General features: G+C 45.3%; 3 protein-coding genes and 2 long non-coding RNA genes across 14 annotated transcripts; 3 read left to right on the forward strand and 2 right to left on the reverse strand.

Annotated features, from left to right (window-relative positions):
• Positions 1-26,465: 26,465 nt before the first annotated feature.
• On the reverse strand, positions 26,466-137,333 carry KTN1 (kinectin 1). Of its 6 annotated transcripts, none has more exons than XM_081909177.1 (44): positions 137,169-137,333; positions 106,729-107,286; positions 104,491-104,628; positions 98,377-98,553; positions 91,033-91,163; positions 89,724-89,840; positions 89,060-89,200; positions 87,820-87,926; positions 85,994-86,126; positions 83,396-83,483; positions 81,747-81,913; positions 80,593-80,661; positions 79,829-79,866; positions 78,211-78,301; positions 76,295-76,363; positions 74,168-74,205; positions 73,948-74,038; positions 72,493-72,561; positions 67,659-67,693; positions 66,371-66,461; positions 64,974-65,042; positions 62,855-62,892; positions 61,764-61,854; positions 61,535-61,603; positions 57,428-57,465; positions 54,505-54,595; positions 54,333-54,401; positions 53,579-53,616; positions 52,568-52,658; positions 52,407-52,475; positions 51,815-51,852; positions 51,200-51,290; positions 47,507-47,593; positions 42,731-42,820; positions 41,672-41,752; positions 40,559-40,648; positions 40,383-40,475; positions 37,933-38,004; positions 37,197-37,280; positions 36,912-36,995; positions 34,991-35,074; positions 31,534-31,626; positions 28,794-28,911; positions 26,466-27,018 (listed from the first exon to the last, which is right to left on the reverse strand). In XM_081909177.1, exons 2-44 carry the CDS (start codon positions 107,249-107,251, stop codon positions 27,014-27,016), a joined length of 4,086 nt encoding a protein of 1,361 aa, XP_081765303.1. In that variant the 5' UTR covers positions 107,252-107,286; positions 137,169-137,333; the 3' UTR covers positions 26,466-27,013. The 6 variants fall into 6 exon arrangements, with proteins under 6 accessions (XP_081765303.1, XP_081765304.1, XP_081765305.1 ...); XM_081909178.1 differs by lacking the exon at positions 137,169-137,333 and adding an exon at positions 124,397-124,510; XM_081909179.1 differs by lacking the exon at positions 61,535-61,603.
• A 4,514-nt stretch (positions 137,334-141,847) lies between these two features.
• Positions 141,848-153,598, forward strand: PSMA3 (proteasome 20S subunit alpha 3). Its single transcript, XM_081915414.1, has 11 exons — positions 141,848-142,009; positions 145,817-145,899; positions 147,972-148,095; positions 148,391-148,492; positions 148,630-148,703; positions 150,273-150,348; positions 150,955-151,020; positions 151,394-151,440; positions 152,336-152,403; positions 152,898-152,962; positions 153,424-153,598. The coding sequence occupies exons 1-11, from the start codon at positions 141,989-141,991 to the stop codon at positions 153,466-153,468; spliced, it is 771 nt and encodes a 256-aa protein (XP_081771540.1). The 5' UTR covers positions 141,848-141,988; the 3' UTR covers positions 153,469-153,598.
• A 3,011-nt stretch (positions 153,599-156,609) lies between these two features.
• Positions 156,610-164,234, reverse strand: LOC309372675. 2 transcript variants are annotated; one of them, XR_014169588.1, is made up of 4 exons: positions 163,975-164,234; positions 160,880-161,152; positions 158,139-158,221; positions 156,610-156,872 (listed from the first exon to the last, which is right to left on the reverse strand). It is a non-coding gene; the product is annotated as an uncharacterized lncRNA (long non-coding RNA). The 2 variants fall into 2 exon arrangements; XR_014169589.1 differs by having other exon boundaries at positions 160,880-161,155; positions 163,975-164,231.
• Positions 158,228-160,074, forward strand: LOC309372923. Its single transcript, XR_014169733.1, has 2 exons — positions 158,228-159,494; positions 159,929-160,074. It is a non-coding gene; the product is annotated as an uncharacterized lncRNA (long non-coding RNA).
• A 710-nt stretch (positions 164,235-164,944) lies between the features above and the next one.
• ARID4A (AT-rich interaction domain 4A) lies at positions 164,945-225,573 on the forward strand. Of its 4 annotated transcripts, XM_081909263.1 has the most exons (26): positions 164,945-165,089; positions 166,208-166,285; positions 166,533-166,602; positions 168,370-168,480; positions 169,916-169,981; positions 171,304-171,394; positions 179,780-179,859; positions 179,960-180,054; positions 181,958-182,090; positions 184,959-185,038; positions 186,608-186,684; positions 189,594-189,760; positions 204,192-204,264; positions 207,444-207,538; positions 207,659-207,756; positions 209,205-209,433; positions 210,017-210,261; positions 212,088-212,285; positions 213,696-213,780; positions 213,935-214,136; positions 214,619-214,681; positions 216,153-217,283; positions 219,347-219,451; positions 221,858-222,070; positions 222,193-222,375; positions 223,673-225,573. In XM_081909263.1, exons 3-26 carry the CDS (start codon positions 166,597-166,599, stop codon positions 223,774-223,776), a joined length of 3,930 nt encoding a protein of 1,309 aa, XP_081765389.1. In that variant the 5' UTR covers positions 164,945-165,089; positions 166,208-166,285; positions 166,533-166,596; the 3' UTR covers positions 223,777-225,573. The 4 variants fall into 4 exon arrangements, with proteins under 4 accessions (XP_081765389.1, XP_081765387.1, XP_081765390.1 ...); XM_081909261.1 differs by lacking the exon at positions 166,208-166,285; XM_081909264.1 differs by lacking the exon at positions 166,208-166,285 and having other exon boundaries at positions 222,193-222,339.
• The last annotated feature ends 4,083 nt before the right edge of the window (positions 225,574-229,656 follow it).

A 229,656-nucleotide genomic window follows, 5' to 3' on the forward strand; every position in this document is an offset into this window, starting at 1 on the left:
TCTTTTCCCAACATCTTTCTAACAATCCTTAATTTCAAACCAAAGTGATAAATAGGGGAACAGATGAGGGCAGAACCTAAATAGGCCCTTGCATACAGTTCGAATGGCTCCTGGGGGAATATTCATTCTGAGAACTTACTACTCTGACCGGAGCACTTGGGGAAAAACTAAAGTTTCATTTAATGCGACTCTGTGCAAGCTTTTTTTAAAAAAAGTTTTAAAATGATGCTCTTGGTCAGTTATTTGCCTCTCCACCCCCAGGTGCTGGGTGCATTCGGCCCATGAGCAATCATGGGGTTGGCGGGTCTTGAGAAACCTCTGAGGGAAAATAGAGGTTATTCTGACTCCTTAAGCCAGACCGTTTTACCTCAGACTGAGTGCAATTGTCTTGAGTGGCAGGGCTGGCCGTGGCATTAGACAGAGCGAGGCTGTCGCCTCAGGAAAATGTTTTGACGTGTCACGACAGGGCAGCAAATTGTTAGCTATTTGATTTATTTTTTATTGTGTTTTTACTGCCGGGGAGACAGAAAGGCCCATGAGGGATTCTCTGCCACAGGTGACAAAATAAACTCAAACAGCCTTGGGTGTTATATGCCCCCTGACTGCGGAGAGGCGGTGAGGGATGGGAACATCTGTGGATCTGACTTAAGGGAGCAAAATGTCTTGGGCCAACCCTGGCCAAGAGATCTAGCTGGATCACTTTGGAAAGCCTCTCTACATCCACCTGTGTGTTGTGGACTCCACCGTGCCCATGTCTCAAAGTCACTGAAGTTTTACTGCGGTTTTCTAAATTGTTGGAAGCTGCCCAGAGTGGCTGGGGCAACCCAGAAATATCAGCAGCAGCAGCAGCAGCAGCACAATTCAAGCACCACTCTCAGGTCTTTCTTGCCATCCTTTTTTTACTTTTTGCAGCCGTAGAAAGATGAGGTGCTGTTCTCGAGTAAGGCAGAGGTTCCCTTCAGATCACAGTTAGCTTTTCGTATCTCCACGGAAGATCTTCTGTTCTGTTCTTATAGCTTACAGAGTCTTTTCCTTGGGAAGAAAAATTCAGGATAGACTCAGTTTTGATCTCTACATTGCCTCTGATCAGACTCTTCCCGCTTTCAAATGCAAACAGTCTCTCTCTGTGTGCAGAGAGAGGTGTTTCTCCCGGGCTGCCTTTGCCGAACATGTCCAATTAAACCAGCCGAACTCTTGCTAGACAGGGTTAAGTTCTCCCAGATGGCAGAGCCATCATTAATTCAGGGCATGCTGAGATAAGACCGCTCAGCTGCTAGCGATCTCACCTGTGAATCGGGCTAAGCTTTCTGTGCAAATACAGATTTTTCCTTTTGGAAAGAAAGAGATTTGCTGCTCGTCATCATTGCCGTTTGTTCTGTGGTTGTTGATGCAGGCAGGAATTTTGCAATGATGCAACTGATTTCTTGCCCTCCTTTCCTTTCTCCCTTGACCCCTGGTGGGAGGAGGCATTGCAAACCCCTCTTAGAGCTAGAGTAGCAGGTAAAAAAATCATAGTCCGATTACCGGCACTTAGGGGCATATTTTATTTAAAATATTTCTTGCCTTCACTTCACAGCACAGCAATTTCAAAGCGGGTTATAATTTAAAAAGCTGTAAACCCACAATAAAGTTACTGGAAGCAAGGCAGCCATGTCACCAACAGTGAAACCGACAACATCCATACTGGCATGCTGGGCAAGAGACACTGTCTTCAGCCGGTGCCTAAAACTTTAAAGATCAGGTGCCAGCCATTGAGGGAGTTCCACAACTGGAGTGCCACCACCAAGAAGGCTTTTCTCAGCCCCCAAAAGGATAGTCAAATCTATCATAGAATCTTAGCGTTGGAAGGGACCCCAAGGGTCATCTAGTCCAACCCCCTGCAATGCAGGAATCTCAGCTAAAGCATCCATGACAGATGGCCATCCAACCTGTTTAAAAACCTCCAAGGAAGGAGAGTCGACCACCTCTTGTGGGAGTCTGTTCCACTGCTGAACACCTCTTACTGTCAGAAGGTTTTCCGAATGTTTAGTTGGAATCTCCTTTCTTGCAACTTGAAGCCATGGGTTCGAATCCTACCCTCCAGAGCAGGAGGAAACAAGCATACTCCCTCCTCCATGGGACACCCTTTAAGATTTTCCTAATGTAAATTCATTATCATTTCAGCGTGGATTTCTCTGAATATAAACATCTTTGCGAGTCATTTTTTCTGAACGTACTGCATATTTGTGGGTTATTTTCACCAACAGATGCATTTTCAAATTTTGCCTAATATAATACATTTTATAAGCATTTTTTTTTCGATATACTAGTATATGCACTTTTTTTGGACACATTACTTGGAGTTTGAATTTCAAAGGATAGCTGTGTCTCAGTTCACATCTTGTTTTGGGAAGCACAGATTGTGTGGGATTCACCTTTGAATGCAAACTGAACAGAATTTATCCCCAACTCTCTACAGTCAAGAGCACCTCCCAGGCAGATATTGACAACTGGACAGGTCTATAGAGGAGGTGGAGTTCTGGAGTGGGGAGTCTGCCTCTGGGTTGCATACGGCTTCGTAAATCACATGCAGCTCGAAGCAGCAACAGCAAGATAGAATTTTATCTAGATTTATCTAGCTGCTGAAGATCACCAGTGGTCAAAAATCACCCACTCATTTCAGCCTTCAGACTGTGCATGGATTGATTTTATCCCGTGTAACAATAGCAAATTTGTTCCCTGAGTGTGGTTCTTAATGTAAACCAGAATGGCACCATTAATAATAATAATAATAATAATAATAATAATAATAATAATAATAATAATAAATTTATTTCTACCCCACCCTCCCCAGCCAAAGCTAACATCAATAAAATCACAGTAAAAACATAAGAGGGGGGAAAGAGGGGGGGAGAGAAAAAAAACCAATTTAAAATACAGGTTAAAATGCAATTTAAAATGCAGCCTCATTTTAAAGTAACTGATAAATCAAGACCATAAGGGGAGGGAAACATAAGGGTCAGACCGAGTCCAAACCAAAGGCCAGGCGGAACAGCCCTAGTCTCTTGCGATAGGGCATTCTACCACATCGGGGCCAGTGCTGGAAAGGCCCTGGCCCTAGTTGAAACCAATCTAACCTCCTTGAGGCTCGGGACATCCAAAGTGTTGTTATTTGTGGACCTTAAGGTCCTCTGCGGGACATACCAGGAGAGGTGGTACTGTAGGTATGGGGTCCTAGGCCGCAAGAGCCTTGGCACCGCCCCACAACTCACAGTTGGGGAGGGAATGTTCTATATACTCACCAAGCAGGCCTTGCAATGCAGGGAGCTCAAAGCCTCCTTTGTGCTGAGTCCTCTTGGCACACAAAAAAAGCTCTTCCTTGTTGTATGTTGGGTGTGTGTGTGTGTCACATTCAGTGCACCAGCTCTGGAAAACTAGGGATATTCATGTGAGATCTCACTACTAGCCACAAGGTGTACAATCTCCCTCTGCAGTCAGCAGCATCAATGCTTCTGAGCATCAGTTGCTGGAAACCCCTGGGGGTTGTGTTCGAATCCTGCTTGCAGGCTTCCCACAGGCTTCTGGCTGGCCACTGTAAGAACAGGATGCTGGGCCAGGTGGGCCATTGGCCTGATCCAACCCTGACGGCCCCTCAAGGGAAACCTCTGCATTTGAGTCAGGGGCCCCTGCTTGCTGCTCAGGGTCCCTGACCTGTGGGGTGGCTGGTTAGTCTTCTATGAACTCCATCCCTGGTTCAAGGTCCTGACTATGCATGATGTACGTCAGTTGGAACGCGTGCAGTGGAGAGCAACCAAGATGATCAAGGATCAGGAAACCAAGCCTTATGAGGAGTGGTTGAAGGAGCTGGGTGTGTCTAGCCTGGAAAAGAGGAGATTGAGAGAAGATATGAGAGCCATAGAACCCTAGAACAGTAAATGTTATGTACTGAATTGAATAGGATCCAAACTGCAGCAGTCTGATTGGTCCTAGAACAATAGGATCCAAAAGGCAGCAGTCTGATTGGTCCTAGAACAATAGGATTCAGAATGCAGCAGTCTGATTGGTCCTAGAACAATGCAGCAGTATGATTGGTTGGCAGGAACCACCCAATCATGCACCAGATAGAAGTGAATCCACAACCTGATTGGCTTACAGTAGAATTCTGGAATTAGCCAATCATGTGCAGCCCATTGTGTAAATAATGTATATAAAGCAGATACTTTGAGGGGACTTGCATTCATTCCTCCTCACCACTATGAGCTGAATAAAGAGCATGAAATCACCTTGCGACTCTGAGTATATTTCAGTAAAGTCGGAAGGGACCCTGAGGGCTACAGTGGTACCTCAGGTTACATACGCTTCAGGTTACAGACTCTGCTAACCCAGAAATATTACCTCAGGTTAAGAACTTTGCTTCAGGATGAGAACAGAAATTGTGCTCTGGTGGCACGGCAGCAGCAGGAGGCCCCATTAGCTAAAGTGGTGCTTCAGGTTAAGAACAGTTTCAGGTTAAGAACGGACCTCCAGAACGAATTAAGTACTTAAGCCGAGGTACCACTCTTTTTAGCCCAAAGCCCTGCCCACAGCCATCCCTGGGTGGGCTCAAACTAACAAACTTCTGGTTAACAGCCAGACGCACTCACCCATTGTGCCACTGGGGAAAATAGCTATTAAATTAAAGAGGGAACCTATAGCCATCTTCAAATATCTCAAGGGCTGTCACATGGCTGTCACTCTCCTTCCTTGGAGGTTTTTAAGCAGAGGTTGGATGGCCATCTGCCACAGATGCTTTAGCTGAGATTCCTGCATTGCAGCGGGTTCGACTAGATGACCCCTGGGGTTTTTTTTTTGCAACTCTACAATTCTATGATTTGTCATTAAGTTCCCAACATGGGGCAGGGGACTGTCATTGTTTGGAAGCTGTGGCTGGATGGTTACGTGGGAGCCGGTTGAAGTTAAATCCTTCGAAGACAGAGGTCCTTTGGCTGGGAAGGGACGATATGGGATTGGGGGGGCAACTCCCATCTCTTGCGGGGGTGCAATTAGTGCCAGCACCGTCCATTAAGAGTTTGGGTGTAATCTTCGACACCTCCCGTTCCATGGAGGCGCAGATTGCAGCTAAAACAAAGGCAGCATTTTTTCATCTCTGCCAAGCTAAGCAGTTGGCTCCTTACCTCTCTCGCCCTGACCTAGCCACTGTGATCCACGCGACGGTCACCTCCAAACTGGATTATTGTAACCCGCTCTACGTGGGGATGCCCTTGAGACTGACCCAGAAACTCCAGCGGGTGCAGAATGCCGCGGCGAGACTCCTTACGGGGTTCTCGATGCGGGATCACATTCACCCGGTGCTATACCAGCTGCACTGGCTTCCGGTGGAGTACAGGATCAGGTTTAAGGTGCTGCTTTTAACCTTTAAAGCCCTATATGGCCTAGGACCCTCGTACCTACAGGACCACACCTCTCCTGGTGTGTCCCACAGAAGAACTTACTGTCTTCAAATAAAAATATCCTGGAGGTCCCAGGCCACAGAGAGGTTAGGCTGTCCTCAACTATAGCCAGGGCTTTTTCGGCTGTGGCTCCAATCTGGTGGGACGCTCTGTCACAAGAGACTAGGGCCCTGCAGGACTTGACATCTTTCCGCAGGGCTTGCAAGATGGAGCTGTTCTGCCGGGCCTTTGGTCGGGGTTCAGTCTGACTCCCTCTCCCCTTTCATAAGAACTTGCATGAAAGTGGCCTTCCAATTTTTCTCACAGGCCCATATAAGTTCAGCACAAACAGTTGGGCCTGGTGAGCATTTAAGGTCCCCAACCCTAATCTGCGGGTTGCCATCTGATTGGATTTTATTCTGATCCTGATCTGATTTGAGGATGTATTTTAATTGATTGTCTGATTTTATGTTAATGCGTTATATATTTGATGTTAGCCGCTCTGAGCCCGGCTTCGGCTGGGGAGGGCGGGATATAAATAAAAAATATTATTATTATTATTATTATTATTATTATTATTATTATTATTATTAGCACTGCAGGCTGGAAGGAGGTGAGATTTAAGCTTTCCCTCCACAGGCATGACCAAGGGAGCTTACTTTCTTTTTCCCCCTGATGCTATGGAAGTGAGAGCTGGACCCTAAAGAAGGCTGATCGCCGAAGAATGGATGCTTTTGAATTATGGTGCTGGAGGAGACTCTGGAGAGTCCCATGGACTGCAAGAAGATCAAACCTCTCCATTCTGAAGGAAATCAGCCCTGAGTGCTCACTGGAAGGACAGATCCTGAAGCTGAGGCTCCAAGACTTTGGCCACCTCATGAGAAGAGAAGACTGCCTGGAAAAGACCCTGATGTTGGGAAAGATGGAGGGCACAAGGAGAAGGGGACGACAGAGGACAAGATGGTTGGAGAGTGTTCTTGAAGCTATGAGCATGAGTTTGACCAAACTGCGAGAGGCAATGGAAGACAGGAGTGCCTGGCGTGCTCTGGTCCAGGGGGTCACAAAGAGTTGGACACGACTAAACGACTAAACAACAACAACAACAATTGCTTCATGGAATTCACTGGGCTCAGGATGATGATGCTTGTGAAATCTCGGCTAGGGAGATATAGCTTTAACCTCCCCTCCCTGAACTCCAATTACAATTCCCCCGTCGGTTTTTAATTTTTAAAAACCCAGAACAGCATTGCTATTCATGCGTCGTTAGGCCCTGATTTGGCAGCGGGGGGAGAGATCTGGGAGGACGAGAGAGGGCATGGGAGCCAACCGTCCCCTGCATAGCCGAGGCCCAGGCAGAAAGATGCTCACAGCCGCGACTACGGCAGCCCCCCAGCCCCGCTGCCCCCAATTTTCCATAACTGCTGAGCACCTGCAGTTCCTCAGCAACTTAATCAGGCCCTTGGCTCCAGCACATCGCAAACCACAGCTGGATCCAGCCACCGCCTGGAACTATTATGGGATTTCCAGAAGAGATAACTGTGTAGTGTTATTGCCGCTGGGAGGGGTGGAAATCACATTTGCTGTAAAAACAATGCCTTGCTAGGGTTTCAGGAAAGATGAACCACATTGTGCTCCTCCCTTCCCCCCCTGTTTGCTATTTCCCCATCGGACAAAACGACAAAAACACCCACTTCCTTCCACCACCACATTTTAAAAAATCTGTATAAATGGATGGAAAACAAAACACATTCCTGACTGCTTGGGCTACTCTCATTAACCCTTTGCTTTGGCAGTAAATATTGGGATGTAGAGGGGGAGGGACACATCACGAAAGTGTAAGATTATGTTGTGTGGTATAGGGCAAGTGGATGGAAGGAGTTCTTCGCCCTCGTTATATTCTAGGACTAGAGGACTAGATGACCCTAGTTGGACTAGGTGAGACCCTTGGGGTCCCTGGCAACTCTACAATTATATGTTTCTGTGATTCTTGGTGGACCACAAGCTTAACGTTGAGTCCACAGCGTGATGCAGCAGCAAAAAAGGCTAACGCTATTCTAGGCTTCATCAACAGAGGTATAATTCTGCCTTGGTCAGATCACACCTGGAATACTGTGTCCAATTCCAGGCACCGCAATTTAAAACAGATGTTGACAAGCTGGGAAGTGTGTGCAGAGTAGAGAGACCAAGATGATACAAGGGTCTGGAAACCAAGCCTTGTGAGTTAAATATGTTTAGCCTGGAAAAGAGGAGAATGAAAGGAGTCATGATAGCTATCTCCAAATATCTTAAGGGCTGTCACATAGAAGAGGGAACATGCTTGTTTTCTCCTGCTCTGGAGGGTAGGACTCGAACCCGTGGTTGCAAGAAAGGAGATTCCAACTAAACATCAGGAAAAACTTTGACAATAAGAGCTGTTTGGCAGTGGAACAGACTCCCATGAGAGGTTGTGGGTGTTAGATTTAGCTCCAGTCCTTCGAGATGATACGGCTCATCTTGGCTTGAGCCCAGCAGACTATAACCCAGAGTCCGCAACAGAAGGATGAGGCAGGTATGGCTACATTGCTATGTTTTATTTCTAAGCTATGCTGAGAGCATACAAATATACATCTTGTCTCTGTGAGAAGCAGAGAGCAACTCCAACAAAGAAACGACAGTACAAAGGAAACCGGAAACCAGTAAACGTCACATCCCGTCTCCCTTTCCCGTGGGAATCCAACAGTATTTGGACTGTGGAATGAAAACATAGGCCTGTGACTACCAGCAGCTGCTCAGTGAGGGGAACAGAAACCAACAGCGGGTTCTCCTTCCTTGGAGGTTTATAAGCAGAGGTTGGATGATCATCTGTCATGGATGCTTTAGCTAAGATTCCTGCATCCAGGGAGTTGGACTAGATGATCCTTGGTGTCACTCTATGATTCTATGACTCACGGAAATCCAATGTGGGACTCTGGACAGACAAAACTAAGTATTTCTTCATGGAGTGCCTAGTTAAATTATGACATTCATTGCAGAGAAGAAAAACCATGGTGCATCTTCAGCAGCACAACTGGAGGTCTTCCTCTGCTGCAGCTGCAACAAAACATGTCTCTCCTGTATCAGACTCTAGAGCCACAGCAGCTGCTCTGATTTGACTTCACCCCCATAGGAACACTCCTCCATTGTCTCCCGAGATGGATGCCAACAACCACCAAGTAATATTGGCCGGATTTAGGTTTGATGAGGCCCTAAGCTACTGAAGGTAATGGGGCCCTTGATATGTCCAGCTGTCCTTTGTCAACAACAAATTGTCACTGTTTTTTTTGTGTTGAATATATGCTATATGGTAATTGATGGACCTAATAGGTATCTAAAGCCATTTGCACATAACAAAATATGTATTTTATCAAAGTAATTGGTATTACAACCAGTCCATGCAGAATGTAGGCACCCTACATATATAGAAATGAGCAAACCAGTGATATTTTAGGGGGCAGGCTAGCAGGTGGGGCCCATGACTTACATTAAAGGAGCCTACACAACACAAAACACTGTTGCTGTATATAGGTTTTATTTTATTTGTTTTTTACCTTATATTTTGGAAATGTACATCCAGTGGGTTTTTTTTTCCCTTTTGGGGGCCCCCACAAGAGAGTGGGGCCCTAAGCTATAGCTTGTTTAGCTTACACGTAAATCTGGCACTGCAAGTAATCAAAAGAATATAAAATAGCAAATAACCAAATGGAGAAATCTGCCCGTTTTGCTGCTCTTAATTCTTCCAATGGGGCAATACCAGGGGAAGGCAATGGCAAAGGTTTAAAATAAATAGAAGTGTCGGCTGGTAACACCAAAAGTCCTGTCTCTCCCCCCCCCCCCCCACATGCAAGCCCCTCTTTTCATTTCCATGGCAATTGCACATGGTGGAGAGAAGGGGAATCTCCCTTGCGCCTCCGGCCAGCTGTAAGTAATGCGCAAGGCAAGTGTGGCGCTCTCTCAAACACCGGGAGAAGCGTCCCCGGAGGAAGCCTTCGCAGCTGGGTGCAAAGTCAGACTCATCTGGCAAAAAAGAACAGTTCAGCCACAGAGAGCACATTAGCTCCGGAAAGTCGCGTCTCATTAATCCTCTTGCCTGGGAAAGAGCATTCCTGTTACCGTTTCGCTGGCCGGAGGCCCAGCGCCACCAACAGCCAGAGGCTAGTATTCTGCCACTCGTTTAGCAGCACAACCACATGCTGCTAAAAGGGGAATGGGAGGCCATCGCTGGTCCTACGAAACCTGGCAAGCTTTCACCTCGTAGGGACAACCAAACGGAAAGATCACCACGATCGCATGGGGAGCTTTGGAGAGACTTTGGAGAGAGTGGAATATGTTTGCTATGCTGTATGAGTTAAGGATCTTTTTGGAACTCACCAGGACTGTTTCCAATATTGGTGGAACAACCAAGCTTCTTTGGCGATCACTCGTAGCCGAGTAAGATTGTCTTCCATAAACACGGTTTTAACAATGAGTCCATAAGTGACTGTGGAGGCCAATTCTGGATCCACACATCCTTCCACAGTGGGGACATTGGTTTCTGGGTGGGAGTTGATTACGGTGTGGATTTGCCAAGCGTGTCTTTCTCTTAGAGAGTTTCTCCCTTGCGTCCTGAGTTCGAGTGTCTTCAAAGCCCATGACACCTTTGGTAAAGGCTGTTCTCCAACTGGAGCGCTCACAGCCCAGTGTTTCCCAGTTGTCAGTGTTTATACTACATTTTTTTAAGGTTTGCCTTGAGATAGTCTTTAAACCTCTTTTGTTGACCACCAACATTTCACTTTCCATTTTTAAGTTTGCAATAGAGTAGTTGCTTTGGACGCTTGTGGCGCTGTGGGTTAAACCACAGAGCCTAGGACTTGCCGATCAGAAGGTCAGCAGTTTGAATCCCCACGACGGGGTGAGCTCCCGTTGCTCGGTCCCTGCTCCTGCCCACCTAGCAGTTCAAAAGCACGTCAAAGTGCAAGTAGATAAATAGGTACCGCTCCGGCGGGAAGGGAAATGGCGTTTCCATTGCTGCTCTGGTTTCCCAGAAGCGGCTTAGTCACGCTGGCCACATGACCCGGAAGCTGGACGCTGGCTCCCTCGGCCAATAAAGCGAGATGAGCGCCGCAACCCCAGAGTCGGTCACGACTGGACCTAATGGTCAGGGGTCCCTTTACCTTTACCTAAGTTGCTTTGGAAGACGATAATCAGGCATCTGCACAACAGGACCAGTCCAACGAAGTTGCTGTTGAAGAATCATTGCTTCAACACTAAGGAACAACCAATAAAACACATTGAACAAAATACAAATTATTCATTTCTTTCTTAAAAATCTATATATATATTTTAAATAGCAGCACTGCCACTGAGCTGGGAGCTGCACTGAAGGGAGTGTTAGCTTGCCCTTGACAAAAATGACACACGCACACCCAAATCCGTACACTATAGACTTTATACATGTCATACATTTGAAACACATCCACAGACACCCAAAAATAATCTTTGGAACTGTAGTTTAGCTCTCTAAGAGCTACAATTCCCAGCACCCTTAATAAACTACGGTTCCCAGGATTCTGGGAATAAAATGTGCTTTAAACATATGGGGTGCACACAGCTTGATGCTAAAAAAGGTGGGATAATATGCAAGGGTAAGAATCATGGAATGGTAGAGTTGGAAGGGACCCAAGGGTCATCTAGACCAACCCCTTGCAATGCAGGAATCTCAGCTAAAGTATCCATGACAGATGGCCATCCAACCTCTGCTTGAAAACCTCCAAGGAAGGAGGGAGACTGTTTCACTGTCAAACAGCTCTTACTGTTAGAAAGTTCTTCCTGATGTTCAGTCAGAATCTCCCTTCTCTTTACTCGAATCCACTGGTTTGGGCTGATTGTTGTGTAAGCCGCTTTGTAATCGTCTAGGGTGAAAAGCAGTCTATAAGTATTGGATATAAAATAAATAAATAATGTTTCAGTAAACCCTGAAGCAATTGCTGCTCTTGAATAATTGCTTTAAGTGCCTGGGTTCATCATCAAGCAGGGATGGAGGAATCTGCCAATTTTGGTTTCTCCCAGTTTCTCATCTTTCTGGTCTCAAGTTCAGTTTTGCATCAGTTTGTGGTGTGTGTGTGAGAGAGGGGGGGGGAGGGATGGAGGGAGGGGGAGGGAGGGGGAGAGTGGAAGAGTCCTCATGAAAATTCATCACCATTTGAATGGTGGATTTCTCTTAAAAATACATTTTTGTACGCAGTTTTCCTGGCCTATATACTTTTGCAAGCAATCTTCCTCTGTGCAATGCATTTTAAATGTTACTTTCAATGATATATGCATCGGTTGCATGCTTACCCTTAACATAAAACATTCGTGGAAACATCGTTGGGGTGGAGAACCGTGCCACAAAATTCAGAGGCACGCAAAAGGATAGCTGTGTTTGCTTCTTGTTGTGGAAAGTATTGAAACCTGGGCTGAATTCTCTCCTCTGCCCTCATCTCCATCATCAAATGAAGGCATGCTCAACATGAAATGCGGAAAACAATATAAATAGCATAAAGAGCCCGAAATTTTTGTCTCCCTCCATAAATCCAGCTGCAGCACAAAAACCAAATTACTGCTCTCTTTGGAGAAAAGGTGAGCTGTGGAACGAGAAGTAGGGTGTCCACGTGTCCTACTTTGCAGAGAAGATCTGAAAGCATCCTGTGTTTGAAGGCCTGCCGGGTCCAAATGTGCTTTAAAGATAAGGAGCCTACGCCGTCTAAGCTGCTCACAATTAGCTTAGAATCCTACCATGGCGCTGAATGGTTACTCCAGCCCTAACAGCCGGAATTGTTCAGAGAGGTCACAAAAAGCATAACACAAATTCCACACCTATTTGAAAGGCTGTCAGATACCTGCTCACTGTTTGAAGGTGTCCTCTGTTTGCTGGGCGGCCTGATCCAAGTCCAGGTTAAAGGAAGAACTTTCTGGTGGTAAAACAGTGGAGTGGTCTCCCTTAGAAAGTGATGGACTCTCCTTCCTTGGAAGCTTCCTCAACCTCGGCCCTCCAGATGTTTTGAGACTACAATTCCCATCATCCCTGACCACTGGTCCTGCTAACTAGGGATCATGGAATAAAGACACTGGGGCCTTTTATAATAATAATTTTTTTATTTATACCCCGCCCTTCCCAGTTCAGTAAACCGGGCTCAGAATGGCTAACAACAAATTTCAAACACTTAATTGATGCAACAAAAATCAGCATAAAATACAGTATAAAACGTGAATAACAATAAATTCAGAATTCAAAAATCAATTTAGGGGGGAAAGCCATCCAATAAACATTAGATGATCACCAGGGCTAGCTGGCTAAATTAGTCCTAATTGGGCTGAACAGCTTGGTAGGTTTCTGGAAGATCCATTTTACTGCTGACCTGGGACGCGGGTGGCACTGTGGTTTAAACCACAGAGCCTAGGACTTGCCGATCAGAAGGTCGGTGGTTCAAATCCCCGCAACGGGGTGAGCTCCCGTTGCTCGGTCCCTGCTCCTGTCAACCTAGCAGTCGTCAAAGTGCAAGTAGATAAATAGGTACCATTCCAGCGGGAAGGTAAATGGTGTTTCCGTGCGCTGCTCTGGTTCGCCAGAAGCGGCTTAGGCATGCTGGCCACATGACCCGGAAGCTGTACGCCGGCTCCCTTGGCCAATAAAGCGAGATGAGCGCCGCAACCCCAGAGTCGGCCATGACTGGACCTAACGGTCAGGGGTCCCTTTACCTTTACCTTACTGCTGACCTGCCACGACTCTGGCTCCTGACAGAGACCTTCAGAGGCCCATCAATGGTGAGCACCTTGAGAGCAGATTGAGCAGGTGCACACACACACCTGGTCACAGACCTCCTCACTACAGAGAGATGCCTTTTCCCATTTAAATTACAGTCCCTGTCTCTAACTTTGCATCAGTGCGGTATATTAGTATATGCAAATTTGCGCCCTCTTTTTTGGCAATGCGTAAGTGCCTATCCTAAGTGGGAAACTCTCTCCTGCAACCTGCTGTCTACACCTGGATCCTGACTGCTTCCCATTCCCCCTTGGAAATGTTCCTTTATTACCCACATTACTCTCCTTCCGGAAACACAAACAGTAATGCTATATTCTGGGCACAATTTTGGTGGGGTCGAGGGGGGGCTCTGGCTTGCCTAAATACTTTATTATTCACATTAGATAGCTTTTAGGGTGCTTTCCATCTCTTTGTCTTCCCTCCCTTGGAGGAAGAGAAATCTATCGCTGTTCCTCCACTCCGACGGGCTTGATTTCCATTCATGCTTGTATGAACAGGAAAAGCAAGGGATAAGTTACAGCTCTCAGCAGTTTGCTTCACGCAGAGCCAAAGAGGTGGCAATGACACCGCCACCTTCCGAGAGGAAAATTGCTGATTTACTGGATTGCATTAAAGGGGCTGCACGCTAGTTCACAGTTCCGAAAGGCAGAAGGTAAGAATTTATGGCAGTCCCATCTTGCACTTCCTCCAGGGAGCTCAGAGAAGAGCGAGTGTTCTGCCAGCCACCAGACTTCTTATCTTTGCAACTGCCTTGTGAGGTGAGCCGGGCATGAATCACCAGACCATGGGCTGGATGTGGCCCCCTAGGGACTCCCCCAGCAGACCCCAGTGTCTCTGCTAAGGACCCTCGTACCTACGGGACCGCCTCTCCCGGTATGCCCCACGGAGGACCTTAAGGTCCATAAACAGCAACACCCTAGAGGTCCCGGGCCCTAAGGAAGTCAGATTAGCCTCAACCAGAGCCAGGGCCTTTTCAACACTGGCCCCGGCCTGGTGGAACGCTCTGCCTCATGAGACCAGGGCCCTGCAGGATCTCATTTCTTTCCACAGGGCCTGTAAGACAGAGTTGTTCCGCCTTGCCTTTGGCTTGGAGCCAATTTGATTCCCTCCCCCCCCCCTTATTTCTTTTTTCCTTTCTCTTTCTGTGATGGAACTCCTATTTGGGGACTTCCCTGGCTTTTTTTCTGGCCCATGTAGGACCAGTCTGGATAGTTGGCCTTGGTGACGACTTGCCGTTTTTATCCCCCAAAAAGTTTTTGATTGAGTTTCCACTGAAATGAGGCTGCATTTTAATGTTTTAATGTTGTATTTTAATCTTGTTTTTTTAAGCTGTATTTCAATCAATTGTTTTTATATTTGGTGTTAGCGGCCCTGAGCCTGGTCTTGGCTGGGGAGGGCGGGGTATAAATAAATTTTATTATTATTAGTAGTAGTAGTAGTAGCAGTAGCAGCAGTATTATTATACATGGGAAAATAAGACGAGCCCTGTATTGCAGGGGGTTGGACTAGATGACGCCCCGGGGTCCCTTTCACCTCTACTATGATTCTATGGATCTGGCGGATGGCCCATCTAGGCCAACATCCCATGCTCACAAGGGCTAACCAGATGCCCAGTGGGAAGCTTGCAAGCTGGATCGTGGAGGCAAAGATAGCCACTGATAGCCCTCTCCTCCATGTAGTTGTGTAATCCATTTGACTTGGCCATCACTGCCTCTTGCAAGAGGGAGTTCCACAGTTTAACTATGCGCTGTGTGAAGATGGCTGGCATCCATCGATAGCCCTCTCCTCAATGAATTTGCATTAACCTTCTTTTAAAGCCCTCTAGATCGGTGGCCATTACTGCCTGGTCGGGAACCAGTGTGGTGTAGTGGTTAAGAGCGGTAGTCTCGTAATCTGGGGAACCAGGTTTGCGTCTCCGTTCCTCCACATGCAGCTGCTGGGTGACCCTGGGCCAGTCAAACTTCTCTGAAGTCTCTCAGCCCCACTCACCTCACAGAGTGTTTGTTGTGGGGGAGGAAGGGAAAGGAGAATGTTAGCCGCTTTGAGACTCCTTTTTGTTGTTGTTTAGTCATTTAGTCGTTTCCGACTCTTCGTGACCCCATGGACCAGAGCACACCAGGCACTCCTGTCTTCCACTGCCTCCCGCAGTTTGGTCAAACTCATGCTGGTAGCTTCAAGAACACTGTCCAACCATCTCGTCCTCTGTCGTCCCCTTCTCCTTGTGTCCTCCATCTTTCCCAACATCAGGGTCTTTTCCAGGGAGTCTTCTCTTCTCATGAGGTGGCCAAAGTCTTGGAGCCTCAACTTCAGGATCTGTCCTTCCAATGAGCACTCAGGGCTGATTTCCTCAAAAATGAGACTCCTTAGGGAAGTGATAAAGTGGGATATCAAATCCAAACTCTTCTTCTTCTTCTTCCTATAAAAAGTGGCAGCCCTAAACAGATCTGCGGTCCAGTACCAAAACAATTATTTCATACATCACCGTTCCAAATTTCACACATGGATTTTGCTTCGCATGTGAGGAATTCCTCCTCCCCGTGGAAAATGTTAATTTGCGTTCAGTTACTCCTTAACTGAACTCGGGAGCAAGCCACCGTTTGCCCTATAAATGGCTTCCCCTACTGGTGAGACCCCAGCATTTTTGAAAAAAGAATAAATCATGGACCCTCGTTCTATTAACAGTGCTAATGGACATCCATTGAATGTGGACACATCATAGCAGGAGTAACTGCATGGCACCCATTGTCGCTGTTACATCTGAGGACTGATGCAAATTTAACCGTTCCTCATGAGAGATGTAGGTGCTCTGCGTTTTACGTTGCAATATTCACCTAGAGGCCCTGTGCATACCACGGATGTGTGTATTATCGTCTTGTCTACGGACAATCGTGTTTTTTAACAGCTCCGAGCTTCTATAAACAAGCTGCTTTCCAATTGGACAAAAGGGTTATTTATTTTGGCACTGAATGCCCCCTTCTCCTCCCCCCCCCATGCGCACACATTTACCCGATTGGCTGGCCCGGATCCCGCTTGGCATAATAATGAGTGTGCGGCTGCAATTCAGCCCTTCTGAAAGGAGGGCATGTGGTGGCCACAGGAATTGTAACCGAGTTTATCGATACCGGCACGCACACAATGGAAATCAAATTAACGCAGAACAATGGGGCAGCTCAAATGGAGCCAGCTGCCACCATCCCGTCGAACTGCATCGTAATTCGTCTGAGGGAAAATTGGACACACAGCCCCTTATGAGGCAGGCGGCCTATTTTTAGGAGAAGGCTGGAAAGGACTTGGCCGGGCGGAATAGGGCAGTGTGTTCCTTTGTGCAATGCTTACGGCATGTTTCAGGGGCAGCCAAATTTCGTGCTCTGGGTTTTGGAAATGGGAGTTGCTGGAAATTTAGGAATCTCTCAATCTGAGGCCCCACCCCCTGCGCAGTATATGGGATATTGACCCATCTTACAGGGTTGTTTTAATATTTCTGATGAGTCAACGGACATCAAGGAGCTTGAACACAAAGTGCTCAGAGATAGAATGGGGTTGTGTGTCACGAACTGGTGGGAGGCACCCGCTGGGGAACCCCCAAGGGTCAAAGGGAGAAGAGGGAGCAGACCAGAAGGAGGTGGTATTGGAAGCTGAGGAGGTGACAGGGCTTAGTGAGCAAGAAGAGCCTATGGCAGAGAGCAGTTCAGACTCAGAAGCAGAAGAAGAGAGGGGCCAGGAGACAGGGACGAGGCATGTGGTATAACTGGAGGAGCGTCTCCACCCCCATCGTTCAGCCTCGACACTGAGGTCCAGCTCCGAGGGCCTTCTGGCGGTTCCCTCACTAAGAGAAGGGAAGTTACAGGGAACCAGTCAGAGGGCCTTCTCGGTAGTGGCGCCCGCCCTGTGGAACGCCCTCCCAGCAGATGTCAAGGAAATAAACAACTACCTGAATTTTAGAAGACATCTGAAGGCAGCCCTGTTTAGGGAAGTTTTTAATGTCTGATGTTTCATTGTATTTTTTTATATTTTGTTGGAAGCTGACCAGAGTGGCTGGGGAAACCCAGCCAGATGGGTAGGATATAAAATTATTATTATTATTATTATTATTATTATTATTATTATTATTATGTTACTGTTGCTGCTGAAGAAGCCAGGGAGTCTCCCCCTCCTGTTACAACCAGCTCCCCTCCACCCTGATCTCCCATAACATGGACACAAATGAAGAGGGCAAAGCATAGAGAAACAAGACAAAAGAGCCTTAGGCTATTGGGGGAGGAGGAGCCTTAAAAGAGCAATGGGAAGGCGGGGACCTTCTGCCCTCACAACTGCCTCTTCCCCTCGGTCTCCCAGAACCAGAAAAGGTATGAAGTGGGTGGAGCAAAGACAGGCAAGACAGTTGAGCCTCAGATCACTTGGGAAGAAATTGGGGGAGGAGGAGGCTTAGGGAGCTGTGGGGAGGCAGGGACCTTCAGGCCTCGCAACTGCCTCATTGGGGAAAGACCTTCTTGGAAGAGTTGCTGTTCTCACATGGCCTGGCCTCCTGAGCTGTGCGTTTCTTCAAATAAAGAGTTAACTTCACGGTAACCGTGTGAGTTATTGCTGGCCTGCTCCTGGCACCCGCCCTGGAAATATGAAGGGGTGAGGACCCTCAGACGCTGGAGCTGAATGCGGCCCTCCAAGCCTCTCCATCTGGCTCTTGGAAGTCTGCCCAGACCACACCTCTCACTTGGCCTTGTCTGGCTGGAATGTGTCCTTGACCTGTGATAATACCCTTGGCTTGCCTGCAAGGAGGATACAGAATCATTGAATCTTAGAGCTGGCAGGGATCCAAGGGTTATCGTATTTTTCGTCCCATAGGACGCACCTAGTTTTATGGGGGGGAAATAAAGGAATTTCCCCCCCTTTATCCCCCCCAAAAGCAGGTCGGGGAAACCGAACCAGGTCGAGAACAGTGGGATGGCGGCGCTGCGCCTCCCTGCTGTCCCCCGAGCTTGTGGGGCTGGCCGATGTCTGCCTGGCGCGAGGGGCACTCTGCTTCAGGGTGCCCCGCGCGCTGGGCGGCAGGCTGCTATCCGCAGCGTGGGGAGCCCTGCGGGGAACTCCTGCAGGGCTCCCCACGCTGCGGATGTCTGTCCGGTGCGCGGGGCGCTCTGCTTCAGGGCGCCCGATGCTCCAGGAAGCAGGCTACTATCCGCAGCCTAGACAGCCCTGCGGGAACTCCCGCAGGGCTGCCTAGGCTGCGGGTGTCTTCCTGAAGCCTGGAGAGCGAGAGGGGTCGGTGCGCACCGACCCCTCTCGCTCTCCAAGCTTCAGCGAAAGCCTGCATTCGCCCCATAGGACGCACCCAGATTTCCCCTTCATTTTTGGAGGGGGAAAAGTGCGTCCTATAGGGCGAAAAATACGGTATGTAGTCCAACTAGTCAACATTGCGCGGGGTGATGCAGGAATCTCAGCTAAAGCATTCATGACAGATGAAGGGTGAGAACAGAAAGCAGCCCACCATACAAAGCTAAAATTTACAAGTTGCTGCACCCATTTTGCTTCTGGCCTCATCCACTACTGCCAGGTGGCCCTCAGAAGATTGCCCAGAATTGAATGTGGCCCCTGGGAGGAAAGTCTCCCCACTACATTATTTGCCTTACTGTCCTATGTGGCAAAATTACATAACTTACATGATGACATGGTCATTATGTTATCCCACCTCAATTCTTTCAAGGAAATGCAATGGTTGGATGGGTGTGGGAAATGTAATCAATTACACTAACATTTTATGGGCCGAAAGGTACAACAGCCGAAGGACCGGTTTGCATTGTGGATATGTGACAATTAAGCAAACACTGGCAATTTCCACTCACTTCCACTTCCAATGAAATTCTCTGGCATGCCTAGTTGTAGTCCAGGTGAACCTTTGACAACCTTGGACTAAACACAATCATTTTCTGCAGGCTCATATTTAGTTCCCTGCCGGCAGGGCCGGATTTAGGTTTGATGAAGCCCTAAGCTACTGAAGGTAATGAGGCCCTTTATATGTCCAGCTGCCTATCTCAACAACAAATTGTCACTGTTAGAAATGAGCAAACCAGTGATATTTGAGGGAGCAGGCTAGCAGGCGGGGCCCATTACTTACATCATAGGAGCCTACACAACACCAAACACTGTTGCTGTATGTAGGTTTTATTATCTTATACAGTGGTAGCTCGGGTTACATACGCTTCAGGTTACAGACTCCGCTAACCCAGAAATAGCACCTCGGGTTAAGAACTTTGCTTCAGGATGAGAATAGAAATCGTGCTCCGGCAGTGCAGTGGCAGCAGGAGGCCCCATTAGCTAAAGTGGTGCTTCAGGTTAAGAACAGTTTCAGGTTAAGAACGGACCTCCGGAATGCATTAAGTACTTAACACGAGGTACCACTGTATTTTGGAAATGTACATCCAATTTTTTTTCTTTCATTTTTTGGGGGCCCCCAAGAGAGTGGAGCCCTAAACTTGTTTAGCTTGTTTAGCTTATACGTAAATCTGGCAGAGCCTGCCAGGGAGCAGTAAATACTCATAGAACTATAGAGTTAAAAGGGGTCCAGGGGTCATCTAGTCCAACCCTCTGAAACGCAGGAATCTCAGCTACTAAATAATGCTACTACAGTCATACCTCGGGTTACAGATGCTTCAGGTTGTGTTTTTTCGGGTTGCGGACCACTGAAACCCAGAAGTACTGGAATGGGTTACTTCCAGGTTTCAGCGGTCGTGCATGCACAGAAGCACTGAATCTCTCTTTGCGCATGCGCAGATGTGCCGAATTGCAACCCGTGCGTGAGCAGATGCACCGCTACAGGTTGCGGATGCTGCAGGTTGCGGACGTGCATCACGCACAGATCACATTCGCAAACTGAGTGTCCACTGTAAATAACTTTATTAGCAACACCACTAAGAAATGAGTGGTCATGGAATCCATGGGAATCCATGGGGCAAAATGGACCACACAGACCCATTTATGCCCCACTGGTACTCCAGTTAGCACATTAGATGTAGCACATGGACTCTGACTGTAAATAGTTTTTTCCTTCTCAAAAGCCAGGACGCACCAGATGCCTCTGAGCCCGAGGTTGCAAACCTGCCCATTAGGACCGTCCCAAAGGTAAGGGCATTACTTAAGCGGTTGGTTCCCAATTTGCCCAGAACCCTACACTTAGCAAAACGATTCTTCCAGCCCTACCAAACCACTATTATTGAGACAGGTCGCAGAAAGTGCAAAATAAACCCCACATTTACAGGCCCTCGCAGGGAAGGGGGCAACCTCCTCCTGAGCAAAACCATCTGTGCACTTCTAATGAGACGACGAGGAACGAAACACATCTCTCTCTGCAGCGCCACCACCCTGAGGATACAGATGGTTTCGTGCAACAACCTGTGTGCCTGAAATGCAAACTTTGGTTTCCTCCGAAAAGGGCAGGACGGGCGAGATACGCTTTATGTCTCCCGGAGGAGGCGAAGGGCAGCATCTCCCACACGGTGCGGCTCTGCGCCCCGTGAATTTCACAGTTCAGGAGGAGGACAGAGAAATGCAAGCTGCCACAACCGCGCAGTTAATGATTACGTCGGTGTCGGGAGCATTAACAACCAGGCCTATTGAGGCAGGTTACGAGAGCTTTCGAACCAGGCCTTGTGCCTGGAAACGGTGCCAAGTCAACTGTTCTGAATTCAAATGCGCGTTGCTGTGGCAACGGGGATAACACCCCTCTGTATGCTCCGGGCCCCACACAAAAGCCGCCTCTTTGGCTCAGCAGAGCAGTTTAATCCAAAGCATACACATACTTTATAAAAAATACTAGAAACTCTTGGTGGGCCTGGAGGAGGAAGAGGAGGAGGAAGGTCCCTGCTGACCTCTCGCCATGGAGGACAAGAAATCAACGGGCGCAAAGGATGCACAGGGCTTTGAAGCTTACCCCCCAAAAGTAGAAAGATCAGGGGCAAGTTTAAACTATAGGGCAGGCAAGAGAGATGAACCCCAATTCAGCCCCAGAACCTACTTGTTAAGGACATCTTTTGCTGGCCTGGCTGCATGACTACAACTAACTAATGGTATGGCTCAAAGACAGCTCAGAGAGAAAGATCTCAAATTCCCCAAAGTACTATAGTGGATATAATTATAGGGGATTTATAGGGACAGAACGACCTAAACTGTATAGAAACTTATTCACGTATACTACTACAGTGGCAAGAATGTTACTTGCCCCAAAATGGAAAGAAGCAGAAGTCCCAGCAAAGGAAGAATGGATACCAAAACTTACCTTAAGAAATCAAGACAACAAACTGCTTATAAAAGAATGGAAATGGTTTGTTGAACACTTGCAGATAAATTGTAAACAGATAAGAACAGGATTATTGTAATAACCTGCAGTTTTATAAGAGTATAATATTTAAAGTAGATGAATAAATGAGCAAATTAAGTAAATTTGGATATGCAGAAGATATTAAAAATAAATTCAAGGTACCGCAGAAAGAGGGAGGGGGGAAGGAAGTCGAGCTTTGAAATGTTAAAATGATTGTGAAGTTGGTGAAATGTATAAACCTGAAAAGTGTAAGTAGTTTTATTTTATTTTTTACAGAGAGATTTCGGTCGGGGGGGGGGGCAGTAGGTGAGGCAAGTTTTCTTCCTGGCCGCACTGGGCGTTAAGATTCCCCCTTCCTTTCTAGGGAATCAGTACTTTCCCATTCCTATTAAAAACTGTAGGCTTTTTCGCACCTTACACTGAGCACAGGTACAAGGTACCTAAACCGTTCCCAAAACATGAGGAGTAAGTTAAGATTCCTACATGTGTGCAAGCATGATGTGGTGTGAGAGTATATGGGCTTGACTGGGGGGGGGGAGAGAAATGTTTCCATTTTCATGGTTAAGGGGTGATATGATAGCCATGTTCAAATATATAAAAGGATGTCACATAGAGGAGGGAGAAAGGTTGTTTTCTGCTGCTCCAGAGAAGCAATGGTTCCAAACTACAAGAAAGAAGATTCCACCTAAACATTAGGAAGAACTTCCTGACAGTAAGAGCTGTTTGACAGTGGAATTTGCTGCCAAGGAGTGTGGTGGAGTCTCCTTCTTTGAAGGTCTTTAAGCAGAGGCTTGACAACCATATGTCAGGAGTGCTCTGATGGTGTTTCCTGCTTGGCAGGGGGTTGGACTCGATGGCCCTTGTGGTCTCTTCCAACTCTATGATTCTATGATTCAATCACATTCCTCTGCCCAATTCCTGATGTCACAACTTTACTGCAGCAATATGGGCAAAGGAAGTGGGGTGTCGTTTGCTATAACTGCCATCCTGGACTTTTTGACATTGGAACTCTCAACTGTATAGAGAGGAAGAGGAGGAGGAGGCGGAAGAGGAGGAGTTTGGATTTGATATCCCGCTTTATCACTACCCTAAGGAGTCTCAAAGCAGCTAACAATCTCCTTTCCCTTCATCCTCCACAACAAACACTCTGTGAGGTAACCACTACACCACACTGGGATGAGAGAAGAGGGTGCTGCAACGTCATATTGTCAAATTGCACTCTAGAAATTATTAGGAAACGGATTTTAAAAACGAAGCTGCTGTTATCATGTCTGTGTGGCATGCCTATGGATTTGGGGTTGAAGATAGAAGACAACGCACCCATCGCATTTAATATCCATGGCGGTTTTCAATTGTATTTTAATTGCTTCTTTTATCTCTTATGTTGTTATGCTACCCTATAAGAATTTGGAATGCATTATATAAGAACGTCTATCGGAAATAAAAGAAGCAACAAAAATGCAATTAGAAATCATACAGTATCTAGCGCAGCCTATTTATTGCAGCTGCTACAACAGGCAGAAAACTCATTAAGTCGCTAAGACCCTCAGCCATTTTCAAGTAGTCTAGGCGAGTGGGGTGTGCGTGTGTTAAGTTTGGGAAGGACTGCTCTGCACAAATGTGACAATTTTTAATACTGTGTTCTGGCTGCCTCCATCAGCAGGATGGAGAAACTGCCTTATGAGGAAAGGTTACAATATGTTTAAGTGGGGTTAGTTTGTGGGGGGAATGTGGTCTGCGGTGTGTAGAAAAAAGAGAAAGTGGTGATATGTTTTTCTTCCCCCTCCCTCAAAAAAACTTAGACCCACAGGAGAGGCAGAAGCAAGTCTTTTTCATGCAGCTGAACTACGGAATTTGCAATCGCAAGTCATGGTGCTTGCTGTTGGGTTAGATCAGGGCTTTCCAAACTTGGGTCTCCAGCTGTTTTTCGACTATTATTAGTATTATAATAATTATTAATTAAATTTGTTTACTGCCCTATACCTGCAGGTCTCAGGGCAGTTCACAGGATAAAATCACAATATAAAAACACACACACACATTCTAAAAGGGCACTGAATGTCAGTCAGCCCAAGGCCTGGTTAAAGAGGAACGTTTCTGCCTGGCACCTAATGGTGTATAATGAAGGCACCAGGTGAACCTCCCTGGGGAGAGCATTCCATAAATGGGGAGCCACTGCAGAGAAGGCCCCATTCTGGTGTTGCCACCCTCTGGACCTCTTGTGAAGAATACAGTTCCCATCAGCCTTGACCACTGGTCCTGCGAGCTAGAGATGATGGGAGTTGTACTCCAAAAATACCTGGAGACCCAGGTTTGGGCAACCCTGGGTTAGATGGCTTTAGAAGAGGATTAAACAAACCCATGAAGGATAAAGCTACATCCATCTGGCTTCTAGTCATGAAGGCTGCAAATAGCCAGCATGACTCGGAACAGCAGCAGCTGAAGAAACACAGAGAATGCTGTTGCATTCATGTCCTGTTTGGCCATTCCAGATTTTGGCATCTGGCTGGCCACTGTGGAAAAGAAGATGATGAACTAAATAGGCCCTTTGGCTGATCCAGCAGAGCTGCTCCCGACGTTGTCATGGCATCAGCTTAACCAAGGTTCACTGCAAGTTTATTTGTGTGTCGAATAAACAATCACTTGTGTCGAGGGCTGACTTTCCAAAGATCACCGCAAGGGAGTTGCTCTGCTACGTACGAAACCTTGACCCAGAATCAGGTCGTCTACAAATGGGTTCCCCGCGAACCTGTGGTGCTCTCTGCACTCATCCGTGGTTGAAGGCAGCAATGTTTCTGAATCCCAGCTGATGGGAGCCACAGGAGGGAGCTGTCTTGTGCTCAGATCCTGCTTGGTGGATTCCCACAGGCATGTGGTTTGCTCTTCTAGATGGTCCACTGACCTGATCCAGAAGGGCTGTCTCCTGATGTTCTTATGCGCACTGCGACTTGGCAGATGCCAACTTCCTCCAGGAAATCCCAGACTGGTTGGATGCAGAGGAAAGGTGGGAGGAACCAGCTGTGGAACCACCAAGGGAAGAAGGCTCAGAGCCAGGGGATTGGTGGTGGGACAGTGATGAGTGGTCAGAGGGAGAAGAGGTGTCAGAAGCCGAAGAGGTTTAATGGGCAGGCAGAGACTCCAGAATTGGACGCAGAAGCTAAAGCAGGAGAGGAGGGAGGCCAAGAGGCAGAGATCATAGAATCATAGAGTTGGAAGAGACCACAAGGGCCATCGAGTCCAACCCCCTGCCAAGCAGGAAACACCATCAGAGCACTCCTGACATATGGTTGTCAAGCCTCTGCTTAAAGACCTCCAAAGAAGGAGACTCCACCACACTCCTTGGCAGCAAATTCCACTGTCAAACAGCTCTTACTGTCAGGAAGTTCTTCCTAATGTTTAGGTGGAATCAGACTGGTGAAGAAGCAGAGGTGTCTTGCCTTCTAAGCTCCCCTCCCCCTAGTCTCCCAAGACCAGGAGAGGTATGAAGTGATAGGAGCAAAGGCAGGCACACCGGCATAGTCTCAGATGGCTTGGGAAAGTTCCAGGAGGTAACAGGGCTGAGTGAGCATTGGAAATCTGTGGTTAAAAAGAGAAGTCCAGATTTAGGGGCAGAAGCTGAAGCTGGAGAGGAGGTCAAGTGTGTGGATGTTTCACCCCTCCCCTTGCAAGAATCTCCTGACAATGTTTTCAGAAAGGAAGGGGGCGGAATCTGCTCATCGCTTTTTCCGCTCCAGCCTGACTCAGTGGGAGTCTGAGTGTTACCTGTGTAAAGATAAGATGACTGCTTAAGCAACTGTAACACTCATGCAGTCCAGTGGCCTCCGATAGTCTTTAGTTTCTAGTTTATAAACATTAGGAAGAACTTCCTGACAGTAAGAGCTGTTTGACAGTGGAATTTGCTGCCAAGGAGTGTGGTGGAGTCTCCTTCTTTGGAGGTCTTTAAGCAGAGGCTTGACAACCATATGTCAGGAGTGCTCTGATGGTGTTTCCTGCTTGGCAGGGGGTTGGACTCGATGGCCCTTGTGGTCTCTTCCAACTCTATGATTCTATGATTCTATATTTTAGTTTTGCAGTACAGTGGTACCTCAGGTTACATATGCTTCAGGTTACATATGCTTCAGGTTACAGACTCTGCTAACCCAGAAATAGTACTTCAGGTTAAGAACTTTGCTTCAGGATGAGAACAGAAATCGGGCTCCGGCGGCGCAGTGGCAGCAGGAGGCCCCATTAGCTAAAGTGGTGCTTCAGGTTAAGAACAGTTTCAGGTTAAGAACGGACCTCCGGAACGAATTAAGTACTTAACCCGAGGTACCACTGTAGTTGTAAAAGAATAAAAAAAGTTATGTTTCAGAGCCGTCATTCATGTAGTTCATACTCTGCTGTGCTCTGCTGACTTTGGCACAGAGTTTGGTGCTCACAGCTCAAAGTTGTGAGTCCATTGCACTTAGACCTGCTTCCCTGCAGTGGAAGGTCTCTGGAAGTGCTTTCCCAGCTCGCCTGGCCCAGTCGGGGCTGAAGAGGTTGAGCCCAGTCATTGGCACTGGCTCAAAGGTGAAGCTGACAAAGTGGCAGGGATGAGTCCAACTGGGGAAGAGGCCCAGGTGTCTCTCCCTCCTGCTGCAACAAGCTTCCCTCCCCCTGGTTTCCCAGAACCAGCAGAGGAGTGAACAGGGCAGAGGTGAAGTTAGCTTCACATAGGCACAGTCTCAGATTGCTTGGGGAAACCCTGGAGAGGAGGGGACTTAGGCAGCTGTGGGGAGGTGCAGACCTTCAGTCTCCGCAACTGCTTCATGCGGGCCAAGACCTGCCGGAAATGAGTTGCTGTGCTCATTAGGCCTGACACTCCTGTACAGATCGTGTTTTTGCCAATACAGGGTTAACTCCAACTTGGGCAGTGTGATTTATTGCTGGCTCGCTCGAGTCACAAATCAAACACGCAACGCTACAGTCTGAGTAATAAGCATCCCTTTATTCGCCGACACCATTACAAAAACTGATTACATTAGCAACCAAAAAAAGGGGGCGGGGGAGAGAAGGGGAGGGGAGGAGTGTTTAATTGAAGGTGGAAGTCAGAGGCCGCTACTCCCCGAAATGTATCTAAGTAAAACAGTGTAGACTGTCGGTATTAAAACGTTACTGTTTACTGCTGCTGTTACCACGTCAGGTGGGTGTGTCTGAACAAGTTTTACTGAGCATAGTAAAGACAAGAGGTTATACGTTCACTGTAGGCTCCAGGAATGTAAAGCTCTAATTTATCCAAACTGTTTTGTTTATTTATTTATTTATTATAAAACTAAACTCTGGAGGTGCCTGCAGAGTCATCTTCTTCATCATCTTGTTTAAATCAGTAGTCTAACAAGGAGTAGAAAAGACAAAACTCTGTTCAGTGTTTGACGAAGTAGAAAGGGTTGTGAACACATAAATAAGGCTTTAATTTGGCAAAATATAAAATACAGTGCCTTCTGCTACCCCCAAATTAACGGTCTCCCCATGATTTCATTCTGCAAAAGAAGAGGAAACAAAAGAAAAGAAAGGTAAGGTAAGGTAAGCCTGGGGAATGCATGAGAAAGTAGCTATTGCAAAATACCTTTTAAAAAAAAAATTATACACTGAAAAAGGAGTCCTGCAACTTTAGGGTAAAGTAGGGTTACATGTAATTCCTCCAGATAGAAGAAAAATAAAGTGGGAAACGGCAGCCCAGGCTTTCACTGCGCCAGTTCATAAACAGTGGAACTCATTCCCCAAAGAGGGGCACCCAAATATCTTCACTGTACAGCTTTCGCCATATTATTTCATTTATTTATTAAATTTATATTCCCACCCTTTCGCCCAAAGGAACCCAGGGCAGCAAGCACATAAGGCACCTAAAAAACAAAACAATAAAATCTGCAATACAGATGGAGACCTTGAAAAGGTCTCTACTTAAAAAGGCTTCTTGGAAGAGGAAGGTCTTTAGTAGGCACTGAAAAGCCAACAGAGGCAACACCATATTCTAAAGGAACGCCTCCTTATTGCAGCAGAGCTATTTAATTTTGTGGGCCCTACCACTTTGGTTGAATTTATACTGCCCTGTTCCATTTTGAACGGTCTTACTTGTTTTATATACTGTTAATGATTGTATCTGCCTATTATCATGGTATATGGTACCGTTGTAACCCAGCTTGGAATCTTATGGTGAAGGGCAAAAAACTCTTATTTATGAATAAATAAAGAAATATCGAGAAGCCTTTGAAGTTTTAAAAATTAGGAATCAGGTTTTTTAAATAGGGGAGGGAAAAGGCACAATAAGCTCCAATTCAAAACCCGCTGAATATTCAGAGCTAACACATATTGAAAGTCAAAAGTGGCGTTTCAAAATTAAAACTTTTCTAAACACACTTTACTGTGTTTATAATATTTTGCTGGGAGCCACCCAGAGTGGCTGGGGAAACCCAGTCAGATGGGCTGCATATTATTATTATTATTATTATTATTATTATTATTATTATTATTATTATTATTATTATTTTATTCTGCTGCCTAGTCTCCCAAAGCTCTTCTTTTTACCAGGGCCAGCCTGTCCTGTTTGGCCGCCTGAGGCGAAGTCGAAGACGACTTCCGGCAAGATCTCGTTACCGTATTTTTCGCTCCATAAGACACACTTTTTCCCTCCTAAAAAGGAAGGGGAAATGCTGTGTGCGCCTTATGGAGCGAATGCAGGCGGGAGAAGCCCCCAAGAGCTGCACACACGCTCCGCGGGGCTTTTGCGGGAGGTGGAGGAAGGGACAGAGGGCAGCCCCTCAGTCCCTTCCCCCACCTGCCAGAAAAGCCCCCAAGAGCCGCACTCCCTTTCACGAGCCGCGTGGAGCGTGTGTGCGGCTCTTGGGGGCTTTTCCCCCGAGGAGGGAGAAGGGCAGCCCGTCAGGGTGCAAGAGCCACACACCCACTCCACGCGGCTCGTGAAAGGGAGCGCTGAGCAGAGCCTTTAAAAATATTTTTTTTCTTGCATTCCCCTTCTAAAAACTAGGTGCGTCTTATGGTCAGGTGTGTCTTATGGAGCAAAAAACATGGTATAACTCGCAAGAGTTCCATGAAATCTCGCATAATCTCGCTGGAAGCTACCACCGCCACAAAACCTCAGCAGCAACAGTGGCAGGTGGGGTACCTGTGGCAATACCACCCTCTTGTATTCCACCGCCCGAGGCAGCTGCTTCGCTCCGCCTCATGGGTGGGCCGGCCCTGCTTTTTGCCCACCCCCAGGAAATGCAGCTGGTGACCCTCCCTGGAACTCTCCTACCTAGTAGCTGGTAGTGTTCTTTTCCTTTCGCAAGCAGTTGGCTGACTGACGCAAGCAGTTTCTTGAGATGGGCAACGTCCTGGCTCATGGCTACGTTGAGGCTTTTATCGGGCCCTGCCTAGAGGGGAAAGGAGGGGAGAGAAAGCAGTTAGCAAAGAGGAGTTGCGGCGGAAGGAACAGCTTGAGAGTGGGCAGGTGGGGAGATTTAACACTGAATTTTAGAGTGCAGGGTAGGCAATCAGCCGGAGGCCGAAGGGGCCTGCCATGCCCAAGGCTGCACCACTTAGACATCTCGAACGAAAGGGTGAAGCCCCTCCTTTGGAACAGAACGAAGAGCAAGGCAGGCTGCCGGTCTCCCTTCTGTTCCCCAAGTGATCCCCAGGACACAGCAGGGCAAGGACGCTCTCAGGTCTACTGCACAAAAAATAAAATGAAAATAAAAAATCCCTCTGCGCCGAGAACTAGCACGCCAGGGGAGAAGGATGGGATAGAACTGCTCTCCCCTGGCATGCTACTATTCTGTGTGCGTGGATTGGTTTATTTTTAATGGAGGGTCATTCGCTCCTGTAACCACCACCACCACCCCTGCAATCTGAAGTGGAACAGCCCAGGCGCAGCAAGAAGTAGGCCTTGATGCAGAAGCCCCAGGACAAAAGGCCCCCCAGGGTCCTTCATATTAGGTTCCAGCTTGGTATAATTTGCAACCGGGGGGGGGGGGGAATAAATAAATAAACAAATAATAATAATAATAACTTTATTGTCATTGTACAACCTGTGTACAATGAAATTAAACGAGCCTCCCCCCCAAACACTCAATCTCTTATCAAACAACACACCACCTCGCAAGTCAATTTCGCTATGTTATTTTTCGTTCAACAGCCTAACAGCCCACGGATTGAAGCTATTTTTTAGCCTGTTGGTACGGCTGATTATACTACTGTATCTTCTGCCCGAGGGTAGAAGATTAAAGAGGTGATGGCTGGGGTGCAAGTCATCCCTGAGAATTTTTCTCGCTCTCCTAAGGCAACGATCCCTTGCAATGTCATCTAGTGGACTCAAGGGACAGCCCATGATATCATGTGCTGTATTCACCACCCTCTGTAGAGACTTTCTGTCTGTGGCTGTCAGGCCAGCATACCACACTGTGATACAATATGAAAGGACACTTTCTATTGTGGACGGGTAAAAGGAGTTCATCAGTTGTTGTTTAACATTATTCTTTCGCAAGACCCTGAGGAAATGGAGTCTCTGTTGAGCCTTCCTGACCACCCAAGTTATGTTGATTTTCCAAGTTAGGTCCTCACTAAGGTGAACTCCCAGGAATTTAAAGGAGGAGACTCTCTCCACACAGCCCCCCCCCAATAATATACAACAGGGCAGGTTCCCCTCTCTTCCTCCAGAAACCCAACACCATCTCCTTTGTCTTACTAACATTTAGGTGCAAATTATTCTCTAAGCACCTTGTAGATACTTTTCGAACCTCTCCCCTGTACGCTGCTTCATCTCTGCCTGCAATTAGGCCCATTATGGTAGTAGCATCTGCAAACTTAATAATTACTGTGGATGGCTCAGATGATTTGCAGTCATACGTGTGCAATGAGTACAGGTAGGGACTTAGCACACATCCCTGTGGGGTGCCAGTGCTAAGCTTCAGGGAGGTAGATATAACAGTCCCAATCCTCCCTGTTTGTGTCCGATCCCTCAAAAAGTCTTTAATCCAGTCACAGATGGTAGAAGAAAGGTTCGGATCCGTCAGCTTTTTAATAAGAATGTCATTTCTACCTTTGGTTGGAAAATAGTTGGGCCTGCTAATACGCAGCTGCCCTGCCACCTGCTGGTGGGACAGAGCAGCACGGGGCCTTCGTTCCATTCATCCAGAGTTGCAAACCACACACACACAAATACAAGGGGTGGGGGACACAACTGTGCTGCGTGACATCTTCAGATCTCTAAAAGTGGCCCTCCAACCACCACGGACCTCAACACAAACACACTGGGAGCCAGCGTGGTGTAGTGGTTAAGAGCGGTAGACTCTGGCATCTGTTGCATTTCACCCACCTGCCCCTGAACCCAGGGCAAGGGCATTTCCTGCTACTCACTACACACTGAGAGCCAGTGTGGTGTAGTGGTTAAGAGCGGTAGTCTCGTAATCTGGGGAACCGGGTTTGCTTCCCCGCTCCTCCACATGCAGCTGCTGGGTGACCAGTCACACTTCTCTGAAGTCTCTCAGCCTCACTCACCTCACAGAGTGTTTGTTGTGGGGGAGGAAGGGAAAGGAGATTGTTAGCCGCTTTGAGACTCCTTCGGGTAGTGATGAAGCAGGATATCAAATCCAAACTCTTGTACTGTGCTGGGCCACCCAGTCGTAAAGTGACGCGGAACGGGCTGGGACTAGGATTCCCCGTTAGCAGCCGTTCAAAAGCAGAAAGTAGTCTGGGTCTGAGGAAAACGTGGGCAATGTCTAGGCAGAGAGGAGTGCGAAGAGGCAATCTGAACCCATGGCTAATTGGCTCTGCCCTTTTGCTTACCCCCTTAATGAATATTACGTCTTCCAGGATCTCTGCAAAAGTGCCATGCAGGCAGGACTGTGCAGAGCCGGATTAAGCAACAATTCATTCCGGCTGGTAGCCAAATACAGCCATTTGGACACACACACACACACACCAGTGAAGTTGCTGCTGAAGGATTCTGGTAATGCCTACGCATCATATGGCTTTTATATGCTCAAGGTAACACTCACCGTCTGTGAGGAGACGTCACTGTTCTCAATCACATTGGTGTCCCCTGCGGCTTTTCCTATTTCCCTTTCTAGAGTAACGAGCGATTCCTGGGCCTTAAGGGAGAAACAGCAGAGGAAATACTTTGAGTATTATTGTGCGTTTCGTTTAGGAATTGCTTCCTGTTGTTAGGCGCCCCAAAGTGATTAACAATATAATGAAAGCATCTAAAAAACAGAGACACATATAAAAGCAGGCAAAACAATTGCATGTATAAACACGGTGTGTGTAGACAAGAACAGCACATACATAAAATCAACTCAATTCAACATGGACACCAAAAACCTCCGTGTGGAAGGCTTGTTGAAATAGTAAAAGGTAAAGGGACCCCTGACCGTTAGGTCCAGTTGCGGACGACTCTGGGGTTGCGGTGCTCAGCTAGCTTTATTGGCCGAGGGAGCCAAAGTTTGTCCACAGACAGCTTCCGGCGCACCAGAGCAGCACACGGAAACACCGTTCACCTTCCCACCGGAATGGTACCTATTTATCTACTTGCACTTGTTGGGATTCGCAGGATGATGAGTAAGTCTGCAGGCTTCAACAGGCTGATGCAATACTCTGTGAAGTGCTAAGTCAGAGTGACTCAGCGGGAATGTGATTGGCTATCACCTGTTTTAAAAGGAAAGCCTTTGCAACAGTATGTTGTGGTTGTGCTGTGGTGTGGTGGTGCTGTGGTGGAGAGTATTCGTTTGCCTTAAGGAGCAGGTACTCTGTATGGACTGTTTTTGTAAATACCTGTATATAGCTCACATTAAAAAGACTGCACTGGAAAAACCTGGGACTCTGAGCGTTTCTGCTAAAAGCGCCGCGAGGAATTCGCGACAGCACTTTGACGTACTTTCGAACTGCTAGGTTGGCAGGAGCAGGGACCGAGCAACGGGAGCTCACCCTGTCGCGGGGATTCGAACTGCCGACCTTCTGATCGGCAAGTCCTAGGCTCTGTGGTTTAGACCACAGCACCACCAGCGTCCCAGTTGAAATAGTAAAACACCAGATATCACTGTGAGCTACTATGGTTGGGAAACAGAGAATGTCCAGGTCAGGATAAAAAACCCAGAATGCTGTGGACTGTTTTTGTGGGGTGGGGCCTTGTAATGCAGTATTTGAAAATACGAAGCATGGATGCAACAGCTGTGCTTCCAGACACTGGCGTCACGTGGGCTCACTTAAATCAGGAATCCAGGAGTAGCTATGACTCCCTCTTGAGCATCCCTGGGCAAGCACTTTCTGTGAGACACAATCTCACGAGCTGCACAAATACAGGGCGATGCAAGTGTCCATCTGGGCATCTGAAAGTGATGTGCTCTAGGCAATGCTTTCACCCTTCTTCACAAATGCTCTTGAGGCAGCCAAAGAAGTAAGCAAAATGGCATCACAAGCAGCCTAAGATCACAGCAGCCAGATAAACCCATAAATAGCCAGAGATTAAAAAGTCTTTGCCTGGTGCTGGAAAGACAGAGGCGGTGGCTCCACAACACAGTCTTACAGTCACACCCTGCCTAATTTCTGAAAGGGAGACGCACACCAGATAAGCATTTCAAGACACCATCCTAATGCGCAGAAAGTTTGACATGGCAGAAGGGGACAAAACAGGGCTTTAAAAATAAGCACAATGGCTTTTAATTAGAATGGAATGGAATCATAAAGGGACCCCGAGGATCATCTAGTCCAACCCTTGTTCACAACCTCGAAGCGGCATTTTGGAAAGGCTTTTCTGAGTACAGTGGTGCCTCGCAAGACGAAATTAATTCGTTCCGCAAGTCTCTTCGTCTTGCGGTTTTTTCGTCTTGCGATGCACGGTTTCCCATAGGAATGCATTGAAAATCAATTAATGCGTTCCTAGGGAAACCGCCTTCAGACCAGGTCGGGGGACAGTCTGTCCCCCGACCTCTTCTGAAGGCTGGGGGGGGGGGACAAGGGCTTTTCTTCCCACTGCCAGCCTTCAGAAGGCTGCTCTGAAGGCTGGCGGTGGGAAGAAAAGCCCTTCTTCCCACCTCCCGCCCCGCAAGCTCCGGGGACAGGAGGGCTTTGCTGCCAACCGCCAGCATTTTAAAAGCCCCTGCTGTCCCGGGGCGATTTTAAAATGCTGGCGGGCGGGAGCGAAGTCTCCGCTGCCCCGAGGAGATTTTAAAATGCTGGGGGTCGGCAGCGAACGCTTCGCTCCCGCCCGCCAGCATTTTAAGATCGCCCGGGGCAGCGGAGAAGTCTCCGCTGTCCCGGGAAGGCAGGCGGGGGGGAGCAAAGACTTTTGCCCCCGCCTGCCTTCAGAAGAGGTCCAGGACCTCGTTCCGATGCCGGGCGGCGGGGTGCGAGGTTCCCGCCCCACCGCCCGGCATCGGGGCATCGTTCCGATGCCCGGCGGCGGGGTGCGAGGTTCCCGCCCCCCCGCCCCGCTTCGGAGCAGCGTTCCGAAGCGGGGCGGCTGGGGCAGGTGTTCCCGCCCCCCCCGCCCCACTTCGGAGCAGCGTTCCGAAGCCGGGCGGTGGGGGCAGGTGTTCCCTCCCCCCCGCCCGGCTTCGGAGCACCGGGAGAAGCGATCTCCCCGCAGCCCCTTGCTTCAAAAGAGGTCCGGGGGCAGCGGGGAAGAAGCGCTGCGCTTCCCGCTGCCCCCGGACCTCTTTTGAAGCAAGGGGCTGCGGGGAGATCGCTTTTCCCCGCAAACCCTTGCTTCAAAAGAGGTCCGGGGGCAGTGCGAAGCGCTTCCCGCTGTCCCCGGACCTCTTTTGAAGCAAGGGGCGGTAGGGAGAAGCGATCTCCCCACAGCCCCTTGCTTCAAAAGAGGTCCGGGGGCAGCGGGAAGCGCTTCCCGCTGTCCCCGGACCTGGGGCTGCGGGGAGAAGATCGCTTCTCCCCGCTGCCCCTTGCTTCAAAAGAGGTCCGGGATCTCTTTTGAAGCAAGCGGCTGCGGAGAGAAGCGATCTCCCCGCTGCCGCTTGCTTCAAAAGAGGTCCGGGGGCAGCGGGAAGAGCTGCCCCCGGACCTCTTTTGAAGCAAGGGGCGGTGGGGAGAAGCGATCTCCCCGCCGCCCCTTGCTTCAAAAGAGAAGACCCGCTGTCCCCTGGGCAAGCTTCGTTTTGCGAAGCAAGCCCATAGGGAAATTCGTCTTGCGAGGCAACTCGAAAACGAAAAAACCTTTCGTTTTGCGAGTTTTTCGTCTCGCGAGGCGTTCGTCTTGCGGGGTACCACTGTACCCTTAAAAAGGAAGGCCAACAGGAAATGTAGCCTAGACTCTAGGTGTAGCCTAGAGGTTGCAAAGGATAATTAACTGTGACCAGGACTTCCCTGTCTGCGAGGGAGGCATAACTGGCACAGTAACTTAAGCTAGAGGAAAACACTGTGTGACACAGGCTGCAGTTGGGCCTCAAGCAACAAAGCACTGTATCTTTGATTCCCCCTAGACCACTTAGACCCATTCCTTACCTTAGGCAAGTCAACTGCTAGTTTCTGCCTCTCGCTCTGATCAATTTTGAGTTTGGATAAAGTCTCGTTCAACTGGGTTTTCAGCTGCAACAGATAAGACAAAGCCAGTTGAGCACATCCCTCTTGGGAACAAGGGAATAAGAGGTGGCTACAAGTTGAAGAATGGCAGACAAAGGTGACAGACTTCATGGGACTAGCAGAGATGACCGGCAGAATCCGAGACCAGGGGAAAGAGACAGTGGAAGAGGACTGGAAGAAATTCAAAACATATCTTAAAAACTGTTGTAAAATTGAGGAGTGTTAAGATGTCAAGGGGTAAGAAGTAGAGAATTACAGCTGTAACTAATAAGTTTAAGGAAATCTAATGAAAGGGAACTAATAGACAAATTGACTAAAGGGTTGCTAAAGAATTGCGGAATAAGGATGCAGCGAAAGGGAGGTATGGGGAAGTCGGAGGAAAGAAGGTGTATGAAATTAAGGTTATGAAATTATATATGTTTAATGCTGTGTATGTTTTTGTTTTGTGTTTGTTTTTTTATTATGTGTTTGAAAAAATGAATAAAAAATTTTTTTTAAAAAAAAGAGGTGGCTACAAGTATAAACACACACACATGAGAAGGAAGAGTGAAGATTAGTCATCAAACATGTACTACAAGGAGAGTTGGGCAGCAAAGTGAGTCCATCTGCAAGACAGATGAAAAAGAACAACTACAGAAAGCTACAGGTAACTACAGAGGTTAGAATCAGTGAGAAAATTTTAAACGGATATGTTCTCCAAGCCTCACCAGCCTTATCAGGGCATTTGCACGAAGCTTTTCACAAGTGAGTATCTGCTCCACAGATCAGTTCCAATCATCATCAGTGTTTTGTTTAAGGAAGCCTTAAACCAAAACATCTGGAAGCCACCAAAGAACTGAGGAACAGCAAGTTGACTAAAGCCACTGACACACAGCCTCTCTCCCATTTTCTTTCAGGCAACTCACAGGCTACCCCTCTGAGCTAGCCAGAACATCTGATATCTTCATAATTTTACTCACGTGCATCCAAAATAACTTGTTCTCACCAAAAAAGCAGTACCCCCAAAAGTTTGTAATAATTAAGTACCTGGTAATTTTCAGAGTTTTTCAAATAAGAGACCTAATACAGGATTTTGCATGTGGAGAGACATAAAGGTGAAACCACCTTCACCCAAGAAGGACAGGATGGGGGGAAGTCACCGTTCGTAATGACATTTTCCTATTCAACGTGACCCTCGGTGATGCTCAAACTTTCCTTCTGGGTTCTGGAAAACTCACAGCGACCCAGCTGGAGGCAGTTCAGCTCAAGAGTTAGTTATATGAATCAATTCCATAATGCCAGAAGCTTCAGCAAAGCAAGGCTGGTCTGGTTTCTTTTCTACGCCCAACAGGCAGTATGGGACTGACCAGTCTCTGCCTGGGGCACCTAGTGCTTCCCTCTCCTGCCTTTAAGAAGGTACATTGCACTCGAAGGGCAGAAAGACTACGCCTTCCTCAAGTCAGCAGGCTGCATTATGCCACATTCTGTGCCCCTTGCCTGATTTAATCTCTTTGTATGCAAATACAAAAAAACTGTCCAGTTTCACCTTCCAGAAACTGGGACTTCCTTCAAGGGAAAAGGTGCAGCACTTTCCACACCTGTAGCCAAGACCCCCTGCTTTCCGAGAAAGCAGGCTTCTGAATTCACAAACCATCCAAACCGTTAAGGCTTTAAGCGAAAAGGGCCAGAGGGAGCAGCAAACACACTTAATGTTGTTATTAAGAGGCAGAGAAAGGGCTGTAAAAGTGGTTGAAGCAGACAAAGTCTGAGCTGGAGGGGTTAGCAGACAAGACAGGATTCAGAAAGGTTCCCTCCGCTTTGGAGTAAGCTGTATTCAGCGGAGGGAGGAGGGCAGGCCTCTTACCAAATTTAACTCTTCATTCTGCCTTACTGCTTCAGAATATGAGTCATCAAGTTTTTTCTGCAATTCAGTCAACAGATCTTTGAGCTGAAATGAAGTTTTCAGAGGCTTTAAGACGCATCTCTTTCTGCCACCCCCTTCCCCCCTGTTCTGGCTCCGTGGTTAGAAGTCACAAACACAACAAACGCCCCTGAGGGGAGCAAGCATTTCGTCTTTGGGCCAACCAGAGCCATGCGCTGAGTGCAACAGAGAGCAAAAATAACTGCTCCATTTCGACAGGCAGCTTACCTCCCGGACTTCTGAAACATACGTTGATCGCTCTATTTCTGCCTTCTCCAGTTCATGTTCCAGATGTTCTCGTTCCTTTTTAAGCTGCAAAAAAAGGCAAAGAAGTCACGAGAAGCTACAAAGGTGTCTGCTCTGCTTCCAGACATTTTCATCTGTTACCACCAAGCTGAAAGTCATTCTTCCAGCGCTAACCATAAACTACATTAATCACCAGCTTCACCAATTCCTGAAATGCTAGTCAGATTTCATACCCTGATCTGACCTATCTTTCAGTAATGTCCTTGGTGGTTCAGTGGGCATGAATTGAAAAACCCAGCCACAGCAACTTAAAACTAGGTGTTTAGCAACTAGCGTTTAAATCGTAATGGCTACGTTTAAATGTTCTGGACAAAACGGCTGCAATTTAATATGCAGCTGGGGGTGACTAACCCATGGCCAGTATGGAAAGATTTGGCTTCCTGCCCCCAAAATTTGTCATTTAAAAAATTAGCTTTTAAATAAAAATACGTTGACCACTCCTATGGGTCCTCTGTTGTGACAGCCCCTGCCCCAAGTCCAGATGCCAAGGACAGGTGCATGAGGTCAGGGCAAGGAGCGCCATGTGGGCACACTGCTCATTCCAAGTCCAGTTTCTCAAACTGGGATCATTATGTCTGAACTGGGCCAGTTTTACACAAACACCCCAAGAAGGTTTGGGATGAAGCAACCCTTCATGAACAGATTAAACGAAACATACAGAATCAACTTCTTTGACTTCTTCCTTTAATCTTTCAACCGCCTGCTCCAAAGGAGCGACCGATGAGCGCATCTGCAATCAGACAAAATATAAACACTATTATTATTATTATTATTATTTAAATGACAAACATCTTACTCTTCAAGACTGTGAAATGGATGATCAGGGGCTGCTGATTTCGCAAGACTCCAACTGGCTTCAGGTTGCTGTGGCTGTTCACAATTACTGTTATGAGAAAAGCTCCCTTTTGCCTGTTCTGAATCTCCTTCCAATCAATTCTGCCAAGCGACACAGAGTTCCTACGCTACAGGAGAGGAAGACGTTTCTCCCATCTACACTCTGCAAATTGCGAATAATTAGATGGCTTCCCAATCTTTTGTTGAAAGATTTGTTGCAAAGATTTGTCTGTGCAGATTTTCACTTGTGCAGTAGCACTCTCCTCGCTTTCCTAAATAGGTTCCAGGGACTCCCCCAACCCTTTGCAGCATACGGGGGGGGGGGAGGAGGAGGAGGGAAGCCCCAAGTGGAAATCCTTGCGCTGACGGGAAGCGTCCATTGGCTACTACCTGTTGTTTTTCATTTCTTTGGCCTTTGTGACCCACAAAGGTCGCTACCAAGGTTATGCGTAGCACTCTGAACACCAGAGAGGGCTACCAAACCTCCATCATCTAAGTGGCAAAGACAGCTCCCATCCGTGAACCAGAGATTACTAAACCCAGATCATTTAACTCCGCGGAAGGTAGAGACGCAGTGGCAGATGGTCTTTCCCAGTTAACAATGAAATACTGCTGGTCTCCTGCTGCCAGCGGGTGGGGCTGCGCAGACATTCTCCCCATTTGCATCAAGTCTGCTTCAGTAAGCACTTCCTGGATGCATAATCCGAATCATCTTAGAGAGATTAATTTATTTTGATGAAAGCAAAGGAAAGCCACAGAAGTACAACACTGGTGGTGCGTTTTCCCTTTTTGCTTTTCAAAAACAGGATTAAGCCCCCTGATATTACTTCGAGAATGTGCTGCTATTTTTATACACGATCGCAGATTTGCCAGCTAATGTACAAGAGGCTGATTACTTCAGTATGCTGTTTTCAGGAGACATGAGTGACCCTTGCTTGCAACTAACTCGGGCCATAGACTAAATATATGAGGCTCCTCAAATCAGAACATTCAGCCCCTCCAGCCTGGAACTGTCTCCTCTAGCTGAGAACAGAAGCCCCACCGCACAGTCCTGATAGACATGGGCTCTAGCATAGGACCCCTGACCATTAGGTCCAGTCGTGACCGACTCCGGGGTTGTGGCGCTCATCTCGCTTTATTGGCCGAGGGAGCCGGCGTACAGCTTCCGGGTCATGTGGCCAGAGCAGCGCACGCAAACGCCGTTTACCTTCCCGTCAGAGCGGGACCTATTTATCTACTTGCACTTCGACGTGTTTTTGAACTGCTTGGTTGGCAGGAGCAGGGACCGAGCAATGGGAGCTCACCCCGTCGCAGGGATTCGAACTACCAACTTCTGATCAGCAAGTCCTAGGCTCTGTGGTTCAACCCACAACGCCACCCGCGTCCCCGGGCTCTAGCATAGGATCTTTGAAACTGAGATGACAGAGACTAAACCTTGAACTGTTCACATGCAAAGCATGTTCTCTGCATCTAAGGCAGCCATGGAGAACCTTTGGGCTGCCAGATGTTGCTGAACTTCAATTCCCTCACCCCTGGCAAGCCTGGCCCATGGCCAGGGAAAATGGAAGTTGCAGTTCAGCAACATCTGGAGGGCCAAAGTTTCCCCACACCTGATCTAAGGAAAGCCTTCGCTGCCTCCACTGGTGGACAGAACCACAAGCCATTGTTTTGATTCCAGTATAATGACATGCTGTGAGCATCCTCAGTGAACTTGCCTCAAGCTGCTGATCCGTTAGGGTATCTATATATAATAAAAACACACATAACAAAGGAAAACCAGAGACCCTCAGCTATCCATAACCATTATGGAAACAGGTATTCCTAATTGCTGGCATATGCCTTTTGGCATAGAAACATTTTCAGAAAGCTTTTAAAAGCTGAAACAGAAGGTCCCTGCTCAATCTCTATTAGCAGAGCATCCACAGGACTGGGCTGATGACACTACAGTCTCTTATTTCGTGTCGATGACAAATGAGCCATCGCTACCTATCTCATCCTCTTCATATTGAGGGCTGCACTGATGTTTCAAACTGCATTTCTACTTTTGTTCCTCACTTTAAGGACCGTTATACTGAAAAGCAAGCTTTAGATTTTATACACAGGTAAAATTACATGAAGTGGAGCAGCCAGTGGAGCCGTCTTCTAATCCAGAGTTTTAGTGTTCCCCCAAAATCTGCCCCTTGGTGCTGGAAATGGAGCACCCCCAGAGGTTAGAGGGGCAAAGAGGAGAAACTCAAGAGTGAAGCTCTGGGAGCAGGAGCTCCCCCACAGTACCTGTTGAAGTTCCTTCTGCAATTCTTCGATTTTTATTTTCCATTTGCTCTCCTCCTCTTCCACGCTCCTCTGTAGTCTTTGCAAGATTCCCTCCTAGCAACACAGAATTTCAGTTACCAAACACCCATAGGAAAATTGTGGTGTGTGTGTGTAAATTTCACAGGACACACTCCTACCGTCTCTGCAAGGACCACTTTATACTTCTCGCACTCCTGCTGCAACATGACATGCATCTCCTCTGCCTCCTTCAACTTCTGCTCCATGGCCTGTGAAGGGAAAAAATAAATCTCATATAGATATCTTGCAGGTTGGTAAGAAAGAGCAACCAGTTTGCTCTTATTGGCCTGGGGTGAGGGGAGACTGATGGCTTGGATCCTAAACTAAGTTAAACCTAACAGAATTCATGGATGGAACATTTGCCCTCCCCACCTCCCCTCTTCAGCCACCTACAACCTCCCTCCAATTTCCAGGCTTATTCCAGCAAAGGCAAGAACAGGTCTGTGCACTTGTTCCTGTATTAGCCATATCCTTTCTGCTACGTAGAAGAGCATCTCTTGCTTCTTGTGATCCCTTCAGGTCAGCAGCCAGGATTGAAGGTGCAGGAGTCTGAGGAGCTCTCCAGATTCAGCAGCTGCTGGTTGTGCAAAACCCTCATCAGTTTGGAAGGGATCCTGAGGATCATCTAGTCCAACCTGAATATGCAGCTGTCCCATATGGGGAATTGAACCTGCAACCTTGGTGTTATCAGCACCATGCTCTAACCAACTGAGCTGCTCTTAAACAGCAACAGTATCACACTCCAAAGTAGGTTTTAATTTTGAGGAGACCTTCAGGAGGGAACCAGTTTCTCTATTTGTAACTAAATGGTCACACTTGTAGAGATGCATCGTCCAGAATTCCTGAAGTGCAGCCAGAGCTGAAGCTATTGTTAAATCAGCCAGGGAGTTTCCCATTACAGTCGTACCTCGGAAGTTGAACGGAATCCGTTCTGAAGTCTGTTTCACTTCCAAAACATTCGGAATCCAAGGCACGGCTTCCGACTGGCTGCAGGAAGCTCCTGCAGCCAATTGGAACCTGCGGGAGTTGTGTCGGACGTTTGGGTTCCAAAGAACGTTTGCAAACCGGAATACTCACTTCCAGGTTTTTGGCGTTCAGGACCCAAGACGTTCAACTCACAAGGTGTTCAGGATCCAAGGTATGACTGTATATGGCAAATTTAAGATTAATTTTGGCTCACCTGAGCAGAGCTTCCTTTAAGGCTTTTTAAAACACACACCACTTATACCAACCTTAATTTCCTCTGGTCTAGATGTATCTTTTGTATGTTCTCTTACTTCCTTTTCAAACCCACGCATCCAGTCGCTGTGGCTCTGTGCAAGAGAGGATAATCTTTTTGGTATCCCGAGAATGACAAAAACCAGCTAGCTAGAGCTGCCCTTCCATCTGGGTGTAAAATTTACCTCTGTAAGCTAGGCTGGTTTCTACTCACACTCCCTATCTTCCATCCAGACACAGTATCTGGAAGAGGCAGATAACACTGATAACTGGGAAACGCTGGCCTGTGAGAGCTCCAACTGGAGGACAGCTTTTACCAAAGGTGTCATGGGCTTTGAAGACACTCGAACTCAGGATGCAAGGGATAAACGTGCTAAGAGGAAGGCACGCTTGGCAAGCCCTCACCGCGATCAACTTCTGCCTAGAAGCCTATGTCCCCACTGTGGAAGGAGGTGTAGATCCAGACCTGGCCTCCACGGTCACTTACAGACTCACTGTTAAGACTGTGTTCATGGAAGACAATCTTACTTGGCTACAAGTGATCGCCAAAGAAGACTGTTCAGATGTTCAGTCTCTGCCTGACTTTCCGGGAGAGCAGAGCACAGAAAGCTTCCTTATACTGAGTCAGACCATTAGGTCCATCTAGCTCAGTATTGTCCACACTGATTGGCAGTGGCTCTTCAAGACCAGATCCATCTTGAGGTGCCAAGGATTGAACCCAGACCTTCAGTTGCTCTACCACTGAACTACAAGTTAGACCATTCACCAATGTCCGATTCAGCTCTTACGCTTGCATGGAAGAGATAAGGAAACACCACCAATTTGCTTGGAGTCTTACACATAAAACAGGGATACAAAACTAAGCAGCCTTTAAATGTGCAATGCCGCGAGATCATAAAAGCAAGTAGTGCAAAACAGATCGATTAGCAGGAGCCCCTGGAGGTGCACACCAGCAGCTCTGAGCCAGAAAGCCCAGTCACTCCACTCTTCAGCAGCATCTACAAAGCAAACAGCTTTGCTTCCACTGTCGCCAGCTGGCAGCTGGAGAAGCACAGAAGTGTGGCACATCTTACCAAGGTGGAAGGAAGAGACACTATGGGGAACAGTTTCTGCAGTGTGCTTCTCGTCTCTGCTTCAACAGCCTCCACATACTGCTGCCGCTCCTGGATTGACAGAGTGAAAGAAGGAAGGGCCAAGTCAATGCAAAATTTCCACCAGATGGCAAGATAAAAATTTCCTTCCTTGGCCTAAACGTTCCTTGCCTAATTGAGCACTACTGTTTCCGAGGGGCCAGAAACAGTTTCACCCATCGACCCTTGCATTGACACCGCAGAAACAGCTTCAGGGCTCGGCCTTCGTGTCGTTTTGTACTTTCAACAAGTTCTCAAAAGAAGCCTCCGCAGAGTCTGTTCATTTCTTTCCCTCCCTTAAGGGGTTTGGGGAGGCAGAATGTGGGCACAGCAGGGTGAGGGGCACGGGGGGTTGGCAGCTATGTCAACCCACACTCTTAGAGGCCCAGATCACAGGTTCCTGCTCTTCACTTTTGAAGCATTCCTCAAAGAGGCGCCAGGAAGAAATATTATTACAAAGCCCAACACATTTTGATGAAATCTTTATCAAGGGGCGATGACTGCCAAGTTATTCTGTGGTATACGCCCCCCCCACACACTATAACTGGTTTTTTCCTAGAAATTTTCTGAGGGTCACCACCTTCCCCCTCCCCCTTATATTGCTCATCCTTTGTTGCCCTTGACTTTTAAATGCATGGTACTTCCCCAAACCCAAGTGAATACACACTCAAAATAATACAGTCTGAAGTTCTGGCCTTGATCCTTGATTTCCATTTGAATTGGGCCATGAAAGTAATATGGACTGCAAATTCTGAAAGGCCCAAGTAATTATGGGATCAGAGGCAAAGCATCTTATTTTCCTGGCCATTAAGCCATCACAAGAAAACAATGTTCTGTACTGAAGCGGGCATCAAAGTGAGATTTCTTGTGGTTGTGCTTTTCCCATATCCCCATTTTATCCCCTTTCTGTCAACAGGGGGTGGAAACTCGGTTCAACATTGTACAGCAACTAAAACTGCCGTCTGGAAAGCTCACTTTGTAAGTGGAGAGTTACATGTCAAACGGAAGGAGTTAGGGCTAGTTCACACATGCATGCACTCCCCTTGATTTCCTATCACTTGAACTTCAGCTGAGCGTGTGAATCATCTCCACTAAAAGAGTTCCTTCCTTTGAGGTGACCCCAGGTAAGAACTATGAAAAAGTACTGATCTCTGTTGGGAGATGGTACCTTCAGGTGTCCCAAGTCATCAAATGATGGATATGCATGTATGTACTGCCCATTATTCCCTCTGGCTCTTGCATCCTGGGAGAGAATGCAAGGCAGCTATTCTACATCTCTATAACTAAGTATTTTTACAGTGCACTAAGCATTCGCCTAGGGGCGTTGGGGCAGGTAGCTAGTTCACTCAAGCATCTCTTGTTGCAACGGACCCTTCACCATTTGCCGTATATGAAGCCCATCTCAGGACATGCTCTTGAGACTTATTTAGTCCAGGGTTCTCAAAACCTACAGCAGATCCCAGGACACCCATCTGGCTGCTGGGGTGCTTTCTGCATGTCTGGGAGCACAATACAGTGCAAAACCCAATCACAAGTGTAGTGCATCATTGCCTGGAGATGATCTCAGTTCCCCTTTGCTGATCTAGCTGCTCACAATCAAACTCCTCCCCCCCAAGAATCAGACCAGGAAGAAATTTTGGCAAACTAGAAATGTCTCCCCCAATGATGGGACTTTAGGAATGGCACAGCCTCTTAAATACAGGAGTTTTAACCCAGGTGTTGGGAACCTGTGGCGCTTCAGATGTTGCTGGACTCTAGCTCCTCTTAACCCTTGACCTTTTGCCATGCCAGCTGGGCAGGGGAGCTCAGAGCCTGGCCATGTCTGGGAGGACCACAGGTTTCCGAGCCCTGATTTAAGGACTTTGGAAAGGTTTGCCCCTTTCAAAAATGCTACGGAACATTTCTCAAGAGGCAATCTCCACCCACACCATGCCTTTTCTCTCCCCAGAATACAGAGCAAAACGGAAACCAATTGATAGAGCTGGGCAGCGTGTTCCTCTCACCATCATCGATCCAGCAAACATGAATGCTCATGGCCTCCAGTGATCAAGGCAACAAGGGAATCTTGTATGCATCCCTTCCCCATGACTGCAGACTCCGATATGCCAAAAGAGACAGGGCAGAAACCCCCTTTGCTTTATTGCCCTCCTAGTTTCAGTAGTAAGAATTTAACCTGTTGTGGAGGTATAGGTTTGTGGATAAACGTAAGGGGGGGGGGAACCCCCAGCAAAAAATCCTCAGTCTTTGAGGCCAGGGTAAAGGTAAAGGTGCCCCTGACCGTTAAGTCCGGTCACAGATGACACTGGGGTTGCGCGCTCATCTCGCTCTATAGGCCGAGGGAGCCGGCGTTTGTCTGCAGACAGCTTCTAGGTCATGTGGCCAGCATGACTAAGCCACTTCTGGTGAAACCAGAGCAGCGCACGGAAACACCATTTACCTTCCCACTGGAGAGGTATCTATTTATCTACTTGCACTTTGACGTGCTTTCAAACTGCTTGGTGGGCAGCAGCTGGGACCTAGCAACTGGAGCTCATCCCGTCATGGGGATCCGAACTGCCAACCTTCTGATCAGCAAGTCCTAGGCTCTGTGGTTTAGACCACAGTGCCACCTGCATCCCTTGAGGCCAGGGTAGAGGAGTTTAAATATATAGGTTCTATAAAGCAATGAACTTCATTTCCCCCAAGATTTGCCAGAGGTTGAAACCATCTCCACTGCAATTTTCTTTTATTTAAATTTGTTTGTTGGTGGAGGGGAAATTGGGGCTGAGTCTAAGCCTGAAGGAACTCCAGTGGAGCAGGCAGATCGTTCAAGTCCGTTGTCGTAGTTCAAACTCCTGGCCCTGTAGAGCACTGCAGCAAACGCCAGTGAAAAACCCTTTCTTGAAACACTTCCAGCAGGGAGATTCTACAGCCCCATGCCCCAAAGCAGCTTATTCTTCAGCTAAATGGCTTTCATATCCTATCCAAATTCTGTGTAATTTCAGTAAGTGGATGATACGATTATATTACGTTTTTTCTGTTTTAAAAAAAATATAAGATATGATTTTTAATATAAGCTTAAATAGTAGTGCTTCTGTCAGGGAAGTGAATTGTCAGTTTGGCTGGGGGGAAAGATTCCATGTGCATAAAGGGCTGCAAATGTAAGGGGCTGGAAGACAGGGGCAGGAGACAGTGGCTGTTTTTATTTGTGTAGTTTAAACTACATACCTGTTTCTCTTAAGCATCTTAAAAGATTTCACATTTCTCAGATTTATTATTTAAAAAATCAGGTATTTGTAAGTTACTGAACCCTGTGGAGATTTGACAGGGGAGATTTTAGGTTTTAACCCCCCCCCCAAGTCAACATGCACCTTAAATTGGGACTGAGTGAAGTTTTAACCATAGTGAGAATGTGAGAATTAAGATGCAGCAACCTGAATCTGACGAGATTTAAACTAAATACAAAACAGCACTTAAAATGAAGAAAATATGCAAGCTGAAACAGAATAATAATACCAGCAGACCTTATAATCTGTTCATATAACACCATATAATGGGTTGTATCCCATCACTCTAGTTCTTCCTCTCTCTTTTTAGTCTACCCCAGACCACTGTGCACCCTCAAAATTAGCTCTGGGAGGTTAAGGACCCTCTAGAGTGGATTTTGGGGGTATACAGGGGAAAGAGAGGAAACAGAAGTGCTGTCGTGGCAGTAGAACCCCACTGGATACAACTCAAAACTGGTACACCATTAGCTGTCTGTGTGTCAATATTTACTCCTTGTAGACCACTGATAAGCATTTTCCCCAGTAAGTGTATTTTGTTCATTTATATTAAACACTTAACTTTTCAAATTTAGAATTTGAAGATCCGGGTTGCCACATCTAAATTCACACCATAGTCAAAACTTCACACCATAGTCCACATCTGAGGCTATTTTGCGATTTAGAATTTTGTTTAACCTATCTATACGTTTCGTTTATGCTGTTTCCTTTCGTCTGCAAAAATTAAAGTGGGCCAATGACACTTCACTAGAAGATGCCGTGGCAGCAGCAGGTACCCCAATTTCGTTGCAATCCCAGCCCGGCTTGAACGCTTCCAAATCTTAGCCATTTCAAGGACTGTGTGCATGAAAATCAAAAGCAGCCCTCGTTGGCCCGTAAGGAAACACTCCAAAATCCACAGCTGGGCAATACCCTTTTGCTGAGACCAATGAAGTGAGAGTGTGTGCAGCTTGTGCTTCATTCTTCTGTCAAAATAAATGGGGAAAGTTTTTAGTTTTTTTAAAATCGGCTTGAATTATGGCCTGTGTGTTTAATTTCAACCTTCTTTTAAGGGCACCGAGTGTGACAGTCCTTACATGATGGACAGGTTTCATTGGGCACAAAAGTGAGAGGATGTTTGGGTGGCCAACAAGATGCTGGCAGGTGTGATTCCCAACTCCAGGGGGGCGGAGAGAGGGAGAACACAGCCCTATAGCTCTAGCAACTGTTCCAAGCAAAACCAGAGTAAGACAGCATGCTCACAAATCAACAGGGGAGGGGGACATAACATAAAGAGAAGATGACATGCAGAAGCAGAGGTGGAAAGTGCAGTATGAGAGAGAGAAAGAGAGAGCATTCAGAACAGAGTGTATTTAAAATTGCAGTAAAAGCTAAATGCTTCCATTTGATTCTAAAAGGCGGCTGCCGAATCACTTCTAGTTTCAATGCAGTTGTTTCTAGCAGTTAGTATTACAACCTTAGCAGTCTTGTTCACTTTGTCCTGCAGCAATTTTTCAGTTGAGGCCAATGCTTCCATGGCTTTCCAGTTTTTCTCTCGAAGGTCCTAATCGTTTTTAGAAAGATATGGTTTCAGTTCAGCCAATAATCAAACGGTGTCTTGCTTTCACTTCAGAGAGCGAGAGAGCGCTTGCATTTAAGCGCAGGTTACTGCAAAATGATTTGGGTGGTCAATTAAGATGAGGCACACTAGCAAAAAAAAGAACCAAGTGTGATGTTAAAAAGGGAAAGAGAATTTGTCTGGGGGGGGGGGGGGTTTCAAAAGCAAAAAATAAAAATAAGGCTAGTTCTTCCCGAATGTCCTGCCATTCTATTTCCTGGCTCTGCCTGCAACATCACTACTAGGAACCCTCCCCCCCCCCCTTTGACTGCATTTGTGAGGAAGGAGGAGGAGTATTCAAAAGTGAGCAATACACACACACACACCCTGGGACCAACCAAGCTTTAATTCACCTGCATAACCCAGAAATCAACAGCAATTCAGCGTCACCTGCAGCAGTCAGGGCCATCAGCCTAGGAAGGGTGCATAGCTCAGAAACAGAAGGGATCCTTTGCATACAGAAGGGACTCCGCTACACAGGTCAATTATTACGTTATACATGAGTTATAAAATGTGACACCAGAGGGCGGTGTGGAGTTGCAATCCGAAGCCAATGGTAAATTGCATTGGGAGCTAATTTTTCCAATAAGGTTTTTATAGTGTTTTTTTATATCTGTGTAGATCCAGCCATGGTCTCCGGTTGAATCCTTAGTAGCTTTACTTACAAAAGGACCCACTTGACTGAGAATCTGGAGAGCTCAGCCAGTTAAGGTAAACAGCACTGGGCTAGGAAGACCAACGATCTGACTCAATGTGAAGGTGGCGTCAGAAGTTCACCCTCCTACCAAATTGCAGGTGGCTTCCAAGAGAAGGTGAAAGTCCTGCTCCAATTCGTGCTGCATTGGCTGGACCACGAGGCAGATTAGAGGACTAGCTTTTTGTCGGCGTCAAAAATGTTGCATTTTAAAGAGAGCAAACAAAGTAGCATCTTAATGAAGTAAGTCAAATTGTATCATTCCTATGGTTTCCTCAGCCATTCTACTAGAAGGGCTTTACTCCCCCCGCCATGTTGACTCCTGAAATTAGCAACTGTTGGGGGGAGAGGATCCCTTTTTCTCTGGCATCTGTTGCATTTCACCCACCTGCCCCTGAACCCAGGGCAAGGGCATTTCCTGCTACTCTACACCGGCAGTTCTGCTCCACCAGGCCACAGGTACATCAGGTCCAGAATCCTGCTTTCAGAGTGGCCAGCCAGGACCAGGATCCAACAGGGTTCTCCCCATGTGAACCCCAGTATATCGCCTCTGAGAGTGGAGGCAGATCTCCACTAGCAACTGTGGTGGAATGACGGATCTAGTACACCAAGCCTATGCAACTTCTGCTCCACCAAGCTGACTTCAGAATAGGATGGCCCACCAAGGGCTTTATAAACCAAATAATAATAATAATGATGATGATAATGATTTATTATTTATACCCCGCCCATCTGGCTGAGTTTCCCCAGCCAGTCTGGACGGCTCCCAATCAAGTGTTAAAAACAATACAGCTTTAAATATTACAAACTTCCCTAAACAGGGCTGCCTTCAGATGTCTTTTAAAGAGAAGATAGCTGCTTATTTCCTTCACATCTGAAGGGAGGGCGTTCCACAGGGCGGGCGCCACTACCAAGAAGGCCCTCTGCCTGGTTCCCTGTAACCTCACTTCTCGCAATGAGGGAACCACCAGAAGGCCCTCAGCGCTGGATCTCAGTGTCTGGGCTGAACGATGGGGGTGGAGACGCTCCTTCAGGGTTTTTTTGCTGCCTGCCTAGGACTGCATGATTTTTTTTGGGGGGGGGTTCCCTATTGGCACAAGGCAGGCTTCAATGAGGGCCTGGTTTAGCCATGCCTCAACCCAACTGCACCACTCACAACTAGGAATGTGTGCTATGTGTGTATTGCGTGTTTAAATTAGCTTGAAGAGGGACACATTTAATATTTTTCAAAGTTATTTTTTATATTATTTATATTGTGGGATGGTTGGGCTTAAAGGAAGCTTAGGAACATGAAAAGCATTTCAGGGGTGTGATACGTCAGCTTATTTATTCTCTTTTTTGCAACCGTGCTACTTCACTAGTTTACAATTCCATAAATGCCCATTGTTGAGTTGGAAGGGTCACCTGGTCCAACCCCCTGCAATGTAGACATGGAGCACTGTAACACGTGCAAAGGGCTTCAACACACAGGCTGGGGGCGCCTGAAGACACCCAGGCTCACAAGCTCAGCTCTTGGGGGAAATCTCAACTCTCACTGATATGAAATAACACAGAAAATTTGAGATCATGGTTGTAGGAGGAAAAGTGCCGTCTGCAAACGTAACTGTTCGATTCATTTCAGGGTTTCCAAATGCTCCTGGGATAGAGGAAGCAACAGATGGAGCAGACGTCTGGAGACACATGCAGAATAAGCAGCACAAGCCAACACTGCTCTAAACAAATAATGAGTGGGCTAGAGGGCTGAGGTGGCCTTTAGTCGCCCAGAGAATATTCATCCATTTGTTTTGAGGGCTGTGTTCTTCTTCTCGTTTTCCAGCTAAGCTGGCATCCGCTAGAAAACTTCCTAAGAAGTTCTAGCTACTGGAAAAAAGAGCCCAGGTATAATGTCCATCCCAAATTTAGAGTGGGGGATATTTTTTGCACAGGTACTGAAGGCTTGAAAGGATAACACAGCTCCTGGAGAAGTTTGGTTCCATGTATCAGTTCTGCTCCCACTCATTCCCAACAAGGGTGCAAAGTGTCTGCAAATACTAATCAAAGACACCCTTCTGTTCCAGCGTGTTGCTGGACCCCATGAATTTTAGGGAGGAGACCCAGAAAGTCTATTTCATTTAGTTATTTGTACTCCACTTGCCAAGGGAGAGAAGCTGGCTGAAAGGGAAGTTCAAAAGGACACAGACAGGCACCACACAATGCCCACCTTAGAAAAGAGTATTTGATTGCCCAGAACATTTCAGCCTTGGTTAAATGAAAACACAAGGATTTAAAGCAATGGTGGAGAGCCTGTAGCCACACCAAATGACGACGGACTCTAGCTCCCATCAGCCCCAGCCACTAATGATCAGGGATGATGGGAGTGGCAGACCAGCACCATGTGGAGAGGAACAGGCTCCCCTGCCCAAATTTAAGAAGGAAACCAAGCCAAGGCAAAGGATCTCTGGAACAGGTGAAATGAAGGCACACAACAAGGTGACAAGAGCTTGCTTTCTTGGACTGAGCAAGTACCACCCAAGCTTCTGTAGCTCAGGTCTGCCCACGTTTGGATATGGCCTCCCAAAGTCCTTCCCCCCTCGTATTCATTAGACTCACACACCTAGGCATGCAAAGCTCAGTTCCGGCCTTCTGAGGTTTTGCCCGCAAACCAGAGCTCAACTTGCCCCCAACGGTGGGATCCAGTAGGCTGCGTGCAGCAGTCTCTTACCGCGCAGAGCAGGATCAGTCTCTGGCTACTGGGAAAGCCAGGCTGCTCTGGCTGTTACAGGAAGAAGAGAGAGCGCTTCCTGCTCAGTAGCCACATGATGGGCAAGAAGCACCTTAAAGCAGAGTCAAGCTCCCCCAGGGAATCCCAGGCTACTTACGTTGTTCTTTTGCCTCTGTTGCTCCACCGCATGTTTCAAGGAGCCCAGCTCCTTCTGGAGGCTGGCGATCTCCCCCTCTTTCCCTGTGATGCTGAATCCATATGAAACAGAAAGCGTCAGAAACACACATTTCATTGAACCCTGAGAATCCCCCCTCCGCGCTAGAACATGGCTCCGTGACTCTGCTGGACTTCCCACCCCACCCCACCCCATTTGTCCCCTTTCCATGGAAAATATGCCCAGAAAAATGTCAAGGTTCTCCCTTGGGCCATGAAGGCTAGAAGCTTGCAGAGGTTAGAAATGTGAGAGCCTAGAACTCAACTGCACATTACACTTGACGGTGTTTAATGGCAGCCTGGCAGCATATTTAGGAAGAGAAAAAGGCACTTCTGATGGGAGAGAAAACAGGAGCAGGGAGGCAATTTAAGCGGGGAAGACCAGCTAGGGAAGAGAACTAGGAACGCAGTATTATCCATTCCATCCAAAGGAAACGTATTTGCCTTCACCCGTGAAAAGGGAATATTACAGTTTAATTGGGATAACAGTATTATTACAGATTGATTTACATTGCTGCTTACTTGCTAAACTGGCTTCTAATTGACTACATATACTTACAGCTGTAGAAGCTGTTCATTCCTGATGGCCAGAGATTCCTGAAAGAGATCAGGACACCTTATTTAAACAGAAGCAGGTAGGTGCCTGGCAGATGACTGGCTTTTATCAAGATTAATTATGCAGCAATATGTTGCTTTCGACTGCAGCATCCAAAAGTTGGTTTGCCACACTGCAACCTGATTTGCGCAATCAGTTCATAGTCAATAGGCAAGGGATATGCACAAGCTGCTGAGCGGGTGCTTGAGCCCCTTTGTCAATACGTCTCTCTTCCAACCAGCTTCTCAAGGCTCAAACGCAGAGGCTGCAGTAGCAGGTCACAGGTGGGGCCTGCAGAAGGATCAATGCAAAGGGAGAGGCAGCCGAAGCCTCTCCCTCCCCGAGAATCCACGAAGAAATCAGGCAGGAAAATGTGTCCTCCATCTCTCAACAGAACACAGGAAGCAGTTACTGCGGGTGATTTAGATCTTACTTCCCTGTAGATTTTGCCTCCTGAACGTTTTCAACCAAAATTATTTAAAATTCTGGCATGAACAAATACAACATAGCATCCCATCTCTCTCTATGCACACTGCAAATCAATCAGGAGAAATACCTGTTCGCCATTTTCCTGCTTTATTTCCTGAATCTGTGCTCTTAGTAACCGATTCTCCTCCTGTACAATCTGCAAGAGAGGACGATGTGTTAGACATACATGGCTGCCCATTCATCTCTCTTGTCCCTCTTCTCCTCCTCCTAAGGCCCCTAGGCTATCACCTGCAATTCTTTTCTTTGGTGAGAGACTTCTTTCCCCCTCTCATCTAGTAAGATCTCCATCTTTTGCATTTCTTCTTGCTTCGTTTTCAGTCTGCGGACACAATTTAAAAGTTATTCACATTGCTTTCTTGCAGATCTACAGTTTATTTACTCCATGTATTGAGGTTGCTTTTGTTATGTGCATCCTAATTCTCTTTACTGAAATGAGCCAAAAGTGGTTCACAGAACAGGCTACATGCAGGTTTTATGTAAGTTAAGGAAGGATAACGGTATTTACAAAACCTCCCAGATTTCTCTGCATAAGTGCTCAGATGATAATTCTTGCCAGTCTGTGTTGTGGGCAGACATGTGAACTGGCAAGCAGATACTGAATTATCTGACGCACTCCCCAAGATAGAAGAGTTTTATTCTACATGACCAGGGAGCAAAGTTTGGGCTGAGTTGCATGGAAACAGTTTTGCATGGACATCCCCCCCCCCCCAGTAACTAATGACTGCTGCTCTTGCTCATCTGCCTGGCAACAAATGATGTGCCAAACTTTCACTGCACATTTGAAGGAGATCAGAGAGAAGCAGCTCTTTGGGAGGTGCAGAATGCTACTCTAGACAATGCCAAATACAGTCATACCTCATGTTACGTTTGCTTCCTGATACATTTTTTCAGGTTGCGTCCCACAGCAACCCGGAAGTACTGGAAAGGGTTACTTCTGGGTTTTGCCGCTCGCGCATGCATGCAAAATGACATCATGCACTTGCGCAGATGTGGCAAATCACAACCTGCGCGTGTGCAGATGCGCCACTGTGGGTTGCGTTCTGTTCATGTTGCGAACAGGCCTCCATTCGCAACCAGAGGTACCACTGTACTAATTGAAATGTGGTCATGAGTGCGCTCTCTCTCTCTCTCTCTCTCTCACACACACACACACACACACACACCAAGAGTACAGCCATCACACACAGCTGGATGAAAGGGCAAAGTAACTGTGGTAGATGCTCCACTCGGTTTACTTACAGAGCCTCAAGGTCCTTGATCGACGAAGAAGCAGAAACCTAACAGGGAAGAAAGGATTTGCTTTCATTGTGGCAGTTCGGCTAACAATGTCACGATCCCTGCCTGGTTATGACTGCTTAGACAGGGCAAGGATAAGAATGCAAGAAGCTGCCTTAAACTGAGTCAGACCCTTGATTCACGCAGCTCAGTATCCTGAACACTGACTGCAAGAGGCTCTCCGGGGTTCCAGGTAGTGTCTCTTGTTCCCACCTGGAGATATTGGGGAGTAAACATATTGGGACCTTTTGAACGCAGCACAGGTACACTGTCACTAAGGTGTTGCCTTTCCTGGCAAAAGGTTTAAGGTAAGGTATCCCTGCCCGTACGGGCCAGTCGTGTCCGACTCTAGGGTTGTGCGCCCATCTCACTTAAGAGGCCAGGAGCCAGTGCTGTCCGGAGACACTTCCAGGTCACGTGGCCAGCTTGACGAAGCTGCTCTGGCGAGCCAGCGCAGCACATGGAAACGCCGTTTACCTTTCCGCTATGAAGCGGTACCTATTTATCTACTTGCACTTGGGGTGCTTTCAAACTGCTAGGTGGGCAGGAGCTGGGACAGAAAGACGGGAGCTCACCCCGCCGCGGAGATTCAAACCGCCGACCATGCGATCGGCAAGTCCTAGGCACTGAGGTTTTACCCACAGTGCCACCCGCGTCCCTCGGCAAAAGCTTTAGGATGCATTAAACAAACTCTGAAAGCACAGCAAGTAGCCCCCACCTGCTGAGAGTTCAGCTGCTCGAGTTCCTTGACTTTGTTGTTCAAGTGTTGCAATGTATCCTGTTGTCCCTATGGGCATTTTTAAAAAGGGAGAAAGAACACCAGATCAGACATGCAAGCTCTGCACTCTTGTAGGCTCCAAGAGAGCGTTCAGCACTTCACAAGACTTTACCTGAAGCCACTCTCCTTTCTTGGCAATCTCACTCTCCTTTTCTCTCAACGACACCTCCATACTTGTCACCTGCTCCTCTTTCCTCTTCAATCTGCAAGAGGAATCACAAGAGAAGTCAAGTCTCATTTTTTTAAAAATGCAGATTTAACACTGACAAACAATAGTCAAAAGATGTGATGATGATGATGATAATAATAATAATAATAATAATAATAATAATAATAATAATAATAATATATTTATACCCCACCCATCTGGCTGGGTCTCCCCAGCCACCCTGGGCGGCTTCCAACAAAGTATTAAAATACAGTGGTCTGTTAAACATTCAAAGCTTCCTTAAACAGGGCTGCCTTCAGATGACTTCTAAAAGTCTGGTAGTTGTTCTTCTCTTTGACATCTGGTGGGAGGGCGTTCCACAGGGCGGGTGCCACTACCGAGAAGACCCTCTGCCTGGTTCCCTGTAACTTGGCTTCTCACAGTGAGGGAACTGCCAGAAGGTCCTCGGCGCTGGACCTCAGTGTGCGGGCAGAACGATGGGGGTGGAAACGCTCCTCCAGGTATACTGGACTGAGGCCAATTAGAAGCTTTTGGTGTGCCGCCACTGTGTCACTGCGGTGTTGCCTTGAAACTGGCCAGCATTTATAACCTGAGTCAACGTCTTTTGTTCTGTGTGCCCATAAGAACACAAGAAGAGGCTGCAGGATCAGGCCAGTGGCCCAGCTAGACCAGCACCCTGTTCTCGGACTGGCCAATGAGATGCCTGCAGGAAACCTGCAAGAACATTTCCCCCTTCTGCAGTTTTTAGCAACTGACACCCAGATGCATTACTGCCTCCGACTGTGGAGGCACAGCATAGACATAAATCAGGCCCACAGCATGCAGGGGTTCAATGGGTAGAAGCAGAAGTACGACGACAACAAAATTCTGTGCCAAAACAGAACTCTTGTGGTTTTACAGGCCTTGTTGTCTGGCTGGCACTCTCCGCTTACTTCTTTAGGAACGGGCCAAAATATTCCTGTCCCTGGAAAGCATTTTGAGAGGTAAGCATTTCCTAAGTTCTAACACTAGAACTTGCAGACATCCGGCAAAATCGAACGTTGGACAATTACGGGCAGATAAAACGAAGCACTTCTTCACACAGCACTAAGTTGGAACTATGGAACTCGCTCCCATAGGAGGCAGTGAGTACCACCACCTTAAAGGTAAAGGGACCCCTGACCATTAGGTCCAGTCATGACCGACTCTGGGGTTGCGGCGCTGATCTCGCTTTATTGGCCGAGGGAGCCGGCGTACAGCTTCCGGGTCATGTGGCCAGCATGACTAAGCCGCTTCTGGCGAACCAGAGCAGTGCACGGAAACACCGTTTACCTTCCTGCCGGAGTGGTACCTACTTATCTACTTGCACTTTGATGTGCTTTCGAACTGCTAGGTTGGCAGGAGCTGGGACAGAACGGGAGCTCACCCTGTCGCAGGGATTTGAACCGCCGACCTTCTGATCGGCAAGTCCTAGGCTCTGTGGTTTAACCCAGAACGCCACCCGCGTCCCTGGTAGTAGCATCACAATAAACCAAAAACAACATATGGCTATACATTTTCTTTGCATTTGTTGTTCCAAAGCACAAACAGCAACAAACAGCACCCACGAGCCTCATAGATTTATTGAGTTGGTCTGCCAGCATTTTCTTCTAATAAGTTAATTTGATAATTGTCATGATATACCATTTCCACCCCCCAATCCATTCAAAAAGGGCTGTTTAAAATAAAAATAAACTGATTGCTGCTGCAAAAAAATAGCAGTGGTAAAAAACTGGGGGGAGGAGGGAGAATACAACCCCCTTCCACTTTTTTTTTAAAAAAATGAAATTATAGCTAACAATCCACAGAGTCATAAAAATTCCAAAGCATAACCTCCTAAATTCAATTCAGCATAAACCAATAAAATCAAAACGCCCAGCAGCACAAATAAAATAAGCCATATCACTGCATAATGTCATAAGAAGAACCTGCCGGATCAGGGCAATGGCTCATTTAATCCGGCATCCTGTTCTCACAGTGGCTGAGCAGATGCCCCAAAGCAGGATTCGAGCACCAGCACCTCTCCTCCTCCTGCCGTTTCCGGTAACTGGAACTCAGGGGCATTTCTGCCTCTAGCTGTCGAGGCAGAGCATAGCCGCCATGACTGGTAGCTGTCGATAGCCCCCTCCTCCATAAATTTCTCTCATCTTCTTTAAAGTCATCTAAGGTGGTGGTCCGGGTAGGTAAACGCTGTTTCCGTGCGCTGCTCTGGTTCGCCAGAAGCGGCTTAGTCATGCTAGCCACATGACCCGGAAGCTGTACGCCGGCTCCCTCGGCCAATAAAGCGAGATGAGCGCCACAACCCCAGAGTCGGCCACGACTGGACCTAATGGTCAGGGGTCCCTTTACCTTTACTCACTACCCCTTGAAGCTCATACTAATGCACAAAGCTGCAGGATCTTTCGCCAGCTCAGCAACCCAAGATCCTTTTAACTGGAATCGCCAAGGACTCAACAGGATGACTCTCTGCTTATGCAGCACCGACCGCAATCCACATTATCAGAAACCAACTGAAATAGTTAACGGTATTCTGAACCTCTTGATCCAACTCCCTAAGTTGGATACAACATCTCCATGTACTGGCACTCTTTGTTACAGAAAATGGCAATTTATCTTATGTCAAAATTATCTAAGTGCTTTCCCCTTGCTTTTAAAGTCTTAGCCTTAGATTAACATTGAAGTGCACAATCCAATTCAGAGACTTAAGGCAGGTTAAGGAGTTCTCAGATTCTAGAGCTGTTTGCTCATAAATCAAGATCAGTCACAAAAAGGCACCTGTAGAAAAAAACAACCATTATTATGTTAACAAGGACACCTGCAGTTTTATAAACCAGCAAAAACCACTTACAGATTCTGAAGATCTCTGACTTCTTGGGCAGCTGATATCTACAGAAAGAATACAAGACACAGAGTTATTCTGAAAAGAAGCACTAAGTATATGTAAACAGTAATGCCCCTACCCAAAAGTATCAGATTTGAGGATAACCAACCAATGGCCCCTTTACCAAAAAAGATGCAAAAAGCGAAGCAGCCCCTGAAGAAGAAGAAATGGGAATTTCTGGAAGTAGCTGAAAGGGGTTAACCTCTATGGTCCAATAATCTGCCTATATCTTTTCTTTCACATTTCAAATCACTATTAGGAAAAGCTCTTGTTTCTGTAAGCTATTTTGAATGCACAAATGGTTTAAACGCATTAAATCAACACATCTTTAACTTGCTATTCCTATTCCCAAATGCCAGGAGATTAGCCACTGTCCTTCCAGTCTCACAGTCTGGAGGATCTGCAGGCCAGAGAGATAACGGCTTGTTTTAAGGCCATCCAGAGGCTAAGACCAGCTTGAAGGAATTAAGGTTTGAAAGTTAAAAGCATTACACTCTAACCCATCCCTTCCCAGTCTTGGATATTGCAGAAGCTGTAGGACTACAACCCCTCATCGTCCACAGCTAGTATGACCAGCATGCATTGCCACCTCTGAAATCAAGGTTAAGTTTTATCTCGCTAACACAATGAAAAACTTTTAGTGAGATGACTATGCCAGACCCAGGTTTGGCTCAAAAGGGCTTTTGTAGTAACAGAACAAAGTCCAGCTTGGGGTTGATGGAAGAAAGGGACTGGGGCAAAGTCCCAAACCTGGGTCTCTGGTTGTTGTTGGACTACAACTCCCATCATCCCTACCTAGCAGGACCAGTGGTCAGGGATGATGGGAACTGTAGTACAAACACAGCTGGGGACCTAAGTTTGGGAAACCCAGGACTAGAGTATCTATTTCTCCCCCTTCTCTGGATTGTAATCCCAATATGAAGAGCTAGAATGGCCAAGGGAGAAGATGCAGTATGTCAGGATTTCCCACAAAGCAATCTTAAGATCACAAGTGCAACACTTGTGTTGTCCGCCCCATAAATGCCACCATGTGGCTTCTACGCCCTTAGCTGCATCTTTTCAAATGCTGCAGAGAGAGCAACAGTTCATACTGCCTAAGCCGGAAGAGTAAGTACAGTCATGCATAGGGTTAAATGTGATTCAGATTGAGCATTTTCAGGTTATGCTCCACAGTGACCCAGAAGTAACGGAGCACATTACTTCTGGGTTTCGCTGCTCGTGCATGCGCAGACGCTCAAAATGACGTCATGTGCATGCACAGAAGTGGCAAATCGCGACCTGCAGACGTGAGTTGCGTTCTGCTCAGGATGCGAACGGGGCTCCAGAACGGATCCTGGTCATATCACTGTAATAGTGAAGACACCTCCTGGGATGACAAGGAATCCAGGCAGTTCAGGAGGAGGAGCAAGGGCGTTTTAATGCTACAGGCTCAGCTAGATACCAGAAGCCCCTTGCTCATGCACCTGCCCCATTGAACTCTCCCGTGCTTTATGCCCTCATGCGCCACCACCCAAACGAAATGTGCTGCCTGTCATTTATTTTATTTTTTAAATTATTACATTTATTTACCCCTATATAATGCCTCATATGGCATGCCTCCTATGGCCCTAAACCTGTGTACCTGTGAACACTTTCCAGGAGTAGACCTTACAGCACACAGTGAGGCAGAAAAGATCAAGCTTCATGGGTGCCTCCCCCAAGGAAAATGGGGCATTATCTAGAAGCTAAGCTCCCCCCCCCCCCCGCTTTCAGAGAAGCCAAGCTCACCTCACGGGGGCCCTCTTCCATAACAAATTAAGAGAGCAACAAAATATGCTCCATGTAGCCCAATACGTTCCTCCTCCAAATAGATAATAATGTTGAACTCCAGACAAAATGTATAGCAGCACACAGCTGTCTGGTAACCTCCTGTGCCAGGCACTCAGATTATTTAGGTAGACAAGCGATTCCTGCATTACAGGGGGTTGGACTAGATGACCCCTAGGGTCCCTTCCAATACTATGATTCTAAGAGGGTGTTATACTCTTGGACACGTAACTCCAGTGGTTTCGAACCACCCTGAGATCTACAGGTACAGGGCAGTGTACAAATTTAATACAGTTGTACCTTGGTTGTCAAACGGAATCCGTTCCGGAAGTCCGTTTGAATTCCAAAAAAAATCCTTTAAAGCCCTTCACGGCCTAGGACCCTCGTACCTACGGGACCGTCTCTCCTGGTATGCCCCACGGAGAGCCTCAAGGTCCATAAATAACAACACCCTAGTGGCCCTAAGGAAGTTAGATTGGCTTCAACCAGAGCCAGGGCCTTTTCAACACTGGCCCCGGCCTGGTGGAACGCTCTGCCTCATGAGACCAGGGCCCTGCAGGATCTGATTTCTTTCCGCAGGGCCTGTAAGACAGAGTTGTTCCGCCTGGCCTTTGGCTTGGAGCCAATTTGATTCCCTCCCTCTCTTTTTTTTTTCTTTCTTTTCCTTCTCCTCCTGCGATGAGGCTACATTTTAATATTTTAATGTTCCATTATTTTAATGTTGTATTTTATTTTTGTTTTTAAGTTGTAATCATTCACCTTGTTTTTATTATTGCTTGTAAGCCGCTCTGAGCCCGGCCTTGGCTGGGGAGGGCGGGGTATAAATAAAAAATTATTATTATTATTATTATTATTATTATTATTATTATTATTATTATTATTAAGTTCCGACAACCAAGGCGTGGCTTCCGATTGGTTGCAGGAACTTCCTGCAGCCAATCGGAAGCCACAGAAGCCGCGTTGGACGTTGGAAACGCGTTGGACGTTTGCAAAACGGAACAATCACTTCTGGGTTTGCGGCGTTCGGGAGCCAAAACGTTTGAGTCGCAAGGCGTTCAGGATCCAAGGCACGACTGTACATAGTAATAAAAATATTTTTTTGAAAGCTTCTTCCTGCTGAAACTCCTTCCACATAGATGTGTATCCCTGCCACGGGGCTTTCTGCACATGGCAGGGAATTCTAGGCAATGTCCCAGGGTGCTTTGCTCAGCTCCTGACAGGTGCCAAGATGACTTTGCAAGTGCTCAGTGTAAGGGTAAGAATACAGCAACTGCTTGGCTATAGATTGCAGGGCTGTGCATGAAGGGAAGGGGGTGCTGTGGCAATTCAGCAGTAGGCCATATGCTTCACAGGTTGCGGGCGGGGACAGGTTTGAACTCTGGTCTCTCCAGATAAATAATTAGGTAACAGGTGGAGATCCTAGAAAGTGAATGGACAATACTTGTGTAGATGACTTGTATGCTCTGAAGTCACTCCCAGGAACTTAAACAGGGCTGACTCCCCAAAGGTGTGCATAAGACTGGAGTCCTTACTCTAAGCAGCGGAAACTCCTGGGACTGTTTCGGATGCAATGTGAAATCAGTTTTCCACTGCTTGAAGACCCTAAGGCTTGTGCATCCCCCCCCTTCCTCTGGCATGCAACCAGGCGGAGGAGGCTGCTTAAACGTGGGTGCAGAGGCTTTCAAACCGCACTGTGAAACAAATCACTCGCACTTTTATTATGTGCTCGTAAATTTTGATTTCCTTTTAACAAGTCGCCTGACGGATTGGTTGAGAATGCCTCTTTCGCCGAGCGATAGGCTTTTAATCGTTAATCTGAATGTTTAATTGATTAGACATATATCTCACGGTTCAATCAGCGGCAGCTGGCGCCCAGCAGGGACTAACGGGGCACAAGGCAGGGGGCACAAAAAGTAGGGGCAGCTAACAGCCAATGGCAGGCAGACTAAGCAAATTCTGGTCTTGTCCCCATTCTTCCTGATGCTCAGTTCTACAAGGGCGACACTGAGGCTAAGATGATAGCCAATGCCACTTCCTGGACTGGGTGTATGTCGGAAGGCAGGCAGGCAGGGGCTGGCTGATGTTGGTGAAACAGCACCCCCTTCACCCAGTGGTCCAGCCTCCTCTGGGTTCAATGGCAATGAATTGCGCCAGGCCTCTCCCAGCAAGAGCCCCCCCCCCAGATAGGAAAGGAGGAGCCATACTGCAGGAAGAGGAAGACTGCAAAGCCAAGGACTCCCTCCAGCTGCCGGCTCAATACCACTTTACCTGTGTGTCCTTTCCAAGCTGGGCCTTTCCTATTTCTTCTTTCAGAGCCTCTATTTCCTGTGCCAAACCCTTTTCAATGACAAAACAGACAAGGTTGTACAATGGAGACAACACATCCCACAAAAATGAGAAAAGGAAGGGTGCGAAAAATTCGGCCACAAACAGGGCAATGCAATGACAAACACACAAACACACAAGAAAGGCAGCGAACGACAGATCCAGCACCTACCTGGACAGTTTTTTCCTTGGTGGCAACTTTAAGGGCCTCAGCCTGAAGCAGCTCTTCCACAGACTTGATTTTCCCATCCTTCTCACTAATTCTTTAGCAGAGAGACAGAGAAAAAATGAGTAGAGAGGTTAAGAAACTCAGTGGTACAGATACACTCAGTGGTACAGCATTGGGAGGGGAGGCATTTGCGCAAGATGGGAAAGAAATGCTTCAGGAAGTTGCTGAGGAATATAACGCAATGCTACCCAAATGAATCAGAGCAAGCATCAAGAAGTTGGTATTTTTGGGTATAAAGTAAACTGATTCACAATTGAAAGTGTAGGCTGGCATCTGCTGGTAGAGAAGCTTCTGCTTAAAGAAAAGCAATTTCTTCAAGTAATCTTCTTCAAAGAATACAGCACTGCTACTATTACTGCAGGACATTCTTTCTGGTTTTAAAACAAGGTTGGGTTTTCACCCAATGCCAGTGCAGCTATTGGCACCCGACTTGAAAGCTCCCTGGGACTTTAAAAAGGAAACCCCAAAAGTTGTAAATCTCCTGCAAGCAATCCAAATTTATTCTCTATGCACTGGTGTGACCTGAGCAAGCATACAGGGGGAAAATTTTGTTTCAATACACAAGTAGATGATGTTTTTGTTTTATTTAGGTTGGGGAGGGGGGCTGAGCTGGCCCAGAATCAGCTGGATCCCAAGTTGGCTCCATTATGGTCACATGACAGCATTGGGCCTGCTCTGGTTCTGACTACTGTACTAGCTCCAGAATGGTGAAGTGATCTACCTGTCTTCTTCCCTTCCACCCCCACTGTCAAGCTTGGCAGGACTATAGATGCAGTGATGGCCCCGCTGCTCTGTTAAGCCCTGCTGGGCAGCAGCCTGAATTTAGGCTGCACCCTGAAGCCTTTCATTTCACAATCATGGTTTCTTCTGAAGAGTCAAATGCAGCAACTTTGAACATCCCACTGCACAGATTACATTCTAAAGTCTGGGCACTTCTGTAGTAAAAGCCTGCCCACACAGGCTTCATGGATAACAGAAGCGTAAGGGTAAAGAGGACTTTCAAACTGAAGAAAAGGAAATGTGCTTCTACTTACACTCTTTGTAATTCTTCCACCAACGTTGCAAAGGAAACCTTGGGGAACAAAAGCAAGGAGGACGGATGTTTAGAGAGAAAGTCAGGATACTGAAGCTAGCAGATGGTACCAGCTCTCACCAACTTTGCTGGTGGAATTCGTTTTGGAAAACTAATCAGTCCTATTTTTTTTTAATCGGACTAAACTGTAGCATTTTGCAGCACCTGTAATTAGTTCTTTGCAAAATTTAAGAGTAAGCTTGAGGAATGCAGGTGTCCTCACCAAACGGAGGTAGGGCAGCTTTAGGAAGGATACTTTGCAAGCTCCTGTTCTAATGGAATCTCACTGAGACCCACAATTTTCCCTCTTTCTGCAATGCTAGAAACTACTGTGCCTTGGGAGGACACTTGGAAAGTGTGGAACTTTGCTGCACAGCCAAAGATTTTACCTTTGCATGGCTTGACCGACAAGTTCTGCTTAAACTCTGAAGATAGTCAACAACCCAGCCCAAGGTTGAATGCTGTTGACATTTCCATTCCACCTTAAGGAACAGGTGTGAGATTGTTGCATGTCACATGTCTGTTTACATTACAGCACAGTATGCTGGGAACTTCCGTTTCTGTACAGCTTTTGCTGTTCTCTCCGAGACGACATGCTAAAGAGACGACATGTTTCTTTGTTCTGATTTATGTTTAATAAATCTGTAGTTGTAGCATGACTTCATACACCTCACGCCTACTTCTGTGTGTGCAGTAAGGTAAAGGGACCCCTGACCATTAGGTCCAGTCATGGCCGACTCTGGGGTTGCGGCGCTCATCTTGCTTTATTGGCCGAGGGAGCCGGCGTACAGCTTCTGGGTCATGTGTTCAGCACGACTAAGTTGCTTCTGGCGAACCAGAGCAGCGCACGGAAACACCGTTTATCTTCCTGTCGTAGCGGGACCTATTTATCTACTTGCACTTCGATGTGCTTTTGAACTGCTAGGTTGGCAGGAGCAGGGACTGAGCAACAGGAGCTCACCCCGTCGTGGGGATTCGAACCGCCGACCTTCTGATCGGCAAGTCCTAGGCTCTGTGGTTTAACCCACAGTGTCACCCACGTCCCGTGTGCGCAGGGCACTCTGCTAATTGCGTGCCCTGGCTTTTAAAGTCCGGGTCACTGATTTACGTCGGAGCACGGGCCGATGGAAGGAGACGTCCAAGCTGGGCTTGCCAGCTGGCCTCTTGACCCCTCTGCATGTCGACTGCATGCACGGCCAAAGGTTTTACCTTTCCATGGCTTGACCGACAAGTTCTGCTTACACTCTGAAGACAGCCAACAACCCAGCTCAAGGTTGAACGCAACCTTTCCACAAGCCCAACTGGGTGAATGACTTGAAGGGCTGCCTATTTTCCTGCATGTGACTTGGCTCACTTGTTTGACTTCTCCAAAGATGTTGACAAGTTTTCAACATTAAAACCCTTCTCCCTTTGTCAACACGGGCAAACCCTGCAAGTAGAACGGCAGTGAAACCATGAAGAGTCGATGGCTGCTCCAGGGCCAGCAGTGCTAGGGTAGGACTTGCAGAAAGTCACAGCAACTACTTTCAAGTTTAGAAAAACCTTCACCTTGCTTTGAATGGGCTTCAAAGGATTGAGGGCTGAACTCAGAACAGATGACATCACCTCTCACTAGCTTTGCTGATGGAAAGGGTACCCACAGATGTTGGTCAATTATATTTTTAGATTGGATTAAGCAGCAGCAGTATTTGCATTACGTGTCACACGAGGGCTAGTGCAGATATAACTGCAACTGCTGTTTATGCATAAACAACAGCTCACATGCAATCTTTCTAATCATTTAAGTAGGCCACGGAGATCTTCTGAGAGCGTCTCTTTACACTATTCCTCTGCTCATGTGGAGTAAGACATTTGTGCAGGCATTTATTTACAGGGGTTAGCAAACTGCAGGAATGTCCGCAGTTAACTCTTCAAGGACCCAATTCTTTGAAATCCAACTGAATGAAAAGCGCAAGGCAAAAGCAGTGAGGCACATTGCAAAATGGAAGCAGCAATTTCAGGCGAAATCCTCCGACAGGGATTGACTTAACAGCAACCAGTTTGAAAACCTTTCTTAACAAAACAAAACCAAGGCAACGTACCTGCTCTGTTTGTACCCTCTGCAGATTTTCAACTTCACTTTTCAAGGATGCGTTCTCTGTTCTCAGTGCCTTTTAAGAGGAAAACATTTTCCACACAGTACTGTTAATTGCAACCACAAAAGGGAAGATGATACATTTGCCAAGAACAACATTCTATTATCGCTGCTGACTTATCTGACAACATTTTTAATGTGTGGAAGTCACGGTTTACATGGCTGGGTCCCTTTCCAGACATAATCTTTGTTTTGTACCCTAGCATCTCTCCTCAGGAATAAAACCTTTAAAGTGGTGGTTCTCACCCTGCGAAACATCTCAGAAAATGTCTGTCCTGGTCCTCCTATCCACTGATACGTGCCCTTGGGTTTTAGCCTGCAAGGAGCTCAGCAACATTTACCCAAACAGAATAAGCAGGTCAAAGGAAGAGCTTCACACTCAAGATCTAAGCATCACACGTTCCTTCAAGATTACAAAGCTTGGCCGGTAGACAAGTACCAATGGGGCAGGCGGGAGAGTCTGAATGGATGGCTGTTACCTTACGCTGAAGGCCTTCATTTTTCTCAAGAGTAGAAAGAAGAAAGCCAAAGGAAAAAAGCTTGCCCTGTAAGATTCAAGTCCATAACTACATTCTTGCAACTGGAAAAAGCTTGTGCTGCTTTTCAGAAGGAATACAGTCGTACCTTGGATCCCAAACACCTTGGTACACAGACGTTTTGGCTCCCAAACGCTGCAAACCTGGAAGTGAGTGTTCCAGTTTGTGAACGTTCTTTGGAACCTGAACGTCCAACAGGCCTTCCGATTGGCTGCAGGAGCGTCCTGCAGCCAATCAGGAGCTGCGCTTTGGTTTCCAAAAGTTTTGGAAGTCAAACGGACTTCCGGAACGGATTCCGTTCAACTTCCAAGGTACGACTGTATCTGGAATTTGTTGCAGCTGGGGTATTCCATCATGGTCCCCTCCCTTTATAGACTACAAAACATGGGTCTGCCACTGTCACATTCAGTAAGATCTTCAGTTGCTGACTTCACCTCCTGCCACTAACTGCTGTATAAGATACAGTGGTACCTCAGGTTAAGTACTTAATTTGTTCTGGAAGTCCGTTCTTAACCTAAAACTGTTCTTAACCTGAAGCACCACTTTAGCTAATGGGGCCTCCTGCTGCCACTGCAGCACGATTTCTGTTCTCATCCTGAAGCAAAGTTCTTAACTCAAGGTACTATTTCTGGGTTAGCGGAGTCTGTAACCTGAAGCGTATGTAACCTGAAGCATATGTAACTCCAGGTACCACTGTATTTAATGGGGCATATAACTACCCTGTGGTGGAGAGAGACACACTGTATTAGCACGCAATGCCACGCTGTTCTTGCACTGGGCACACCTGACTCTTAGGAAGAGAGTTTACCTTCAGCTCGTCTTCTTTATTTGCCATCTCTATGAGTCCAGCTTCAAGGAGTTCCTCAACCGTCTTTATTTTGTCATCCTTGTCTGTCATGCTGAGGAGGAGTTGAAAAGGATGTGATGAACTTCAACTCAAAACCAACTGGTGCTACCAGGACGACAAATCTATGTTCATCTGTTTGGGCTTGTTTCCTGCTGAAGCCAGTGGGCATTGGTGGCGAGCAAGCAAGAACATACGAAGCCGCCTTAAAATGAGAGCCAGACCGCTAGTTCGGTTAGGCCAGGACTGTCTCATTTAGCAGACAATGCTTCTCAGGGTGTCTTCAGCAGAGCAGTTGTTCCCAGTCCAGGTACTGAAAATCTTTTAACTGGAAATGTTAGGGGTGGAACCTGGGACCTTCCCCATGTCAAGCATGCACCTTAGCACAGAGGTATGGGGTCTTCCCCGTTAGAATTCCTGCTCCATGATTGCAGTCATGGGATTGTTGTCTATCACAAAACACATATGTTTTGACACCACAGAGTGGGAAGTGACGGAGACAGGATCTTTGTGTTACTGTGTTCTGTGAAGTGGGACTATTGTCCTTTGTTCTTTTTCTCTTTGCTGTCTGATGCTAGAGAGAGGGGGAGCCATGCTGCATTGCTCCGTGTGTGTTTATATGTAAATAAAGTAGATTAGCCAAAATGCTGAGTTGCTGAGGTCTGTTACATGAACGGCACAGACTCTGCAGATCCCTAAGTGTGCCGTGTCTGTTGGCATCAGTTGCTGTGATGTTTGGGCAGAATAAAGCTTTTGAAGCTCCCGAACGAAAGATCAGGAGCGAGGGAACATCCCAGTCGGGCATGTGTCTCTGCCAGGGTCCTACTCGAGTGTAAGCTGAGCTCCTGACACCCCCTGCTAGGCTGCAGGTACTTAGCACAAAACACCTACAGATTTGCCATATTTTTTGCTCTATAAGACTTACTTTTTGCCTCCTAAAAAGTAAGGGGAAATGTGTGTGCATGTTATGGAGCAAATGCAGGCTGCGCAGCTATCCCAGAAGCCAGAACAGCAAGAGGGATCGCTGCTTTCGCTGTGCAGCGATCCCTCTTGCTGTTCTGGCTTCTGGGATTCAGAATATTTTTTTTTCTTGTCTTCCTTCTCCAAAAACTAGGTGTGTCTTATGCTCTGGTGTGTCTTATAGAGCAAAAAAAATGGTATTATTCTTAAAAAGATTAGCTGTTCTTTTTGCTTGGGGGGGGGAGTTTGCTAGTGAAATAAACAAGAGGCTACCTACTACTCCAGCTCTTACCTTCTTTCCATTTGCTCCAACAAATCCTTATTCGTCTGAAAGCAGGAGAGAAAGAGAGAAAAGTCATGCTTAATGCTGGTTTGCAGCTCTAGTGAGCAAGACAGCTGCTCAGAATCCGGCTGTTTGCATTTGTGCTGATTATCTGAAGCGCCGATGCAGAAAAGCCGTCAAACGTTAGAAAGTCTGAAGCTGAAAATCCCCCTCCCCAGCCATGATAATAATCATGTTAAAAGGTGATTAGATTTCTTTCAAAGATGCTCCAAAACTGCCATGCGTTGCCTAGCAGTACAAATGGCCCAGATATCCCGACTCCTATTAAGCAGGAATTCTGGAACTGCCGCTTTTATCCAAGCCAAATAGAACATGTTCTCAGCTCTCACCGTTACAGTTAATATTTCAAAGCAAAGTGACCCATTATGCTAAAGATAACTTTAGAACGAGAGGACAGAAAAGGGCTTCCTGGAGACAAGGAGATGCTTTCATACTTCCTAAAATACCTCACCCAGTCTCTGTACCCTTAGATCAGGCATAGGCAAACATCATCCCTGATGTCCTGTTAGCTAGGGATGATGGGAGTTGTAGTCCCAAAACATCTGGAGGGCCGAGTTTGCCTATGCCTGCCTTAGATACTAGCCACCAAAATCCTCTGAACGACATTTCTCCTCACCTTGTAATTATTACACTATTTTATCATTTTGACAAAATAAGCTTTGATTCATTCAATGAGCTAGTCTCCAGTTTAAAAAAAGATTACTTGTAAGCAACATCACCTACTTTCCTTTGTTAAGACGTAAAAGTCCCCCTTTTCTGTAATAAATGTAAGGTTATTGCCTCCACATAAGAGCCACTTGCCAAAGAAAAATGAATTTTTAAAACATCCTTTACTACTTAAATAAATTTATTTTGTGTTTCAGCAATTCTGATTTGGTCCCTTGCACTCCTGGCTAAACCAATATAGCGTGAACGCAAGATGTTGCAACCTTTCTGCTCTTTCCCCCATTCCCAGAATCCTGCCCTTCCTTCAACCAGAACTTTGTATGCTCTGCACTAAGAGAAACTAGAAAATTAATTGAAATCTAACCAATTAGCAGAGCTTTGCATGATTTATTCTGCTTCTGCTGGACATATGAAGGGCTAAGCAATTACACAATGCAGTGAAGCTCCCTCCCGGGCTACTTCTTAAGTGCTGGAGATTCTGTTCAGCAATCCCCTTTTTCCAGTTCTCAAGATTTCACATTCTCAAGCAGTACCAGTTTCTGTTTCAACAATTTCTGCACAATCCTAGGAAGCACATATAAACCCTCCCTTCTGTCTGTTACTTCTTCCAAGTTGAGGTATTATCTTTATGCAACCAATGTTCTGCTACTCTTCCCATCCACAGGAGCTTCAATTAGAGGAATTATCTCAGCCCCTTGCAGTCCCAGCTTCCTAGAAATTTGTTCCTAGTGCCAAGTTTTTTTGGTCAGATTCCATTTTTCCACGTAATTCTTCAATTGTCTTGCAGAACTACTGAAATATTCCTTCATCATCTCTGTAGCCTCTGGAGCTTTTAGCTTTTTGCCAAAAGAATGCTAGGTGTCCGTCTGCCATGTTTGGTGATCTGTAAGAGACTCTTTCCCCTGCCATTTTTCTGTTGACACAGGAGGTTCCAGATTTGATCCTCACCATGTCCAGTTAAAGCTATGGTTTTCCCAGTAGTGATGCATGGAAGTGAGAGCTGGACCATAAAGAAGGCTGATCGCCAAAGAATTGATGCTTTTGAATTATGGTGCTGGAGGAGACCCTTGAGAGTCCTATGGACTCCAAAAAGAGCAAACCGTTCCATTCTGAAGGAAATCAGCCCTGAGCGCTCACTGGAAGGACAGATCGTGAAGCTGAGGCTCCAAGACTTTGGCCACCTCATGAGAAGAGAAGACTCCCTGGAAAAGACCCTGATGTTGGGAAAGATGGAGGGCACAAGGAGAAGGAGACGACAGAGGACAAGATGGTTGGACAGTGTTCTCGAAGCTACCAGCATGAGTTTGACCAAACTGCGGGAGGCAGTGGAAGACAGGAGTGCCTGGCGTGCTCTGGTCCAGGGGGTCACGAAGAGTCGGACACGACTAAACAACAAATGTCCACTTAAACCAAGGGTTGGCAATGTGGTACCCTACGGATGTTGGACTGCAGCTCCCATAATTCCTGAATAGGGATATGAGATGTAGCCGAAAACATCCGAAGGCACCTTGCTGGCTTCCCCTGGGTCAAAACACCTCAGAGAGGGGGGCTGAGAATGACCTCTGCCTGCAACCGACTTGCTGCACAGCAGCTCTTTATAACCCCAAAATTACATCCACCCCACTCTTAGCATAACTTCCTCAGTGCAAGTTCTATCAGTTAAACCAGGGGTCGGCAACCTAAGACCCATGGGCCACAAGCGGCCCATGGGGGTCATTTAACAGGCCCGTGGACCCCTGCCACCAGCTCGGTCATCTCCCGTGGGCCGTGCTAAACCGGCGCAGAGCAGAGCGGGGACCGCATTCCGCGAAGCTGGCTGGCTTCCCATTGGCTGCAGAAAGTTCCTCCAACCAATGGAAAGCTGCAAACACCTCCTCCGCGCTGGAAACAGCATTTGTGCATGCGCGTCTGTGGGACCGTGAACCGGCCCAAGCCACAAAAACTTTGCCGACCCCTGAGTTATAAACTATTGTAGTAAATAAAACGATGAGCTCTGTGGCAGATCAAGGAAGACCCAGTGGAACTGACAGACACGGGCAACTTAGGTCCAGTAATTTGAATGGGTCTACTCTGAGTAAGACTATGTTGGAGACATCTCCCACTTACTTACAATGAGATATTGTTCCATAGACGTTGGCAAGAGCCAACTTGGTCGGCTGCATTTGCAGGATCCGTGCACCCAAATGTGGCTGCTCCTTAGTGGCAAGAAGTAAAGGGCAAAGACATTAAAGAAGCCGAAGGAGCTAAGCAAGCTGTTGCTCCCAAAATGCTCCCTGGCAGCAGCCCTTCTAGTCCTTTGTGGATTCCGTTTTTCCAGGAGCTGCACCAAAACAACCATTTCTAGGTCACGTAGCCTGAGATCAGAGTGGCTTATGCGCTGCCATCTGGAGCAGGGAAGCCCAACATCTCCATTCCCAGCCCTGAGCCTCAAACGCAAACCAAACCCTCTCGTTATCCAAGCAAAGAGCAAAGCTATGGTTTGTACCAAAGGCCTACCACTGATGTCTGGTCTACTCAGCAAGATCTAGTAGATAACACAAGCAGCCGGTGCTCTCCACCCTGGCCGAGGGAACAGCAACCCTGATTATCACAGCACTGTTCACCCATCTGAATATTGTAATACTGTACTGCCGGAGGCATAAGCAATTAAAGGCATCCCTTACTGAAAACCTAGAGCACCGCTAGCATTCGCGAAGCAGGAAAAGCCTATTAAGTGTGTTCCAAAGAGTTGTTGGGCCTGCATGTTCTCAACGTGCATGTGTCGTTTTTGTATACCGTATTTTTTGCTCTATAAGACTCACTTTTTCCCTCCTAAAAAGTAAGGGGAAATGTGTGTGCGTCTTATGGAGCGAATGCAGGCTGCGCAGCTATCCCAGAAGCCAGAACAGCAAGAGGGATCGCTGCGCAGCGAAAGCAGCGATCCCTCTTGCTGTTCTGGCTTCTGATATTCAGAATATTTTTTTTCTTGTTTTCCTCCTCCAAAAACTAGGTGCATCTTGTGGTCTGGTGCGTCTTATGGAGCGAAAAATGCGGTGCTTCGGATTGTCTACTCCAATTCCGCCCCCCCCCCACATGACATAATGGTATTGTGAGAGGATAAGAATCATAGAATCGTAGAGTTGGAAGACACCTCAAATCATCTAGTCCAACCACTTCCAATGCAGGAATTAGTGGCCAATTGAAGAAATAGTGGTCAAATGAAGTAGGGGATCCATTTGGCTGCTTCCTACCCTGAAGTTGTATGATTAAGAGAAAAAGACTGGCTATTATAAGGGGATGCTTTTTGCTGCACACATTCTAACCATGCCCATGGAGGACCAGAATCTTATTTTCCAATTAATATATCATATAATTAACATTAATATACAGCGTTACGTAAACGGCTTATGGATCGTGCATATTAAGGAGCATAAAATATTGTCAATAAATGGTGAAATTGTCAAGATCTTGCACCTGTTACCAGTCTATTCCAAACACCACGCATAAACATGCATCAAATAATACCAATCTAGATACAAAAGCAAAGGACAAGAGCAGGCACAAACGTTTATGCCCCACTTTTTCAAAAAAAATTAAATGATTTTTGAAGCTTAACTATTTGGCAGATCTGCACCATGTATTTAAAGCACATGATTTCCCCCAAGGGATCCTGAGAGCTACAGCTTTACCCAGAGCTACAATTCCTAGCACCCTTGGCAAACTACGGTTTCCCGGGATTCTTTGGAGGAAGTCATGTGTTTTAAATGTGAGTTGGGTGTGGATCTGCAACCTGTCCTCCTGAAATACTGAAGAAGTTAACTGGGGCGTGGAGCTCACTTAACCAAGCAAGTATTGTCCACCACCAAGGACAGCTCCGGAATTCGAATTAGATACTAGATTTCTGAGCATATAACCTCCCTTCTCAGGTGTGATGTTGTTCGTGTGTGTGTAGGGGGGAGAAGGGCATCCTACCTAGAAGTAGTTCCAAACTCAGCTCTATAAGCAACTAGAAGACACAGGATAAACATCCTTTAAGCCCCTGCTGGCTCCCACATCCAACCCTCAAATCAGCTGCATCTACATCAACAGCCGTTTCTGAACAAAGATAGTATTATTAGCAGCAATTTGCCTGCCATACCTGCTCAGACAAGAGAGCCTGCAGCTTCTGAACTTCCAACTGCAGCGCTTTGTTCTGATCCTTTAGAACCTGAAATGAAATCACCAGACGGCGCTGTCAGTTCGGAATTCTGTACCCAGACATTGCTCCTGCAATCTTCTTTGTGTTATTGGAAGAGAAACGGTGGTTCTGACGAACAGCAATTGGCAGAAATGTTAAGAGAGCCCTGATCCCTGTTCGGGTTAGCTATCTATCCGTTGAACTGAAAAGGGTGGATCGCCACCATGATTATAATGATAGCACTTCTGGGAAGGGTCTTCGCTTTAACCCACTTATGGCGATACCAGCTTGCTCCAGGCGATCCCAAGGGGCACAGATTTACTGGAATAGCCTATGTGAAGTGCTTTGAACACAGGGGAAAGAGCTTTGATGGAGCAGAAGGAATAAGGGGAGGAAGTACAAATTTGATCTTGGGGGGTGGGAAGAGACACTGAACATATGAAGCTGCCTTATGACAAATCGGACCACTGGGTCTGCCTAGCTCAGTATTGCTTGCACTTCTGAACTCATGAAGAGCTGCTTCCGAAGGGGAAGGAAGGTCCTGGACCTGGAGATGCCAGGAATTGAGGCAAGGGCCTTCTGCATGCCAAACAGATGATCCACCAGTGAGCTCTGGCCCTTCTTCCTGAATGCAGGAGATCACATTTCAACAGCATCGAGCTGGAAGGGAGGGATGCTCAAAGGAAGAACCAGAATAAACTAGGGAAGGGGGTAAACTAGGACTCCCAAAAAACACCCTAAGGTCTAGCAAGTGGAAGCAAATCTAGCATTTGGGAGAAAACCTTGCCTCTATTAGCAGCACTGCTGTGAGCAGCACCTCTGGGTATGATCATTCTCCAGCAGGGAACCCTGCAAGCCTGATCTGGATCAGAGCATAGTCTAGATCACATGTCCTGCAGCTACTTTCCCCCCAAAATAAAAGAGTTCAGTTTAAGCACACTTTAAAAAATACTGAATATCGCAACATGCGGTTTAGACCTCAAGTCTCCTGATTAAAAATAAAAATAAGGAAAAACAGTTGATCTGGAGTAAAAGCATGGGGGGGGGGGAGAGACGCTAAGTATGAGTGCATACTTTTGTTCATATTGAAATCCCCACTCGTTTCAGAAGCTCCTTATCACTGGGGTCTGCAGTGCCCCTCTGCTCGCTTCATACTGAGCCACAATTTTGTGATGAGACACCTCACTTTTCTTTCCTGCATCACTGACAGCAATTTTTTCAATCCGCATCTCCATTTGTTTTTGGGATGCTGTGCTGCTACACTACCATCCAGCACCTTTTCCTGTGCCTTTCCTAGTCCTGCTGCCAAGTTGTCAGCTGTCCTGTTGTGAGTAAGGCTGCTCTAGGCAATGCACACACAAACACACACACACACACACACACACACACACACACACACACACACACACACTCTACCTGAAGTTCCTCTTTTGCACTTGAAGCTTTGGCATGGTGTCCCTGAAGCTGCTCCTCCAGTGCTCTGATTTTTTCATCTCTGGCCTGAGTACTGGAAAACAGGGCAAAAGGTTAAAAAGGAAAAAAGCCCCCCCCCCTTACAAAGCCCAGCCCACTCCAAAGCAAGCACATAACAACCAAAGAACAATGGCTTATCAGATGGCACTCTTTGTTTATTTACCTTTTCTGCATCCTTTCCAGCTCATGCGCAGCAGCGGCCTAGATAGAAAGAGGATTAGCACTATTTAGTGTGTTGCATCCCAGCAAGAGTCAGCAAACACGGCTACATCCAACATTAAAAAGCCAAGATTGAGCCCATGAAATTTAGCTTCTTGCTGTGCCTCTCGTTTTCTGCCACAAGCAAAAAAGAAAAAAAGGGGTGGGGAGACACATGTTTTGCACATCTCCGAAAAAGGCACCGCCACATGCTCAGTAATCTGCTCATCAGACTGTGCTCTGCAGCGATGCTTTCAAATCTAGGAAAGAAAGCACTTTATATTAGGTAACAGGCTAGGAAGTGAAAATGCTCAGGGCACCGTTGCTCTGGATAATGATGTATATGACTGCATTAAAGGAAATGCCACAGAGCTGGGGGGGCGGGGAAGAAGATATCTGCCCACGAACGGGCAGAGAGTCATTCCAGTCTTGGGGCACCAACTCCATTACTCTGATATTATGAAAATGCCTTCAAGCGGCAATCTAGAAAAAAGGAGGATTTCCCCCTTAAGCTGGAGGAGCTTCAAAGCAGGCTGAAGCCACGAACACAGTAAAACTTCCGCCTGCAATGAAACAATCCACAAACAGGTGCTTAATTCCCCATGGCGGCTCAACGCCTTGTACGGCACTTGCATTTGCTGCAGTTAACGCAGATTCTGTCTGCAAAGATGTGAAAGCACGAATGATAAGACACATGCCCTTTAGCATCAGTAAGACATGGGCGTGGAACCCGACTGGGCTGCAGCTCTCCCGCACGTGCCCATAGGTGAATGAGGAGCACATTCGTCTTTTATACTCTGTGCGCCAGACGCAGCAAGCAAAACTGTGATGGAAAGTATGTGTAACCTTGCAAGTTATTTTTGGCTGAGAAACAGTGAGAGGTGCGCCATTGCTCAGCGTGCTCCAGGGCAGAGAGATGATCTAAGACCTGGGTCTCCTTAGTCTGCTACACGTGGCCTTAGCATGAACCATCCTCTGTTCAAGCCCACAAGGACAGAGAACAAGAGTCTCCCATTGTGCAACACTTTATTTCAGGGGTGGGGAAGGAGATGCCCTCCAAATGTCGCTGAACTACAACTCCCATCATTCCTGACTACTGGCCATTCTGGCTGAGACTGATGGGAACTGAAGTCTAACAACATAGGGAGGGCTAGATTTTCTCCACTCCTGCTTTTTGTTTACTTGACTAAATAGTCAACTGTTGCCTTCACGTTTCCCTCGAAAGTCCTAGATCTAAAATTGTCTCATCTGTTTAGGCAGGGCAAGCACGATTTCTTATCACAATTTGTTAGCAGTAGCAGTGGATTAATTACAAAACAAAAAATTGTGCAGATGTTTGGAATTGAGGAAGAGAGGAGGGTCCAGGGCAAAGGTGGATCATCCTAAGCAACAAAAATCACTAGATTTTTCCAGGCGGTCAAAAACCAGTAGCTCTTGTTTAAGAAGTTTAGGTAAGCAAAATGTAGGCCTAGGCTGGATAAAGAATTGTTGCATTTATATACTATGCATAAATCAGTGGCGTAGCGTGGGGGGTGCAGGGGGGGCCGGCCGCACCGGGCGCAACATCTGGGGGTTAGGGCTAGGGGGCGCAAATCCACGGGTTAGGGGGCACAAATTACTTGCCTTGTCCCGGGTGCTGACAATCCACGCTACGCCACTGGCTTAAATACACATTTGGGCTGAATGTGCAGCACAAAATCTGAGCTACGGCTCTAGAGCATGTGCAAAATGCCCCTATCACTAACGATCAACTCTAACCAGCCCCTAAGTTTCTGACTGCAGGGAAAAGGGGCTTCTACGTGTGAGGTCGGGTGTGAGCTAAATCTTTTCTTTTCAAGATTTTGTGCAAAGAACAGCAGATAAGAGATGAAACTTACCCCCTTGAGCTGTGCTTCTAACTGAGCACACCTTAAGTACTTTTGAGTTTAGATCATTCCCAAGTGGCACTGAATGACCCCACCTTTTACATTTGGAGCCAGTTTTCCTTAATTTATGATAAGCACAAATATTACTCAGCACAAATAATACTCAAGTGTTGTCCGTGGAATGGCAGAACACAGTATTGTCAAGATATGAATATGGGTTTGTTAACCTGCTCATTGGTGAGTGCCTGCAACTTCTGCACTTCTGCTTTGAGGGACATGTTCATGTTCTGTACAACCTGGAGAGGGGAGAAACAGGTGTCACATTACAGGGTGCGGCCAGAAAGTCCCAGCCATGAAGACCAATTCTACATTTTCAACTGCACCAATCTCAGTTTGAGCTCCTCATCTGCAGCAATCAAAACATATATTCCACGTACCTGCTAAGAAACAGCCTCATTTCATCTCCTTCCACAGGCAGATTAAAATCCCATCTTCTCCCCTACTTTCCCAACATTGGGCAGATTTATGCAGTTGTGCTGCTACTTGTTTATTTCACACAGTTTAAAAACAGTGAACTCGATGCAACTTTTAGTGCATCCCTCAAATATGTATATATTTTTAAGAAAGACCACTTTAGTTATTTATTTCTTCTGTAGACAGATGACCAATAAATCCTAACCACAAAATATATTCCCAGTTCTTAGATTTCGAAATCTAGAAAAGATGGAGGGCAAGCAATTCTGCTTGTATACCTATTTCTCAATTTTTCCATGCTAGCTTGAAGACCACCTGCTGTCTTAACATTCAAAGCTTGCCCAAGCGAGCTAACAAGTGAGAAAATGAGACAGTAGAATGCTCTGTACCGCTTCAGATCATAGACCAAATATATCTGAATGCTCCCTTGCATGTCAAAAAACAAATAGGACACCCTCCGGAAAACTAGCCCAGAAGGGAACAAGATGGGCTTGCTCCAATGTGCAAGATTGTTTGTTCATTTACACATGCAGGGAGTTAATGATGATGATGATAAAATTATTATTTATACCCCACCCGTCTGGCTGTGTTTCCCCAGCCACTCTGGGCAGCGTCCAACAAAATATTAAAAATACAATAACTTAACACCACGAGGAAGCATTCGAAAACAACATATCCCTCTGCAGGGGCACAGATCATCTCCCCAGGCTTCAACCACCTCATTCTGCTACTCCCCTTTGCAGGGGAGGGCAAAGAGGGATTTCTGGAGTTTGGAAGGGCTTGCTGAGTTCCCAAGAGATCTTTGTAGAGTTTGAGCTTGCAGGGTTGCTGCCGCCACAGATCTTAGTTCTCCCTGCATGCATTTCCTTTGGTGCCTTTGCAATACCCATTCCACCTGTGCACTTGCAAACGAACAGATTATTCAGTACCACGTCCTTTAAAATGACACTGTAAAAGGGTTGCCCAGACCCTGGAAATTAAGCAATTTCCCACCCTGCCCCACTTCACACCCACGGGTATGATCTGACTTTTGAGGCTGAGGACTAGGAGGTACTACAACCTCAGAGGAAACAGATCACACTGGGACAGTTTAGGAGAGGTTTGCTCCAGCCATCTTAGATCTGCTGCAACTCGTTCCCTCTTCATCACTTCAGTTGCACTTGCTCGGGCAAATCTCTGCCCTTGGAAGCAAGGGAGTAGGAAATGTTGGGAGTCTCGGAACCAAAGCAGAACCAGCAGCAGGTCCTCTGGCCACTTCTTCCCTTGCTGAAAACCGCAAGCCTGAGATGTGCAAGGACAGGAGGGAAAGGAGAAAAGCCATACCCCACCACGACTCAGTCACAACGTCTGTGATGTTTGGCAAAGGGAGAGGACGGAGGAAGGTGGTCTCCTTTTTGCATGGAAGGCAAATAGCTTATTCAGATAAATATATAACATCTGTGCAGCCACTATTTTAATCTACCGTGCCAGGATTAAAACACACATGCTACATCAGGTTCAATAAGAACTATTTTTTTGGGGTGGGTGGGTGTTATTGTGGTATGTGGTTTTGTGTTTTTATACTGCAAACTATCCTGTGATCTTCGGACGAAGGCCAGTATAGAAATGAAATCATTGCCATCATCAAAGCCTCCACTTTTCACACACAACACTTGAGCTTTTGCTATACCATGAGATCCTCCTCCTTGCTGGTTAGCTTGATGCGTTCGTTGGCTAACGAGTCCTCAGCCTGGTTTATCTGTTTATCCTTTTCTGCAATCCTGCAATAAAAAAAAAAAACAAAATCAAAGGGCATCCCTCCATTAGCAATGTTATCATCACAACAAGCAGAGCCGACAAAGAGGTAATGAGAATCTGCTCAACTGCAGTTGACGATCAGTAAGTTATTGGTTTTAGAAATGCAAGCAGCAGGGCCTCCGTAAACGAAAAGAAAATGCACACAGCTTGCAGCTGCACACCCAGCATGACTTGTCCAAAATTCTGCACTTCGGCTTCTGATGACCAGGGTGATGATATCGCAAGATCCAGTCCTTTAAGGACTGCTACAGAACCTAATACTGATGTATGTTGGGGAGGGAAGAGATATTAGCAATCCGCAATGCAGAATACTTTACTGAGAGGTCAAGACAGTTCCCGGGAAAACTAACAGCTCACCAAAACCAGCAGAGCCAGAGAGCAGAGAGTCAATCCATGGCGATGGTTTCCTATCAGCACATGCCCTATTTCCACTGTCAAGAGCAGAAGCTCAAGGCCGCTGCGGAAGCAGGGCAGCTCATAGGACAGTGTCCTTCCATTGCCACTCCCATGGTGACTTGGGTGAACCCTGTGAGGTTATTGTGACCCCATTTCACTTAGTCTCTGCTTCTGACCTTCCTTCTCACAGGGCAGAGGGCAAAAAGCAAGGCAGGTCTGACTAACCTGCCCCAGAAAAGCTTGAGCTTCCCCTCTGAACCACTGGCCTCTGCTCAGGGCCGAACCTCACCTACCATGTTGCATAAGTGAAGTGGTGTCAGGTTAACATATTGCAACAGGGAAGTTAATCATACAGATGTGAGGAAAGAAAGAAGATCAATGCAAACGGGGGTGGGGAGAACCAGAGCTGGAGTATTTTTGTAAAAAATAAATCAGCATATCGATAACTAGGTATCAGCATCCAGGACTCTCTATTTAGTCCTCACGATTCTCCCCAGGAGTCTCTTCTTACTGGACTCATCAGCCCTGCTCCACAATCTCTTCAAGCGCTTCTGCCGGATACCCAGTTAAAAATCTAAACTCCCATAAAAGACCCCCCTCTGCCAGACTACTAGGATAGCTGATGCTCATCAGAGCACTGCAGCCAGCAGAGATGGAACCAAAATCTGAATCTCATATAAGGCAGTTTCATGCATGGTTTGGGGTTTTGTGCAACAGGCTTCAAAAAGCTTTCATACACAAGAACTATTCTAACCACACCCACAGCCTGCCTCACCCACCGCCACACTCAGAAATCTCATGGTCACTCAACTGAATCTTACAACAAGAGGGTATTTCGTTTTATTATTTTTTAAAATGAAGGGGCTGAGTTAATTTCTCCTGCTAAAACAACACACAATACAATGTACTGCAAATGTTAAGCACGGAGGGGAAATCCTTAGGAAGATGGTTATGGCTTCTTAGGGGAATCTGTAACAATGGCGGGTACGGTTTTTGGAAATGACAACATTTCCTCCAAGAAAAATCTCTTCTATATAACTGAAGTGCCTACACACCAAAGCAAATAACAAACCCAGGAATGAAATAATACTTACACCTTGTGCAATTCTTCTGCAAGGGCTGATGCCGAACTCTGAAAGACAGAAGATGCAGGTGAAATTGGTATTCTGAATTGAACACTTGATCAGGCATCACCACGTTTAAGGGCATTTAGGGTCTTTGAAAGCTTCGTATTTCAAAGCTAGAAACCAGATCGAAAAGGAGGCTTCGATCCATTGTAAATGGATCTCTTTAGGTAAAAATGGAGCCACCCTGCTCAACACCAGTCTTACTCCAAGCAAGCCCAGCCAGGACCTGACTGTGCAATCGTGATACAGTTGTTTCAGGTCTCCAAAAACAGAGGGGCTCTTCATATCTCCCTGCCTTCAAACCCCCTCCTTTTCCCAGTGGCCTTTGTCTCATCAACTTACCCAAGGCACAGCCTTTACCTAGCAAGGCACAGCCAGGCACAGCCTTTACCTAACCTACCATGCACAGCCTTTACCTAGCAAGTTCTGCAAGGACACCTGGCTGCGGGAGAGGGTGTCAGGAGGCTGCGAGAGGTGGAGAGAGGGGGTTGTTCTGTCAAGTGGAAATGCTTGTGCAGATGGAGCATTTGTCATTTTGCGATGCTGAATTCCACCCCACATGAATGCACGAACGTGCCGTGTGTCATCGTAACGTAGACTATGGCACTGAGCTGCTCTTGGCATTCCTTGCCATACCAGTTCAGTTACAAGGTACTTGGCATTAGCTCTGAAGGCAAAGGAGAAGGAAGAGGCGGCAATGACAGCTACGAGCCATTCCGATGCTTCCATACCTGGACTGCCATCTGGGAATGGTACTTCTGAAGCTGAGCTTTTAAAGCCTCGTTCTGTTCCATCAGCTCCTTTTGGAAAAAGAGATGCAAAAAGTCAAGCAGGTAGCACCTTTAGGAACACTTTGTTCTGAAATGGCTTTGTACAGGAAAAAGGATAACACAGGACTGTTCCCCCCAGCCCCACTAGGATTATTCTGCTTAAATGGTTAAACCGGGATATATCGTGAAGTTGCCCCAGTTTGCATCATGGTTACAGAAAAAGAAAGGGAGAAATTGAAAACAAAATCCAAGCTGCTGAAGCTATCATAAGCCATTTGAAGGATGCTTACTGGATTCTGAATAATTGGCATTGTACCCGATATTGCATTGTTTAATGTTGCCTTAGGAGTAGTTTCCACCCAAGCCCTTTTCAAAACGTGTCACCTACACACCTCCAGGTCATACAGAGTCAACAGAGGACACAGGCAGCAACCAGGTGGCACCTGGTGTTTCTGAGAACACCTTGCCCAGGAAGGCCAGCCTGCCCCTGCCCCTCAACTGGCCTCACTCAGGCAGAGAACATGTATTTATTTAGAAAATATATATTTTGAGCCAGCAGCTGGGTGGCTGGAACATTACGCTGTGCTGCCACTGCCACTCAAGTTCACCTATGTTGAATTCAGTTGTCTGTAAGCCATTGCAATGATGTCTTCACACTAGATTAGCAAGGTATAGGGATGTTAGAAGTAGATGGTGTTGTGTCATCTTGCACTTCATGATAAAACAGGGGTGGGCGTGAAAGAGCACCTAGCTAAGGTTTGCTGCAAACCACTTTTGCTGGAGGGGGTGGCACATAGCTTGACCAGTGAAACGGTCACTAGAATGGTCTCTAGAAGGTGGAAACAGAACGCATGCTAAAGCGCAGAATCTGTCACAAGCTCAGAACCTCTGGTGTTCTAATCCTGCAGGAGGCATCTTGCTGAGCTTGGAAGGAAGCGGCTGATGGATATCCCCAAAGCCAGGAGGCGCACTTGGATTTCTGCACTGCTATGGGTTAACCATGGAAACACAAGCTATCTGCCTGTAAAGCGGAAAGGAGTTCCACCATTCTGATGTAGTAAAGAAAAACCCGAGAAACTGGAAGGCGCATTGAGTGGGTGAGATACGAGCCATACCTGAAGCTGCCTCTGTATTGAATCCTCCGCCGTCGCCCTCTTTTGTTCTGCATCCATTAACTGCATCATTCTTTGCTCCAGCTGTTGCTTTGATACCATCGTATCAGTGAGCTTGCTGTGCAGACTCTGGATCTCATTGTCCTTAGCCACAATCTTGTTCTGCACATCTGCCACGAGAAGAACAATATGGGGACTGATAGGCAACTGAAGACTTAGCAAAGTTACTTTTACTTTTTTCTCCCTCTGGACTGAAAGGGCACCAGGCTGGCTACCGAGTGCACACTCCAGAAAAGTAAGATAAAATGTCGGCCTTGCAGGATTGTACTAAGGGTCCAACTCTTCCAGTATTCTGCTTCCCGCAGTGGTTAGCCGATCAATGGGGCAAGGGCCCTTCCTCTTGCCCTGCCCTTCACCAATTTTGCCATTTTAAAGCAAGTTCACCCACCACCGGGCTGCAGCCACAGCCCTTTATTCCAAAGAAGTGTGGCCCTCTTCAGAAATGAGGTTGCCCACCCTTGTTTTAAACAGGACAGATAAGAGTGAGTTTGGTGGACCAAATATAAGGTATACACACTTATAGTTTACAAAAATTAATTAACAATAGTGGCTGACACTTCAACAATTTCTATTACATGAAGTCTTAATAATAAAAACATGCGCAACTCAGTATCTCAAAGCCAAACAGTCCCAAGTATTTCTGAAATACGTCCATGAGAACAACAACAAAGGCCTTTTCAAAAAAGAGCAGAGTGCCATTCTGAGGTTGGAGCAGACGTATTTAGTGGAGAAGTGAATTGCCATTGTAATGTTCCTTTTCAGGCCGACCAGAAGAAACAGAGATTGAAATCCGGGTATCTCATTGTTGAGAGTTCTGTTGGGATCGCACCAGCACAAGTACACATAGCGAGAGTTGTTCTCATAGACTTATTTCAGAAATATTTGGAGCGTTTGGCTTTGAGATATTGAGTTGCACATGATATATATTAAGTGAGACTTCGTGTTTTGGGAATTCTTGAAATGTAAGTTAGCCAAAATGTATAAATCAAAAAGGTGCTGGAAATGTAAGGAGAAAGAAGGTTTATAAGATAGGAAAAGGCATGCCTCCCAGTCCTACATCTCTCAGGTACTCCTAGGTGTGCATCCAATAAGGTAGCTGCTGCAATGTAGAGGCTCCGACCCCAGCTTATGTATCTCCCCCACCCAATCAGGCAGACTATGCCCGAGTATAACCTGCTTCTGCTCCTCCCTCTTCAGTCCTCTCCTGGTCCTGGGAGACAAGAGAACAGGGGAGATGAGGCAGGAGAAGGAGGTGTGGAAGCCTCTGATTCTACACCAGCCTGACCTCTCTCTCCCACCTCCCGTTCTTCAATCCTGCAGCTTCTCCTGCCTCTGCCTCTTGTCTTCTGGACATTGCAGGCTCTCCCAGATGACTGACTACTTCTTCCAAGTCAATCTCCAAACTCCGCTTCTCCCGTCCCCCCTCCTCAGTATCCAGCCACCACTCCTCCGAGTCCAGCCAGTCCCTGACACTAGCACAAAGCCACCACCTGATGCAACCCAGCATCTTTAAAGAGGCTTCTGCGGGATCCCGTGGAGGGATTTCTTCCCACTGATGGGAAAAGGATAATAGGGGAAACTGAATAAGGCACCTTGCTGGGCTGCCTCATGTTCTGCCGTTCGTTTCCTGAGATAGCTCTGCATTTCCTCCCATCTTCGCTCAGCTTCCTGTAGTTGCGCCTGGATGTTAAGAGAACAGAGAACAATATACATCTCTGATCATGTTATTGCATCACCTCTCAAAGACACACACACACACACAAGATAAAGAGAGAGCCTCACATGTCTCTTGTTGCTTTTGTCATTTCTGAGCAGCTCTCAAGTCGAACGTTTGCTAAGGGAAGAGCGCTCAACCCTAACATTTTTATTTCATCCTCCTAATACGTGATTCAGGGTAATGAAAGTGGAACAGATAGCCCAAGATAGATGTGCAAGAAGGGGGGGAGAGACCGAGAATGAAACATCCCACCTGATGCCTTTTTGCATGAACTGGCTTCATCTGCCCTAGGTAGCCAGATCACATCATTTGGAGTGCCAAATAATTCAGAAACCAAGAGCAGATAGCAGTGGCATTCACCTTCCATAGCAGTAAACTACTGGCTTGGATTCACCAGCAACCCCCCAGTGCTGAACCTTGCTCTACCTCGCTGTGAACCTTGCACTTCACAGCACGTCTACCAGCATCTCTCTGTGGCTATTGTACTCAGCACAAGGGTGTGTGAAGGAAAACAATAATTAACCCCCCCCCCATAGTCCATACTGCTAGATTACTTTAGCAAGCGCATCCAGATTCTACATTTAATGTAACCCCGAGTTTACATTGTCAGCCAAGGACCCCTTCTAAATATTACTAATGGATTCTCATCGTTTCTTCCAATCACCCTTTTGACACCTGCTCCCTAGGTGGTCCTGACATTGAGCATAACATTTACATAATTTTATGATGAGTTAGGCAAGTTTATTATTGTTGTTAACTGCGAAATTGTTAACTGTAGAGGGATTGGCTAGTCCCAGCAACATTACAACACAGTGGACACTCGGGTTGCGAACGTGATCCGTGTGGGATGCATGTTCGCAACCCGCAGCGTCGCGTCTGTGAATGTGCGGGTTGCGATTCGGCGCATGCACGAAGCGCGATTTAGCGCTTCTGTGCATGCGTGACGGCTGAAACCCCGAAGTAACCTGTTCCTGTTCTTCTGGGTTTCGGCGGTCTGTAACCCGAAAAAACGCAACCTAAAGCGGCTGTAAGCCAAGGTTTGACTGTAGTATTTTTCGGGTGCTTTTCCTAAGACACTGGGATGTTCTTCCTAGGAAAGCTTACCTGGCACCTGCTTTTGATTGCTACACAAAGTCAAGACCTTTTTATTCCATTTTTGTATTTTAAAAAAGCTTTTAAGTTCCTGTGTAAAAGTATTTTCTATTGTCTTATAATCCACTGCATCTGCTGTTTCATCCTGTGGTCCTGCAGATTTATGAGGGTTCTTCCACCCAGCCCATTGTTCATATTTTTATATTTATGCCACCTCAAGAGAAACCAGAGTATATTATTCTTTTATTGTGAACTGGTTGGGAACACTTACATACTGAAAGCACAGGTGAAAACTTATACATACCAATCAGTCCCTTACCTGCATACAACCAGTCAATCAGAAAAATAGATTTGGGACACTTACATAATTTATAGTTTGATCTAATTATTAGATTTAGAAGTGTCCTTGGTGTGCTGGCTCCACATGCAGTTAAGACACTGTACTGGGTGGCTGGGTCTACTACTTGGCTACAAAATGCATTTTAAAAATCTATTGCTGGAACTCATCAATTGCACAGGTCACAAAGCTTCTGTAGCTAGTAACTTATTAAAAGAAAAGTCTACAGCACTTGTATATTCTGTCTGTCTGGACAAATAGCACATTCCTTGCCCATGAGTCCCTTTGGGGTCAAACTGCCCTTTGCTGACCTCTTAACATGGAGATTCCATAGGAGAGGATGGTAAACCTTTCTGGCCCAGTGAGCCAGATCTTTTTATCTGTCCCCACCCCTATGGGACAATGCACAGGGCAAGACTTCTCATGTGGCAAGAATAGGGCTGGAAAAGCTGCTTTCTGCAAGGATCAGCTGCTTGATGGGAGCTCCTCACATGATGATGATCCAGGGGCACCTCACAAATGATGTCTGGGGTAGAGTAGGTCAGCATAGTTTTGGGGGAAATAGCTTCATAAGAGAAAGTGGGAGCTTTATCAGGCCTAACCTGGCCCATGGGCTGGAGGTTTGCCAGCCCCGAAATAGAGAAGCAAGATAGAAGATTCAGTTAAGGTAACATATCCTCCATGGAACAGCTACAGCCTCTCACAGACTCAGAAAAGCCCTTCCAGGGGATCCCCCAAACTTTAGGAGAGACCTTTGAGGGGCACCTTGCACAAGCAAAGCCAACAGCCTCATGCTGTCTGGAACGTAGCCAAGTGATTGGCCAAGGAAGGAAGGGGTCACAGAACTTCAATTTTCCTAATGTCCTCACAGATTTCTCAGCATTTAGGTCATATTTGCTATGTCCAATGTAGCACCCTGTTGCTAACTATCCAGCTAGAGGGTTTGCGAAACCACAGTTCTGTGTGCAGCTTTGATCATGTCTGACAGGCACGTTTAGGGACAGATGGTGTTACCTCAACCACAGAAGGCAAGATGGAGCTCACCTTTAGTTGATTGACAGCTTGTTCTGTATTCTTCTTAAGGAGTTCCTCCTGCTGCAATTTGTTGTTCTTTTCTGTCAACTCATTCACAAGCCTAGCACAATCTTGGCGCAATTTGTTGAGCTCTGACGACTGTCTAGATGCAAAGAAAAAAGGTTGTTTTTCACATTACAAGGCAGTATTTGGCAGTGGGAATGTGCATCTGCAGAAAGCCAGACGGCTGCCATTGGCAGTTGAACATAAGGTAGTATTTTGAGTGCTCAAAAAAAACCCTACTCTGAAATATGCTATCATAAAATTATTGGAACTGGTCAATTCTTCTGCTGTGAAAATTCCACATTCACTGATAAGATTGAGGTCCCAGTTATAAACTACAGAATCTAGTGAAGCAATCTTTTGTTGATGTGAGTTTTGCTGTTCTATGTGTTCATGTTTCCAAGTATTAAAGACAGCTGAGAAAAATTTGTACCATTCTCTCTCTCTTACACACACACACACACACACACACACACACACACACACACACACAGTTACCCCATGAGCATGAATTTCTACATGTGTTGCAACTACAGATTTCACCAAAAGGTAAGAAACAGGATGTATGGAGCACACATGCCAAGTTTTCAAGGAAGACACCCTCCTCCTCTGCTCCTGAAGAACAACCCCCCCCCGCAGGTGACTTTGAGAGAACAGAAAGGATCACACACGCCCAACTTACAAGGCACCACCAATGGTAAAAAGTGTGCATTAACTCAGCAGAAGGAAACATACAAACTCCTGAAGATATAACTCTAGTCCTGGGCAGCCATTATGTTAGATAAATACAGTGGTACCTCGGTTTTCGAATGTAATCCATTCCCAAAGTCCGTTCGAGTTCTGAAACGTTCGAAAACCGAAACTCAAAACGGAAGCCTCAAAATGGAAGCTGCATTTCCTGTTCAACTACAGAGGCATGTTCGAAACCCGAGGCATTTAACTTCCGGGTTTTCGGTGTTCGAGTTCCAAAACATTCAACTACGGAGGTGTTCGAAAACCAAGGTACCGCTGTATGAGCAACAGATGACCAAGAGACAAAAGACTGGCACTCTGTTCCAGGTTTTCATCTGCTCTCCTGATGGCATTAACAGTGCCACTGCTTGAATTAAGGGGGATGCCTACCCCTAACATTTGTGAAGACCCTTGTCCTCCAAGCTACTGTTTCTTGAAAGCTAACAGGGGTGGGTGGGTGAAAGAGTTGGCTAAAGTTGGTCAAACTCCACACCCACCCACTCCCCAGCCCCATTCTGGCACCCCAGCTTTCCACTGCCATAGTCATCAGCACTACGTGAGCATAGTCCATCTGCTTAGGAGAGCAAGTTCTCATGCCAAACCTTTCCTATTTGGCACTAAATTACAAAACAAACTAACGCTGACCCTGTGCCGATATAACAGCTGAAGAAGACTTAAAACAATAGAAAATTAACACTGAGCCTTTAATGAATGATGAGTACCAGCAGACTTCACACCAGACTGATCCGCTGTACATTTTGGAAAAGCAAAGAAGAAGAAGAGGCCAGATCTACAGGGACAGTGAAGTAAAAACTACATCATCATCCTATGAGCCACCACGACCCGATATACAAAATGATGTGGCTGGTACCTTTTCCTCAATAACCTGAGTTCCTTGATACATTGCAATAGGTCTAATGGAGGTATCCTTAGCTAGCACTAGATCAGGCATAACTAAAGTCCACAGCCTTCAAGAACCCGTTGCGCCAGGCACTTCATAATCATAATTTTAGGGCAAAAGCTACAAAACCTATGTTTTAGTGGAATCACCAGTAGCGTACTTGCTTTCCATTTGGTTGGTGGAAGTACTGACAGCGTCTCTCAAGATACCATTCTCTTGCTTCAGGCGATTAATCTCCGCCTCCATCTGCTCACGAACTTGCTGAAACTACACAGGGAGAAGAAAAAGCAACAGCCAACTTCTTTAAACCAGGCTATTAGTTCAGAAAGAGGCAGGACTGCATTTCATGCAAGACAGATTTTTAAAAGGAATATATCGTTTAGCATCCCAAGAATTGCAGATTCTAGTTATTAAAGCTGTGTAGATCACTTGTGGGTAGACTTCAGGCTGGTACAAAAAACCTAGAACCCCAAGATCTATGAACCAGAGCCATGTGTGACAGACTAACAGACAGAATGAACAAACAAGGTGCCTCTGAGAAGGTTCTGAGCTTAGTGATTGGTTTGCAGTCCCAGAACTGCACTGAGCCGAACTCCTAATTCTTTGACAAAGTCCACCCCCTGTTAGCTTTCTTTCAGCAGCCTAAGTGGTATGAAAAGGTGTACTGCTGCAGCTGCTATTAAACAACTGAAAATCAGAAAAGTGCTTGATGATCTACTGCAAATCAGCCAGAGATCTACCAGCAAACTCTAATCTACTTTTGCCCCACCCCTGGCATAGGCGGACTTTTAAGCGTGAGGGCAAAGTCTGTTGTAATCTCAGAAGCTGAGAGGCAGGGAGAAGAAAAGAGCCTGGGAACTTCCAGTGATGTGGAATTCCAGCAGCCCACATGCCTCACTGCCCTTCTTCTTCCGCGACTTTTAGCGGCACGGTTATACAAAATCACCCCAGCTATTAAAATCTGTTTTAAAATATATAGCTAATAAAATCTATGTACTATCTTGGCCCAGAAGACAAACCACAAGATTCTGCAGTGCAGGGGCTGGCCAAATGTCCTGCAGAGCCCTCTTAGCCCACCTCCAGAGGTGCTTTTACATATGAGACGGAAAGTCAGCTCAAAATCCCCTCGTGCGCTTTCTGCTCTGTACTAATGTCAAGGAAAGGCTTTTGTCTTGTGCAGGCGCACCTGCGACATTTCTGCATCAGTATTGCAAAGCAGCAGGAACCATTTTAAGCCTCAAGAGTGAAAATGCCCCGGAGAGGCTTCACAGAAGAGATAAAAATCCTACACTGAATTTCACTTGCTGGCACTTTGACAAGCAAAACGCAATGCCCTCTGCGAAAGGAATTGTCACCACCCAAAGTATCTGCTCAGCCAAGCAGAAGTGGGAAGTTTTTACCTTCATCTTCATCTGCTGGTTTTCTTGGTAGCCTACATGGATCTTGTTTTGAAAGACTCCATGGTCCTTTTCCAGGGTGCCAATTTTTTCTCTCAGCTTTGCTGCCACTAAGCTGCTTCTTTCCTTCTCTGAAACTAGCTCCTAGGAGGGAAAAAATGATGCCTCACTTCTACAAGCAAACGTCAACAAATGCAATGGATGGACAAAGACAGAATGACAGCAAGAGCAGGTGTCTGTACATCATTTTCTCTTAATATTAGGAACAGGAGTAAGGTTTTTAAGCCAAAACCTTCAAGTTTTGGGAATGAGATTTGGAGGAAGAGGGGGGGATGCATGGAAAGCAATGGGGTCATTTTAAAGAGCACTAAATGGTTGGGCAACTCAGAGTAGGAGAGCTGGAGGAGGAAAAATCATGATACAGCTAAATATGGAAGCTGAGAGTAGAAAGATGACAATCTTGAAACTTAGTTTGTTGATTATAAGCAGAAAGGGATGGGGGTTAGGAGAGTGTCGAGACGATTATGCAGGTTTCCCTGATGCCTTCTCCTTACCCCATTGTAGCATTTTACTTACATTCCCTTCTCCCCTGCTGAAAAGATGGCAAAGGAAGCCAAACATCACAGACCCAAACTGGCGCACCTACGTGCCCTGTGAGCCACTGTACCTGTGAGAGCTGTTTGCACTGCTCCTTTGCGGTGGCAGCTTCTTCTTTCACAGCAGCAAGCAGTTTGTCCTTTTCTTGAAGCTGATGCAGGGCTGCTGCCGAGTCACCCTTACTGGCCTGCAACAACCAAGAGCAAAACAATGAAAGGCAGGAAGGGCCAGGTTGAACTATAGCTTATCATGACATGAATGAGCCTCGAGCCTCAGGCTCACATATGTCCCCTCTCCCCTTCTAGCACAGCCACAGATAGCTTTTGTGTTTTTTTTAATCAACTACAGTTTAGCATATGGGACGCGGGTGGCACTGTGGGTTATACCACTGAGCCTAGGACTTGCCGATCAGAAGGTCGGCAGTTCGAATCCCGGAACTGGGTGAGCTCCCGTTGCTCGGTCCCTGCTCCTGCCAACCTAGCAGTTTGAAAGAACGTCAAAGTGCAAGTAGATAAATAGGTACTGCTCCTGCAGGAAGGTAAACGGCATTTCCATGCACTGCTCTGGTTCACCAGAAGCGGCTTAGTTATGCTGGCCACATGACCCAGAAGCTGTACGCCGGCTCCCTCGGCCAATAAAGCGAGATGAGCGCCGCAACCCCAGAGTCGGCCACGACTGAACCTAATGGTCAGGGGTACCTTTACCTTTACCTTACAGTTTAGCATTACATCCAAACCCAAAGTGACTAATCATAACTATGGTCTGGCCTTGTTTAGGGAAGTTTTTTATGTCTGTTTTTAATGTTCTGTTGAAAGCCGCCCAGAGTGGCTGGGAAAACCCAGCCAGATGGGTGGGGTAGAAATAATAAATTATTATTATTATTATTATTATTATTATTATTATTATTATTATTATTAACAAACCAGCTTAATAACCCATGGTTTAAAGCTCGGCTGTTTCAACAAACTGTGGTTAATCTTTATTATGTTTGTTAGTTTTCTGACAAGCTGCCATTAGTCAAAGATAAGAGAAAGCTTCCCTTGCAGCCATGCCACAGGAAGGAACCTTCAGAAAATAACTTCTGAGGATCAATACTTATGACACCAGTGTCAGAAAAGGCACGAAGCACGTAGCGTGAGAACGACTGTCTCTGTTCTAGTGTTTATTTTGTATGCAAGGCTTCTAGGCCACCTTTCAGTAACTCTATCAGGATGGCATAAGAGAAGACAGTAAAAGCATCAGTATAAAATCATGATTAAAACTAGAAATACTGATAGGTCGCAGAAGCAGTCCTTGCCCAGAAGTGTTAGCCTCAAGTGCTCTAGCAAACCCAACACCCTCCTTTCCATTCAAGTGCTGTGACCCAAAGTAGCACTTACTTTCTGCAGAACATCCTGAATCACATTCGATTTCTCCTTCAGCAGCTCCACTACACTCAAGGCCTCCTCTTCTGTGAAGATCATATTCTTCATAGCCAAGAGAAAGTCCTTAAATTTTACCTCGGCGTTTTCTGCAATAAAACCCACCAGCAACATTTAACTTACAGGGGCATGTTTGTTACGGGAAGAATTCAACGTTGTGCTGGCCAGGATGATGGGAGTTGTAGGCCACAGCTCCTGGGGGACACCAGGTTGAGGGAGTCTGATTTGTGGTCCATTATCAGAGAACATGCTCTCCATACCCAACAAGCCATTTAGGACCAGGGAAGTGCATTCTTTTATGGTACAGAATGTGACCCAACAGCTCCCCTCCTCACACATACAAACAAATCACACTGCAACCAGCCAAAAACCCCTGCACAAACACCATGCAATAGAACGAAATATCATTTAACTCCCCAAATCTCCCTCCCTTCTCTTTTCCCTCTACTGCACAATGTCTATTACAATAGTGTCTCATACTGAATTGTAAACGAACTGTGAAAAGACTATGAATTGCCAGTGGAGATGCTATTCATACTTTCCCTTGTTTAACTGTTTAACTGCAACACAGGAAAATATTTAATAAAAACTATTTTTAAAAAATCAATGCAGGATTGTGTCAGTCCCAGATTACTGCTGGAGCAACGCAATAATGCCCTCTCTGGAACAACCACAGGCCTCTGCCCTAAAGCAAGGCAGTATCCAACCTTAAGCAAAGAGGCTAGCCCAATGTAAACATCACCAGGCCCTGACAAGGGGAAAGCTTGGCTCAAAGCAAGCGTCCTCAGAGCTCTCAGTAAAGACAGGGGAAACCTTTTCTGATGCCCCCCAAGAAGCAGCTTACTGATCTGCTGAGGGGAGTGTTTCTAATTTGGGTTGGCAAATCCCAGACCTCACAGGAAAAGAATGAGCTACATTTGGATAAGGCTACAGATTATGGGGAATGTCTAAAACTACAACCATCGGTCGCTATTTATCTTTATTTTCTGTGCAGCCACTAAGCTCCGTTTTCCTTGCGTATTTGAAATTAAGCGTCAATAATAATAGTAAGGTTGCAAATTATGGTATCAACAGCATAAGGAAGCCGGACTAGAGGAATGGGGAGTGGGGCAGGGGAAGGGAGAACACAGGTAACACCAAAAAAAACTGTGGCCTGATTACCAATGTGTACGTTTGCCAGGTCTAGGCTTCAGAGCCAGCCACATGTTATGACTGCTGCAGGACACATCGATTTGTTACCGTTCACACAAGGGTCTTTTGCAAGAGATGTGTGTGTGTACACAAGCTTTGCTTCATTCGCATTGCTTGCTAAAAGGATCCTGTGCCAAAAAGATTGGCCAGTACAGTGGTGCCCCGCTAGACGAATGCCTCGCAAGACGAAAAACCCGCAAGACGAAAGGGTTTTTCGGTTTTTGCGACGCTTCGCTAGACGATTTTCCCTATGGGCTTGCATCGCAAGACGAAAGCCCATAGGGAAATCTCGGGGACCTTTTTTTAAATGCTGGCGGTGGGGAGCAAAGCCTTCCCCCCCCTCCGGACTTCAGAAGAGGTCCAGGAAGGCCGGCGGGGGCGAAAGGCTTTGCTCCCCACCGCCAGCATTTTAAAAGCGGTCCGGGATAGCAGGGAAGCGCTTCCCGCTATCCCGGACGGCTTTTGAAGGCAGGCAGGGGGGGCAAAGACTTTTGCCCCCCCTGCCTGCCTAACCGGGGGCTTTTAAATCGCCCCGGGACTGTCCGGGGCGATTTAAAAGCCCCCGGACGGCTTTTGAAGCCTCCCCCCCCGCCCGGCTTCGGGGCATCATCCCGATGCCGGGCGGTGGGGCAGGAACGCCTCCCCCAGCCGCCCGGCATCGGGGCATCGTCCCGATGCCGGGCGGTGGGGCAGGAACGCCTCCCCCAGCCGCCCGGCATCGGGGCATCGTCCCGATGCCGGGCGGTGGGGCAGGAAAGCCTCCCCCAGCCGCCCGGCATCGGAACGATGTCCCGAAGCCGGGCGGGAAAGCCTCCCCCCCCGCCCGGCTTCGGGGCATCGTCCCGATGCCGGGCGGTGGGGCAGGAAAGCCTCCCGCAGCCGCCCGGCATCGGGGCATCGTCCCGATGCCGGGCGGTGGGGCAGGAAAGCCTCCCCCAGCCGCCCGGCATCGGGGCATCGTCCCGATGCCGGGCGGTGGGGCAGGAACGCCTCCCCCAGCCGCCCGGCTTCGGGGCATCGTCCCGATGCCGGGCGGTGGGGCAGGAAAGCCTCCCCCAGCCGCCCGGCATCGGAACGATGTCCCGAAGCCGGGCGGCCGGGCGGGAAAGCCTCCCCCCCCCCGCCCGGCTTCGGGGCATCATCCCGATGCCGGGCGGTGGGGCAGGAACGCCTCCCCCAGCCGCCCGGCTTCGGGGCATCGTCCCGATGCCGGGCGGTGGGGCAGGAAAGCCTCCCCCAGCCGCCCGGCATCGGGGCATCGTCCCGATGCCGGGCGGTGGGGCAGGAAAGCCTCCCCCAGCCGCCCGGCATCGGGGCATCGTCCCGATGCCGGGCGGTGGGGCAGGAACGCCTCCCCCAGCCGCCCGGCATCGGGGCATCGTCCCGATGCCGGGCGGTGGGGCAGGAAAGCCTCCCCCAGCCGCCCGGCATCGGAACGATGTCCCGAAGCCGGGCGGCCGGGCGGGAAAGCCTCCCCCCCCGCCCGGCTTCGGGGCATCGTCCCGATGCCGGGCGGTGGGGCAGGAAAGCCTCCCGCAGCCGCCCGGCATCGGGGCATCGTCCCGATGCCGGGCGGTGGGGCAGGAAAGCCTCCCCCAGCCGCCCGGCATCGGGGCATCGTCCCGATGCCGGGCGGTGGGGCAGGAACGCCTCCCCCAGCCGCCCGGCTTCGGGGCATCGTCCCGATGCCGGGCGGTGGGGCAGGAAAGCCTCCCCCAGCCGCCCGGCATCGGAACGATGTCCCGAAGCCGGGCGGCCGGGCGGGAAAGCCTCCCCCCCCCGCCCGGCTTCGGGGCATCATCCCGATGCCGGGCGGTGGGGCAGGAACGCCTCCCCCAGCCGCCTGGCTTCGGGGCATCGTCCCGATGCCGGGCGGTGGGGCAGGAAAGCCTCCCCCAGCCGTCCGGCATCGGAACGTTGTCCCGAAGCCGGGCGGCCGGGCGGGAAAGCCTCCCCCCCCCCGGCTTCGGGGCATCGTCCCGATGCCGGGCGGTGGGGCAGGAACGCCTCCCCCAGCCGCCCGGCATCGGGGCATCGTCCCGATGCCGGGCGGTGGGGCAGGAAAGCCTCCCCCAGCCGCCCGGCATCGGGGCATCGTCCCGATGCCGGGCGGTGGGGCAGGAAAGCCTCCCCCAGCCGCCCGGCTTCGGGGCATCGTCCCGATGCCGGGCGGTGGGGCAGGAAAGCCTCCCCCAGCCGCCCGGCATCGGAACGATGTCCCGAAGCCGGGCGGCCGGGCGGGAAAGCCTCCCCCCCCGCCCGGCTTCGCGGCATCATCCCGATGCCGGGCGGTGGGGCAGGAACGCCTCCCCCAGCCGCCCGGCTTCGGGGCATCGTCCCGATGCCGGGCGGTGGGGCAGGAAAGCCTCCCCCAGCCGCCCGGCATCGGGGCATCGTCCCGATGCCGGGCGGTGGGGCAGGAAAGCCTCCCCCAGCCGCCCGGCATCGGGGCATCGTCCCGATGCCGGGCGGTGGGGCAGGAACGCCTCCCCCAGCCGCCCGGCATCGGGGCATCGTCCCGATGCCGGGCGGTGGGGCAGGAAAGCCTCCCCCAGCCGCCCGGCATCGGGGCATCGTCCCGATGCCGGGCGGTGGGGCAGGAAAGCCTCCCCCAGCCGCCCGGCATCGGGGCATCGTCCCGATGCCGGGCGGTGGGGCAGGAACGCCTCCCCCAGCCGCCCGGCTTCGGGGCATCGTCCCGATGCCGGGCGGTGGGGCAGGAAAGCCTCCCCCAGCCGCCCGGCATCGGAACGATGTCCCGAAGCCGGGCGGCCGGGCGGGAAAGCCTCCCCCCCCGCCCGGCTTCGGGGCATCATCCCGATGCCGGGCGGTGGGGCAGGAACGCCTCCCCCAGCCGCCCGGCTTCGGGGCATCGTCCCGATGCCGGGCGGTGGGGCAGGAAAGCCTCCCCCAGCCGCCCGGCATCGGGGCATCGTCCCGATGCCGGGCGGTGGGGCAGGAAAGCCTCCCCCAGCCGCCCGGCATCGGGGCATCGTCCCGATGCCGGGCGGTGGGGCAGGAACGCCTCCCCCAGCCGCCCGGCATCGGGGCATCGTCCCGATGCCGGGCGGTGGGGCAGGAAAGCCTCCCCCAGCCGCCCGGCATCGGAACGATGTCCCGAAGCCGGGCGGCCGGGCGGGAAAGCCTCCCCCCCCGCCCGGCTTCGGGGCATCGTCCCGATGCCGGGCGGTGGGGCAGGAAAGCCTCCCGCAGCCGCCCGGCATCGGGGCATCGTCCCGATGCCGGGCGGTGGGGCAGGAAAGCCTCCCCCAGCCGCCCGGCATCGGGGCATCGTCCCGATGCCGGGCGGTGGGGCAGGAACGCCTCCCCCAGCCGCCCGGCTTCGGGGCATCGTCCCGATGCCGGGCGGTGGGGCAGGAAAGCCTCCCCCAGCCGCCCGGCATCGGAACGATGTCCCGAAGCCGGGCGGCCGGGCGGGAAAGCCTCCCCCCCCCGCCCGGCTTCGGGGCATCATCCCGATGCCGGGCGGTGGGGCAGGAACGCCTCCCCCAGCCGCCTGGCTTCGGGGCATCGTCCCGATGCCGGGCGGTGGGGCAGGAAAGCCTCCCCCAGCCGTCCGGCATCGGAACGTTGTCCCGAAGCCGGGCGGCCGGGCGGGAAAGCCTCCCCCCCCCGCCCGGCTTCGGGGCATCGTCCCGATGCCGGGCGGTGGGGCAGGAACGCCTCCCCCAGCCGCCCGGCATCGGGGCATCGTCCCGATGCCGGGCGGTGGGGCAGGAAAGCCTCCCCCAGCCGCCCGGCATCGGGGCATCGTCCCGATGCCGGGTGGTGGGGCAGGAAAGCCTCCCCCAGCCGCCCGGCTTCGGGGCATCGTCCCGATGCCGGGCGGTGGGGCAGGAAAGCCTCCCCCAGCCGCCCGGCATCGGAACGATGTCCCGAAGCCGGGCGGCCGGGCGGGAAAGCCTCCCCCCCCGCCCGGCTTCGCGGCATCATCCCGATGCCGGGCGGTGGGGCAGGAACGCCTCCCCCAGCCGCCCGGCTTCGGGGCATCGTCCCGATGCCGGGCGGTGGGGCAGGAAAGCCTCCCCCAGCCGCCCGGCATCGGGGCATCGTCCCGATGCCGGGCGGTGGGGCAGGAAAGCCTCCCCCAGCCGCCCGGCATCGGGGCATCGTCCCGATGCCGGGCGGTGGGGCAGGAACGCCTCCCCCAGCCGCCCGGCATCGGGGCATCGTCCCGATGCCGGGCGGTGGGGCAGGAAAGCCTCCCCCAGCCGCCCGGCATCGGAACGATGTCCCGAAGCCGGGCGGCCGGGCGGGAAAGCCTCCCCCCCCGCCCGGCTTCGGGGCATCGTCCCGATGCCGGGCGGTGGGGCAGGAAAGCCTCCCGCAGCCGCCCGGCATCGGGGCATCGTCCCGATGCCGGGCGGTGGGGCAGGAAAGCCTCCCCCAGCCGCCCGGCATCGGGGCATCGTCCCGATGCCGGGCGGTGGGGCAGGAAAGCCTCCCCCAGCCGCCCGGCTTCGGGGCATCGTCCCGATGCCGGGCCGTGGGGCAGGAAAGCCTCCCCCAGCCGCCCGGCATCGGAACGATGTCCCGAAGCCGGGCGGCCGGGCGGGAAAGCCTCCCCCCCGCCCGGCTTCGGGGCATCATCCCGATGCCGGGCGGTGGGGCAGGAACGCCTCCCCCAGCCGCCCGGCTTCGGGGCATCGTCCCGATGCCGGGCGGTGGGGCAGGAAAGCCTCCCCCAGCCGCCCGGCATCGGAACGTTGTCCCGAAGCCGGGCAGCCGGGCGGGAAAGCCTCCCCCCCCCGCCCGGCTTCGGGGCCTCGTCCCGATGCCGGGCGGTGGGGCAGGAACGCCTCCCCCAGCCGCCCGGCATCGGGGCATCGTCCCGATGCCGGGCGGTGGGGCAGGAAAGCCTTCCCCAGCCGCCCGGCATCGGAACGATGTCACGAAGCCGGGCGGCCGGGCGGGAAAGCCTTTGTCCCCCCTGCCTGCCTTCCCAGGGGTTTTTAAATCGCCCCGGACAGCGGAGAAGTCCTCCGCTGTTCCGGGCGATTTTCAAATGCCGCCCGCCAGAAGAGGTCGGGGGAAGGCTTTTTCCATAGGAACGCATTAATTGATTTTCAATGCATTCCTATGGAAAACCGTGCATCGCAAGACGAAAAACTCGCAAGACGAAGAGACTTGCGGAACGAATTAATTTCGTCTTGCGAGGCACCACTGTATGTCCTGCTGCAATTGTAACATGCAGGACTGCACTCAGCCCATATTATCTGCCACCCACACCAATGCTCACGTAGTCACACTGTGCTTCTGGTACCATTTAACCCAGTGTTTCCCAAACTGGGGTCTCCAGGACCATCATCCCTGACCACTGGTTTTGCTAGCTAGGGATTATGGGAGTTGTAGTCCAAAAACAGCTGGAGACCCAAGTTTGGGGGAAACTGATTTAACCAGTAGTAAAAGCCTTCAGCGAAAACTGCTTTGTCTCTCATAGCTACAGCATTCAGCTAACTCAGAAGCGGGGAGAACCATTTTCATGCCGAGAGTCACATTCTCTTCTGGGCGACTTTCCAGGGTGGGGGCATGCGAAGGTGGGCGTGGCCAGAGGCAAAAGTGGGTGGGACAATGGATGCAAATTTCACCTTTCTGAAGTAGGCTAGTTCTTAGGTACACCCACCCCCTCTACCCTCCCATCCGGGCAAGCAGGTTCAAGGGCATATTCCAGCAAGGCAAACACACACAAGGAGAGGGCAAAGTAGGACCAGCAGTGAGTGCAGCCTGGTGAGAGCTCCTGGGGCCAGACAGATAGGCTTGGAGGGCCATACTGCCGTCCAAGCCTCAGGTTTGCAACTCTACAGCTAACGAGATTCAAATGTCATTTAGAGAGGCACATCTGGTGGGGAAGGGGAAGGAGGAGACTGAGCGAAGCTAATTATATTGCAAGACTAAAACTCCGAAGGATTCCTTCTACTTCCTGCCCATTTACAGGAAATTGCACATCTGCCCACATCTCTCCTCAACCATGAAGGAGAGAAACATGATGGAAAGGAAACCTCAGCTCTCGCCGCACTAACCGCATTTCCATGCTCTGCAGCACAACCCCACAGGCCTCCCTTGGCCCTGCCATGTCCTCGATCGCAGTACCTTTGTCGGTTTCATTCTTCAGCTTCTTGGAGTTGCTTTTCTGCAGCGCTTCAGTCCCATCTTGTTTCACCAAGTCAGCCGCTTCTCTCTTTTCCCCTGCCAAGTTCTGGTCAGCATTATCCATCAAAGGGATATAAGTCGTTGCATGAATCAAAGGCTCGTCTACCAATGTCATGACTGGAGTTTTAGGGAACAAAGGGAACACAGGCAAAAGGTGCTTCAATTATTCAGAAATTTATCAGTTTCATAATTTTTGACCTGGCAACGTATCGCGAATCATGGTGTGTGTGTGTGTGTGTGTGTGTGTGTGTGCACGCTCTTACGCACACAAGCTCTGTGCAAAAACCACAATGTGGGGAAAGCCATGAAGCCAGCCAATGCCTTATTCCATCCTTATTTCAGACTTCGTCATATATTGCGATGCTGAAAACCAGATCTCAACCAGCCCCAACACACACTGTATCAGGGTAAGAAAACCCTAAAGGATTCCAGGTTATTTTAACTTTAATTAAGAATGGAGTAAGAACTTTGGCTCTCACTTTGTCGTCAGAAGTCATTATGCAACACTACTAAAGATCACAGATCACAATTTATTATGCAACACCACTGGAGTTCATAGGTAGGATAGACCTGAGTGTAACCAAACACACACACACACACACAAATATGCATGGAAGAGAACAATTGAAAAGCTTTAATTGTAGAGTATGGCTGGGCAACCACATGGTTGTCAGATGTGGCACCATCAACAGAGACTGTGGAGCTGCAAGCTTGGCTCCTTGCGTTGCAAGTCCCACAACTCTCTACACGCTGGTTCAGTGCACCAAGGCATGAGAAGCTGCGCATGTACCAGTGAATGCATTGTTGCATACCTGACATGCACACAAACACAAAAAGCTTAGGCCATCGGTTGCTGAATCCTTGCCACAGTTCCAGCAGATGGTGCTGCAACCACTTTAAATATTCGCCTTGCATCTTTCACCCACATAAGCAAGTCTAATAATCCAAGCAACAATTATTGCTTATGTGGCCAACATTAGCTGTGCTTCCTCTTTGACCCCTTCAGGCTGCAGGGGTGGGAACAGAGCATGCCTGAACACTCCTTCCACCAACCCCATTCCTTGGGTCTTGGACAACCTACAGACACACAGAACAGTTCTTCTGACTGCACCAACAGGCCTTGGTACAGGAACTGCCATCCACATCCACACCTAGGCACCAAGAGAACTAGTCATCAGATTTCCCTTCCCCATTGCATAACCCTTTCATGTCTAGGCTTGCCATTCAGCACAGACGTCTCTTTCTCACCCACCCCTCAACCATTTGATGAAACTTTCTGAGTTTTTTCTAATCACATGATGTAGTATAGTTTCAAGGGTATAGGGTACAAGCTTCAGAGAAGTGGAAGATACGCCCAGTGACACTACTCTTAATTTTTTTAAAAAAGATTTGAAAGCATTAATTGAAACATTAATTTATCCTGAGAGCTTGAGTTTTTCGGGGGCGGGGTGTCCCTAATGCAGGGTTCAAACTCCTGCTCAGTGCAGGTCACAGATGCTGCCTGTGTTCTCCCTGGCCTGTTTTTGGATGTAGCCAAGCCATGAGGTTGCAAGTCATTAGCAATTTGCAGGCTCATGGACTGCAGACTACTCTCAATGCAAAGTGGTGGCCATTACCATTAAAGGCTTATTGATTTGGAACCAGCACATTCACAAAAACCATCTCTTCCCATACGAATCTGTCACTCCACCAAGATTAACTGGGAAAACCCCTGTGCATATCCTGCCATCTTCCAGGATGTTGTTGGGTGGAACATGTGCAGCACCCAGGCTGTGAAACTCCCTGCCCAGGAGAATTAGCTGCCCTGCACAATGAGGTTAATTCTGATGCCACTGGAAAACGTTTTTTCATTCTTACAGACTTTCAACCTGATCAGAGTTTGATTTCACTTAGTTGTTCTTGCTTGTTTTGTTTCAAAACTTCTTACTGTTCCAAAGCTTCTTACTGTTTCAAATTATAAATGTTGAACACATTGGGCATTTTTTAAAACAACAACAACCCGGAAAGCAGATAATAATAATAATAATAATAATAATAATAATAATAATAATAATAATAATAATAATAATATATTATTTATACCCCGCCCATCTGGCTGAGTTTCCCCAGCCACTCTGGGCGGCTCCCAATCAGTGTTAAAAACAGTACAGCATTACATATTAAAAACTTCCCTGAACAGGGCTGCCTTAAGATGTTTTCTGAATGTCAGGTAATTCTTTATCTCTTTGACATCTGATGGGAGGGCGTTCCACAGGGCGGGCGCCACTACCGAGAAGGCCCTCTGTCTGGTTCCCTGTAGCCTCACTTCTCGCAATGAGGGAACCGCCAGAAGGCCCTCGGCGCTGGATCTCAGTGTCCGGGCTGAACGATGGGGGTGGAGACGCTCCTTCAGGTATACAGGACCGAGGCCGTTTAGGGCTTTAAAGGTCAGCACCAACACTTTGAATCGTGCTCAGAAACGTACTGGGAGCCAGTGCAGATCTCTCAGAACCGGTGTTATGTGGTCCCGGCGGCCACTCCCAGTCACCAGTCTAGCTGCCGCATTCTGGATTAATTGCAGTTTCCGGGTCACCTTCAAAGGTAGCCCCACGTAGAGCGCGTTGCAGTAGTCCAAGCGTGAGATAACTAGAGCATGCACCACTCTGGCGAGACAGTCCGCGGGGAGGTAGGGTCTTAGCCTGCGTACCAGGTGGAGCTGGTAGACAGCTGCCCTGGACACAGAGTTAACCTGCGCCTCCATGGACAGCTGTGAGTCCAAAATGACTCCCAGGCTGCGCACCTGGTCCTTCAGGGGCACAGTTACCCCATTCAGGACCAGGGAATCCTCCACACCTGCCCGCCTCCTGTCCCCCAAAAACAGTACTTCTGTCTTGTCAGGATTCAACCTCAATCTGTTAGCCGCCATCCAACCTCCAACCGCCTCCAGGCACTCACACAGGACCTTCACCGCTTTCACTGGTTCTGATTTAAAGGAGAGGTAGAGCTGGGTGTCATCTGCATACTGATGAACACCCAGTCCAAACCTCCTGATGATATCTCCCAGCGGCTTCATATAGATATTAAAAAGCATGGGGGAGAGAACAGAACCCTGAGGCACCCCACAAGTGAGAGTCCAGGGGTCTGAACACTCACCCCCCACCACCACTTTCTGGACACGGCCCAGGAGGAAGGAGCGGAACCACTGTATGACAGTGCCCCCAGCTCCCAGCCCCTCTAGACGGTCCAGAAGGATGTTATGGTCGATGGTGTCAAAGGCCGCTGAGAGATCCAGCAGAACTAGGAAACAGCTCTCACCTTTGTCCCTAGCCCGCCGGAGATCATCAACCAGCGCGACCAAGGCAGTTTCAGTCCCATGGTGAGGCCTGAATCCCGATTGGAAGGGATCCAAATGGTCCGTTTCCTCCAGGCGTGCTTGGAGTTGTTCAGCAACCACCCGCTCAATCACCTTGCCCAAGAATGGCAGATTTGAGACTGGGTGATAGTTGGCCAAATTGGCCGGGTCTAAAGATGTTTTTTTAAGAAGCGGTTTAATGACCGCCTCTTTCAGCGGGTCTGGGAAGGCTCCCTCACAGAGGGAAGCATTCACCACCCCGCAGAGCCCATCGCCCAGCCCTTCCCGGCTCGCTTTTATCAGCCAGGATGGGCAAGGATCAAGGAGACAGGTGGTCGGTTTCACTCGTCCAAGCAGCCTGTCCACATCCTCGGAGGTAACAGATTGGAATTGATCCCATATAACAGGACCAGACAGAACTCTAGCACTCTCCCGCCCTGGCCCTGCTCCCACGGTGGAGTCTACCTCCTTCTGAATCTGAGCGATTTTATCTGCAAAAAACTTTGCAAAAGCATTGCAGGAGATCTTGGGGTCCCTACCAGGCCCCGGTGGTACAGGTGGTTCCGATAAACTGCGAACCACCTGAAAAAGTCTCCTGCTGCTGTTTTCTGCAGATGCAATGGAGGCGGCGAAGAAGGCCCTCTTCGCCGTCGCCATTGCCACTTGGTAGGCTCAACGTTGAGCTCTAACCCGTGTCCGGTCTGATTCAGAATGAGTTTTCCGCCACCGGCGCTCTAGCCGTCTCAACGATTGTTTCATCACCCTCAGCTCCGGGGAAAACCACGGGGCTGTCCGGGCTCCATGCAATCGGAGGGGGCGCTTCGGAGCCAGACAGTCAATAGCCCTGGTTAACTCTGCATTCCAGCGTGCCACCAGGGAATCAGCTGAAAGGCCATCAACTTGGGATAAAGCATCCCCTACCACTCTCTGGAAGCCAATTGGATCCATTAAGTGGCGGAGGCGGACCAGAAATGCTTTCACAGAAACAACAATTTGAAACCATGAAATGGACTTAAGAGCCCATGGTTTGAAGTTCCTTGTTAGTGGCAGGCAGCTATGGTTTGCCCAATTTGGATGTCACAGCAAACCATGGTCAGTCAGGGCAAGGGGAGGAAAGGGAGAAGGAGCTCTATGTGAGAGAAGGGGCGAACCACGAGGCAGTCACAAACCATGGTCTGGCCAATAACATCTGAACTAGGCTTCTCTGCACCCATGAGAACAAGTAACCTCACAGGGTAGCTGTTCCACATAGACTTGTTTCAGCCCCATCAAGAGAATCACTTGAGCACCTCCATGCCACTCACCTTGACCAAGAGGACAACAAGAAGCAAAGATTGTGCAGTGCTTGCTATTAAATCAGACATAGAGTTACTGCCTGGATTCTTGACATACCATTGCTTGACCCGTGTGTCAAACCCTACTTACTGCCTTGGGTGGTTTACAGGAAGACAGAATAAAGATTTCAGAGACAGATAAATACTGATGGACCAGAATCTGATGTTCATTTTTGTTACAAAAGTGACCTAGGCACATTCCTGAAAGGGAAAACAGTAACAGCAAAAGAAGAAAACACGACCTGTCCTGAGCTTTAAAGCACTAAGAGCAGATATAGAGCAGATGGAAAGTTCTGCTTGCTAAGAAGTTTATTGTGAATAAAGCTTCATAGGGAAGCAGTGCCTGCTTCATCAGGCTGCATGAAATGATCGACTGGGTCAGTGTGGCATTGTGGTTGAGTAGAGAGTCCAGGGTTCTAAACCCCACTCGTTTTGCACCTGGCTACTGGCCACTTGCGGCACATTGAAGATGCCCAGCCCCAGGGTGGCGCCTGATGTCTCCAACCTCTGGAGGCGCATGCCTGGGGATCCTCGGATCTTGCCTGTTTTCGCACACTCACAACACACCCTGTAGAATTGTATCTGTGATATTTTATCTGCACAACCAGAATGAATTTCAGGAACCAAAAGGTTTTCTCGAATAATACGACTTTTGAGCCTTCTGGCTCCCAAATGCTAACTAGACTAGCTTAGATATCTGAGTTTCTAACACTAGTTGTGAAGCTCACTAGGACCTGTCACCTTCTATCAGTCTAACTTAACACTACAGGGGTAATAAGAGTATAAAATTGGAAGCAGCGGATAGAGAAGAGAGAGAATTATACAAGCTGCCTTGAGGTCCTTAGAGGAAGGGAAGAACAGAAACTTAAATAAATAAAACAATCGCACTACACACATACATTTTTAAAAGTGTCATTCTGTAAATGTGCTTACATGCATGTACATGCACAGACAACCAATGCAGGGAGGAGCTGTTTTGTAATGCGACATCGAAAATGAGCACACACAGGGAAAGGAGAGAGAAAAATGAAATGAGAACAGCAATAGCATACGTAAGTCTATCAATCAAAGTTAACAAGATCCTGTATAGGTCAAAGCGTCATTAGATTTAGATAGATCCAATAGAAACTTGGAAAGTTACGTTCTGAATCAGCCCTGACAAAATCACATCAAATACAGTATGTCAATGAACTCCTGTTCTGCAGGCTCTCTTCTCCTTCCCCCTTCTGAATTGGCCTGGTGAGTACCCTATTTTCCCAAACATTTTTGAACAGTGTCTCAGAATTCAGAGGACAAATCCTGAAAATTAAACTCATGGCAGTTACTCCATCCCCACTGACGATGAAAGGATCTTAACAGAAGAGTGAGAAAGAGAAATCTGTATATTACCATTATCTGTCTTTTGTTTCTTTGCAGAAACTTTCTTCTTGCCTGATACACTTTCTTGTTTTATCTCATGATGCAACAGGAGAGGATCCTGCTTTTTAGTCGGGGACAAAAATGAATCAGTCTTGGCATCCTGGTCATCTATAAAAGACAAGACACATCAGGCTTTAGAGTGATCTAACATGGTATGTGTGCATGCATGTATTTAGACACTGTCAAGATAGACCTCAACATTCTGCCACACTCTTCACATGACCAAAAAACCGGAACACAGGTTGAGGCTATGCAAGGAAGAACAGCCTCAATTGTTAACGGTTGCGATCTCAAGATACAGGGGAATGGTATAAATGCTGAGCTCCATCGGTTTCCAAGTCTTCACCTTTACTTAATTATGAAATTGAATTCACCTCTGTAGGGAAGCCAGAAGGTACACACTGCACTTGGGAACAATGCAGAGGAAAATTTGCCCAACACCCAAAAATGAGTGACTCCACTCGAAGCCTACAAACAATTTTGTATGTTTTAAAATTCAATTGTAAATAATCTAGAGACTGTCCTGTGTTAGGTGCCATAGATTATATATACATATATACACCCACACCAAGGATGCTGTGTCACTGTGCCAAAGTGAGACACACTTACACACAAACATCAATAATACCATGTTCCTTACAATATACAAGCACCTGTGTGGAAGGCTTTAAATATAGGCCAGCAGAAGAGTTAACACAGAACTGCAACCAAGAATGAATAGTGGATTAGTAATACCAAAACTGTTTTTTGGTTTTTTTACTCTGAACATCTGGGTCTGGGGACAAGTTCTGAATAGCCCAAAAGCTTGCTTGGACCAACAGAACATGCCTGTTTTTGAAGCTGCATTCCACAGATACTAGGCAAAACTCTGCTCTAAGAACACCAGGAGGTGCAAAACTATCAGGGGCTCAGCCTCCCAATATTAGAGGTAGCAGGCAAACTTTGACGTGCCAATATGAAACTTTACATAGCAAAGCATTTACTGAAATACTGAAGAGCCACTTCTTCATGGAAGTCATGGGGTTGTTAAACAGCAAGGTCCACATCCTTATTCCACATCTGATTTTGAAACTAAGTTTTGCAAAACATTGCCTCACTTGTATTGTGCTCAGACCACAGAGCTGCCAAGACTCAGGTCTAGGGAGATTAGCCGTGAGAGCAAGTTAACTACACTTCAGAATATTGAATCACTGCAGTATTTTTCTAAAAAAAGAAAGAAAGCCTAAAAACTGCAGCATATAGAGCACCTTGTAGCAGCACCTCAGTAGCAATCATCAAATGTGCACATAAAGAAGCAGCACGTTTTTATTGTAAAAAAACAAAGAGAAGAGAGAACAGGGTGGAAGGGGACTGGTAGAGAGATAACAATCTGGTATAATGCAAGAACATCAAGCAATTGCAACAGAGGATGCTGGTGCAGAACTAATCTGGAAATGAGGAAAGACTGCATGCTTTGGCGAGAACTTTTATGCTGAACCTGTGACACCAGCTAGCTTTCAAGCATACTGGAGAGTCTTTTACTATATCTTAACAGTAGCGATCAAATGCAGGGTGAAGAAAGTGCCTCATGCTGAAACTATTCTCCACTCCTTTTATATTTCCATCTTTGCTATCCTTAGATAAGACGGTGGCTTACTACAATACAGCACCAAAAAGTGTGGGATTTATTGGGTGGGGAGCAGAGATAAAGGAGTCCAATTCTATGGAGGCAGCAGGAGTTAGCTAGCAGTTCCACAGGGGCTGAAAATAACCCCAAACCTCTTTTGGAAGCATTCTGCAACAGGGACACTTAAGCTGCTTTCAGACAACCTGCCTATTGAGCCCAAAGTCTGAATTAGGAAGACTATATGACACCACATCACGGAATTAGTGCTATCACACACTTTCCAGAGCATTTCCTGATTAGTTTTCCTTATGGCAAAAGTGTCTAAATTTTTTTGGGGGGGGGATGTGGGTTTGCTGTGCAAGAGCGCCAAACCCACTCTGCTTGCACGGCCTGAATTCATCATCAATCAAGGCCTATCTGTAAAACACTGCATTTTAAACCGGGAGCAAAGCTTTACTTAGGGCAATGCTTGTGGAGGTGAGAGAAAGCAGTAAAGATATACTGTGCCATTTGGTATTTTAATCCATCTCAACAGCTTAGGAACCCGAGTTGGCTAAACCAAACCATCCCCCCCCCAACCCCAAATTCTAGCATGAAGATACCTATTCCATTCTTCTGCTTCTTCTGTCCCGCCTTCTTCTTTGACCCAGCTCCATCGGACGGTGGGGTGGGCTGTTTCGTAACAGGTACTGGCTCCACCTTCTTCCCTCCAGACTTGGTGCTGTCCGGGTCTTTGGGTGCCTGCTCCTCCGGGCTCCCTTTACGTTTCTTCTCCTTCTTCTTCCTCTCTCGGAGGCCACTGGGGGCCTCCGTCACACCCAAAGGGGCAGCAGGAATAGGCTCCTCTTCTGCCCCCAAAGCATCAGATAGCTTGAAGTCTCGAGGGGTGCTCTCTGAGTCAGACTCGTGGAGGTTCCCATTCTGAGCCTCCTTCTTCTTGCTCTTCTTCTTCTCTGCCTTCTTTTTATCAGCCTTAGCAGGCGGAAACTTTTGGTCCCTCTTTTGTTTTGCGAGGGCTTCATCGTACAGAGTTTCCTTCATAAAAAGCCAGAAGAAGAGGAAGATGATGGCAATCACGACAGAGGGGACGAGGACAATGAAATAGGTCGACTCGTAGAATTCCATTGTGCTTTTCTTCACTACTGCCTATAAGAATAAATCTGCAAAGAAATAGAGAAAGATGTTAATAAGCAAACATTTTTTAAAGTCCATTTTTAAAGAAGCAATACAGGAAGAAGAGGGATTCCTTAAAACATTAAAGGGAATCATGACGTGAAAACTATCAGGAGTGGACAAGGTTTTCTGACTAGAAGCTGCTCCTTGCTAGTGGTGCTTGGTTGGAAAAAGCTGGGCATCTTTCTGAATTTTTGCAGGTTATTTCCTAGGAGCACTTCTATGATGCTGTACACCATTTTCATTTTTTAAAATCCCCTCCATAAATCGATGCCCACAAAATGCAAGGGAGGGAAGCAAATCCCTTTTGATTCTTCCCCTACATCCAAGAACTTAGCACAAAAACCCCTGGACCAATTTGTTTGTAATTACGTTTCTTTAACCTAGGGAAATCTCTCTCTCTCTCTCACACACACACACACCTGAATGCTATTTTCAAACAAACTGGCAATGAGAGTCTTATCGTGAAATTTACAGCCCATTGTTTGCAAAGTTGGTTTGGAATGGGCGCTGCCCTCCTTTTTCCTCCTGTGGGCCAAAAGTAGAAGCCCCGCAAGCTGTGACGCTGCTCACATCCGACACACACCCAAGCTCAGAACACACAGGCTTCCTTGTCCCCCATTCAAGTTCACACAGTTCAGGGCCGTCTGGTGCCAAGACCAGCTACCCCCCAGGGCACGGCTCCAGAGAGATTAAAGAGCAACACTACTCAACAAGTCGGAAATGCAAAGTGCAGAAAAGTATCGGAGTCCACAGCAAAGGTATGGGGGCAGCTTTAAATCCGTAAGCTTTCTGCAACAGCAGCAGCAAGGATACTCATCGCAAAGTATTGGAAGACACAAGATTTACCCACCCGGGAAGAATGGCAGATGAAAGTGATGGACTATATGGAACTGGCGGAAATGACTGGCAGAATCCGAGACCAAGGTGAAGAGTTGGTGGAAGAAGATTGGAAAAAATTTAAAGTTTATCTACATAAACATTGTAAAATTCAGGAATGTTAGAAGGATGTTGGAATGAAGTATGTTAGAAGGATGTTGGAATGAAGTAATGTGGTATTAGCAGAAATGATACAAAGGATTAAGTAAAAATTGTTTTTTTAAAAAAAATTTTTAATTTTTTAATTTTTGAAAGAGCAGAATGTAATATTATAATATATTAAGATAAACTATTAGGATAAAAACCAAGTTGGAAAGGATTTGCTGGAATACTTAAGTGAACTAGAATACAAAAAAGGGAGGTGTGAGGAGGACAGGGAAATAAGTTAATGAAAGATAAGACATGGAAAGAGGGAAATGTTTTTAACTGTCTTTATTTTTCTGTATTTTGTATCTTTTTTTCCCCTTCCTTTTCCTTTTCATTTTTGTAACTTTTTTGAAACTTTAATAAATATTTAATAAAAAAAGAGAAAAAATAAATAAATCCGTAAGCTTTCACGGCAGCTCAACCACACTCTCCAATGTTTAGAGATCAGGTGTGTCCCTGAAGACACACACAGCAAACACGTCTCTGGGAACCTATAACCGGAAAAGGCTTCCGGAAGCACAGTCATCTCATGCTTTCAAGAAATGTGGGTGGTCTGCAGAATATGTCAATAATCATCAGAGAGTTTGATTCTGCTTCAAAGGTTTAGCAAAACAAAACTTTTTACAGTCATAACACCTCCACTCATAGGCATCTGCCCAACCCTAAAGATAGTCCAAGGTCCTTCTATGTATTTACAACCAACACATTCACACCCCTACATATCACACAGCTCAGAATATTCGAAGGGCTGCTTTCTTCCACGTGAATGCATCCCATTTACAGTGTTCATCTGTGGCCTGGCTCTGCACTGGCAGATATGCCTTTTGCTGGAATGAGGGGCAGGGCCCTCTTGGTTGCAACACCCCAGAGGTTGGCTCTCTCATTTATGCAGGTTTCTTTAGGCGAGTTGTTAAAACTTTTAATGTTCTGGCATGCTTTGAGGAGCAGCTTTAAATTCCTCCCTGCTATTTGTTCTCAGTTTTAATGCTCTGTTTTAAGACTTCAGATTGGAGGATTTGAATGCTGTGCACTCTCTTTGTGGATCCTTTCTCCAATAAAATAATGTATAAATAAGCCATGGCAACTATTTATTTGCTTGCTGCTTTGAATCCAAAGGTACAATTTAAAAAGAGGATGTTTCCTTGTTGTCTGTACTTTCTGCAATCAACATTTGGCTTTAGGGTCAAGGCAGCAAATTGTAATTAGAGCAGCTACTCTAATTTTTTTTAAGGGGGGTATACAACTGAGAAAGTACACAATAGAAGTTTATATAATTATATAATATTGGGGAAGAGTAAACACTCCTCTCTCCCATAATACTAAAACTCAGTCATGAGTTGATGTTCAGGGCAGAACTGATGGGTAATGAAGCACTTCTAATGAAGTGTAATGGAATTCACTTCAAGGTGTGGCGGCTGTGGCAACTAGCGTCTTCGCTAACTTCTCAAAAAAGGATCAGACAGATTCACTGGAAACAACAGTTGATGAATCTATCAGCCAGAATCGCTAAATGGAACCTCGGTGTTGAAAGGAAGTACCCCCCCCAAAAAAATATTTAGTGTTGGGGACAAAAACAACTGCCTTCATGCTCAGCTTGTGAGGTCTGCTGGATGAGCCAGACATCGCTGCTGGGAAAGAAAGGGTGCTGGACTGGCTGAATATCTGCTCTGAAGATCCAACAAACCTCTTCTTAGGTTTTAAAGCTGCCGGAACAGACATGGTTATTAGCAGTCCAACCACCAGTCCATTGGGCCCAGCAGCAGTTTTGTCTCAAGTATGGTGGCAAGTCATGGAAGAGCTACTCTCTCCCAGCCACTCCTAGCTACTTGCAATGTAGGGTGTGGCCCCAGAATTTTTGCATGCCAACATATATCGCCCCAGATCTGTTGAAATTCTGGTTTTTCACCAGGAAGCAGAGGGGAGAGGGAGGCCTAGGCACAATTTCAGTTATTTGGTTAGCCACCCACAAGGGTTCTTCTTAAAATACACTTTTTTGTAATAAGTGTTATCTTATTTTGCTAGCCTCACTTACTCAGGTTTAAAACTGCCCACCCTTGCAATATGTGGGCTCACTTCGCCACTATTTCTACCATGGTTTTTCCAGAAAAGGCCAACCTTTTTACTGTAATTTACAAAAAAGCAAGCGGGCAATATGGGCAGAATACCTTGTGTGATTAGAGAGCACCGGGGGTTATTGAGCCTCTGCAATGCAACTGCATCAGACAGGCCCATGATCTGCCACTGAGCAGCAAAGCCTCACCTGCAATTCAGCAGGCCTTGCTCTGCAAAGCACTGCAGGGGTTTACAACTCCAAGACCTGGGACTGATACATAAAAGAGTTGCTGAAGCCACATAATGAGCAGAGGCCCAACAATTCTGCTCACCATGGCCTCTGGAGAAGGCCCTACTCTGAGGAGGCTCGGCCTTCTGCTGCAGCTTAGGGCAAAGGTAGGCAGCAAGCTTCACCCCCAAAGGTGCGCTGAGATTTGGAGGGCACAATAACTACATCTGGAGAGAGAGGCTAGAGGCTGACTACAGTGGTACCTCAGGTTAAGTATTTAATTCATTCCGGAGGTGCGAAACTGTTCTTAACCTGAAGCACCACTTTAGCTAATGGGGCCTCCCACTGCTGCCGCCGGAGCCCGATTTCTGTTCTTAACCTGAAGCAAAGTTCTTAAACTGAAGCACTATTTCTGGGTTAGTGGAGTGTGTAACCTGAAGCGTATGTAACCTGAAGCGTATGTAACCCGAGGTACCACTGTATCTGGGCACAGGATGGATGGGGTGCTTCAAGCACATTGGCTGCCCGGTCGACCAAAACAAACTCCAGCTCAGGGTTTTAGAGTGGGGGGAGAAAAGGAGAGAGAAGGGAAGCGAAAGACCATCTTTGGATCTGCAGTCAATGTGCTTTTATTTTATTTTTTTATAATAATATTTATTAAAATTTCAAAAAAATACAAACATAAGAAAAAAGTAATAAAACAAAAAATTACAAAAAACTGAAAAATTAAAAACAATTTTTCCATAGCTTATCTTTCATTTACTTGTTTCCTTGACCTCCTCACACCTCCCTTTTTTTGTATTCTAGTTCAATTAGTTAATTCAGCAAATCCTTTCCATCTTTGTTTTTATCTTAATCATTTATCTTAATATGTTGTGACTTTACATTCTCACCTGTTGACAACCCATTTTTACATACGTCTTTATAACATTACTGCAGTCAATGTGCTTTTAAGGCCCCCCTGGAAGGCGGAGCCACAGTGCCTACTGGTTAGGCTTGACAATATGCTCAAATCACTGAGAATTTATTTTAATATTTTTTATACCTCACTGACCACTTTCTCTACGAAGCTAAAGACAGTTGGTTTGCCTGCCTCGCCCAACAGATATGGGAAATCAGCTGCTCTTGCAGAACAATACCCACTGCTGATTCACTTCACATATTTGGTTTGTGAAAACTGCTCCCAAGCCCTGATGTGAAAGCTAAAGGAACAGAGATTATTGGTTCTTTGGTTGGGCCCTATCAGAGCTTCTTTTCCAAACCTGCAGCTATGGGGTTTGGAGGCCTGCAAGAGCTCCTTCATTGGAGGTTTTTAAATAGTGGTTAGATGGCTGTCTGTCATGGATGCTTTAGTTGAGATTTCTGCATTGCAGGGGGTTGGACTAGATGACCCTTGGGGTCCCTTCCAATTCTACAATTCTATGATTACAACCTGGGAGGTCTGAAACAGTTGTTTACATTTAGACAAAACTAAAAACTCAAGTTTTATAATATGGCAGGGGACAGCAAACATCTACAGCAGGGGGCCAGTCCACTGTCCCTCAGACCTTGTGGGGGGCTGAACTACATTTTTTTGGAGGGGGGATGAATGAATTCCTATGCCCCACAAATAATCCAGAAATGCATTTTAAACAAAAGTGCACATTCTACACAGGTAAAAACATGCTGATTCCCGGACCCTCCATGGGCTGGATTTAGAAGGCGATTGGGCCGCATCTGGCCCCCGGGCCTTAGTTTGCCTACCCATGTACTATGGCAACTCTGGGGAAAATTAATGGATGTTCATTATGGGCATCTAGAAAAGACATTTTCATCCAGGCTTTTACATGTAATTGAGTGTGCAAGGTTTAGGTAAATGTGATGAGTATTGTTGTTGCTATAATGATAGTTTGTTATTTATTTATATAAGTGATGTAAGTGATGAAGGGTTTAAAAGAAGGGTTTAAAAGGGTTTAAAAGAAGGGTTTAAAAGGGTTTTAAAGAATGGCACTAAGTTGAATCCTTTCTGTTCTCTGTGTAGGTCCCCCCCCCTTCCACACAGTTTATATTCCATGACACCAGAGGCTCCAGAACCTGAGAAGTACAGCTTTAAAGTACAAAACTATGTCTTCACAGACAACGCCCTGCTTTGCCCACAATCATCTCAAGCTTAAGGAAATTGACAAAGGGGAGGCAACATACAGTGGCATGTTCCCAGGCAAGCTCAGCTTGCATTAGGCACAGATTAAATTTGGCACCAAATGCAAGCCTCTCTGCCATGGCGAGATCCAATGCCTATCAAATGCACTAGATGGTCAATTTTAAGATTTATCGGTGCTGAAATTGTTCCATGATTAGAAGAGAGAGACACACACAAAAAGCCTTCGCTGCAAATCCCCCAAATAAACTAAGGTAATTTTACTTTTGACAGAAAGAGCCTGCTGAATTTCTGCTAGTATCTGTTTGGTCCTTAACATCTCAGAGAGAAGCTTTAATGGAATACAGTTTTTAAGGGTTCTTCCTTCGGTTTGCTTTTAAATATAGAAAAAGACGACGGCAGACAGACAAGAGACCCACTCAAATCTTCTTGTTCTTCTCTCAATTAAACTGATCCAATGAAGCCATTTGCTGAACACAATCATCTCAGCCCTCCAAATATCCTCTAGGTAAATGCCTCCCATTCCAGCCATACCAGGGAATCTGTACCATCTGGTGAGCTACCCTCAGATGTCATCAAGCTGTTATACTGACCTCGGTGCTCTGGTTCTGACTTGCAGTCTAGGCTCTGCAGCATAACCTGCAAATCTTGGGCAAGAACATATATACAGTAGCAGCTTTCCAGTGAAATTGAGAAGCTCTAGTAGAAGTCCACATCAGTGTTTGAAACTCCCATTGTTCTAGGTGCATTTTGCAACAGGGAATTTCTTTAGCGTGAGCAGTTTCTGAGCTCTCGGCGCTACTACTGTGACTAAGATTTCAGATTAAAGTTTCAGAGTGGAAGGAAAGGGGGACCTTTTTCTGCCTTCCCACTTCCAGCTACTAACTGAAGAATGGAGAAAAGATCCTCTTAAGAATATTAGGGGGGTGGGCAGCGGAAGGACTAGAACAAAATATTCTAGCTGCAGTTCATTCATTTTCAGCTTTGTATTCTTGTTATAAGAAAAGCACGCCTAGACATTCTGTTGTTGCGCCAACAACCTAGGTTTAAAGTGCCATTTAGCTCCTAGCTTTCATATCTCAGTTTCTAACGCTGGTCCACATGGAGCCGCTGTGCCAATTTATGCTCATCTCTGCATGGTGGAGGATAAGGCACTTATTCTGTGCCTTCACCCTCCTATATTCCATCCACACCTGTGGAAGGGACTGAAGTCAAATTCACTTGAACAGTCATTTAAGGGAGAAAAATTCCAAGAGATCCTTAAAAAATAAAAACAATTTATTTAGTGCAAAGTAGATATTCATTTATGCATGGCCGCCCATTATTATCCATGAAAGGCAAAAAATAATACCCGCAACCCCCCCCCCAAAAAAGTGCTTTAATGTTTCTTTCAGGCTGGAAGCGTCAATTGAAAGTGTTTAAAAGCACTACTTAAGAGCACAATTAAACAAAAATAAACAGGGTACCCTGCACAAAGGTTATAGTGAACATGTAGTGAGCTGTGAGCCTACCCTGTCCAACAGATCACTGCACACACCAAAACAACACCTCTTTAAAAAGATGTAGGGGCCCTTAGCATTACTCCTCTATCTGTGGAGATACTGTGCAGCACAACCATTCTTCGCAAACATAACAAAGAAAATCACACCATGGGCAGCAAGAAAAAAAATACGGAAGTTGCACTGGGAAAGACACAAATGGACAACATTGTGCGGAGCCCCCATACAAGGGGAGTGAGACATGGAGATCCCAGTCTAAAAAGACAGAAGCAATGACTGTCAATGGCATAAAATGCACTGGCAGATAACTCGGAGGAGGAGGCAGCAATAGTATTATTGTATATCAGTTGGTGAGAGGGCTCTGCACAGAATGAATGAATAAGCTTCTCTAAGAAGCAGAACATAGGGAACTCCAGGTAGCCTGGTCATCATCTCCACTAACGGTAGCCAGAGTGGTGCACTCTCTCCAGAAGTTGTTGGACTCTCATTTGCATTATCCCTGACCACACAGGCTGGGGCTGGTGGGAGCTGGACGCCAACAACATCTTGAGAACATCACATTGTCTACCTCTGACCTACAACGACTTGTTGTGGCTCTCCAGGGTTTTAAACAGGAGGAATCCCCAGCCCAAGTCAGAGATGCCGGGCAATGAAACAGACTTCTTGGATGCAAGCCGTGTGTTCTACCACCAAGTCACAACCCTACCTCATTTCCTCTGTTTTTGTCACTCCCAAAGGCTTTCCAACTGCATTTCTTCCCCCTACCTCACACTGTTAAAGTGGTTTAAAGAAGGCAAACATAGACTTGCAGACTGGTGGGCTGTTATTATGGAAGAGTTGTAGGCGCCAGAATCAGGGGTTTGGGAATCCCCCCCCTTCCCCTCTTTTCTCCAGTTCCATGCAGGGAGAGTAGAAAGGAGACATTCTTAGGCATCAGCACCAGCTTTTCGATGTCTAGGATTTTTCCAAGCCTGGGAAGGAGTGGAATTACACAGCTTCTTACAAAGATGGAATTCTGCTCAATTCTGCTGCTTTACCGTCATCATAGTGTAGGTGCAATTTATTCTGGCTGCAATGTTTTGGCAAAGGGAGGAAAGGATTGCCAACTAGGTCCAGGCAAGCTTTGCAAGGCAGCTAACAGGAAGCTCATTCTATGGTACTTCTAGGTTTCCAAGCCTACAAACATTATCAATGCATGCCTGAACTAAGAGCTCCAAAGAGCTCGAGGAAAAAGAAAAAGACTTCTGCACGGACAAGGGTCCTGGTCTCATTTATGTTCTTAAGCATTTCTTGACTGATATTCTTCCCTTTTGTGTTTCGTCCCATCCTAAACTTGACTATTATTCAGCAAGGGCTGACCTCAGCCACTGTAAGCTTAGCAATACTTCATAGAATCACAGAGTTGAAAGGGATCTATTCCAACCTCCTGCAATGCAGGAATCTCAGCTAAAGCAGCCATGACAGACAACCATCCAACCTCTGCTTTAAAACCTCCAAGGAATGAGAGTCCACAACCTCCCGAGGGAGACTGTTCCACTTCAAGCCAGCTTGGCAATAACACAGAGGAGATGATTCTATGGAGGGAGGAACTTCGAAGGCTTTTGCGAATACCGATCCAGTACATGTGGAGTAGTAAACCATGATGGAATGAGCACGAACTAAGCGTCAGGCTAAGGCCTCCCCATTCCCCTTGAATTCAGTTTCAAAGAATCTCAGCTTCATATTAGGTAATAACCAAGGATCTTGGTAAACAATGAGCCATGGTTAACTGCTAAATAAACGAATTGGCTTGTTTGGCATCTAACCATTCCTGAAAGGAAGAGCCATGGCTCAGTAGTACAGCATCCGCTTTGCATGACGAATGCCCCACTTTCAATCCCTGGCATCCCCAAGCAGAGCTGCAAAAGATTCCAGCCTGAAATCCTGGAGAGCCACAGCCAATCAACATTGACATGGCTGGGTCAGGTCGACCAATGGTCTGATTCACTATAAGGCAAGTTCAGCTGGTACAATCGCACCATCCTGGTTTATTTTATAAGTAGTACCCCCTTGTGAGGTTCTAGACCTAGGCAGCACAAAAGTAACTTGCAGTATAGCAGAGCATGCATTCCATTTTGAGTGATGATGAATTTAGACATGTTTATATTTAATTCAAGATCCATTTTAAAGTTGGATTTATTTCAAAAGCCAGTTGGTTTAAATAAGATTATATTCTTCTATCCACCCAGGAGAAAGGACACGTAGTTTTACAGAATCCATTTTAATGGCAAAACTACACTTCAAAAATTAGCTTTGTAGCAGTTTAAAAGCAAATGGATAAGAACTTTGTTCTTAGCAGTAGTAATCTCCTCTCCAGTATACTAATCCACAGCTTGGGTAACTTGCTCACAATTTGTGTCCGTCCGTCCCCAGCTTGTTATAACTTGTTGCGGTGATAAGATAGGTTCCAGCCATAACTTTAAATTATGTTGCCAGCTCTCTCTAAAAACAGCCACATCACTTCCTCAGTCATAACAAACCAACAAGGTGTTTTACATGTACAGAGGCTTTTCTCCATAAATACTCAAATCCACCACCAGCATTACATATGTATCGACTTAAATCAGGTAACTGCTTCTGCCATTTCCTATCTTATTCAGGAAGGAAGTTCCAACGCTTGTGGGGTCATAACTGTGGAGCTCTTGCTTCTAGCCATTACTATAATGATCCACTGTAATGAGGGGAGTGTAAAATGTGCCTTCTGGCTTGCCTTCAGCTGATAGGTTGTCTCAAACAGGGAAAGGTGAACTTGAAGGTATGAGTCCAAGGCTCAAAAGCTTAGAACCAGCACTTTGTATTTGCCCAGAAGCAAATTAGCAACCCGTGTAAACTGGCCAGAGCGGGGGGGGGGGGAATGTGAATGTACTGAATGTACCCCAGCAATTGATAATATGTTTCAGAGTCTCCAGTGGTAGCCCCCAGAAGAGCGTATTGCAGTAATCAACCCTTGAATGTCTTGTCCAACTACTCTTCAGATCCTGGCGTGCTATTTTCACATAAGTTATGTTTCAGGGATCGTGTCTAAAACCAAAAACATGTATAGTCAAAATACACTGGGTTCAATAGGATTCCCAAAGTCGCTTCTCCCAGAACCCTCTTGTGTGTATAGCTGGTAACTGCACTGGTTAAATGCACCGAAGTTGTGGGCTTACAGTAAGTACCCTTGCTCACGCAAGCCTTGGGTTACCCTAGCAAATGATATAGACAGAAGGTGTTTGATTTGACTGGATGTGCAGCACCAGGATAAATCTGAGGGTTCCAAGGGTTATGCTGGAAGATTGTGCAAAGACTGAGCTGCCCATAACATACGTCTGAGAACAGAGCAGAGTCAACGTCCTTCATGAGAAACAATGACCAAATTTTAACCAGTGAGCAAGTAGGATGCACTGCATTCCTATCTTCCACATACATGCACAGAAAAATGCTGTTTGGCAAAGCTCCAAGCCTTGGGATCAGGGGAGGGAGGGAAGAAAGAGAATAGCTGCAATTCTTACACTTACTAGACAACACCACAGTACAATAATACCCTGGACAATTGTGAGTTCAGCTATTCTTCAGAGACAAGCCAGAGGGCTGGCTCAATTCTATGCACCACTAAAAAGAACATTCACCCTCTATTAACATCATTTCTTTACATGAACAAGAGAAAGGATGGAGGAATCAGTGTCCTCACTACTCCCGGATAAAAAGCACATGAATTTTAAAATCCACCTTGGGTCAGAACAGGATTCCAGCTCTATAAAACCAATCTCACCTCTATACTGGGGTGGGGGGTGGGGAGCTTGAAAAGAGCAGTGTATGTGTGAGATCTCTGTGCTTTTTTTGGTAGAACATAAGCTACTAAGAGTTGTTAGCAGGAATACGGCAGAGGAAGTTATGAGTAGTGAACATATTTCTCCAAGTGCCAGACGAGAACAGAAATTTCAGTGAGAACAGATGCCCACGTAGGTGGAGGGTTTCCCCCAACCTGCAGCCTATAACCATCCTATCCACTCTATGGGCTGCCTGAACAAGAGTTTCCTGTGCTTTTTTTCCTGGGATTTTAACACTAAACTGGCCGGTTTCTGTATTCGTCCCAAAGCTCCCCTAAGCAGCCTGACCAGGAAAATGCTGCATGCCTATTCAGCACACCTCCAGATCTCTCACTACTATCCTCAAGTGCCTCCTCCTCCCCCCCCCCACAAAAAACCCCTGTTATTCCAAGGAATGAGAGCTGGACCATAAAGAAGGCTGATCACCGAAGAATTGATGCTTTTGAATTATGGTGCTGGAGGAGACTCTTGAGAGTCCCATGGACTGCAAGAAGATCAAACCTATCCATTCTTAAGGAAATCAGCCCCGAGTGCTCACTGGAAGGACAGATCCTGAAGCTGAGGCTCCAAGACTTTGGCCACCTCATGAAAAGAGAAGACTCCCTGGAAAAGACCCTGATGTTGGGAAAGATGGAGGGTACAAGGAGAAGGGGACGACAGAGGACGAGATGGTTGGACAGTGTTCTCGAAGCTACCAGCATGAGTTTGACCAAACTGCGGGAGGCAGTGGAAGACAGGAGTGCCTGGCGTGCTCTGGTCCATGGGGTCACGAAGAGTCGGACATGACTAAACGACTAAACAACAATAATTGCTCTTGGACCTGAGGGTTCTATATAGATGCTATAACTATACATCAATCTGATCTAGAAGGGCTGTTCTTATGTTTTTGAGTCGTCATTTCCTGTCCCCCCCCCAAAGTGTACTTTAAATCAAAGACATGTTTGCATACAGTTGTATGGGTGGGTTCATTGGTGTATATTTTTTAATAGCAGCAGCAGGGGCTCCCTGATTCATGCTTCGTTCCCAACAAAAATCAAGCACAGCATGGCCCTGATCCTAATGTTTCTCCCCCCTTCCCGGCTGCGGCTCCTATTTAAAAACCACATGCACATACACAAAGATGCTTGTAGTCTGGTCCCAAGCATGCAGAGATGGGAGAGACATCACACCTCCCTAGACTTGTAACTGACACAGAATGATACAGTGGTGCCCCGCAAGACAAACGCCTCGCAAGACGAAAAACCCGCTAGACGAAAGGGTTTTCCGTTTTGGAGGCGCTTCGCAAGACAAATTTCCCTATGGGGTTGCTTCGCAAGACGAAAAAAATATTGCATCCCCCCGCGGGTTTTCTTCGCTTTTTTCGCCCTTTTCTTAAGCCGCTTATCAGCTGTTCCGCTGATAAGCCGCTTAACAGCTGATCGCTGGAAGCTGCTTGACAGCTGTAGCGCTAATCCGCTAAGCTGTCAATGGGCTTGCTTCACAAGACGAAAAAACCGCTAGACGAAGAGAATCGCGGAACGAATTCTTTTTGTCTAGCGAGGCACCACTGTATTGAGCTCCATCCTGAAGGACCGCCATAATCTGAGGCTGGGGAAAAGAGGAGGAAGCCATTAAGAATAATTCTAAACTGGAAACTGAAGTCTGCCTGGTGAAGCATACTCCTATGTTTTGACATAACAAAACAAAATGGAAAAAAGATGTTATGGAGTACTTCAGGTTCCTGAAACAAAACCTCAAGGGAGCTAGCAATCTGGAAACCCAAACAGGCCTTCAACTTAAAGCCGCACATCACAGCGACCCGGTAACATTTTGTCTGTTATTTCTATTCAGTCTTCTGTTCACACATACAAAGAGACTGTGCAGCTGACGGAGAAAAACGCTTCGTTAACCTTCCGCAGATTCAATAGCCCTATTGTTAAGTAGGAGGAATGAAAGGAGTTACTGATAGTGTGGAACTGAAGGAGGAACGACCTATTCCAACCTAGCAAATTAGTCTGAAGAGGGTATTTCTACACACATGCCAAAGTATGTTCATCAAAAGCTGTAGGCATCAGTAATCAGACACAGAGCACACGAACATTTATATCTTGCTTACCCTGCTTTTCCATACCTGTGTAATTATTATAATTATTGAGCAGAGGTTAGAGAAAGAAGTGGGAGGAGTGTCTTTCTAGTCTTTCCTTGGGACCCCATGGAAAACGCTTCCAATTTGCTATACCTGGGTTAAGGTGCAGAGAATGAATGAGCCACAGCTGGGGGCAGCCTGAGGATGCCCCCATCTACCTTGGGTCTGCCCATGAAAAGCAAGCCTAGAGTGAGAGACTACAGTCGTACCTCTACTTACGTATCCCTCTGGATAGGGAATCTTCGGGTTATGGCCATGGCAATGCACATGCGCAGAAGTGCGCCTCTATTTATGTAATAAAAATTAATATAATCAAATCACATCAAGTACTCCAAATTATACAAATACATACCATATAGTCCAAATATTCTGCCAAATTATAACTTTTTGTTGGGGCTTCCCATGCTTCAAGTTCAGTGGGGCTCTAATCATCTTATGTTTCTACTGCCTTGAGTTTCCAATAGTTCCTTCTTTAAATCTTCCTGTTGCTATCCTTCCTCTATTTATGTAATTTTTGGGGTGCAAACGGACCCCAGGAATGAATTAAGTTCGTATCCGGAGGGTCCACGGTACTAAGGTGATGTCAGCAGGTTCCAGGAATTCTCCTCTTTGGGAGATTTTTATGGGTGAGGCTGTGAGTTTGTCTTGGCCCTAAGTAAGAGCCAGGATGGATGGGTGGAGTCCTGGGTGAAAGCCAGGAGCATGAAAGAGGAGGTGTCTTGGAATTGATAACTGCTTTGTGATTGATAGTAGTTTTGCATTAATGCAACATTTTACATGCAGCTGTGTTTTTGTAATATTTATTGTTCGAGTGGTCTGTTTGTCACTGCTGCTTTCATTCTCTGTACACCATTATATATATATATATATATATATATATAATGGTGTACAGAGAATGAAAGCAGCAGTGACAAACAGACCACTCGAACAATAAATATTACAAAAACACAGCTGCATGTAAAATGTTGCATTAATGCAAAACTACTACATATATATTATATGTGTGTGTGTGTATGTATATATATGTGTGTGTGTGTATATATATATGTGTGTGTGTGTATATATATCATCTATATCTATATCTATATATAGATATATATCTATTTCTATATATAGATATAGATATATATCTATATAGATACACACACACACACACACACACACACACACACCAGTCACATGTATATGCAGTTCTGGTAATACACGTGGACTGCATGGAAGAATTTTCCAAAAGAGGAAAAGGGTTACACATGAGCCAGCACACAAGATTCTAAATTGGGTTAGGGTAGCTTTGAGACAGTGACAATCTACCAGGGGCATTTCAACTAGCCCAGCTCAATACTTAACATGCCACTCTCTGGCCCAGCTTTTCCCCAGAGGAGTTTTAAGCAGCTTCCATGTGATTTCTCAGGCATTCTTCCACCAATGCAGTGCTCGTGGATAGACCTGCGTGACTTTAGACAAAACAACTATAAGCATAGCAGGAGCTGAGCTCTGCTCTAGCAAATCTTCTGCCTGCTTCAATGAGACTTGGAAGATTACTCTAGAAAGGATTTTGCCCTCAGCTACTTGAAGTACTGTATGGTTAAATTTGCCTTTCTGAGTGGCTCAGTTCAAGCATCACACAAGATCAGGACATGGAAAATGAGAAAAGGCTTCTCATCAAGACACATAAGGATGAAGAAAGTTCTATCAAGGGAACAGTGTTTTAATGCACTGAACGAGTCTCTCTCACCCACCTGCACACATTTGTTTCATAGGCAGTATGACTTTTTTAAAAATGCTGCTCAGTTAATACACTTGCTCTACAGTTAATATATTTGCTCTAACCAAATCACATAAAATTTAACCAACACCCCCCCTCAAATATCATTCTTTATCCCACCACATCTCCGTATGTTTTAAGAGTTTCTGTTTAAATGTGGGGTTTTTAAAGACAGTAATATTCAAGGTCAGAGAACAGCACCCATACAAGCTTCAGTTTAGGAAACAAATGATTCCATATTGTGAAGACTGGCTCATTGAAAAGATAAGGACTGCTACTGCTCTTGTGTACTTGCCATGCCAAAAGCAGGGTACTAAATTTAGCATGTAACCTTATACCAGTAATGTATCATAAGGGTTTTATCTATGAAAATTACCTAGTCCCATGAGAATTCAGAACTACACACATTCTTTTAATTTCCCCAACAAATTTACTAGCATTAGAACATTTAGAGGAAACTTACAAGTATTTTGCTTTTACATACCCTTCAAAGGAAGCCCACTTGTGGCACCAGATACAGTGGAGGTGCAAGGATGGGCTAAACAGAAGCAAAACTTGCATCTTTCATGCTCAATGCTCTATTACCAGTAAGAACTACAGGAATCTTTTTGGTTTCTAGACACAAACAAGAGTCGGTATACGCATTGGCTTCAGAAGACCAATTCAACATCTTGCACGCTGTCCTTATCTTTACAATGGTGCAACCAGAATTGTTGGTAAATAACGGCCAATACTCCAGTACAATTTGGCTCTAGAAACCAAACTTTGAGTTTTCCATTTAGAATTAAAGCTTCAGAAAGCTGAGAACCTTCATGAACATGTTGCTAAGTACTGCTTGGCTCCAAGGGACATTTCTTATATAGACCATAGCAATTCCAAAGCAAATAGGAGTGCTAGCAGTTTTACAGTACAATCCTAACCATATCTACTCGGAAACACATCCCAGTGAATTAAATGAGACTTACTCTGAAATTAGTGAGGTTAGGATTGCAACTTTAGTCACAATTTTGTACCAGAGCTCCAAAATAAATCTTAAGAGGCATTTTCTTGGATCATCAAGTGTTGCACCAATAATTGCTTAAATTTAGTTTTGATATAATAGGAAGTAGGGCAAACCTGCCCTTTCAGTTTAAGTCATACCACATGTGCAATGAAAAAAGGAGATTTTAAGCCTAGTTCTATTTTCATGACAAAGTCATGAAATTCTGCCGCTTGGGGGTGGGATGGAGGATGTGTTCAACCCTCCCAGGTCTGCCCAATTTAGAAACACACACAGAGGATTGTATTTTCTCAAAACTTCTGCATGCAGAAAGCGATTATGCTGAAAGCTAACGGGTCACAGGAGACTCTAGCCCAGCCTTTTGCCTAATGTGCCAGCTTTCTACTTTGAAAGGACTTCTCATGCAAAGTCAGTGACAACACCATAGAGAGGTAGGATATCTTACACAGAGTGTCACTGGGATCAGACTGAGCCACAGCACTTCCCACACGAAGGTAAAATTTGAATGGCGGGGGTGGGGGGCACAGCTCCATGGCAGAGCACATGTTTTGTAAAGCCAAACATCCCTGTCTGTCTCTAGACAGAAAAGAGAATGCAGCAACAGGAAATAACTTTGCCTGAGATTCTGGAGAGTCACTGTCAGCAAGAGTCAACAATACTGGGATAAACAGACCTATGGTCTGGCCCAGTAGAAAACAGCTTCTTATGCTCACTGAGCTGTCGCATTCAAGGTGAGCAACCCAACACTATACACTGCATTCTACTCAAGGCCATGCAAACAATTATACAGCACCATTGTTATTAGCGTCAACCCTTTCCTTATTCATTTCTGCCTTTTTTTCACTGCTACATCACTGCGCTTGAGATTGCAGAGGCCTTTCCAATACAGTGGTATCTCGGGTTAAGTACTTAATTCGTTCCGGAGGTCCGTTCTTAACCTTAAACTGTTCTTAACCTGAAGCACCACTTTAGCTAATGGGACCTCCTGCTGATGCCGCGCTGCCGGAGCATGATTTCTGTTCTCATCCTGAAGCAAAGTTCTTAATCCGAGGTAATATTTCTGGGTTAGCGGAGTCTGTAACCTGAAGCGTATGTAACCTGAAGCGTATGTAACCTGAGGTACCACTGTATAACCAAGATCACTTTCACAAGTAATCACAAAAGCACGCACAGAATCGGGATGAGTCATCACACAATATGTACTGTTCTGCCCATTTACAGTTAGATCTCCTTTGCCATTCTGCTGGTTGGCCAACCAGTCAAGACAGTGCCCATTCTGAATAACTCAATTCCACTTGCAAATTTGGTTCCTTCACTGTTCATCCTTCAACTCCAAATCCCTCATCAAATTTAAATGCCACCAGTACTTGCACTTTTTACACATTGCATGAAATTCTGGAGTTTGTCACCTGCCGTTTCCATTTTAAAACTTTTCTTTAAAGTCATTTGGGGTGGTGGTGAAGAAGGTCTTCAGTTGGGATCAAAGATGAATCCAAGCTTTTAAGGACATTTTGCCATCCCCATCAGTCAACCAGCAAGTCCAAGTCCTGCCTACAGCCATGTCAGAAGGATTTATATTGGCACACAACTGCTTAGTCATCTTCCCAGGGTCAAAACTATCAGAAATAAGCTGTGACTAGGCTCAAATCATTCTGCAAGCAACCCAGTGCTGCAGATAAAACTCCCAGGCATCTGGTAGAACGATTGTGAAAGGAAGGGGGGGTGGAAATCAAGCACCACAAATCTAAGGAGAGACATATTTCTCTACTAGTGACGCATGGCCAGTTATAAAAGCTTCCTTCCTATATCCTGAGGTTAGGCTACAGCTAGGGGGAGAAAAAGAAATCAGCAATAGGTCTGAAGGGTCATCTCAATCCAGGGCACTGGAGACTCTTTATCAATATAAATGAGGCAGCTATGAAAAGCCCACTCAGTTGTTTGCTTGAAGAGACAGAGAGGAAACTTCTGTAGGAGAGTTTGTTCTCCCCTGCTTTCAGCAGACATACGCCAATGAGCCAAATGATTTGCTTTCTGTCAAATGCTAGTAAAAATGTTTCAGCTTCTAATTTTTGTGGATTTGTTTGCAAAAATGGACAGACTTGTGAATCACTTCCTTCCCACTGCAAAATGCCAAATCCTTCTTAAAATCCAGCTCCACCCTGCTGTTTCCCTGCTTTTTTGAGCCTCCCCTTTCCATTGCTTCCCTGCTTCTGCTCCATCTCAGTTCTAGCCAGGACACACCAAATTCCTTAATGTAATGGCTGCAGCTGGTTTTCAACAGCTGCATGCAATTTTGTTATACTGGGGCAATTTCCAGCGGCTCTGTTGCTGCAAACAAACAAACAAACAAAAAATAAATCACACACACCCAAAAAAGCAACCACTTCAAAGCTAACAAATTTATTATGACATAACTTTTGAGGACCACAGTCCACTTCATTGGCTGCATGCCTGGAATGGATCCTAAGTTACACTCATCTGTCTGTTCATGAAACTACAGTTATTTCACTTTAGAGCCTATGTATTATTGAAACAGCCTGTCATGTCACATTCTGCCTTCTCTACCCCTGTGACGTGCACTGCTACAGATCATCATCTCACTGTATGCTTGGAGTGAGGAAGTGAATGATGGGATGATAGACGGAAGTGACCTGATGTAAATTTAGCCCATCTCACTGCTCAGAGGAAGACCTCTCCTCATCCAAGTTCGGCCTGTGCAATCTAGACTATGGTAAGTCAGAGAAACTGGTCCACAAAAGAAAACAGCTCTAACAATGGAAGCTGAGCATGGGTGGAGGAAAGTCATAATGGTACAACTATGGAAAATAGATAAATATGTATAGTATGTGTTGCAAAGAATGATTAATGTTATTGAATGAAATACTGCAAAATAAAACAGAAAGAAAAACGGAACAAAAAAAGAGTCAGGAAAGACAACCAAACAAGAAAGTATGACACACAAACAACAAATGCCAGCCAAGCTGAAACAAGCAACACCTTCCAGGAAAGGTTTATGTATCAAGTACATTTCCTTAAAACCAGGGCTCGATCAGTAACCCACAATCCCTTCTGATACTAAGGCTGCAATACTATCCCCACTTACCTAAGAGTAAGCCTCAGAGAATTCAAAAGGACTAACTTCTGAGTAGACATTGATTCGGCAACTTCAGCCTGCAATCCTAAGCGTTATTATCTGGGAATAAGTCCCTCTGAATTCAATCGGGCTTACTTCTGAATATAGCACATTCTTTTGCATGCATATGTATAGAGGTAGCTAAGTTTGCTGAAGATGCCAAATTATTCAGGATGGGAAAGACAAAGGAAGAAGTAATTCCAAAAGCATCTCTCCAAACTGGGTGAATGGGCACCAGAATGGCAAGTGCCATTCAGTGTAAGGAAGTGTTAACTGATTCCATTTGGGAGAAGAATCCCTAACTTCACATATACACTACTGAGGTCTGAACCTGTGGTGACTAACTAGAAAAAAGAAAGTTACTGGGGCTGCGGTGGATAGCTTGCTAGTACCCAATGCAAGGCAGCTATGAAAAAGGTGAATTGCCTGTTAGTGATTAGTAGAAAAGGGACTGAAAATATTACTTGGGATACTGTGTACAAAATGGTGTTTGCTACACCTTGAAAAGTATATTGTAGAGCTGGGGGAAAGTGCAGAAAAGTACAGCCAAAATGATCAATGGCTACAGCAACTCCCCTGTAAGGAAAGGTTAAAGGTTTGGGGCTGCTTAGCTTAGCAAAAAAAGATGTGTAAAGCGGGGAGATAAAGGTAAAGGGACCCCTGGCCATTAGGTCCAGTCGTGACCGACTCTGGGATTGTGGCGCTCATCTCGCTTTATTGGCTGAGGGAGCCAGCGTACAGCTTCCGGGTCATGTGGCAAGCATGACTAAGCCGCTTCTGGCGAACCAGAGCAGCGCACGGAAAAGCTGTTTACCTTCCTGATGGAGCGGTACCTATTTATCTATTTGCACTTTGATGTGCTTTCAAACTGCTAGGTTGGCAGGAGCAGGAACCGAGCAATGGGAGCTCACCCCGTCGCAGGGATTCGAACCGCTGACCTTCTGATCGGCAAGTCCTAGGCTCTGTGGTTTAACCCACAGTGCCACTTGAGTCCCTAAAGTGGGGAGATAACAGAGGTGTACAAAATTAAACATGGTATAGAAAAAGTGGATAGGGAGAAGCTTATCTCTCCCTCTCTCTCTCTCAATACTAGAACCCTAGGACATCCAGTAAAGTTAAATGGTAGGTGATTCAGGAATCAGGACAGCCAAAAGAAAGGACTTCTTTGCACAGTGCGTAGGCAAACTACTGAGTATGCTACCACAAGATGTAGTGATGGTCATAAACTTGGACAGCTTTTAAAAGGGAATTAGACAAATTCATGAAGGGTAACTATCAATGGCCATTAATCAAATAGTCTGCTTCCAGTATCAGAGATGGTGTGCCTCTGAACACCAACTGGGGGTTTTCATGGGCAGGAGAGTGATGCTGCTCTCATTTTCCGCTTAGGGGTTTCAAGTAGACAACTGTCTACAACTCCACCAGAGGGGCACCAGAGCCTCCTTAAACCTGGAGATGGTCCTGTATGGCTGTTGGGTTGCATAAAGCCCAATACCACAAGTCATGAAGGCCTAGGATAGTCGCTGCCCCACAATGGTTTTCATTGAAGGCTTCCACCGAGGCAAATTTGAAATCTCTCCATCTTTATTTAATGTACTAATATCTCTTCAAGCTCATTTTGAAGAATTTATGTATTCATTCAAATATAATCTAATTAAGCTACAGTACTCATTAAGTCCAGCTAGTTGCAGCAGAGCAATTATGAATTGTGTGCTGAAGTGTTTACTTTCAGCTCTTGCAAAACAAACTCATAATGGGACAGAGATGGGCGCCGAGTGTTACACAAACTTTTTTCACGTGGACCGTGGCACACAGTTCCACGTTTCAAATGTTGAGCAATCACCCAGCACAACGGAGAATGAAATACTTTAAAAAGAAGGAATGCAAATGTTTCCCAGTCAGCTTTTTATATTCCTCCATTAAAATAAAAACAGTTAGGAAAAAGGAGCACAGAGACTACTTCCAACTTCATGAAAACTGGGGCAGCGAAAGACAGACACTGGTTTAATCTGGTTTAAAGACTTCCACAGACCGCCTGCAGTTTCAACAGGAAAACATACTGTTCGTAACATCACTTGATATGGGAGCAAAGCACATATCAAAACAACTCCTAAGGTTTATTAAAACCTGAACAGGAAAAAGCAGATCCTAAACACCGAGTACTTTGGCTCATCCCGTTAGTCATAATCCCCAACAGTAACAAACTCTAAAGATGCATAATTGCATTTGCTTACAATCATCCCTTTTTATCCTTACATCTCTTTCCCAACCTCTCAGTGCACCACAGTATATATTTAGATTGTAAGCTCTTCAGGGCAGGGGCCTGGCTTTTGCTCATGTTACCCTGTAAACACCATGTGCTTTCAAGGCGCTGTGTGACCTTTCGGTGGGTTCTAAAGTACCATCAACTGACAGCTACGAAACTTCAGTGCTATTCCATCAAATTATTTAACAACACTGGGTGGTATTCAACTAAGTTTTCCTCAGTGCAGGCTCACTGAAATTAATGGACCTAACTTAGTCACTTTCATTAATTTCAGTGGGTTAAACTCACACTGAATACCACCCACCTGGAACGTTATTTAAGAGAAAATTATGTTACTTGCAAGAAAGTGATCAATTTAACTTTCAAAGGGCTGTCAAATATGCATGTCAGAGTAACACGGTGTCGAAAACCCTGGGTGCCTGGTTCCCTAGGCTTCTAAAAATGTTGAGCTGGCATTCTAATATTTAATTGGGTCTCTCTTTTCAACGTTCTACAAGCCAAGCCCTAAATATTTGCTTTTGACTCTTAGGAATTTGAAGTATTTTGTCTAAATCTGAGCATACATGAAAGAGGGCAAAGGGGAAAAAATGAGTTAGTTCCACTTCGTGAAACAGCAGTGAGCAGTAGGACTTCAATCTGTTCACTGCAAGGGGACTTTTTAAAATCTTTCCAGAACCAAAACCACAATTTCATTATCTTCACTGTGATGTGTTTATGACTTCCGTGGGGAAGACGCTTCAGAAACCCCTTATCTACTACCCCAGGCACAGAAAAGCTTCCCCACCTTTTCCCCAAGTCATTTTGCCTGAATGGAGGAACGAAAACTTTACTGCTTTGACTAAAGTTCCCCAACACAAACTGCTCAGTTTTCCCAACGCCCATACTGTAATCTGGTTCAAACAGCGACTAGAAGTACTTTGACCTACAATAATCTAATCTCCGAAGTAGAAAAAGGTGGAGCACAGGAAGAGTGTAAAGGGGGCAGGAGAGAGAGCTGCTACACAGCTATAGCTGCATAATCACGCCGCCCTCTGCAAGCTGGAGCAAGTCTAGCTCTTCCTTTTACATGGTATGAAACGTGGCACAGCTCCCAATACTACTCTCTGAAGAGGAAGAGAGAATACCAGATGCACTCTTAAAGAAGCCTGAGCGTTGTGATCTTTGAAGCAAGAGCTCTCCAAGGCTTCGGCCTTCAGACACATGAAGTAGAATTGTTAACAGACAAGCATTAAGGAAGTTCCGCAAATGCTATTAAAACATCTTAAGAGACTAATTGAGAACTCGGAGTGTTTACTGTGAGAACAGCGATACCGTTTACACACATTTCCATAAATGTAGATTTGCTAAATCTACATTTAAATCATAAATGTAGATTTGCTAAGGGACGCGGGTGGCGCTGTGGGTTAAAGCCTCAGCGCCTAGGATTTGCCGATCGAAAGGTCGGCGGTTCGAACCCCCGCGGTGGGGTGCGCTCCCGTCGTTCGGTCCCAGCGCCTGCCAACCTACCAGTTCGAAAGCACCTCCGGGTGCAAGTAGATAAATAGGGACCGCTTACCAGTGGGAAGGTAAACGGCATTCCGTGTGCTGCGCTTGCTCGCCAGATGCAGCTTGTCACGCTGGTCACGTGACCCAGAAGTGTCTCCGGACAGCGCTGGCTCCCGGCCTATAGAGTGAGATGAGCGCACAACCCTAGAGTCTGGCAAGACTGGCCCCTACGGGCAGGGGTACCTTTACCTTTACCTAGATTTGCTATCACCTCCAAAAACCCAGTTTCCCTGCCTTTTTATTCAGAAAAGGGGGATATATTTTAATTATGAAGGTAAGAGCATAGGGTAAGAAGAGTCTACTGGATCCATTCAATGGCCCCTCTAGTCCAGCACTCTGCTCACATAGAATCATGGAATCTTAAGAGTTGGAAGGGATACCAAGGATCATCTAGTCCAACCCCCAGCATTGCAGGAATCCTGCCCACAGCCATCCCTGGGTGGCCTCAAACCACCAACCTCCCGTTTTAACAGCCAGATGCACCGACTCCTTGTGCCACCTGAGGGAACAGTGGCCAACCAGATGCCCGTGGGAAACCTGTGAGCAGGATCTGGGCACAACTGGACTCTGCCCTCTTAGAATTTCCAGTATCTGGTGTTTGGGTGCATACGTACTGCCTTTAACCATGGAGACAGAGAACAGCACCCAAACAGTACAGTCTGTTCAGACTGTTAAACCTGAGTGCAGGGACCGTCTGACTGCTGTTCTTGTAAGTTGCTGGGGGAGCCTTCTTGACCAGAGAGAAAGGTAAAAAGGCTATAAACAAAAGAACAGGCCTTCTATGGGCCCCGGCACTCCAAGGTGCAGCTGTTTCCTGATCATTCCAGCTGGTTGCCCAAGGACTCAGAATGCTGGAAAATCTTCAACTCACAAGGACAGCCGACTGGATCAGGCCAATAGCCTGTCTAGTCCAGCATCCTCTTCTCCCAGTGGCCAGTAAGATGCCTCTGGGAAGCCTAACAGCCACACAGAGAATTGAGAGGTTCTAGTTGAGAACCCCAAAACAGAGCCAACCTTGATCCAAACAAACTCCTTATGCTTTTAGAATTCCTTCCAAAGGAAGCAGCAAAGGTTTTTCAAGAGGAAAGTTGTGCTTTCTTTTCCTCTGTTGAAACTATTTGGAACAATTATGGCTGCAACACAGATTCAGTGGGGCTTACTCTTAGGTAAGTGGCTTCACGATTGCAGCCTGCATGCTAAACTCTTTTGTTTGCAGTCTTCAATAGAAATAATTCATGACCAAAGGCATGCTATTTGCTGCACCACTTAACAGAGGGAAGGGCCACGGTGGCTCATGTTTTTATAGAACGGAGTTACTACTGTCTTTCTTCACAGTTATTAAGGTCATTTAAATTGGCATCCTACCTTCTCCTTAAGGCTCAGAGCTAGCAGCAACATTTCCCACTTATTTATTTTGATGACAACCCTATAAAGTTTTCATTATCACTGCCATATATTGGTCAGGTATACACTACTTCTGATCTGTCAAGTCAGATGCAGCCTACTGGCTACATTCTGCACCCTTCACAGCTGCTTGACAATCCCTGTGTTACGCTTAGTGGATCACCAAGCTGCCAAACCTGATAAAGGAGGAGGAGCCATTTTCTGATTGCACTGGCTTTCCAGTAACTTGGTTTAGGAAGCTAGCTAGTGTAGCCTACAAGAACCATATTAGTCACAGACTGACTGATTGACCTCCAGTAAGCTGTTCTTGCAGTTCAACTGGAGCACACAGCAAATGGAAACACAAAACAAAAAGCCACTTGCGTCGTGCACAGCTTGAATGACAGCATTTACAACAAGCAAGCATGTTATCTTATATCTAAACAGTGCCCTTTCCAACGTGTTGCAGGTGCAACAGCTTTCTTTTCATTAAAGTTCCGAAGCTGAAGGACCAAGAAATTTAAATTATTATATTTAGCAGTGTGTGTGTGGAAATCCCCATCTAGCAATTGATTTCACTGTTAAACAGTTCACACAATCCTCAAGGGCCAGCTTCCTGCTTACTGTTCTTAGCAACTCTTACTAACCAATAATCCCATTAAAATACACATTCTTTAGACGGCAAGATATTGCAATCAAACCAAATATTATCCCATTACCAGGAGTTAGTACCATACTTCAACATACTTGTCCTGTAGGCACTATTTATGTGTATGCTATTCTGAGTGCTTCACTTTATTCCTTTAAATAACCAATCTTCAGCTTGATTTTCAGTTAAGTACTGCTGGCAGCCTGTTCCTTCGCAATGTCAGGCATTCCCAAGCCTGTTGATCCCAACTAAATCTGCATAGGACAAGAAGCGTTACCAATATTTTCACTGCTTTAAGCATCTACTCCTGGCCCTTGTAAGAGTCTTCCTCCGAGCCACCCGCTGCTAAACACCTTACGTTGAGAAAATCCTGCGTATAGAAAAAGGATCAGCTAGTTAGATTAAAAGGTTACCATGCCAAAGTTGTTTCCAGTGTCACCAGTTCTGTAGCCTGTTTACAGTATCTGGCATATTCATCTTATTCCTCAAGAACACCTTCACATTTTAGGTCTTAACCTTGATTACATTTTAAAAGAGACAGGAATCTCAACTTTTTTTGTAGGTGGGGATTTTATCTGGCTTTTACAATTCTTAGGGATGTATTCAACATAGAGCTAAGGGGAATGTTCTGTCAGCACAAAGATTTCTCCTTGTGCAACAGAATGCTCTCCCCTTTTCCTGCCCCCACATACTCTCTTAATTTGTTCTGCAGATTCCCCCAATCCGCCAGAGCAGATTTGGGGGGGGGGGGCAAGGGCAGAAGGGGGAGAGCCTGCTACACAAGCAGAACATGTTCTACTCATACAATTATTTAGCTCCAGAATACAAACTAAAAATTGCACTCCTGTACACACGTAAGAGTGAGGTCTATTCCCATAAACACTCAAACTTGTAGACATCTGGTGGACATGAATGTTGGAGGACTCGAAAGAATCTGCTTCTTCACATCTGCTTCTTCTTCTATACAATTCACTCCCATAAAAGGCACTGATGGCCACTCACCTGGATAGCTTTAAAAGCAGGTTAGACTAATCAATGGATGATAGCCATCATAATTAGTAGCTAATGACAGACCATGTTCTACCTCCACCGTTGCAGGCAGTATGCTGCTTCTGAATGAATACCAGTTGCTGGAGATAGCAGAAGTCAGGAGCTGTTGTGCTCAGGGCTCGCCAGTTTCCCACAAACATCTGGTTGCCCACTGTGAAAACCAGGATGAAGGACTACATGGGCCCTTGGCCTGATTTAGCAGAACTCTTATGTTCTTATGCTGTCAGTAAACATGCATAAGTTTGGACTCCACATCTAACAGGTTAGGGGGAGAATTCCATTATTACTAGGACATCACCTTAGAAATCCTAACAGCTCATTTTTAAAGTCTATAAATTTAAGGACCATTTAATTATTATTATAGCACACACAGGCAAGAAGTAAACTACTAGAGCAGGCTTCCTCAACCTCGGCCCTCCAGATGTTTTCAGACTACAATTCCCTCCATCTCTGACCACTGGTCCTGCTGGCTAGGGATCATGGGAGTTGTAGGCCAAAAACATCTGGAGTGCCGAGGCTGAGGAAGCCTGTACTGGAATTTGAATTGCAAGGTTATTATTATTATTTAATTATTAAATTTGTATACAGCCCTATACCTGGCAGGTCTCAGGGCAGTTCACAGGATAAAATCACACTATAGAAACACAAAATACATAATCAAAATAAAAACAATCCAAGGTTGGTGAACAGAAAAGAAAAGCAATGAAACCTCATTGCTCATTTCTTCACACATTTGCCCACATGTATATCGGGGGGGGGAGCTTCAGAATCATATCCCTGAGTCTTTATTATAGCCTGAAAGGGAGGCTGTAGGCCGAGTAGTAATTAGAGCTACCCGCAGTTTCCACACAAATGCCTTAACTTCATATTCACCTTTTCCATTACTTTAAGATGAAGATGACTATTGCAATTTTAACATACAAGGGAAACAGAACTACACGATCCATTGGTTTTAGGCTGTAGTCTAAGCACATACATATTTGGAAGTTGACTGAAATCAATGGGACAGGGTCCAAGAGAAGTATATTTAGGACTGGAGGGTTAAGACTCCATTTGCTGCTCTATTAACAGCTACTGCTTCCCTAAAGTCAGTGACATCTGAAGCAAAGTACGCCGCATCTTTTGAAGAAATGCAAGATGCCAAGTCCCTACAACGTTCCCAGCAAGCAGTAAAGGGAACCCAGAGAATCTATTACTGAAACTGTTGTATCAAGCTAAACCTGATGATTAAGCCATGATGCATACTGTATAAAGCAGACTCATGCAGCTGTCATGCAAGAGTGAAGGGGGTACCCTTATAGAAATAGTTATGCCTACAACCTATTACCGTAGTACACTTCTACTTTCTCCAACATAAGCTTTTCAAGTACTGCTCCAGAATTTATAAAGAGCAAAACGATGTTCACTTTTCACTGCAATTGAAGGATTGGCCTCACTTACACATTGCAGTGCAGTACTAAATGCTTGCAATAAAGTAAAATGGGGTGGGGGGGAGGAGAGAAAAGTCTTAGAATAAGTGACGGAATTGATCTGTTTCAGCAGTTGCATTTCTTTTATTATACAAACTATTTCATTTAGTTCACTTGCTTGAATGCCTCTCCACCCTCAAAATGTTTCAATTGGTGGCAATGTGCTTTCACAATTCACTTGGTCAACTATGGCATTAACTGGAAGTAAATTTCAGCCAAGTCATCGCTAGAAAAACTCTAAAGCATGACGAATTAAGAGGAAGACTGACAGCCAGGTTTAGACAAAGCTATGTGCACGTCCCCTCCCTTCCTTTCCCTATCGCACAAGAGCCAATAGAAAGTTTCTGTTCTGGATCTGAACACAGTTCCTTGTGCTCTGACATCATGAGAAACTGTGATTAGCTCTGAAGTGGACGTTTTTTAACATGGAGAAAGGGGAGAAAGGGAATGCAAGTGCAAGGCTTGTGCCAGTTCGTTCCTGTAGTGCTAGGCATTAGCCTGCCTGAACCAAGTCTTTGTTTCCACCACCCATGTTCAGCCAAGCACAGATGAACAGCCTTCCAAGAAGAATTCACACCAAGGCCAACATACCTAAGAAACCACCTAAAGTCTACCTTAGCTATAGCACAAGAACGTTTCCTTAATCTTCCAGGAACCATATTTGAACAGCACAGGCACAATGAGAACTATTTTCCAAAGTGGGCCCACCAACATAGAATTTCTTATTTCCTGTGAAGGGCAAAATCCACAGCCGATTTTTCTTTTGAACGCTGACATTTCATTTCTTCAACTTAAACCAGCACTCTGAGAACTTGATCCAAATGTAAATAAGTTAAAGCAAGGCAGAGAAAAGTCTACTTCGAGTCTTGGATGCAAAGTCTACATCTCACTCTATCCTCAAGATCCTTCAAGTCCACAATGAGAATGTCACGACGGAGCACTGATAATTAGACGAACCTGCAATGAACTCCTGGAGAAATTCCAAGACTCCAGGAGTGAACCAGAAATGCATTCAGGACCAACAAAGAAACCATAGCACTGGGAGCATAGAGCCGCAAGCACTGGATCATCTTCCCCTTGCGAGGCATGAATTCCATTCCCTTGAGCTCTTCAAAAATTAGGAGTCCACACCTCAGCCTATCCCTCCTCATAAATATTATACATCTCCCCAAGATATTGCACTCTAATCAGATTCTCATTAATTACACCACGCCACTCAGAATTCACCCTCCATATTCCCACGGGACTTTCTTCCAAAGACTGCCATCTTCTTCACCCGGTCATTCCTAGGAAGTCTATCCCTAAAGAATCTTTTAGATAAAATGAACTTTGGTGTGCAGCGATGGTTTAAAGTATTGGATGATGACCGGAGATCAGGGTTCAAAGCGGGAGGCTTGCTGCGTGACCCTGGGCCGCTTGAAAGCGCTCAGTCTAACCAGAGTTTTGTTGTGAGGATAAAAATGGGGTGTGTGGACAGCTGTGTTTTCTACCTTGAGCTCCTTGGGAGAAAAGCAGGACATCAATGAAATAAAATATAAATTTTAAAACACACAGCTCCATAAGTAAGAGCATATCCTTTAGTTTTGAATTAGCCTCAGCCTCCCACTGTTGGCCAACAGAAGGCCTTCTTACAACTTTAGCACCCTTCCTTCTATGAAACAGAAGACCCCACCCCAAATTATTTTATCAGCAGGGATTTGAAGGCAGTTAGGGACCCCTAGCTTTTATGAATGGAGGGGCAGGGGAGTAACAGTGAGGAGATCCAGCACATTAACGCATACCCTTGGGGACCACAGGTTTAGCACCCCAGATTTCTCATCATGGGGCTGGAGGAGAGACATTTCCTGTAAGGGACACACCTTCAGCTACACCCACAGACAGGCTGGCATTTCCCTGCCAGTGTGCAAGAGGTTTCTTGTCCCGCTCCCAGCGCAAAGCAATGCCTACTCAGAAGCAAGTCCCACTGAGCTCAACAGGACACACTCCCAGGTGTGAGAGCTCAAGCCCGGGTGTGCCCCAATTGTCAGGGGTTTTATTTTTATGCAGACTAAAAAGGCCAAACAATTTCAAAAGGGGGTGGGATTCCCTATATTCCTTCAGCGCAGCTTAGAAAAAGGGAAGCAACCCTTCCTTACATCTCCGCAGGATTTCCTAACCAGAAGTGTGGGGTCTTCTGGGGGTGCATTTGTGGGTGGGGGAAATATTTCTCCTATTAAAAAGGGGGGGGAACAGTCTGAGAACAGGATTCCCCGACTCTGGAGGAAACTACTTCCCACTTAATTATTTTGGGGGTTTCCCCCTCTTCCCCCCCCCACAAAGCCCCCCATTCCTTGTTCCTGAGCGGCAGAAGCAGCAGACGCCCGAGAGTGCTGCCCGCCTCCGCCCTTATGAGCCCCCCCAAATAACCCCGCGAGGCCTGCACAGGAGTGGGTGGGTGGGGGGCTTCTTCCGAGCCCCCCCTTCCTCTTCCACGAGGCGACCCCTGATCCGCGCGGCCGGGAGACCCCGCCAAGCCGCCGCTCTTTCCCCTCACGGAGCCCCGCAGGGCCCGCCGGCCTAGCGGGCCGAGGCACCCGGGCGGGCCCGGCTGCTGACTAAGGCGCCGGCCTCGCGGGCCGAGGGAGAGGAGAGGCGGCGGCGGAGGAGGAGGAGGAGAACGGGGAAGAGGAAGAAGCCGGAGCGCGACGTACCTGAGGGGGAAGCAGGAGCCCGGCCGGCGGCTTGTCAGGAAAGGGGAAGCGAGGGAAGGAGGAAGGGCAGCGGCGGCGGCGGCAGCAGGAGGAGGAGGCGGGGCGGCGGCGGCAGCCGTGAGCAGGCGGCGACGGCTCCTCCTCACACGGCGACGGGCCTTCGGGGCGGAGAGGGAGGGAGAGGCGGCACCGGCACGTCCGCGGCGTCGGCCCGGCCTTTCATCCAGGCAGGCAGACGCCCACCGCCTCCCCGCCCGTTAAAGGGGCGGCGGTGGCAGCGGCGGCACTTTGACCCCCGTAGTCCCTCATGGTTTCGGGTTGGCCTCACGGCGCTCTGCACATCCTCAGGGGCGCCTGTTTCGCAGCGTAAGGGAAAGAGTGCCTCTGAGGACGTGCAGAGCGCGCCGCCTCCCCCCCCCAGCTGCCCGCCTCTTTCTGCTGGATCCAGCCTCCGTGGATGGGGTCGGGCCGCCCGGGGCTGGTTCCCACGTGCATCTTCCGTCCCTGGGCGGCTGGAGCCCGGGAGAGATGCTGCTGCCCGTCCGTGTAGGCAGCACTGAGGTACACGGGCCAAGTGATTTGGCCAACCGCCCCCAGGGCAAGCCACAAAATGGTGCCCCGCCTTCCCACCAGGGAAGAAGGGGTGAGTGAGGGGGATAGAGATCCTCATCGGGGATCTGCTGCCCCTGTGGAATCTGCCTTCTGAGACGGTGGCTTCATCTGGCCTCCTGTGCCCTGAGTCTGTTTCAGGATAAGGCAGCGTCCTATCACTGGAGGTTGGAACTACCTGTCCTAGAACCGTAGAGTTGGAAGGGGGCCTGAGGACCATCTAGTCCAGCCCCATGCAATGCAGGAATATGCCATTGTCCCATACGGGGAATCGAACCTGCAACCTTGGTGCCACACTAGATGACCCTTGGGATCCCTTCCAACTGTACAATTCGATGATTCTATGAGGTGACTAGCACATGTACTCCTTTGCCTTTATTGTTGGCATCCATCTGTCCCTGAGAGACAGTGGAGTGTGTTTCTGGGGATGAAGTCAAACTGCAGAATGGCCTCCCAGAAGAAGAAGAGGAGGAGGAGGAGGAGGAATTTGGATTTGATATCCCGCTTTATCACTCCCCGAAGGAATCTCAAAGCAGCTAACATTCTCCTTTCCCTTCCTCTCCCACAACAAACAGTCTGTGAGGTGAGTGGGGCTGAGAGACTTCAAAGAAGTGTGACTAGCCCAAGGTCACCCAGCAGCTGCATGTGGAGGTCTTGGGCTACCCAGATGCAGTGGCGTAGCATGGGTTGTCAGCACCCGGGGCAAGGCAAGTAATTTGCGCCCCCTAACCCGTGGATTTTAGTAGGGGCAGAGAGCTGCGAGTGCGCCCCCCCCCCGATGTTACGCCCGGTGCAGCCGGCCCCCCCTGCACCCCCCATGCTACGCCACTGCCCAGATGACAAGAGCCTCCCCGCCTCCACTTGGTCTTGTTGATGTGGTCCAGAGAATAGATAGAACACTTTCGTGTCGCCTCCTCAAATGCCAGGTTTCCCAGTAAAATCAGTTCCAGTGGGGCTCAGGCATGAGAACATGAGAGTCTTAATCTCAGGGCCAAAGATTCCTGCATTGCAGAGGGTTGGACTAAATGACTCTTGGGGTCCATTCCAAATCTACAGTTCTATGATTCTGTGTACAACAGCTACCCTCTCCCACCCTACATTTTTTTAAATTAAATTCTATCCTAACCTATTTCTCCAAAGAGGTTTGAGGCAGCTGGCAAACAGTAATGAAAATTGAATGAAACGAACATAATTCTTAAAAGCACACACACACACTCCACACACCAGTATGCTTTAAGATTGATAAATGAATTACGTACAACGGTAAGAACATGAGAACACTGATGGATGAGACCAAATGCCTACTTGGTCCAGCACCCTGTTCTGTTCACACTGCTGATTCTGATAACTTTATCCTCTGTGGCTGCAAATGCCATAGTTTTAACTGCACCCTTGTCAGATAATTTATTTCCTTTTTGTCTGTCCTGAACCTCCCACCCTTCAGCTCCATCGGATATTGATTTATTTAATTTCTGTATTGCCTGTTATCCAAAGTTTAAAATATAAAAACACCAAAATACACAATGTAGTATCCAACAAAAACAATAACCCCCACCTCGTCACTCCCAGGATAGATGACCCTGAGCTCTAACATGAAGTAGGAGGAAAATCTTTCTTATCCACTTTCTCCGTACCACACATGGTTTTATAAAGTTCTGTCATCTACAGAGGTTTTTAAGCAGAGACTGGATGGGCACCTGTCATGTCTTATTTCTGCATTGCAGTGGGTTGGAGTAGATGGCCCTTGACATCCCTTCCAACTCTACAAATCTATGAAAATAATGTAGGTGAAATGAGTGAAAATGTATAGTTAACACCTTTCTATCCTGGCTTTCCTGCAAGGGTCTCAGGACCAGTGGCTCACAGTGGTCTTTTTCTCCACATTTTATCTTCACAAGAATCCTGTGAGGTAGGTTAGGCCGAGAAAAAATGAATGGCCCAAGGTTACCCAATGAGCTTTGTGGTTGAGAGGGAAATTTGAACCTGGTTCTCCCCAGTCTTCCAGGTATACGGAGCTCATCACAGCATGTTTTGGGTGTAATAGATGACTATTGCATTTTCCCACTGCAGTGGTCACACTTTTCATTGGATTATTATTAATAAGAAAGCACATATCCAAAGGCTGCTCCTTTGGTTAACTCACCAACCCCTGTGAGAAGAATGTGCTGCTTCTGCCTATCTGTCCACTCCTGTTTCATCTCTTTCAATGGGTCCTTAACCCTGAAGACACATTTCTGCTTTGTTTTGACCACTTTCAAAGGAAAAGAGCTCCCTCTTCTGTCAATGCACTGTACAGAGAAACTTGGCATCTGCAGGAAGAATTTTGTCTCTGTGTGTTGGGAAATCACAATCCATGATGTAATGTAACTCTACCTTTCTTCCACTGGAATGTGCAAAGTTCCCACAGGGAGGATCAGAAAGGAAGCATCCGTGGTGTGGGATTGATGAGAAGCCTCAAGCTCATCCTTCCCATGTGCTGGGGTCACACTTTAAATATTCCCAGCTCCGCTTCTCTTCGTCCAGCCAAGTGAATTTGCAACAGGCAGGAATTAATACAGTTCCATTTGCTTACTTGCCTTTCTAAAGGGCTGCCAGGCATATTTTGCTTTATGGCTTTGACTGGCTTTTTAGAGGGGCAGGCTGGGCACTAGATCACTCCATGGACCATTAGTTCTGTGGTTTTGTAGCTTTGGTTTTTGTTAGTTTTATTTTTGTCTGTGTTTCGATGGGTATTACATTAATTTCATATTCATAATATGCTCTGAGCTATGGAAAACAGTCACAAGAATATTTTAAACCAGGGTGGGGAACCTTTTTCACCCTGTGAATTTGGCAAACTGCATTATTGGGGAAACTGACACAAAAAATAAAAGTAGCAAGAGGCTAAGACAGGCTTCCTCAAACTTGGCCCTCCTGGTGGTTTTTGGCCTACAACTCCCATGATCCCTAGCTAGCAGGACCAGTGGTCAGGGATGATGGGAATTGTAGTCTCAAAAAACATCTGGAGGGCCGAGGTTGAGGAAGCCTGGGCTAGAAGAAACACAGCATTTATGCTATTTGGTGTGGTTGCATTGATTATACAAATAATAAGGTATATTGAAGAACAGTACCCATCCTTTATAGCACAGTTTGGTGTGCATGAAGTATATATGTTGCTTTTCCCTTCTCTCCCTATGAATTCCTATAAATTCAAATCGTTATTGATTCAAAACACATTTTACTTAATCTCTTTCACCCCATGTGCTTCTCTTTTAAGGTGGCAATCCTATGTAGGCTTACCTGGGAGTAGGAGTAGTCGTCAAGTTCTGTTTTATCAGAGAGATTCTCAGTAGCAAGAACAGCTTTCTTGGGGGGACACCTATTGCAATGCCTGTCATTTAAAAACGAAGCATGCTTTTCCTCATTTTTTAGGCTAAACTGAAAAATTGTGCAGAAATAACTAGTGAATTGATTAAGGTGCTCTGCAGTCAGTTTCGGGGTATAATGAGCCGAGTACATTTACAGCACTCCCTTGGATGGATGAATCCTAGCTGTAGAAACGAATAGATGCAGTGCCCAGGGAGTACTGTGTGTGTGTGTGTGTGTGTGAGAGAGAGAGAGAGAGAGAGAGAGAGAGAGAGAGAGAGACAGATTCCAACAGTTTGACTCTTCTTTTAACTCTTGAGATAAGAAGCGATTCGTTTTGCTCAAGGGGTTTTATTTTGCATGCATTTTTTTGTAGATAAACTAACAAGGCAACGCAAAAGGGGGAAAAAGCCAACTGCGCCCAACGTGGGGCTCGAACCCACGACCCTGGGATTAAGAGTCCCATGCTCTACCGACTGAGCTAGCCGGGCACTGCGTAAAGCTGCTTCCCAGAAGGTTTGTTGCTCTACTTGAGCTACGCGTGCGTGCTCCATCTGTTTCACCCCCGATTCTGACGAGCGTGCGCGCTCCGCCCTTTCCTGCAGTGACTCGGCGGTCTCTCCGCGAGCGCGCACGCAACGCCTCCGTGGCTCCGCCCTCCGGCCGCAAAAGACCAGCGTGAAAGGCTATTGGCCAGGAGCGCGGAGTGCCCGTCCAATGGGCGGGCGCGTTGTTGAGCGGTGGGTGAGAAGCGCGAGCGGGTGGCTGCCTGAGGGGGGTCTGGGGAGGCGAAGGGGAAAGGCGAGCAGGCCGGCTGGCGAGGAGGCGGAGGAAACGGTTGTTTCGGCTTTCGGCTCTCCGCCGCCATGAGTTCCATCGGCACCGGGGTGAGTGTCCCCTGAGGGGAAAGGGAAGCAGCAGCAGGCGGCGGCGGGGGAGCGCTGTCTCTGGGCGAAGCCCCTGAGGGGCTCGGAATGCGGGCGAGGCAGGAAGAAAGGGCGGCCTTCTTTCCCCTCAGCGGACTCTGTCGCGGAAGGGGGTCTGTGAGGAGAGGCGCGTGACGTCACACGCGCGCGCGGGGTGGGAGACACTGCGCTACTGCTGCTGAGTCACTTTGGGGAAACCGAAAGCAAAAGGCCTTTTGGGGAGAAGCTGGGAGAGGAGGGGAAACATGGAACTTGATTAAAAGATGTGATTGATCCTTTAAATCAAGGGTCAGCAAACTTTTTCAGCAGGGGGCCGGTCCACTGCCCCTCAGACCTTGTGGGGGGCCGGACTATATTTTGAAAAAAGAAGAAGGAATTCCTATACCCAACAAATATTCCAGAGATGCATATTAAATAAAAACACACATCATACTCATGTAAAAACACCAGGCAGGACCCACAAATAACCCAGAGATGCATTTTAAATAAAAGGACACATTCTACTCATGTAAAAATACACTGATTTCCGGACGGACTGAGAAGCCGATTGGGCCGGATCCAGCCCCCGGGCCTTAGTTTGCCAAGGTAAAGGGACCCCTGACCATTAGGTCCAGTCGAGGATGACACTGGGGTTGCGGCGCTCATCTCGCTTTATTGGCCGAGGGAGCCGGCGTACAGCTTCCAGGTCATGTGGGCAGCATGACTAAGCCGCTTCTGGCGAACCAGAGCAGCGCATGGAAACACCATTTACCTTCCCGCTGGAGCAATACCTATTTATCTACTTGCACTTTGACGTGATTTCGAACTGCTGGGTTGGCAGGAGCAGGAACCGAACAACGGGAGCTCACCCGTCACGAGGATTCGTTCCGCTGACCTTCTGATTGGCAAGTCCTAGGCTCTGTGTTTTAACCCACAGCGCCACCCGTGCTTTAAATTAGCGGCAGGGAGACTCTGGTCTGTGGGCCAGTGTTCCCCTGGCAAGGGTCTAATTTGGCCTGCTAAGGCCATCCTCCCCTACCAAACGCCAACCTGCTCCATACAAAATGTCATATCGTTTTATGGATTATAAATGTTTATATCATAGGGCTTAACACTATAATTGAAATGTTAGGCTATTTCTTAGTTGCTGCTTTGCTAAGTGTTTTATAGATTGTAATTGTTTTATTGATGTTTCATTGATTATTATTTATGCTGTTCTTGTGATGTTTTGTTATGTTGTTGTTGCTTGTTTGTAAGCCGCTTTGGGATTCATGTCTTCGGAAAGAGGCGCAGAAATATAATCAAACTTGTATGCACAAGACCTTGTGTTGAGTAATTAAAATTACTATTGTCATCATCAATTTTTAAACCCCTTAATCACCAATGTCTCTAAACAGTGTACCAAAAAAACCCTTGAACATAAAAATCAGAAGTCAGGTAAAACTTCCCTGTATTTATTAATTTTTTAAATTTAAGTATTTGGGAAGTTCAACAGGGATGGGGCCTGTCTGACATCAGCCAGGAGCCTTAAAGAGCTCATTTGATTGTTGCCTGGCAAGCAGGGTGCCTTTTAAGTTCCGATTGGGCACCTCAAAGTACAACTGATCCCTGCAGAAAATGCAGGTTGCAAATGGCACCATCAACTATAACATCTGGGATTGATCGCATTAGAAGATTTCCTAATCAAGGGTCCTGGACTGCAGTCTATCCTGGCCAAAAGCAGGGGTTGCCTTTGGTGCTGATCAGTTCTGACACAACCCTTACCTGGAATTGTTTTAAGAATAGGAAAGTAGATGGCTAACCTGTTAAGTATATTTTTGTTTTTTATATAAAGTTAAAGGATCATTAAGGGTCTGGCTTTTTGAAGTGGGTGGAAACGTACCAAACCGTGGAGTGGTCTATACATGGGTTGTTTGGAGGGAGTGGGTGGCGCTGTGGTCTAAACCATTGAGCTTCTTGGTGAGCTCCTTTGCTCTGCCCCAGCTCATGCCAACCTAGCAGTTCGAAAGCATATCTGTGCAAGTAGATAAATATGTACTGCTGCAGTGGGAAGGTAAACAGTGTTTTCATGCGCTCTGGCACTAAGATTTGTTTGGCCTCCCCACCCCATTGAGCTCTAAAGTCATTAGGACCAATCTATGCCATGGTGTGATGTACAAACTCTGCCACTGTCTCAAACTTTAAGCAAGCTTTCATTAGAACAGACTTTGTCTACTGCTGCAAACGTCAATGTTTAGCACTGCAATCCTTTCTGAGAAGCTTGTACATTAGCTTTTAGGCTGGGCCAGCCAGAGGTCTATGAACTTAAGAAAAAATATATGAATTAACATCCACACCCAATACCTGAAATAATGAGCTGGATTTTCCATTGTATAATGTGTGAAATGGTCATATAAGATGAAAAGTTGAAATGGAAGAAAGTCACTGCAGTTCTTGGTTGGCCAGGAGAGGTAGCTGTTGACTCGTCCAAGTCACTATGAAGTTTCTACACCTGGTACCAAGAACCAAATTAGCTCCGCAGAAGAAAAAGAGAATGGAGCTCAAAAAGGCAACAATACATGCATATTATAAATATAATTAATTAAAACAAAATGCATTTATTTCCAAATATCAAAACCCAGGAGGCAGCCTTACTCACCTGAAAACCCTGTGTTTGTATGCATTGTGGCACAAACTATAGCATAGGCTATAGTTGGTAAAATGTTGGTAGTCTGCTATCATGCTTGCTGAAGACAGGTGAACAGACAATATATTTATTTTGTCACCCAATAATTGATAGGTCTCAAACAATGGAGGAATAAACACCCTCCAAACAAATGCCTGATTTCTGTACTATACTGTGAAGTGTCTAAGATGACAACTGAAGTCATTGCCTCTGTAATTCTCTAAGACTGAAATTAAGCCTTCATGTTACTTGGGCTGCAGCAGAAAACAGCAGCCCCATACTGCCTGTTTTTCTTCCCTGTAATGTCAGATGCAGACTTCTGTTATTGCACTGCAAGTTTAACTACCTTCACTTTGCTTCAGGAACTTACTTTTGTGGTGATGGGCTTCTTGTAGCATGAGGTGATGCAAATTGTCCATTGTGACTAGATGTTATTGTGGAACAGCTTGTTATGCTTCCCTGGCTGTTCTGGAAGGCTATTGGTTTATAGTACAGTGTGGATTGTTTTAATAAAATCACCGACCCCTCTCGCTCTCCAGGCTTCAGCGAAAGCCTGCATTCGCCCCATAGGACGCACACACATTTCACCTTCATTTTTGGAGGGGGGAAAGTGCGTCCTATAGGGCGAAAAATACGGTAAGAGAACCTACAAATGTTAAACTGAAGGTCAGACCCAGCAATTGTTGGCTACATAGGAGCTTAGTTCTCTAAGGCTGCAACCCTAATTTTGAACTCTGTGGGACTCAATGCTCAGTAAATGTGCTTGGAATTAGAAGTTGGCTTTCTATAGGCCGTTGCCCCCAGATTTTCAATTATTGGGCAGAATGATTTCTTCCATTATTGCATTTGTTTCATGTGTGAATCATAAAATACATAGTTTTAACTGATTTTTATTTTGTATTCTATTTATTGCAGTTAAGCAGTATATATGTTGTTTAAATTAAATAAAAGAAATATTCATAGTTTGAGAAATGTGCAAATTTAGAGATTGTTTTTATAGTAGGAGAGCAACACATCTTATTTTTACAGTGGGGCATGCAGTGAAATTGACTAAGGAATCCCAGTTCCACTGCCTTTTGCTGTTCTTTGAAAAAAAGCTACAAATGTATGCTTCTCTTTTGCAGTATGACTTGTCGGCATCTACATTTTCTCCAGATGGCAGAGTGTTTCAAGTAGAATATGCTATGAAAGCTGTGGAGAATAGCAGGTAAGAGTAAGACCTGTTATTTATTTATTTTTAAAAAAACCCTTTTTAAAATGACCAAAACCCTGATATACAACTTAATGTTAAAAAGAACACTAAACAGTAGAATTTACAAATGAAATTCCTTTATACTGCATCATACCACTAGACAATATACCCCAGTATAGCCTCCTTTACTGGCAGTGGATTCTCTTTAGTGGGTTGGGAAGTTTCCAGTTCACAGGCCTAATTAGGCCTGGCATGTGGTCCCTGAGACAGTCGTCCACAAATGGTGACCCTCTGCTATCATGTATGATGGGGATAAGCAGTTAAGAACACAGATCCAAGGCAATAATTGGCTAAAAATGAGTGCTATTTGTGCAAGCCCTGCTTTGTTCGCAACACATTTTGAACCTTAACTGCACCCACAAATAAACGTCAGAAGGGCTTGCTGCAGCAGCTGATTGGCAATTACACTGAGCACCTCTGAAGTTGTCATCTGAAATTCCTCTGACATGTGATTGATAGGTCAAAGTTGATCTACGGGGCGTGCAGTACTGAAGGATCCAGCCCACTGGCCATGTACACTTCCCCACTCCTGGTTGTACAGCATCAGACAAAGATATTTTCTATTACATGCTGCTACATGCAAAGCATGGATTTCTTCACAGAACTGCAGGTCCTTTTATTTGCCCAAGAGGCTCAGTGGTTTTGACCACAGCGCCACCTGTGTCCCCCATAGTCGCCTTTAACTGGATTACACCATCCAGTGGTCCTTTACCTACCTTTACCTGCTTTTATTTGTATGTGTTCTGGCCTCTTGAATTCTGTGAACTCCTTCTTGTACCTTGCTTACTTGGGAGTAAGTCCCATTTGGAAGTGACATCAATAAGTGAAGTTGGGTTTTAGCCTTACAGCCTGCCATCATGCATTTTTACTCAGAGGTAAGTCACAATGTGAAGCCTCTGTTTTCGTTAAAATCAACCAATGTTTTGCTCTGAACCTCTGTAGGAACAGGATTGCTGTTTTTTCATTGTTCCACCTTGGCAGATACATAATGTGATAGCAGCTAGTCAAACTAATTTCAGTTGAACCCACTTTCATCTAAAGCCCAGTCTGTGCATGTTTCCTCAGAGATACTTACTCACATGGAAGTGTGCTTAGGACTGCAGCTGACAGCTATAAAATTCATTTGGTTCGATGATTTTTTAAAAAGTTGCATGGTGGTGTAAAACTTTAGCTTTAAAAAGTTTGGATATTGCTGAAGTCAGTGTTTACACATATGATTTTCTTAGGAAATCAATGTTTTTGAAATGTATTGTTTCATTTAGGCAATATTTTCATGCCATAAGGAGGAAGCTTTTTTAAAAGAGTGCAGTGAGGTTGCACATAGTAGGCAAGCTAACACATGCTGCATTGGTGGTTCAAAATGTTAGTGCTATACAGTACTAAGTTGAAGTTCTGTCAAAATGGATAGGATTCAAGTAATGTGTCCCATCAGTGGAAGTTCTGCTGCAGGACTTCAACTTGTTTAACCAGGCTTTCCCTCTTTCCTCTGCTTGTACCCCCACCCTGTTAGCTCTGTGGGAGTTGTTGGAACCCCCAGAACAGTGGGGGGGGGGGGAATGAGAGGGTTGGGTGTTCCGACTGGAAAGTCATCGTGTGTGACCTAACAGAACAATTGTCTTAGCTTGATGTTGAATTCCTCCTACAGTACATGTGTATGTTTTCTCTACTGTATTTGATAGTAGTTTTTTATCTTGATCCAGTACTGTCCTAAAAAGGTGAACATTTGAATAAATACTAAAACCATAATATTTTAGTTCAAAAGCCATATAATATATCTTGTGGTTCTCTTATAAGCGTCGTGTGCAGGCCTTTCCTGAACTGGTGTAGTTTTCATCAGTTGCAGATACCGTTTATTGTAGATTAGTCATGTGGTTTGTTTTTTAAATTAATTAGGTTGTTTTTTATTGATGTTTCTTAAAGAACTGTTAACCTGTTTTTCCTTGAACACCTTCTGATTGAAAATGTGACTGAAAAGTCCTAGCAAGAAATACTTTTAACTGATTACTGTATCGTAACTTTTTTTTCAGTACAGCAATTGGGATACGGTGTAAAGATGGTGTGGTCTTTGGAGTCGAAAAATTAGTTCTGTCCAAACTGTACGAAGAAGGATCCAACAAACGCCTCTTTAATGTCGATCGACATGTTGGAATGGTGAGTTGGTTCTTAGTATCTTTGAGCATTCATTGCCGTTTAGCACGTGCTGAGGCTTATCCCCCTGTCAAATGGCCTCTTGGATAAGCCAGTGGTAACATTTAGCTTGTAACCAGGAAGGAAAGCTGGAGGCATCAACTTGCAAGGGTGGAAATGCTAGTTTGACCAGTTCTGGAAACATGTGCCTGGCAATCATGTGTCTGTTGTAAAGGATAATGCCAGAGAGATACACGGGGAGTGTTGACTCAAATTTCTGTTTTGATTTTTGTTGTAAGATGGCTGATGTTTATTTCAGGCAGTCGCAGGACTCCTGGCTGATGCCCGTTCTTTGGCTGACATAGCAAGGGAAGAAGCTTCTAACTTCAGATCCAACTATGGTTATAATATTCCATTGAAAGTAAGGAGCTTTGTTTCTTTTTGCTTCTATCCGTATGCAACTTATGAAAAGCACAGCATGCTTCAGATGCTTTGCAGGAAACTTATTAAAAATATTTCCAGTGCTCTTATTCTTCTTTCTTCCCTCCTCCCTAACAGCACCTTGCAGACAGAGTGGCTATGTATGTACACGCCTATACTCTGTACAGTGCTGTCAGACCTTTTGGCTGCAGGTAAGAGCTTTTATTCATTTATACTGCAATTCACAAAATACTTGCCAACCAGAGTTCAGACCAGATAGTAACTTAAAATGTGTTTGTATATGAGAAAAATACATTTAAAAGCCTTTATCTCTGAGCACTAAATGCACAAACAAGGGTAATAATCAAGTGAAGATGCTCTACTGGATTCTTGCAAGTTTCAGAAGGCAAGATCTCCAGATCTAAGGAATGCACTCTTGCTGCTTGAACTTGGAAATCTGGATTGCTTACTTAACACAACCTCTTAAACAATCCACCAAGACTGCTTGAGAGTGAAAAAGAAAAGGAAGGCATCAGCCAAAAGGGGAGGGGCAAGGAGGAAGGCAGGAAAAAACACAACCTGGTGCTAGATGGAGAGTTTAGCCAGGCATGTTTTGACAGAGCCCTTCCTCAAGGGGAAATAATTAAGTTCTGCTTTCAAAAAGGTGCGTCCTCTGGGTTCTGTTGGATTATATTCAAAATGTGTCGCGGTGTGTTTTATCCAAATTCTTTCCTATCAGCATTACTAAGAATATTCAATGGCCTGGATCCAGACCTGCTGTTCCACTCTTTCTGTTTGTGTGTATTGGATCCAACTGAAACTGCTCCTCTTTTGAAGCATCTCTGAAAGTCTCTTGGCTGAAGAGCGGGGTTTTTTTTTTACGGCTTTAAAAATGATTTCTGCCCAGTTTCTTCTATCACATTTTTTTGAGGGCTTGCCAACCTTCCAGAGCGAACTTTTGGAGGCATTGAGGGACTGCATGGTGAGAGGAATTTTCAGAAAATGCCTGTCTTTCCTCTGCCCAAGGTAGCATCCAGTTAGCAGAGTTCCACTCCATGCAATTCTGGATCCAAGTCCAACCCAATATACCCACAGTTCACTAGTAAGAATAGGTTAAATCCTATTCTCTCCTCAGTATGTGACCTAGAAGCATATGCATACCTTATTTAAATCAGCTGAATAAAAAGGGTTGCCCTTACAATTTCTGATTTGGAATAACAAATATTGGGCATCCTAACCTTTCTATTAAAATTATGGGTGTGCTAGAAGCTAAAAAAATATTGGGAATCTTAACAAGTATCTATAGGTCAGCAAAACATACCTTAAGAACACCCCACGTTCTTAGGCAACCATTCTCAACTTGACATAGTCCACATGTAATAATTTGGGAAGATATTTATTTGTGCTGTTCCGCCACGAACAGAGCTTTTCCAGTAAGTGTTATCTGAGTGAAGAGAAGTGTGGCAGAACTATATTTACCATTTGGCAACGTGATGCCTATGGTAGGCAAGTTATAGTAGTTAAATATGAACCCAATGGTACATTACAAAATAGGATGGCAAGTACAGAAGTTTCCCATCCCAATAGAAACGTCTCTATGTTAGTCATGGGCTGTGGCTTGTTCAGCTGATTTCAGTGAAACTTTCCCAAATTGCTTACTTGGAAGTAGGCCTCATTGAGCAAAGTGGTACTTCCCATTAAGTGTTTGTAGGATTGCAGACCTTTTGTCATTTATTCTCTGTCTGGCAGTTCTTCTTCAACAAAATCTTTTACATTTCCAGCTTCATGTTGGGTTCCTATGATGGTGATGATGAAGGTGCTCAGCTATACATGATAGACCCATCAGGCGTTTCATACGTGAGTTAAATCTTCATAGGTGGGGAACAGTTTGTTTGTTAGATAGGCAGTTGTATGACTCTTGCTCATCCACTGAAGTCCTTTAGTTTAAAGTGATTGGGGCAGCGGGGAGCAGCTGGCAGTTGGTTTTGGGCTGCTTACTGATCCCTAGTCCAGAAGATAACCAGATGTTCAGTATACAGTCATACCTCGGGTTGAATACGCTTCGAGTTGAGCACTTTCGAGTTGCGCTCCGCGGCAACCCGGAAGTAATGGAGTGTGTTATTTCCGAGTTTCGCCACATGCGCAGACGCTCAAAATGATGTCATGCGCAGAAGCGGCGAAAAGTGGCGTGCGTAGACTTGCCGTCGCTAGTTACGTTTGCTTCTAGATGCGAACGGAGCTCCGGAACGGATCCCGTTCGTATCTAGAGGTACCACTGTACTTGTGCAGGTCTCTGGAATGGGACTGACACAGTATGAACTTCGTCTGAATTAAGGTTAGGACTGCACTGCTGTTTGATAAGGCACATGGATGCATTTGTTTGTGACGTTACAACACTATGTAAAACGTTTGCAATAATTTCAGATATCGTTTGGTTTAAAGTTTTTCCTGTTGCATTTACAGGGTTATTGGGGATGTGCCATTGGAAAAGCAAGACAAGCTGCAAAGACAGAGATTGAAAAGCTCCAGGTAAGGCATTGCCTTATGACTTAGCTTCTAAACAAACATCCCAGGTGTCTCTGAAACTTTTTTCCACAGGGCAGGAATTTTCTGGGTTTATTAATCCAGGTACCTAGAAGTGTTGCCTTCTCAGTAAAATACTGGACGGCTGTCACCAGTTCAAACTTGACCTTCCAAGAGCTTTGTGAATAACAAAGGATGTGTGTAGATATAATCTTTGTTCTTCAGGAATTAGATTGGTGCAGAAATGAGCTTCCTGAGAATCTAGATAGACTTTATTTCACACTTAACTATAGTGCATTGGGTTTGTGAGCTTTATTTGAGAACACAGTAAACACAATAGTATGTGATTAAAATGCTCACTGTATTTGTATATCCACAGATGAAAGATATGACTTGCCGTGATGTTGTTAAAGAAGTTGCAAAAATGTAAGTTTCTTACAATGTTGGTTTGGGTTGATTCCCTGGGGCAGTTCTTACATTGAATTGTCTTTGGATGATGGGCTGGGATCTAGCAGTTCAGATAAAATGGACTTTCTGTTTACATCCATATTATGACCCTATTTGATTTCAAACTCCTTTAAGGCTATGCATTTCATACTCATAATTTCATATTTTTGTGTTAAAGTCTACATAGCTAAGGGATAAATTATTTAGATGTTGAAATTTTGAGTGAACTTTGTATTTGGAGGGTGGATCCAACTTTTGATAGGTGATCGATTTCACGTGTAATGTTAAACCAAAAATCCTGGCTTATTGTGTGAGTGTTGTGCATTCAGCTTCACTCCTTCCTTGCTGAAAGCTCCCATCTAATCCTGACTTGTTTACAAGCCATGGGAAGCTATGTTTCAAGTGCTGAATCCTGGCTTATTTTACTGCTTGTGCAAAGGGAGGAATGAAGATGCAGGAAATGATGGAATTGTGTGCAGCTTTCTTTAAACACTAACATCAAATTAAATCATGTCAAATAATTCTAAAAGAGGACCCTTTTAGAAGCATTTTATCTCCAGTAAGTAACAGAAGAGCCAGTTTTCATGTGATTGAGATTTTTAGGTGTCCTGAAATTGTGACATGCATGTTTCTGAGTATATGCTTTCTTCTGAATGTATGTAAAATCTGTTTACTATTGAGCTCCTCCCGTCCCAAAGCTGTAAGTGGGTTCCTACTATACTTCTTGATAGATACTTGGAATAACTACAAAAAAAATCCTTCCAGTAGCACCTTAAAGACCAACTAAGTTAGTTCTTGGTATGAGCTTTCGTGTGCATGCACACTTCTTCAGATACACACAATCTTAAACTTTTTCTGTGTTTATTTTTTCTAGAATCTACATAGTCCATGATGAAGTAAAAGACAAAGCTTTTGAACTTGAACTCAGTTGGGTTGGAGAAAGTAATGTATCGTTCAAATCTTCTCTTCCTTCATTACTGTTTGCTGCTTTATGGAAATAGTTAATTTTGTAACTTGCTGTGATTTATCCTTAATTAACAGCATATCTAAAACAAAGAACCTGTGTCCCTGCAGACGCTGCCAGCCTCCAACTCACATCATCCCTGACTATTGGCAGGGGTTGTTGGAGGCCAACAACATCTTTCGGGTCTCTGGTTCCCCACCCTTGACTTAAAATTGAAGACATGTGCCCTTGTACATAATCTAAATACCATGGTTGTATACAACAAGTCTGCTCAGGAGTAGATCCATTGAAACCAGAAGCCGTCTGCTGGTTTTAATGAGTCTACTGTATGACTATAGCCCATACTGTTTTTCAGAAAACAGTACGACAAAATTAGTTTGTGGCACATTTGTATATGACGTTGCCTTTGTTTCAAACTTAGAAGATAGGTTTGCATTCTAAAAAAATAAAAAATTTCCTCTTTAATTCATAGTAACCAAGGGAAAACATGAAATTGTCCCAAAAGACATTAAGGAAGAAGCAGAGAAATATGCTAAGGTAAGTGCTGGAACTTCACTGTCTGTTGTACATAGGAAGCTGCATTAGACATCGTACATTGGTACATCTTGCTCAGTAGTCTAGTCTAGCTGGCAGTAGCTGTCCAGATTTCAGGCGGGGAATGGTCCCAGCCCTGCCTGGAGGTGCCAGGGATTGAAATGGGGACCTTCTCCTTACATTCCTGGGAGGAAAACATCTCTTCCAATTCCTCTTAAGTAATTTTGGTTTACAAAAGATAATCTGGTCCATAAATCTTAAAATACAGTTACCTTTAAGTGGAGAAGTGATGATGCAGGCTGCTGTAGAATTTGTGTACTTTTATGTAAAGTAGGTATAAAATGTCAGCTATTTAATTCCACAAATTGTGCAGACAGCTAGATTCCTGGTGTATGTATAACATGTGGGGTGCGTCTGTTAGCACAGAAGCAGCAGGACCTGATCTTTTCTCTTTATTTCTACAGGAATCTCTGAAAGAAGAAGATGAATCAGATGATGAAAATATGTAACACATTGTTACTTTAAAACAAATGTTTTAATCTGTACCACAGGCCTGTGTATGTATTTGACATGATGTATGTGCTGGAAGACTATTTTGAGTGACCAACTTGCACTAAAAAATTTTCCAATTACTGTTTATATTTGAGTATCAATTATTTCTCCAAAAGCTTTGTTGTTGTTGCTTAGCCGTTTAGTTGTGTCTGACTCTTCGTGACCCCATGGACCAGAGCACACCAGGCACTCCTGTCTTCCACTGCCTCCCGCAGTTTGGTCAGACACATGTTTGCAGCTTCAAGAACACTGTCCAACCATCTCGTCCTCTGTCGTCCCCTTCTCCTTGTGCCCTTGTGTCTTTCCAAAGGCTAGGACAGGGTAACTGTAGAATGAGAGGAAGGGCTTGATGAAGAAATATAATGAACACAGGAAGATATACCTGGCTAGGAGCCAAAGTATATCTGATGAGGACTTGCAGCTTGTCTTGAAATGCCACAACTGTCTTTTTCCTCCTCAGTGCTACATAGCAAACCCTTTTGAAATTTCCAAAAGCAAATTGGTTGCTGCATAGGTGGTGGTGTGGAAAAAGTATGTTGTTGAAGGAAAAAAGTTTAAAATCACATTGGGCACCCTGATGTAGCATGCTAGATTTCACCCACTACTAAGAGAACTACACTCCCCAGCCCTGTTGAATCCAGGCCTTAAAGAAATGGTAAAAAACCTGCTCCCTCCTGTCAGAAGGTAGCAGCCCAGATACCTGGTCATACAAAGAATATCAGGGCTGTATCCTACAACTGGACAAGTTTATGAGTCAACCTCCCTACCCAGCAGTCCAATCTTACTGTTGTCTGGATTGGATTATAGTAAATATGATTACTGCTGCTTTGAGATGCAGTTTGTAAAAAGCTTGTGTAAAGCATGAACAATATGTATCTGTCTGAAAAGTAATATATATAGTAAGATGTCACACTCAAGTTTTATCTTTCCTCTTCCAATTCAGCAGGTGGGATGGCTTGAGGGCAAATAGTGAGCCTGAAGCTTGGTCATGCTTGAATAGAAGGGATCTGACACTAATGCTGTTGGATATTGATTTGTGGCTTCATGTAACAGAGTGGTGGTTGTGAAAACATAATCTCAGCCCTAGTTGGGAGAAGAAAATTGTTGCAGTATTTTGTGTAGTGCTGTGCTTTAGTGTGGTGATCACTTTCAACTAATTTTTGCAGTGGCTGGAAAATGCTTTGATTTTACAGTGAGATTTTCACACCGGATTAAGAGAGAAACCAGAACTTTGTGCTCCGATGAGATGGCTGTTGTTCAAAAACTACTTAACTTTCCAATTTATTGCACTTGTTTAGATGGCAATGCTTACACAAGGATGCTTGTATGAAAAACATAATTTTTTTACCTGAGAGCACTCCAGGGCAAATTTGGGAGAAGCCTAGCATTTCCTGTCCAGAAAGTTGTTTTCAGCCCATAGTCAGCACATTAAGCCACCATTTCACCCACTTACCTACTTTTAATTAACATCTGCACAAAATACAAAAGCTTGCTCACTATTTTGTGACAATCTTGGCATTCATGAATATTTCAGATACTTGGCCAATTTCTTACACTGACCATAGATGCAGGTGGTCCAGCAGCCAGCCACATGCCTTTGAGGCCATAAGTGGGGCATGGGATGCTAAATATCTCCTCATGTTCTTCCATCCACTTTGTCTACAGTCAAAGCCAACTTGTGTACTCAGCTGCCGCTGTGAATAACAGGATTATTTTAACTTTCTCCTCTCCCACAGCAGCTTTCTGCCACCATTTACACAAATCAGTACATGAACTGGAGCATTTCTTACATGATTGTGTTTAGTGTTGAATAATTTAGTACTGAGGTTCTTGAATGAGCACTAGTTTTGAAAGAGTTGCCAGTAGTGGGATATTTTTGCCTACTTTCCTACACCTGTTGATAAAAAAGTAAGGTGAAAGGAAACATTTTCGCCAATTAAGAGTTATCATACTTCTACCCATGAATTTATGGTAGAATAATGATGGCAGCTTCCTACTGGGAAGATGCTGAACCACAATATTTATTATTGATAGTTCAGATGACCAGTGGCAGTGTCACTTGACTCACTACTACTTCCTGTTCCTTAAAAAAAAAAGTTTCTCAGTGTATTTACAGTGCTGTACTCAAGACCATGTTTCCACTTTCTCATGTCAGTCATGGCATCCCCAAACCACAGCCCTGCTTACGTCATAAATTAGTGTGACTAAGCAGGAAGCAAACACATGCAAACCAGCACTGTGTGATTCACAGCACAATGCACTTAATATATGTGCTACAGATAATTTGTACGTAATATGTTGTAAAGGAGAGGAGTTGGTAGGTGCAATCCAGCAGGTATGAGAAACCTCTTTACAAATGTAGGGCAAGCTTCTATCTCTGTGAATGGGGAATCTTCACCCCAAGAGCCCACATTCACTCAAGTGCAGGAGTCACATGCCAGTAGTAGAGATCAGCAGTAAAATAGTCACAGCAATAGATGGGACTCTTAATTTTGTAGAGTAGACTATATTCTTCAGATTTACACACAGCCAGACAATAAGCAGCATCAGCACAATTCAGTGATACCTTCCAAACAGGCAAAAGCTGAGCAGGACCAGTGAATGATGGTCTAGGCCAGCGTTTCCCAAACTTGGGTCTCCCAACTGTTTTTAGACTGCAACTCCCATCATCCCTAGCTTGCAGGACCAGTGGTCAGGGATGGGAACTGTAGTCCAAAAACAGCTGGAGACCCAAGGTCTCATTCAAAAAAGGGGCTCTAGTTCTCCTAAATTAAGAGGTGCAACTATTACCAATAGTGGCCCTTCAGCGAGTAAAACAGGCAAGACAGAACTCTCATTAGGACTTAAGATGCAATGCACAGGTCTTATATTGGGAGCCAGGGGTCTTCTACATGCGCAGCAGACAATTAGTCTCCTTTCAATGGGTACTCTCTTGTTTATCCATAAACAGCTCCTTAGCCGCAACCAAGACCAGAAGAAGCTGTGGTGCTCACACTAGGACCCAAATGCACAACCCTTAGAAGAGTGTCTTAAAACATCCACAAAGCATGTTTGTCCAGGCTCCTAGCTAGTGCAAGGTAAACAAAAGATGCCGAATGTAATCATAAAATAGGCTTTTATTCCATAAATCAGTGTTTAAAGTATCTGTTCATCTTGAGACATTTTGTCAGATACAATGAAAGTTCTCTGCTTAACGAAGATGACTCGGAACAGATTATAAGCAGTCAACACGAATGTACTGAATCCCACAAGCAAGATAGCTGATGTTTCATCATGGTTCCGGCCATACACACAAGTTCACACCGTTCTGTGCCTTAGTACAGTATTTTCTGCAGGGATCTCTACATTCATGGTCACAATTCTGTTGAAGGAAAAGATTAAAATGACACAAACATACAAATATTGGGGAAAGCTATATGTTCTCATCCAAGGGGAAGAGGCAAATCACACAAGTGTTTTGAAGATACTGTGTCCAACTGATAAATAAAATAAAACCTGTCACCTTGAGAGAGAGAGAAATCAAAGAGTACATAGCTAACACCATACAATTAAAGGATTTATTTGCACATAATAGAATGCATAAGCTGAAAATACAGAAAAGGGTTACTGAGCTTGGGTGGGAGCTAAAAGTAAACATTTGCTTCTGCAATACACCATTACTATTTGTAATCTTAACATGAGTTAAAAAGAATAAAGGCTATATTGACTTGTAACATCAAAGTGAAATAAGTGGTCATCCTAAAATAGTAATTATATCCAGGGAGATGAAAACTAGCAAATTGCATATTTTACATACTAATACCCAAGTAGACATCTACAGATCAAAGGGTTGTATGAACAGAACCAGCTGTCATAACTTTTCTCTGCCCTTATGCCCCCCCCCATCCCATTGGTGGTTGTCCTGTATGAGTGTAGGAAGGAATCACCTGAACCAAGGCAGTAGACAAAGCTATAAAATGTGGTATTTTTAAGTGTTTCCCAAGCAGCATGGGATTAAGCAGCCACATCCCTCCAGGAGGATGTCAACCAAACTTAAATCACCCTATGCAGAGCTACTTCTGAGATCACATTGTTTTTCTGTGCAAAATGCCTGGTTTCTCATTTAAGCAGAAAAATATTAGCAACTTTGCCTGACCAGGCTCTTAGCTATCCATTCCACTGAAAGGCATCCAGGGACCTCCTTACAAAAACCATTCCACATTGCTAAAGCTTATTACCACAGGTAGAAAACTGCTTCCTTAGACTCCAATAATGAAAGCAGGAAGCCAGGTGAGCAGACCAGTTTCAGCCAACAAGCAAAACAAACAAACAAACAAAAAAAAGCAATGAAAATCAGTCTAGCTGCATTTTCATTAGCTGCTACTTGCGGTAAAGATGGAAGAATAAGTGTCTTTATTCTACACAGGCAGAGCTTTACAAAGGAAAAACACACTGGGATGCCTATGATTGGATTTTATTTGTGCGTTGGACTAGCTCCATAAGGATTAGCGCCTGGAGAATGAGTTCACTATCAGCATATATGATTATGCAATTCTGACACAACAAAGCACAAAAGGCAACATGAAAATTAAGAGGAGGGAAAAACCTTCACACTACATAGCTAGCAAATATTGAGAAACTGTCTTACCTTTCCAGATGGCTTGGTGATTAAACAAAGCACTGATTTCCAAATGCTCTCTGGAATGGGACGGTAAGCAACTTGAAAGGCACCTGGCAAATACCAAAAAGAAGTTACATTTCTAGAAAGCCTGGCTGTGTCCCCCCCCCCCCCCGGGCATTCCCTCTGCTCCAACACTTCTGCACAAATGGCAATATCTGTATTCTACGTTGCCTGGTTCAATAAATTATACTATAGCTGACAGTGCCTATTCCTTCTCTATACTGCTGTCATTACCAGTCTAGACCCTCATAGCTCAGTCGGTAGAGTGTGAGGCTCTTAATCTTAGATCCCTGCCTTACAGTGTTCAGCTAGATGATCCTCGTGGTCCCTTCTCTACAATTCTATTATCAATGTGCACATTATTGCTTTCAGCATTAAAGGGCATCAACTGGTAATAGAAAGTTTTCTTCTAGCTTTATGGAGCTAGAAAGCTGCTCTGGAGAGGCAGCAACAATTGAGAGACCAGAACCTGGGGAAAAACAGGAGGAAGGTGCCTGAATCACTGTTTGCAAGACAGATTGTTTTCCCAGGGGTGGAACGCTAAGGCTAGAACAAGTATTATACCTTTGACATTATCATAATCCAAACATTCACAGCAGCATGTAAATCATTTATGATGTATTAATTTTAAAATGCATTTAAAAGCAGGTATCTGACCAAACTACACTTCCAAGTTTCTAAAAACTGTTAATGCCCAATTTGGCCAGACCAGGAACTGGAGGAACACCCATAGCTTTTCCAGGATTCTCTGATCACTGTTCATCTCCATCTCAAGTAGCCATGGAGAGCCTGGCATGACAAAAAATATTTAACAGCTGCTATAAAGCTGAACTGCTTTTCCTTTCTTTGGAAACATCATAGATAGTAGCTCTTATGGGCAGAAGAAAAGCAGTGAGCAGACAGCAGGAAAAAAGGCAGGCGGCAAATGGTGGAGTGTGCAGGCAACAGGAATATATTCAGCTGCTTCCTTCTCACCTTAGAACACACCCAAGTTTTGCAGATTAAAAGTGTTACTCTATGAAGTGTTAAGTGTTACTCTTAACAGCCTTTCCTAATATATTTTTGTGCCACAAAGCAGCAAGAACTGTAGCCTACTCCTTGATATTACCTTCAATCTATGATAATAAAAGCAGTCTTGTGATGAAATGCAGCATGGGAGCTGATTCACGTTGAATTGGCTCACCTCTAACACAACAGCAGTTAATGCTTTTGCATTGTGAGAGATTCTTGGGCTCTCAGGCATTGTGGTTTGAATATGAGGGAAATAACATCTACTAGTTTACCGGTCTGAATGTGACAGTAAATCAAGGTTTGACATAAGGAGTTACAGATAGGTAGCCGTGTTGGTCTGCCATAGTCAAAACAAAAAAAAATCCTTCCAGTAGCACCTTAAAGACCAATTAAGTTAGTTCTTGGTATGAGCTTTCGTGTGCATGCACACTTCTTCAGAGGATGGACTTCCATTTCATGCGGCTCAATGTGGTGCCTTCCATAGTTCCAGTTACAGATAGGTAGCTGTGTTGGTCTGCCATAGTCAAAACAAAAAAAATTCCTTCCAGTAGCACCTTAAAGACCAACTAAGTTAGTTCTTGGTATGAGCTTTCGTGTGCATGCACACTTCTTCTAACTTCTAAGTTAGTTCTTGGTATGAGCTTTCTTCTGAAGAAGTGTGCATGCACACGAAAGCTCATACCAAGAACTAATTTAGTTGGTCTTTAAGGTGCTACTGGAAGGAATTGTTTTTGTTTTGACATAAGGTTGAAATCAAAGCCTGCAAGGAGAGGGGGCAGCACACAAGCTCAAGCCTCATTCACATAACATCAAACCAAAATTCAACCCAACATGTGATCCAAGCCATTCATTCCTCCCATTGTGTTCACTGTGTTTCTTTTTTAAAAAAGACCTTTACACATATGTTAATAGCATGGTTTTGTGTATTCAGCTGTAGCCACTTTCTGTACCACAAACTCTGTCAGTTAGTACAATATCCAAGGTTTCTTTCTAATAAACCTACTGTGGCAACTGCCCAAGCTGAACATCTGAGCTTCTAAGGATAATTACTTCCTTTGAAGTGTACAATCCAGCTAGCTTCCCCCTCCCTAAAATAAAATCAGACACTCACACCTTGTTTCATTTAAGAACTGGGACAAAAGGCAAAACAGAAAAGGAAAATAAAAATGCAGCTACACCATTTCCTTCCCTTCTTGGTTCCCAGGTTTATGAAGAACTATTCAGATACACTGTAGAACAAATAACCTCACTAAGTCAAGCCCTAATTGTTTAACAGCTCATGCGTAACAAAACCAAAAGCATCAGAACTGAGTCTCCCAACAGAGACATCAAACAGCATTCACCACATAAAGGACAGCATGTGAGCTACGATATGAAGTACTAATTTGCTATGTGAAACATAGTTAATGGTCATCATCACAATATCTGTACATGGCCAAGTTTATTTTACAAAGACAGTTTGGTCTTTATTTTTTTCATATTCTGTAAGGATTGAAGTTCACACCCCATTCCCACCCATCACCCTAGCAGGATCACTTTAGTAATAGCCGGCTACTAGCAGGCAACGTCTATGGCTAGAGTATTTGGTCTACCTACAGTGCAGCTGTGTTTCCTCTCCCAACTGCAATCACAATGCAAAATATACACTGTAGTGTGTGTGTCGGGATCAACTATTCAGAGCCAGTGTTAAGACCCACCGTCTCAATCGTAGTTTACAGCCATCTTGTCTCCGGCATCAACATATGAAGTGCAGCAGCCTTGGCTCAGCTGTCCCGCTCATCCTATGTTCCGTGCGGATTATCTTCCTCTTGAGTTAGATAGCCCAGCTTCACAACGGCAGCAGCATCCTCCACCCCATGGCTTTTGGCACCACAGGGTCCTTTCCAAGGTGCTCCAAGTTTATTTGTCATCACCATGATGAACGCATCCCTCTGATGCTTCATTGGGTTAAGTTTCAAAGAAAGAAATTGCTGCTGGAATAAAAGATACAAAGTGTCAGCATTTTGTGCAAGAGATTATAGGCCCCAGCTCAGTATGGGCTTGTCACCCCCTTCTCAATCAGTTCTGTCCTATTATCCCCCTTGTCAAATCAGAACAGTCTGCTCATGGCATGCGAAGGTCTTTGCATGTGGGAAACTATTCCAACAAGCTAACAGTTTTAGAAAATGGGAGACGATCCTGGCAAATTAGGTGGGCGCTCACTCATCCACTTAAACTCAGTGTGAATCAATGAAGATTTTCTGCTGGGGTGTTCAGCCCACCATGTCTTGGCTTGCTAGGGAGGAAGGTTCTACATGGCTTAAGGTTCTATCTCTTTTTGACTTTGAATTCTCTTTCCATGTGTTAAAGGGGGACTGCCCTACTGTTTGAAAACCACTGTCCTGGGTAGTTAAGTGCAAGCATCCATAAATACAGTCAGGCGTGACCAGCAGTTACTAATGGTCTCTTTCTGGCAATTCCTAGATGTCCTGGACAAAGCAAGATACAGTACCTCATTTCTCAAATTATTGCATGATTTGCAGGCAACCCGAGGGGAGGGCTCTTTCTTCATAACAGGTTGGAAAGAGAGACTACTCTCTCTCTCTCTCTCTCTCTCTCTCCAAGTTCTCTGCAACACACAAAGAAGGAGCCTGGCTCTTTTACTACCTCATTTATTAGATATAGCAAGCATCTCTCTTGCTATTTCCTAGTGTATTGAAAAACCAGGGTAAGTTAAAAGCTGACCCAGCTCTTCCCCATGTGTGCCAGAGGATTCTGTGTAGGAGAGGAGCCAGTGGCCAATACAAATAGCTCACTACTAAGGCCAGCAATAATTTGTGGAGCCCTGCTTAAAATTCTCATGTATTTTCTGTATCCAACCTGCAGATGGAAAACCTAGCAAGTTAGCCACAGGTGGCAAAATTAAGATAAATTACAAAGGAGGAAGGACATCCTCTCCCCACCCCATTCCAACTTGTGTGTCACAGATGACAAGATGACTATGCGGCCTAAAGCATGATGAATATCTACCTCATGCTCTGTAAATGTCACAACTGTTCAATTTTGTGTTGATTTGAAAACTGGTGTAAAATTCTGTTGCTTTCAAATATGCAAATCCTTCTTAACTGAAACAATTTAAATACTGTGAAGGAGGTGCCAGCATAGTTACCCCGTACAAGATGGAGTTCAAACTGCTGGAAATACAAAGTTTAATCTGAAATCTTAGGCACAATACTGTGCTCAGAGCTCAGAACCTGCTTGCGATTATGAAATTCTCTGTCGCAAAATGTGCCCAGAACATGGGAGTTTCGAACACTGCCCCTAGTTCCATAATTACCATCCTGAACAACCAGTGCATCCATAAGGACATCTGGAGCGCAAAGCGTACAAGCACATAAAAGATGGGCTGAAGTGATTTAAGAAGCATGAATCCTAAGACAAGAGTTAGTACTTGCAAGGCCCTCGTGAAATTTTATTTTATTCTCTTATAATCCTCAGTAAAAAGCTCTACTCATACATCATGGCAGACGTTTCCACTCTACTGATGACAAAAAAGCACTCTCTTATGAAGCTACCGTCTTTTCATCACTTGGCAGGTTGATGGAGAGCACAAAATTCCTAATTCCTCTTCATGTTTATAAAGAATGGTCCTTTTGACAAGGTGGGAGGACTTTGCAGACCTTCTGTTCGGACTACCAGAAACTACTTAACATTTTTTTTTAAATCAGGATGTCTGAGCGACTTGCATTTACTAGAAATAGAACACAGGCACAAAAAGTCTGCGCTACAAGAAAGTACAGCTTGCTGCCCCTTGCAGCACAAACATCTCTTAATCCACAGGTATGAGATATGGATACCTATATTCTATCTGTATGGGAGGGCAGGGAGAGAGAAGCATACAGAATTTAGACTTGAGAGTAGTCCTTTGCTTGGGACAATTTTTCGGCTGCAGGGCTAACCACACATACTTATGAGTAAACATGACTTGGAGAGTGCTTTTAAAGCTAATACACAACATTAATCCTGAAGAGGAAGTCAAGCTAGTCTTTTAATAGAAAATGTTTTAATTCTGCACAGTTGAAGAAAGGCAACAGCCGAAGCTTTTTGTGGCCCTCTTCATCAGACAACAGAAGTACTATTCTAGGTTGAAAGGTGCAGAAATACATGGATTGCGGAGCGTAATGGAAACAGCCAGCGGGGGTTTAAGCACAATGGAGCAGGGCCCAGCTGCTTTATGGACAGCCTCCATGCGCAGATCTCTGGGAGGATCTCATGACGGCGCCCCTGATCCACAAATGCATATCCCTCTCCATAAAAAGCGCCCTTGAGGCGTCGCAGGATAGTTGGGCGTTTGCGGGTAGCTACTGGAGCAAAAAAAATTGAAAACCTTATAGCCAAGTAGGGCTACGACAAGGCCCTTTTCACGAGGAAGGTACAGCCATTAAGCACTCTCAAGAAATACGAGGGTGGGAGAAAAATATCGCGCGTCCCAGATCCTCGCGGGGGTAAACTTCACTCCCCTGGTCTATCAAAAGGAAGAGCGAGGAGGGAAACCCGGAAGAGGAAGCCCCGCCCACTTATTGGCGGCTGCGCAACTCCTGACGTCACACTCGGCTTCCGGTCCGCAGCCCCGCCCCGCAACGTTTACCTCGGCCCGTTGAGGCAGTTTTCCGCGGTAACGGTCGCGGGGTTCGCGGCCCTCCTCGCCCCTCGACGTTCTCCACACAAAATACGGCTGTTTTTAAGCCAACGGACGGAGGTGGCATTCTCCCCCGCCACACACATTAAAAGGCCTCACCGCACCCACACCTACCTCGGCTTCGTTTACCTCAGGCCTCCGCCGGAGCCGCTCCTCAGCACCCCTTCACCTCCAGCCCTCTCAACGAAATGGGACCGAGACGTGACTGAAGAGCGCACAAAATGGCGCCGGGCGAAGGCGATGGGGAGGAAAAAAATAATGAAACCCTGACGGCCGGAGGACGCATGCGCCTTAGGACTCGGCTTTCCTTTCGCCGCCTCCGCAAGCTTCTGTTGGCCCCGCCCTCCACCTTTCCGTTTCCATGAGACAGGCGCGGGCAGCCAATCACCTCTCGCCAATCCTCCTCCTCAGTTTCCCCCGCCCCGCCCACCCGCTCCTCAGATTCCTGCCCCGCCAAGTCCTCCTCCAATCGCCTCGCGGCGCTTCACATCCGGCCCCTGCAGGCCTCTCGCTCGCTTCCCTGCTCAGCCCAGGGAGGCGGGGCGGGTGGAAACTTTGACTTAACTCCCTTTTTTAAGCCGCCGGCCGTCCAACGGCGCTTCGCCCTTCCTCGGTTTGGACCAATGAAAAGTCTTTGATGATGGTGGGGGGGCGGGGAAACGAAGAAGAAGAAGAAGTCGTCGGGTGCGGGCGGGGGCGGAGGAAAGCGGCCGCCCAATCGCGTCGCGGAGAGCTGCCCTTCCGCAGTCCAATGAAAGGCGGGAGCTGCGCGCGGCGCCCGCTCAGGGCGGGGCAGAGCGCCCCCCTCGCGCGTCACGGGCGGGGAGGGGGCCCCGCGAGGGGAGGAGCCAATGGGAGGCCGCGCCGCGCAGATCCTGCTCAACAGCTTGTTATTTGGGTGTTGAGCCGCGCAAGGCAGCAGCGCTGGGCGAGGGAGTCCCGCCCGCCCGCCCGCCCGTCAGGGAGCCAGAGCGCGCGAGCCAGAGGCAGCCCGGGCTGCCGGGGGCGGGGAAGAGGCGGAGCTGAGGCGCCAGACCACAGGCCCGGCCTCCTTCCCCACCTCCCTCCCCGCTACCGCCGCTCGCTCCGTCGTCGTCGTCGTCGCCCTTCGCCGCCTCAGCCGCCGCCGCCGCCGCTTCTTTCCTGCTCGGGGTCGGGCGGCGGAGACGCGCCCACGTCTTACACCGGAGGAAGGAAACGGGGCAGCCGCCGCCGGATCCTCGTCGGCGGTGAGTTGGTGGCGGGGCTGAGGGGGCCTGGCCGGGCAGGGGACCCTGCGCTGGAACTCGGGATCCCCTCCGGAGGGTGCGGGAGGCCCGGGCGGGATCCTCCTCCTCCTCCTGCCGCTGCCTCACTAACGCCTGACCGGAGGGGAGGCGGAGAAGCGCTGCCTTCTTCTGCCTCCTTCCTTCCCCTCACGGAGGAGCCGCAACACACCGGCCAAGTCCTCCTTCCTCTTGCCACACTTTGAGCAGCCTCTCTTTCCCCGCCACATCTGGACGAGGCCCCCTTCAGCTCGGGGCGGGCCTCCTTCCCATTACTTATCCTTCCCCTTCTCCCCCCCTCAGAAAGAAAGCCCTTCGTCAGTTGCCTCGGCCTTCCTTGGAGGGGGGTTGGAGGGGTTCACCATCGCCGTGGTTGGGGGTCTGAGGGGCTCGTGTGTTGGGGGGCAGCCGGGGTGGGCCGGGAGGCGAGGGGGCTTCACAGAGGCCAAGGCCTAGAAGAGGGGGGGTGAGGTTTTTTTAATCGGGTGGGTGGGAAAGGGGGGGGGAATGTGTTTCCTTTCGGAGTCGAGAAGGTTTCCCAAAACACAGCACGGATTTTGTTTTCACTCTTGGGGGCGGAAGGAGGAGGGCTTCGGCATATGGGGAAGTGCGTTTAAAAGGAATGGGGCTTGTTTCGAGCGAGGCCTGGATGTGAATCGGACTGGGAACTAAGTGCAGGGGGTAGGGAAAGAAGATCTGAGGTGCTTTTCAGCCAGGAAAAGCAAAAGAGTGATTTTTGCTAAGCGGTCGAGGGGATGTTGCCGACAACTTTGCCGCAGCCCTGTGCACCCTTGGGTGCAAGTCCCACTTGAGTACATACTTTTGAGTAAACATACAGAGGATCAAGCTGGAAGTCGTAAATGGAGGGTGTGTCTGCATTTGACTGGCCTGTCAGCCTCCCCTTTGCCAGGCAGCATTTTTACCTTCAGATATATTCTTGTCTGTCTTTTCAGATTTAAGGAAGCTAAGAGAGGGGGGCTGAAGATCCTGGCTTCTTGGGATTGCTCCTGTTTCTTGATCATCCTCTTCCTTCCTTTAAGTGAATGTCTTCTCCGTGGCCTTAGAGTTTCTTTTCTTGACAGGCTGAAGAGAAATGGCTGGATGACAGTTACTGACGGGGGACGCAGAGATGAGCAAGAGGGAGCTGAAATAGAGAGAAGGTAGCAGCACCAGCTACTTCTCAACCAGAACTCCAAATTGCCCACTTACTACTTTTCAGTACTTTCCTTCTCTGAGGCCTGCAGTGACTGTTCTACAGATGCAGAAGTTCTGCGTTGTGTACGCTAAGAAGAGGATTGTGTTTTCATAATTGATCACTGACTTCATAGTTTAATTTCTTGCTCTTGAGTTCCGTCACCTTTTTATAATTACATGTATGAATATTACCATTTTCTTCTTGTTTTCTAGATTTTTCTTCAACTGTGGTAAAAGGAAAACTTTTGAGCTGGAATCCCTCAAATAACCTTCAAAGATGAAGGTAAGTCTGTTTCTCAACTTCTCAGTTTTCCCTTCTCTTCTGTTCTAGCCTGCCAATGATTGTGTATTATTTTCCTTCAATGTTAAAAGTACATCATTCTGTTGAATACATATTTAGTGAAATATGGTTCATATGCCACTGCTGAGGAAGCTTGCCTTTTGCTAAACAGCCACATATGTCTGCAAACCCAGTGAACAATTTAATATTACAGTATAGAAATACAATAGCATAAAGTAGGATGCTGCCTCACACCAGGTCAAATTATTGATTTATCTAGGCTAGTACTGGCTCTCCACTATCTCAGGCAGAGGTCATTTCTGTTTCATGCTACCTGATCCTGGAAATTGAAGTTGGGACCTTCTGCATGCAAAGCATGGAAGAAAATGTTTATAGCTTACATAGGCTTTGGAGTTCCAAAATGGTGGCAAGAATTTTGTTTTACTTATGTGTACTCACAGGGAAGCTACTTTCCAACTCTGGAAAGAAATGAGGCATTCCTCTTCTGGTTCTTTACATTCAAGAACTTATATATCCGTAACATCAGTGCTAAAATTCTTGCTTACATTGTGTTTCAAATGTTTCTCTGAAAGGTTGAAAATGCTGTTTTCCACTACGGTGTATTGGGAATGAGAAGTGAAATTGTATCCCTGCCCACTCATTTGCTGGGTTGTTCGCTAGTTATTACTTGCTGTTAAAAACATCACTATTCAGTGCTACTTGTTCGTTAGTTATTACTTGTCATTAAAAAGGTCACTATTCAATGATGCTAATTCATTGAACAGAAGTATGGTCAAAGTTGATCAAAGTGAAAGTACATAAGACACTGCCTTATACTTATTTTCTAATGAATTAAGTCCTAATTGTTGGACTAAGGCTGCAATCTAATGCACACTTACCTGGGAACTACCCTGTTGAAATGTGCTGTTAAAGTATTTTCCAATAAATGGGCTGTTAAGCTGGCAAATGATCCAGTGTTGTATCAGCAGTTAAAACTTTGTTAACCTCTGCTGTTCTGTATCCAGGTGCTTGTTTTTTGGGGGGGTGCAGCTTTTGGAAAAAGTGAACAGGAAACTAAGGAAAATTAGTGTTGCATTCTATCCTCATTAAACAATAATTGGGCTTGTTTCTCTTTCTTTCAACTGTATATGAGAAATGTATTCCAAAACAAAAAGTTTGACTGTTGGTATGTCTGCCTGAGAAACCACTTGTGGCCAGTAAGACTTAAAATCCATTGGCTGAAGCATCAGCTGTCAAATTTTTTGTTTACAACTGCAGTGTTTGAGTACCATGCACTTCTTCAAAGACTTCAGAGCGTACAATCCATCTTGCAGAAATACACATTCTAGTAGGATTATTTTTAGTGTTTCCAGCGTGTACTGTTAAGTATTGGTCACTGTAAGCTGCTGTCCAAATAGTAGATGACAAATGGTATAAAGATTTGGAGTAATCTATATGCTATCTTAGTAAAAGCAAAACACAAGAACCAAGTCCTTTCTCTTTTTGGTGACTAGAGTTTTTTCTGAATGGATAAACTAAATAAATCACAATAGATTCTAAAGACTTGTTGGGTCAGAGTAAACCTGTGTGTATATGCAACTCCACTAATTGCCAGTGGCAGGTCTTAGTCTGTCAGTTACTTCCTGTAGGCTCAAAAGTTTTTCATCGTGGTTTTGTTACAATTAACCTTAAAATTGTGCCGAGGGATCTGAACCTTGAGAAGTGTGCTTGAATGCTTCCACCCTTTGACCATTTTTTCTCTCTCTTCAGGCAGCAGATGAGCCTGCCTACCTGACAGTTGGGACTGATGTCAGTGCCAAATACCGGGGTGCCTTCTGCGAGGCAAAAATTAAGACAGTAAAAAGGCTGGTGAAAGTCAAGGTAAGAGAGAGCACTAATGCCAGTGCATTAGCCACAGGTCTTTCACACCACCTATTTCATTAGATACTTTTATCTAGAGACCCGGGGACCTTCTGCATGAAAGTGCATGCATCCTGCTGCTAAGGAAGCCCAGCCCAATAGGAAATAAAAAGCCAAAATGTAAGGTAGCATCATTTATTTTCCAGCAGTAAGAAGCCCCACTTATTTTCTCTCTTCTGGTCCAAATAAGTGTTACGGCATTGGGGTTGGGGAGAGAATCAGGAAATCCCTGCATTTCTCCTTGGATGTGTGCAGCTTCATTTTAGGATTCTATCTTTGCTGAAGAGCAGGGTTTTTGTTTAAAAAAAGAAAAATCAATAACAATTTGTGCTTACTATAAATTTGATGGGGCTTTTTGTGTAAGTGCTGAAATGGGTAAGGATTAAGGTGAGCTCTTCATAGGATTCACCTATATGATATCTAGAAATTCACCTTTAAAAATACATTCATTTCTGAAGTGTTTTCATTAAGGGTATCTTCTAGCAATGGAGTGCACGGGTCTACAGTCGCTGGATCGTTAAGAGAGCTTTCTAATTGGTGTAATCTGCTGTGTTATCAAAGAGACAGACTTATGGCTAAGTTGCTGGTGTAGCAGGAATTGTGATTTGCTCAGTCATTGATCAAGAGAAAGCAAATCTCTAATGGATCTGAGTTAATGGATCAGTTGCATGTGAAGCCATGATCATGTTGGTATTTTGCCTCACAATTAATAGTCTCATGGCACCTTTCAAAAGACTCACAGATTTAGACTGCAGTCTTGTGCCCACTTTCAAGTCCCTGTGACCATAATGGAACATCCTGTGTATGATTGTCCTGTTATTGTGGCATAAACCTCAGTCAGCTAAAACGTGTTCTTCTTTGATTCGTGTCAAGAGTTTCAATGTACTGCACTGTATGTAAAAAATGGATTTACTAAGGAAACATCACTGGAGTCCCCCGTCCCCAGATCATTTATTGACCTGACTTGGCAACCAGACAAATACCATATACTCAATTGATAGCGTGAAATTAAATTTCTTGCAGTTTCTTCCATAGTTGTGCTGCTGTTTTATTTGAATGCTTTTAATAAAAGCAAATTTCCATGTTTGAAAAATCTTACTTAGAATAATGTTCTACTCTGCATGCTGGCATACAGGGTGAGATCTGATGTCACAACAATGTGCATGTTGGGATTTCCTCCTCTTCTGTCCCCACCCCCAGTCGGATCTGGAAAGTCCCCATAGCTGCTGGGGCATACTTTAGGGAGCAACCTACTGGCGCATAAAAGTCTTGTGTGCACACATGAAAGTCCATTGCTCAAGTGGGCTGATGCTGAATCTCACAGTAAATGACATGCACTTTTTAACCTCTTTGCAAGTAAAATTGTTTTCTTTAAAATCCCTCTCAAAATATACAGGTGATCTTAAAACAGGATAATTCAACACAGTTGGTGCAAGATGACCAAGTGAAAGGACCTTTAAGGGTATGTATGCATGTTTTCTTCAAACGTTATCAGTAAATTCAAAAAACTGTGCATTTAAATGCCTGATTCAGAGTAAGCCAAATGACAGCAGCATTCCTGTTTGACTTTAGTTCTCACATTCATGCATATATATTTTTTCGCTGAAATATTAAAGTGAAGATCTATAAATAGTTCAGTCAAGAAACGGAGGAAGAAATTATCTACGAAAGGAAAACTGCATAAAGTAGAATATTTCAGTGCAATGTTTATGTAACCATTCCTCACTTCAGAAACTTGATACAAAGTTTCTGGGTCCAAACGCTTGGCCTTCCATGGGATAATTTTCAGTCTTGGTTCCATGATAGTACAGACTATGCAACTGACAATGAAACACATCCAGGTGCCACTTCAGAGGACAGTCATTACACACTTACCGTATTTTTTGCCCTATAGGACGCACTTTTCCCCCTCCAAAAATGAAGGGGAAATCTGTGTGCGTCCTATGGGGCGAATGCAGGGTTTCGCTGAAGCTTGGAGAGCGAGAGGGGTTGGTGCGCACCGACCCCTCTTGCTCTCCAGGCTTCAGGAAGCTATCAGCAAGCCTGGGGAGCCCGCAGGCGTGCTTGCCGAAGCGCGGGGAGTGCTGAAGCAGAGCGCCCCGCGCTTCAGGCAGACATTGGGCAGCCCCACAAGCTCGGGGGACAGTGGGGAGGCGCAGCGCCGCCATCCCACTGTTCCCCAACCTGGTTTTGGGGGGGAAATACAGTAAAGGAATTTTCCCCGCTTTATTCCCCCCCCCTCAAAAAAAACCTAGGTGCGTCCTATGGGACGAAAAATACGGTAAGTGCCATTGAAATAAAAAGCCTTTAAGTGCAACGTCCGAGGGCATTAGCTTCTTTACTGCTGAGAGGAGAGTCAATGTCTGCTAAGAAAAAAGTGTGCTGGGTGCATCCATTGTGTGAAATGGGAAGGCCCCAAACAACTATTATTCCCTCTGTTGCTCGATGAGCAGTGGTATCATCCTGATGGAGGGCATAAGGAGGCACAAACTGCACAGCAGCTGATAATCCCACACAGCAAGAGCCACACCCTTAACTGTGACTGAATGGGCAAAGGAAGGCAAGTATACAGGCGACTATCCCACACTTAAATGCAGGATGCTGACTTGTTGTTCTGAAAGCAAATCAAAAAGAAGTACATGTAAGCATGCCCCAAATTCAAATCTAGGGGAGCAAAACTAGTGCCTTAGTTGTCAAAAGGTTGAGGAACACTTAGGCACTGTTGGGCTTAAATTTAGGGTGTTGATCTGTACGAGGAACTGAATGTGATTTCTAACATTGTAGGTTGGTGCAACTGTTGAAACCAAGATGTCTGATGGATCGTTTCAAGAGGCCACTGTCAGTAAACTGACAGATGCAAGCTGGTATACTGTAGGTAAGTAGATTTCTGTGCCAAACTAGATTTCACAGGCACTAAGATATACATGATTTCTTCTCTGTCCCAGATGCACAGCGTTTTTTGAGCAGATCTCTTATGACTTTTTAAACTTCCCAATAAAATATGGAGTCTGTATAGAAGGAATATTGCCAAATGTTTAAAAATGACTTAGAACTGGGGGGGGGGGGGAGGACATGGAGCCAACTAAAATACCTGCATGACTCCTTTTGCCTGGCTGTAATGTGTCCTTGAACTCTGATGGTGATAGTAATACTTGCTTTCTTGAATAGAGAGATATGTGTGAGTGTGAAGACACTAACCAACTCTGCAGAAGCAAAAAAAAAAAAAATCACATTTATTGCTGCACCCAGTATTGCCTCCACTCTGCCTGTCACTGCCTTGTGGCCCCCATAAGGTTGCTTGTGGGTCCGTTGTACAAATGCCCAATTATGCTAAAAGCAGCTCCCTGAAATGTAGTCCTCCAGATGTTGCTAGAGTACTATTCCCATCATTCCCGACAATTGGCTGTGCTGGCTGGGGTTGTTGGGAGTTTTTCCAACATCTGGAGGGCTACAGGTTCCCCACCCCTGGCCTGAGGATGCCAGGCTTTGAGTTAGGAGCTCAGCCTCTTAGGAAAAACCAGGCTATGTGTATAAAGTGAGCAAACAAGTTTAGAAAAGTTAAGTGTAAACTACTTCCCTAGGGCTCATCTTTACCAGCTACACTAAGCACCTCCATTAGTCTCATGCTTAATGGCTGTACCTTCATACTGTAGGAGATACTTTTGAATAGGAGAGACAAGAGAAGCGATGGATTGTTGCAAGTTTTGTCTTTCCTGATATGGCTGTGCTTAGCCTCATAAATAGTCATTTGCCTTCTTGTCATTGTAGCTAAGGATTGCTTTTGGGATTCCCCCTTGTAGGTCACAAATAATAAACATACGTATGTATGAGCAGAGATACTAGTAATTTGTGTGGCACTAGCAAGGCTTCTGGAAGGGGTAAAGGCCAGGGCAGTGGATTTTCTTTTAACTTCTGTGTTAAAATAAGTTAACAAGCTGAGAACAGTTTGCTGAATGACAGTGTTTTTCAAGTGTAATTGTGTTTACATAGCAACAAAATATTGGAGAACATAATTCCTTTGGCTGCCCTGAGCATCACTCCTAAAGTTTAAAGAAATTGCAGAATTGGTTTTGGCATGTTTTGCATTTCTGTGCCTTTGGACTGATAATTGTGGCCCAGGAGCTTAGAAATTGTTTCAGGGACCCTAAATACCTTTTCTAGCATTTCTTATTCTTGGGGAGATGAAGGAGAGACCTGGATTTTGGAGAACTGCTGCCAGTTATGGTAGATCATACTGAGTTAGATGGGTTCGCGGTCTGATCTGGTATTGGATAACTTTACTTATTCATATTGCCCTCTGCCACCTGAGAATTGTTAACAGAGTCTTGTAAAATAAAACATAACAGTATTTTAAATATTTGTCACTGGACTTTAAATTAAGTTGTAATGCTGTTATTTATAATAAAGAGGATTTGCAAGTTTAGAATGCCCAACATATTGTTGTTGAGATAACTGCATGGATTTTAAACAAACTTTATCCCATTTGAACAAAGGCTTATTTGTAAGTTGCTTCTTTCAAAAAGTTCTGCAAGTCCTTTGCATACTTAATTCTTGAGTAAATATTATTCTCTGGAAGAATGGCTTAAAAGTGTTTAGGGCTGTTTCATGCAAGTGTCAAGGACAAGAATGTAGTGGCAGTCAAATTTTGGCTTCCTGCACTGCACTGAGAATTGAAAATTGACTTAAAACTGGAAAGTGTGTTTTGGTAAGCCTTAATGTATTAACTAAACTTCACAGGGTTTCATGTGTTAAATTGTTTGGCTTTTGTCCCCCTTTACAAAAGCTCCAGGAAAGTGTATCTGTACTTTGCCCGGCTGCAGGAATATGCATTAAAATATTACCTGCCTCTGGAAATAGCTTGTGTGTGTGCCTTTAAGCAGATACTGACACTGCTTTATGTGGAATATGAAGGTTCTGGTTTGGTTAATTTCACTCTGGTCCATGTTTACTGTCATATTGAGCAGGGCCAGCAGCTTCTTGGATAGACCAGCATTTTCTCTATTTAACAGCTGGTCTCTGGTTTCCAGGTAGATACCTAGGTTCTTGTCCTAAACTGGAATACATGTGGATAGAATTGTAGTCCCAATGAATAATTGTCTTCACTTGAACAAAGGTGGTTTGGTTGTAGTGAGAGTAAGAAAATGCTAAGGAAAGCATTGAGGAATGAATGCACACTTTTTGTGGTGACACACGTATGCAAGGTGAAATCAGTGTCTCAGAGTTTGTTGTGGCTGGTGGGATCTTCCCCCGAGTGGAGTTCTGCTCAGGTGATGCTTCTGCAGGCAGAAGTGGGAGGAGACCTTCCTCGATTTCTGCCTGCAATCTATTGCACTCTCCGAAAACCTGTTTTAGAAGGTTGGGAAAAGACTAACTTAGGATCCAAGCCAGAATCATTCCTTCTGGTAAGCAAGTTCTAAAAAATATTGGCTGTGGCCCAAAGATGAATGCTGCAAGATCTGTGGAACTTAAATTTTCTATTTTAGCCGCAGCCCAGCCTCCACACTGCATGAGTTGCTGACATTTGGGTCACTCTCACTTGACTTGGAGTAACGTTTACATAGTTCAAATGGAATTCATGACCACAAGATGGACAGCAGCAATATACCTTTAAATACCAAATAAGGGGTGATTGATCATCTTCATGCCCTGCTTGTGAGCACTTGGGTGGCAAAATCTCCGAAATGGAAGACAGATTGGGAGGCAAGCAGTTCATAGTTCTTTATTATTGAAAGAGAGAATAAAAGCCATAAGGACCACTGGTCAAAGATTTTTTCAGGGCTCCTGATTGCTGACAGACAGAAAGCAGTTCTATACAGTAACTGAATGGAAATTTAAGCTGCTATCTCTCAAAATACGGGTAGCCAACATAGTGCCTTCCAGATGTGACGGTACAGCTCCTATAATCCCTGACCTTTAGCCACGCTGCCTGCGGCTAAGAGGAGTTAGGAGTCATACAACACCCACATGGCTCCATCTTGCTTACCCTTCCTTAAAACATGGGTTAGTGTATTGCCCAGATGCAACCGCTGCATAGTATAAATCGGTCGAACTACATACGGTTAGGGATGGGGGAAAGCTACAAAATATGGAGTGAGCTATTGACACCTTAAGCACCTTTAACTCAATGTTGTAGATTCGTGTCAATTGCTTTTTTCTCAGTCTGCAAACACTGTTAAAGGAAAAGAAAATCTTAGGCCTTCCCTATTAACTCCTCTGGGCCTGCCTCACACGGGACCGGTGCGAAGGCAACGCTTGTTCCTTACTAAGAACAAACCTTCATTTGTTAACTGCAGGTAGCTGGAGCCAGCATTTAAGCCAGCTGTTGTTAGCAGGGCACCAGTGTTATCATACATTGATAAACGTCTTTTAATTTTGCCAGAGCCTGGCCCTCAGACTCTGTGTGGCAATTGAATTGTTTCTTCCTTGTTAAGGAAGTAGTTGTGTTAGTGGGCTTCAGTTTTTGGAGCTCTCCTCTCTCTCTCCAGCATGAATTTGCCATATCCAACTTTCTATCTTTTGGGGGAAATTGTTGCTGATTGTTAGGAGGCATAACTGGCTACAGCTGCATGCTTGTCTGAAGTGAGTGCTATGGGAGAGGAGGGGGGAAGCTGTCCCTCCCCAGATGTTGGTGACTCCCAACTTGCATCAGCACCAGCCAGAATGGCCAATGGTCAGGAAAGATGGGAGCGGGATGGAGCCCAACAATCTCTGGAAGGCAACAGATTCAGACTTGAAGAGATTGAATTCAGTTCTTCCCTCAACCATGAACATGAAAGGTGTCCCCTCAGCCTCTCAGTCTCATCATCTGTTATATGGGACTGATAGTTGTAGTCAGGAGTGTACTCAACATTTTCCTGAAATGTGTACCCATGTCCCCTAATTGTCACACATAAACCAGAGTGTTGTAGTGGTTAGAAGGCTGAATTGGGAATAGGGAGATTTGTGTTTAAAACCCCGCTTAACCGTAAAGCTCAATGTGTTAACTATGATCCATTTGCTGTCTCTTAGACTAGCTTACTTTAAAGCATTGCTGCGGGGATTTTGTGTGTCATTGTGTGAGGGTTTGTTTGGTTTTGTGTGTGTTTTTGTGCCATGGGGCTTTTATACAGCCTTGAGCGCCTTGGTGGTACAATATAGAAATGGTGATAAGAGTAAAATGTCCTTTTGAGATCTCAGGGCTTGCCAACTTGGTGCCCTCCAGGTGTCCTTGGGCACTAGCTCCCATCAATGAGGCCCAGCGCCAAGGGCGTTCTGGCTGTTCCCTCGCTGCGAGAAGTAAGGTTACGGGGAACCAGGCAGAGGGCCTTCTCGGTAGTGGCACCTGTCCCGTGGAACGCCCTCCCAGCCGATGTCAAGGCAATAAACAACTATTTTACTTTTAAAAGACAACTGAAGGCGGCCCTGTTTAGGGAAGTTTTTAATTTCTGATGCTGTATTGTTTTTAATATTCGTTTGGAAGCCGCCCAGAGTGGCTGGGGAAACCCAGCCAGATGGGCGGGGTATAAATTATTATTATTACTATTACTGGCCCTAGCCAGCATGGTCAGTGGTCAGGGATGATGGAAATTGTAGTTGAGGACTATGTTGTCCACTCTTGCTCTAATCATAAAACTTCTAAACAAGGGGACCAATTAAGTTTAATAAGAATGCTTATTCAGTTCTCTCATTTCTTGTTCTCCTGTGTTTTGTTACACTTTCCATTTTGCATGTTTCAGTAAGGGAAATGTTGTAGAAATGGCGATGATACTGAGCTAACTTACAGGTGTATAGGTATGAAGTGCTTTGCAAATTGTAAAGATGCAGCCTGGAAGCAGAGTAGCATTTACTATCTTTGATGTGTGTTTTTTGGTGGGGAAAATATGGCCGGATTCTGCTGGCTCTGCACTAGCAGTTAATAAGGGAGCAAAACAGTGGCGCTGAGCTCTTGTCAGTTGTTCCTCTAGGAATCTTTAATTTTCATGGCTCCTTGACAATGTACTCTTTTAAGAACAGTTAAGTGTATTGAAAAGGTCATGCTCAGGGAGGCTTTAATTTGAAGTAGGCTGCATGTGAAGTAGATTAAAAAGAAAGGAGATTTAGAACAGCAAGGAATACTTAGCTGGGAGGAAAGAGTGGGTGGTGATACAATGGAAGTGTGGTTTTTTAAAATAAAATGCTTGAACCAGATGCTTGAACACCCTCTTCGTAGTACCAGTGAGACTGGTAGAAAGAGAACATTTAATTGGATGGAAGATACTATATCTGTGACATAATGCTAAATTACTAAATTTCTGTCGCTTGATTTCACTATGTCCGATAGAAGTAGAACTTCCTTTTTAAAACAGAAGTGGATTAAATACCATTGAAAAGCACTCCTTTTCTCTACTGCAGTGTCTCTGGAGTGCTGGCTGGAATAGGGAAAACTGATGCAGTAGAAGAGTGATGGGTTCCTACTATGTAGTTCCTTGCAGCAGAAGGAGGGCTGTGCGGAAGCAGTTTTTACTACGCACATGACCCCTGCTGTATATGTGCGGTCCTTGCCTCTCCTCAAAGCGTAACGTTTGAAAATAGCCCAGGCATGTGACCCGCCTCCAGTAGTAATGGCCAGATCAAGAGAACAGGCCCTGCATGTTGTGTTCTGTGTGTGGCATGGAACACTGTCGCCCATAAACTGCACTTAGAGGGACCAAGTGTGAAGTGACTCCAGATTCACATATTGAGATAGCCAGTGATCCAGCACCTCTTCCTTTCCTCATTGCTCAGTGTGGACCCCAAATAAAGAAACAGTCAGCAATGGGAGTCATGATAAAACGAACGTGTCTCCCCATTTCAAATCCTTTCTGATAAAGGATTAGATCTGTTGTCTTTTCCATATACGTCTGACTCAGGAAATGGCAGCATTTCTCATAATTCATCCTTTACTATTCTAGTTCATAAAAAGAACCAAACCTTAAATTTTTAAAAAAATCTAAAAGTCATATATTCGAAGAACTAAGTGTTCCAATTCTGCATTTATTTATTTTTTGTTTAGTATGGTGTGTTGTGCTGTCAGCTGAGACGAGGGAAACAAGCTGGGAACAAGCTTTCAGGCAAAATGAGAGCCAGTATTTGAATAAATGTTGGCTCGAATATAGTGGGGGTGCTTGGTTACCTTTTGGCTCCTTGCCCTCATAACCTGCACCAGGGGTGGGGATCCAGTGGCTCTCCAGATGTTGTTGATCTCCAAGTCCTGTCGGCTGCAGTCGGCACAGCCAGTGGTCATGGGAGATGGGAGTCCAACAACTTTGATCCTTTTTTTAAAAAAAAGTTGAATTTGCGTTGACATACTTTCTTGTTTACTCTGTAGGCTAGAGGCGGTTAGACTTGATGACCATCAGTGTCCCTTCCCAACTCTATACAGTTCTGTGATTCTATGACTTGATCATAATACACCATTATCCTTTCCTGTGCCCTTAGAAACATCAGTGGTTTTTGATACACCCAATTCTGCTTAGAAAGTTAGTTTGTGGCAGCAGGGAGTTGTTTGTTTGTGGTGCTGCTGCAGGAGGGTCACTAGCAAAACACTTCCATCTTATGAGGCATTCCCAAGAGTCACACCTGCACAGGGAGAAAGTTATTTACCTGGCAACACATAGCTTACTCATAGTGCGGATTCCAATTTTAGTGTGTGAAGTAGCCTTGAGATCCAAAAGTAGACTGCAGCTCCTTCAAGGCAGGATCAAAGCAGATTTAACACATTGTCTGGCTTATCTTTCATTTAACTAATCTTTCTGATTTGAAGACTTAGCCCTGCGCCAGCTCGGAACATCAGTGACATAACACTTCACCCCAGCAGCTCTTCACGTGTCAAAAATCGGGACTTTGATTAAATGAAGGGATCATGCAATTCCAAGATCACTGGTGTATTTCCTCTGCCCCTAGGCAGGAAAAAAAAATCCCATGTGGCTGCTGAAGAGAGATTTTCCATCCTTGCTTAACCTTTAAGCCAATTGCCTTGGCTGCTACAACTTAGAAACTGGAAGTGGTTTCTGTTCAATTCTGAACAAAGGTGCAGCAATACTGAGGAAATGCCCAGAGGACTCAGTTTTTTCACTGTTCCTTCCACTGGATCATAACCAAGTTGCCCTCAGCACCTACCCCATTCTTTTTTTCCCTGCTGTCCTTATTGTGGGCATTCTTTGCAGCTTGCAGTTCCCATTCTCCTCTTCCCCCACCTCCGGCAGCTGTGGTAGATTTGTTCATGTTGCTGGTTTTCTGGTAAAGAGCATTCCTGTGCTTTGAAAGAAGGTGCCTGTGTGTTTTAAAGTGCAACATTTAGGTTGTAGACTTTGGTTAGGGGCTCAGTTAGGAGTGGAAAGGCGATTCCAACAGTTGGATAGTTGACATTCACTCTCCTGTATTCCCTTTGTGCAATTATGTATGAGATGCAGCCCTTGACTCAGCACAAGATTAAATACGCAGTTTATCCAAACAAGTTCTCCTCAGAGTAGGCCCATTGAAATTAATGGGCCTAATTTAGTAATGTCAGTTATTTTCAGTAGGTCCACCCTGAGTGGTTGTATAAAAAATGCATCAAGCAATTTTATGCCGGCAACATAAAAAAAAAATGATTATGCATTGCAGCTTAGATGATTTTTGACCCCAGCATGCTTGGGAGAATTAATGTTTATTTATTTATAGTTTTTATATTTCACTGTTTCCTCCAAGAACCTCATACACAGTTCTCCACCTCCTCATTTAATGCCACAACAACCCTATGAGGTAGGTTAGGCTGAAAGTCAGTGACTGACCCAAGGCCACACAGTGAATGTCATGGGGAAGTGGGGGTTTGAATCTTGGTCTCCCAGGTCCTAGTCTACACTCTAACCACTATACCACACTGGCTGGCTGTAAATTTATAATGTATTGATCTGTCGCGCTATGCTGGAATGGTGAAGCATTGCTTCCAATAGGCTGCTTGAGGTGATCGTTGCATATTGATCTTCAGTTTGTACATGCGTGCTTTCTCTCTGGCTTTACAACATCTAAGCATATGTCCTTCACATGCTGTTCCGCTGCAAGAAAGCTTTCATCACTAGTTGGAATATTCCATAAGAAAAAATGAGCAGAAAATGTGTATGTTGGAATGCAAACAATGGTGAAACAGCAGCTCAAAAATGAGACTATTGGGGGCACTAAATATATTCACATAACAAGAATAATTTGCAGTTTCCATTTACTTGCCTTTGCAAATAAAGTGGTTTTTCCTTTTATGTAATTTTATTGGTTTGGCTTTGTTTAGTTTTTGATGACGGTGATGAAAGGACTTTGAGACGGACATCGTTGTGTCTGAAGGGAGAGAGGCACTTTGCAGAAAGTGAGGTAAGGCTGTTTCACTCTGAAGCTGTAAACTTAACACTCTTCTTTTAACTGGAAAATTAGCAAGTTGTCAAGTTGTTATATTTTCCCCTTCCTCTCCCAGACACTTGACCAACTGCCACTAACAAACCCAGAGCACTTTGGAACGCCGGTGATTGGGAAGAAATCCAACAGAGGAAGGAGATCCTCTCTTCCTGTGTGAGTGTGTTTTGTGATGCCTTATTTTACTAATAGTATTACTGGGCTTTTCTCAGACCTAATCTTTCCTTTGCATTGGAATGAAGAAGGCAGGTTTGGTCTTCAGTGATGAGCTTAGAAAGAAGTGTGCCTCCCTTGCAAGGAGCATAATGTTGTGCAATTACACTTTATTTTCCTTCTTTCCACCCACAATCATACCGCACACTCAAAGTTTTATTGCGGCAAAAGCCAGTGACATTAAACACCACAAGATCAAACAAAAAAAAGAGGGGAAAAAGCAACAACATCAGAAAGAAAAAAAAATTACACAAGGGAACTTCGCAGTGTGCCATTCAACCGAAGAGATTTACGCTTCCTGATTACTAAAGTGCAAAATTTGGCACATACATACCACACACATACCACACACTGTTTCCTGAAATCCCCTAATTTTCAAGAGATTTGCCTTTCACCATACAAAACACAAAAAATTCCCCACTCAGAGGACAATGTTTCCTCAGAAGGATAGGCTACCCATTTCTTCTGATGCAGTCCAAAAGGTGACAGCCTTTGGACAAAGTGCATAAATGGCTTCTGAGGTGGAGAAGTGTCTTGGGCTTCCTGTCTCCCTTCTTGCGTCAAGTCTCTTCTGAAATGGAAAGCACACTTCCCATTGAAATATCCTTGAAGACCTCGCTGTTTGGTGGAGTTGCAGAAGTGGCTGAGAAACGCAGTGACAGGAAGCATCTGGAACTTGGGTTTTAGGATTCTGCAGAAGTGTGGTGCTGCTGCCTGGAATTCTGCATCCTGGAAGCCTTTTCTTCTTTAACTTTCTTCCTTCTGTTGCTGTGAAGTCAGACTTGAAAATGTGCTGGAGTTATCAGAGGAGAGGACCCTGCAAAAGCTCCTTGCCATTTAGGGACTAACAGAAGCTGAATTAATTATGCAGAACTATTTCACACTTTTTAATCATTTGTATGCATGCTGGCTTGTCTTGGTGTAGGACTTGGACTATTTTTGGTACACAGGGCTTTCAGTTTTTAAATTTTAAAATGTGTATACACACACACACACACTGTATTTCAGTACAGAGCCTAAAATAGCAACATAAAAATGTTCTGAAGTATATAGAAGTATGTATGTAAAGAAACATGCCTAAAGTAACAGGCAATGGAAGCCAAGCTGCATTTAAATCTTCCTTATTAAAATTAGATAGATGCATGTCTTGTTCTAGCTTGATTATTAGAGAGCAGGAGGAGGCTGTTTCGAGAATAGAAAAGGCATGGATATGAGAGTGGTAGAAAAAGACAAAAATTGGCAGAATATAAGCTGGAGTGGGAAGAACAAGAATTAGGGCATAAGGGGACAAGGAGGAGATAAGGTTGAAGCACATAAGTGCTTTAAAAGAAGGACTAGTGTTTTAAGGAGCTCCATTCAAGCCTTGATTCAAGCTCCCCTGGCAACAATAAATATTGGCGGTTTATTCTTGGAAGTGCTGAATTTCAGAACTAACTATGGATACAGAGAAGCTGTCTTTGCTGGGTCACCAAATAAAGCCCACGCTGGCTTGGAATCCTTCTGGGTGTAAGGGGACTGCTAGGCTACGTGGGTTGGTTGTGACACTTTTGAGAATAACAGCAGAGCCCAGCCCCATGAGCCCTCTGGCTTGCAGCCATGGCAGCACCACACATGCAAGAGTTCTTGATTCTAGCCCCAGCGCCTCTCGACAGCACAATGCACATATGTCAGCACAGGACAAATCTTTAGCCTGCTGCATTCTCCTTTGTCTTAAGCCATTTCCCTCAAAAAGGAGGAAGGTTGCAAAGCAAGAGCTGTTGAGGTATCAAGGCTGCAATGAGGTTATGTGCTCCTCTTAATCTCCACATTCGGGTTGTCTATAATCGCTGTATGTTTAACCCTCTAGTAATGAAGATGAAAAAGAGGAAGAAAGTAGTGAAGAGGATGATGATGATAAGAGGCGTCTTAACGATGAATTGCTTGGTAAAGTTGTCAGCGTGACTCCCAGCTCTGAGGAGGCGGAGTGGTATCCAGCTTTGGTGAGTGAGAAATCTTTAGGGGCTTTTATAATAGGGCACAAAAGCCAGGTGCTTTTCAAAGGGGAGGAACTTCAACGGGGCAAAACGCCTTTTGAAACCAGATTTGAGTGTAAAACGGCTTTGAGATCTTGTTCAAAGAAAGGTGACAACAAATAAAGCAATAAATAAATAATGCTCCTGGGTCTCCAAGTTTAAGGAAATGCTTCTTTTTTTGAGGGGGTGGGAGAAAAATTAATGCATTGTCCATATTGAAAATGTTTTATTACGTTCTTGGTAGTGCAACTCTTCCTCAATCAGTTCCTACACAAAGGCAGGTTCTGCTAACTGAATACATAGAATATAAACCTTCCTGGTAAATACGTTCGGTGGGGAAAATGTTGTTTCCTATGGAACTTGTTTCTATGACATCTTCATCATCACTGAGATCCTTCTATAAGTTCATGGCTGCTTCCTCTAGTTCCCATCATGGCTGCCTCCTCTAGTTCCCACCTTACCCATTATCATGATTAAAGTACTTTGAATAGAAGTCCCTGAAATCCCACTTGGCTGGTGGGGACCCTGTTCAACCCAGTGGGAGATACATCTTCCCCACCTGATTCTGAAGGAAAATTCCGTACCTTTTGCTCCTCCTGCCTGCTACAAAGTTCAGCATGATGAAACCCAATTGTGGTTTCTGAGTTTGCATGCCCATGTGGTTTGAATGCTGTTCGCATCAAATGCAATTAGACATATAAATTATTTTTAGCTAAAACAAGCATGCATTGTGGGCACCTAAACACTTTCATTTCTTAGCATGTTTCAGAAGGAAGATATAGGTTGAGCCTTCGGACTCATGATTAAGTTGGAGAAAATGTAGCTTTAGATGAAATCTTATTGTGTTACTCATTTGATTTGCCATGGTCATTCTTTTCATAGGTGGGTTTTTTATGTGAAAGCAGCCTTTTAATTTAGATTTACTATGATTCCTCTTTTAGGTACATGTAAAATACGCTTGCATGCACTAGGATTTTCCTTTTTTGCAGTCATTTGGACTGGGTTTTTTAATCATCATCATGATTTATGTCACTTGCGACAGATTAAAAACAAGATATAACCTATTCAGCTGAAGAGTAGGATACAAATGCTTTATAAAAAGTCCTACCTGGAGGCTTGCAAGCCACAAAACAATAGGCAAGAAAGGGATGGGGAGGGAAAACAAGTCAACCTGGGCACCAATTCTTAAATATACAGAGTTGTTATTAAAGTGCTCAGTTTGAGTAGAAATAGTTAAGGAACTAGAGCAGCCTGATGGAATGGACCCACTCTCTATCTCTCCTGCTGCAGCCTGATGATACTTGAGGAGAAGGGGAGCCAAATGGGAGTCAGTCTTCTTTTAGTTAAATATCTGGATTTGTATATAAATATGTATATTAATAGACAAGCATGAGGATTTAGGGATCACTGTCAATAGCGCATTGCTAATCCCTGGAGCTCCTGCCTTTATGGCAGTGATTTTATTCTTATTGGTATAACATTCCTAATTGGGAAAATGCGCTGGAATGCATGGAGTTCCTGAAGATGGGGGCAGGAGGAGGAGGAGCATGTATAATGTGTGCAAAATCGGAGGAAGTTAAAGATTTAAAAGCAGTAGGGTTCTGTGGCATTGTCACAGGAAGCAGCTATATTTAGTAGTTCCCATAGCCCCTGGTGTTGTTTAACATGCATGCATCCCCTCTTCTGAGACGAGGGTTTACTTAGTACAGTCCTTTCAGCCTCTCAAAACAGTGGGGATGAGCTGCCCGATCATGTGGTGCTGGTGTGCATTTAGAATGCATGACTGGCAAACGACAACACCCTCAATAAAGTAGGAAAATTTTACTCTATGATAAGCTTCACTTTTCAGACTTATAGGCTTGAATCTCCTGATGCACATTAAGGTTAACAAATTATTTCTGAGGAAGAGCTTGGCACTGAAGAAGCTGACCAGGATAACCAAGAATATAGAAAGTTGCTTTATTCCGCTGTCCTATCTAGCCCTGTATTGTCAACACTGACTGGCAGTGACTCATCAGGGTTTAATGCAGCCAGTCTTTCCGAGCTCTACCTGGAAGTGCTGGGATTAGACCTGATGCATGCGAAGCAGGTCCTCTGCCACTGAGCTATGACCCTTCCCCAATCAAACCTCTTTTAACTGTAAACCTGAGCAAGTTTGATCTTGGGAGTACATACGCATATGTAATCTCATAGCTGAGCTTGTTGTGCGGGTAGAAGGGTAGAGATTTTGGCTGCAGTTGTTATATACACATGATTTTAATGATGGAAACTTACTGGATTGTCTGTCTTGTTTTGTGGGGAGTTCACAATACTTTAAAAACATAATAATTGCCTTTAGGGATCAGATCAAGCTCCTTTTGGTCTCACTGCCTTTCTCAGTAACTAACAAAATGCCACATAAACTGTACAGCTGGTGGCCTTTCCTCAAGTTTGTTGGCAGCATCTGATATATTGCATATGGTCTCTGATTATATTTAGCCATCATAGCTTATAACCAGTGTTGCATCTGTCCTCCAGGAATTTGCTAATTTTTAAAGAAATATTGAGGCTGTTATTTCCTCTTGTATCTTTATGGCTCATGGTGTGAAATGCTTTCTCTGACCTGAGCTTACTGCTATTTTAACTGGGTGATCTCCAGCATTATGAGAGATGGAAGAAAAAATTACCTCCCCACAGTGTCATTACCTAGTGGATTTGTTCTGGAAAATAAAATGCTGCTATTAGGAGTTGCCATAACAGAGCTGAAACATGATGTATGAAACCTTTTCCCCCACCGCCTTAGTAGGAGGAATTTTTTAAAATCCTCAATGCCATGTGTTCTTTTTGAAACTTCAGGTCTTATCTCCCAGCTGCAGCGATGACATTGCAGTGAAAAAGGACCAGTGTTTAGTGAGATCTTTTGCAGATTCCAAATTGTGAGTAGTTTTTCTACACATCTCTCTATCTCTCAGGTATGGTGTGTTGCAAAATAAATACATAAAGTTCAATGGTTTAACTTAGCCCTCCTCCAAAGTCAGAACCTTTTCTACATAATCCTATTGTCAAGAGTTAATGCAGGAAGGACATAATTAAGGTAGCAGACTACATTCCACCAGTGATTGTGGAATTTAACAGGATATTCTTAATTAGGGTATTCCAAAAGGTAAGCATGAATCTTGTGGAAGACTTTCATTCTTCACTAGGATGATCAATTTTGTGTTAAAGTTTAATATAAAACACAATCTTGCCTTTGTGGCATACAAATTTTCAGCTGTAAGCTATTAGCTGTGGAGCTACCAAAATAATTTTGGAAGTGTGTTTAAAACTGACAATCCATTTCCTGCTTATATTTTTCCTACTTCATACGATATGCGATGGAATTTTCGCAAGACTTCTTGCCCCAAACCCTTGTTCAGAAAGGCTTCCCATTGGAAAAGAACCAAGACAGTTACAAGATATTTCACATTTGTCTTTTTGCCTTATTATTAAAACAATAAAAATTTTAAAAACTATCCTGATGAAGAAGAAGATGATGATGATGATTAGCTATGCCAGATTAAGTTACATTGATGCTGACTTCCATGCTCAGAGCACCTTATTACTTCCTTGTTGTTATTTGGGTACTTAGCATGGTGAAGCTGCCTTCAGGTGAACAGTTACGGTATTTCCCTGGCCTGAACATCTGAACTCTTCCGTACTGTGAGACTGCAAGTAAAGAAAGGAAATACATTGAAGGATGCTGTCCTTTATAGAGGCACATGTAAAAATTTTGTTTCAGTACTTATTTGGCCTTTTATCAAATGATTTATTTTTGTTTTTAATTTTAAAAAATGCATGTCACCAAAAGTTAAATACAGCTGCCCTTTGAGTTCATCAGTGAAGATAAGTTACAGTTCAATAAAAGCTACTGCTTGTTAGAATGAAAGATTATAATTGACATTTTTGTATCTGTATCAAAGTTTTTCCATTGATTGCACTTACTGTCTGCTGCTTTGGATTTCCTTTTGGCAGAAAAAAGGGCACAAATGAAAACAAAATGATTAATATTTTACTTTCTGCATTTAATTATTGCATACCAGATACAAGATTGCATTGGAAAATACAGTGTTCTTAACTTGCAACCTCATGGACTGTTCACCTCGTTCTAGTTCCTTTACTGATAAAGGCTTGCAACTATAATATGTATCCCCAGAACTCATTAATTAGTAGTGCGAGAGAGCCATACGGAAGTATGGCATGTATTTCAGATTAATCTGACAGAAGCACTGCATCACCCGCATTAATTCATGCAGAAACATCTTCATATAGATGGATGGTCCCTGCCCATAGGTTAACTTTAGTAAATTTAAGCATTGGGATAACCTGTTCAGCTGTTTAAAAATGAAGATTGGTGCAAATTCATGGTATCAAAGACAGAGTATACACAGAGGTATACTTTTTTTAAATGAGAAGCTTCGGGAAAATGAATGTGGCATATTTAATCCAATTAAACAATTCTCTTGCAGTTATTCAGTAGCAAGAAAGGACATTGAGGAATTAGACATCCTAAACGTTACAAAATCCGAGTTGTCTTCTAGAAAAGGTAAATTTCAAAAGTTACTGTATAAACTGTTTTCGAAAGCAAATTAGTTATGCGATTATAGTTATGCAACTAGTCATAGAGACGGAATCCACATGGTCCTGGGCAGGTCTATCCAATGTTACGTGGACAGTAGTCTTGTACAAGCATAGAAATGGAACATAAACTGGTAATGCACTTGCAGAGGGGAGGGAGAGACCAGAAGACAGGCCTGTCCACAAAGTACAGGTTATTGATTATGAGTTTAAAGGTAAAGGACCCCTGACAGTTAAGTCCAGTCACGAACGACTCTGGGGTTGCAGCGCTCATCTCGCTGTATAGGCCGAGGGAGCCGACGTTTGTCCGCAGACAGTTTTTCCAGGTCATGTGGCCAGCATGACTAAGCCGCTTCTGGCGAACCAGAGCAGCGCACGGAAATGCCGTTTACCTTCCCGCCGGAGTGGTACCTATTTATCTACTTGCACTTTGACGTGCTTTCGAACTACTAGGTTGGCAGGAGCTGGGACTGAGCAACGGGAGCTCACCCCATTGCAGGGATTCGAACTGCCAACCTTCCAATCGGCAAACCCAAGGCTCAGTGGTTTACACCACAGCGCCACCCACGTTCCTATGGGTTTAATGACATACAAACGTGTGTACCCTAACAGACAATTTCTGACATGAAAAGCAGCCTGGGTAGGGAGACATCTGAAGGGTTGAAGCAGTGAGGGGCAGGTGCTTAATACTTTCTCCACTTGCTACTTTCCCCTTTTTATTCCCTTTGCCCAGCAGCCTTTTTCTGGTGTGTTGGCAAGGGGGAAACGGATGTCAGGAAGCATGGGTGTTGTGAGAACAAAAAGGATAGTTGCAGCTGAAAAATGATATCCAGTGAAAAGCTCTTCCCACCTGACCCTGCTTATCTGTCCCCACTCACATCTGCTTTTCTTGATAATGGGCCATGTCTGTTTTATTAAAAGTGTTTGCATCTAATCTGTAGTTAGGTTCTATTCAGGATAATGAAGCACATAAGTGTTGAAGGCAGTTCATATAGATTGCAAGGAGTAGAATTCCTAACAGAATGGAAATGTCCATGTGGCTATTTGGTGATCAATGTGCAGCAGAAGTGTCCCAAGAATCAAGTATTTGTGGCAGCAGAGCCCATAAATCGGGCCATAAGAGTTAGGCTGCATATATTTCTGTTTCCAGCCCACATTGAAACAGTTGGAAAGAAAAATGCAGGAATGTGGCCATTCTTGCAGTAGATTTTTTTAAAGGAATCTTCCCTGTGAAGCAATATACAGTGGTACCTTGGTTCCCAAACGTCTCCGTTGACGAACATTTCAGAACCCGAACACTGAAAACCTGGAAGTAAATGCTTCCATTTTTTAACGTGCCTCATAAGTCGAACGACTTCCACTGCGTGTTTTTCAATTTTCTCGGTTGAATTTGCAAACAGCCCTTTGTGCCTCGGTTTTCAAACGTTTCAGAACTTGAACAGTCCAGAATGGATTGCATTCGAGAACCAAGGTACTACTGTACAATTTTCTGGTTATCACGGGTACTTTATTTGCAATTTCAGAGCACTATACTTCTAGGGAAATGAATGTTATAGTGGGATACTATTAGTTTGATTCTTTGCAGAAGGTGAGCATTATTTAAGAGGTTAGGCTAGTATTACCAGTAGATACCCTGGTAACAAATGCCTAGGTTTAGGGTGTATTGACATCTTGGATGCCATATATTGAAAGCGGCAAGTTATGAGTGAAATCAGAAGTGTAAAAATACTGTAGAGGCTTATAGGGCAGAGATGTATGTATCTCTATGCATGCGAGCCAAGTTTGTACAGTGACACAATTAATAGGAAGCTCTCGAGAACATGACAGGCTTTTGGAACTCCAAGGACAAACATTTATTCTAGTATTAGCTTTGAGGTCCAGGGCTACTTTGTCAAATGTTGGTGTAACTATTCCTACATTTTAGTTTATGTGTGATGCGGGGAGGACAAATCCTGCTCTTGGCGGGGGAAAGTCAGGGGAGCTTAGTGGCAGAGCTCACTTGTTGCATGTGGAAAGTCCTAATTTCAATCTCCAGTTGAAAGAATCTTCATTTTGGGCCTTGAAAAGATCTGCACCCCAAATCATGGAGGAATGCTGCCATTCAGAATCTGCATTACTGAGAGCCAGTGTGGTGTAGTGGTTAAGAGCGGTAGTCTCGTAATCTGGGGAACTGGGTTCGCGTCTCCGCTCCTCCACCTGCAGCTGCTGGGTGACCTTGGGCTAGTCACACTTCTTTGAAGTCTCTCAGCCCCACTCACCTCACAGAGTGTTTGTTGTGGGGGAGGAAGGAAAAGGAGAATGTTAGCCGCTTTGAGACTCCTTAAAGGGAGTGAAAGGCGGGATATCAAATCCAAACTACTACTCTTCTTCTTCTTCTTCTTCTTCTTCTTCTTCTTCTTCTTCTTCTTCTGAACCAATAGTCAATCTTCATTTGAGGCAGCTTTATATGGTGTGGAATATGTTATTCTAGTCTGGAATAATCATAAACCCGCATTATGGTGTGAGAGCTTTGGTTGTGTTTTCACTAAGCCTTGTAAACATCAAGATGCTTAAAGGAATGCTGAGGGTTAAGCATTCCACATTGTAGGAACTGAAGAATTTACACATAAATGAAGGTTGTGAATTCTATGCTACTAGTAGATGTTAGAAAGGTAATCATTTCTTCAGATTAATTTGGTATATGCCCCTTGGAAGTGCCCCTTTATTTTATTATTTTATTTTGGCATTAGTTTCTCACCTTCCTCTTGATAACCCAATATTGAATTTGTAACCTTAACGTATGGCTGAAAAAGGAGCAAGGATAGCGCCAATTGGTAATAATGCAGTTTTGATTCTTAGTACCTTGAATGAGTAAGCACGGGACGTTTTCCTCCGAAGGGTTACAAGAGGCGAGCTCCTTCTTCAATCTGAAAGTTATACCTTCGAATTGGAAGATGGATATGCGGGAAATCTTGGAATCCTCCAGCAGTGATGAAGAAGATGGCGGTGAGCCTGGGAGTGATGAAGAGGAAGACAAAAGAGAACATAAGGAGGAAGAAGTAGTGGTGAGTGGGTTGGCTTTCCTTTGTACACGTGTAACTTAATATGCTCCACATATAACAGAGCTCCTCAAATGTCATGTTTGAAAATAATTTCAAGGAAAAAATCCTACAGATTGATCCTGTGGTCCTCCAGATGTGACAGCTAGCATGGTCGGTTGTCAGGGATAAGGGATTTACAGTCTAGCAACATCTGGAGGACCACAAGTTTCCTATTCCAGCTATAGATACTTAAATGGAAGCAAATACCAACATTTTCTGCTGCGTTTGCTCCTAGACGGAGCTACAGGATGGCTGGTGACACAGTGGAAAGATACAGTGAAAGCTCCACATTCCTATGCCCCCACTCTAAGAAGCATGTCTCCTTCTGGTGGTTGCTGTTTCTGTCTTTTAAGAGCTGTGATGTGTATGACTTCTCCCTGTCCCAAAATTGTTTTGGGGAGTAAGTGCTGCCTAGCTAGCAGGAATAAAAAGCAAAAAATACGCTATCTGATCATGTGCAAGAGATGCATAGAGAGTAGCAGGGGAAGATTTCAGTCCATCTTTGGATGCAACTGGAGACTGTAGAAACTGACCTAACAGATACTGAACACAAGAGGAATGTTCTTAGCTTTTTCACATGTTCCTGTGAAAGAGGATTCCATTTGATACTTTGAGCAATTTCTTTCCAGGTTACTTTCCACAGGAACATTAATGTAGGTTAGATGAGGGCACATTTTGATAAACACTAGGCTTGAAAATCTTAATTTCAGAGAGTTACTATTTCAGGAAATTAAAAATCCTTTTAAAAAACACTGAAGGCCATTTTGAGTGAGCAACACTGAAGCATGGTTTTTCCTGTGACATATTATTATACTGCACATAATTTTCTTAATAGTTGCATTATTTTGTGCTCCTCGGATGCAGAACCAGGTGGAAAATGCATGTGTGTGTTATAGCAGGCACTTCCAACAGGTAGATCACTGGACATCTGTAGATCACTGGCTCCCCCTTTGGCTCCCTAAAAAAAGCTCAACAACTTTGACCTCAATCCCCAGTTTTAGATCGCAGTAGATCTTGGGAGTTGGTCACCCCTGTGTTATAGGTAGTAGACAATGGCAACAGGATTGGGGGTAGGGTGGAGATAGACTTTTTAAAATGTTTCTTCTGCATGTAATAATGATGGTACATAAGAACAGCTTGCTGGATCAGGCCAATGGTTCATCTAGTCTAGCATCCTTTTCTCACAGTGGCCACCTTGATCCCCATGTGAAGTCTGAAAGCAGGACCTGAGTGATACAGCACTCTCTCATGATCCCCAGCTACAGAGCCATTGCAGAAAGTAGTCTTTGGTAGCCTGACCCATGAATTTGTCTAATCTTTTAAAACCATGAAAGTTGGCCATCACTACATCTTGTTTTTCAATGTACAATGTGCTTTATTGGTCTTTCCTGAATCTTTCAACCGGGTGGAGTCCTAGGAGATGTCTGTGGCTTTTTAGTTGAACCTCATTTTAGTTTGGGACAGCATTAGAACACTTGAAGGCTACTTAACTAACTCTCAGCTGCGCATCACTGAAGTTACTGCAGACAAGATGCAGATTATTTTCACATTAATGTAAAATACGTGTAGTCTGAAGAGCTAAAATACAAATTTCTATCCTGATATGCTCAAGAGTCATTGTGCTTCAAGAAGGAGGCAGGCATTTCCATTCCCGAGGTTCAGATCACATGTTCATTCTCCAACCTTACTCCCTAGAATCAGCTATCCCCCACTTCACCAGTTATAGCTATTGTTCCTCTTAATTTTCTGTGGTTATATTTACATTATTGCCTATCCCAGCCATCAGTGATGAAGCCTCAGGACTCCAAGCAATTGTGGTTTCTCTCAGTACTCTCTCCGTCAGTGAAGGAATCAATTTTCAGGGTATACTGAAGGTATAAACTTCAGGGTAAACTTGAGTTCCTCTAACTCTTTCTTTCTGAATCCATGCAGAGTGGATCTTCAAATAAAGATGCTTGGGTTCCCCGCCCCCCAGCAAATCATAATGTTGCTCTTATATCATGGCTTAGAAGAGCTCTTTAAGGCTGCATCCACACACTACATTTAAAGCACATTCTCCCCTGACACCCCCCCCCCAAAAAAGAATTATGGGAACTATATTTTAAGAGTGATGGTTCTTAGATGGAAGGGGAATACTTTAAATTTATTGCGTCTATGCAACTTAAATCTACCACTGTGTTCCTGATCTCCTTTCACAGATTTTGTTTATTTCTCTCCAATAAGATTTGCTTATTTTTTGTACATACTTTTAACCCACTCTTCCCCAGATGGTCCCAGGGTGGGTTACAAAAAAATATTACAATTAAAAGGAGTACAATGCACAATGTTTAGATCCTAAAATAAAACTACAATATCAGAGTAACAAAACAGCAGCACACAGCAATTCGGGATGAATGAGATAGAAAGATGCAAGAAAAAAAAAGTTTTCATTGAGAGATCTCTCCTCACACCCCCTCTGATTTTTTGAAAAGTGCAGTGGAGGAGCTGACTGGTGGAGTAAATGGGATAGTTACCACAGGGGTCAACAACCTTTTCTATGGGCAACAATAAATGCTTCTTTCAAGTCTAATTTAAGCAGGGAGGGAACACTCTGCAGGTGCCAAGGAAGGCATCTGTGGGTATAAGAAGATGGCAGGTGAGCTTCCCTTGGAAAGCGATTTCATAACGGTACCAGTACTGAGAAGGTCTGCTCCTTTGCAGCCACCTCCCTCTCTTCACTTGGCAGAGGCATATGGAGGAGGATCTTAAGGTTTGGAGAGATATATGTGAGAGGAGGTGATTTTTCAGGTAATCTGGCCCCATGCTGTTTAGATTAAATCCAGCGCTACAGAATTGGGCCCTGAAGCAGCAGCCCTGTAGTCAACCTTTGTTAACTTGGGCAGCCGCATTTCTAGATGGGGAATTTGAGAGCAGGGGCATAGTGCTAGACAGTCCCCGCGCTCACTCTTGGAAAGTATGGGAGGGCTGGGCCCGGAATATGCCCGGAGGTTGGGTTAAAATGAAATTTAGTATGAACACCAGGAATTAAATGACCGGCATATTTTTAGATTCAGGTAGGTAGCTGTGTTGGCCTGACGCAGTCAAAATAAAAAAATAAAAAATTGTCTAGTAGCAACATACAGACACGAAAGCTTATACCAGAACAAACTTAGTTGGTCTGTAAGGTGCTACCGGACTTCTTCTTCTTCTTCTTCTTCTTCTTCTTCTTATTATTATTATTATTATTATTATTATTTTGACGGCGTATTTTTGTTTCAGAAAGAAAAAAATGTTAAGGATGCAGTTAACAGGGGGGTACCAAAGTGTTCTTTTTCGTGCTGCATAGACATTGCTAAAATACTTCCAAGTGCTTCCTTCCAGTCCCTCAGACCTCTTAAATTAAGACATATTGTTTTAACATATTTGGTTGGAGTTTTCAGCGAGCATAGCAGAAAGCTATACCATACATTAGCTGATAGATAATACTCCATAACCATTCATATTTCTGGAACCATTCTTGTCGGAAATTATGGCCCTCATTGTTCTTTGGGTATAAATTAAGTTTAATCTGTTGAATTGTCTCACTCTTTTTTGAGGGTGGAGGGCAACAATACACCTGTTTGCCTTCTCCTAGCTATAGGGCTGCAGTGCAACAGGTGATTTATTAGTTGCTGGTTTCTGTCATTTGTATGCTGTCCCAGAACAAAGGTCTCTCGGTGGTTTACAGTAAACAAAAAACAATGTAAATATACAATAAAAGACACAAAATAGCTGCATAAATACAACAAGAACAAATATTACTACACAGCCAAAATTAAGAACACAGATGTAAACATATTTGTACAAATTGTTTGTTTAAATCATATAGCACTATAGAAAAATGATATTTGCAGTTAACAATTACTACAAAGGTCATGGTCTGAAGCAATAGTGAAAGTTATACCAAAACATGACAAAGATCCTATGGTACCTCAGCCATACAGACTGCTTTCTCTGCTAAATCAAGCTGTTAAAATAAAGTCCTTCCTAATTGCAAAGTGAATAAATAACATACTCTACAAATATGTAAAACAGGATCAAACAGGTTAATAAAACAGGAAATTACAGCATAATGTCAAAAAGCAAATTGACCATGCAATCACAGACATCAACAAACAATATTCCAGCGTTAGTCACAAGCAGAATGGGTCTGGATGGTCTAAAATATCCCAACAACACTACTAAGTGTTAATCTGAAAGAAAACTATTTCAAGACACTCCTTCAATAGTATCTTACTCCTTATAGCCTGAGCAAAATATAGTCAAAATGCACATTGTGGGAGTTGTAAAAATACAAAGACAGAATTTTTTTGGAATTGCATAAAAACAGACACTGGGGGCAACAATTTTGAAAATAATACATGAAAGCATTGATTATACACTTTCAAGGAATTCAAAAACTGCTCTCATATGCATGCCTTGGTCTGAAGTTATAACCAGCAATCTCTAATTGGTAAATAACTGTTCTGATAGCAGCAAAGCTTTGTATAGCTTAACTGGGGAAAATAAAAATCTTCCAACACTGATAGAATGTGTGAGAAAAACCTGGGAGACCATCCTGATGATAAAATTAGTTTACAAAAGGAACACTATATATTACAATCATGAAAATAAACTTATTGAGAGGTGAGCCTTATTTGTTTTTTGCAGGATAAACCAAGAGATGAAACACCTCATAACTTATTCACATTCCTGTAATGCTATTCAATCTTCTCCCTTCTTTACAAAACACTTTCTGGCTTAATAGAAGCTTCATTCCTGGAATGTAAAATGCAAATTTTGTAAAAAAAAAAATTAATGTTCCAAGACTATGTAAGTTACTTCTAAAGCACTGGCATAAAATGATCAAATTATCTGCCAAGAACCCTAATGCCTCTGTTCTGAACCAACTGCAGTTTCTGGGGTGTCTTTAAAGGTAGCACGCATGCACACCGAGTTGTGAATAGTCTAAACTGGATGTTAACCAGCTGCAAAGTCCTAGAACGGATGGGGATTTTGTGGCTCTCCAAATGTTGCTGGACCTCAACTCCCATCACCTCCAACTGTTGGCCATGATGACTCAAGTCAACGAGGGTTGGGATCCAACAGGATCTGAGTTCATCTGAAAACAGGAGACCATTTGCCATATTGGATCTCTCTGGCAGGGTGCCAGAGGCCAGGCCTTGTGGGAAAACGAACCATTCATGCTTCTGCTGTATTAACGCCTTCGGTTTGTGGGGCACCGTCTACTTTATCAGAAAACGTAAATACCGAAAGAGGGGACTGCCTACTAATGTAGCCATGTTGGTTTTCACTTTGAAAAGACCAATTTTGTGCATCTCAGCAGGTTCAGTGTTACCTGTGAGTTCATGAAGAGAGCCTTTAGCAAGCTGGTTTCCCCTTCTGTGAAATTCACTCCTGGCTGAAGTCAAACAGGCCTGCTCTTCTTCCTCCCCCATGAGCGATTATTTCTTTATTTAAGCTTTCCTGGCTCCTTGGTTAATCTTAACTTTTATACCTCTTGCAACCTCATTGCACACTCCTTAGAAATAGTTACAGATAGGTAGCCGTGTTGGTCTGCTGTAGTCGAAACAAAATAAAAAAAATCCTTCCAGTAGCACCTTAGAGACCAACTAAGTTTGTTCTTGATATGAGCTTTCGTGTGCATAGTATCTGAAGAAGTGTGCATACACACAAAAGCTCATACCAATAACAAATTTAGTTGGTCTCTAAGATGCTACTGGAAGGAATTTTTTTATTTCCTTAGAAATAAGTAGCAATGTTTGGCTTCCCTTCACAAAGTCCACCCTTCAAGGGCATTAAGTGATTTTAATAAAAACTGGAAGACCAAATTAAGGCTTCATTCAGCTTGCCAATCAAGTGTCTCTCTTGACGGTTCTGCTGCTCTCTTGGGTCTCCTAACCTGTGACCCCAGACATTCTTGGACACTGTCGGCCATGCTTATTGAGGTTGATGGGAGATGGAGGTCCAGCTGCATCTGGAGAGCAACCCATTCATTCTCCAGTCTTTTTCTGTAGCTTGTGGGTCCTGCTTTTAGGGCTTCAAGCCTGAAGCAGGATTTCTGAGAAGGCAGTTTGGAGAGTGAGCAGCGTGGGTGGCTTCACCTGCTACAAATGGGCACATCTGGCATAGGAGTGGACCCAGTTTATAAACACCGAAGGTTAGCAGCCCGAATCCCTGGCATGACTGCCTTTTGTGGATGGGGGAGTGGGGACTACAGTAGTACCTTGGGTTAAGTACTTAATTTGTTTTGTAGGTCTGTTCTTAACCTGAAACTGTTCTAAACCTGAAGCACCACTTTAGTTAATGGGGCCTCCCACTGCTGCCGCGCCGCCGGAGCATGATTTCTGTTCTCATCCTGAAGCAAAGTTCTTAACCCAAGGTACTATTTCTGGGTTAGCGGAGCCTGTAACCTGAAGTCTCTGTAACCTGAAGCGTCTGTAACTGTATTTCGGAGGAAGCAATGGTTTGTGAGACCCGTTATTCACAGCGTTCTTCCATACCCCATTCTCCGCGGGCCTTTTTAAAAGCACATGGCAGGCAAGCACTGTTGCGCCCTTTTGGGGCCGAACCCCATTTGTCTTTGTTTACCGCAAGAGGAGCCCCAGAGGTTCATTGGGTTTGCTTAAGGAAACTCGCAGGTGCTTCTTAATTTCTGGATTTAAGTTCTTTTCTTTAAAAAAGTTAGGAAACGTCGAGAGCCCTCAGTGCATCGTTTTTTGAGGGAAGCAGCGGCAATGCATTGCACCGCCCCTGAGGAAGAGCTTGTTTTACTTCGTCTGGCCAAAATCCTGCAGTTACATGCTTTTGGGTGTGCGTTTGTGTTAAATCCAAGCACAGGGTGGTGGTGGTTTGTTTGCTTTTTGATGGCTCGTTCTTTGTGAGGGATTTTTTATTTAGGATAGACAATGTGGACTTTGCGAATCCCCCCCCCTTGCTCCTTAACACGGAGGGGGGGGGGTCGGCCCTTGATCCTGTTGGACGAGGAGGAAACTTGGCCGGGCTGAAAGCCGTGTTTCCCTTTCGCTTCCCCCTCGTCGTCTGCGGCCTTGCGAGGCTGCAAACAGAATGGCTGTTCATGCTTCGAGGCTGCCTGCGGGGTTGCCATGGCGACGCACTGTTGGCTGCGAGTGCGCATGCTCGGGGGCGAGGGGACGATTGAGCCGAGGCTTTTGGCAGGCTGCCCGGGGAGGCTTACCAGATGCTTTGAAATGGGCTGTCTCCTTTCTTCTCCTCCTCCTCCTCCTCCTCTCATGTAATGTCCGATTCCTCCCTTTCCTTGCATTTACCTATTTATCTATTTATTTACCTATTTATTTGAACGGACCGGGGGAGAGGATGCGAGGAGCAATGCTGCAGAGCGGCGGCGGCTTCGGTGCAGCGAGAGAAAGGGACGCAAATATTTGCAAGTTAGGCTGAAGTACAGCGAGGCACCGCGAGCAGATTAGGTAGAAAAAGCAAATACATAATATATATATTTTTAAAAAAAACCCAGTTTGCACTTGGGAGGAAAACGCAGCAGCCGGGTAAGGACTCCTCGCGCGTTCAGTAGGTGTAGCATTAATCCATTTCGGCCCCTGTGGGTGGGGGTGGCCTTTTCTTTTTCTTTTTTTGGTGAGGGGTGGGGTTTACTTTTCTTTCTTTTTTTAAAGTTTTCTGATCTCTTCAGCATTGCATGTGGCAATGCATGTAATCCTCTTTTTTTCCCCCTCTCCCCCCTTGCAAAATAAAATAATTAAAAAATGCATGTATAGATATTTTTTGTTCCTGTGCCAGAAAAAAGAATGGCTTTTTAAACAAAATGGAGTCACTTTCCATGCAAACATGCTTTAATACTGAGCAAAGTGTAAGGGCTTGATCGTTTGTGGAATGTGGATTCTCTCTCCTCCTCCCCCCTCCCCCTCCCTCATGTTGTTATACAGAGTGAATAGGCCACATTTTGCAGGGTGTGAACTGTTGCAATCTGCGCTAGGGTTTTTTTTGTGTGTGTGTCTGTGTGTTAGCATTTGTAAATACACCGTTGTCGCAGGTAAGTGAATGAAGGGCGATCCCCCTTCTTTTAACCTCTGAGTAATATTTTTATATGTGGTTGCTTACAACTGATACTTGGCTCCTAAAGAGCTTCTGCCTTTCAAACAAAAGAGGAGGGAGGGGGGAGCTTTGTTTTTTCTTTTTTAAAATAAAAACTGCATTCCTGTGCATTTCTTTTTAGACCTAACTTGGAATTAAAATGTTGGTAGAGACTGGAAGGTAAAGTACACCAGAAAGAGAGATTAGCAGAGGGTAAATGCAGAATCTATTGTTTCATATGGCAGGAGAGAACCTTTATATAAAAGTGAAGATATGGAGATCAGTCTGGCTGGTGGAACACTGGCATTTGCTTTTTATATTGTCAGCAGAAATCATTCTTACTGGATCATTAAGTCAAAGTGTTATATATGTATCTCCTTAAAACCTAGTCCAGTCCTTTCCTCCTCCCCCCCAGTCCCCCCACAAGGAAATATTCAAGCATATTATGTTATTATGTCAGGTTTTTTCTTTTCTTTAGTGGTTTGATTCAGAAGTAAAATGCAGTCCTAAGAAGGGGCACTTCATCCGGCTTCTCTTCCTGCTATGTAAAATCTTTTACATTTAAAATAATGTAATATTTAAAATAACTGGGGTGGAGTTCTGTTCGAAACGGGCTGCGGTTTTTTATAAACCTGCTTTTGTGCTGAGATTTTGTCACCTGGTGGTTTTTCTTGCAGTTCTGGCAGTGGAATGGGCCTCGGGACTGGTAAGCCACCTCTGGATAAAGGACACGCTGGGTCCAATCCACCAATCACGGCTTCACTTGCTCCAGTGGAGATTGTTTGAGGCTCAAACCCATGTCCTATTGAAATGTATGGTGCCTGTGTAACCACAGCAGTGCTTGATGTGCTGCTTATTGTTGTGCCTCCCCTTTTCTACATGCAGTTTTCACTGTACCTGTGTAGGAATTTGAACCCAGAACTCGGTCAGTGAAAAGAAACCAGTTCCCCCATTGCAACATACTACCCAAGGGGTCAGCAATGTTTACTTCGCCTGGGCTGGTTAACTCCAGCGGAGATCCCTCTGTGGGTCGGATTGCGCGGTTCATGATTTCCTGCACCTGCGCAGATGCGATTTTCTGCATCTGAGCATGCGCAGACGCGATTTCCGACATCAGGGAAGCGAGTCCCTGCACCGCGCTGCGCTGGTTTAGCACAGCACGCGGGGACTTGCCGAGCGGGCAGCTCTGTTTGGGGACGGCTCATGGGTTGGTTAAACGACCCCCGTGGGCTGCTTGTGGCCCCTGGGCCTTAGGTTGCCTACCCCTGTACTACCCCTTTCCCACATGGATATGTCAATAGGTCAACTATTCTTAATCTTATATATTTATATGCTCTGATTTTTTTCCTGACAGTACTATAAGTCCCTTGAACCATTCAAGTACTGGGTTTCGACCCAGGAAATGTCTTCCTAGCCCTTGTAGCAGGTTAGCAATTTATCTGAAGTGACTTGTAGAAATGGTGGGTGTGATGTGGCTTTGTCATTCTTCTTCCCAAAGCCTAGTTTCTGGCTTTGTTATTACCGCCATGTGCAACGGTGCATCAAGGTACCATTATCCAGGTGATCAGGTTCTTTTTTTCTTTTCTTTTTTGCAGTTGTCCCCAAATACTGCTTGTTAATCCTGAGCTTTAATGAGTTGCTCTTGAGTTACAATTGAAAGCTTTAGTATTGAGATTTTATCAGGTTGAAAGCTATTCCAGTTATTATTCTCTTGCTCTTTTTCACTTCGCTCAGATCCATTCCTATCCCATTCCCCAGCAGTTGAGGAGCTGATTTCAGATTTGGCCAAAAAGGCCAAATCCGTATGCAACTCAGTAAAATAGCAGAAGGCACTTTCTTTCCTCAGACATTGTACCCCTTGGATACTCTGCTGTGTCCAAAAATGGGGACCATGTCCTCTGGCCTTTGTGATCTTGAAGGACCTCTACAGAGGTTCAGAGGGTTTATCTCAGAGGAGGCAGAAACACCAAAAGCAGCCATTTTGACTTCAGATTTCTCTTTTTGTTGCTTTTTATAGTTATTGGAGATCTGCCTTAGTCAAGAGTCTAGAACAGGGTTGGCTAACTTTTGGTTCTCCAAGTGTTGTTGGACCAGCTCCCAGAATCCCTGACCATTGACCATGATCTGGTGGGAGTTGGGAGTCCCAACACCCAGAGGGGGCACCATATGGATTACCCCGGTCTCCATGCTAAATTCAGTTCTGAAGCTGGGCTTACAGAAGAGTTTGGAAAGTGGGGTGGAGGTGATCGTAGAATCTGATGAAACCCCTAGGTTAAGATTGAAAGCAGGGTTCCTGTAGACGATTGGTAGCTGTTCTTTATTCATATTATTACAGAATTTTATTGGGAGATGAAATTGTTCCCCAAAGCTTGGAGACAGCTGCTTCTGCAAAAAAATAGATGTTTGTTTAATGATAACTTTCAAAAGTGTGCAGGACTTTCATGTTCTGAAATTCCTTAACCTTGTAAACATAAATTTCCTTTTGGCTGAACGTCTTCAGCGCCCGTGTGACTGACAACATCTATACCTACTGCAGCATAATAATTACAATAGCCATTTGACTCCTGTGTCCTTGTTGGAAGGCGCATAACGTTTCCTGCGCAGAATGGACTTGACTCTCTTTCCAGCAATTTCGTAGTACTTTGATAAAATAATGCAGTAAAAGAAAATAGACATTTGTGGCGCTCTTGTTTATTTGGAATGCAAAAACCTAATTAAAACCTTTGCAGCATCTTTCAACACCTTGATACTGACACAGTGTGGTAACTTCAGCTACCGTTATAAACGTTTTGCATAAATGCTCTATACTCATATTTAGAATTCTCACTATATATAGACATTCCTCTGAGGCTATAAAAAAGATGGTTGGGAGGTTCTAGAAACTGCACATCAGAGGCAAATTCTGTGTTTATCTCCTTTTGAAGAATAACAAACACTATTAAATTTTTCTGCCATTTAAAACCCTTCTAATATTTAAGGCAGAACTAGGAATGAGAGGTCTTCCCCAGTGCCATTAACATTTCCTTAGTATTTATAATAATAATAATTTGTTATTTATACCCAGCCCATCTGGCTGAGTTTCCCTAGCCACTCTGGGCGGCTTCCAACAAAATATTAAAGTACAATAGTCTATTAAACATCAAAAGCGTCCCTAAAGAGGGCTGCCTTCAGATGTCTTCTAAAAGTCTGGTAGTTGTTTTTCTCTTTGACATCTGGTGGGAGGGCGTTCCACAGGGCAGAAGCCACTACTGAGAAGTCCCTCTGCCTGGTTCCCTGTAACTTGACTTCTTTCAGTGAGGGAACCACCAGAAGGCCCTCAGCGCTGGATCTCAGTGTCTGGGCTGAACGATGGGGGTGGAGACGCTCCTTCAGGTATACTGGGCCGAGGCTATTTAGGGCTTTAAAGGTCAGCACCAACCAACACTGTTGTTTTGGCTGTTGATTTCTGCAGGTGCCAGCTATATGTGTGGAGCAGGAATCACTCCTCACCAGCCTGAGCAAGGGCTCCTGTTTACTTCTCTGGCAACAAATCAAACTTGGGTCACTTGCTGTACTTCCTTTATCAGTAACTATTCCTGTAGTTACTCAAGAGAGCCCTTAATATTCCACAAGTTCCTTAGTAGCACACAGTGCCTTCAGTTTAGTTCAAGTTACTTGGAAGTAACACCCAATCTACACAGTGGGGCTTAAACCTTGAGTAGATACGCATAAGATTGCCTTATGCATTAGAGGTTTCAATCTTTTATTCTATGCAAAGCATGGCCCACAATTAAGAAAACTGGGGTGAACTTTCATTTTATTTCTTTTTCCAAACTGATGTAAGAAGCACAAAAGTGCAAGTCAAGCTCATGAGTTTGGGGAAAACAACTCTCCTATTTTATTTAAAACAATATCCCATAGCATCACTGAATGAATTTGGTAATCATCAAATATGAAAAAATAAGAGTCCTGCTTCCAAAGAGAAATTTTATAGGGGCTTGTAGCTTCATTTACAGATTAGTAGGTTTAAGGCTGAGGTGTTTTCCCAGTGCTCCTGAGGGATTTTGGGATTGAACTTCAGTCCCTGTATGTATAAAGCATATGATTTGACACCACACATCATCCACCCTTTCCAGTCCAATCCCCATTTATGTGAAGCAGGTTAAATCAAATGGTGCATATTCAGAACTCCATTCAGCACTTTGCTCCCAGTAAAAGTAAGCGTGCATAAAAGAAACCCTTAAGATTACTTTTAACCGTTTTGCTGTAGTACAGGATCACCTTGGTGTAATATTTAACATTTTGCTCAGTTACACCTGACACACATGCGTTAAACCCCTGAAGTACTTCTGAAGCATTTTATTGTGATGCTGTAAAATTTAACATAAAGGCTGGTGCACACAGACTGTCAGAAAACAAGAAATTGCAAAGTCTTAAGGATGTGATGCTACTGGAGCCTGTCTGAGAAATAAACATTGAACAGAATGGCCCCTGCAGCACTGGAATAGATATATTTGGCTTTCCTTCCCTCTCGTACCACAAAAAGTGAAAGAATATGAACACTAAGTGACTCTAATAATGTCAGCCCCCAAATACTCTCCAAATAAGCACTTGGGTGACACAACTTAATTTTTTGTTCAGAACAAGAAGCTCCTTTAGAGAAAGAATACCACGATAAATACTCAAGAATAATTATGATTGTCAGTAGAAGTGTTTGTTTGCAAAATCATGGTTTGTAGGGTGTCTAGAGGGGAGAATAACTCCCCCATGGAAATAATCTCCTTTCCAGGAATATTTCTGTCATTAATGATGTGATCTGGGATACTCTGCCATCCTTTCCCTCCCCCCTCCCCGGGCATGTAGATAGATGCAAAAGTCACTTAATGGAGCGGAGTTACCTATGTATCTCAGATGCAGCTGTCCCAGGATGTGTTGTAGTCGTTGGAATCCCGGGCTGGGAACAGGGAGACCAGACTAAGTTCCCATTCAGCCTAGAAGCCTGCTTGGTGACCTTGGGCCAACAGCCCTCTTCCAGCGTCACCTGCTACCGCAGGGTAGCTATAAGGACACAGCGGGGTGGGAACGATGTATTCTGGTCCTGTGTTCCTTGGAAGGAGACTGGGATTGGTAGCTGTCCCGCAAGAGGTGTGATGCTGCAGCAGAGTCATGTGTCTCCCGTGCTTGGATGAGATTTAAAAATCCATCGGCAAATGTGCTGCAGGAGTGAAAGCTTCATTCTTGGCATAGATCACTTAATAGGGAACTCGGCCACCAGAAATTGAGCGGAAACATGGGAGAGATATTGGCATTCTTGGGGGAACCCCAAGGTTTTCAGAAGTACAAACACCTTAATCTATGCAGAGGCCGAAGAGCCCAGCGGGGACTGAGCATGTTCAGTAGCCAGAGAATGTGTCTTGTCAGTTGAAACCTGGGGGTGGGAGAAGGAGGCAGTGGTCCTGCTGGGGCCTCTTAAAGCAGGGGCGAGGAAGTGGCCCTCCAGGCCTCTTATCTGGCCCTTGGAACACTTCCCAGGCCACATCCCTTATTGGCCCTGTTTCACTTGAACTTTGATCGTTCCTCTTCCTTGTCTGGATAGAGGAGAGATGGGTGTGTGTGTGAAGAAACCAGTCTGCTGTGCAAAGGTAAAATTCACATTCTTTGCTCTGTTTGCTTTTATTCTGGCCCCTACATCCGCTGGCCTGTGGCCCTCAGAAGATTGTCTTGAAAGAAACGTGGCCCTTGTTGTGCAAAGGGCTCCCTGCTGCTGCCTTACAGCTCACAGAATCCTGCAGAAGGACATAGTTGGCTGGAAAGAACCCTGAACCAGAGCACTTCTGCTAAGAGAGAAGGGTATACTTTGTGAGTTGAGATTTGAAGTAATGCTGCTTGTGGTTCCATGACTTTCCAGCTGAAACTGAACAGAGATTAGTGACTCTAATAGAGCACCTAACTTCAGCTGCTTTTCAGGTTAATAAGCCAATCCCTGTATATTTTCAGGGGCAGTGGTCTCTTGGGGATGAGACCAGGCATCAGGGTCCCTTCAAAATGAAGACTGACCACTTGCATTTAACGGCAGCTCCAGATCCTGTCAAATCTCCATCAGACGTCAACATGCAAGACACTTTCTATCAAGTTGCTTGGATACCATATAACGTATTTTGGTGAATAGTTCCCTCTTGCCAATTTTATAATACTGTTTTTTTGCAGATCTGAAATTTGTCGAACTCGGCTCTCCGTATGCAAATGCTTATGATGCTGCAATTAAGCAAAAGCATGTACTTTTTTAAAAAAAAAAAATGTGTCTCCTTTTTTTCTTTTCTTTTGGCAGCCCGAGGAAGAGCTTGATCCTGAAGAGAGGGACAATTTCCTCCAACAGCTTTACAAGTTTATGGAAGACAGAGGTAAGACTTGACTGCCTTTTAGCATGATGGAAGCTCTGAACCTAGTGTGGAAGTGCATTTTAACAGTGCTATATTTGCTGATTGCGCCGAATGCTTGTGATGTGCTCTGAATGCTATTGAGACCACATTCCTGTGCATTCAAGGAGAAGTCCCATTGAACTTGAAGACATTTACTTCAGAGTAAATGTGCAAGTCATTTGGGCTGGTGTTTACAAACGTTAAGCATCACCATCACCTAAAACGAATCCTCTTAGGCAATCTTACTGCAGTAATGAGTTTGCAGCAGCATGCAAGAGAAGCAGGTATGTGGGACCCTTTTTTGGGTGGAATATGAGCGCTGCCAGATGACCAATTTATTGAGCATTCATCCTGACTTGTTTGCAGGGAGGTTATAAGACATTGCATCAAAGCAAGTGTTATCCCACATTTTCCCATATCTTTCCTTACTGCAAAATTTCAATCTTTGAGGGAAGTGGGTTTGTTGTGCAGGTTCTCTCAACCAACTATAGTTGCACAACCTGAATTTGCGGTATCTGACACGAGTCCCATCTGCTAATAGCAAGCATCTGAAAACCCCCTATATGTGTGCACCAACATCTTGAAGTATACCCAGAAGGTTATAGAAAGCCAAGTATAGAAACGTGTTGATACTGTAGTTACATGTTGTTCTTGTATTTACATGAAAACCAATACAAATTATTTGGATTTGGATTAAAACAAAAAAACACGCTGTAATGTGCTCCCAGTCACCAGTTCTTCCAAACTTGATCCACTGTGCTTGGTGCATGTTGTGGCCTGCACCTTTTCAAGGGCCAGGCTTCCATCAAGTTTGCTGTGGGTAGTCTAGGTTCAAGAACACAAAATTAAAAGTTGGCTTGTCAGGTCCAAATCCGTTGCAGTATCAATGAAATACTCCTTATATTCACTGCAACTTGAAGTGCCAGGCAGAGTGATAGCAAACTAAAGCGCTATATGCTGTGAAAGCAGCAAGTGAGCATGATTGTTTGCAGTCATGTTGTTAGCCAATTTAAACCTGTTGTTATATGTTTGCGTTGAACTGATCCAAGGTCAAGGGGTTTAATTCGCATGAATGTTCTCACATTGAAAAAGGGATATTATTATCATTTATTAAAATTGTTTTTATTTAAATTTCTACTGCCCTTCATCCAAGGATCACTGGGCAGTTTACAATATTAGTGTTTCGGTTTGCCTGGGATTCTGAGGTTGGTTTGCAACTAAACCGTCTTAAGGTTGGTTGAAAAGGACAGATAAGACATTGAATTGCCTTCCTCAGTGCAAATTGTTGTCTGGATGATGAAGAGAAGCTTGCTTGTATTTCCAGGCTGGTAGAAGTTAGCTTATTAGCGTTAGCCAAGGCTTCAAAAATCTCTTGCCTTGCGCAGCTAGAAATTCTGAAATGCATAAAATTGCTCATTTTTAATCCTTGGCAACAGTTCTTGGCTGATGTTGCTGTCTCATGTAACATCTGTCTCCAATACAGTGTAAAATACTGGGCAACTAATTACTGTTGCTGAACTAATCTAATACCTCATGGGAGGAGAAGCCCTAGTTCATTTTTGTTTGTGAGAGGTTCCTGGTTCAATCCGTAGCAGCTTCTGTTAAAAAGATTTCTGGTAACACAGTGCTGGACTAGATGAATCTGTGCTCTGTGTATAAGGCTACTTCCTGTATGCTCATATATTAATGTCTTGCTGTGGGTAGATCAACTGCCTAGAGAGGTCCTTGAGATCCTTGCTACAGAACAGGATCTGTCTAGGAATGTTTGCTTTGGATGCTCTCTGCTGGTAAATGATGGAAATGAAAATGACTTCTGGAGATTTCTCATTTGGATTTGACATTTAATTTCCTGGCATTATGCTCTGAAAATCTTAAAATCTCAATTACCAGTAACCATCCATAATAACAGCATGCACATATTTAAGGGTGGTTGACTTCATGGGGCCACTGCATATTTTCATTTTCTATAATAAATCCTGGATTGCAGATTATATTTTTGCAGTGGGGGGACTGTATTTATTTTTTCAGTTTGTATACTGCTAATTGCAGTTGTCTCTAAGCAGCATACAGGAGACACAATGCAATGAGACTAAAAATGAGTTAAAACATAAAATAAGAATTGAATGAAAATGCCTTCTAAAATTCTTTTTTAAAAGAAGTTCTGGAAGTTCATTAGGAAGAAGGCCTGTCTGACACCAGCTAATAGAGAGTTCCACAAAATACTGAGCATGCAGATCCTTATGGCTATGAGCCCTGGGGGACCATGCTGAGATTCCTGCATTGCAGGAGGTTGGACCCTAGATGACCCTTTGGGTCCCACCTTACTGTACGATTCTCTGACCACCACTTTGAACCTGGCCCAGGGTCAAATGGGCAACCAGTGTGACCTTCTGAGTCCTGAAGGACTCAGAGCTGGGGATTGCCTGTCCCAATCTACCATCCACAGTGTTTTGCACCAATTTGAGTGGTTTTCTATAGTTGAGCCTTGGTCCTAATTGAACCTAATAAAATACTAGGCTGCAATCCTGATTCCACTTTCCTAGAAGTAAGCCCCATTGAGTTCAGGAGGATTTGGTTCTGAGTAGACTGTTAAGATTGTGCTTTTAAGCTCTTAATTGTCATTTTCCCCTCCATTTTTTGCTGCTTGTATCCTTAACTCTTAAAAAAAAAATATTCCTCATTTGCAAAAAAATGATTCTGTCAAATTACTAATTGATTGTTGAGTCTATTTATGCCCCACTCCGGAAGGGAGAAGAGGTTGGAATTTCCATTACCTTTAAAGGTGACATTTAACTTGACACATCATTATCTTAAAGCCAGTCTGTATCCTATTTAGAAGAATCTGTTTTATCAAAGCAGGCACCAGGCATCAACTTCTGCTTCCAGATGCTCACAGCCAAGCAGTTAGAAGAAGAAGCCTATAATGTAGCCATGAAAATAACTTACCAGCCAAATAATAATAATAATTCACTTGCCAAAATTTGTTGCTTGATTGTGGTCTAATAGGCTGGAGGGGAAAAATGGGACCAGCCTGAGTGCCTAGAGATGACATCAGGCAAGTGGCTATTTATAAGCTATAAAGTGTAGATACGTGCTTTAGAGTAAAAGTGCAAAGCCTGTGTAATAAATGCTTCTTTTGATATCTCTTTTATATTAATTAGGAACTCCTATCAATAAGCCACCTGTTCTGGGCTATAAGGATCTTAACCTCTTCAAACTTTTCAGACTGGTATATCAGCAGGGTGGGTGTGACAATGTAAGTATGGCATTTCTTAAAGCTAGCCTTTAATTTCATGCTAACATTGTTTTAGTTTTCTATTTAATTTATATATGTGGACTACTGCACTCCTAAAATACTTCTCTACCTCCCGCACAGATTGATAGTGGAGCCGTATGGAAGCAAATTTATATGGACCTTGGCATTCCTATTTTGAACTCCGCTGCTTCCTACAATGTAAAAACTGCTTATAGAAAGTAAGTGGTCTCTCTTTTTATTTAAGCTACAACTACTCAGAACTTACTTAGACCCGAAGGAAATCATAAGCAGGATTTGGCAGGGGGAGGAGGCAATATAGACAATAGCAAGGGGGAATATCACTAACAATAACTTCATGGTGCTGTACAGGTTTTTAGTTACTGTACATTTTTCTGTCTTGCTAACTCAGTCCCAACTGCTGTCTGCTGTGGCTAACAACTTAAACTTCCAAATGTAATACTACATTTAAAAGCAAAATGGTAAGTCGGCAGCAGCTAGAATTTATGGCCTCATTTGGGCAATCATATTTCTGCTTAGTTGAACCCTAAGTACAAACAAGCCTTGCAACTCCTCCTATAATCCCTCTGCTCCTCCCTTGACAGAAGCGAGCAAGCAAACTGGGAGAGAGACTTCAACTTAACTTAGAGTTTTGCATTATGTCCATACTGGGAAATGGTGATTAAGTGGCTTCAGGACAAAACGGGATATTAAGCCATGGTTTGAAATTTTATAGCTCGGCCTTTTTCTCTTTTTTTAAGTGTTGAGCTTCTTGTACCCTGCTTAGAAACTATTGTAATCAAGTGATATATAGATTGTGGAAATAAGGAAGTCAGTACGAATGAATGACATGGGGAAATTGTAGCTAACTGAAGACTTCCTCTTGATTTATTTATTCATAAACCGCCCTTTATCCGACGATCCCAGGGCAGTGTACAACATTAAAAACATAAAATGCATAGCTTAATAAAATAAATTAAAAACTTAAAAAACAATTGCAGAAAAAAACGTATCCTCAACAATTCTCCCCACATTTAAAATGCCATAGATTGTGTAAAGAGGAATGTTTTTGCCTAGCACCTAAAGACATGCAAGGATGGTGCCAGGCTGACCTCTCTAGAGAGAGCATCCCACAGTCCGGGAGCCACCTCAGAAAAAGCTCTTTTTCTTGTTGTCACCCTCTGTACCTCTCAGGGAGGGGGGGCAGACACAGAAGGGCCTCAGGTGACAAGCACAGGATCTGGGTCGGTTCATACTCGGAGAGGCAGTCCTTATTTGTCATATCAAGTGACGGAGCTGCATGCGCGACCACAAGGCTCATTCATATCTCTGCTTATTACCCTAGGATATGGCTACCCGAGCCAGCCTAATAAGAATCACATTTCCAAGAGTCCTCTGTGCACTGAGCAGCCATATGTCAGGACACTAGGAAGTCAGAGAGAAACCTTCTTCCCACTGTGACAGGATTAAAATTGGAGGGTGGCGTGGGGGAACGATAGCGCTGCAATTGTTGGGAGAATTATTCTGTAGATCAGAACCTCCTCTTGTGTTAGAGCAGAACTTGAGGGTGTTAAGGGAGTTCGCGTTCTCCCTCTGTGCTGCCTAGGTGATGGAAAGAGGCTTATTTTATTTTTACATTGCCAATAAATTCCTTTTCCGAAACCTGTAGGTATCTTTATGGTTTCGAAGAGTACTGCCGGTCTGCGAACATTCAGTTTAGAACCATCCACCACAATGAACCAAAAATAATAGAAGCAGTACAGAAACCAGAAGAGCCAATGGAGGAAAGTGTAAAAGAAGAGCCAGAGATGTTCCCCATAGAGGTTCACAATGAGGAGGATGAAAACGATTGCAGCAGTGAAAGTGAAAAAGAAGAAACTGAGCAGAGGTCTCCTAGGGTAAGGTCCATCACTTAGAGCCTTGTGATACTAATTTATTATGTTCCACTTTGGAATGGAAATGTAATCCTATATGATTAGTTCTAGATATCTCTTTCTACTTTTATTTTATCTGACATCTGTTATACCTTGCTTGGTTATAAATAAATGGAAAAAAAAGAAAAAGTACAGTGAAAAAGGAGGTTCCTACTCTTGGTTTCCCAGCAGGGGTTTAATTAACCAGCTGTAGGCCAATGAGAGGAAGCTAATGTTTATTCTGGAAAAAGCTGGCACCTCATTTCCTCCTGCGTTTTCTCAGTCCTGTTTTCCTCATGGTTGTATCTGTTGCTGCTCACACTGCTGACGTGATAACAGAACCCATGTTTTTAGATACCTATTCATAAAGCTGTGATGGTGGCTTTCAGGTATATATTTTGCTTGTCGGTGAATTCCCTGATGCCCTGCAAGTCAAGGAAAAAAGCTTTAACTTAATACTGCAGCAATGTATTGTGTAATCCTACTGCCTTGAAGGCAGCAATGCAGTTGTAAACAGCATGCTTTCTTCTACCTCCCTCTCCCCCCCAAAACCCCCCAACTATCATAGGGACGAAGGAGACTTGTTCGTGATGTCACTGTCGCTAAAAAGGAAGGCGAAGATGATAAAATGCCGGACAAACTAAGAGACAGCAACAAGGAGAACAAAGATGTAGAAGACGTGTCCAGTAATGCAGAAAAAAGGGAAAATGAGCTGCCAATTGGAAGCAGAAAGACCACACCAAAGCAAAAGGAAAAGAAAGCAAAAAAGGAAGAGGAATCTGACAAGGAGTCAGATGAAGAGGAGGACAGGAGGCAAGAAATATGTCTTTACTACTTCTACTTTTTGTTTGATGCTGTAGCACGCAAGTGTAAAAGTCTTGAAATTGGGCACCCAGTGAAAATGACCCTTAATCCATGTTAAATTGCATCTCAAAAGGTGTTTTATAGGGCAGGCTCAGTATAAGAACGTAAATGGACAGAGTCTTCATCCTTTTTAAAAAGTTGGCAGCTAACAAAGAGCTTGGTAGTATGATGGCTCTAAGAGGAAGAAGGTTATAGGAGGCTTCAGTGCCAGGGTTGGGGAATCTGTGCACCTCAAGATGTTGGACTACAACTCCCATCATCCCTGAATATTGGCCATGCCAGCTGGGACCAGTGGGAGTTGGAGTCCAGCAATACCTGAAGGGGCCACAAGTTCCTGCAGTAGCTCTACACAAAATTCCTGCCTTTTCTTTGGCGAAATAAATATATGCCAATTTCCATAGTTTCTCATTACCCGTAGCCTATGAATCTTTGTTGTTGTTTAGTCATGTCGGACTCTTCATGACCCCCTGGACCAGAGCACGCCAGGCACCCCTGTCTTCCACTGCCTCCCGCAGTTTGGTCAAACTCATGCTGGTAGCTTCGAGAACACTGTCCAACCATCTGGTCCTCTGTCGTCCCCTTGTCCTTGTGCCCTCCATCTTTCCCAACATCAGGGAGTCTTCTCTTCTCATGAGGTGGCCAAAGTATTGGAGCCTCAGCTTCACGATCTGTCCTTCCAGTGAGCACTCAGGGCTCATTTCCTTAAGAATAGATAGATTTGATCTTCTTGCAGTCCATGGGACTCTCAAGAGTCTCCTCCAGCACCATGATTCAAAAGCATGAATCTAGGCTGCCTTAAAGCAAAATCCTGGGGTGTTCAGCTTTAGAAAAAAAAAAATCCCTATCTAAGGTGACTTCCGACAGCATAATCTGTGCTTGAGCACAGCTTATTCATCAGTTCCGTCAGAATGGAACTTTTTAAAGAATATGGATAAGAAGTGCTGTTGTGGTGCTGGGCTGTACTGGGCATTTTGAAAGAGCTTCTTGTATAACAGTAATATATTTGTGTGCAGGGTTCTGTAAGATGTAATATTCAAGTTGATGTAGCTATTAGGATTGCCCTGTTTAATCCAGTTAGACTTATTTTATTTTTAAAACCTTGAGTTGATAAAAAGGTATGCCTGGTTTTATTGGGATTTATTTATTTACAAAATACATAATAAAAACTGAAGGTAGCAAGCACCACCTAATGAGCCATTTATTCTTCCCTGCATACACAGAAGAAAGAACTCTTCTAAGAAATAGACTTCTTGCTTCAGAAATACTGTTTTACCTATATTCAGGTTTTAATTGACTAAAACTCATGATGTTTTGATTTAAGTGGGTTGCTGCTCTAATTCCTATGCATCCTTTGGCTTCTCAGATAATTGTTTGGGTACAAATTCAAGGTGGCATTAGAACACCATGCAGTTGTGCATTTGTTTGTGAAAGGCCTTTCTTTAACTAGTAGGCAGTCACTTGAGAAAAGTACTCAGCAGTAACAAATTAAAATGAATGTCATGAAAGGCTAATCGCGACTTGCATTGGGATTGACTTGAGCGCTTTCCATCAGCTCCACTGTGGCTCTGTGGGATTGATTAGGTGCTTGCACAAGATTCATTACTTGGAAAAGTGCGCTTTTGCCTGGATTCAGTTGCTGAGTCACTTTCATTCAAGGCAGAGGTTGGCAGTGCTGCATTGCCGCCATGCAAGCATAATGTAAGTGAGGAGGATCACAGCTGCTGCCCACGTCTGGCCTCTAATTAGTTTGCATCCTGTTACCTGTCTCGCTGCAGGGAAGAACTCGAAAACCGAGGAGAATCGGAAGGAGAGGAGGGCGACGAAGACACAGAGCCTTGCCTAACGGGAACCAAAGTGAAAGTAAAATACGGCCGTGGCAAAACTCAGAAAATTTACGAAGCCAGTATTAAAAGTACAGAGAACGATGACGGAGAGGTTTTGTATTTGGTGCATTATTATGGCTGGAATGTAAGGTGAGGAGAGAAGAAAGTCAACCTTGTAATCTTGTTTTGCAGTCGTATTGTAGTGGCAAATAAACGTTCAGGTGGACTACCTGAGGCCCTGCAGACAGGTGCCTTCAGTCCTGCCCCTCCTCCTCTTTTATCCTGGTGTGCTTTGATCAGGCGTGAGCATCGTCAAGTGTTTTTGCCTGGGCTGTATTAGGAGCTGCTTCGTTCAGCCATTTTTAAAAGTCAACTTGGGATGAGTCAGTGTGCCCCAAAAATGTTCGCTTAGGAAAATGATACTGTCAAGAGTGCCCACAAATGGTAAGATTTGATGGACGGCCTCTTGTTTACTCAGCAATGTTAAATGATGAAGACATGGCAAACCTTTGATGGTTTCCCTTTTCTTTATGGACACAATTGAACACCCAGGGCAATATCCAGGAGCAGGTGACACAGTGGGTCTGGTTGTTAACCAGAAGGTGGGTGGTTTGAGCCCAGCTAGGGATGGCTGTGGCGGAATCCCTGCATTGCAGGGTGTTGGACTAGATAACATTTGGGGTTATCTACTGTACATTTCTAGGTGGTGCTGTGGGTTAAAGCCTCAGCGCCTAGGACTTGCCGATCAAAAGGTCGGCGGTTCGAATCCCCGCGGCGGGGTGCGCTCCCGTCGCTCGGTTCCAACGCGTGCCAACCTAGCAGTTCGAAAGCACCCTTGGGTGCAAGTAGATAAATAGGGACCGCTTACCAGCGGGAAGGTAAACGGCATTCCGTGTGCTGTGCTGGCTCGCCAGATGCAGCTTGTCACGCTGGCCATGTGACCCGGAAGTGTCTGCAGACAGCGCTGTCTCCCAGCCTATAGCGTGAGATGAGCACACAACCCTAGAGTCTGGCAAGACTGGCCCGTAAGGGCAGGGGTACCTTTACTATTACTTACTGTACAATTCTATAATTCTATTATCGGTGCAAGGGTTTCTGCTAGTGCAGTGGAACTCCCCCTCTCTTTCTGCCACACACCCACTGTTCTGGAGTGTTCTCCAACCTTCTGGAGCAGATCTGGGGAGGTATGGGGCACAGAGAGAAAGAAAAACTGTAAAGCAAGAAAGAAGTTGAGATACATTAAATATATATATATAACAAGTCATTGGACAGTTTCTTCATTTTGGAAAAAAAAGAATTTTATTTTACACCTAGAAGCATTCAATATCTGAAATGACTACTGACTTACTGGAAATGTTGGGATGTGCTGTTTATAGTTCACCTACTAACTAACCTTTTAAAATTTAAAACATTGGGTGGGGTATGGTTCAAGACTTCCTTTGTAGGCTTGAAATCTAGGGGTGGGGATGCTTTTTAGGGTGAGATTCTTTTTACAATTAGCCTTTGCTCTAAAGCCATTTTTAACAGGAGTAATAATTCTGCATGGTATGTTTTCCGTAGATACGATGAATGGGTGAAAGCTGATAGGATTATTTGGCCTGTGGAGAAGGGAGGCTCAAAGAAGAAGCAAAAGAAAAAAGCAAAAGTATGTAGAGTTATTTAATAGCCTTATTTTTCTAAACAACCTTTTTATTTTCAAAAAGGGGACTTTCCCCTTTCTGATTACCCTTTCTTTCTGTAAATCCTTTAAGATGTGTTGCACAGTAGTAAAATGACCATTCGTATCTATCTGTGTTCAGACTAAAGAAGAGAGTGAAAAAGACGAAAAGAGAGAAGAGGAGAAGCAGAAGGTGAAACGGGGGCGCCCTCCTCTGAAATCGACTCTTCTCTCAAACCTGTCGTGTGGTCTGCCCAAAACTCCTAATAGCGAAAGTAAACCAGGAGCCCGAAACTCGCGCGGCAGCCTGCCGGATTGCTCACCCTTGCCTAACGGGACTGAAGGTATTTCCAGTTCAGGACTGGGATTTTTGGTGCATGGTTTTTTACAAAGGCTCTTGAATAAGCAGCTAATGATGCTCTTTAGGATGGCAAATCTTTTCTTCTGTTTTAAAAGGCATGAGGAGTAAAGCATAATGTGCTAATAGTAATAACAACAACAACAATAATAATAATAATTAATAATAATAATTATAATAGTTTATTATTTGTACCCCGCCCATCTGGCTGGGTTTCCCCAACAAAGGTGGCCTCCAACAAAGATTAAGAATACATTAAAATGTCACACATTAAAAACTTCCCTGAACAGGGCTGCCTTCAGATGTCTTCTAAATGTCAGGTAGTTGTTTATCTCTTTGACATCTGATGGGAGGGCGTTCCACAAGTAATGGACACACACACACACACACTTGGAAAATAAATAAAACCTTTTCTTTGTAATGTTCTTGCTCCCAATCAATGATACACCCTCTTCCTTTAATTTTTAGGAATGTCTCGCAGGCAAACAAGACGTAGCTCAGGAATGTTGGATTCTGACAGAGGGTCAAATGGTGAGTAGATTTTTTTTTCATATGTTGTGGGAAGGTGTATTATGAAATCTGGGGAGGGGGGAATGTATGTGAAGAGGATTGAGACAGGACACTGCCTGCAGTTGGGGAGAGGAGCAATACCTATTGCTTCCGTTGGCTCTTCATTACAGCCTTTCATGGTGTAAAACAGTGTGAATCTCATAAACAGATTCTTCATGCTTCTAATGAGACCTATTGTACTCTTGAGACAGAGCAGAGGGTGAAATGCAGCTGCGTCATTAGGTATGAAATACTTACACTTTACAGAAGTTTAACCTTCTGAATGCTCCCATCTCCCCAGTCATCATTAGCAATGAGAGGAGCTGTACTTTATTTATAGACACTTTCAAACTATACCTTTGTTCTAGCCTACTTTCTTTGTAGCTTTATTAAAATAATATTTCTCTTTACCGTATGGGGGGTATCCAACTAAGGTGACATTCACACAATACAGTGGTGCCCCGCAAGACAAACGCCTCGCAAGACGAAAAACCCGCTAGACGAAAGGGTTTTCCGTTTTTCGATGCGCTTCGCAAGACGAATTTCCCTATGGGCTTCCTTCGCAAGACGAAAACGTCTTGCGATTTTTTTCGGTTTCCCCCCTTTTTCTAAGCCTCTAATAGCCTTTTAGCAGCTAAGCCGCTAAGCCTTTAATAGCCGCTAAACCGCTAATAGCGCTAATCCGCTAATAGGGTTGCTTTGCAAGACGAAAAAACCGCTAGACAAAGAGACTCGCGGAACGGATTATTTTCGTCTTGCGAGGCACCACTGTATGTTTTAAAGCACTATGATACCAATTTAAGCAGCCATTCTGGGAGCCATAATTCGTTAAGAGTTCTGAGTGGAGACGTATTCCCTTCACAGAGCTACATTTTCCAGAGTTCCCTGTGAAAGAGGGGTTGCTAAACGAAAGGGTTTTCCGTTTTTCGATGCGCTTCGCAAGACGAATTTCCCTATGGGCTTCCTTCGCAAGACGAAAACGTCTTGCGATTTTTTTCGGTTTCCCCCCTTTTTCTAAGCCTCTAATAGCCTTTTAGCAGCTAAGCCGCTAAGCCTTTAATAGCCGCTAAACCGCTAATAGCGCTAATCCGCTAATAGGGTTGCTTTGCAAGACGAAAAAACCGCTAGACAAAGAGACTCGCGGAACGGATTATTTTCGTCTTGCGAGGCACCACTGTATGTTTTAAAGCACTATGATACCAATTTAAGCAGCCATTCTGGGAGCCATAATTCGTTAAGAGTTCTGAGTGGAGACGTATTCCCTTCACAGAGCTACATTTTCCAGAGTTCCCTGTGAAAGAGGGGTTGCTAAACTACTCTGGGAATTGGCCTCAGTCATACTCAAGAATAGAATGATTGAAATCAATGGGCTTTGAATGACTTAAGTGCTGATGCCAACTTTCATATGAAGTTGTGCCTTGACTACTTGTTCTGTGCATGTATTTTTTTGTAGACTCGATTTCATCTGACAGCGATGCGGATGAAGCTTCTGAAAAGAATGCGAATGAAGAGTTTTCTCCAGCCAATTCTGACCCAGAAAAAGATGAGAAACGAACAGTTGAAAAACCTGATGAAGAAATCCCAAAGATCTCACTTGTGCTGAAAGAGAATGACAGGAATCAGATCCACCCTTTGGAACCTTTGAAACTCGAAGTTGAAGAAAACGAACAAGTGGTTCAGATTTTTGGAAACAAAAGTGACCAAGTAGAAGATATCAAGAGAGAGATGGAAAAATCACCTAGAGCGAAAGGACGGCGGAACAGAACAAGAGACTCCTCCCTGGAGAATGTAAAGAGCACGCCACTAAACCAGGAAGAGGCAGCAAGCGAACATCTCTCGGATTCTGAAAGATTAGACACGTCGTCATTGGACAGTAAAGGATTCAGCACCCCTTCTGAAAATGAAACAGATCCTTGTTCAAAAGATAAGAAGCTTTCGAAAAGGAAGACTACGGAACAGCCATCCCCCGACAAACGGGTCCGGCTGGTGGGCGAGATGGAAGTGCCAAATATCGTGTCCGAGGGGAGGACAAATGAATGTTCTGGGACAGAAGAATGTAAGGACTTTGGTGCAGATGACTCGCTCAGAAACGAGAACGAAGAAATGCCATCACTGGTGGCAGAATCCGATCAGCGTCTTCAGGGTCGGGGAGGTGAACACTTCAATTGTTCCGAGGAAAACCGCAACCCCGCGCTGAAAGACGAGGACGATTCCATGCCTCAGATCGGGCCCGAAACACTCCTCTGCCACGAAGTGGACTTGGACGACGTGGACGAAAAGGACAAGATCGGGCCTGAAAAGTTCATAGCAGAGAAACCCGACTCCAGCCACCCCACTTCAAACCCGCCTGCCTTACCTCCCGTGGTCCAGCCGAACTTCTCTGTGGCCTCTCCTCTCACCTTAAGTCAGGATGAATCACGGAGCATCAAGAGTGAAAGTGACATCACCATTGAAGTGGACAGCGTGGCTGAAGAGTCTCAGGAAGGTCTCTGTGAGAGCGAGTCTGCCAATGGGTTTGAGGCTTTCACTACTACTTCAAGCAATTGTAGCATCGCCATCCCAGAAAGGGAGATCGGGGAGAGGGGTAAGTGCCAGCTTCTAACTGGAAACTTCATTTTGATGCTTCCATAAAGTGGTTTTTGTAATCCACATGGAGGTTTGCTTACAATCAAGCAGAATATAAATTTTGTTAAAGTAAAATTCCCTCTCTTCGTAAACATGCTGAAAGCATGACTTGCAAAAACACTGAAGGATTGGAAGCAAGGAGTCACATTTTGCTTAGTCATTCATTCATTATTATTCTAATTTTATTTACAACACAAATCCACAACTCAAATAAACAAATCCACCAACATTAGACATGAACATAACATAAAATAAACATAAAATAAAATAAAACAAATGACAAAATAAAAATCTTCCTTTATCCTGTACATGGCCTCCTTATTTACTTCTTATAAACTGTTTCCTTTATGAATTATTATTATGATTTTTTTCAAATTATGACTTTTGAAACAAGTGCAGGTGTGTATTTTAGGGCACTGTTTTGTAAAGTATTCTTTACATTTACAAGTATTCTTTACATTCTTTTTGGAATTCTTGTCTGGGGAGTCCCCTAATTACCTCCTGTTAATCTAGCCAATTCGATATAATTTAGTAATTTATCCTGCCATTCCGTTTTTGTTGTTTAGTCGTTTATTTTTATCCCATCGAGGCAGCTAACAATAAAATAGGGGTTTGGGAGCAGAAGTATTGAAATTGGCTGCTGCTTGTAAACTAGCAGCACGTCGATATCCATCATCTGGAGCCCCCAATTCTGCTAGCCATGGCAAGTGTTCCCCTTTGCCCAGCCCGCTTTTCAGTGATGCTCAGAGCAACTGGAAGTTCAACGCAACTTGAGGTGATGATTCCTCAATTCCAAGCTGGAGAAGGGAGCAAGGGCCTGTCCTTTTCATACAGTTCCTTAGAGGTGCATTGCAAAAAAAATAATAATCTATCCCTAGCCCACGGGGATCATCACCCCAGGCTTGTGTCATCTCCATAGTGCTATTGTGGCAGCACTCATCTCTGTCCCTGTTCCAGTCCCCAGAAGCCAGAGAGGGGAAGCAGGGGGGTGTCCTTGCAGCCCCGGGTTCAAGGTCAGGGACAAGACCTTCTGGGTGGGGGGAGGAGTGGCTTCCTGGGCAGCCACAAAGGCTGGCCAAAATGTGTGGGTCTCAATCTGTTATGTTTGTGAAAAATAAGCAGATTATGCTAAGCTGGTTCACATAGATGAAGCCGAGGCTTCGTTGCCAAGCTTGTTTGCCCCTGAATTCACATATGACGCAAGTGCATTTCCAGAGTTGTGTGGACGTGCTTCTTTAGAACTGCAGCCTCACTCCCTTGTGGGAGTAGTGCAGCCACAGTCTGTGAGGCATGCAGCTGGAGGTTATTAAAAAGGCTGCTAGGGCATGCACACCAGAGGGGTGAAATGTATCGGGGAGAGGAGCTAGCCAAATCATGGCTTCTGTAGCACCACGATTGCCAAAATGACAGTTGCTGCTCCCTCTCGTTTAGCCTGATGAGTTGCAAGTCAGAATAATTTATTGCTATTTGTTGTTGTTGTTGTTGTTTATTTAAAGGTGGTTGGACCTGGAGTGCCCAAAAATATCTATAGAAATCTACCGTTTTTTTACAGAAATGCATCCTTGGAGGTTACTAGTGTAGTGAAGAGCCATTAAACCTCCTCATGCAGGAAGGCCACAAAGAAAGAACTAGAATTCTGCTTCTTTTACTGCAATTGTATGTTTTAATTGTATTTTACCTGTGACATGTTTGACACCTTGGGCTTCTTTGAGAGGAAGGGCAGGATATAAATTAGCAGTAGCGTTAATATTCTCATTGGCTGCTTATTGTTTCTGGTCTCTTCCTGGTTGTTTTCTCTCCATACCATTCTCACTTCCATTCCTTCCCAAGAATATACTGGGCGTGTTTTGTTTCTGTTTGCGGCACACTGTGTTTTGTCATCCCTGATGGTCTGGCTTGTCATTACGGGTGGTGTGGGCATGGTCGATCCTTCCAGTCCTGTGACTTTAAAGAGCTTGGTGGCAGTTCAGTTGTACCATTAAAGACTACAAAATGAAAAGGTACCTTTCATTTTATTTTCAGGTCAAAAAAGGCCTGGTGATAACAGCAGCAGCTCACTGGCCAAAAAGCAAAAGCGTACTCCAAAACGAGCAAGCACTGTAGCAAAAAATGAGAAGAATGGGACAGGTACGTTTCATAATCTTTCTCTGGAAGGGAATTTGCTCTGTTTGCTTAGTCCAGCCTTCTTGCTTACGCTGTGGTTAGGGAGATGATTTAGGGAGAGCTGGGCTGCCTATTTTCCCCAGAAGGAACTACTTTTGAACCCAGAACATGATACCGTATTTTTCGCCCTATAGGACGCACCGTCCCATAAGGCGCACCTAGTTTTTTTGGGGGGGAAATAAAGGGGAAAAAAATATTTCCCCCCCCCCCCAGGCGCGGGGCTGGGGCGGGGGAGGCCCGAGCTTCCCCCGACCCCAGTCCCCAAACAGGCAGCTCTCTGCAAGCCGTGGGAGCCCAGCGCTGGCTCCCACGGCTTGCGGAGAGGTCCGCGAAGCCTGGATGCGCTGAGCTCAGCGCACACAGGCTTCGGCATGCAGACAACTCTCCCCAAGCAGCGGGAGCGCTCCCGCTGCTTGCGGAGAGGTCCGCGAAGCCTGGAGAGAGAGAGGGGTCGGTGCGCACCAACCCCTCTCGTTCTCCAGGCTTCAGCGAAAGCCTGCATTCGCCCCATAAGGACGCACACACATTTCCCCTTCGCTTTTGGAGGGGAAAAAGTGCGTCCTATAGGGCAAAAAATACGGTAAGCTGCAACCTTTGTTTATTAGATTTCTTACAGTCCCTTACCAGGATGGGTTAGAATGATAAAATACATAGTTATAAAACAAATGAAACATTTACAGCCAGAAAACAAGTGAAGTGTAAAAAATATTTAATACAGTCCCACATATTCAAATCAGTTAAAACAGTTCTAATATATATGCAGGGTAAAGATCTCCACTCAGAAAGTGGAGAGGAAACCTTTCCCTAGCAATAGTGGAAAAGTTGTCAGGACAGAATGCATTCCCTGCATTGGTTTCCAGTGTACTAAGTAGAGAGTCTAGATGGGGGCTGCTCTTCCACAGTATGGCTAGACATGCTGGCAAAAGACTTAATAAAATTCAAAGCAGCTCATCTAATTGTAAAGGTGGACTTTAAATACCTGAAGGGTTGTCACATGGAAGATGGAGCAAGCTTTTTTTCTGCTGCTCCAGAGGGCAGGACCTGAACCAATGGATTCAAATTACAAGAAAGGAGATTCTAACTAAACATTAGGAAGAACTTTCTGATGGTAAAAGAGCTTTTCTGCAGTGGAACGGTCTCCCTCAAGAGGTGGTGGTCTCTCCTTCCGTGGAGGTTTTAAAGCAGAGGTTGGATGGTCACCTGTTAGGGATGCTTTAGTTGAGATTCCTGCATTGCAGGGGGTTGGACTAGATGACCCCCGGGGTCCCTGCCAACACTCTGATTCTATGAAATACTTCTTTCACTTGATTGCCTTCCAGTAGAATGAGAGCTAGAAATACGAAGGCCTGTTGTTTTGCTAACGTAGGCTTCAGAATTTTAATCTTAAACATCTCATCACTTCTAAGACATCCTGTGGAGGGCTATTTTCCCTCTAGAGAAGGAAACGTAAGAATTCCAACTTGGAAATATGGTTAATATGGTAGCATTTGTGTGCCGTAGTGAGTTTTAATAATCAGATGGAAATGTTCTCTGCTCAACTGAATTGTGTAGTATCTTTATGTCCTTAAAGACAGCTTGCCTTTTGCAGTCATGCATATGTTGAGTGTCTGCAAAAAAGCCGGGCAGGGAGGGGGAAACTGAGGTTGCTTAGATGTGCAGAGAAGGACGTCCCACATTGCTGCATTCTAAGAACATCACAAGAGCTCTGCTGGAACAAGCCAAAAGCCCACTTAGTCCAACATCATGTTCTCACAGTGGGCAACCAGATACAGTGGTGCCTCACAAGACTGATCCGTTCCGCGAGTCTCTTCATCTTGCGAAGCACGGCTCTTAGTGGCTATTAACGGCTTAGCGGCTATTAACGGCTTAGCGGCTTTAAGAAAAAGGAAACAAATGCGCAAAAACTCGCAAGACGTTTCGTCTTGCGAAGCAAGCCCATAGGGAAATTCGTCTTGCGGAACGACTCAAAAAATGGAAAACTCTTTCGTCTTGTGCGTTTTTCGTCTTGCGAGACATTCGTCTTGCGAGGTACCACTGAACCTGTGAAACGCCTGTAAAAGACTTGGGCACAACCATGTTTGCCCTACTTAATAATAATAAATAATAATAATAGTTTTATTATTTATACCCTGCCTATCTGGCTGTGTTGCTTGTGTGTCATAGGTAGACCTCTCTTGTGTTCGCCTCCCCACCCCCTTTCTGCAGAGCCGTTGTAAAGATTATTGAAATAATGTATTGAAGCCCTTTTGAACTATTAAAATGTGGTATATAGATGCTATTGAATGCATATTTTTTTATATTGAATGCATACTGTTGTCGAGTGCTGTGTAGGAATGGGACAACCCAATATACTGTGTCATGTTGTTGCAGGACAAAGCAGTGATAGCGAAGATCTCCCTGCACTGGATAGCTCAAGCAAATGTACTCCAGTAAAACACATTGGTCTCTCCAAGCCGCAGAAGCTCACTAGGTCGCCTGCTAGAGTATTATCCCCCAATATCAAAGATGGGGATAAGGACAAGCAGAGGGACAAGAACCATCAAAACATTTCTCCAAGGGTGTATAAGTGGAGTGTCCAACTCAGTAAGTGCTCCCCCCCCTTTTTTTTTGTACAGTAGATAATTTGGGTGGGAAATAGGGTTACAACAGTACATGGATGTTCCTTCTTGATCGTCAAAGCCTTTTCAATTATTTTATTTCCAAAGATGAATTGGACAACATGAGCAGTGCAGAGAGGATCTCTTTCCTACAAGAAAAACTGCAGGAAATCAGAAAATACTACATGTCTCTGAAGTCCGAAGTAGCCACCATAGACAGGAGACGAAAACGATTAAAAAAGAAAGACAGAGAAGGCAAGTTCAGTCTTTGTCAGACATACAAGCTTTTGGGTGAGTGGTGTTGTCAGAAGGCCTGTGCAGTTTCTCTTTCCAGACATTGTCATGCGCGCTCTCCATATTTGGAGTGTTTATATAACATTTTAATTGTGACCAAGGCCATTGTCAGTTTTTTAAAAAGGGCATATCATCTGCAACAAGGAGGGATGAAACTGAAATGTGTGAAGTGGCTGAACTGGATGTGCTCTTAAGATCTGAGCACAAAGAGACTGGCAGCACCTCACGGGAGCTGCTTTTTGGGTGATACTGGTGGATGCTCTGGCGAAGTTGGGGCTAAAAGCAAAAATGTGCAGGTGGCACCCCACCTCTTGTAGCACAACGTATTTGTACCCTCTTAACTTTTTCTTCCATGTTTCTTCTTTAGTTTTGGATATTTTTTTGACTTTTTTGCCCACTAGGTTGTTCCCAGACCCTGCTCTGCATGTGTGCCCCATTTGGCACAACATACCGTATTTTTTGTTCTATTAGACTCACTTTTTCCCTCCTAAAAAGGGGAAATGTGTGTGCATCTTATGGAGCGAATGCAGACTGCGCAGCTATCCCAGAAGCCAGAACAGCAAGAGGAATTGCTGCTTTAACTGCGCAGCAATCCCTCTTGCTGTTCTGGCTTCTGAGATTCAAAATATTTTTTTCTTGTTTTCCTCTTCCAAAAACTAGGTGCGTCTTATAGAGCGAAAAATACGGTAGTTTGGGGGCTTGCTTTAGAGCAGAGGGTCCTGCAGTCTTCCAGACGATGTTGGAAAACAACATCCACGGCTGTCCGTTGGTAATAGTGGTTGGGGCTGATGGGAGTTGGGAGTACACAGCTGGAAGGCCAAACAGGTTCCCCACATCTCCGTTAGGCATTAACAGGCCTAGATTCCAATTAACAGTGATAAAAGCTGGTTCAAGAGTTGGCAGTACCTGGCAGTATTCAAATGAGTGACTTGGGGGATAGGTTTTCTCTTGCTCTGGAAAGTAAGACTTGAACTAATGGCTTCAGGTTACAAGAAAGGAGATTCCGACTAAACATCTGGAAGGGCTTTCTAACAGTAAGAGCTGTTCGGCAGTGGAATGGACTCCCTTGGAAGGTTGTGAACTCCCCTTCCTTGGAGGTTTTTAAGCAGAGGTTGGATGGCCATCTGTCATGGATGCTTTAGCTGAGATTCCTGCATTGCAGCGGGTTGGGCTGGATGACCCTGGGGATCTCTTCCAACTTGGCGATTCTATGATCTTAATAGTTCACCAAAGGCGCAGTGTGATCACCTACGTATATTGGTTAATGCTTTTTGCATTTATTTATTTTTAACAGTGTCTCACACAGGAGCTTCCATGTCCTCTGCCTCTTCAGACACTGGAATGAGCCCTTCGTCCTCCTCTCCTCCACAGAACGTGCTTGCTGTTGAATGCAGGTGATACTGGTCTCCTCTGCCTTGTGCAGCAAGTTGCTGTCATGGACAGAAATCCCGAAATACCATAGAAAGCACTCAACTGGTTTGACATTGCCAAGTATATTCTGTATACTCTTCCACTGCTGGACTGTGTCTGTCTCTTCTCCTCATACCCTTCCCTCCATCTTGTCATTGTGGATTTTTTTTCTTTTAAAAAAACACAACTTTATTGTGGATATTAATTAAGCTAATTGGCAACTGAAGGTTTGTGGGTGCACTTGGACACCTCTGTCTTTGTGCTTATTTTTTGTTTTTGTGTTTTTGTTTTGGTTAAAACAGAAAAAGGGCACTTAATCAAATTTGGAAACTTGGATAGCCAATGAAGCATTTTGAGTGCTATTAGGAAATTCTTTTTTTTTTTAATAAAAGGAACAAGTGCACCAAACAGTCATCAAAGTAGATTAATCAGAAAATGGATTTATTGCTGCACTTTTTTCACCAAGCTGTATCTTAATCCTGAGTGAGAGTCCCTCCCCCCCCCCTTTCTTTTCTTTTTGGAGAAGCACTTGCTGTACAGACCTGCCAAAGTGTGTATTCAGCAATGTTCCCAATTTTAATGGTGTAAATTGGACAAAATAAATTGTGAAAGGAAGCGTAGTTGACTGGAAACTACCGTTGTAATGAGTCTTCCACTTTTTATAGGATTTTTGAGCACACGATTATGCAAATATTTTAATGTTTAATGTTTACAGTGGAATCGTGAATAGGTTTTCAGTGGACTATCTTATCCCTTGACAAAAGTATTTTGTCTTTTTTTCTATGTAATTTCAGAGTTTTTATTTTGTTACAAAAAGGCAAAAAATAAAATATATAACAATGAAGTTATTTAACAAGATTTCTAAAGCTGAATTTTTTTGTGTAAAATAAGGTATCTTGCAACTTGTTAAATATATTTATTCAGACATTGGATGTTGTATTTTTATGTATTTTTTAAAAAATATTAATAAAATTGGGGAGAAAAAGTCTAAGTTAGGTTCACTCTTTCAATAAAATATACCTGTCACTTAAAATCATATACAGGTGGCTTCATGTACCATACCTGTATGTGAAGTGGTTTTGTCTGTTCAATCTTCCACAGTGTAAAACTATAATCTGGCATCTGGATTAAACTCTATCCTGTCTTGAAAACTTTGGCAATCCTAGTACTTCTGTTGCTTTTGAGGAACAAATCTTTGGTTACCCTTACAATGCTTTTGTCACACTTTCTTATTTGCTGTACTGTTGAAATCAGTTTTCTATCTGCCAAAGTTGATGAGCATAATTGAGAAGAGTTAAAATGACTGCTTCGGCTGTGGATTGTCCCACAGACTGAAAACAGTTTGTAAATAACTTTCCCAAAATCATGTATTTAAGACAGTTTGCATATACATTGTGTATAAAGTGATTTTTTAATCAGTTTTTTAAATTCACCTTTGTACATTGAAAAGGGGTTTTCTGCCTTTTCCATGTTAATATACTGTAGAGTTATAACTCAGATTCTCTACACTGTCAGGATCTTAAAGGTTCACAAAACCTGAAGGTCTTGAGTGAGAGACTCCAGTGAAATGGTCATGTAGCTAAAGCCTGGTGTCTCTTCCAGTTCCATTTTATCAGTTTCTCAACTTATGATTCCAGTTCCTTCCATTTTCACAGAGATCTAAAGGAAAAAGTACTCTTGTAAAAATGCACTTTTTCTGTCTTTTTCTTAAGCAGAGCTATTTCAATGTATGATACAAATGAAGCTCGACGAAGAGCATTAATAAAGGTTATGTTTTTAAACATAGGCTTTATTTTATTTTTAACTGATTTTGTAAAACTGCAATCATGTCCAAACAATAGATAATGGCTTCATAATGTGCTGTAAAGATTCTTCAAAGCAAACTTGGATCATATATTTTAATAATAAAAGAAGTTATCATTATGATAAAAACTTGGTCAGATGTAATCATGCTTAATATTGCTTTCAGCAACTATTAATCTGAGCCTAAAACCATTTTACTTTGTTGTAAAATTAATACCCTGTTCTTCAGTGGCCAAGAAACATAGACACGTTCTCAAATATTTATCCTTTATCGGATACCTTGAGCAAGCTAGATGCATTTAAATTGCAAGATGCTTTAAAGTGCTGATGAACACTGGATTATAGCACTTCATTAGAACACTCAACAAGAGATTGACCTTAGTTGTTGTGAAAATATTATGAAAATGAAGTTGGGTAAAACTGAACAGTTGTAGTCCAACTAAAAAGGCTGAAAAGGTTTATCCTCTCTGGGGATCGCTACTAATGTGTGTAGTTTATCCAAAGCTGGGTAAACATCTTTAATAGGATGGTACTACTCTACAAAAATTTGCTTCTCAAAACAATTAGACGTTGAACAAAGCTCCGGTTGTGGGACTAGATAAAGCAGGGTAGCTATATAGATATATTTTTTTAATGCTGTAATTTTGTGCTTCTGAAACTGGCTTTTTAAGAAAAACTAGCTGAAGAGCCCAAAACCATAAAAGGTAAAGGTAAAGGTACCCCTACCCGTACGGGCCAGTCTTGACAGACTCTGGGGTTGTGCGCCCATCTCACTTAAGAGGCCAGGGGCCTGCGCTGTCCGGAGACACTTCTGGGTCACGTGGCCAGCGTGACATCGCTGCTCTGGCGAGCCAGAGCCGCACACGGAAACGCCGTTTACCTTCCCGCTGGTAAGCGGTCCCTATTTATCTACTTGCACCCAGAGGTGCTTTCGAACTGCTAGGTTGGCAGGCGCTGGGACCGAGCAGCGGGAGCGCACCCCGCCGCAGGGATTCGAACCGCCGACCTTTTGATTGGCAAGTCCTAGGCACTGAGGCTTTAACCCACAGCGCCACCTGCGTCCCTCCCAAAACCATAGTATGCTACAAAATCATTTAAAACTGCTCTTCAGGATCAGTGTTAAATAAAATGGAGAAGGGGAAAAACACTGGATATCATATTAAGGCCTCCAAGTCTGCAGTTAAAAGTCTAAGTTGGAGTGAGAAGGTGTTGGGCAGAAACCTTGTTTAAAAGATTTTTATCCTGCCCTTCATCTCAGGTGGGCTATAGCAAGTCAAGTATAACTCAGTATACCCACACTAAAACATATTCAGCACAGACAAAAACTACTATGCACAGCTCATACCTGGGTCCAAAGTTGCATTAAAGTCAGTACAGTGGTACCTCTGGTTAAGTACGTACTTCGTTCTGGAGGTCCGTACTTAACCTGAAAATGTTCTTAACCTGAAGCACCACTTTAGCTAATGGGGCCTCCTGCTGCTGCCGCACCGCTGGAGGACGATTTCTGTTCTCAATCTGAAGCAAAGTTCTTAACCTGAAGCACTATTTCTGGGATATCGGAGTCTGTAACCTGAAGTGTATGTAACCTGAGGTACCACTGTACCTTAAATTGGCCTCTGTGACATGGCAGATGATTCAGAATTAGTGTTGAACGTACCTGGGCTGCCGGCCTGTTAGCACCCTGCTTTCACATTCAGGTAGAGCACATGACAGCTGTCAAATTGAGAAGCGACCTGGGCTTGAATAACTGGTCAAGCTTTCCCTGTCCAGGAACAGCTGCAGCTGGTGTAGCAGCAAGAGCTGGCAAGAGGCACTTGTGTCACAGAGGCCACCTGAGACTCTTTTGACAAGGTGGGATCCAGAACTGGGTACTTTGGATACTTTAGGGGGAGTGTGCAATGCAACTCGGAACAGCCTGTGCAACAAATAACCAGATCCAGGAACCAGCAGGTTACAGCACCCATCTGGTCAGGATCCCCACTTCAGTTTAGTCACTGATAAACAATTGGAGAGGGAAGCACAGACCAGAGAGCAGCCTGCATCCATCAAACACAATGTGGAGAGTGGCTCCAAGTGCTTAATTCCAGATGGAAGCTTCCAGGACGCCCAGAGAGAGAAAACACGAAGGCAAAAGAGAGTGAAATGCTTGCTCTTTTGACTTCGCCAGGTTCGTAAGGGATAAAGACGAAGCCGCTTTGAACTTCATGGAGCAAAGGTGTCCCTCTTGGCAACCCCATCTCTGCAAGGTGGTGGTTTGGTTCTGCAGCGGTGCCTAAATACTATCTTGTCACTCACAAAGCACTTAAAATTCTATATTGGGACTAAAAGGCTTGTGCACCTGGAGAATCTGTCCGTCCAAGCATCCGTGCGCTGGATTGTCTCCAGAGAGCCCTGTGGTGTGGGTGCTGCCTTCTCTCCACCCAACCCCTGGTAGTCAGTGGTATACTGCCTCTGCCCCTTGCCAATTACTTCAGAAGCCCCCATCATCCAGAAGCACAAAGCAAAATAAAATGTTAAATCCATTTTATACACTTGCTTCTCTTCCTGTTCTGACACTTCCCTCTCCTCCTTCCCTGTCCCCCAGCCAGAAATCCAGGTACTGCTTCCAAAGGTTTGTCAAATCAGTGGTGGCACCAGAAGAAGAATAGTTTGTGGGGTGCAAAAGGGGCAAAGTTGTGCCCCACATGTTGAGAGCCAGTGGTGGTGTGCAGCAGTTCTAGAGTGCCAAACTGGGACCTGGGAAGAGAGTCCAGGGTTCAATTCCTACCCCACAAAGCTCACTGACAACGGGGGCCAGTCACAGCCTAACCTACCTCATGCCGGATTTACATATAAGCTAAACAAGCTATAGCTCAGGGCCCTACTCTCTTGGGGGGCCCCCAAAAAAATTAAAGGAAAAAAAACTGGATGTACATTTCCAAAATATAAGGTAAAAAACAAATACAGTGGTACCTCTGGCTGCGAACGGTATTGGTTCCGGAGGCCCGTTCACAACATGAAAATCCCGCAACCTGAAGCTTTGTATCTGTGCAGGTGCACAGCGCGATTTGACACTTGTGCGCATGCACAAAGCATGCTTTAGTGCTTCTGCGCGTGCGCAAGCGGTGAAACCTGGAAGTAGCCCTTTCTGGTACTTCTGGGTCGCCACGGAACGCAACCTGAAAAAATGTAACATGAAGCAAACGTAACATGAGGTATGACTGTAAAATAAAACCTACATACAGCAACAGTGTTTTGAGTTGTGTGGACTCCTATGATGTAAGTCATGGGCCCCGCCTGCTAGCCTGCTCCCTAAAATATCACTGGTTTGCTCCTTTCTATATATAGGGTGCCTACATTCTGCATGGACTGTTCGCATGGCAACAAGTGCAAATGGCTTGAGATACATACCTATTAGGTCAGTGATGGCCAAACTTGGCCCTCCAGCTGTTTGGGGACTACAATTCCCATCATCCCTGACCACTGGTCCTGTTAGCTAGGAATGATGGGAGTTGTAGTCCCAAAACAGCTGGAGGGCCGAGTTTGGCCATCACTGTATTAGGTCCATAAATGACCATATAGCATATATTCAACACAAAAAACAGGGAAAATTTGTTGTTGACAAAGGACAGCCGGACGTATAAAGGCCCCCCCATTACCTTCAGTAGCTTAGGGCCTCATCAAACCTAAATCCTGCCCTGCCTCACAGGGTTGTTGTGGGAAATTAAGTGAAGTACCTTGACCCCAGATGGGGGGGGGGAGGTAGGTTATGAATGCCATAATTAATAAACTCCTGAAAGGGAAAACAAGAGTGTATTTTCAACAACAAGAAGCCTGTGCAGTTTAAAAATCCCCCCTCAGCCACCTTGGGCCGGTCAGTTTCTCAACCTGACCTACCTCACAGGGTTGTTGTGAAGGTAAAATGGGCCAGGGGGGTGGAGTTTGGGAATCCAAAGGGTTCATAGTTACAATTTATTCTGTTTTTATTTTGTTTGCTATTGGTATGAAAATGGGGAAATTCGTGGAAGGGAATTTTGGTCGATCTTACAAAAAATGTTTTAAGAATGAGAACTGATGTATAAGTAT

Source organism: Podarcis melisellensis (genome assembly GCF_964234715.1).
Source record: "Podarcis melisellensis genome assembly, chromosome: 1".
In the NCBI taxonomy this organism is placed as follows: Eukaryota; Metazoa; Chordata; class Lepidosauria; order Squamata; family Lacertidae; genus Podarcis; species Podarcis melisellensis.

Coding starts and splice junctions, on each gene's coding strand:
- KTN1 (XM_081909177.1), bottom strand. CDS start 107,251: ATGGAATTCTACGAGTCGACCTATTTCATTGTCCTCGTCCCCTCTGTC. Junction 98,554..104,490: donor GAAACAAAAGACAGATAATG/GTAATATACAGA, acceptor CTAAAACTCCAG/TCATGACATTGGTAGACGAG. Junction 78,302..79,828: donor GCAGAAGAATTGCACAAGGT/GTAAGTATTATT, acceptor TTTTTATTGCAG/GATTGCAGAAAAGGATAAAC.
- PSMA3 (XM_081915414.1), top strand. CDS start 141,989: ATGAGTTCCATCGGCACCGGG. Junction 142,010..145,816: donor TGAGTTCCATCGGCACCGGG/GTGAGTGTCCCC, acceptor TCTCTTTTGCAG/TATGACTTGTCGGCATCTAC. Junction 152,404..152,897: donor ACTCAGTTGGGTTGGAGAAA/GTAATGTATCGT, acceptor TTTAATTCATAG/TAACCAAGGGAAAACATGAA.
- ARID4A (XM_081909263.1), top strand. Junction 182,091..184,958: donor CGGAGTGGTATCCAGCTTTG/GTGAGTGAGAAA, acceptor TTGAAACTTCAG/GTCTTATCTCCCAGCTGCAG. Junction 217,284..219,346: donor AAGGGAGATCGGGGAGAGGG/GTAAGTGCCAGC, acceptor TTTTATTTTCAG/GTCAAAAAAGGCCTGGTGAT.